The 288358-nt window shown below is 39.1% G+C and overlaps 1 protein-coding gene across 6 annotated transcripts; it reads left to right on the top strand.

Annotated features, from left to right (window-relative positions):
* Window positions 1-108631: 108631 nt before the first annotated feature.
* On the top strand, window positions 108632-261655 carry PPARG (peroxisome proliferator activated receptor gamma). Of its 6 annotated transcripts, none has more exons than XM_023547898.2 (9): window positions 108632-108712; window positions 132608-132684; window positions 172139-172253; window positions 209961-210188; window positions 211569-211738; window positions 221082-221220; window positions 233365-233564; window positions 243300-243750; window positions 261289-261655. In XM_023547898.2, the coding sequence occupies exons 3-9, from the start codon at window positions 172235-172237 to the stop codon at window positions 261534-261536; spliced, it is 1455 nt and encodes a 484-aa protein (XP_023403666.1). In that variant the 5' UTR covers window positions 108632-108712; window positions 132608-132684; window positions 172139-172234; the 3' UTR covers window positions 261537-261655. The 6 variants fall into 6 exon arrangements, with proteins under 6 accessions (XP_023403666.1, XP_023403665.1, XP_023403667.1 ...); XM_023547897.2 differs by having other exon boundaries at window positions 172068-172253; XM_023547899.2 differs by lacking the exon at window positions 172139-172253.
* Window positions 261656-288358: the final 26703 nt, after the last annotated feature.

Below are 288358 nucleotides of genomic sequence, written 5' to 3'. Positions count from 1 at the left end.
CTTCTTGTTGCTCATCTCTGAAGACTTATATGTGAAATAATAATGTTTTCATTTTCTGCATGGATAAGTGACTTATGGTATGTAATTATTATTGTGAAAATAAGAGATACCTCACAAGCTCCTCCAGAAGAGGCCAAATCCCTCATAATCACTGACAGAAAAAGTTTAAGGGGGAGCCCCTGGAGAAGAAAAGATTCTCAGGGACATGGTGGTGCCAGCCTGAGCCCAGGAGTCAAAGTTGTGAGCTGGAAAACATAGGCCTCTCAGGAGAAGGCAGAGATGCTCAGATCAGACCACAGGATGCTCATGAACTCAGGCAAAAAGAACTGCAGACTCAGGAGAAGCTGGACACACGGTGCCACCAAAGAATTACAGATGTAAGAATTTCATTAGGAGATGCACCCTGAGATGGGCTTTGTTGCTATTTTTAACATGCTTGTCTGCTGTTATGGATTCAAGTGTGTCAACTTGGCTAGGCCATGATTCCCAGTATTGTGTGGTTGTCCACCATTTTGTGATCTAGTATGATTATCTTATGTGTTGTAAATCCTAACCTCTATGATGTTAATGAGGCAGGATTACAGGCAGTTATGTTAATGAGGCAGGACTCAATCTACAGGATTGGGTTGTCTGTTGAGTCAATCTCTTCTGAGATATAAAAGAGAGAATTGAGCAGACAGGAGAGGATCTCATACCAACAAGAAAGAAGCCCTGGGAATGGAGCATGTTCTTTAGACCTGGGGTTCCTGCACTGAGAAGCTCATCAACCAGAGGAAGATTGATGACAAGGACTTTCCCCCAGAACTGACAGAGAGAGAAGGCCTTCGCCTGGAGCTGGCTGGTGCCCTGAATTTGGACTTCTAACCTCCTAGATTGTGAGAGAATAAATTTCTGTTTGTTAAAGCCACCCCCTTGTGGTATTTCTGTTATAACAGCATTAGATAACTAAGACATCTGCTAACAGAAAGACTGGCAGTTTGAGTCCACCCAGAGACACCTCAGAAGAAAGGCCTGATGATCTACTTCAGAAAAATCAGGCAATGAGAACCCTATGGAACACAGTTCTACTCTGACACAGCGGGTCACCATGAGTCAGAGTTGACTCAACAACAACTTGTTTTAATTTCCTAGCAGGCTGGTTATGTGTGAGTGAAACACATGTATGAAATTCCTAGAGGCTTCTGTCCTATTGAGTGATTTAAGGATTTTACCATTTCTTTTCAAAGTATGTTCTTTTGGAATCTATTTTACAGTCATAAGGTAAGAAAATGAATCCATGTCTCGTCTCAAGACCAGGGAGTAAGTCAGAGAAATATCAAGTCTTCAGGTTTGATCTTTAGACTTCTGAAACCAGAGTTTGGCTACTAAGCTAAACATGTGGATTGATGGAGCACATTCCCAACAAGAGCCTTCTCCCTAAGACTGTCATTTCAAAGAACATTTTATGTCCGGAGAGACAAGTGTTCTTGTTTCTTTTCTTTTTTATTTATATTACATTTGATAAAGAGGCCAATTGTAGATGACCTTAAAAACTGCTGAATGAATGGATGTCATCAACAGAGACATTTTATGAGTAGTTTGTATTATTGTTCCCAATATTTCCCTCTTCTTCCATATAGGCATTTCCCATTGCCCAGTGATTTGCCTCCCTGTCCTGTTGCCAGCAGGCTTGATCATGGAAATTGCTTTGGCCAATGGCATTGAAGCCAACAGAACTTACCCCAACTCACTTGCTTCTTTCACTGCCACAAGAATGGTCAGACTGGCCCTCAGAACGGGAAGACAGAGCAGCAGAACCATGGCCAGCTTGCCACTGCCAGCATCTAATGGGAAGGGTAAATAAATGTTTATGTTAGAAACAATTGCCATTTTGGGGTTGTTTCTTTCTACAGCAAAGCTGACTGATACATATTGACAAAAATATACTGATAATAAGCCTTCCCTCAAGTTTTGCCTAGAGTGGGTAAGGATCCCTCAAAGAACTAGTTTTATTTATTTTGTTGTTGTTGAGCATATACACAGCAAAACATATAGCAACTGAACAGTTTTTACTTGTACAGTTCAGTGATGTTAGATCACATTCTTTGAGTTGTGCAACCATTCTCATTCTCCTTATCTGAGTTGTTCCTTCTCCATTAACATAAATTCACAGCCCCCTAAGATTCCTATCTAATCTTTCCAGTTGCCGTTGTCAATTTAATTCCGTATAGATAGTTCTTAAAAGAGCATAATCCTCAAGGCAGACATTTTTTTATTCTTTTTTGTGTGTGCATGTGTGCTTTAAATGAAGGTTTACAGAGCAAATTAGTTTCTCATTAAACAGTGAATACACATTTGTTTTATGACATTGGTTGCCAACCCCACAACATGTCAACACTCTCCCCTTCTCAACCTTGGATTCCCCATTACCAGCTTTCCTGTCCCTCCTGCCTTCTCATCCTTGCCCCTGGGCTGGCATGCCCATTTAGTCTCATTTTGTTTCACTGGCCAGTCTAATCTTTGGCTGAAGGGTGAACCTCAGGAGTAACTTCAGTACCGAGCTATAAGGGTGTCCGGAGGCCATACTCTCAGGTTTTCTCCAGTCTCTGTCAGACCAGTAAGTCTGGTCTTTATCTGTGAGTTAGAATCTTGTTCTACATTTTTCACCAGCTCTGTCCAGGACCCTGTACTGTGATTCCTGTCAGAGCAGTTGTTGGTGATAGTCGGGCACCATCTAGTTGTGCTGGACTCAGTCTGATAGAGGCTGTGGTCATTGTGGTCCATTAGTCCTTTGGACTAACCTTTCCCCTGTGTCTTTGGTTTTCTTCATTCTCCCTTGCTTCAGATGGAGTGGGATCAGTAGAGTATCTTACATGGCTGCCCACAAGCTTTGAAGACCCCAGACGCTACTCACCAACATAGGGTGTAGAACATTTTCTTTATAAACTATGTTATGCCAATTAAGCTAGATGCTCCCTGAGACCATGGCCCCCAGCCCTCAGTCCAGTAATTCAGCCCCTCAGGGAGTGTGGATGTGCCTATGAAACTTCCAACAAGGCAGATATTCTTTACTAGTTAAGCTAAATTATTGTTTTGTTTTGTTTATTGTATTTTAGGTGAAAGTTTACAGCACACATTAGTTTTTCTTCAAAAAAAATTATAAACAAATTGTTTTGTAACATTGGTTGCAATCCCCACAATGTGTCAGCACTCTCCCCCTTTCCCTTTCCACCCTGGATTCTGCATGTCCATTCCTCTACTTTTCTTGTCCTTTCCTGCCTTCTTACCTTTGCTGTTGGGCAGATGTTGCCCATCTGATTTCGTATACTTGATTGAACTAAGAAGCACGTTCCTCACGTGCGTTGTTTGTTTTATAGGCCTGTCTAATCTGTGGCTGAAAGGCAGACTTTGGGAGTGGCTTCAGTTCTGAGTTAGCAGGGTGTCCAGGGGCCACAGTCTCAGGGATTCCTCCAGTCTCAGTCAGACCAGTTAATTCTGGTCTTTTTTTGTAAATTTGAATTTTGTTCCATATTTTTCTCCCACCCTGTCTGGAACCCTCTATTGTGACTCCTGTCAGAGCAGTCAGTGGTGGTAACCAGGCACCATCTAGTTCTTCTGGGCTCAGGCTGGTGGAGGCTGTGGTTCATGTGGTCTATTAGTCCTTTGGACTAACCTTTCCCTTGCGTCTTTGGTCTTATTCATTCTCCTTTGCTCCGGGTGGGATGTGACCAATATATGTGTCTTAGATGGCCTCTTGAAAGCTTTTAAGAACCCAGACATTACTCATCTAAGTAGGATGCAGAACCTTGTCTTTACAAACTATGTTGTTCAAGCACCCTATTTGAAAATAACATTTTCTTTCAAGCAACTGTCTTGTGGCATAGAAATCAGCAGATTTTCTTGATTTTTATTTGGAAATGTGGCTATAGACCCTCATACAATAAAACTTTAGCAACAGCAACCACAAAAGAGCCTCTTCCTATGGAGTGGTAGTATAACCCAGCAATGCCCTTTACATGATCTACTGAACCTTGGAGACTAACTAAAATTTAACAGGAACAGAATCAGAGGCATCCTACAAAGTCTTGAATTTCTAACTTATTATTGGGGTCATGCTGTTGTTTTAAAGCAAACATTGCCTTTGTTCAAGTCCCCTAACTTGGTATCCTCCTCATGGTCTTGCTGCTTTAGGCTTCATTACCCTGCTTTACCCATCTGTGCTGAAAAGCTAAGCCAGGGAAAGCCTAAAGCACCACTTTCATCATAACACATCCCCAACTCACACCCTCAGAACAGTTCCCCACTGCCTAGAGCATAAAACCCTAACTGTCCTCAGCATCCAGACCCTCTGCAAACCTCATGCATATCCTTAGTTTTCTCCTACACAAATCCTCTACTCCAGACAAGTGGTCTACTCACTATTCACCAAATACACCTCGTGTTTCCCTGCCTATTCACCTCTGCTCATGAGGTTAGAGCTGTGCTCTCTCATTCTCTTCTGTTTATCCAAAAATTCCCCAGTCTTCCAGCTCCAGCCACATTTCATACCTGAAGCCATCTCTGCCAATGCAATTTTAAGCCATTCTGGTCCTATTACTATGACAATGGACATGGGATCATCCAGGATTTTTGGAACCCCAGTGGTTTGAACCCACCCAGCAGTGCCAGAAAAGAAATGTCTGGCAACTTACTTCCATAAAGATTTGTTGTTGTAGAGGAGACTGGGGAGATGTGACAACTAAATGCAATGCAGTACCTGGGATGGGATCCTGGGACAGAAAGAAGGTATTATTGGAAAAACTGATGAAATCCAAATAAAGTCTGGCATTTAATTAAAAAAAAAAAAAGAGTTGTTGTTGCTAGATTATAGCCAAGAAAACCTGAGGGAGATCAGTTCTACTCTGTAACACTTGGGGTTGCCATGAGTCAGAATTGACTCAACAGCAACAGGCTTGGTTTGGTTTATTGCCTGACTTAATGAAGTCAAAGAACAATATCATTTTAACTTCTTAGGGGCTAAATCACTTGAACAGAAGGCAAATAGAGAAACATTGCATTCAAGCCCATTCTATAAGGTCTGACTCTGTTTCCAAACTGCTAACTAACCAAGCTCCCATTAATTTAGGAACAAACACTAACACCAACACCACCTTTCCAAAGTAGTGGCTGCTGCTCAAGCAATCCTTTCAGAGCCTAGAGAACCAGTAAAGATGGCGTGTTCTCAAGGCACAGGGAGAGTGAGTCTTGAAGGGTAGAAGTGTATTATTACATAATACATAAGTATTATTTAGTCCAGTTGTTTTCAACAATTTTTTGGTAATAGAATACTTTTGTTCAAAAATTTTTTTGCATGGAACTTCAGCGTAACACATTAAAGTAAACTAAAGTTAATTCTGATTAAAGCAGGACAACAGCTCAGGCACTGCTATGGGTCAGTCTCTCTATTGTCCCTTCACCCCTAAGTAAGCCCCGTGTCCTTTCCAGTCCCTAAAAAATGCTGAGTATCTTCAATACGCCACTCTCGGAAAAACAGAACATCTAGAAAGAAACTCGAAAAAGACATAGAGCAGCTAAAAGTCACAATCAGCCAACTTGACCTCATAGACATATATAGAACACTCCACCCAACAGCTGTAAAGTACACATTCTTTTCCAATGCACATGGGACATTCTCCAGAATAGACCATATCTTAGGCCACAGAGCAACCCTCAACAAAATCCAATACATTGAGATAATACAAAGTATCTTCTTTGACCACAATGCCATCAAGGTAGACATTAACAACAGGAAGAACAATCTTGCTTAAAAACTGCTGTGTAATACAAGAAATCAGAGGTGGGATTAAAAAATTCCTAGAATCAAACGAGAATGCAAACACATCATACCACAACCTTTGGGCACTGCAAAGGCAGTCCTCAGAGGTCAATTTATAGCAATAAATGCACACACCAAAAAAGAAAAAAAACACAAAATCAAAACATTAGCTACACAACTTGAACAAATAGAAAGAGAACAGCAAAAAAAAAAAAAAAAAAAAAAAAAAAGCCTACAGCCACCAGAAGAAAGGAAATAATAAAGATTAGAGCAGAAAAAATGAAATAGAGAGTAGAAAAACAGTAGAAAAAAATCAACAAAACCAAAAGTTGGTTCTTTAAAAAGATCAACAAAATTGACAAACCACTGGCCAAAGTGACAAAAGAAAAACATGAGAGGACACAAACAACTCAAATAAGAAATGAAATGGGGAACATTACAACAGATCCAACTGAAATAAAGAGGATCATAACAGAGTATTATGAAAAGCTACACTCCAACAAATTTGAAAACCCAGAGGAAATGGACAAATTTCTAGAAACACACTTCCTGCCCAAACTAACACAAAATGATGTTGAAAATCTGAACAGACCCATAACAAGAAAAAGATTGAAAAGGAAATTTAAAAAAACTCCTAACAAAATAAAGCCCTGCCCCAGATGGGTTCATTGGAGAATTCTACCAAACATTCAGAGAAGAGCTTACACCAGTACTACTCAAACTCTTCCAGAACATAGAAAAGGAAGCGATACTTCCGAATTCCTTCTATGAAGCTGGAATAACCTTGATACCAAAACCTCGCAAAGAAACAAAAAAAAGAAAAAGAAAATTACAGACCAATATCTCTCATGAATATAGATGCAAAAATTTTCAACAAAATTCTAGCCAATAGAATTCAGCATCATACAAAAAAAATAATACACCACGACCAAGTAGGATTCATACAAGATATGCAAGGATGGTTCAATAGTAGAAAATCGATCAACATAATCCACCATATAGATAAAGGGAAAGAAAAGAATCACATGATCATCTCAATGCAGAAAAGGCATTCAACCAAGTCCAACACCCATTCCTGATAAAAGCTCTCAATAAAATAGGTATAGAAGGGAAATTTCTCAACATAATACAGGGCATCTATGCAAAACCAATGGCCAACATCATTCTTAAAGGAGAGAGGCTGAAAACATTCCCCTTGAGAATAGGAACAAGACAAGGATGCCATTTATCACCACTCCTATTTAATATTGTGCTGTAAGTCCTGGCTAGAGCAATAAAAAGAAAAAGAAATAAAGGGCATCCAAATTGGTAATGAAGAAGTTAAACTGTCCCTATTTGTGGATGATCTGACACTATACATAGAAAACCCAAAAGACTCCATGAGAAAACTACTGGAACTAAAAGAAAGATTCAGCAGATTAGCAGGATACAAGATAAACATACAAAAAAAATCAGTTGGATTCCTATATACCAGTAAAGAGAATGATGAAAAGGAAATCAGGAAAACAGTATCATTTATAATAGCCCCTAAAACAAGAAAATCTAACCAGAGATGTAAAAGACCTATACAAAGAAAACTACAAAACACTACCGCAAGAAACCAAAAGAGATCTACGTAAATGGAAAAACATACCATGCTCATGGATAGGTAGACTCAAAATTGTGAAAATGATAATTCTACCCAAAGAAATTTACAAATACAATCCAACCCTGATGGGAATACCAACAACATTCTTTAAAGAGCTGGAAAAACTAATCATTAACTTTATATGGAAAGGGAAGAAGCACCAGCTAGTAAAGTACTATTGAAGAAGAAGAATAAAGTAGGAGGGCTCAAACTATCTGCCCTTAGAACCTACTATACAGCTATGGTAGTCAAAACAGCCTGGTACTGGAACAATGACAGATACATTGATCAATGGAACAGAATTGAGACCCCAGATGTAAATCCATCCACCTACGGTCACCTGGTCTTTGACAAGGGTCCAAAGTACATCAAATGGAGAAAAGACAGTCTTTTTAACACATGCTGCTGGCAAAACTGGATGTCCATCTGCAAAAAAATGAAACAGGACCCGTACCTCACACCATACACAAAAACTAGTTCAAAATGGATCAAAGACCTAAATATAAAGCCAAAAAGTATAAAGTTCATAGAAGAAAAAATAGGATCAGTGCTAGAGGCCCTAATACACGGCATTAACAGAATACAGACCATAACCAACAACGCACAAGCTCCAGAAGATAAGCTAGATAACTGGGATCTTCTAAAAAATTAAACACTTATGCTCATCAAGAGACTTCACTAAAAGAGTAAAAAGAGAACCGACAGACTGGGGGAAAAAATTTGGCTATTACAAATCAGGCAAAGGTGTAATCTCTAAAATCTACAGGAAAATCCAACACCTCTACAACAAAAAGACAAATAATCCAATTTAAAAATGGGCAAAAGAAATGAATAGACACTTCACCAAAGAAGACATTAAAGTGGCCAACAGACACATGAGGAAATGCTTGTGATCACTAGCCATTAGAGAAATGTAAATCAAAACCACAATGAGATATCATCTCACCCTGACATTACTGGCATGAATCAAAAAAACAGGAAATAACAAATGTTGGAGAGGCTACAGGGAGATTGGAACTCTTATGCACTGCTAGTGGGAATGCAAAATGATACAACCATTTTGGAAAAAGATATGGCGCTTCCTTAGAAAGCTGGAAATAGAAATACCATATGATCCAGCAATCCCACTCCAAGGAATATATCCTAGAGAACAAGAGTTGTCACATGAATAGACATATGCACACCCATGTTCATTGCAGCATTGTTCACAAAGCAAAAAGATGGAAACAACCTCGGTGCCCATCAACAGATGAATGGATAAACAAACTGTGGTACATACACACAATGGAACATTATGCAAGGATAAAGAACAATGATGAACCTGCGAAGCATCTCATAACATGGATGAATCTGGAGGTCATTATGCTGAGTGAAATAAGTCAATCACAAAAGGATAAATATTGTGTGAGACCACTACTGTAAAAACTCATGAAAAGGTTTACACACAAAAAGAAAGAATATTTGCTGGAAGGATGGGGATGGAAAAACACTAAAATAGACAATAGATAAGTGGTAACTTTGATGAAGGGTAAGACAGTACATAATACTGGGGAAGCCAGCACAACTTGACTAAGGCAAGGTCATGAAAACTCCATAGACACATCCAGACTCCCTGAGGGACCGCATTGCTGGGCTGAGGGCTGTGGGGACCATGGTCTCAGGGAACATCTAGCTCAGTTGGCATAACATAGTTTATAAAGAAAATGTTCTTTACATTCTGCTTTGGTGAGTAGCGTCTGTGATCTTAAAAGCCTGTGAGTGGCTATCTAAGACACTCCACTGGTCTCACCCCTTTGGGAGCAAGGAAGAATGAAGAAAACTAAAGATACAAGGGAAAGATTAGTCCAAAGGACTAATGGACTATATCTACCACAGCTTCCACCAGCCTGAGTTCAGTTCAACTAGATGGTGCCCGGCTACAACCACTGACTGCTCTGACAGGGATCACAATAAAGGGTCCCTGGACAGAGCTGTAGAAAAACGTAGAACAAAATTCTAACTCACTAAAAAAGATCAGACATACAGGCCTGACAGAGACTGGGGAAACCCTGAGAGTATGGCCCCCAGACACTCTTTTAGCTCAGTAATGAAGTCACTCCCGAGGTTCACTCTTCATCCAAAGATTAGACAGGCCCATAAAGCAAAACAAGGCTAAACAGGCCAGGGGAAAGGACTAGACGGCAGGAGGGAACCAGAAAGCTGGTAGTAGGGAACCCAAGGTTGAGAAGGGTGATTGTTGACATGCTGTGGGGTTGGTAACTAAAGTCGTAAAACAATATGTGTACTAACTGTTAAATGAGAAACTGGTTTGGTCTGTAAACCATCATCTAAAGTACAATAAAATAAAAATTTAAAAAGTAGAAAAAAAAATGTTGAGTCTCTAACTCTGCCACCCAGTGCCTGACCATCTAGTGTAAACTATCCAGTCCACAATGTCCCTGACGACTCTTGACCCAACCTGTCACCCAGCCTGTGGGTGGTGTAAATAGGTAATGTGCTTGCTGCTAACCAAAAGATTTGAGGTTTGAGTCCACCCAGAGGCACTTGGGAAGAAAGACTTAGTGATCTACTTCCAAAAAATCAGCCGTGAAAAACCCTATGGAACACACGGGGCCCTTGGCACTTGGCTACTAATTAAAAGGTTGGCAGTTCTAACCCACTCATCAGTGCTGCGGACAAAAGACATCTGCTTCCATAAAGATCAAAGCCAGGACAAAAAAAGGAGGCAGGGCGAAGATGGTGGAACAAACAGATGCTTCCGGCAAGCCCTCTTACAACAAAGACCTAAAAAAAACAAGTGAAATGAGTATATTTATGACAAGCTAGGAACCCTGAACATCAAAGGCAAAGTTAGAAAACGAACTGAGCAGCAGGGGAGGAAGAGATGGTTCAGAAGCAGAGAGGGGTTACCAGACCTGAATTGCCAGGATCCCTCAGGCACCATTCCTGGCAGCAGCTGTGGTGGGCCAGTAGTAGCATTCAACTGCAATTTCAGCAGGAGGAAGCAGCCAGCCACACAACCTACTCACACCTCCGGAACCAGAGAAGAACAGCAGTCTCGGCAAAAGCTAAGTACTTGCATATATTTTACCATGCTCCCTGCCCCCAAGCCAGCTTCAGCAGCCATTGATTTTCCTGGGCCTGAGTTAGGCCCTGTTGAGCACCTAGAGCCATCTTTCTGGCCTTGGAGAAGGAATAAATTTGCAGTTGGGGGAGAAGATAATTTCCCAGCTCCACTAACCTGGGGAGCTCAGGACAGAAGCAGGTCCTGTCCAGGCATAAACAGTCCATGGACTTTGAGTACCTTTTCTTCCTGCATGGACCTGTGTGGGCCTATTTCAGGAGAATAGGCCCTTGTTGGCAGACTACAACTGTTTCAGCTCTGTGGTGGAGGGGTGGGTATTCCATGCTCGATGCCACTTTGCCTATTAAAGAGTCCTCGCCTACCCATATCAGGAGCCTAAGGACTTGTGGCTCCACTCAGATCACCCAGCCATCTGCGACAGGGGTCCAAGGATAACTGGTACCTCCCACCCCTCACAACCAAAAACTTTGGGTGCCCATGGTCGGTCTTCGGAACCCACCCACCTGTATACTCCAGGGAAGAGAGACGCGCTTTCCTCAGAGACACTTGGGGGATGATTCTCAGCCCCCTGCCTTGTTCAGAGCATGACCCCCTGCAGCAACCAGGTACCAGTACCCACATCAATCACCCCGGACCCTCTAAGACTGTAGGACAGAGCCTGTACCACACACTTGATGACCAGCTACCTGGACACCTGAGCTGAATCCATACAAGAAAAGTGAATGGACTCCTAGACTGATATACCTGATAACAGCTCTAGCCATCTGGTGACAGGACGTCAGAGCTTCAAAGGTGAAAATAATCAAGTTAGCTCACTCAAGCAACCCATGTGGGTATATCAAAACAAAACAAATCAAGAAGCTAGGATACAGTAAGCAACAGTCAATATCAAATCACATAAAGAAACAGACAATGATTGCTTCAACAAGCTCTCAAAACAAAGAATCAAGGGATCTTCTAGATGAAGGTGCCTTCCTGGAATTACCAGATGCAGAATACAAAAGTTTAATATACAGAACCCTTTAAGACATCAGGAAGGAAATGAGGCAATATGCAGAACAAGCCAAGGAACACACAGATAAAGCAGCTGAAGAAATTAAAAACGTTATTCAGGAACATAATGAAAAATTTAATAAGCAGGAAAAATCCATAGAGAGACAGCAATCTGAAATTCAGAAGATTAATAATAAAATTACAGAATTAGACATCTCAGTAGAAAGTCAGAGGAGCAGAATTGAGCAAGTGGAAGGCAGAATTTGTGAACTTGAAGATAAAGCACTTGGCACCAAAATATTTGAAGAAAATCAGATAAAAGAATTTTAAAAAATGAAGAAAACTTAAGAATCATGTGGGACTCTATCAAGAGAAATAACCTACGAGTGATTGGAGTACCAGAACAAGGAGCGATAACAGAAAATAGAGCGAATTGTTAAAGACTTGTTGGCAGAAAACTTCCCTGATATCGTGAAAGATGAGAAGATGTCTATCCAAGATGCTCATCGAACTCCACATAAGGTAGATTTTAAAAGAAAGTCACCAAGACATATTACAATCAAACTTGCCAAAACCAAAAATAAAGAGAGAATTTTAAGAGCAGCTAGAGACAGCAGTGGGTGTCTGGGTAGGGATAAATGAAAAGTAACCTACAAAGGAGAGTCAATAAGAATAAGCTCAGACTACTCGGCGGAAACCATGCAGGTGAGAAGGCAGTGGTAAAGCTTATATAACGAATTGAAGATCAAAGCCAGGAAAATTTGAGGGAGCTCAGTTCCACTCCATAACACATGAGTCAGAATCAAGCAGATGGCAATAGGCTTAGTCTTTGGTTAGGTGGTGGAAACAGTTAATGCACTCAGCTGCTAACCGAAAGGTTAGAGCTTCAAGTCCACCCAGAAGCATCTGGGAAAGAAGGCATGGCAATCTACCTCCAAAAAAGGAGCACAGCTCTCCTCTGACACACATGGCATCAACACGAGTCAGGGTCGACTCGAAGGCAACAGGGTTTTTTTGTTGTTTGTTTTTGGTCTTTAAATAAAAGACCTTAGACCATCTGCTTAGCTGAATCTGGGCTAAGTTTGCATTATAATAGAGAGGCTGTTCAAATTGAAATCCGCAGGTCAGTTGGGGACCTCTAACGGGCAGTAACATATGTAGTCATCGTATTTGCTGACTGTACTCAGAGAGTGAAGAGGAAAGCAGTTCATTGTCAATCTCTGGATCAGAGCCAGCTGCCTCCAACCCAGGGAAGGTAGGGAGGTGGAGTTCGACAGCCAGCTTCTTGGAAAATGGGACTGGACTCCTTGGCAGTAGCTTTATTCCCTACAGTTGCTTCAAGCGTTGGGGCTGCTGGCTGCATGAAATATCATTTTAATTAAAACATCTACCGTAACAGCTGCTATACAATGAATGGTTACAATGGAGACTAGGGTAAGGATTATTAAAAAAGCGTTTCACAAATCACCAACTTCATATGGAAGGGAAAGAAGCCCCGGATAAATAAAGCATTACTGAAAAAGAAGAACAAAGGGGGAGGCCTCACTCTACCTGATTTTAGAACCTACTTTACAGCCACCGTACTCAAAACAGCCTGGTACTGGTACAACAACAGACACATAGACCAATGGAACAGAATTGAGAATCCAGATATAAATCCATCCACATATGACCAGTTGATATTGAGAAAGGCCCAGTGTCAGTTAATTGGGGAAAAGATAGTCTTTTTAACAAATGGTACTGGCATAACTGGATATCCACCTGCAAAAAAATGAAACAGGACCCATACCTCACACCAAGCACAAAAACTAACTTCAAATGGATCAAAGACCTAGACATAAAGTCTAAAGTGATAAAGATCATGGAAGAAAAAATAGGGACAACTTTAGAAGCCCTAATACAAGGCATAAACAGAATATAAAACATTACTAAAAATGCCAAAGAGAAACCATATAAATGGGAGCGCCTAAAAATCAAACACCTATGCTCATCTAAAGACTTCACCAAAAGAGTAAACAGACCACCTATAGATTGGGAAAAAATTTTCAGCTATGACATCTCCGACCAGCGCCTGATCTCTAAAATCTACATGATTCTGCTAAAACTCATCCACGAAAAGACAAACAACCCAATTAAAAAATGGGCAAAGGGTACGAACAGGCACTTCACTAAAGAAGACATTCAGGCTGCTAACAGATACATGAGGAAATGCTCTTGATCATTAGCCATTAGAGAAATGCAAATTAAAACTACAATGAAATTCCATCTCACTCCAACAAGGCTGGCATTGATCAAAAAAACACAAAATAATAAATGTTGGAGAGGCTGTGGAGAGATTGGAACACTTATACACTGCTGATGGGAATGTAAAATGGTACAACCACCTTGGAAATTGATTTGGCATTTCCTTTAAAAGCTAGAAATAGAACTACCATACAACCCAGCAATCCCATTCCTGGGAATATATCCTAGAGAAATAAGAGCCTTTACACGAACATGCATGCCCATGTTTATTGCAGCACTGTTTACAATAGCAAAAAGATGGAAGCAACCAAGGTGCCCATCAACAGATGAATGGATAAATAAATTATGGTATATTCACACAATGGAATACTACGCATCAATAAAGAACAGTGAGGAATCTGTGAAACACTTCATAACACGGAGGAACCTGGAAGGCATTATGCTGAGTGAAATTAGTAGGTTGCAAAAGGACAAATATTGTATAATACCACTATTATAAGATCTTGAGAAATAGTTTAAACTGAGAAGAACACATTCTTTTGTGGTTACAAGAAGGGGGAGGGAGGCAGGGTGGGAGAGGGGTATTTATTAATTAGACAGTAGATAAGAACTACTTTAGGTGAAGGGGAGGACAACACTCAATACAGGGGAGGCCAGCACAACTGGACTAAACCAAAAAGCAAAGAAGTTTCCTGAATAAACTGAATGCTTTGAAGGCCAGTGTAGCAGGGGCTGGGGTTTGGGGACCACGGTTTCAGGGGACAGCTAAGTCAATTGGCATAATAAAATCTATTAAGAAAAAATTCTGCATCCCACTTTGAAGAGTGGCATCTGGGTTCTTAAACACCAGCAAGCTGCGATCTAAGATGCATCAATGAGTCTCAACCCACCTGGATCAAAGGAGAATAAAGAACACCAAGGACACAAGGGAATTACAAGCCCAAGAGACAGAAAGGGCTACATGAACCAGAGACTACATCATCCTGAGACCAGAAGAACTAGGTGGTGCCCAGCCACAACCAATGACTGCCCTGACAGGGAACACAACAGAGAACCCCTGAGGGAGCAGGAGAGCAGTGGGATGCAGACCCCAAATTCTCACAAAAAGACCAGATTTAATGGTCTGACTGAGACTAGAAGGACCCCGGCGGTCATGGTCCCCAAAAATTCTATTGGCCCAGGACAGGAACCATTCCCGAAGCCAACTCGTCAGACATGGATTGGACTGGACAATGGGTTGGAGAGAGATGCTGGTGAGGAGTGAGCTACCTGCATCAGGTGGACACTTGAGAGTATGTTGGCCTCTCCTGCCTGGAGGGGAGATGAGAGGGTAGAGGGGGTTAGAAACTGGTAAAATGGTCATGAAAAGAGAAACTGGAAGGAGGGAGCGGGCTGTCTCATTGGGGGGAGAGTAATTGGGAGTACGTAGTAAGGTGTACATAAGTTTTTATGTGAGAGACTGACTTGATTTGTAAACTTTCACTTAAAGCACAATAAAAATTATTTTTAAAAAAATGTGTTTCATATTGCCATTTTATCACTAACACCACTCCCAGGTCTCTCTCTTCTGTAATGATGTCAAAGACCTCAATAGGTGGGAATTTCCTGAATCACAAAATAGATATATTTTTCCTTGGATGGGAAAGGGATCTTAGAAATGAATAAGCATTTGGATGGCATTGTGAGAGAGGGATTCCTCCTGCCAAGTACCACATCCAAATGAATGAGAAAAAAAGTACTACATGGCAGATAACAATGAGTAAACACTAGCTGGAAATTGAACTTCCTGCTAGTGGTTTTCCAGAGCCTCCTGGTGTGACCACAGCAGGGTTAAGCCAGAGTTCCCACTTGCACCCCTGCTAGGTGTTACTGCTTCCTCATGAACCCTCAAAAGCCCCAGAGTAGTGAGATAGCAAGGTGGACAGTAAGGCACCAATCTGTATGAAAGGAAAGTGATTCATGTGTTTAAATACAATATTAAAGTAAATATAAAAAACTCTATCATGAGTAAGGGTGTGGCTGCTGGAAGCCAAATTAGACAAAAACAAAACAATCAAAGTTGACTTTGGGTAGGTATGTAGCAGGAGCCTGGGTGGCCCGAGTGGTTTGCAATGGTTGCTAACCCAAAAGTTGATGGTTTGAAGCCACCCAACAGCACCACGGAAGAAAAGGCCAGGTGATCTGCTTCCATAAAGACTGCAGCCAAGAAAACCCTATGGAACAGTTCTACGGTGCCACATACGTGGTTTTCATGAGTTGGGAGCTCGACTCAACAGCAGGTAACCCCAACAGAAGATCAGCAGTCCCTGAGTAAAACGCCAGCAAGGCCCCAGATGTATATCCGAGAGCGCAGAGGAGAGCAGTTTTCTGAGAAAGCACCTGATGAACCTGTTGTTGTTGTTGTTACTCAGGGCAATCTTATGCATGGATTTCAGGCAGTCAAACTGAACCATGTGACAAATTCATCAGCATAAATCCTACTGGCCAGCCTGTTGCCTCTGAATTATGCTGAAAGTAGTAGCTTTCTCCCAAATGTAGATGGTTTGTTATTTAATGAGAATCAAGAAGGTGCTGACAGAGGTGGTTACGTATTGTCTTTGTAGGGATAGGACTCCCTGGAATCCTTGCTGCATTATTTCCATGCTGGAGATATCCCAGCAAAACATAGTGCCTCGTGCCTTTCCTCTAATGAAATGACCCTTGGCTTTGTCCCGAGAGCAAGGGAAGGCTGTACTTGGTGATGGCCTGAATAGCATTCCCTCTTCCCCTGCTTTTGCCATCTCGACTTTATTCTAGACTCACCTCCATCAAGACATTTTCTGCTTGGCTGATGTCATTCCATTCTGCCTGACAATCAGACTAGGTGTGAGGCCCAGACTGAAGACATGATTTTTAATTTACATATACCTTTAGAATATTGAATCTTAGAATCGGGAGGAGTTTCAGAGGGCACCTTCCCAAAACTCACCTTTTACAAGCCTGGCATGAAGCTTGCAAAGTATAAACAGATAAACAGCAAAACTTCATTGCTTTCCAATTCTATTCTTTTGAATTTTACATTTCACAAGGGACGCTAAAGAATATACAGGAAAATAAAACGCTCTTGTCATTTATGATATTGAAAATACGTAAGCAGAGCGCTCTGTGTAAAATGGTGGTAGTAGTAAACTAGCATCAGAACTTGTCTAACTTCAGGGGTGGATGATGAGAATCAAGATCACAAGGCTGATTTCTACTAGGTGGAGGTCAGACATACCTCCACACTCCGACATTTTACCAATTCTGACAACAGCCTTCCCCCGCTCCCCATGCCGCTCTCTACTTCTCTTCAGTGTTCAATAATCCATTGCAATGGCCACACAGAACTCATAGACCTTACTTACAGTTAAATGGCTTTTTAAGGAAGTAAAACCAAACCGAAAACCAAACCCACTACCGTTGAGTCGATTCCGACTTATAGTGACCCTATAGGACAGAGTAGAACTGCCCGATAGAGTTTCCAAGGAGAGCCTGGTGGATTTGAACTGCTGACCACTTGGATAGCAGCCATAGCACTTAACCACTACGCCACCAGGGTTTCCTTTCAAGGAAGTAACGGGATGCAATTTGAAATCAGAATCAACAGGCTATACAGCTTGCATCAGAATCAAGAAGCATGCAGGCATGCAGGCAAAGTCTCAGCTTTTCTCGGCCATGCAGGCCTCCTCTCAGGCCCCACAGGCCTCCTCTTGTCCTGCTAAGATGGGCTCCTCTTGGCCCTGCTGTCTGTCACCACTGACTCTGCTGCAGGGCCCCTTCCCAGCCTGCCACCTCCAGCTCTGCCGCTGGACCTCTGCCAGGACTTGACCCGTGTTACAGCTCTTTTAGGAGGTTCCTTGGCTCCTTTTTCTCACTTCTCTCTTGCCTTTTATCCTTACTGCTTTTTCCTGCTTCTTCATGTCTGCAAAACCTCTGTAGGGTTGGCTGCATGTAGACACAAACTCCTCTTTAATTTCAAGACGTGGCGCTCCCTCCAGGGCCACAAACTGACCAGTCCCCTCTTGATAGGTCACAGACACTTCATTTGCATAGTAGGCTACAGAGACTTCATTTGCATAGCCTTTTAACCAATCCCTCCAAGGTGCATACCAACCACAAGGCAGGCTGCAGCCCAGGACCAGACAAAAATTATCAAACCACAAGTAGTTTACAATTTACCTGGGAAATTTCAATCAACCTGGACGAAAGGAACAAATCCTCTGGGATGGAAAACTAGGGAAAAGGTAGCTCCTCAGGGCTTAGGGAAAAAAAATCTCTCTAGCTGTTTTTCCAAAGAACCAAGGCAAAAGGCCACATAAAACTCATTTCACTACACTGAGATGAAAGGGGAAATGCAAAATTATATTGCAGAATTTCAAGAAAATGGTGATATTGAGAACAGACATGTCAGAATCTCAGGGATAGAGCTAATCAGTGCTCAGAAGAAATTAATAGTATTAAATACCAATGTTAATAAATATTAAAATCAATGAATTAAATATGCAATTAAAATATAGAAAATAACAATATAAATGGAAAGAAAGCAGAAGAAACTAACAAGCATTCAAATAAAAATTAGTGAGTCAACTTTTTTTTTTTACAAGGGGGAGAAAGCTCAAAGACAAAATTAAAAATTAAAAAAAATTTTTTTTTTTTTTTTTTAGGGCAAAATGACTGTCAAAAGAGGGGCTTAAAAAAAAATAAAACTACAACTCCATGCAAATAGATTTAAAAAGCTAGATGAAATAGATAACTTGCTAGGATGGCAGTTTTCAAACTTTTTGAATTCTTAAAAATTATTGACGAACCAAAAGAGCTTTCATTTATATGGGTTATATGTATCAGTATTTATGATGTTAAATAGAATTTACGATGTTAGATATTACATTTTCCAATTAAACACATATTTAGGTATTAATTAACTTAAAAATACTTGCATTATTAGTATATTTCCAATGTTTTTTTTTTCCAATGTTAGTATAAGTTAATAGATCCAAGCATTTGACAAAATTAAAAACTCATTCCTGGTGGAAACAGTCAATAAAATAGTAACCAACGGAAAAGAGAGGTAAAACTACCTCTAATTAGGAAAACCGAGGAGAAATCAACGGAAAAAAACATACAAATAATTAGAGAAACATGGAAGTCTGTTTCTGAACTTTCTATTCTGTTCTATTGTTCTGTCTTTTTGTAAATACTACATTGTCTGAATTACTGTAGCTTTTTTTTTTTTTTATAGTAAAACTTGCTTTACCCTGTGATATTTGTCTTCATCGGGATTGCCTTTGCTATCCTTGACCCTTTGTCTTTCTATAAAATTTAAGAATCATCTTGTCAGCTGCCACAGAAAGCCTTCTGGAATTTTGAATGAGATTGCATTAAACCTAAAGATCAATTTGGGAAGAATTAACATCTTTGCAATTTTGAGCCTACCAATCCATGAAATAGAGGTATATCCCTCTATTTATTTATCCCTGTATTTATTTTCGTTTTCTTCATTTCCTCTAATTAATGTTTTCTGTGTGAAGGTCTTGCACACCTTTTGCTAGATGTTTTTTTTCCTGGGCGTCTTAGGCTGGGTTCTCTAGAGAAGCAAAACGGGCGAAGCATATATGTATATATACACAGAGAGAGAGAGAGATTATCTCAAGGAAATGGCTCACGAGGTTGTAGAGACTGGCCAAGTCCTAAGTCCATGGTCAGGCATTAGGCTGGAGCTTTCTTCTGACTCACATAGCTACAGGGGCTGACGAACCCAAGATCAGCAGGTCAGACGGCTGGCTGCTGACTCACAGGCTTCGGAGGCCGATGAATCCCAAGATTGGCATGCAATATGGCAGGTTGACATCTCAAGTCCCATGAACCAGAGGTCAAATAATGACAAGCTGGATGCAGGATCCAGGTAAGCAAAAGCCAGCGAGCTTTGCCAGAACATCTGTATATATCAGACACAGATCATGCCCCCGAGGAAATTCCCCTTCCAACTGATTGGCTGATCACATTAGATCACATCATGGAGATGACGACATTATATCACAAAATGGAAAATAACTACATCATTATGTAACGACCAAATTACATCATTGCATAACTGCCAAGCTACATCATTACATAACTTGCAAACCACTGAGAATCGTGGCCCAGCCAAGTGGACACACAACCTAAACCATAACGCTGGGTATTTGGTGGTTTTGTTTTTTGATAATAAATACTATCATTTTAAAAACGTCATTGTCTAATTGCTTATTTCTTGTATATGAAGATATGCTATGTGTTGGAATCGACTCGACAGCAACGGGTTATGAAGATACAACTGATATTTTTTAATGTTGACCCAATAACTAGCAATCTTGCTAACACCAAAAAAACCCAGTGCCGTCGAGATTCTTTTGGATTCTTTGTATGCAACCATGTCATCTGTGGATGGTGATGATTTTATTTCTTATTTTCCAGTCCTTACACCTTTTTTGTTTGTTTGTTTCTGGACTTATACTGGCCAGGACTTCTGGTATAATATTGACAGAAGGGGTAGTAGCAGATACTTTGCCTTGTTTCTGATTTCAGTAAGAAACCTATCAATATTTCACCATTAAATATAATATTTCCTGGGTTTTTTGTTGTTTCATTGGTTTGTTGGTTGTTTTTTAATATACCCTTTATCATACTGAGGAAGTTCTCTTATAGTCTTAGTTTATTAAGGATTTTTATCAAGAATGAATGTTGAATTTTATGAAAATCTTTTTCTCCTTCTGTTAAAATGATTGGAAATCCTAGTGGCATAGTGGTTAAGAGCTACGGCTGCTAACCAAAAGGTTGGCAGTTTGAATCTACCAGGCGCTCCTTGGAAACCCTATGACGCAGTTCTACTCTGTCTTCTAGGGTCACTATGAGTTGGAATCGACTTGATGGCAGCAGGTTTTTTGGTTTATTAAGATGATCATATGATTTTTCTTCCTTATTCTGTTCATGTGTGAATTACTTTGATTATCAAATTTTAAATCAACCTTACATTCCTGGAATAAACTAGGTTTAGCCATAATGTATTATCCTTTTTATACATATAATTTCTTGAAGAGTCCATTTGTAGCCTTCAGAATATGTTTTCCACTTCTTTCGTTAAATATATTCCTAAGTATTTTTAAAGTTATTTAAATGGAATTTTTCTTTATTTCATTTTCAGATTGTTCATTGCAGGTGTATAGAAATACAATTGATTTTTGTATTTTTGTCTTGTATCTGGCAACCTTGCTGAACTACTTTATTAGTTCTAGTTGTCTTTAGTGGATTCCATAAAATATTCTACATACAAGATGTCAACTGCAAAGGCCCCAACTCTTAAGGTGACATTAACTGAAAGCCTAGTGTATGCACTAGAGCCCCTCCTCTTTGGCAGGACCTGAACTATAATTTTCGTGTCTTGAGTTCATTGAGACTGCTGAGAACTGTGCCTTTTAGCCTCTTCGCAGATATTTTCTGCTCCATTTCTCCACCCTCTTAATATGTGCAGTTTAGGATTTTAGAAATGCTGCAAGGGAAAATAGTGACGGAGAACATCCCACGCACTTCAATATACTTTTATTCCCTGAAATCTTGGTCTCTCAATCCTAGTGCTTAGTTATTTGCCAATACCTTCAAATAGCTTGAATTTTTTAAATGCAAGCTTTATAGTTGTTCTTAATAACGTGATTGACCTGATTCAAGCTACTGCAACACAGCCAGGAAAAAAAAAGTCATTCTTATCTTGCCTTTTTGCATTGAAAAGAAACTGTAAAAGGGAATATCCTTATCTGTTTGTCTGTCTTTATATACACACACACACATATATATGTTATTGTGGCAAAATATATACATATAACAAAAAATTTGCCATTTTAACTATTTTTAAGTATATGGTTCAGTGATATTAATTACAGTCACATGCTGTGTAACCGTCCAAACACCAAAAACCAAACCCGTTTCCATAGAGTTGATTCTGACTCATAGCAACTCTATAGGACAGAGTAGAGCTGCCCCATAGGGTTTCCAAGGAGCAGGTGGTGGATTTGAACTGCCAACCTTTTGATTAGCAGCCAAGCTCTTAACCACTGCACCACCAGGGCTCTGTATAACCATCACCACCATCTACTTCCAAAAATTTTCATCACCCCAGACAGTAACTCAGTACCCCTTAAACAATAATTCTCTGTTCTCCCTGCCCCCCCACCTTGGTAACCACTGATACACTTTCTTCTCAATGCATTTGCCTATTCCAGATATTTCATTTAAGTAGGATAATAAATATAATATTTTCCCTGTGTCCGACTTATCTCACTCAGCATAATTTTGTTCTGGGTTCATCCATGTTATGCATGTATCAGAAATTCATAGCTCTTTATAGATGAATAATAGTCCATTATTAAAGTTTTGTTTATACATTCATCTGCTGATGGACACTTGTGTTTTTTATACCTTTTGGCTATTGTGTATAATACTGCAATGAACATTGGTGTACAAGTATCTGTGTGAGTCCCTGCTTCCAAATATTTTGAGTATATACCTAGGGGTGGAATTGCTGAGTCATATGGCAATTCTATGTTTAACTAATTGAGGAACCACCAAACTGTTTTATGTAGTGACTGCATGGCTGCACAACTTTACATTTCCACAAGCAATGCACACGGATTTCAATTTCTCCTCACCGTTGCCAATACATGTTATTTTCCATTTATCTGATAATAACCATTAAGTGGGTGTGAACTGGTAGCACACTGTGGCTTTGATTTGCATTTCCCTGATGACTAATGATGTTCAGCATATTTTCATGTGGTACTGATGATTTGTGTATCTTCTTTGGTGAAATGTCTACTCAAGCCCTTTGCCTGTTTTTTAATGGAGTTGTTTGTCTTTTTGTTGTTGAATTTTAGGAGTTTTTTTTATGTATACTAGATATTAAACCCTTATCAGATATATGGTTATCAAATATTTTTCCCATTCTGTAGGTTGTCTCTTTCTTGGTAAGTCCTTTGATGCACGAAAGTTTTAAACTTTGATGAAGTCCAATTTTCTTTTTTTCTCATGATTTTGGTGTCATATCTAAGAATCCATTGTCAAAAACTAGGTCCCAAAGCGTTACCCCTATGTTTTCTTCTAAGCCTTTTATAAGTTTTATTCTTATATTTATGCCATTGATCCATTTTGAGTTATTTTTTATATATGGTGTGAGGTATGGGCTCAATTTCATTCTTTTGCATGTGGAGATCCAGTTGTCCCAGTATCATTTATTGAAGAGACTATTCTTTCCCCCATTGAATGGACTTGGACTTGGCACACTGTTGAAAATCAAGTGACCATAGATGAATGGGTTTATTTCTGAAATCTCAATTTTATTTCATTGCTCTGTGTGTCTACCCTTATACTAGTACCAGATTTTTTTCAATTACTGTAGCTTATAGTACTTTTTGAAATCAGGAAGTGTGAGTCTCCCTATTTCGTTCTTCATTTTCAAGATTACTTTGATTATTCTGCATCTCTTGCAATTCCATACGAATTCGAAAGTTGGCTTTTCCATTTCTGCAAAAAAAGGTGTTGAAATTTTAATAGGAATTGTGTCAAATCTACAGATTGCTTTGGGTAATGACATCTTAACAAAATTCATGAACACAGGATATCTTTCCATTTATTTACCCAGAAACCCAGTGCCGTCGAGTTGATTCCGACTCATAGCGACCCTGTAGGACAGAGTAGAACTGCCCCATAGAGTTTCCAAGGAGCACCTGGCAGATTTGAGGTCTCCTTTAATTTCTTTCTGCAATATTTTATACTTTTCAGTGTACAGGTCTTTCACCTCCTTCATTAAATGTTTTCCTAGGTATTTTATTCTTTTAGATGCTATTGTAAATGGATTATTTTATTTTATTTTCAGATTACTCATTGCTGATGTGTGGAAACACAACTGATTTTTGTGTCTCAATCTTGTACCTTTAACTTTCTTGAATTTATTTATTAGCTCTAGTATCTGTCTTGTGGAATCTTTAGAATTTTCTATATATTGGATCATGTCCTCTGCAAATAGGGATAGTGTTATTTCTTGACAGTTTCTCTTTACTTTCTGATATGGATACTTTTTATTTCGTTTTATTGCCAAATTGCTCTGATGAGAACTTCTAGTGCAATGTTGAATGAACCAGTACCAGTTGCCATTGAATCAATCAGACTCATGGCAACCCCATGTGTGTCAGATTAGAGCTCCATAGGATTTTCAGTGGGTAATTTTTCAGAATTAGGTTGCCAGACCTTTCATCTGAGGCACCTCTGGGTAGAGTCAAATCACCAACCTTTCAGTTAGCGGCTGACAGCATTAACTGTACACTCAGGCACACCCATAATGTTGAATAACAATGGTGGAAGTAGGCAACCATGTCTCCTTTCTGATCTTAGAGTGAAAGATTTCAGTCTTTCACCATTGAGTATGATGTTAACCATAATCATATCATGTTAGGGAATTTCCATTCTATTCCTGGCTTATTGAGTCCTTTTATTATGAAAGGGTGTTGGATTTTGTCAAACGCCTTTTCTGCACTAATTGAGATGATCACGTAGTTCTTTACCTTTGTTCTATTAATGTGGTGTATTACATTGATGATTTTTCTAATGTTGAACCATCATCCCTGCATTCCTGGAATAAATCCCATCTGATAACCGTGTACAATACTTTTAATATGGTGTTGAATTTGGTCTGCAAGTATTTTATTTAGCAACTCTATTCATAAGGGATTGCTGTTGTTAGGTGTCAGATATTGGCCTGTAATTTTCTTTTCTTGTGATGTTTTTGTCTAGCTTTGGTATCAAGGTAATGCTGCCCTCATAGAATGAGTTACCTTGTCTGTTTTTTTAAACAGAGTTTTTATATCTATGCTTATAACAAATGAGTTTGATTGATAATTTTTCTTTTATCTTAGTATCCTTGCCTGGTTTTGGTTTTTAGTTCTGCTGATCTCAGAGAAGTAATTGGACAGTTTTCTGTCTTTTTTGAAAGCTTACAAAATCATCTGGTTTAGCATGTTTGACCAGGGAGAACTTTGGTTATTGATTCAATTTCTTTGTTAGTAATTAGTTCTTGTCTTTTTTCTTCTTCAATCAAATTTAGGTTGTATATTTTATATCTTTTCAAATTTAATAGCAAAACCTTATTATGTTTGATAATTATATTTACATATCATATCTGATTCCAATTTAAATAACAACACATTTTTAGTATTAGTCTTCTATTTTCAAACCTTTACTGTACTCATAGCTATGTTTCCTTTACATTTCTAATATTATTTATTTATGCCTTTCCTGATCTGTCTTTCTAGTAGTATGTCTATTCTGTTAATCATTTTAAAGAATAGGCTTTCAGATTTTTTTTTAATCTTCTCTTGTCTTCATTTCATTAATTTATGCTCTTATCTTTATTTAGGTTTAATTCTATTGTCCTTTTACTAGTGTCCTGTATGAACACTTAACTCCATTTATTTTCAATATTTCTTGTTTTTAGATGAATGCACTTAGCTTGCACATATTTTGCATATCCACAAGTTTCCGTAAGTAGTATTTTCATTGTCATTCAGTTCTAAGTATTTTGTAATTTCCACAGGATTTCCTCTTTAATCTCTGAGAATCCTAGGGATTCATTTTTATTTTTGCTTTCACTAGCTTGACTATTATATGCTTAGGAATGATTTTCTTTGTTTTTATCCTGACTGGAGTTCACCGAGCCCCTTGAATCTAAATTTATGTTTTTCACTGAATTTGGGGATTTTTCAGCCATTATTTTTCAAATATTTTTCTTTCTCCTCTTTTCCTGGAACTTCAGTTACATTATGTTAGCCTTTTCGATATTGTCTCACAGGTCCCTGAGGTCCTGTTCTTTTCTGTCCCAAAATTTCTTCTTTCTGATCTTCAGATTGGGCAATTTCTATTGATCTATCTTTAAGTTCCTTGGTTCTTTACTCTGTCAACTCTATTCTGCTGTTAACATTATCCAGTGATTTTTCTTTTTTTTCAAATACTGTATTTTTACAGTATCTGGAATCTACCAGGTGCTCTTTGAAAACTCTAGGGGAAAGTTCTACTCTGTCCTATAGGATCGCTGTGAGTCCAAATTGACTCGACAGCCATAGGTTTGGTTTGGTTTTTGGTTCCCTTTTTATAGTTTCTATTTTTGCTGAAATTTTCTACATTTTTATTCATTATGAGCATTTTTGTTTTATGTCAATAAGCATAGTTATTATAGCTGCTTTTCTGCTGTACCTGTTATTGCCAACATTTTGGTCATCTTGGGTCAATCTCCATTGGTTGTCTTTTCCCTTAAGAATGGGTCACATTTTCTTAGTTCTTATGTAGAATAGTTTCGGGTTCTGATATTATGGACAGTTATGAATATTATGTTTTGGCAACTCTGGATTCTGTTTTATTTCTCCACAGACTGTTGCTGTTATTTTAGCAGGGAATAAATTTGATTGGACTCAAATGACAAATTCTGAATTGGGCACCAACTCAATTCTCAATTCAGTTCTTTTAGCCTTGGCTGGATGTGGAGACTGCCCTGTGCATATGTAGTTCAGGTATTGACCAAAGGTTTGGGCAAGTTTATACACAGGATTTGGTGCTCTCCCTTTCTGCTCTCTCCTTTATGGCAGTCCTTCCTCAGTTCCAGTGGCTGTGGTATCCCTGAACCCTATCCTCTTGTTCTTCAAGCCAGAAAGACTGCAGGTTTTTTATGACAGTTTTACTTGCCCTGAATGGTGCAGACTTTTTTTACCTGCTTTCAGGCAAAAGCTTTAAAAAGGGAAATTTACCCAAGGCCCATTCATTTTTCCAAGTAACAATTCCCCTCTTGAGACTGCCTGTTTTTTAACTCTTCAGTACAAATAGTTTATACAATATATTTTGTTTTTTATATTTTGTCCAGAGTTTATAGTTGTTAACTGTGGGAAGGTAGGTCTAATAGGAGCTTACTTAGCTATTATCAAAAGTGGAAACATATTACTGATTTCTAATATTTCACTGTGATCAGACTATATGGTTTGTCTGATAAGGATGTATAGAAGTGCGCTTACACCTCTTTTGTGAATGTTCCATGTATGCAATAAATGCATATATATTCTTTAATTGTTGAATGCAATCTCTGTTAGATTATACTAGCTACTTTTGTTATTAAATCTTTTCTATACTTACTAATCTTTTGTAAACTTGATCTGTCGGTTTATATTTGAGGTTTTTTATTTCTGTATATATTTCAGTACTGTGTTTTTAGATGCAAACATGTAGGCTTCTTACATATTCTTAGAAGATTATTTCCAATATTATTATGAAATGCCCTCCTTTGTTCCTTTTAATGCTTTTCCTCTAAATTCTAATTTGTCCTATATTTATATTGCTACAACAGCTTTCTTTTCATTACCATTAATATATTGTATCTGTGTATCTTGTAAATGGAGTCCTGGTGACAAAGTGGTGAAGAACTTGGCTGCTAACCAAGAAGTCAGCAGTTTGAATCTACCAGCCGCTCCTTGGAAACCCTATGGGGCAGTTCTACTCCTACTGGGTCACTAAGAGCTGAAGTTGACTCAATGGCAATGACGACCTTATAAACTACACATAGCTCAGTTTCTTTTGTATCCAATCTTATTATATTGTCATTTAAAAAGTGGTATTTAAAATTGTGGTTTTGATTTTCATTTTCCTAGCTACTAATGATGTTCAGTATTTTTTCAGGTGCTTATAGGCTGTTTGTATAATTCCTTCAGAGAAATGTCTATTTAAATCCCTTGACCATTTTTAAATTGGGTTGTATTCTACTCTGCCCTATAGGGTCGCTATGAGTTGGAATAGACTTGACCATGGTGGGTTTGGTTTGGGTTTTTTTTTAATTTTTGTGTTGTAAGAGTTCTTTGCATATTCTAGACACTAGACTCTTATCAGATACATGCTATGCAAAAGTTTCCTCCCATTCTTATGTTGTCTTTTCACTTTCTTGATAGTATCCTTTGAAGCACAGAAAGTTTGAATTTTGATGAAGCCCAATTACCTGTATTTTATATGCTTTCTTGTGCTTTAGGTATCATATCTAAGAAAACATTGCCTAATCCAAGGTCATGAAGATTTACACTTATGTTTTCTTCTAACAGTGTTATAGTTTTAGTTCTTGCATTTAGACCTTAAATCTATTTTGAGGTTATTTCTTGTGTGGTATGAGGTAGGGGTCCAACTTTTTCCTTTTAAAATGAATATCCAGTTGTCCCAGCACCATTTGTTAAAAAGACTATTCTTTCCAACATTAAATTATGTTGGCACTTTTGGAGAAAATGGATTAACCATAAACATAAGGACTTTTTTTTATTTTGGCTTTTATGTGTTACTGTCATTTCTACGTGTCTAAAGCAGAGAGGGTGCATGGAAGTATGAACTTATTGTGGTATCTTAATGGAAAGTCACTGTATTTATTTCAAAGTCTTCTGTTAGCTCAGGGATTAACGTCATTGTTGAGTTTGCTGCTTTTATATCATGCTGTTGATTTCCCTCAAATATTTGTTTGTTTTGTATATATGCTTTATGTTTGAGATTCCTTACTTGGATGCTTTTTCTGTCTGCCACTGTCTAATTCAGGTGCCAAATCAGAGGAGGGCAGACTTTCTATCAAATGAGATATGCCAGTAGTTTGTTTGTTTGGGGGCTGTGCAGACTCTCTGTTTTTTCTGGTGGTTGACTTCTACTGGAGCACCGGCCTTTTTTTTTTTTTTTAAAACAGTGCCCACATTCACGGCTTTTCTCTGGATGTAGTTATTGCTGACCATTGCTGAGAACAAGTGGGAATAGGGAGGAGCCCGTTAGCCCAATGCACCTCCCTAATTAATAGCCCTGATGCCCAAAGGCCTTTTCCAGCAACTTGCATCTTTTGATTTGCGCCTTGGAACTGCTCTGAGTTACTTATGCTTTTTCAGTTATATTCTCTTGTAGATGTTTTAATTACAGTTTCCTTTGAGGTTTTTTTTTCCCCCTTCATAGATTTGATCAAATCTTCTTTCTTTTGTTCAAGCATTACTCAAAATTCTGGTCTATGAGCAGCTTTCTTACTTGTTTTCCATTACTATGTATTCTGGGTTTGGGATGTACTCTTTATACACAAATATCTTTTTGTCATTACACAGAATTTTGGATGAGAGAAAAGATATATGCATGGATTTATGTAACTGTATAATTCAATCCACATATTTCAGTAGTGAGAAGAGCTTTATCATTAAATAGTTTTCTAAATAAACTGAAAATACAGAGCAGATCTTGGAGAGGACATTTAAGATATCTAAAAGAATGCCATCATGAACTTCAGATACATCTAATTATGAATAATTGATATAAAAATAGCTAGCTGCAAATCATTGATTGTGGGGCCCAACAGAATGCCTTGAAATAATTAAAATATGTGAAATATTTGTTGAATGAATGATATGCATGAAGGGGTTTTCATAGGGCGGCCATCCCCAAACTTGTTGGTACATTAGAATCATCTCGGTTCCAGGGCTCCACTATGAGAGATTTAGATTCTAGATAGACTGTGACCCAGGAATCTAATTTTTAAAACACTCCCCCAGTGATTCTGCTATGCAGCCAGGATTGGGGACTACTGGTTTAGGGCAGTCTCAGGAGTTTGAATTTTATATGCTGAATTTTCAAAAGCCACAGCTAGTTTCTACTTAAGACTCTGTATATTTATAATGATAATAATCAGAATTTATATAGTACTTTATTCTTTGCAAAGGACTTTAATGTAGTTCTTTTATTCGAACCTCACAAAGTCCTATATTATACATGTAACTAAATCTAAAGTAAAAAAGGAAAGAATGCTAATATGTATTGTATCCCTTCCAAATACTGTGCTGATTTAATTTAAATCATTTCATGTAATCTTTATAACCGCCCTCCATAAATTATTCTTGCCTTTATAGACAAGAAAGCAGAGGCTCAAAGAGTTTATGTTACTTGCCAAAGGACATGTGACTAATGCATACCAAGTGGGAATTTGAGGCAATAGAGTAGAGTGGTTGAGAGTTTGGACTCCAGGATCATTTGGACTTGGATTCAATCCCTGGCTTTGTTAATTATAAATTGTGTAAACCTGGGCAAAGTTGCTTAACCTTTCTAATCCTCAGTTTCCTCATCTGTAAATGGGTTAGAATAACAGTACTTACTTCACAGCTTCATTATGAAACTTCAATAAAGTAAGTCATGAAAAGAGCTTAGTATACTGCCAGGCATCTAGTAAGCCCTCACTCAAAAAAAAAAAAAAAAAAAAAAAGAGTTGCCCTCCAGTCATTTTCAACTCATGAAAACCCCATTAGTGCAGAGTAGAACTGTGTCCCACAGGGTTTTCAAGGCTGTGACCTTTAAGAAGCAGATTGCCAGGCGCCTTCTGTGATGTCTCTGGGTGGGTTCAAACCACCAATTGTTCACTTAGTGGGTGAGCGCTTAGTTGTTTGCACCACCCACCCAGTGACTCCTAAGCCCTCATCTTAGTTATTATTTTTATTACTTATTGTTACTATTATGTTTGTCTCCAAAGCCCATACTTATTCCACCATGCCAATTTTTCTCCGTGAAAGAATGTGATAAAGACTTCTGCCCAACATCGCACTATAGATGGAAGCGGCACCCTGCCCCTCCACAGCAGAGACCCAAAAAACTAAGTAAAACAGAGACAAACATCAATCCTTGAACCCTAAGCATCAAATGAAGTGATAAGTCAGCCAAGCACCAAATGGAATAACTGGCAGAGAAAAGAGAACAAGGAGAGACACATGCGGAGGTCCCCTATCAGCTAACACAGCACAGATTCACCATCTTGGACTCCTGGCAGAGATCAGTGGACAGGGAGTACAGGAAAGCAGCTTCACGGAGCTCCCAGCAGGAGAGGGAACACCCGGTAACCAGCGATATACAGTTTCCCACTCCCCATCCTTCTACCCCCTGCTCGACCTCCCCTACTTCATAGATGGCTGCGGTCACTTTGCTGGCTGAGAAGTTCAGGATCCATGCCGCTTGGATTCATCCCACCCACATCAGAGATTCGCAGACAGGGAGTACAGGAAAGCAGTTTATAGGAGCACCTAGCTGGAGACAGAGCACCCGGTAACCAGTGATATAAGCTTTCCTACTCCCCCATCTTTCTCCCCCCTGGTGCTCAGCCTCCTCTGCATCCCACCAGCCGCAGTCTCATGGTCCAGAGGCACTGGCTTCAGCACCTTGGCACTTGGATTTGTCCCACGCACACTGGCTGGCTCCTGGACTGCCATTTGTTTTGTTGCTTATGTTGCTTTTTCCAACATCTTTTGGTTTCTTTCATGCCTCTCACCACCTCCCCCTCTTTCTCTCAAACACCTGGCTCCATGTGTCATCTTTCTTCCTCTTCAAAAGCTGTGAATCACCACTCTACTGGGGAACAGCGCCCCTGGCCTGCCGCCACACTGGTGAAATCCCCAGGGCTTTTTTTTGCTTTGTTTGTTCGTTTTCTTTTTGTTTTCAAGGCTTGGGAACCCCTTCTAGCCAGGCTGTACTGTGTGGCTTGGGAGCTACTTTCCCAGTTGTGCAGCCCCACCGGTGGGATCCCTGGGGGCATTTCTCTCTCTTTTTTTTCCTCTCTTTTTTGTCTTTCTTGATTTCTCAGTTTCTCATCTCTCTATGTTTACCTCCTTTTTCTGTCTCCTGAATACCTGGTGCTGTGTGAAATCTCTACTCCTTCTAGCCAGGCTGTACTGCATGGCATAGGAGTCACTTCCACAGTCTTCACAGCCACACTGGTGGGGTCCCTGGAGGTTTTTCTTTTTTTTTCTAATTTCTTTTTTTTTTTCCTTTTGTTTTCTCTATTTCTTAGTTTCTCATCTCTCCACTACAACAGCAAGCTCCCTTAGCACTTTTTTTTGTTTGTTTGTTTTTGGCTCCTGTTTCTCTCTCCTCTTTCCCTACCCATCTTAGCTCCACACATCACAACCTTCCCCCTCCTACCTGCCTATCTGCACTGTGCACTGAACATCACACCCCTGAGCAGCACAGGCACGGCCTACCGGAACCTGCCCTGCACTGATTCCAGCCCACCCTGTTGGCCCTACATGTTCCACACACAACCTATCCCAGCCCTTCCCCTTTAGCTGGACCTGCCTTTCTGCATCATAGCTGAGCAACTGGCCCTGCCCATTAGACAAGAAGGTGAAAAGCATTGCATCCACAGACAAGGAAACAACAAAGAATGTACAGCCCACTTGTTCAGACATAACCAAATAAAACAAAAAAGCAGGGTGAAACAAACAAATCTACAATCCATAAACAAAGAAAATAGCTACTGAATGTCCTGAAGACAGCAGACAATATCAAAACATATTAAAAAACTGGACAGGATGGTTCCAGTAAGCATCCAATGTAAAACACCAGATGACTTTCCAGTAGAAGAAAAGGCACTAGGACTACCTGAAAGGGAATTCAAATCTCTAATATTCAGAGCTATACAAGAGTTGAAGCAAAAAGCAGAGAAAATGAGGAAAAAATAGACAAATTCATGGAAAATACAGACCAAAAAATGGGATATTTCAGGAAAATAATACAGGAACAAAATCCTAAAATAAATTCACAACTTGAAATCATACAAAAGCAACAACTAGAAATCCAAAAGATAAACAAGATTTCAGAAATGGACAGTGTCGTAGAAGGTCTCAGGAGCAGGTTTGAACCGATGGAAGACAGGATCAGTGAAGTTGAAGACGAATACTCGAATACAACTCTGTTTGAGGAAAAATCAGAAAAAAAAATGAAGAAACCCTGATAACTATATGGGATACAATCAAAAGTAAAAATTTGCTAGTGATTGGCGTTCCAGAACAGGGGGAGAAAATGGAAGACACAGAGAGCATCATTGAAGAATTGCTGACAGAGAACTTCCCTAATATAATGAAAGATGAAAAGCTGACCATCCAAGAAGCTCAACAAAGCCCATATAGGATAGACCTCGAAAGAAAATCACCATGACGTATCATAATCACACTCACTAAAACCAAAGACAAAGAAAGAATCCTGAAAGCAACTCGAGAGAAACAAAAAGTCACATAGAGAGGAGAAACTACAAGACTAAACTCTGATTATTCAGCAGAAACCATGCATGCAAGAAGGCAAAGGGATGACATATATAAAATCTAAAAGAAAAAAATTGTCAACCAAGAATAATATATTCTGAAAAACTCTCATTCAAATATGATGGTGAGATTAGGACATTTCAATATAAACAGAAATTACGGGAATATGTAAAAACCGAACCAAACTTACAAAAATTATTAAAAGGAGTCCTTTGGTCTGAGAACAAACAACATCAGACAACAGCCTGAAGCTAGGACGCAAGATTGCACCAGCCAGATAACAACCTAGAGAATGAACTTGCAAGGACTATGCAAAACCAAAAGAATTAAAAAAGGCAACCAGAAAGGTTAATTTTTAAATGATAACAACATCAGAACAATAAAAGAGGGAATAAACGGTGTAGGTATAGAACTTCCTATTGCAGGGGAAGGCAAGGTGATATATCAAGTAATAATAGACTGGTTCAATCCTAGGAAGATAAGGGTAAGTTTCAAGGTAAACGCAAAGAAAGTTAACAAAACTACTTATCAAAAGAAAGAAGAAAAATGTAAAGTCTCGATAAAAACAAAATCTACAACAACAAAAGAAATGAAAAAAATCAACAAACAAAAGGAATTCAACACAAGAGAGTAAGAGGAACAAAGAAAACGTCAGCACCACAAAAAAAAAAAGCACTATAAAATGACAGCAATAAGGGGCGGGGGTTTGAAGACCATGGTTTCAGGGGACATCTAAGTCAATTGGCATAATAAAATCTATAAGAAAATATTCCACATCCCACTTTGGAGAGTGGTATCTGGGGTCTTAAACGCTAGCAAGCAGCCATCTATGATGCATCAATTGGTCTCAACCCACCTGGAGCAAGGAAGAATGAAGAACACCAAAGACACAAAGTAATTATGAGCCTAAGAGACAGAAAGGACCACATAAACCAGAGGCTATATCAGTCTGAGACCAGAAGAACTAGATGGTGCCCAGCCACAACCGATGACTGCACTGACAGGGAACACAACAGAGAACCCCTGAGGGAGCAAGAGAGCACTGGGATACAGACCCCAAATTCTCATAAAAAGACCAGACTTAATAGTCAGATCGGGACTAGAAGGCCACCGGAGACCACGGTCCCCAGACCTTCTGTTAACCCAAGACAGGAACCATTCCCAAAGCCAACTCTTCAGACAGGATTGGTCTGGAATATGGGATGGAGAATGATACTAGTGAAGAACAAGCTTCTTGGATCCAGTAGACACATGAGACTATATTGGCATCTCCAGTATGGAGGGGAGATGAGCGGACAGAGGGGGCCAGAAGCTACCCAAATGGACACAAGGAGAGTGGAGGGAAGAACTGTGCTATTTTATTAGAGGGAGAGCAATTAGGAGTGTATAGCAAGGTGTATAAATTTTATATGAGAGACTGACCTGATTTGTAAACTTTCACTTAAAGCACAATAAAAATTAATTAAAAAAAAAGAATATTTGCAGTAAATGTGATTTTTTTCTGAGAAATAAATGCAGTGCTAATTTAAAAAAATGACAGCAAAAACTCACACCTATCAATAATTACAGTGAATGTAAATGGCCTAAATGCACCCATAAAAAGACAGAGTGACAGAATGGATTTAAAAACAGAATCCATCAATATGCTGTCTACAAGAGACACACCTTAGAAACAAAGACATAAATTTATCAAAAATCAAAGGATAGAACAAATATATTAAGCAAACAGTTACCAACAAAGAGCAGGAGTGGCAATACTAACATCAGATAAAATAGACTTAAACAAAATCCACCATAAAAAACAAAGAAGAGCACTATATAATGATTAAAGGGGCAATCCATCATGAAGACATGACCATAATAAACGTCTATGCACCCAATGACAGGGCTCCAAAATACATAAAACGAAATCTAACAGCACTGAAAAGAGAAACTGGCAGTTCTACAATAACAGCAGGAGACTTCAACACATCACTCCCGGTAAAGAACATTTAGAAAGAAACTCAACAAAGATACAGAAGATCTAAAAGCCATAGCCAAACAACTTGACCTCATACACATATATAGAGCACTCCACCCAACGGCTGGAAAGCACACATTCTTTTCCAACACACATGGAACATTCTCCAGAATAGATCACATTTTAGGCCACAGAGCAACCTTCAACAAAATCCAAAACATTGAAATAATACAAAGTATTTCTCTGATCACAACACCATCAACGTAGAAATTAAAAACAGAGAGAGCAAGGAAAAAAAAATCAATTACATGGAAACTGAATAACATTCCACTTAAAAACCACTGGGTAATAGAAGAAATCAGAGGTGGAATTAAAAAATTCCTAAAATCAAACAAGAATGAAAATACATCATACCAAAACCTTTGGGACACAGCAAAGGCAGTCCTTAGAGGTCGATTTATAGCAAGAGATGCATACATCAAAAAAGAAAAAAGGCACAAAATCAAAATACTGGCTACACAACTCAAAAAGTACAAAGAGAATAGCAAAAAAAAAAAAAAAAAAAAAAGCCTGCAGCCACCAGAAGAAAGGAAATAATAAAGATCAGAGCAGAAATAAATGAAATAGAGAATAGGAAAACAATAGAAAGAATCAACAAAACCAAAAGATGACTCTTTGAAAGGATCAACAAAATCGACAAACCACTGGCCAAATTGACAAAAGAAAAACAGGAGAGGATGCAAATAACCCAAACAAGAAAGGAAATGGTAGACACTACAACATAATCAACTGAAATAAAATGGATCATAACAGAGTGTTATGAAAAACTATACTCCAACAAATTTGAAAACCTAGAGAAAATGGACAAATTTCTGGAAACACATTACCTACCCAAACTAACACAAAATGATGTTGAAAATCTAAACAGACCCATAACAAGAGAAGAGATTGAAGAGATAATATAAAAAACTCCCAACAAAAAAGGTGACTTCACTGGAGAATTCTACCGAACATTCAGAGAAGAGCTTACACCAGTACTACTCAAACTATTCCAGAACATAGAAAAGGAAGCAATACTTCTGAATTCCTTCTATGAAGCCAGCATAACCCTGATACCAAAACCAGGCAAAAGATACAACAAAAAAAGAAAATTACAGACCAATATCTCTCATGAATATAGTTGCAAAAACTATCAACAAAATTCTAGCCAATAGAATTCAGCATCATACCAAAAAAATAATACACCACGACCAAGTAGGATTCATACCAGGTACGCAAGGATGGTTCAATATTAGAAAATCAAAGTAATCCACCACATAAATAAGAGGAAAGAAAAGAATCACATGATAATCTCAATTGATGCAGAAAGGCATTTGACAAAGTCCAACACCCATTCCTGAAAAAAACTCTCAATAAAATAGGTATAGAAGGAAAATTTCTCAACATAATAAAGGGCATCTATGCAAAACCAACGGCCAACATCATTCTTAATAGAGAGAGGCTGAAAACATTCCCTTTGAGAACAGGAACAAGATAACCCACTGCATCGAATTGATTCTGACTCATAGTGACCCTATAACAAGATAAGGATGCCCTTTATCACCACTCCTATTTAACATTGTGCTGGAAGTCCTAGCTAGAGCAATAAGACAAGGAAAAGAAATACAGGGCATCCAAATTGGTTATTAAGAAGCTAAACTGTCCCTATTTGTGGATGATGTGATACTATTTGAGAAAACCCAAAAGACTCCACAAGAAAACTACTTAAAGATTCAGGAGATTAGCAGAACACAAGATAAACATACAAAAATCAGTTGGATCCCTATACACCAGTGAAGAGAATGATGAAAAGGAAATCAGGAAAACAATACCATTTATAGCCCCTAAAAAAATAAAATACTGGGAATAAATCTAACCAGGGATGTAAAAGACCTAGACAAAGAAAACTAGGAAACACTACTACAAGAGACCAAAAGAGATCTGTATAAATGGAAAAACATACCATGCTCATGGATAGGTAGATTCAGTATTGTGAAAATGCTGAACTCTACCCAAAGCAATTTACAAATACAATGTAATCCCGATCCAAATACCAGCAACACTCTTTAAAGAAATGGAAACACTAATCGTTAACTTTATAACGGAAAGGGAAGAAGCCCTGGATAAGTAAAGCACTATTGAAGAAGGATAAAGTAGGAGGACTCCCACTACCTGACCTCAGAACCTACTCTACAGCCATGGTAGTCAAAACAACCTGGTACTGGTACAATGACAGACACATTGACCAATGGAACAGAATTGAGAGCCCAGATATAAATCCATCCACCTATGGTCACCTGATCATTCTAATCACTAGTAATTATCAATGCATCCTGTTTGTATGTTAGATCAATTTCAGACTGTGGAAGTTGGTAAAAATCTTCAATTTCTTCATCTTTGGCCTCAGTGGTTGGTGCATAAATTTGAATAATCATTATATTAACTGGTCTTCCTTGTAGGTGTATGGATATTATCCTATCAGTGACAGCACTGTACTTCAGGATAGATCTCAAAATGTTCTTTTTGATAATGAATGCAACGCCATTCCTCTTCAAGTTGTCATTTCTGGCATATTAGACCGTATGGTTGTCTGATTCAATATGGCCAATATCAGTCCATTTCAGCTCACTAATGCCTAGAATATTGATGTCTATGTGTTCCATCTCATTTTTAATGCTTTCCAATTTTCCTAGATTCATACTTTGTACATTCCACGTTCCTATTATTAACGGATGTTTGCAGCTGTTTCTTCTTGTTTTGAGTCGTGCCACATCTGCAAACAAAAGTTCCAAAAGCTTGACTTCATCCAAGCCATTAAGGTTGACTGCACTTTGAGGAGGCAGCTCTCCCAGTCATATTTTGAGTGCCTTCCAGTCGGAGGGGCTCATCTTCTGGCACTATATCAGACAGTGTTCCACTTCTATTCATAAGGTTTTCACTGGTTAATTCTTTTCAGAAGTAGACCACTGGGTCCTTCTTCCTAGTCTGTCTTCGTTTGGAAGCTCAGCTGAAATATGTCCGCCATGGGTGACCCTGCCGGTATTTGAATATCTGCGACATAGCATCCAGCATCACAGCAACAGGCAAGCCCCCATAATATGACAAACTGACAGACATGTACGGGTACATGAATAGAAGAAGACAAAATAGATAGATAAAAAAAAAAATGGGACCTTATAAAAATAAAGAAATTATGCTCATCAAGAGACTTTATTAAAAGAGTAAATAGACAACTTATAGACTGGGAAAAAATCTTTGGAAACGACTTATCTGATAAGGGTCTAATCTCTAAAACATATAGAAAAATGCAACAACTTAACAAAAAGACAAACAACCCAATCACAAAATGGGTAAAAGACATGAACAGAACCTTTACCAAAGAGGACATCCAAGCATGAAACTAAAAGGTCAATAATTACTCAAAAACAAAGATGAGAAGATAAAAGGACATGAAAACTAGAGTACTGGAAGGGGAACAAACAACAATTAAAGAGAATGTTGACACATTGTGAAAAATGTAACTAATGTCACTGAACGATTTGTGTGGAAATTGTCAAATAGGAACCTAACTTCCTGTATAAACTTACACCAAAAACTCAATAAAATATTATTTAAAAAAAATTACTACATATAAGTAGTTTATTTTAGACTATTACATTCCACTGATTTATAGGTCTATACATATATCAATACCATGCTGTCTTGATTACTATATCTTTGTACTAAGTCTTAAAGTCAGGTAAGTCCTCCAATTTATTTGTTTTGGCTATTCCAGGTACTTTATATTTCCTTATAAATTTTAGATTCAGTTTGTCAATTTATTCAATAAAAAGTCTACTGGGAGACTTACATCACCCTGAGACCAGAAGAACTAGTTGGTGCCTGGCCACAACCGATGACTGCCCTGACAGGGAGCACAACACAGAACCCCTGAGGGAGCAGGAGATCAGTGGGATGCAGATCCCAAATTCTCACAAAAAGACCATACTTAATGGTCTGACTGAGACTAGAGGAATCCCGGAGGTCATGGTCCCCAAACCTTCTGTTGGCCCAGGACAGGAACCATTCCCGAAGACATGAAAGGGACTGGACAGTGGGTAGGAGAGAGATGCTGATGAAGAGTGAGCTAATTATATCAGGTGGACACTTGAGACTGTGTTGGCATCTCCTGTCTGGAGAGGGGATGGGAGGGTAGAGAGGGTTGGAAGCTGGCAAAATTGTCACGAAAGGAGAGACTGGAAGGGCTGACTCATTAGGGGGAGAGAAAGTGGGAGTATAGAATAAGGTGTATATAAACTTATACGTGACAGACTGACTTGATTTGTAAACGTTCACTTGAAGCTCAATAAAAATTATTAAAAAAAAGTCTACTGGGATTTTGATTTGAATTATGTTAAATCTATAGGTCAATTTGAAAAGAATTGAGTGTTTTTACCTGTGAGCATGATTTCTCTCTTCATTTATTTTGGTCTTCTTTAGTTTCTCTTAGCCATGTTTATAGTTTTCAGTGTAAAGGTCTTATCCGTATTTTATTAAAATTTTCCCCAAGTAATATATGTTTTGGAACATTATTATAAATACATTGTTAAATTTTACTTTCTAGTTGTTATTTGCTAGTATATAGAAATACAATCAATTTTTGCCTTTTTATAGATTTCTTAGGATTTTCTGTGTACACAATCATGTCATCTGGGAATGAAGATAGCTTTATAGTCACCTTTCCAATTTCTATCATTTTATTTAGTATTTTTGCCTTTTTACACTAGCTGTAATCTCCAGTACAATGTTGAATGAAATGGCGAGAGCAAACATTGTGGCCTTGTTTCCAATGTTAGGGAGAATGTACTCCATCTTTCACCATTTAAGTATGCTGTTAACTGCAGGTTTTTTGTAGATTTTTCCATCAGGTTGGGAAAGTTTACTCCTACTCCTAGTTTGCTGAGAGTTTGAATCATAAATAGATGTTGAAGTTTTTCAAACGCATTTTATGTATCTTTGAAATGATCATATGTTTTTTTCTATTGTTAAACCAACCTTGTATTCCATTTAGTCATAATATATTATCCTTTTAATATGTTACTTGATTTCATTTACTAACATAGTCAGCCTTCACTTTACATGGTAATACAGGATTTTAAAAATGTCCATGCAAGCGGCAACGGTGCAAAATTATCTTAATAATCAGTAGGACAATTATGATTATTTCATGACCTTTAAATTTTTTTGTCAAAACACAAGAAACTCTCTTAGCATTGATTATAAACATATAGGAAAACAGATAGTATAAGTAATATTCAATTAGTGTACTGTAAGTTAAAACATTAGTAACATTGAGAATTAAAGTCTTGAATTTCTTTGAAAATAAAATTATTAAGGGTAGTTTGAACAGTGCTTACCTTCTTTTGTAAAACTTATGATATGAAGCAAGTATCTTCTCTATGACTTGGCAAATTGTCATAATCCTTTTGAAGTCTGGATTAGTGTCCAGCATTTTAACCTTTGCACTTTCAATGTCATTAGATATCTCTGGGAGTCCCTTTAGTCTAAGTTTTGTGTCAGTGTCACTTCTTCCTCTTCATCCCTTTCATCACAACCTCCTTCTTCATTTATGTTGGTAAGTTTGCCTTCACTTCATTCCTTTGGCTGCATATCTGGACTAAACCAAAAGCAAAGAAGTTTCTTGAATAAACTGAACACTTCGAAGGCCAGCATATGAGGAGTGGGGGCTTGGGGACCATGGTTTCAGGGGACATCTAAGTCAATTGGCATAATAAAATCTATTAAGAAAACATTCTGCATCCCACTTTGAAGAGTAGTGTTGGGGCCTTAAACGCTAGCAAGTGGCGATCTAAATTGCATCAATTGGTCTCAGCCCACCTGGAACAAAGGAGAGTGAAGAACACCAAAGACACAAGGTAATTATGAGTCCAAGAGAAAGGGCCACATAAACCAGAGACTACATCAGCCTGAGACCAGAAGAACTAGATGGTGTCTGGCTACAACCGATGACAGCTCTGACAGGGAACACTACAGAGAACCCCTGACGGAGCAGGAGAGCAGTGGGATGCAGACCCCAAATTCTCGTAAAAAGACCAGATTTAATGGTCTGACTGAGACTAGAAGGGCCCCAGTGGTCATGGTCCCCAGACCTTCTGTTAGCCCAATATAGGAACCATTCCCAAAGCCAACTCTTCAGACAGGGATTGGACTGGACTATGGGATAGAAAATGATACTGGTGAAGAGTGAGCTTCTTGGATTAAGTAGACACAAGAGACTATGTTGGCATCTCCTGTCTGGAGGGGAGATGGGAGGGCAGAGGGGCTCAGAAGCTGGCCGAATGGACTAGAAAAGAGAGAGTGGAGAGAATGAGTGTACTGTCTCATTAGGGGCAGAGCAATTAGGAGTGTATAGCGAGGTGTGTATAAATTTTTGTATGAGAGACTGACTTGATTTGTAAACTTTCACTTAAAGCACAAAAAAAAATTAAAAATAAAAGAATTTTTATATCTGTGTTCATGAAGGATGTCGGTTTATTGTTTTCTTGTGATGTCTTTGATTTTGGTACCAGGGATAATCTCATGAAAAGCATTAGGAAATGTTCCCTTCTGTATTTTCTGAAAGAGTTTGTGCAAAATTGGTATTATTTTATCTTAAAATGTTTGAAAAGGAGCCCTGGTGGAGCAATGGTTAAGCACTCAGCTGCTAACCAAAAGGTTGGCAGTTCAAACCCACCCAGTGGCTTCCCACTAGAAAGACCTGGAGATCTGCTTTCATAAAGATTACAGCCAAGAAAACCCTATGGGGGCAGTTCTACTGTGTCACATGGGTCAATATAAGTCAGAATCAGCTCCACAACACACAACAGATGTTTGAAATAATTCGCCAGTGAAGCCATACGGCCCTGGAGTTTTCTGTGTAGAAAACAAACCAAACCTGTTGCCATCGAGTCAATTCCAACTCATAAGTTTTGATTATAGCTTCAAGTTCTTTGATAGATATGCGTCTATTCCAATTTATTTCTTCCTTAGTCAACTGTGTTAGTTGTATCTTTTCAGAAATTTGTCTGTTATCTAAGTCGTGAAATTTGTTGGTATAAAGTTGTTCATAATAGTCATTACTACATGTACCCTTTTACAGATTGTATAGAATCTGTAGTGATATCCTCTCTTTCATTCCTGACATTGTTTATTTGTTTCTGTTTTTTATTTCTCGATCAATCCAGCTATAGGTTTATCAACTTTACTGATCTTTTTTAAGGAGCCAGCTTTTGATTTCACTGACTTCCCCTCTCCTTTTGTCCATTTTCTATTTTACTGATTTCCACTCTTATCATTATTATTTCCTTATTTCTACTAAATTTGGGTTTAAATGTTCTTTTGCTAGCTTCTTAAGGTGGAAGCATTTATCGTTGATTTTAAATCTTTCATCTTTCCTAACATAAAATTACGTTTCCCTTTAAGAACTCCTTTAACTATAGCCTGTGAATTTTGATACGTTGTGTTTCATTTTCATTCAGTTAAGACTCTTTTCTAATTTTCCTGAGATTTTCCTTTAGACCGTGAGTTATTTGTGTTGTTTAATTTCCAAATATTTGGAGATTTTCCAGATAAATTTTTGTTGGTAATTTTTAATTTAATTTGGTCAAAAAATATACTTTGTGTGATTTTAATGCTCTTAAATTTATTGAAACTTCTTTTGTGTACTAGCATGTAGCCTATCTTGAAGAATGTTCCGCTTTCATTTGAAAAGAACATAGACCCTTCTGTTGTTGGGTGGATTGTTCTATAAATATCAATTAGGTCAGGTTGGTTGATAATGTTGCTCAAGATTTCTATATATTTTCTAATTTTGTCTCTTTATTTCTAATTGTAATTGTAACTCGGTCTTTTTCTCTTTTCAGTTCTGTCAGTTTTTGCTTCATGAATTTTGAAGCTCTGTAATTAGGTACATATACATTTAGGATTATTTTGTTTTCTTGATAAGTTGACTCTTTTTAATTATGAAATTTCCTCATGTCTGGCAATATTCCTTGTCCTAAATTCTCTGTGTTTGATACTCACATAGCCACTCAGCTTTTCCATCCTTTTACTTTTTTAAAAAATATAACAGTTTTATCAAGCTATTATTCACATACCTTGCAATTCACCCAATTAAAAGTGTATAATTCAGTGGTTGTTAGTATATCCACAGAGTTGTACAATCATTACCAAAATCAAATTTAGAACATTCTCATCACCCCAAAAAGAAACCCCATATGCATTAACAGTCACCCCCCATCTATAACCCCACTCTTCCCCACCCCCCACCCCCAGCTCCTAGCAACCACTAATCTGCTTTACGCCTTGATGGATTTGCCTATTCTGGACATTTCATACAAAGAGACTCATGCAATATGTGTGGGGTTTTGTGGCTGGCATCTTTCACTCAGCATAATATTTTCAAGGTTCATCGATGTTGTAGCACGTGTCAGTACTTCATTCCTTTTCAATGTTGAATAATATTTCATTGTATGGATATACCACATTTTGTTTATCCTTTCATCAGTTAATGGACACTTGGGTTGTTTCCACGTTTTGGCTGTTATGAATAATCCTCCTATGAGGGGGGTTTTGGGTACAGAATTTTTGTGTAGACATAAATTTTCATTTCTCTTGGGTAGATACATAGGAATGAAATTGCTGGATCATACGGAAACTCTGTGTTTAACTTTTTGAAAAACTACAAGACCATTTTTCAAAGTGTCTAAAATATTCTGCATTCCCACCAGCAGTGTATAAGGGTTCCAGTTTCTCCACAACATTGTCAGTACTTGTTATTGTCTGTCCTTTTAACTATAGGCATTCTAGAAAGTGTGAGGTGGTATTTCATTGTGGTGTTGATTTGCATTTCCCATATGGCTAATTATGCTGAGCATTTTTTCCTGTGCTTATTGGCCAATTGTATATTTTTCAGAGGAAAGTCTATTCAGATACTTTGTCCATTTTTTAATTGGGTTATTTGTCTTTTTATTATTGAATATAAGAGTTCTTTATATATATTCTAGATACGATCCTTTTACTTTTAACCAATGAGTGTTTTTATATTTAAAATGCCCTTTTTTTTTTTTTATAAAGAGCATACAGTTGGGACTTTTTTCTTTCTTTTTTTTAAATTCAGGCTGAAAAATCTCTGCATTTTAATTGGAAGGTTTAGGCCATTATATTTAGTGTAATTATAGAGATGGTTGAGTTCAGGTCTAGTGTCTTGTTATTTTCTAGAAAAATTTAATAGGCTTTATTTTTAGAGCAGTTTTAGGGATAGAGAAAAGTTAAGCAAAAAGTACAGAGAGTTCCCAAATACTTTCTCTCCCCCTGCTCATAGTTTTCCCTATTGTTAACATCTTGCTTCGGTTTGGTACATTTTTTATAATTGATTGAGTAATACAGCATAAGGAATTGTCTAAATTTCCTAAGAGATAAGAATAAGTTCAGCACAAAACTGGTTCCTATGAGACAGAAGTCAGGTATATCTCCACCTTCCCACTTCTCCATAATTTCTGACACCAGTTGCTCCCTGCACAGCACTCTTTACTTAGAGAAGTAGTTAATTCTCTACGTCAAGGTTCAATAATTCATTGCAATGTCCACGCAGGACTCTCAGACCATACTCACGGTTATATGGTTTATTAGAGAAGTAACAGGAACAACTCAGGATTAGATCAGGAAGCACATAGACAAAGTCTGGAAGGGTCCCTGAAGCAGAGAATACATCCCTCCCTTCTTCAGTGCACAACATCTTCCAAACAGGACGGCTCTCTCAGCTGCTCTCTGCTGTCAGGCCTCTCTGCTGTTAACCTCTCCAGTTCTAACTGGCACAGCTCATAGCCAATGTAGCAGCTTGCTCAACTCTCTCAGCCACTGCTCCCCTAACAATAGCTCTCCACGACTGGGCCTCTCTGCCATCAGGCCTCTCAGCCATCAGGACTCTGGGCTTTCTGCCCAGCCTCTTCACCACTGATTGGCTTAGGGGGAAAATCTCCCAAGCTGTTTGTCCAAAGAACCAAGGCAAAAAGCCCCATAAATAAATTTATTGCACCACAATTAACCAATATTCCTGCATTATTATTAACCTAAGCCCATAGTTTACATCAGGGTTCACTCTTTGTGTATAGTTCTACAGAGTTTTACAAATGCATAATGTCATGTATCTGTCATTACAGTGTCATACAGAATAGTTTCATTGCCCTGAAAGTGACCTATTTTTCACCTATTCATTCCTTCTCCCTCCCCTGGACCCCTGGCAACCACTGACATTTTGACTGTCTCTATAGCTTCCAGTATGTCATATAGTTGGGATCATACATTATGTAGCTATTTCAGACTGGTTTCTTTCACTTAGCAATATGCATTTAAGGTTTCTCCATGTCTTTTTGTGACTTGATAGCTAATTTCTTTTTATCACTGAATAATATTCCATTGTATGGATATACTATAGTTTGTTTATTCACCCATTGGGATGTATCATGGTTGCTTCCAATTTGGGGCAGTTATGGATAAAGCTGCAATAAATGTTTGTGTGCAAGTTTTTTATTGACATATGTTTTCAAATCCGTTGGGTAAATACTTAAGAGCGTGGTTGCTAGTTTGTATGGTAATCCTATGTTTAACTTGGTAAGAAACTGCCAAACTGTCTTCCAAAGAGGCAGTACCATTTTTCATTCCAACTAGCAGTGAACGAGAGTTCCTTTGCTTCACAGCCTTGCCACCACTTGGTGTTATCATGTTTTGGATTTTAGCCATTATAATAGGTGTGAAAGAGGTTGTTGGTGGTTCAGTGGTGGAATTCTCACCTTCCATGCAGGAGACCCAGGTTCAATTCTCAGGCAATGCACCTCATGTGCAGCTACCACCTGTCTTTCAGTGGAAGTTTGTGTGTTGCTGTGATGCTAAATAGCAGACTTTCCAGACTAAGACAGACTAGAAAGAAGAACTGGCAGTCAACTTCTGATAAATCAGCCAGTGAAAACCCTATGGATCACAACAGTCTGATCTGCAACTGATCATGGAGGTGGTGCAGGACCAGGCAGTGTTTCGCTCCATTGTGCACGAGGTTACCACGAGTCAGGAGTTGACCTGATGGAAGCTAACAACAAAAACAGTAGGTGCGTGGTGGTATCTCATTGTTGTTCTAATTTGCAGTTCCCTATTCTACTCTGTCCCATAGGGCCGCTATGAGTCGGAATCGACTCGATAGCAGTGGGTTTAATGACATATGATGTTGAGCATCTTCTCATATGCTTATTTGGCATCTCTGTTGTCTTCTTTGGTGAGGCATCTACTCAGATATTTTATTCTTTTTTTTTTTCTAAATTGAGCTGTTTGTTTTCTTATTGTTGAGTTTTAAGAGTTCTTTATATTTTTTGGATACTAGTTCTTTATCTAGAAGCTTTTTTTTTTTTTTAATCCCCCCTCCCCCCGTTCTTTGTTCATTTTTTGCTTTTCCTACCTTACCTGGGTTAGTTTAATATTTTTTAGAATTTCATTTTATCCTTGATGGATATATTAGGTATACCTCTTTGTGTTATTTTATGTGAGTACTCTAGTGTTTACACTATGCATCTTTATGTTATCGCAGGCAAGTAATAGTATACTTTCTCATATATAATGTAAGAACCTTACAACAAGATACTTCTATTCTTCCCCCTGCTTTCGTGCTATAGTTGCGGTAGTTTTTAATTCTACACATGCTATAAACTCCTTGATACATTTTTATTATTTTTTATTTAAAGGGTAAACTATCTTTTAAAAATTTTAAAAACGAGAAAATGCCTCTGTTATATTTATTCACACATTTACTATTTCTGACACTCATGATTCCTTTGTGTAGATCTAGATTTCCCTCTGGTATCATTTTCCTTCAGCCTGAATAACTTCCTTTAACCTTTCTTCCAGTGCTGGTCTGCTGCTGATGAATTCTCCCAGTAGGTTTTTTGTTAGTTCTGCCTCTGATAATATTCTTGCAATTTTGGATTTTGTTGTTGTTTTTCTTGTTTTGTTTGTTGTCACCTTTATTTTTTAGGGATATTTTTACTGGATAATTTTTTCTTTTATCTTTTAAATGAAATGTCTTCCAATATCATCTGGTTTGCATGGCTTCTGGAGAGAAGTCAGTAGTCAGTCTTATCTTTTTTTTCTGGTTGATAATGTATCTTTTCCCCCCTCTGGCTGATTTAAAATTTTTATTTTTATAACTTGTTTTCAGCAGCTGTGCCTTGATGTGATTTCCTTTGTGTTTGTCCTGCTTGGAATTCATTGAGCTTCTTAGATTTGTGGGTTTATGGTTTTTTCAAATTAGGGGGAAATGTGGCTTTTATCTTCATATAATTTTTCTGTCTCCCCTCTTTCCTGAATTTCAATTACATTTATGTTAGACTATTTTATGTTGTCACACAAGTCACAAAGGCTCTGTCGATTTTTTTTAATAACTATTTTTCACTGTGTTTAGTTTACATGGTTTCTATAACTATGGCTTCAAGTTCCCTAATCTTTGTTTTTGCAGTGTCTAAATTGCTACGAGTTGGAATTGACCCGATAGCAACAGGTTTGTTTCTCTGTTTGTTTTAAAACATTATCAATGTCATCCAGTGAATTTCTCATTTCAGATATTGTATTTTTCAGCTCTAGAATGTCATTCCATTATTTTTTGTATCTTCAATTTATCTCCTCATTGTACCCATGTTTTTATTTAGATCCTTGAGTGCTGTAACGATAGCTTTTAGAGTTCTTGTCTGATAATTGCATCATCATTTCTGGCACTGTCTCTATTGACGAATTTTTTTTATAGTTATGGGTCATATTTTCCTGTTTCTTAACATGTCTAGTGATTTTTTAATTGGATACTGGACATTTTGATGTTTTGTACTGAGTATTTGGATTTTGTTATCTTCCTTCAAATAGTATTTTGGGTCTTTTTGGCATGCAGTTAATATACTTGGGGATCAATTTGGTCCTTTTAGGCTGGTTTTTACATTTTACTTTGTAGGTTTACAGAAGCAGACTGCCACATCTTTCTCTGCAGAGCAGCTGGTGGGTTCGAACTGCCAAACTTTCCATTAGCAGCTGAGCACTTTAACCACTGTGCCACCAGGACTCCTATAGATTAGTCCTTACTCTATGGTTAGTTTAGCCCTATTTCTAAAACATGGCCTTTCTAGGGTCTCTACTGAACGCCCAGTGTTTAAAGAGGTTTATACATGAATGTCTCTCCTGTTGTTGTTCTTAGGTGCCATCAAGTCTATTCTGACTCATGACAATCCTATAAGACAGAGTAAAACTACCCATAGGATTTCCAAGGAGTGACTGGTGGATTTGAACTACCAACCTTTTGGTTGGCAGCCAAGTTCTTAGCAATGTCTCCTAGTAGTGCATTAAAAAAAAAAAAAAAAGTTGCCATTGAGTCAATTCTGACTCATAGCAACCCTACAGGACAGAGTAGAACTACCCCACAGGGCTTCCAAGGGTGTAAATCTCCACAGAAGCAGACTGTCACATCTTTCTCCCATGGAATGGCTGGTGGGTTCAAAACCCCAACTTTTTGTTAGCAGCTGAGAGTTTAACCACTGTGCTACCAGGGTTCCTCAGTACTGCATGAATTCTCTGAATTGTTTAGCTTACACTCCCTCATAGTTATGTTTTCCCTGGTAGTTATTATTTACTTAGCCTTGTGTAGTTTCATCCTATGCATGCTCAGCTAAGTATTCAGCTATAAGGGGAACTCATACAAATGTCCGGAGCCCTTTCTCTGTGTAACTCCCTATTCACCATTACTCTACCCCACACATTCCAGCCTCTTAAACCTCCATGTTCTGCTTGGGTTCTCCCTCCTGGCAGTGTGGTCCAGAAAGTGTCTCAAACAGAAATCTGGGGTGGTCAATCACAGGGCTTACCTCATTTGTTTCTATTCTCTCAGGGGTCACAGATCTGTGCTATCTGCTGTCTTATGTCTGAAATCAATTGTTTCATTTATTTTGTCCAGCTTTGTAGTTGTTTACAGTGGGAGAATAAGTCTGGTACCAATTTTTCCATCATGGCTAGAAGTGGAAGAATTAAATCTACTTTTTCACATCATGGAACTGTCATAATTTATGGCTGCATTGTCACTCAAGGTAAAGTAGTATTGAATGAGTGAATGAAATATAGCAAAATAAATTGCCAATGGTATGATCAGATTTTCCATAGTTTGGAGGAGTCCCTGGGTGGTACAAATGGTTAAGCGCTCAACTACTAGCTGAAAATTTGGTGGTTTGAACCCACCCAGAAGCACTTCAGAAGAAAGAACCAGTCATCTGCTTCCAAAAGGTAAAAAACGAGAACAACAAACCCACTGCCATCCAGTCAATTCCAACTCATAGCCACTCTTAGGACAGAGTAGAATTGCCCCATAGAGTTTTCAAGGAGCACTTGGTGGGTTCAAACTGCCAACCCTTTGGTTAGCAGCCATAGCTCTTAACCACTATACCACCAGGGTTTCCTTCCAAAAGGTAACAGCCTTGAAATCCCTATGGAGCAGTTCTACTCTGCACACATGGGGTCGCCATGAGTCAGAATCGACTCAATGGCAACCAACAACAACAATAGTCTGGAGAAGCTTTAACTTCTCATGTTGCCAACTTAATTTAAGGTCCGCCCTCCAGGCCAGGCGTGTTCCAAAAATTACTCCTTCACAATGGGCCTTTAATTGATCATTAACACCAATGGAATGCCACCTACAGTGATATTAGCTGTTTGCTGTGATCCCCTCCCACATAAGGTTAAGAGTACTGGGTAGCTTTCAAGTACCTCTTATTTCAGTGAGGTTTGACTAATAAGCTCCAGCCTGTTCCAGTGATACTGGAAATAAGTCATCCAGCCATGTTTTCAAAGTCAGGTATGCTAACTTTCGTTTATTACTTCATAGAGAAAATAAGGTCTTTCTTTATAAAATATGGAGCCCAGGTGGTGCAGTGGTTAAAAGCTACAGCTGCGAACCAAAAGGTCAGCAGTTCAAATCCACCAGCTGCTCTTTGGAAACTCTAGGGGGCAGTTCTACTCTGTCCTATAGGGTCACTATGAGTCAGAATGGACTTGGCAGCAACAGGTTTTTGGTTTTATAAAATATCAAAGTACAAGTTTCTGCTTTTGAGACATTGGCCAATTTCCTCACTTCATTTATGTTGAGTGTTTGGATTTTGTTTACCATGTGTACAAGGTTAACAGAGTTAGTGGGTCATATATGTTCATGTTTGTTTTCTGATAGATCATCTACTCTTCAAGGCTTGTCACATACTGAATATCTTATCTGAGTAAAAAATCAGTAGGATAAATGTGAAGCTGAGGTTCTTTCTTACGTATAAAATGTATGATTTGAATTAACTTGTGGGATGTCTGTTGAGCCCTACATAAGATGTTAAGCAACTTACTGCAAAAAGGTTAAGTTCAGGAGACACGGTTATTACCACTGTTTAATGTTTATTCACCTGCCCCCAAGACACAGCATAGGCAAAACTGTTACCTGGAAAACCGGGGTGGATTTAGTTAGCAGAGAGGTCTCTGAGGGTACCGAATAATATGTTATGCTTTTCACACTATAAAAACACAGCAATCTATGTGTATGCTACCTATGCCACAGAAATGCCATTATAAGCCACGGTGGGGACTTGACTGAGGACAAAAAAAATGTTTGATGAGGTGAGGAGAGAGGTGGAGAAAGGATAAGATTTTTATGCATTTAAGATGAGAGGATTCGTAATTGTTTTTCTGGTATAAGGAACTTAGAGGAATGCTAAAAAGACTTGAAGGTTTAAAAAAAAACTTTTTTTTTTTTTTTTTTAAGTCCAGTCCTTTACATGACTTCAGGTTTTCAGCACATCACAGTGCTTTGACTTTATGAATGGACACGGTTGCGTGTATCTACTGGCTTAATCTAAGGTGTCAACAGTCCCTCTCCAAAGCTATTGAAATAAGAGGAGTGCCCACAATTACTAAAGCTCTTCCGGTGATAAAAGAGGAATTGCATAAACTCCTGGCTGCCCGCATCAGAGTGATTCAGCGTTTCACTCAGAACTTGCTCCCGTTGACTTCCCAGTGAGGTACATTTTCAGGAATACTTTCTCCTCACGCTTAGGTGAGTCAGTTGAAAAGCAACAGCTGCTACTCCTGAAGCAGTTGAAAAGCTTCTGGAAGCTGGACAGAGATCTGCTTTTCTACCCTGCCTTCTTCATATCCACATTTCTCTCTGAGGCCAACAGAAACGAGATGGAAGAGATAATTTGAACCCCAGCAGAAAGTTTTTCTAAGCCAGGTTAGCAAGCCTGAAATGGCTGGGGAGACGGAGTACAAGCCAAACTCCCAGCAATACCCTGAAAGAATCTGAATCAAGCCTCTTGCTTATCAAGCTTACTGCCTAGGGGACCTGATTAAGGAAGGAAAGAAATAGGATACAGAGCCACTACCACAGACCTACGGTGTGAACACCTACCTAATCAGGCTTTGTTGAAGCCCTGCCTATTAACCCTTAAATTCCATGTCTGTGCACACAGCAAAAGCCTGGCTCTACAGAAGAACACTTAGAGAAGGGGTAGCATCTGGATACCTAAGAATAAAGAGTCTCTTTAAAAAAAACTAACTTTTCTGAAAGCAAATTATCCTAAAATCTATTTTTCTTTTGCAAATAAAATGTATAAAATACCATTTCTTTGCAGACATTGTCATTATCTCTACCAATCACAGTAATGAGCTACAATCCGATGATAAAACCCCCCCAAAAATCTGATGATAGCCTGAGCCGTATTGAGATGCTAGGACAACTTTCCCCTGTGCTAGATGGCTCCAGAAGCCGGTGCCTCTTATTTTATTTTTTCCTACCTCGTGCCATTTTCTTTGTCTCCTCCCTTACAGATAAGTTGCTAGTGGTCACATCTTCCTGCTAGTAAGAAGATTTAAAAACAACAAACAAACAAACAAACAAACAAAATACCTCTCTCGGAATTTGTTATTTCTAATGGGATATGGATATAGAAAATGTATTGCCAGGTTTCTTGTGCAGAGGTCATTAGCTTTAGTGCGTAGATTTGGTAACATCTATTTTGCCTGCTCACAGGCATTTTTTTGTTCACCACCTTTTTCTGGAATATGTTCCAAATAGACGAGACTGCCTAGGACCCGAGTTCTTATTAGTGAGGTTTTGTTACTATATTATATAGTTTCTTACATATTGAAAAGTTAATTCCCATACTATCCTGTAGTCCCTTCAGGACTGAGGCATTCTTTCCCCTGGCAGCTGAGAGTGTTAGCTGCTTAATGCTAAGAGTTTCTCTCTGGGAATTGCCCTCAGCCAACCCAGTAAAAAACCCAGCGCAAGGGAACTGCTTTACCCAAGGTTAGACCCTGGCCCCAAGTACAGTTCATATCTAATGACCCCAGTTGATGCATATATAAGGTCCAGCCTCCTTGCCTTGTTTCGAGACAATTCTGAAAGTCCATCCCAGTTCCAGAACTTTCTGTGGGATTTGCCGAAGCCTCTGTTGCTACTGCATCACAGCTCGACTTCTTCCTCTGCCCAATCCTGTTTCCCTCACTCCTTTGTGGGTGTTGTTCCTGAGAGCAGTCCCATAGAAGTTCCTACACGCAATCTCCATCTCAGAGTCTGTTTCCTAGGGAACCAATCTAAGCAAAGCAGTAACGAGTTCCTGGGCCAACTTCAGCCTGGCCTGTGTACATCACAGTTCCATGAGGACGTATGCTTCGTATACTAATACCTATACCTTGGCTTTCTTCTACTCCAGCTTCTTGATTTTCATATTTCTATACAATTTCTTCTTTGAGTGGAGATTTTGAAGTTTACTAGTTGAGGTCATAAAAATTAGGTTTCCAAAGGCATGTTATAGGCTAACATTTATTCAGATAACCACCTTTATTAAAGAGGTTTTAAGTCTTTGCTTACAGCCGATAAAGCATCAAGACTGTTATAAATTACATGATTTTATTTCTTCAGTGTTAGAAATGTTCACTTTGATTATCCACTATGTTTTCTTTATTCCTTAAAGCAAAGTTTGTGCTCTAAAAAAAAAGAGAGTATTTATGAGCACATATTTTCCTACCCTGGCTTTTTAAAAATTCCCTAGCCCTAGTATTCTTGCTGTTAAAACTTAGAAAAGTTGTATATTTCTTCATTCTTTTCTTTGAGTTAAATTTTCCATCATATTTTTCTGGCTTTGATAATCTCTCTACCCCATTAATCTCACCTGGGAGTTTTTAGTCCTAAACTATTTAAATAGCCTGGTTAACCAAGTTGAATGCAGGGATTAGAACAGCAATTGAAAAAATCCTCAAGCATTCTAATGTAATACAAATTTAAATTTAATTAAATTACTTATTAACAGAAAAGTGTACTACTGGTCAAAATATTCATAGCGTAATAGTTATGGAAGGGACCTTAAAAGCAGTCACCACTGAGTCATTTCTGTCTCATGGTGACTCCATGTAGAGTAGAACTGTGCTCCAAAAGGTTGTCAATGTCTGATTTTACAGAAGTAGATCATCAGGCCCTTCTTCCAAGGTGCCTCTGCATGGACTCAGATCTCCAACCTTTCAGTTAGCAGTCAAGCACGTTAACCATTTGCACCACCTGGGAACTTCAGAAGGGACCTTAGCGATCATCTAATCCTAGCACCATACACCTACTCCTCACTTACCGACTATCTCATTGTCCAACATTTCACATTTATGATATTTTGCACTTAGTAAAAAAATCTACTATCCTGCTATTTTGCACATTGACGACATACATCCGGCAGTAATGAACACCAAGGTGTGAGGGGAGAGTAACACTGGCTATGATGGTTAAGGTTATGTGTCAACTTGGCTGGGCCATGATTCTCAGTGGTTTGGCAGTTATGTAATGATGTAGTCATCCTCCATTTTGTGATCTGATGTGGTCATCCTCCATTTTTGCATAATACCGATTTTACATAACACCCTGGTCTTCAGAACCTAACTGTGTCAATAAGTAAAGAGTGGGTATATTCTACAGATGAAGCCCAGAAAGAAAGTGAATTGCCTAGACACACAACTAGGTAGTGACAAAGCTGGAACTTGAAACTAGATCTTTTGACCCTTGATTCAGAGATCTTTCCACTATACCATCTAACCACCAAATTCCTTTTACTTTCCCTGCAAATCACTTCATGAACTCGAAGAATTTTCTTGACTCAATACTTTCTCGACCACAGTTATTTTAATTCATTGTCCTTTCAACCTCAAGTGGGTTTCTGGCATTCCCAGTTCCTAATTTGGTTGTGCAACCCATCAGCATAATTTAGCCAACACGAGTGAGCTAAAGTGAAAAAATATTTAGACATTTTGATCAATATCAGTTTTTTTAAAAGAATAACCTGATAAGACTTTTCTATGAGCTCCAGTTGAACCCAACGTGCTGAAATATGTACATGTTCTTTACATAATATGCTTCTTTGTATAAATTTCAACCTCACTGTGGCAGGATGAAACTCTCATTCTGATCAAAAAGTCTATGCAAATTGGTTCATTTCCCATATACTTAGGCTCAATCTAAAATACAGTGGTTAACTAAATAAGGGGCAAATGAATACTCAACTATACAAATATTCATCATGGAAACGCATTGGGGTAAGCTTTCAACCTGAATAAGAGTCTTGGAATTACTCTAGAAAGATAAGAGTGGTGCCAAGTGGAGGGAGTAGGGACTCTGAATTTGTTTCACAAATATTTTCCTTTCATATCTCTGTCTTTGTCAATCTCTTTAGAGTCACCAAGGCAGACAGGCAACGGACAGCTTCTTGCAGTAAATTATTTTGCCTAGAAATCCTGCATAGCAGGTATTGCCTGACTTAGCTGCAAATGATCAACTAGCAATGTCGTTATTCAAGTTAGGAGGACCTGAAGGAGCATAAAGCTACCTGCTCTGTTGTCATGGTTTCTCCTTAAGAGAGTGATAAAGAAATTTAGCTCATAGGGAGCAACATTTCTTTTGGCCTTCAGCATGACACGAAGAACTAGAATTCTCCAGAGATTTCCATTTGTTTCAAACTATGCAGAGAAGAAACCAAACCATATTGTGAGCTTACCTATAACTCCATTCTCTAGCAGCATCTCCAAAGATATCACAGGTCTACAAAAGTTTGATATAGAAATGTTTCCCAGTTGTTGTTGTTGTTAGTTGCCTCTGAGTCAGCTCTGACTCAGGGTGATCTTATGTATAAAAGAACAAAATATTACCTAGTCCTGCACCATCTTCATGATTTTTTATATGTTTAAGTCCATTGTTGTGGCTTTATGTCAATAAATTTCATTCAGGGTTTCCTTCATTTTTGCTGACCCTCACTTTACCAAACATGATGTCCTTTTCTAGGAATTGGTCTTTCCTGGTGACATGTCCAAAGTAAGCAAGATGAAGTTTCACCATCCTCACTTCTAAGAAGCATTCAGTTTTATTTCTTCTTATGAAGCTCTCTCACACACCTCGTGTGGTTGAATCTGACCTGCTTCTTATGTATGCATGAAGTGAATGGGACATACCGAAATGAACCCATTGGGTTTGGTGGGTGCTGATTCTTGTGGCTCTGCAGACATTTCAGGGTCCTGCTGCTTCCTTAGAGCCAGGGGGTCTCATTTAGAACCTCTTGAGCAGCCTCCGGCACCACACCTCTCCCACCACCTCCACCACCCCCAACCACCACAGCCTCCTGGCATTCTGTACTAGGGCACCAAGATTCAGGCTGAGACCTGCTTCCTTACAAAGGTGTTTCCTTCTTATCTGGCATAACCCAAGTGGAAATCACGTTTCAGAATGTTTTTCTCCTTTTGTTCTAAGTCGGCCCCCAGCAGCAGATGTCAACAGTAGAACACCTGGGGCAGAGCTGGCTCCCAGGACAACAGGAGAGACCTGCCAACATATTTGCTTAGGATTTTCTGCAGTGGAAATTTTGGGACTGGGGCCTATTTAGAAATTTTAGAGATAACTTGGTGGGGGGGCGGGGGCGGGGTGGGAAGTGGCAATGCTTCCTATTAGAACAAGACAGAAAACCACATGGATCTTTTTAAAGAAGCCAAGCTTTTGGCTGGATATGACAGAAAACCACTTAGAAAAGGGTGCCAGGGACTGTTCCTTTCTTGTCAGGTGTAAAAAAATAACCATTGCCATGGAGTCAATTCTGACTCATGGCGACCCCATGTGTGTCAGAGTAGAACTGCTCCATAGGCTTTTTAATGGTAGTGACTTTTTGGAAGTAGATTGCCAGGCCTTTCTTCTGAGGCACCTCCGGGTGGACTCAAACTGCCAACTTTTCAGTTCACAGCTGAGCACCTTAACTGCACTGCCTAGGGACTCCTTGTTGAGTCTCCTTTGGCTTTATTTCCTCAGGCATGATTGGAAAAGGACCTTATCGCTAGCCTTCTCTCAAGATTTTCTCTATAACTTGGGATCCAGTACCATGTCTTGAGGTGGGTGAAAAGGCTACAGAGTGCATGTCGAACAAGTAGCTCTGCTCCATCTTGTCAAACCCTAAATCTGTCAATTCATTACAATGAAGACTTTGGCTGGCACTGTATCTGCCTCCCCTGCCCTACCTTGGCCTCTCACAGTCACCTCCATAAAAGTGATGGGTGAGTCAGCTGAATTGGGAAAAACTACAGAGGTGTGTTTCTGGCTCCTCCACACATGACTCTAAGCAATGAACGATGGCAAACAAAGCCATTAAAACCTGAAACTCTAAAGGGCAGGGTGTGGGAAGGTTTGCAGCACGGTTCGAGCAACGTTGAATCAGCATGTTCAGCAGGTTGGACATGTGTACTTTCCTTTCATTTAATAATTAGAAAGGAATTAACTCTCCCTGCTGAACTGCCGTCCAGCTCCTGGCAGTCCTTGTGGAAAAAACCACTGAGACGGTAAAACAAAACAAAAAAACCCAAACCAGTTGGCCATCGAGTTGATTCCGACTCATGGCAACCACATGTGTGTGCTCCATAGGGTTTTCGATGGCTGAGTTTTCAGAAGTAGATTGCCAGGACTTTGTTCTGAGATGCCTGTGGGTTGACTAAAACCTCCAACCTTTAGCTTACAGCCAAATGCTCAACCGTTTGCACCACCCAGGGATGCTCTCTGGCCTGAGTATAGAGCTCCCTCTTTTCCTACAGTGATTTATTCCTTGCTTCTCCTCATGTTCTGGAATGTTCATTAATTAAATACGGCTTCTCTGGTTGACTTTGTAGAAGAATGTGTTTTACACACTGAAATCAAGCGTCTGCTTACTGTCACTTTACAGGAAGAACATGTGGACAGAAACGTGCTTTGAATCAATGCTGTGTGGTGTGACTTCGGAGCACTACGTATAACGCTATTCTTTAAGTTCTGTAAAACTAGGGAAAGTTATCTGCAAGTTAACAGAGATGACAGTATCGCTTCTCTCTACCTCTGTGGAATGTTGCTAGGTAAGAAATACGAATTGTTCATCCAAAGTTCAGTATTCTGCCTCTGGTGAAGACCAACACATTTTGTAGGAATCCTGGATTGTTTTTCTGGATCTGAGGCTTTAAAATATAGAAAGACATTTTGAAATGTGATTTCTATCTATCTGGCAGTGAGGGACAGTGTGGTATTAGATTAAAAAAAAAAATCTCTGTGGAGACAAGTTTTTACTTGTAACTTGGAATCCATGGTTAAATCCCAAGAAACAAGAGCGACAGGGTAAAGTAGGGTTTAAGCACACGGACTCTGGAGGAAGACTGCCCAGGTTCAAATCCTAGCTCCTTTATTTCTAAGTATAAAATCATGGTTTCTGGGTGGTGCAAACAGTTAATGTGCTTGGCCGCTAACCAAAAGGTTGGAGGTTCGAGTCCACTCAGATGCACCTTGGAAAAAAGACCTGGTGACCAGCTTTTGAAAAATCAGCCATTGAAAATACTATGGAGCACGGTTCTACTTTGACACACATGGGGTTGCCATGAGTCAGCACTGACTCCGTGGCAACTGGTACTGGATGAAACCTTGGGCAAGTTACTAATCTCTTTGTGCTTCGGTCACCTACCTTATAGGGTTGTTATGAGGATTAAATTATATTTGTAAAGTGCTCGGAAGTGCACCTGACACATAATAAGCTCTATGTAACTGTTTACTATTAAATCAATAAATAAAATAAAGGTGTGCATTAAAACATGTTTAAAAGGAGCTCCTCTAGTTCTGGAAGTACTGCATGGAGCTAACGTAGCCACGTGTAATGGCAGCTACCAAACCATGTGGAAGGAAACTTTTTTATCCACGTTTCCCCTTTCAATCCTGTTCTATTCATCCACCAAACTCTTATTTAAAATTATACATACAGCCTATGCCTTTCCCTGGGATATAATGAGTTCAGTCCACCAAAACCAGTCGTGTCGAGGTGGCTACGACACGTGGCAACCCCTTGGGTTTCAGAGTAGAACTGTGCTCCGTAGGGTTTTCATGACGGTGATCTTTCAGAAGTAGATCACCAAACCTTTCTTCTAGAAGCCTGTGGGTGGATTTGAGCTACCAATCTTTCAGTTAGTAGCTGAGCGCTTAACCGTTTGTGCCACCCAGGGACTCCAATGAGTTTGGTAAAAAAAGCCCACGCTATTTCTTCAGAGCACCAAGTTTCTTAAGTGTAAAATTTGGCTTCTTTAATTTGTCCAGTCCTTATGTTTCAAGCTCTATTGAATTCTTCCTAATTCCATGTCCCTTGATTAAAATCTATCAATATTTATTAGACTTTGATTATGTTGCTCATGATCCTTCACCTTTCTAGAGTCGGAGTCTTAATCCTTTAAGGCTGCCAACATACAGACTCAACATGTTTTTGGAATACTTTTTTAACTGCTGTTTCGAACTCTTCTCTATGACATGCTTTCGTGATGGAGACGTGAGTGAAATATAGAATGCCCTGTACCGTGCCATGTGTATAGGGCTTTAGCTTATGAGTGGCTTGATACGTGATAGTGTCGGCCAGGCAAAAATTACAATGTTCTGAAAGTGTAAGGAAAACCAAAGAAATATCATAGGATTAATCCTTTTAAGAAATAGTAATGAAGATAAAATCAAAGTATGAGTATTCCTCGACTTACAGCATATTCAAATTACGACGAACTGCATGACTGTCAGTGTATCTGGAACATTGCATCTTCCTGGAAGAAAGTTATGGGAATATGCATGCAGAGGATATGGGAAAAATTGCTGAGTTATATGAACATGCTCCAAACATTTGATCAAGATAATATAATGGAAGAGATCAGTAGAAAAATCATCCATATGGCGACAGCGCTGAATTTAGAACTTGATATTGACGATGTGGAACAGCTCATAGATCACAAAGAAGGGAAATTGACAGATCAGGACTTAATGGATTTTGAAGAGGAAAGAAATGCTGAAGGAGAAAGAAATAATGAGGAAGAGGAAGGTGAGAAGTTGTCAAAAAATTTTACAGTGAAAGGATTAGCTGGAATTTTTTCTAAACTAAATCGGGGGCTTCAGTTGCTTAAAAACATGGATCCAAATACTGACTGTTTTGTTAAATTTGATACACAGATTCAGAAAGCAGTGAAAAGTTACCACAAACTATATGAAGAAAAACAGGAAAGAACCATACAGACAAGTCTCATTAATTTTCTGAATAGAAACGCTATCTCCATTCCCAGGGATAATCCAAATGATCCAGAAGCTTCCACATGTGGAGCTATCACCACAACTGACAAAATGCCAATGTCATCCAACTCTTCTTCATTGTCAGTAAATTTTTATGATTTGTGTGTTTTTTACGTATGTATGTATTAAAATATATCCGTAAATTTAGATGTAATGTTTCCAACCCCCAAAGACAAAGATCAGATTTATAAAGATATTAATAATAGAAGGCAATTATAATGAAAACTTAAAAAAAAAAATGAGGTACTCAATTTATGTCAGAACCAACTTACAATGGAGTCATCGAAATAGAAGCTCATCCTAAGTCGGGGACTACCTGCGTAAATCAGAATGAGTTGAAAGGAAATTTAAAGCCTCGTTAATCTCACAAAACCTGAGATACAGTTGATTAGGTTTTGAGTTTCCGAACAGTGGTACCATTGTCTTATAAAAATTAGTTGCCAAGTCAAGTCAACCCTGGCTCATGGTGACTGAATGCACGTCAGATTAGGACTGGACACCACGAGGTACTCATTGGCTGATTTTTTAGTAGATCACCACGCCTTTCTTCTGAGGTACCTCTGAGTGGCTCAAACCTCCAATATTTTGGTTAGCAGCCACCCAGGGACTCCCCATTGTCATATACTGCTCCTTTTTTAAAATCTTCTACAGCAAGTAACATAATTCTGAACACATATAAGTGCTCAATTAATATTTGTGCATGAAGAACTTTTGATCGGAACTAAATTTTAGAAGAGATATTCTTAGGGTTTATGTATAAAAATTTATGAAACTCTTTACCTGTAAAAGACAGCACACTTTGAAAATACAAACCGATTTATAAAAAGGTTTAACTCGGAAGTACAGGGCCTTTCTCCTACAGTATCCATTACTCAAAGGGGAAAAATCCAAAATATCCTCGTATGAATGAGGAACACTCTACTTGATTTAAGATAACAGTTTAACCTGCCTGCTTTAAACATAAGAGAGAACAAGAAACCATAAACCTTAGAAGGACGAATTCATCTAGACCAAATCCCTTGTTTTACACACGTACAGAGGCTCCAAGAGGTTAACTTGTCCAAGATCAGATAACTAAGTGGGCACCAAGCTGAAGCTAAAATTCAGACAATCTGATTTCCTTATACTGTGCTTCCTCTTTTTCTCCTGATGAGCTGTTTAGTAAATAAATTATTTAAAATCTACTTTTGACTCCTGCAATGTGTAATTAAGGAAAAGGGAGATGGACAGCCAGGAAAGGAAAGCACAGGAGAAGAGACAAAACACAAAGTGACAGGGGCGAAAGACAGGGCACAATACCAGGGGCCAGTGCAGGTTTTCCCAGCCATGGAGCCCCTCACCTGCCTCCAAATCCAGCCTTCTGTCCTGATTCTTACCACTTACCTACTCAGGGCCAGATTAAGGTATGTGAGGGCCCTCAACACTGATACTCTGTGACTCCCCCTCCTCTGCTTATTCACACATTCGAACGGGATATGTGAGTTATATATAAACATGTACGTGTGTGTGTTAGCTATCCATGATGTAACTTTTTTTTTTTTAACACACCTATGATATTAGAGATAATGCAAAAGTGTATTATAGTGTAATGAGATGAACTGGATTACAAAATTTTTAGTGGGTGAATGTAGAAATAGTTAGATTTGACAGCCTACCCCCACCTCTTGTTTCTCAGAAAGAAATAGTACAGTCATGCACCATTTAACTTCTGTTCGGGCAACATTTGACCACATATAGGGCCATGGTCCCCTAAGATTGTAATAAAGTTCAGAAATCCTGATCGGCAAACCAGACATAGGGGATGTAACCGGAGGCAGTGAAAGCAGGCTCTTCCCACACTCACATGTGTATCTCACCTCTATTGTATGCAATTGGCTTTACGGGGGTTCGTTGGTAACTATGGGTTGTACATAAGCTGGATGTTTGTAACCCAGGGGCTGTCTGTATATAATACGGTGTTTGTACAATGTCCAAATCACATTACGTCCTATTTCACAGAACAAAATGTGGATGTTAAGTGACACATGACTGTATACTCCCCAGGTACCCACCTAGATAAGGAGCTTCAGTTACACAGGAGGGGAACGTAGGAGACAGATGTCAAAAAAACGTGTTGAACATAAGACTATGTGGGCAGCTCCTGTCTGGAGGGGAGATGAGAAGGCAAAGCGGGTCAGAAGCTGGCTCAATGGATGTGAAAATAGAGGGTAGAAAGAAGGAGCATGCTGTCTCATTAGGGGGAGAGCGGAGTATAATATAGCAAGGTGTATATAATTTTCGTATAAGAGACTGACTTGTTTTGTAAACTTTGACTTAAAGCACAAGAAAAAAAAAATGGTGTTGAAGTGGTGGGGGCCTCGTAACTTAAACAACCTTACACACCTTACACATGGGCACCCTCCTGACCCTGCGTGAACTTCATTTCCGGCCGGCACATTCTCACGCACTGGAGCTGGTATCAGTTTCATTTAGTGCCCTGCCAGTTCCCTTCCACCTCAATGCTCGTCTTTCCTCGTGTCCTGTCTGCTTGGCCTCTGTGGGTCTTTGCTTTGGACAACTGGTGCCCCTGTTTTGTCGATGCCCTAAGCAGGTGCTTACCTTGCTTGTTGGTTAATCCATTCCTGACCCTACTTATCCATCTGCTTGCTAAAATCATTCTGCTGTTTATACCAGAGGTCCCTGCTCTACTGCCAAATTCTTGATCCCAACCTCTACACGCACACAACAGACATATATGAACACACATACATATATACACCTACACACACACACACACACACACACCATGGTAAGCCAAAATCCTCCTCCACTTCTGCAAATCCCTTTCTCCCCAGGGTTGATCTATCACCAGAGCCAAAACCCCTGTCATCCCTTCTACTCTTTAGGTGGCCAAGGGCCAGAACTAAACAAAACGTCTTTGCCTTGCTTTCACTGCCCAGGGCCCTCCTGCAGCTCCCTGGCAGACAGGAGGCTCTCACTGTTGAGCTCAGCCCAGGGATTTCCATCATCCTGGGTCAGTGCCCTTGCCTTGCCCAATTTTCCTCTCTCTGTCCCTCTCTCCCCTCTCTATACCACTCCAAGCCACACCAGTGTCACCATCACTCCTACACAAGCTTCAAAGTTGCTCTCAGGCAACCGCCATACTAGAAACAGAATCAGACTATGGTAATTCTGCTGGAGTAGTACGGAAAGGTAGCAGCTTATTAACATGCTAATCTCTCAGGAGGTGTTTGCATTTTAGTAGGTGACAATTCACATGGCTATCTCTTTAATATTAAAGCCTTAGCTTTCTGTGATGGGCCTATGGAAAAGTGACTTCAGGGTAGGGAGGACTTTGGAGCATACCCACAAGAGACACCTGGCTCCATCTCTTCTTCCTTCCTGTTACCTGGGCCTGGTGTGGGTAGGTGACCCCACACCATTTATCCCACTCCAGAAACACCTGCTTGTTTCTGTGATAGTACCACCTTAGAGGGGACCATGAAGGCAACCCTAGAAATGTATTGGTACTTGCCTCCATAGTCAGAGAGTTAAAACAGCAAAGTCTCTACTTTTGAGTCGTTTTTATTCCATATTTACTGATTTGCCTGACTTGATATTAATGTTTAATCGGGTGGTCAACTCTGAAAAATTCTCATTGGGAGACTTCAAGAGAATGGCCAGTTAAAATGTAATTCTTAAACTACTGGTAAGTAGCCTTTCAGCCTCTTCCTCATGGAATCTTTTCCCAAACCTGCTGCTTTTGCATGGAATAAAATTCTTGTTTGAGCTCCGTCTTTTAATATTCTCCCTATACTCTGTTGGAGAAATGGGTAAGCAATGAAATGGTCAAAAATTGTTGGGCACAAGAGAAATGGGCAGGAGTACAGGACAATTAATTCTTGATGTTACTGAGGGCTGACTTGGCAGAAGTGATTTTTTTTTAACCATGTGTTTCTTGTATGACTGGGGAAACGTAGATTGTAGAAGTGATTTCTTGAGAAGAAATTCTTCACAGAAAAGCATTTCAATGACTACCCTCTAAACTACCTAAAGAAGTTCAAGCTTTGGGGGCAGTTCACAGCTGGGCATTATGGTTGATGAGGTCATTCTGAATGGTGGTCATTCTGGACACGGCCATATAAAGATGCTCATCTCCCTATATACACACTTTTAACCATAGCTCATCTTTTATTCTCAAGTGAGACACCCAAATATCTGAGTGTCAGCCTTTGTCCTAATGAATGGACTTTTTGTTCTCACTCACCTAGAGTTGTAAGAATCAAAGGTCAGACAGTGTTAATTGTTTTTCATTGTACTTGTGTAAGGGAGCTCCCCTCCCCTAACTTTTCTTTTTTTATTTTTCCCTTGAAATGGCAGATAAAGCAAGAACCTCTCCTATAGCATATGTAAAGTCATACCCCCATTTCCTAGCACCAGGAGAAAGGCCAAAATAAGCACTTATTTTCTAAGGAAGAACAGTACAAATAAACCAGGCCTCCCACCCAGACTGCAATCAAACAAAAAAGATGCATCACTAATGAACCCATGAAGCTACATAGCCATGCTAGCTAGCTATTATGGTGATAAAAACCAAATCCACTGCCACTGAGACGATTCCGACTCATAGTGACCCTATAGGACTGAGTAGAACTGCCCCATAGAGTTTCCAAGGAGCACGTGGCAGATTTGAACTGCTGACCTCTTAGTTAGCAGCCATAGCACTTAACCACTACACCACCAGGGTTTCCATTATGGTGATAAACAGCTGGAATTTCTTCAAAAGGCAAATCCAATTCCATAGTAAGAAGAGTTGAGCTAACACTCCTGGGTAATCTAATAAAACTTGCAGTAATTCTGCTTTTCTCTACTCGCAGTCATTTTATTTCTGTCCTCTGTTCAACGTTTTGAAGAATGACTCATATTTGCTATTGGGCAGTTACCTTTGGCTACTCAACTTTCATTTTAGACTGTTGGCACACTGCACCCTTCCAGATTCTATGGAATTCCTTTCCTAGTGAACATGTAGTTACAAATCCTAGACCATAAATCAAAGTAAGTCTTATTTATAAACAAGTTACCTCTTTTTCATCTCCTAAAAAATGGTTTTTTTAATTTTAAACACAGTCAATAAAAAAAAAAACAAATACCAGAGTGTACCCAAGGACTAAAATCTTAATTAGCCTCTATTTCAACCTTTTTTTTTTTTTTTTATGCACTTAAATTTCAGTGTTTTTCTAATGGACTAACTAGACCCTGGAGCCCTGGTAGCACAGTGGTTAAGTGCTCGGCTGCTAACAAAAAGGTTGGCAGTTTGAACCCACTAGCCGCTCCTTGGAAACCCTATGGAGCAGTTCTACTCTGTCCTGTAGGGTCGCTATGGGTTGGAATCGATTCACCAGCAACAGGTTTGGTTTTTTGTTGTTGTTGTTGAGTAAAGCCTAGCTGTTAGAAGCCAGGAAAGAAAGATGCCTCTTCTAGGATCCCACCAAATTTAACTAAGAGTTCAGCTAGGGGTTGATCCTAAAGGGATTTAACTAATTTTCTTCTGTCAAAACTAATATTTTCTTCTTGACCTTTGAAAGATGAATAAAACAAACAATGCAGAGGTTTCTATAAAGAATTTAAAAGATCAGGCATTAGAATGTCTACGTTTGCACTATATTTTATAATTGTTGTCATCATCACATTGAAAAGTACTTATTAAGCCCTTACTTCTATGTGGTGCTTGCTAAGCAATGTATAAAGAGAACTACACGGAGACAATTCCCATTTCGATGGGCGGAAAAGGGAACCTAAGACTGAGCCGCAGCATGAAGAATAGAGATTTGTTCCAGTGAGTAAGGAATTATGAAGATTAAGAAAAGTTGGTGGTTTGGCTTTGCTTTTTGGTTGTTGTTTTCACAGTTAAATTTGCTTAAAAAAATAATAACCAAAAAAATAGAGAAGTAGAAGGGATCTTTGAGAACATCCAGACCAACCCTCTTATGTTATAGATCAGGAAACTGAATACTACAGAGGCAAAGTGGCTTGCCCAGTTACAGAAAATTAAACACACACTAGGGACTACAGGAAACCCTGGTGGCGTAGTGATTAAGTATTATGGCTGCTAACCAAAGGGTCGGCAGTTTGAATCCACCAGGCGCTCCTTGGAAACTCTGTGGGGCAGTTCTACTCTGTCCTATAGGGTCGCTATGAGTCGGAATTGACTCGACAGCACTGGGTTTGGTTTTTTTCGGGGGGGTGGGAGGGGGAACTACAACCTAGGTGTCCTAAATCCAATTCTAACCTCCTGTCCATTGTACTCTTTTGCCTCACTGTCTTCCAAATGGGTTGATAAGTTGTTTATAGATGCTATCCCAGCAAAGACTAAAAAAAAAAAAGTAAGGTTAGGAATTGCGGTGATTCGTTTAAGAGGAGAACAAGGAGAGATGAGAGGGCAAGACAAGAACATGACTGGGAGAAAGAAAAGTTTCAGAGGCAAGTGGAAATGAGGGAGGAGCTGCAAGTTAACACATAGTCCCAGGATGGGGTAGGGAGAGCAGCAGAGAGACACTGCACTGGGTACCAGGACCCCTGGGTTCTGCCCCTTGTTGACTCTGGAAACAGGGATCAGTTATTTAACATCTCTTCATCTTGGTTTCTTAATGGACAAAACAAAAGTGTTGACTTGTATTTACCTAAGTTGTCCTTCCCTCCCCTTGCATGTTACAATTCTATTATCTGATGGACACGAAAACATTGGTAGTACTGGAAAGAGAAATCCTGTGTTGAAATGGAAGAAAGTATAAACTTCAGGGTTGCATGTGAAAACGTAGTTAGTAGCCATGAGCCAAGAAGAATTTTTTTTATAACTTTCTATAAAGACCTCAGAAACTCAGAAAAACCAGCAGCATTTTTGTTTGTTTTGGTCTCAGTTACTTTTTACAGTACAGGAAGATTTGGTTTTGTTCTTTTTTAATTCATACATTAGAATTATGAGAGCATGACTTTTTTTTATTGTTGTTGGTGCTAGGTCCATATACAAGTACACAAACAGCCTCATGGATTCCACATTTGCAAATTTGCCCACTCACTAAAACTTATTTGTTACCCCTAAATCAGTATTAGTGGTGCTTTCATGGGTATTTGCAGACCCTACAAAGCAATGAAAAATGTCAGTTGCCCAACATGCATGTCCCTAGCTGAGGTCCAACAAGGTGGCACTCTGCCTTCTTGTCTCAGCTCTCATTCTGCAAACAAGATTCTATTTTGTGGACTATTTAGTGCCACATTTTTTGCATTTTTGTGCTTTTTGTTGGTGATTTCACTGTTCTAATGGCTCCCAAGCATTGTGTGAAAGTGCTGTCTTGTGTTCGTAAGTGCAAGAAGGCTGTCATGTGCTTTCTGGAGAAAATATCACACGTTAGATAAGCTTCGTTCAGGCATAAGTTGCAGTGCTGTTGGTCATGAGTTCAGTACTAATGAACCAACATTCTGTGTTAAATACGGTGTCTTTAAACAAACATACACATAAAGCAAAGTATGTATTGATTAGTTGATGAAAATGTAGTGACCAGAGGCTTGCAGGAACCTAACCCTGTATTTCCCCTAAGAGCAGTGGTTCCATTCACTAACACAGTGTTCACAATGACTTTACAGAATATAACTACTGCAAATGATGAGAATGGCCTGTATGTTAATCACTTCAGGAGTTATTGGTAGTGGAAGCATTTCTGTTGTTACTTGTTTTGTTAAATTTTCCCACCTCCTGAGTTCCAAATCTGGGGTAACAGGCGAGCTTAGGGGTATGTCCCTCTGGTGTCAGGTGGGTGATGAATCAGTTTTTCTCTCCACTCTTGAGTCTTTCCAGTGGAACGCTGTGGTTATACAGGATATTCATTCAGGCATTGTCTTCAGTAAAGACAAAAAAGAAGGAAGGGAGGACAGGAGGAAGGAAGGAAGAAAAGAAAGAAAAAGAAATGACAACTAGGTTACACTGGTTGGCTGATTTCTGTTATGCTTAAAATTGCAGCTACCAGGTTGTCTACTAGAAACAAAGTTGGCCACTAAAATCTAACAAATTCCTGATTCTCGTTTGGAAAATTCAGCATACCAATCTTCTTTTTTTCTCCTTGCATGCTAAACAAAACTCAGATTTAAGGCAAAGAGTAGCGATTCTAACTCAGAACTGCTGGTTTAGGGCAGATTTAAGCAAAGGCACGCAGTGTGCAGAGCCTGTTTCCTGAGGCATAAGATAAGTCCGGCATGAGCATCTAGTCAGACCATCCCAGCTATTTGGACACGGCCAGCAAGGTCCTGTGAGATGTCTGTGTGTTTCAGGCCATGTTTTTTGGATGTTTTGTCTACCTGGCACTAACTATCTCAATGTTTAGAAACATTCAGATGACAGACTTTAAAACATTTTGTTTTCATGGGATATTTGGCATCATTACCATGAAGCATTTTCAAGTCAACAAATAGACATTTGGCCTTCGAAAAAGCAGAGGCTTCATTTTATTTTAGATTGATATTAGAGTAAAAATCTCCATAACTATAACATCTTAGTTTTATCCGTATTGACTTACCATTTCCAAGAATTACCGTTTGAAATACCATGAACTAAAAAATAACTTAAATGCCTCTAAAGTCTTTAGAACATTCTCACTCAGTGTCAGCTCGTCTGTCTTTTTTTACATTAAAATTTGATCTTTGCCTTATTGGAACTATGAGGAAATCTAAATCTGAATAGCTCTTTTTATAACACACAGCCATTGTTCGTACTTGCAAAATTGGATTAAGAAATCACTGGTATTCTTACACGTGGTTTTTCTGCCAAAGAAAATCCAGCATATTTGTGCTCAGCCTTGAAATTTCCACCAACCAGATGGGGTGATTATGTACCACCCACACTCTTCTTAGCTTCCCCACTTCCCCTGGGAGATCTCAGCTCAAAGCCCTTAAAAAAAAAAAAAAACCCTTACAACATGCAAAAACGCCTTTGGGCCTTACTGACTGTGACACCTGTCCTGCAGGTGAAATAATTTCCTAGCTGTACCACGTCATGAGGTGTAGCACTTACTTTGTAAAAACTCAAATAAACCTCTTTTCTATGTTTCCCCCTTTCCCTCCTGTCTCGGGTTTGAAATTATAGAACGCAGCCTTCTGTTTTATAAGAACAACTTTCTTCACGCTACTCCCTCTTCCTTTAAGGTCTCACACTCCACTCAGGCCATGATTGCTTCTTGGACATGAGGATATTATACACCATGTGATGAATAGTTTCCTTCTTTAGTTCTGCAAATACTTGAGTATTTCAAGCCCAAAGCCTTCCTTTTCACCTCCCTCTCAAAACCAACCTCCCCTCACATACACAGGCACACACACACTGACTTCCCATTTACAAGAATTATAGCTTGAAATACTATGAATTTACTAATTTTAAAAGTTATACTAAATATGCTGACCCAAAAACTAAACCAAACCCATTGCCGTTGAGTCACTTCTGACTCAGCGGCCCTAATGGACAGAGTAGAACTGCCCCATACGGTTTCCAAGGCTGTAAATCTTTACGAAAGCTGACTGCTGTCCCACAGAGTGGCTGGTGGCTACAAACCACTGACCTTTTGGTTAGCATCCAAATGCTTTGACCACTGCGACACCAGGGCTCCTAGTATACTGATCAAGACTTTCTAATTGGCAACCCGTCTTTGCTTTACATTTATCCTAGCTCGATCAAAGAAGAAAATACAAAATAATAGTCGTAGTCAACAAAACTTTGGAGTTTTAAGGGGATTCTCTTTGACCAAGCAATACATGCATCTAAGTCAAATAATATTACAAAGCTTCTTACAAAATAAAACAAACAAAAAAACTGCAGTTTACCATCAGTAGACAGAATTGACTTGACGGCACACAATGACTCGAGTTCTCCGTCTCAGAAACAATCACTTTCACCTCTTTCTTCTTCATTTCCCTCCATATTTCTAAATAATATGCTCATGCTGCTTTTCCCTTTTCGAATCAAGGTAGGCTTTATCTAACTCGCAAGTGTGGAAGCTGTGAATTTAACACTCTTCTACTAGTTTTTTTTTTTTCTACTTCCACCCACCCCTAACATATCCTTTCTCCTTCCAATCTCCCAATATAGTTTTATCACAATTTTTGATAAATGAACATTCTGTTCATTATAATATATTCATTCATGTGTTCAATGAGTTTATATATAGTCAATGAATTGAATATATTCATATATAATATATAAATATAAATATTCATTATCACCATGTAAATACTGTTCACAAGACAGCCAAGTAGGATTTTATGATTACATTCCTTTTCTTGTACAAGTTTACTTTTCCCTCGGGTTAATAATTGCCTACTTTTTTTCTTAACTTCCCAAACTCTCCATAAGAACTGTAAAACTCCTTTCGACACACTCAGATGCACCCAGCCATCCACCACTGCCATCAAATCGATTATGACTCATAGCAACCCTTTAGGACAGAGTAGAACTGCCCTATTGGGTTTCCAAGGCTGTCATCTTGGTAGAAGCAGACTGCCACGTCTATCTCCCATGGAGCAGCTGGTGGGTTTAAACCACCGACCTTTCGGTTGGCAGCTGAGTGCTTTAACCACTGAGCCACCACAAACACATCAGGTAATCTGTTGGTATCATTTTTGGGAACTGGGGAGGTATCTCTCTTGGAACCCCTCCATTCTGCTCCAGGCAGGGTTACTTATTCTCTCTGCCCTCCCATACATCTGTAGTCCTGGCCATCACCATCATCCTGAGAGCTATCCTTCCTCTCTCCAGTATTGGTGCCCCTGTTTCCTAGACTTTTGTCTTCTTTGTAATTGGTTCACTCTACCTTTTGTTGGAGCACATCCTCCAGTAGCTTCCTAGGATGAATGGGGGCAAAATTTCTTACAACGTTTAATTTGTAAATAACTTAAAATTATACAAAAGCTCTAAAAGTAAGAGCATTACATGGGACCCTCATATAAGCTTTACCCAGATTCTCTTATTGTTAACATTTTGTGCATTCGTGTTAGCATGTGTGTATACACACGAGAGTGTGGGTGTATATACAGCAAAAAAATATTTTTTTCTGAGCCATTTGAAACTAAGTTCTACCTCATGGCCCTTTGTCCTAGGACTTCCATATAGATCTCGTAAGAGTAAAGGTATTATCTTACATATCCATAATTGTATTATCAATTTTGATAAGTTTTACATTGATAGAATGGTTTATCTAATCTACCATCCATATTTCAATTTTGTCAACTGATGCAAATAAATTGATCCAAGAATGTTTTTTATATACCTTTTTTTTTCTTCTAGTACAGGATACAGTCTAGGTTCAGATATTGCATATAGTTGTCATGTCTCTTTAGTCTCCTTAAGTTAGAATAGTTCCAGATTCTTCCTTGTCTCTTCCAGCTTCTGGTAGCCCCAGCAGTTCCCTGGTACATAGACCCATCATCACATGGCCGTCTTCCCTCTGTGTCTTCCTTTGTGTCTCTTCTCCTCTTTTATAGGGCACCACTCAGATTGGATTAGGACCTAGCCTACTCTCGTATGACCTCATTTTAACTTAACTGATGACATCTTCAGAGGCCCTATTTGCAAACAAGGGCATGTTCACAGGTATCAGGGGTTAGCACTTCAACATATCTTTTTGAAGGACACAATTCAATCTGTAACATTTCCTTTTAATTTTTCCAAAGAATAAATTTCCATTCTTTTACATATTAAGGGAGGAGAGATCACCTAGCTGGGTGGAGTCATGGGATAGATCCGGGAAACTAAATGTTCTTAATACAGACTTTCGGCCAATCGTTGCCCTCCCTCATCCCAACGTTCACCTCATGTCTTCAGTTCCTGGGTCTTCTAGGGTTCCATAGAATGATCGGCTCTCTTCTCATTGCCTCTGCCCTTCTGTAGACTTAAGTTTTAGCTTTCTCCATTCTACTAAGTCAGGTACCACTGATCCTTCTACTTCCCATCTTCTAAAATTGGGGGGTATCTTTCATCCGTTATGGAGCCCTGGTGATGCGGTGCTTAAGAGCTACGGCTGCTAACCAAAAGATCAGCAGTTCGAATCCACCAGCCACTCCTTGGAAATCCTATGGGGCAGTTCAACTCTGTCCTATAGGGTCGCTATGAGTCAGAATCCACGTGATGGCAACAGGTTTGGTTTTTTTGTTTCATCCATCATGATTTCCTCTTCCGTTCTCTTTGTACTGGTGCGTTTAGGCCATTTAAAATTCCTATTGTGTCATAAGGGAATAGAGGTAAAGATATGTACTCAATCTACCTAGTTTAACTGAAGTATGAGCAAAAAACCGAATCAGGAAGAGAGAAGCAACATCCAAGATTAAAATTAGCATTCTGGCTGTTGTACTGAGTCTTTTCCGATTCAAATATAATTGGTGTCTGAGTTTGAGTGCTGTACATATAAGCTTATTTTGTGATCAAGGGGAAAGACAGGATCCTAAGGGACTGTGTAGGGGGAAAATGTGATATAGCTACTCAAGGAAGGATATCAGGAGAAACAATTTACACCGCAGAACTGCCACATATTTAGAGATACCCATATTTTCTTCTAAAAACAAAATCAAATTGCCTGGGTGGCACAAGCAGTTTGCCATCGGCTGCTAACCTAAAGGTTGGCAATCAGAACCCACCCAGCAATGCCACTGAAGAAAGGCCTGGTGATCTGCTTTTGTAAAGATTATAGCCAAGAAAACCCTATGGAACAGTTCTTTGTAACACATGGGGTTGCCATTAGTCGTGGGCCAACTCAACAGCCACTAACAACAACAACAAAGCTAAATAAAAATGAATTTCCATTATTATATCATCTTTTATCTTCACTAGAAGGAATAATTGAGAATGTATTATATCACCTGGGTCACCTGTGTCAAGCTTCATCTGAATGTAAGCTTCTCAACCTTTTTCATATCATGGAGCATATATAAAATGGTATACATATGGCACAGGGTGAGTCCCTGGGTAGCACAACGGTTAAGTGCTTGACTGCTAACCGAAAGGTTGGAGGTTTGAGTTCACCCAAAGGCACCTCAGAAGAAAGGCCGGGCAATCTACTTCCGAAAAAACAGCCATTGAAAACTCCATGATGCACAGTTCTAGTCTGACACACCTGGGGTTGCCATGAATCAGGGTCAACTCAACGGCAAATGGTCTTTTATGGCACAGAGGGGTAAATCCAAGAGGCTGCTTCAGGTCCCACCCAGCAGCCCTCAGGGCTGAGAAGATCAAATCTCTGCACACCTGATACACATTCCCTGCACACCATCCCTGATCTAAATCACTCCAGGCAGAGGCAAATCCAGGCTGTTCACCAACGTCCCCAGGAGAAGAGATTCTACCTCTCTTCCAGAGGGAAATTTTTCCTTTGGCTGTTTCCTCAAATTTTGCCACCTGAACCATAGCTAGCACTCCTCATGTCAAACCCCACCACCTTCCTGGCCAGCGCTGTCATTTGTGAAGACTATCTTTTAGGTGCACACCCATGATTCTATTCTTTAAAGCAGCAATTACCTGTCTAATTTTCTTTTGTAATGCACCCTAATGTAATGAGTATCTCATGTCCAGAGACCAGCCTACAGATTGCTTCGTCAGGGTCTTTTCTGTCAGGAGTCAGCAAAATGCTACAAGCAGATACAGAAGTAAATGAGTTAGCAATCGGTCAACACTTATTTTACTATAATTGTGTATGGGGCCCTGAAACGGATGTTTCCTGTAGGAACAAAAAAAAGAAAGAAAGAAATAGAAGACTTGATGAGTTTATATTTATCATTGTATTCTGGTATTTTATGATGCATCAAAAATGGACTTATTTCTTCCTTTCTTACTCTCCATTAAAAGACTAGGCCTCAGAGTGTCTTGCTTAATTTTCGTGAACGTATTTCAATGGAATAATGGATCTTGTAAAGGCATCTATGTAAAACTCTTAAACTGCTTGTTTTTAAGGGAAAATTTAAATTATATCTATTATAAACGACTCGAGTTTAATTTCTTTCTACCAAAGATAAGAGAATAATCAACTTTTTTTTTTTTTTTTTGCATTTATAATGTCCTGATTATAAGTAAACTAGTCTTTACCATGAATAGCTATAGGAAGGAGTAGTATTCTAGACTTCAGATTCTTTTTTTTTTTTTTTCTGCCCCCACTCCAGGTCCACTGTCCCCAGCTTCAGTGTAGAAGTGTCAGTACTTAAACCTGGATAATGGTTTATATTTTTCCTTCTACTTAATGCTTCCTTAAAATGCTATTTATATCCCTTGCATTAGAAAGTAGTAACTACTGCCCCCTTTTTTTAGTTCCTCTTTTCCTTATAAATAATGTTTACCCCTAATAGTAGCAAGAGTGGCAACCTTAGAAGAGTTTTAAAAAGGGGCCTTAGGCAAACGACTTACTCCTGTGCGGATTGAAGGATCACTAGACATAGGCCAGATAGATATTCACTGTCATAACTTTGTAACAGACTAGTGATGTATGGGATCTGGGTATAAGGGATGTTCTCAGTGCAGAAACATAATGTTACATGCCATAGTTTATAGAATGGGATGTGTAGGCAGGCTTTTATGAAGCTGCTTTCTTTCATCCTAGTCTATGTGCTTGCCATTTGGGTACCTGCCAACAGATTAGAGCTGGGGCCTTGTGTTAGGGATTTATAGAGCAATGGCTAGGTTTTCCTAGCCGGTGTGGATAACTGCAAGCAGGAACAGACCGTGGCCTAATCAGCCATGCTTGTCTTATCTTAAAAAAGCTCACTTATACCTACCAGTCCCACTACTAGGTGTCTACCTAAACCAGTTGCTATTGAGTTGATTCCAACTTATGGAGACCCCATGTGTGCCGGAGTAGAACTGTGTTCCATGGGGTTTTCAATGACTGAGTTTTTGGAAGCAGATCACCAGGCCTTTCTTCTGAGGCTTCTCTGGATGGACTCAAATCCCGACCTTTCGTTTAGTAGCTGATCATGTTAACCATTTGCACGACCCAGGGACTCGAGGTATATACCTAAAACAAAACAAAACAAAAAAACCAAACCCATTGCTGAATAGATTCTGACTCATAGTGACCCTATAGGGCAGAGTAGAACTGCCCCACAGAGTTTCCAAGGAGCACCTGGTATATTCAAACTGTGGCTCTTTTGGTTAGCAGCCATAGCTTTTAATCACTACGCCACCAGGTTTTCCATTTTTTTTTTTAATAGAAATGAAAACGTATGTCTACACAAAATTTGTAGATGAATGTTCAAAGAAGCATTGTATTTATAAGATACAAAAGATGGAAAAAACTCAAATGTCTCTCAAATGATGGATGATAAACAAACTGCAGTATATCCTCACAATGGAATATTATTCTGCCAAAAAAGAAGTGAAGGCCTCGACACATGTTACCACATGGGTGAGCCTCAAAAACATTACACTGAGTGAAAGAAGCCAGTCCCAAAACAGCACATATTATTGCTTCTGTTTATATGAAATGTCCAGAAAAGGCAAATTTATAGAGACAGAAAGTAGTTTAGTGGTTGCCTAGGGCCAGAGGAGGAGAGGAAGAGGTGGGGGTAGGGAGGGAAAAAATGGGGGTGATTGCTAATGGGTATGAGGTTTCTTTTTGGGGTGATGAAAATGTTCTAGAACTGATTGTGGTGGTGGTTGTACAACTCTGTGAATATACAAAAAGCCAATAACTGGTACGCTTTAAGGAGATGAATTGTACGGTGTGTGAATTATATCTCAATAAAGCTGTTGGTTTTGTTTTTCTTCAAAGAAAAGCTCAATAGCTCCACTGCTGAAGTGTGAGCTGTGCAGAGTGTCTTCCTTCCAAAGAGGGCAGTATAGAAACAGGGAAAAAGAGGACCTTTGTAGAGGAGGAGCCTGACAAACACCACCTCTGCCAGGCGATCAGGTGGATAACATGTACCCTTCACACCTCTGTAGTCTTCCTCCCCTAAACACATACCCCAACCTAATCATGAGAAAAACATCAGACATGCTACAATATACCTGACCAGTACTCCTCACAACTGCCACCATCACCCAAAACAAGGAAAGTCGGAGAAACTGTCACAGCCAAGAGGAGCCTAAGGAGACGTGATGACTAAACGTATGTAGAATCCTGGAACAGAAAAAGGGCATTAGGTAAAAACTAAGGAAATCTGAATAAAGTATGGACTTTAGCTAATAATTAATAATAATCAGTATTGGCTCATTAACTATGACAGATGTACTATACTAATGTAAGACCCTATGAGGCAATTCTGCTCTGTCCTGTAGGGTTGCTATGAGTTGGAATCGACTCCATGGCAATGAGTTTTTAATGTAAGGTGTTTATAATGGGGAAATGCTTCCCTGTGCCTCAGTTTCTTCATCTCTAATGTGGGGATAGTAACAGCATCTACCTCATTGGTTTGGGGTGGTTAAATGAGTTAAGCTATTATCTGATGCTTGAATATGCCTGACACACCGTGAGTGCTCAATAAATGTTCGCTGTTATTGTCACTATAGTTACTCGTACTTTCAGATTTTTTCTAATGAGAGAGAGAAAACAAATTGTGCGATGCTATTGTTCAAACATCAGGACATCTTCAGGCCACAAGCAGCTGTTCTATTAGGGTAATTAGTCTATTATCAGCAATTTCCCAGCTAACAAAAATTAATTACACTAAAATCTGCTTAAATTAAATGGGGTTGTTTTGATTTAAAAAAATAAACCCCACCTCCCTCTATAGTTGGCTAACTATGCATAGAAAGTTTCTGGAGGAATTTATATAAAAAGTTTTTAATTCCCTCTGAGAAATGGGGGTCAAGAGAAAGGGGACTTTACATATTTCACTTTATACCACTTTGAGTGTTTTCATATATTACTAGGAGCGTGAATATTTAAAATTAGTAAAATTTCTATCCAAAATGATTATTAATAAAATTGTTGTAAATGAGGTTTAATCAGACCATACCTGAATTAGAAATAGTTATGTTTTCTTTCCCACAAGAAATCCATTTATTCATTAGTCAACAAATATTTGTTGGAAAAAAAAATTTTGTTGAGCACTTACTACCTGCCAGTTTGGCTCTTGGAAATCCTGGTGGCATAGTGGTTAAGAGCTACAGCTGCTAACCAAAAGGTCAACAGTTCAAATCCACCAGGCGCTCCCTGGAAATTTTATGGGGCTGTTCTACTCTGTCCTATAGGGTCACAATGAGTCGGAATTGACCCGATGGCAGTGGGTTTAGTTTTTTTGGTAGTACGGCTCTCAGCGAGAAGGTAGACATGAACATGACAAACAAGCACAGTGCTCTTGGAGCACTTAAATTCTCTCTAGAAAAAAACAAATAAAAAAAAATCCACTTGTTCTCTTTTATCTCAACTGACAACAGCACATACACATATGCATACGTATACACAAACACACACACACAACCTATTTCATTTGTATTATTGCTGAAAATTCAAATTGCATCTGAAAGCCGTGAAAATATATCAGCTTTACTGGTTCAAAAAATAACTAAACACAGGAATATTTTATCGGTACCAAGCATTGTCAACAACAACCTTCTAGAATCATTATACAAATAAATAAATAGTACCACTATAATCATGGAAAGGTTTGATTACAAAAAAAATCTACCTAGAGCAACTAACTACAAGGCTATTTTAGAAGAGGTTTGTGTTCAACGTTTAGTCGGTAAACAAACGCCTGATTCAGAGGGGGGCTGATCAGGAATTGAACACATAGAAACATTTTTTCTCTATGATATCTACATCTTAGTGGAGTCAGAAGGAAGTGGAATAAAGTACACTCAAGGGAGAAAATATAAAGTTAATACAAAATTATCTTGAATTCAGAACTCTTGGGGACCAAACATTAACTGTCCCCTCCCATGGGCAAAAAAAAAAAAAAATTTTTTTTTTTTTCCCATGGGACCTCATGCCAGAACTAGGAAATAGCAAAATAACCTCATGTGAATAACAGCATTTTTCTTTTTTTTTTTTTTTTCACTTTCATTCACCTTTATCTGATGGCCATCCTCGCTAGTAGTAAAATATCAACCGGAGACTGGGGAGAAGCAGCCAGGAGCTCCAAATACAGCTAGTCCCCAAATGAATGGGAACTATATCCGACTGACAAACATTATATCCTGTTATATTATACATATATAAATAGCACATTGCCTCATGGGTAAGGTTGCCATATAAAATACAGAACGCCCAGTTAAATTTGAATTTCCCATAAACGACAAATATTTTTTTGTATAAACATATTTCAAATATTGCATGGGACATACTTATACAAAAAAAACTATCCATTGTTTATCTGATATTTAAATTTCACTGGATATCTCATATTTTTATTTGCTAAATGAAGCAACCTTACTCACGGATCATTATGCATCTTGATGTTTATAATACTTACTTCCTCAAATTATCCTAAGAAGCTTAGAAAGAGTGGATAGAAGCCCGTTGAATCTCTCATACAGTACCTAAGCAGTAATTCTCCTTTGCACGCCACAGTGGGAAGACTTTCTATCTATCAAAGGTCACCAACTCAGAGAAATAAAATGAAATGAGAAGTTGCAATAATGATCACTTTAAAGAAATATAGATTTGTCAAATTACTGGCTTTTTTTTTTATTAACTTTTATTGAGCTTCAAGTGAACGTTTACAAATCAAGTCAGACTGTCACATATAAGTTTATATACGCCTTACTCCGTACTCCCACTTGCTCTCCCCCTAATGAGTTAGCCCTTCCAGTCTCTCATTTCGTGACAATTTTGCCAGCTTCCAACTCTCTCTATCCTCCCATCCCCCCTCCAGACAGGAGATGCCAACACAGTCTCAAGTGACCACTTGATATAATTAGCTCACTCTTCTTCAGCATCTCTCACCTACCCACTGTCCAGTCCCTTTCATGTCTGATGAGTTGTCTTCGGGGATGGTTCCTGTCCTGTGCCAACAGAAGGTTTGGGGATCATGACCTCTGGGATTCCTCTAGTCTCAGTCAGACCATTAAGTATGGTCTTTTTATGCGAATTTGGGGTCTGCATCCCACTGATCTCCTGCTCCCTCAGGGGTTCTGTGTTGTGCTCCCTGTCAGGGCAGTCATCGATTGTGGCCGGGCACCAACTAGTTCTTCTGGTCTCAGGATGATGTAGGTCTCTGGTTCATGTGGCCCTTTCTGTCTCTTGGGCTCTTAGTTATCGTGTGACCTTGGTGTTCTTTATTCTCCTTTGATCCAGGTGGGTTGAGACCAATTGATGCATCTTAGATGGCCGCTCGTTAGCATTTAAGACCCCAGACGCCACATTTCAAAGTGGGATGCAGAATGTTTTCATAATAGAATTATTTTGCCAATTGACTTAGAAGTCCCCTTAAACCATGGTCCCAAAACCCCCGCCTTTGCTCCGCTGACCTTTGAAGCATTCATTTTATCCTGGAAACTTCTTTGCTTTTGGTCCAATCCAGTTGAGCTGACCTTCCATGTATTGAGTATTGTCCTTCCCTTCACCTAAAGCAGTTCTTATCTACTAATTAATCAGTAAAAAACCCTCTCCCACCCTCCCTCCCTCCCCCCCTCGTAACCACAGAAGTATGTGTTCTTCTCAGTTTATACTATTTCTCAAGATTTTATAACAGTGGTCTTATACAATATTTGTCCTTTTGCCTCTGACTAATTTCGCTCAGCATAATGCCTTCCAGGTTCGTCCATGTTATGAAATGTTTCATAGATTCGTCACTGTTCTTTATCAATGCGTAGTATTCCATTGTGTGAATATACCACAATTTATTTACCCATTCATCCATTGATGGACACCTTGGTTGCTTCCAGCTTTTTGCTATTGTAAACAGAGCTGCAATAAACATGGGTGTGCATATATCTGTTTGTGTGAAGGCTCTTATTTCTCTAGGGTATATTCCGAGGAGTGGGATTTCTGGGTTGTATGGTAGTTCTATTTCTAACTGTTTAAGATATTGCCAGATAGATTTCCAAAGTGGTTGTACCGTTTTATATTCCCACCAGCAGTGTATAAGAGTTCCAATCTCTCCGCAGCCTCTCCAACATTTATTATTTTGCGTTTTTTGGATTAATGCCAGCCTTGTTGGAGTGAGATGGAATCTCATCGTGGTTTTAATTTGCATTTCTCTAATGGCTAATGATCGAGAGCATTTTCTCATGTATCTGTTAGCTGCCTGAATATCTTCTTTAAAATTACTGGCTTTTTAAGTTCAAGAAAGGGAGTGTTTTGAATAAACAATAATTTAAAGGTTTGGACAGAAAAAAGGAGCGACTGTGGGTGAATGAAAGAGAAACAGGGAGAAGAGCAGACAGAGAGACAGAAAAAGACAAACGTGAATGACAGCAGAGGGAGGGGACTGAAGGGCAAGGGGAGAAGGAAATACAGGAAGACAGGCATGGTGGGCTTCGTGGTACTAGTCAAAGCAAACTGCCCCGCAGAGGCTACTCTTAGTGGAATATTAGTACCCCAGCAGTGTGTTTGGGATGCCCAGAGTAGTCAGTGGGATGTTTGGAGTCCACTGGTCATAAGAGCCACATCAATATCTCCCCATGGCCTAGAAGAAATTGAACTGAGAGATAGAGGTGAAGGTATCCTACCTACCTTGCTACAAAAATAATCCTTTTCTTCAGGCTGAGACCATGGGAAATGAAGAAAGGAAGAGAGCGAAGGAGAGAGAGAAGGAAGGACAGAGGAAGAAAGAAGGAAAAAGGAAAAGAAGGGAGAGAGGAAGGTGGAAGAAAAGGTGCTCAGCTTTCTTTTTAGTTGGAGTCCCTGGGTGGTGCAAACTGGCTGCTAAAGGAAAAGCTGGAAGTTCAAGTCCACCCACAGGTGCTTTGGTAGAAAGGCCTGGTGATCTACTTCTGAAAAACCAACCATTGAAAACCTTATGGAGCACAGTTCTACTCTAACACACATGGGGTCACCATGAGTTGGAATCAACTCCACAACAACTAATATTCTTTCATTTTTTTGGTTTTCTTTTTAATTTGTATGTAATTATTGGTCTACCTCAACAGAAGAGTTTTGGTTTTTGTTTGTTTTTTAATGGAAAATCTCAAGTTTGGCTTGGGAATTAAATCAATCAGTCTCTCTTTCTCTCTCTCTGTCACACACACACACCATGATTAGACTCTACATGTTTGACCTTGACTCAATTCACCTTCCTTTTCTGCATCCTTGGACTTGGCTAAGTGGCAAAGGTGAGGAAAAGCTGAGTCATCAAAGATAACATAATTCAAGTGATCTATCTGTAAATCAGAAAGACTTAGTTGTACGTTAAATTGTCACCAGGCTTAAAGGGTGGGACTTTGAGAAAAGATTCTTAGCTGCTATATTTTGGGTCATTCAATAAATGAAAGATGGTATAATTGTATTTTACTACTGAAGATGAGGAAATTAATTTCTATTGCATGTATCTTTTTAAAATCACATAGATATGACATTTTAGAGGAAAATTTCCTTATATGCCATTGAAATAAAATGTAAATTTCATCATCGTTAAGATATGGATGTATCAAAACTCTTACTTACATATCCCCTAGTTCCTGAAGAAAGAATGTCTACTATCAAGAAGCAAGGATGGTGAGACTAGTGTTTGGGGTTGTTTAATTTAGAAGGAAGACTGGATAACAGCCAATAAACTTTATTGGCTTTAAATAAGACCCTGGTGACATGTTTCATTTTCATTTCTGAGATTAATTAATTATGGGAAAAATCTTAGAATTTATTTAAAGGGTCACATGGGAAAAGTCATTCACCACTAGAGAAGTTTGGTCTGAGATCGAGGAGAAGTTCCAAGACAGAATAACTAGCTTGTGGAAAATTACTAAGAAACAAATAATGGCTAATGTTCCTGCTTTCCAAAGGAGAAAGGAGAAATTATTTTTGATACCACTGCAGAGATTGGTAGAGCATTTACACATTTTTTTGGGAAAGAACTTGGTATACCTTGAGAATGGGGACCTTTTCTGAATTGTTCAGTGTTGAATCTCCAGTGTCTAGCACTATCTTAAATATATTTGGAAGAAAGGCCTGACAATCTACTTCCAAAAAAATCCGCCACTGAAAACCCTGTGGAGCACGGTTCTACTCTGAAACACATGGAGTCACCATGAGTCGAAATCAACTCCACAGGAACCGGTATCTATATATGAATGTACGTGTGTGCATGTGTGTATGCATATATGTTTTATTCAGTGTGTACACATATACAGAGAGCTCAGTTGGCACAGTAGTAAAGAGCTTGGCTGCTAACCAAAAGGTCAGCAGTTCAAATCCACTGGCCACTCCTTGGAAATTCTATAGGGCAGTTCTACTCTGTCCTAGAGGTTGCTATGAGTCGGAATTGACTCAACGGCAATGCGTTTGGTTTTGGTTTTTATATATATACTGAATAAAAGATTGGCTGGTATTATCAAACATTTTCATAGATAAGAACAAATTCAACAGCAGTTCCTAATTTAAAAAAATTTAAAAAATTTTTTTCTAGGTGGCCACAGGCTTCAGGATTTGATTTCTTAAGTGTTTGTCAAGATTACTGCAAAAAGAACTGAATGAGCACTGCCAAGCATCAGACTTTGAAGAAACAACGTTGTCTATTAACGTTTAAAAGGCAAAGGTGACAATTTGTTCTTGGTCTCTCTTCCATCCAGATCTGAGAATAGCGTCACTCACTTAATTTGCTTTTTAATTTTTGTTGTCAACTCTAGAATATTTGGGGGATTCTTCCACCACTAAAAATACCAGGAAAGCTAACACAGTGAAAAGGAAAAAGAAAAAAACATAAGCGAGAGACTGAATCCAGAGAGGTGAATTCTAAGTTTTCTCTTCAATCTTCTCCCCTTTTTAGTCTGAGGTTTTCTGCCAAGATAATAAAAATAATGGCAAAGTCACATGCGTGGTCACATACTCCTTCTTCCTTCGCAACTTCCCTATTTTTCTCATGCCTCTTCGTCTCCTCTGTCAAAATTATGATTATTTTTAAGAAGTTGTATTAGTAGTTTTTTCCACGTGTTAATTACTTTTGCCAGAAAAATATTTTTTGCCACAATTTTTCTTTTACCAAATATCCCTTGCCTAATCTGCTTTGCAACTGCAGATTTTAGTTTTTCACATGTATTGCTTCACATTTTCCTTAAAAAAAGATCACTTTTTTGGAACTGCCATTATGTAAATGTTATTCTTCTTTTCAAAAATTCTGCTGAAGCTGACTTCATCCCTACCGAGACCATCACTTTAGGTCAACAAATCCTCATACACACAGTATTGTCTGTTGGGTACAAGAGTTTTGGGGAGAATAATTAATTTAGTAATTCTCAAAACTCACAAAGTAAGTAGCTACAGTTTCAGTCTATATCACTGAGTATTGTTATAAAGAAAAAAAAAATTTTTATAGCATAGTTCTATTTGCCAATACCTACTCTTCCGCTTAAAACAGCTCAGTGTAAGAAAGCCCTGAAAAAAAAACCTCACTGCTAATAGTTACTATCCCACAAATTCTATCATCTTCATGCCAAGAATAAAACTTTCACTTCTGTGGATGTAGTCAGTAATGGGAAAACCCCAACCCACTGCTGTCAAGTCGATTCCAACTCACAGCGACCCTACAGGACAGAGTAGAACTGCCCCATGTGGTTTCCAGTGCAGTAAATCTTTATGAAAGCAGACTGTCACATCTTTCTCCTGAGTCAGAGCGGCTGGCTGGTGGTTTGAACTGCCGACCTTTTGGTTAGCAGAGGAGTGCTTAACCACTGTACCACCAGGGCTCCTTAGTCAGTGGGAAAGTGGACTTTAATTCATTTTTCTAATTTAGGACGAATATTTATTCAGTAGCTATATTTTCTTGGCGCTCGGCTGGGATGCAGGTGCAGTCCCTTTCTAGATTTCACATTGTCTGAAATGTTCCATGTTTTGATCCAAAGTATACTTTAGGCTCCACGAATGAGAGGAAGAGCCTGAAGTCCAGGATTATTTTATAAAGGTAGTTGTTTTTTAAAAAAAATCTTTGAACAAATTCTGTGTTTGGCACATTTTATTCACATTTTCATGATCAATGGGATCCCCATGCTTTATTATTTTTTAACTATGAAACCATGAGTTTCCGAAAAAAATCAGAAAATATCAAGAAAAGAAAAATCCTGGCTATTTCATATCTCAGAAATAAGACCTTTTAACAATGCAGAGCATTTGTCTTCAAGTTTTTCATTAATTTTAAATTTTATGACATTTAAGTCTGCAGCAAGGAGCCCTGGTGGGCAGCGGTAAAGGTCAGCAGTTCAGACACGGGGGAAAGATGTAGCAATCTGCTTTCATGAAGATTACAAAATTGGAAACCCCATGGGGCAGATCTACTCTGTCTTATAGGGTCGCTAGGAGTGAGAATCAACTCAACCGTCACACAACAGGTCTGTAGCCTGCTTTTAAAAATAATATTGTGCATATTCTACATTTTCTGCTTCCTGAGATGGGAAAACAATTTTGTGAGTAGCACCAAAGAAAGATGGCCTACAACTTGTGCAAAAGGACAGTGCCCCAAATACAGAACACAAAGCTCAAATTGCTTTGCCCTTTTGCAGATGTTCGAAGTTACATAAATTTTATCCTACTAAAAATGGGTTGCCATCAAGTCGATTCTGACTCATAATGAAGCTACTAGCTCTTATAAATTCTTTCCAGTATTTTGTTGTCTGGAAGGTTAATTATTGGCTTTCGATTGTTCAGAAAAATATTAGGGTATAAGAAATGTTAATTGGTATCAGCATTTTAGGTATAAATGGTGAGTAATAACTCTTAAATATGTCCCATAAGCTTTTTTGGTCTGAATAATCTCACGGCAAATAAATCCTTTCCCTCAAAATACAGTAACAATGTAACAGTGATCAAGACCTGAGGTATTGTAAAAATACTGCTCTTTTATCATCTGATGCATTTAGAGACCCTAGGCTGTTACTTCCCATGCTTAATTAATTACTTCTGAAGACAAACATTTACTTCCTCTCAAAATTGAGCAAACAAACATGAAATTGTACTTAAGATTTAAATTGGGTAAGGTATTACAGAATCTCCCATTTGTTATCTTTTCTACAACACAGTAATCATTTGGGATGCGTGTTAAGCTGACATGTTGGTGACTTCCAGTGGGATACAGAATTGTATGTTTTTAGCAATTAATCCCTGGCACTGATAATCTGGTTGACTTCAGTTTAGAACTTTCCTTCACAATTTTCAATGAAATTTACCAAAACATGTGTTGTCCTTTGCTCATTTTGCCTTTTAAACATTATTATTTTATTATTATTTTTTAATCATTAAACTGAGAATTTGATGCAAGGATCCAGAGAAAGAGAGATGGGGATATTATTGCCAAACATAATAGAATACATTGTATTCCTTTTTTTTTTTTTTTTTAAAGTAATTGGTAGATACGTTCTGCAATTTCTTAATAAGTGTTACTTGGTTTCTGAAGCAATTCACCTCAGAAATTACACTCGCTCCCACAATACAAAAAAGTAGTGTCACAAAGGTGAATTCTAAGATACACATTGACAATAAAGAGCTGTAAGCACACAGTGGGCAAAAGTCCTAGCAAACTTGAAAAATATTTAACTGAACAATAATGGAACAATGCCAAATGCTAAAAGTCACCAAAGATAATTTTAATTGTTGTAAATATAATGGTGTTCAATGACAGCTGTTTTGGAACAAAAAGGTTATTTCCTGCAAATTTCAGTTAAGTTTTCTCCTAAAATAAACTCTCATTGATTGTTAAAATTACCAATTGTCCAGTAATGGCAAATGGACACCAAAGTTGGCTAATAACGTTGCATATGGAGTCACTCACACATGTTGATCTGTAAACACTATCTGGAGGAAAAATTAAAAAGACATAATGTAGCCCAGTGTTATTTCTCCCTGTGGAGATATTACAAGACTCTTATGTAAGAGAAGTAGTTAAAAAAATGTATCTATGAATTCAATGTTGCAACGTCCCCACTAAAGTAACAGCTCCCTCTCTCCTTTCCCGTTTCTTTTTTTGGAAATGACAAGTTTTTTTTTTTTTAAACAAACTAAATCTTGCTAAATTATAAATAAAATCATATTAGTAATTTGACAAAAGAGATTTAACCTATTGGTAAATGAAAATGTGTTTTGTGTGCTGGTCTAGTAGAACTAGAATAAACTACTTCAGATGCTGTGTTTATTTATACAAGTCTATTTTTAAGTTCATGTGACAAAAGGGTATAATTTTACACATTACACTTAATGGTCCAATAGTATCTTTTTTTTAATTTTTAAAAATTTGTATTGACACCTACTTGAGTAGTTGCTGCTCTCAAGTCTAGAGGCATAGTCATTAAATTCATCTATTATGAATTCATTTTACTGCTTCAATTTTTTCTAGTTAAGAAAACTAATAAGTATTCATTATCTTTAAAATTGGAAAGTTCAAAAAAAGAAAAAAATAAAAATCACCTGAACACATCCAACCACACAGCAATTAAAAAAAAAAACAAAAAACCCCATTGCCATCAAGCTAATTCTGACACATAGTGACCCTATGGACAGAGTAGAACTGCCCCATAGAGTTTCCAAGGAGCACCTGGTGGATTCGAACTTCTGACCTTTTGGTTTGCAGCTGTAGCTGTTAACCACTACGCCACCAGGGTTTCCACATAGCGCTAACCACTGTTAATACGTAAACCAAAGTTTTCTAGGCATTTTTCTATGCATGTGTATGTACAAATATATTCTGAATAAAATTAGACAGCATTATGTTTTTAAAAAAGATTTTATTTGTTGATTTTACAATGATAAAAAGAGAATTGAAAAAGTTTTTGAAGAATTCCCATTATCCTTAGGTACTCTATGAATTTCCATTATCCTTAAATATTTAAGGATGCTTCTCTTATTTTGTTCTAATTCTGCCTTATAGTAGCCACGGCATTCAAATATAAATATATACTAATTAAGTAGTTTTATGGATTGAATTTATCCCCCCAAAATATATATCGTAAATTATAACCTCTATGCAGGAGCAGATTAACCAGTAAACAATGTAAGCACGGGCTTACAGTAAGCAAGGCACGCATGGGTTTCCTTGTGCTTACTCACTGATCTGTAGTGTACAATTTCCAGAAACCCATGTGAAATTGTACACTACAGATCGGTGAGTAAGCACAATTAAGCCAGTGCATACCTTGTTCATTGGGTAATCCATCCCTAACCCTATGCCTGTGGTTATAATCCCATTTGGGAATGGGTTGACTTTGTTATGTTAATGAGGCAGGATTAATATAGGGTGTATTTTGAGTCAATCTCTCTTTAGATATAAAAGAGATCAAAACGCAAACTAACAAGAGAGATGGGGTAAGATAGATGCCAAGACACATGGAGATCTCCAAGGAACCAGGAAGCAGAAGCTCAAGAGACAAGGACCTTCCTCTGGGCCGACAGAGAGAGAAAGCCTTCACCTAGAGTCAATGCTCTGAACTTGGACTTCTAGCCTCTTAAACTGTGAGGAAAAAAATTTCTGTTTGTTAAAGCCATCCACTCGTGATATTTCCATTATAGCAGCACCAGCTGACTAAGACAGGTAGTATTCCAGTATTTCCTACTTAAGTAGCCCTTTTAAAGAATACTTGGTTTCAAGTGAAACATTTATAATTTGTATAAAACCTTTCATATATCAAAATAGTGCATTAAGTATGTTTTTTTTAAAGATTAAAAGGTAAAGGAAAGCCTCTATGAGGTTTAGTCTTTTCAAATGAGTAATTAAGCATAGTAATAATTTAATATGATCATTAGTGTTTGCTGATCAAAAGTTTTAGAACTTTGCTTTTGTTTCACACTCTTTTATAGGATACATTTTTAAATTTCTTCTGTAATAATACTGAAAAAAAGTAGATCCACGTGCTCTGACATAAGAAGAGCTTATTAAGGGAAAAAATCACAGAATAATACATTTGGAACAATTTAAAAATAACTATAAAAGTGCATAGAAAAGAGATGAACAAGAAACATCACAATCTGGGAAGGGAAATGGAAATGGAGAAGTAATTGGGGAGAACTTTAAAAAAAATTTTTTTTCTAGCTATTTCTGTATTTCTTTCAACAAGAATATATTCATGCATTAATGGCGTAATTATTTTTTAGTGAAAGAAGTTAAGGTGACCCAAATACCATATTATCATTATATTGGTACTTTACTACTCTGATTTCTAGCAATTTCTGTAACCATCTAATCACTTCTAAGTAAGTTCAAAGCTCCTAGACAGGATACATGTATTATACTTTGCATTTCTTTGCTCTGCATATGGATTTCATTGTAAGTCCTTTATAAACAAAACATTCGATTTCATTGCCCTTTCTAGTATAATTAGCAGAAAAAAAAATTAATTATCAGAAGCACAGTTTAAATAAAGTTTAACCACACTTAGCATGTTTGTTTGCTTTTGTAAGTAATATCTAAGACAACTGAAAATGTAATTTCTAGAAGCAAAACAGGATCAGCTAAGAGCTCTTGACTGTTTTTTTTTTCTGTTGCAGAGAAAGAACTCTGGGCATTTCGTTGGAGCACAGCAGCTGATGGAAGCAAAGAAGGTGTTAGATTTCTCAGTGTGAACAGAGGAAGGAAAAGAGTAAATAGAACCTATCCCCAGACTGTTAATATTAGCTTTGAACCTAGACAGATACTAGTTTGCTATGGCAATTACAATTCTGAATTGCAGTTCAAGAAATTCAGCTTACTTCCTATGAATTAATTACGTTAATGTTTCCAAAGTGAGAAAAGACTGGATGGTCATGGATGATAGGTGTTTTTTTTTTTTTCCCCCAGAAAACATACTCATACAGTACCAAATATCTTCAGTTATTCAAACTGACAATTTTCCCCAGACTTATTGTGATCCAGCCATAGGAATAGAAATATAGCTAAATATACATTAATCCCTTCATTCTTGAAACTTCTGTCTTCACTGTCTCCTTCTCCTTAACTTAAAATCATGTACAAGACTCTCTCATCTTAAAAAAAAAAAAAATTAAAAAAGGAAGAAAAATAAAAAACAAAACACCTTTTTTTAGACTTGACATCCCCTTGATGTTCATACTCGCTTTCATACCCAACATACCTTCTTTCCTTCGCTGACAAGCATCTATAAAGAGTGATCTACATTCATTATCTCCACTTCCTCACCAACCAGTAATTGGCAGTGGTTAAGAGACAGCCCTCAGGGGTTAGGTAGAGCTTGGTTATAATCTTGGATCTGCTGTACACTGGTTGTATGAATCTGGTCAAGTCCTTTCTGAGCCTCAGTTTAGTCCTCTGTCATAACAGAATGATTATATTGATGATACCTTACCTTAGAGAATTGTATGGAATATTTATAACACAGTACTTTACAATGCCTCCCGACACACACACATAAAACCCAAACCAGTTGCTGTTGCCTCTGACTCATGGCGACCCCACGTGTGTCAGGGTAGAACTGTGCTCCATAGAGTTTTCAGTGGTGGATTTTTTGGCTGAAAATCATCAGGCCTTTCTTCCCAGGTGCCTCTGGGTAGACCGGAACTTCCAAACTTTCAGTTAGCAGCTGAGCGCGTTAACCATTTGCATTAATGGTACAAGGCAGAGAGGCCATGCTTAATGAGTATTTGAAAGTAAACCTGCACTTAACCCATTGCTCAGCTTGATTAATTCCACTGCTCTCAGTCATCCTACTGATAGCCTAGAATTCAGCCAGACAGCTCAATAGCATTACAAATAACTTACAAAATAGTAAATCTGTTCGTAGATGATTAAGGGTTAACTCTATACTAGATTTCCAGGGAGACTTGACAAGTGAATAAATCACTTGGTGTTTACCGAATACCAACAGTTTTCCCTACATACTGAATATGTTTACTATTTTCGTTGCTTGCATTTCTTACTGAGAATACTTGGACTTAAACTTTTTTTTTTTTTTTTCCATGAGAAGAATGATCCTTTGGTAAGTTACCCTCTTAAAGGAGATGTCCTTCAAATACTTGAAAAGGCAATTCTTCTCAGCCTTGACTGGATCTTAGAATCTATAACTCACACAACAGAGAGCAAAATTTAAACATCTGGCCTTAGGTTTTGAGCTCTGACAACATTTTTCAGTTTGCTACTTCAGATCTTCCTGTCTGAGCAATGGTTCTCAGACTTTACTATGAAAAAGAAATACTTGAGTGAAGGAAGGAGAGAAGGAACCAGGTTTGGGAACAATGAGAATCTGGGCTTATTTGAAATCTTTCCTTTTTTTTTTTCAACAATAAAATATTTGTTTATGTTGTGTAATAACAAATAAAACTTAAACTATCACCTAGCATGCTTCTTAAATTTCAGATGCATAGGCTCAATCAAGTGGTTCTAATTAATCCAAGAATCCCAGAGTCTACTTTTCTGGGGTTAAAAACAAAGCAAAAAATATTTGATACACAGCCAAGTACAGGAACCACCGATTATTGATTTTTATATGGAAACACTTTTGAGTGATCATGAAAGTTAAGAGTTCAAAAGTAAATACTTCTTGCCTAAAGAAATAGCTGGCAAGATAGCAAAAAAAAAAAAAAAAAAATGCTGAAAAAAATTATCAGAGTTTAAAACACTACAAATACTTAACACTAAAACAAACAATTGTTAGTTTTCCATAATTCCTGGCTTTATCTTAGAAGCAGTGAGAAATCAGATCACAGTTTTTACATCAGATGATGTCCCCCTCTTTCCTTATGGGTAGAAGTAAGGGCCTATTGATTTCTATGGTATTATCCAGAGTCTAGTCTTTAGGTTCCACAAATAAACAAAGGTCCTCTTCATTCATTGATTCATTTACAAGTATTTGTTGAGAACCTACTACGTACGGCACACACAAGCACTTTGTATATATGGTAGGATTTTTTGGAATTCTCCCTTTTTGGAATAGAGTGTGATTTTGAACATAATAGTAATTCAATAAATATGTTGATTGATTGATTCAACTTAGCATAGAAAATACTATTATTTGAGTTCTTTGAGATCTATATAAGAATGCTGACAGAAAAGTTGCATTGTTACAACAAATAAGGGCCAGGAAATCCCCTTGGCAGTGGTAGTTATTTAGTGATGTTTTCACCTTGCTAAGAGAGGCTCCAAGGGTGTACCGCTTTGGAAAATAATCCATGATAGGAAACCCATTATGATATTATAGTAAAATGAAGTACTTGACTTCTAATTCAAGATAGTAGATTAAGTGCGTGCATTTACCAGTCTCCACATCAAAACCCGTTAAAACGACCAAGGCAACTGCTAAGCCACGAGGCACTTTTGTGTGAGTTAGAAAAAGACACCCTTTCCTCCAGCTAGACTGAGCCCTCTGACAAGGCACCTGGCTTGGATTTCAGTCCCTATTTGTCCCCTTGGCCAGTTGCCTTTGTGTAGTGTTAGGACCTGCACAACAACCTACTACAACCAGGGAATAACAGAATAACAAGGCAGGTAGGTGTAAAAGGAAAAGTGAAAAGCATGCTAGATCTTGTGTGCCTTATTCATCAAGGGGTTGAGAACATAAATAATCTTTTTTTTTCCTCAAACAAAAAGGTTTTTTTTAGACTTCTAAATTAAGATTTTAAAAACCGTAAAATTCACCCTTTTAAAGTTGTACGATCCAGTGATTTTTGTTATATTTAACAAAGTTGTTCAACTATCACTACTATTTAATTCCTGAAAAGTTCATCGCCCCAAAAAGAAACCCCTATCTATTAGCCAACCAAAACCAAACCAAACCCGTGGCCGTCAAGTCCATCCGACTCATAGTGACCCTACAGAACAGAGTAGAACTGCTCCATAGTGTTTCCAAGGAGCACCTGGTGGATTTCAACTGCTGACATTTTGTGGTTAGCAGCTGTAGCACTTAACCACTATCCCACCAGGGCTTCCATATCTATTAGCAGTCACTCCCTATCTTCTCCCCCACCCCATCTCCTGGCAACTACTAATCTACTTTCTGTCTCTACGAATTTGCCTATTCTGGACATTTCACATAAATAGAATTATACGATGTGTGGTCTTTTGTGTCTGACTTCCTTCACGTAACATAATGCTTTCAAGGTTCATCCATGTTGTAGTACGTATCAGAACTTTATTCCTTTTTATAGCTAAATAATATTGTACTGTATGGATATAAACCAAAAACCCATTGCCATCGAGTCAATTCAGACCCATAGCGACCCTGTACAACAGAGTAGAACTGCCTCATAGAGTTTCCAAGGAGTGGCTGGTGGATTTGAACTGCCAACCTTTTGGTTAGCAGCTGTAGCACTTAACCACTACGCCACCAGGGTTTCCACTGTATGGATATATCACATTTTTTTTTTTTAATCCATTCATCAGCTGATGGACACTTGGGTTGTTTTTAGTTTTTGGCTATCATGTGAACATTAATTTTTAAAAATATCTAAGCTGAAATTTTTTTTCTCCTAGAAATCAATTAAAAAAAAAAAAGACAAACCAATAGAAAAATGGACAAAGGGTCTATTTAAGCAAGTCACAGAAGAAAAGATATCAATAACTAATATGCATGAAAAGATGTTTGGTTCTTTTAATAAGCAGGGGAAAAAATATTCAACTAATTGTGAAATATCATTCTTACTCATTCATATATCATTCTTACTCATTCAAATGACTGGTAATATGCATGTTAGTGAGTCTGTGAGCAAATACCACTCGGTGGATGTATAAATCTGTAAAGTTTTAGTGGAGGTCATTTTTTTCAATATTATCAAAATTCTAAACCCACCCCACCTTTTCCCAGAAATTCCACTTCTAAGTATCTATTCTAGAGAAATGCTTGGCAACATAGCAACATGGATGATGTTCAAGATATTCAATACAGTATTTTTTTGGTAATAGCAAAACATTAGAAACAACCTAAATATTCATCAATAGTGGAATGTTAATTATACTGTAATATACAGTATAGAGTATATACAGCAACTAAAAAGAATATGCAGAAACAAATATAATGATATGGGATGAGCTTCAGAAAATACTGTACATGAAAGAAAAAACTGTAGAACAATATGCATAATTCCATCGTATACATGGATATTACACATATGATCAAACTATACATCTAGCATGATACTAACATATAGTGTGCATATCATGTTATCACATACTATAAAAATACACATACTATAATCATATTGTAATATACATGTATACATACTGTACATATTGTTATTTACATATAATGAATACACATTATGTACATATGTATTATATATATAAAACAGTGCATAAAAATACATAAGAATGTCTAGAAGAATACTAACTACACTGTTAAGGGTGGTTACTTAAGGTGGAGAAGTGGAGAGAATGAAGAGAACTTCATCTCTATGTAATTCTATATTATTTTAAAATTCTTACAGTGAAAATATACTCATGCATTAGTTTGTGTATTTGTGAAAAATAATTTTATAATAGGATTTTTAAAATTTAAGGCTAATTGCTGGAGAGAAGAAATAGGATGCATAATCTCCAATAACTAGAGTGGAGAACAGGAACAACAAGAACAACAACAAAAAAATCCAACAAAAGATAGAAAGTGGGGAGGGAATAACAAGATAGTAAATAAAAATATAAAACATAAAGCTGGCAGAAATAAAGTCCAACATCTCAATAAGCACAACAAATGTAAACGGATTAAATTAATCCATTAAAAGATGTAGATTATCAAATGGGGGAGAAAAGTCTAGTTATACTGAATACAAAAAATACAATTAAAACAAAATGACACAAATGTAGATTATCAAATGGGAGAGAAAAGCCTAGTTATACTGAATACAAAAAATACAATTAAAATGGTTGAAAAATAAGATACGAGCCAAGGTGAACTAGAAAAGCGATAACATGTCGACCAAAATAAAATTCAAGGCAAAAATATTAATAAGGACAATGAGGAATATTTTAAATTTATGAAAGATGTGACACATCAAATATACAATATAAAATCATGAACCTTTATGCACTGAACAGCGTCACACTGAAATATAGAAAGCAAACACTGCTAGACATACAAGGAGAAAAAAAATGACAAACCCTAATTATAGTTGGAAGACTTTTAATATATTTCTCCCAGAAATAGTGGACATTAAAAAAAAAAAAAAAAAGACATACTGATGTGATATGGTCTCTAAGACATTGTTAATTTAAAAAAAAAAAGTTGGAGCACTATGTTTATAGTATGGTCTCTTCTCAGTAATTAAAAAAAAAAAAAAACCCTCAAAACCCAAAGCTATATGCTGTTCACATACGCACGTATATGTGTAACACCAACGTGTTAATAGCGGTTACCTCTGGGGAGGAATTAAAAGGGAACTTTTATTTTTACTCTATGTAAATCTGTTGTTGTTGTGTGCCACCAAGTCCATTCTGACCCACAGTGACCCTATATAACAGGGCAGAACTGCCCCATGGGGTTTTCTAGGCTGTAATCTTTGCTGGAATAGATCACCAGGTCTTTTCTCCCGAGGAGCTGCTTGGTGGGTTCGAACTGCCGACCTTTCAGTTAGCAACCGAATTCTGAACCATTGTACCCCAGGACTCCTTTAGTTGCCCATATATTAAATATTTTATTGATTTTGTGTTTGCTTTTGTTTTATACAACATAGCCTCCTTTAAGCATGTTATATGATAGGTAAATTTAAAAAAAAAAAATTTTTTTTTTTTTGAAATTTCTGGAGATACTGTAGGATTGTATTACTGAAAAATCAGTGGGAATTGTGTGTTATGAAAGCAGACTAAACAATGCCCTAAATGCTAATAATTTCCTTTCTATCATTAATAAGTTATGCAAATCATCTAGGCCACTGCAATTCCATTTGGTAAGAGAACAGTTAAATATGCCAATCTAACTTATCTTTAAAGCCCTGTGCTTGGAAGAGTCAACTTTATACTGCCATAGGAATTAGGTATTTTTTATTCTGCATAGTAAGTGAATGTATGCAGAAATTGACCTAAGCAGGGTTGAAATTTTACCAACAGAATAAATGGATAATTATTGTTGTTGTTAGGCGCCATCAAGTCAGTTCCGACTGATAGCAACTCTGTGTACAACAGAACGAAACACTGCCCGATCCTGCCATCCTCACAATAATTGCTGTGTTTGAGCCCATTGCTGCAGCCACTGTGTCAATCCATCTCTTTGAGGATGTCCCTCTCTTTTGCTGACCCTCTACTTTACCAAGCATCATGTCCGTCTCCAGGGACTGATCCCTCCTGATACCCTTTCCAAAGTACGTGAGATGAAGTCTCACCATTCTCGCTTCTAAGGAGCTTTCTGGCTGTACTTCTTCCAAGACAGACCTGTTTGTTCTTCTGGCAGTCCAAGGTATATTCAATATTCTTTGCCAACACCATAATTCAAAGGAATCAATTCTTCTTCAGTCTTCCTTATTCATTGTCTAGCTTTCACAAGCATATGAGGCAATTGAAAATACCATGGCTTGGGTCAGGCGCACCTTAGCCCTCACAGTGACGTCTTTGCTTTTTAACACTTCAAAGAGGTCTTTTGCAGCAGATTTACCCAATACAATACATCATTTGATTTCTTGGCTGCTGCTTCCATGAGTGTTGATTATGGATCCAAGTAAAACGAAATTCTTGACAACTTCAATCTTTTCTCCGTTTATCATGATGTTGCTTATTGGTCCATTTGTGAGGATTTTGTTTTCTATATGTTGATGAGTAATCCATACTGAAGGCTGTAATCTTTGATCATCAGTGCTTTGAGTCCTCTTCACTTCAGCAAGCAATGTTATGTCATCTGCGTATTGTAAGTTGTTAATCAGTCTTTCTGATGCCGCATTCTTCTTCGTATAGTCCAGCTTCTCAGATTATTTGCTCAGTATTTTTTTATACAAACTAAGTATGGTGAAAGGACACAACCATGATACACACGTTTCCTGATTTTAAACCACTCAGTATCCCCTTTTCTGTTCGAACAACTGCCTCTTGATCTATGTACAGGTTCTTCAGGAGCAAAATTAAGTGTTCTGGAATTCCCAGTCTTCACAGTGTTATCCATAATTTGTCATGATCCACACAGTCGAATGCCTTTGCATAGTCCACAAAACACAGGCAAACATCTTTCTGGTATTCTCTGCTTTCAGCCAAGATCCATCTGACAACAGTAATGATGTCCCTTGTTCCATATTCTCTTCCGAATCCAGCATGAAACTCTGGCAGTTCCCTGTCACTGTACTGTTACAACTGTTTGTGAATGATCTTCAGCAAAGTTTTACTTGCGTGTGATATTAACGATGTTTTCAATAATTTCTGCACTGTTGGATCACCTTTCTTTGGAACGGGCACAAAAATGGGTCTCTTGGTCAGGTAGCTGTCTTCCAAATTTCTTGGCATAAATGATTGAGCGTTTCCAGCATTGCATCCATTTCTTGAAACATCTCAATTGGTATTCCGTCAATTCCTGGAGACTTGTTTTTCACCAATGCCCTCAGTGCAGCTTGGACTTCTTCCTTCATAAGTTATGTCTGGAAATGGTTGAATGTCCACTAATTATAATTATAGATAATTACATGAGATTAAAATCACAAAAATACTCTGGGGAAGAAACAGTATCCATGCTATGGTAATTGGATGGGATGGTGCCAAGACAAAATGTCAGTACCCTTCAATAAAGAATACAGATCCCCCTGCTCCCCCTGCCCCATTGCTATACGAAAGCTTCTAAGCACATACATGCAACTCATAACCAATCTAGCAGTTACCCTAACATTCAAAATGCAATAGAAATGCAAAACAAAGGGGAAAATTCTACCTCACATCAAAGTATCACTCCAGAAAGGGACTCCAAATTTGCCATTTAGATGTATGTGTTGCTGCCAGAGCTGGCAAGCTAAAAACTAGAAAGGAAGAGGCTCTGATGACCATGGATGAAAGAAGTCTGTTGACAGCTTAGTTCTCATCCTTCGCCTTCAGACATTTAGGACGTAGACATCTGTTGTTGTTAGGTGCCGTTGAGTCGCTTCCAACTCATAGCGACTCTGCGTACAACAGAATGAGACATTGGCCGCTCCTGCGCCATCCTCACCATCATTGTTCCACTTGAGCCCATTGTTACAGCCACTGCAACACCTAGATGCCTGAAAACCTCTTCTGTGAAAGGAGATAGGGAAATGACATCACTGAAGAAATCATAGTGGGAAAAGCAGATCTGAAATCACTCTAATAGGAAGCCCAGCTCTTGAGCCTTAGGCTCAAACTTCCCATTCCTCAGACTCTACTAAAAAGAGAATTGTGTATCAATAGTAGCTGTTATATGTCTCAAGAGAAAAACTGGCATTTGGGTCTGAGTGTTCAAAATAAAACTATATTCATGAAAACAGAAAGGTCCGTGGCTACCTGAATAAGGCTCAAATTTGTAGCCGAGCCTGGGAATTTATGTAAATGAATATTAATAATTTTTTTAGACATCAGAGATGAAAGCACAACTTTTAAAAGTGATTAAATTTGTGACTTTACTATTGTTTCAGTAACAAAAATTTACTGAGAGCCAAGCATGCTCTGTGCTAGGGATACAACAGAACAAAACAAAATCCCTGCCTTCATGGAGTTTATAATCTAGACAGACTATAAACAAATAAAAATCTTAAAATATAATTTCAGGTAGTGATAAAGGGTATGAAGAAAAAAATAAAGCTAGTTGAGGGGATAAAGAGTGACAGTGATGGAAGACTTTACAATGAGGAGTCATTTGAATTATTTCTTTAATAACAGGCTTGAGTTTGCAGGTTAAACACTCAGCAGTCATTCAACAAATATTTATTGTCCACTTATCTGGTTCCAGGGTTCCTGGGTGGTACAAATGGCATTAGGCTGCTAACTGAAAGGCTGGAAGTTTGAGTCCACCCAGAGGCACCTCACAAGAAAGGCCTGGTGATCTACTGGCAAAAAATCAGCCACTGAAAACTGCATGGAGCACAACCTGACTCTGCACACATGGGGCTGCCATGAGTCCGCGGTGACTTGACGGCAACCGATTGGTTATTTGGTTCTAGGCATTGTATTATGGTAAATCCTAGGCATAAAAAGATGAGTAAGACATGACTTCTGCAGTGAAAGCCCCTACCTCTTAGTAAGGGAAGATAAACACTTCAACAACAAATTACAGTAAAATGTATCAGGTATTATACCAGAAGACTGTATCAGGTGCAGAGGAAAGCGCAGAAGCGCAGAGGAACAAGACTACTTCCCAGTGAGGTCTCCAGAAGAGGTTCTGAAGAGACACAAAACCGCAGCAGAGGTGGAAGGGAGATTAAGATCGTCCAATGATTCCCAACTTTTCCCTTTTAGCACACAATATGATTATTAGCACACTGGAGTAAAGGGAGAGGGCTGCTGGGGGGGTGAAGGTAATAGCCCCCAGGGCTCTGCCAATCCAGGCCCCACCGAACCATCCCGTTTAACCAGTTAACCAGCAACTAGTCTGCATTGAGTCTTTCTGAGTTATGGTGACCCTAGGTGTAGTTAGAGTAGAACTGTGCTCAACATGGTTTTCAGTGATTGAGTTTTCATAAGTAATTCACCAGGCTTTCTTATGAGGCAACTCTGGGTGGTCTTGAACCTCCAACCTTTCAGTTAGCAGCTGAACAGGTTAACAGTTTGCAACACCTGAGACTGTCTCAAAGCTTGTTGCTAGGTGCCGGGGAGTCGATTGCAACTCATAGAGACCCAGTGTGACAGCATAGATCTGCCCCATACGATTTCCTAGGCTGTAATCTTTACAAAAGCAGCCCTGGTGGCACAGCAGTTAAGTGCTGGGCTGCTAACTGAAAGGTCAGTGGTTTGAATTTACCAGTCAGTCTGTGGGAGAAAGGTGTGGCAGTCTGCTTCCTTAAAGATTACAGCCTTGGAAACCCTAAAGGGCAGTTCTTTTCTGTCCTACAGGGTCTTTGTGGGTGGGGAATCAACTCAGGGTTTTTGATTTAATCTTGACAGAAGCAGATCGCCAGGTCTTTTCTACCACAGAGCCGCTGGATGGGTTTGAATTGCCAACCTTTCTGTTAGCAGCCTAGAGCTTAACCATGGTCCCACCAGAGCTCCTTCCCAAAGCTTAGGGAATCAGTATCTACTGTAATCTGTTCTTAGCACAGGACTCAACAGGTAGGTATATATTTTTTTCTTCTGGTTTTTCTTAACAGCTGAAACTACCTACAACTACCTTGTCCCAAGTACAAATTCCTTGCTTATTTCTTTTGCTGCCCTTAGGTCCTCTGGAACTGCTGTAATGTGCATACAGTCGTCTTCTCAGCGAATAGCACATTTTATAACTTGCCAGTGACAGAAGTTCAGAATCGTAAACTTTCAGTAGAAGAGCTTTTCTGAAAAATCCAAAATCTCTCCCAGAGCAAAACATTTTTTAACAAACTTTTAAACACCTATGAAACTAATAATGATATTTAATTTCAAAGCCATTAAAAAGTTTTATGATAAAATGCATTGTTTGGGAGGGAGGGGAGAGGGGTATAGATGAAAAAAAAAGGCCATGAGCTGAAACCAAGCAATTGGTATGGGATGGGGGAGTTAAGGAGGGGAAATTGTTCATTAGATTATTCTGTTTACTTTTACATATATCTAACATTTTCCAAGATTAAAAGTTTTTGTTTTTTTTTTAGTTTTATATTACAAAGTCCAGGACTTATAAATACACACGGGACTTATAAATGAGAAAATCATTGTCATACAGAAATCTGGGGTTAGTAGCTGTTTCAAAACCTATTCATTGTTGTGGTTGTGAGTTGCCATGGGGTCAGCTCCAGCTCGTGGCGACCTTCTGTATAACAGAACGAAGCGTTGTCTGGTCATGAGCCATCTTCAGAATCGTTGGGATGTTTGAGCTCATTGTTGTGGCTATCGTATCAGTCTATCTCATGCAGAGTTTCTCTCATTTTCGTTGGCCCTCCACTTTACCGAGCATGATGTCCTTTTTTAGCGATTGGTCTTTCCTAATGATATACCCAAAGTAAGTGAGTTAAGTCTTATGCCACCAGTTTTTCAAATGACAGGGTCACCCATGGTGGAAAGGTTTCAGCAGAGCTTCCAGACAAAGACAACTAGGAAGAGAGGCTAGATGGTCACAAGTTCTCTTCTTCTTAACTCTATTCCCTCTATTTCCTTGTTGTTAGGTGTCATCACATTGATTTTGGACACAAAGTGACCCCATGTGACAGAGGAGAACTGCCCCATTGGATTTTCTAGGCAATAAGCTTTATGGGAAATCACCAGGTCTCTCTACTTCCTACTCTTAATATTTAAAGGCCAATCTTACATACAAAGTAGGTCAATTTTTAGGGGAAAAAAAGGAGAAAAATTGATAAAGCAGGACAAAGGGCTCTCTTTTCATTCCCTCAAAATAAAAACTATTTTTGAATCTTTAAAAGATGTTTCCAAACCATTAAGACCTAAAAATTTAAACAGTCTAACTCAAAACTATTGAAACTAACAAATGAATTTCCTTGAAATTAAATATCATTATTAGTTTTATAGGTGTTTACAAATCACGAAAAGTATAAAATGTTGTCAAAAATAGGTCAGTAAAAGAAAAAAGAACACATTTCCCTTAAAAATAAGTAAAAGAATAATATTATTGAAGTAACAATCTTAAAAATATCTTTAGATTCTTCCAAATATTAAAGGAAAGCTCTAAGTTGGAGTATTACCAAAAAATTAAGTTATTAAGTTGGCTATATTCTCCACGTTTTTGAGAGTTTTTTTTTTTAACCAATACATAGCTGTATTATAGTCTAACCTCATGATTTGTATATAACAAAAAGATTAATAATTCAATTCAGATGTTCTAGTTTTTTTTTTTTTTTTTTTTTAATTTAGAAGCAACCATTCAAAGCAGAAATAGAACGCTGAGTTAAGCAGAGAGGTATAGTAAACCGATCCAGCTATCTGAAGTCAGAAGAAATAGGCTGCAAGCTTGGCTTTGGTACTTTAGAACTTAAAACAACTCGGCAGGTAATTCAGTGGGGGTAGGGAGTCAAGATGAGAAAGGGCAGAATAGAAAGAGGAGAAAAAAATGCCTTAATAAAATTCTCAGTGGGAGATTGCAGGCCAAGATTTCATAACTGGATTTAAAAATCATGTATATTGTTGTTCTTGGCTATAATTTTTATGGAAGCAGAGCGCCAGGTCTTTCTCCCAAAGAGTCTCTGGGTGGGTTTGAACCACAATCTTTCAGTTAGCAGCTGAGCTTTCAACAATTGCACCACTAGAGATCCTTTGGAGACATATTAGAGTTCTTCAAAGAAGTAGATATATTTGTTGAAGTATGTGTGTGTGTTTTAACCCGTCTAGCATGTTGAACTAGCTGTAACTTATTTATTTTTTTTATTGTCGTTAGATGAAGGTTTACACAGCAAACTAGTTTCTCATTAAACAATTAGTACACATATTGTTTTGTGACATTGGTTGCTAACTCCATGACTAGTCAACACCCTCCCCTTCTCGACCTTGGGTTCCCTGTTAAAAGCTTGCCTGTCCCCTCCTGCCTTCTTGTCCTTGCCCCTGGGCTGGTGTACTCATTTAGTTTCATTTTGTTTTATGGGCCTGTTCAATCTTCAGCTGAAGGGGTGAACCTCAGGAGTGACTTCAGAACTGAGTTAAAAGGGTGTCCAGGGGCCATGATCTTGGGGTTTCTCCAGTCTCTGTCAGATCAGTAAGTCTGATCTTTTTTTGTGAGTTAGAATTTTGTTCTACATTTTCCTCCAGCTCTGTTTGGGACCCTTTATTGTGATCCTTGTCAGAGCAGTTGGTGGTGGTAGCCAGGCACTGTCTATAAGTTGTGCTGAACTCATTCTGGTGGAGGCTGTGGTAGTTTGTGGGCCATTAATCCTTTGGACTAATCTTGTGTCTTTGGTTTTCTTCATTCTCTCTTGCTCCAGACAGGGTGGGACTGGTGGAGTACCTTAGATGGCCATTCACAAGCTTTTAAGACTCCAGATGCAACTCACCAAAGTGGGATGTAGAACATTTTTGTTATAAACTATGTTATGCCAATTGAGCTAGATGTTCCCAGAGACTGTGGTCCCCAGCCCTCAGCCCAGTAATTCGGTCCCGCAGGGAGGTTGGATGTGTCTATGGAGCTTCCATGACACACCCAGGAGAGTAGTCCTTCTTCCATGAGGCTTTTTCATCAGTGAGAGAATAAAGAGAATATATGGAGCATAGGAAACCCTGGTGGCGTAGTGGTTAAGTGCTACAGCTGCTGAGCAAGAGGTCGGCAGTTCAAATCTGCCAGGAGCTCCTTGGAAACTCTATGGGGCAGTTCTACTCTGTCCTATAGGGCCACTATGAGTCAGAATTGACTTGACGGCAATGGGTTTTTGGGTATATGGAAAGTGGAAGAAAAGCAAAGAGGACTTGAAGCACTTCAGCCTTCAGTATGGATTATACCTCAGCATAAAGGAAACAAAAATCCTCACAACTGGACCAATAAGCAACATCATGATAAACGAAGAAAAGAATGAAGTTGTCAAAGATTTCATTTTACTTGGATCCACAATCAACACCCATGGAAGCAGCAGTCAAAAAATCAAACAACACATTGCATTGAGCAAATCTGCTGCAAAAGACCTCTTTAAAAGGTTAAAAAAAACAAACAAACAAAGAGTGACTTTAAAGACTATAAGGTGTGCCTGACCCTAGCCATGGCATTTTCAATCTTCTCGTATGCATGTGAAAGCTGGACAATGAATAAGGAAGGCCAGAGAACTGATGCCTTTGAATTATGGTGTTGGCAAAGAATATCGAATATACCATGGACTGCCAGAAGAACAAACAGGTCTGTCTTGGAAGAAGTACAGCCAGAATGTTCCTTAGAAGCAAGCATGCGGAGACTTCATCTCTCATACTTTGGACGTGTCATCAAGAGGGACAAGTCCCTGGAGAAGGACATCGTGCTTGGTGTCATGGATTGAATTGTGTCCCCCCAAAATATCCATCACCTTGGCTGGGCCATGATTCTCAGTATTATGTAATTATCCACCATTTTATGTGATCTTCCTATATGTTGTAAATCCTATCACTATGAAGTAATAAGATGGATTAGCAGCAGTTATACTGATGAGGTCTGCAAGATTAGGTAGTGTCTTAAGCCAATCTCTTTTGAGATATAAAAGAGAGAAGCGAGCAGAGAGACATGGGGACCTCATATCACCAAGAAAGCAGTGCCGGGGGCAGAGTGCGTCCTTTGGACCTGAGGTTCCTGTACTGAGATGCTCCCAGACCAAGGGAAGACTGATGGTGAGGACCTTCCTCCAGAGCCAACAGAGAAAGAAAGCCTTGCCCTGGAGTTGGGACCCTGAATTTGGACTTCTAGCTTACTGGATTGTGAGAGAATAAAATTCTCTTTGTTAAAGCCATCCACTTGTGGTGTTTCTGTTATATCAGAACTAGATGACCAAGACACTTGGTATAGCAGAAGGTCAGCGAAAAAGAGGAAGACCCTCAATGAAATGGACTGACACAGTGGCTGCAACAATGAACTCAAGCATAAAAACAATTGTGAGGGTGATGCAGGACCATCCTGCACATAGGGTTGCTATGAATCAGAGCCAACTTGACAGCACCTAACAATAACACAACAGCTGTATAGTAGGTTTTGAGATCAGGTGGTGGAGTCCTCCTGTTTTATTCTTTTTCTTCAATAGTGCTTTACTTATCTGGGGCCTCTTTCTTTTCCATATAAAGTTAATGATTAGTTTTTCTACCTCGTTAAAGAATGCTGTTTGTATTTGGATCAGGACTGCATTGTATTTGTAGGCTCCTTTTTTTTGGGGGGGGTAGACTTGAAATTTTCACAATGTTGAGTCTACCTATCCATGAACATGGTATGTTTTTGTATTTATGTAGGTCTTTTTTGGTTTCTTGCAGTAGTGTTCTGTAGTTTTCTTTATACAGGTCTTTTATATCCCTGGTTATATATTCCTAAGGTTTTTTTTTTTTTTTTTAGGGGCTATTATAAATGGTATTGCTTTTCTGATTTCCTTTTCAAAGGTCTCTTTTTTGGTTTCTAGGAATCCAACTGATTTTTAACTATAACTTTTTAATTGTAAATTAAGATCTTCTAAATCTCCTGGGAATTTTCAGGGTCTAGATTTTAGAGATAGATAAATAGTGTCTCAAGTAAAGAGGATGCATAGTGTCAGAGCTATGATTGTACACAAAAAAACCAAAACACAGCTGCTGTAAATGCAGCTCATTGACTGAAGATCAGTCTGTGCAAAATGGCTGGATGTCACTGTTAATGCTAACATCCTGACTTTCTGAATCCTTGGAAAATAACTGAAAGAAAAATTTTGCCATGATTTTTAATTTTTCCCCGAAAAAGCAACATAACATCATTTTAAAATGCCTGTATTCTGTCAGAGGAGCCAATTTAAATATAGTTGGAGTAAAATGGAAATCAATTCAGTTATGGTCAACTCCCCTTACTAGACCTGTACTTCCTTCCCAATACAATAAGCATAGTATGCAATTACGAGCCTGGGAACAAAGTTCTCCTAGCCAGAAGAAAAGCAAATATATCTGCAAATCTCAAAGGAGATAAACCAACTGAGGGTTAATTGCAAGAAGCAAACAAACAAAAAACAGTGGGGATGGGGTACACACAGGAGCAAATACCAGTACTGGAAGAAGTTCTTGTGGATGGGAAATCTGAACTGAGGCTCAAACTTTTGTCTCTAGAATCTGCATATGTGCACCGGTGCTGGGTGGAGGCAGTGTGCTGTTTATCACTTTATCGCCATCACTTAGCAGAGGGCCTGGCACACAATAAAAAAAGAAAATATAAGCACATAATAAATGTGGAATGAAAGAATTCTGCAACTGTAGTTTACACAATGTTTTTCCAACTTTTAAAAATGTGGCCCACAGTAAGTAACACATTTTACACCCAGCCCTGATACACACAAACATAACACACAAGTTTTATGAAGCAGCACTTTCTTTAACACAGAAAGGAGATGCATTCTGCTAAGTTCTTTTTTCTATTCTGTTCTGTTTTACTTCATTAAAAAACAGTATCGGTTATGACCTACTAAATTGATTTCATAACCCACTAATGGGTCATGACCAGTAGTTTGAAAAACAGATTTATGCTATTTCTACTTATGTTGCTTAACTTCTTACATTTATAGGCTTAACTAACCACAGATCACTTCCAAAATCAGAAAATTTTGATTGCAAAGGGAGTTGAGAAAGTATTCAGACCAACTTTAAAGTATTGCACCAGTTACGAGTTTTCTGTGGTGGGACTCCCCCAGTGACCATTATTAAATTATGGGAATTTCCCACCAAAATCAGATTGACCTCTACCTCACAGAATACACAAAAATTAACTCAGAATGGACCCCAGACCTAAATGTAAGAACCAAAACTATAAACTCTTAGAAGAAAGCACAGGGATAAATTTTCACGGCTGTGGTTTAAAACAAACTAACAAAAAAACCAAACCCACTGCCGTCGAGTCAATTCTGATTCATAGTGACCCTATAGAACAGAGTAGAGCTGCCCCATAGAGTTTCCAAGGAGCACCTAGTGGATTCAAACTGCTGACCTCTTGGTTAGCAGCCGTAGGTCTCAACCACTACACAACATTTTAGTTATAAAAAATTGGTTAGGCAATGATAAACCCATTGCCGTCAAGTCAATTCCAACTCATAGCGACCCTTAGGGTACAACAGAGCTGCCCCAGAAGGTTTCGGAGGAGCAGCTGGTGGATTCGAACTGCCGACCTTTTGCTCAGCAGCCAAGCTCTTAACCACTGTGCCACCAGGGATCCTGGCAATGATACATTTAAAGAGATAATAAAAATGGACTTCATAAAAATTAAAAACTCTTGTATTTCAAATGGCATCATCAAAAAAGTGAAAAGACAACCCACAGAATGGGAGAAAATATTTACAAAGTATATATATAAGGGACTTACATAAAAAAAGGACTTGTATATAAAGAACTCTTACAACTCAACAATCAAAAAAGACAAAAATGGGCAATTAAAAGATAAGCAAAGAATTTGAAAAGACATTTCTCCAAAGATATGCAAATGGCCAACAAACACATGAAAAAATACTCAACATCAGTAATTAATCAATAGGGAGATGCAAATCAAAACCATGCAATGAGATACCACCTGCCACACACTATGATAGCTACAATCAAAAAGAAAAATAATAATGGGTTTCGGGGAGGATGTGGAGAAATTTGTTTTTTTTATACATTGCTTGTCAGAAGTTAGAACGGTGCACCCACTTTGGAAAACAGTCTGGCAGTTCCTTAAAAAGTGAAGCATAGAGTTATACGATTTTAGAGCCAAGAGAAATGAAAACGTATGTCCACACAAAAACTTATACATGAATGCTCATAGCAGCAGTATTTTTAATAGCCCCAAAGTGGAACAGCCCAAATGTCCATCAACTGTTGAGGGGATAAACAAAATGTGGTATATTCATACAATGGAGTATTATTTGGTCATAAAATGAAGTGCTGATTCATGCTGCAATATGGATGAACCTTGAAAACATTAAGTAAAAGAAACCAGTCACAAAAGACCACATATTATATGATTCTGTTGACATAAAATGACCAGAATAGGCAAATCTAAAGAGACAGAAAGGAGATTAGTGGTTGCTTAGGGCTGAGGTGAGTGACCACTAATGGGTACAAGGTTTCTTTTAAGGGTGATGAAAAATGTAAAATTAGATTATGGCGATGGTTGCACAACTCTGTAAATATACTAAAAATCATTGAATGGTACATTTAAATTTTATGGTACATAAATTATATCTCGATAAAGCTGTTATAAAAAGCCCCAGCAGACTGGGACTCTGGAATGAACAAGAAGGTCGGATGCCTGCAGCATTTCTGTGTATGAGTGTAGAATGTTGATCCATGTCAACCTGACTACCTAAATGGCAGGCAAAGAAATGGGGTAAGTGGTCAATGAAACGGGCTTCTCTGAAGTCCCTATACAGCTGTGGCTCTTCATATTTGTGGACTGTGAAGAGCAAGGACATGAATCTGTTGATGCAAGCCCCGAACCTTCTCGTTACTGGTACTCATCCTCCAAAAAATTAGCTTCAACCCTAAATGAGGTCCTTCTGCACTATAGGGAAAAGAGCCAGGCATCCCCAACAAGTTAAGATGCTATAGGGCTGGAGAACAATCAGGGGAACTACAGGTAGTTGACAGGTAGTTGATAAGCTTCTTGAAGGCAAGGCTTTATTCATCTTTGCCTCCCCTAGAAGAGGACGCTCAGTGTCTTAGTTATCTAGTGCTGCTGTAACAAAAATACCACAAATGGGTGGCTTTAACAAATAACAATTTATTCTCTCATAGTTTAGGAGGCTAGAACTCCGAATTCAGGGTGCCAGCTCTGGAGGAAGATCCTTGTCATCAATCTTCCCCTGGACTAGGAGCTTCTCAGCACAGTGACCCCAGATCCAAAGGATGTGCCCTTCTCCTGGACCTACTTTCTTGGTGATATGAGGTCCCCCTGTCTTTCTGCTTGCTCCTGTCTTTTACATCTCAAAAGAGATTGGCTTAAAACACAACCTAATCTTGTAGATTGAGTCCTGCCATTAACATAACTGCCGGTGATCCCACCTCATTAACATCATAGAGGTAGGATTTACAACACACAGGAAAATCACATCAGATGACAAAATGGCGGACAATGACACAATACTGGGAATCATGGGCTAGCCAAACTGATGCATATGTTTTAGGGGCACCCAATTCGATCCATAACACTCAATAAATGAGGTTGGGAAGGAGGGAAAGAAAGTAAGGCCTCAAATCCAGGAGGCCAGAGGCTTCCTGACTGGGCATCTGCCCACTCTCTTTTGGCAAGTCATGATGGGGAGTCCCGAAGCTGCCCACGGTGCACATAGCACACATTTTCATGACGCAGCTTGCCGCCAAAACAGTTTCTCGAACTTGAAAACTAGATTCCGGCACTCCCTCCACCCGCACCCATGTCTCACGGTTCTTCAGTGTAAAAAAACTGTTAAAGAATTGAAGAACTCGGTTAATGAGTTTAAGAAACGCTTTTAATGATTAAAAGTAAACTCTCTCACTTGAAGTAACTGATAAACACTGACGTAAATTACAAATGCAAAGGGCTGGGCGCCCCACGTGTGCAGCACCTTTGGGTTACAGGATAAAGACCAGGTGGCCCCAAATAAAAGGAGCCCTGCTGGCACAGTGCTCGGGCGGCTGAACCCACCAACCACTATTAGAGGGAAAGATGTGGCAGTCTGCTTCCTTAAAGATTTACAGCCTTGTAAATCCTATCGGGCAGTTCTACTCTGTCCTAAACAGTGTCTATGAGTCAGAATCCACTCCAGGGCAATGGGTTTGGTTTCTTTTTTTATTTTTTTGGTTGGCCCCCAATTTTTTTTTTTTTTTAATATATGAATGTCATTGGAAAGAGAAAATCTCAAAAATCTCGCAGACCCCTGTGAGAAGGGCAAGAAACACTGGCGGCAAGAAGGAGGGTCGGCCTCCGGAAGCGGACACCTGAGACGACCCTGGGCATCTTGGACTTTAGGTCCCTCCTCTGTGAAATGGGAACATTTCTGGGCCGCCTCCCAGCGGTGGCTCCGAGGAACAAATGAGACTAGGTAGTCAGTGCGGGGCACAGGGCGGTCGCTCCAGAAAGGGGAGCCCCAAGGGTGAGGCGAACTTACTGTGAGTCCAAGGCGCGGAACGGAGCGCGTCCCCGGGTGCGGGCGCTGTGGGCGCGGCCCCTGGGGCGCGGGACCTCCGGCCGCGCGGACGCACCGGGCCGGGGGCGGGGCCGGGCCAGGGGCGCCAGACTCCCGCCCCCACCCCGCCCCCGCCCGCGCGGCCGCCGCGCCCGCCCCGCCCGCCCCGGCCCCGCTCGGCCACGCCAGGCGGGGCTCCACCGCACTCGGAGCCCCAGCCGGAGCCGGAGCCGCGGCCCGGGGCGCTCGGGTCGGCCGCAGGACACCGGACCGAAGCGCCACGCCACCGCCGCCGCCGCCGCAGGTCAGACTCGAGCTCGGCGGGACACCGGGGCTGGGGCTGGGGCCCGGGCGGAAAGGGGCTTCGGCTGCCAGCGACGAGGGGGACCAAGCAGAGGGGTCTCGGCAAAAGGGACCAGGCAAAGGGTCCGGGGCCGAGGAGGGTCAGGGCTGAGGGACTGGGATCACGGCCTGAGGGCTCGGGGACTGAGGGGTCATGGGCAGAGAGGTCACAGGCTGAGGGGGCCGGGGCTGACGAGGTCGCGGGTTGACAGGCCACTGGCTGAGGGGTCGCCGGCCGAGGGGACCTGGGTTGAGGGTCACGTCCCGAGAAGATGTCCCAGACTGAGCAAACCAGGCAGTGGAGAGCACGGGCAGCACGCTGAACGCGGGGACTGCGGTCCCGGCAGAAGTAGGCACGACACGAGCCAGTGCGTCTTGAGGTTCCAGGAGAGCCCCCTCCCTCGAGGCTGTGGAGAAGGTGCCCAGGCGTCAGGGAGCTGCCTGAGGGGGACTTCGGGGCAGAGTATCCCGGGACAAAGAAGCCTGGAGACCGGTGTTGTCGGTCTGGCGGCAGTGGGTTCCTCCTGCTAACTCACAACTCAGGCTGCGCGCGGTGTGTGCCGATCGCAGTGACAGCTAAGGGAGGGCGCAGTTGGGGTCACCCCTGTGCCCTTAAGCGCAGTGCTGGCCCTGAGCTGAGTGGAAGGGCTGGGATTTGGGCAGGTTTCCTCCGGTTGGTGGGGGACGGAGAAGGCCGTCCTCCTGCACCACTCCCCAGGCACTTGGAAACGGTAAACTTCCTATAGTATAGGCTCCTGAAGGTGCCATGCGTTGAAGACTTCTCTTGGTAGTCTAATTGCGGCAGGTAGGGGTAGGCTGGACTAACAGAATTCACTGGTCCATAGGTGCTGGGGGTGGAAAGTGGGTGTGTAGTCGTGGTACTTTATGCCTTGGTATTTGGGAGGAGCCAAAGGTAAGAGGGCAGAAACTGGGAGTAACTTCTTTGCTACTTTTATATAAGGTCAGTTGTTAGGTAAAGAAGGGTCCTTTACTTCTGCTGGTGATCAGGAGGCTGCCTTTCTAAATTCTGCTTGTTAACGTCCATTATTTAGGTGAGTCAACTCACTGTTAATTGCATTTTGTTGAAATGTGTTGATGATAATGTCCAACATTCACAGGATCATTTATTATTATTATTTTGTTATGCTCTTGCTTTACAATACGAATCTAATTCACATGGGTCTGAGGCTATCTGTTGGAAAAATAGTGTCAATAATTACTCTCAGAGAAATCAAGTTTAAACAGAGTAGTCCGCCATGAAGAAACTAAAAGTTTTCTTCTTTCAAGATGAGGGACGAAATGTAAAATTGCTTCCTGAAAATTATTGTTTGAAAATAAAATGGACAAGATGATGTATTGAGTCATAGAGACCCCATTGGTGAAGAAATTCTTGATTTCCAAGTGCAGTGTTTTAACATCTGCTGGGAGACAAACTTTAACTGGAGTGATTAAGAGAACAATGAATAACTTCTTCAGGGAGGACCTGGGCAGATCTTCCGCAGACCTCAGGTGTACTATAGCGACGCTCCTGTCCTTAGCTTTTATGATCAATTGCTGACTGAAAGCAGAACTGACTTGGTGGTGCCAGATGACTTAGAAACCCCTTCTGTTTTCACTGAGGACTAACATAGACGTTCCCTGTGGCTTCTCCCTTGAGAAGACACACTTTCCATTCTGAGGAACATTTTACAGAAAACACTCATCAATGCTACCAGTTAGCATTTGGAGGGATATTCTGAAAGATTCTGACCAAGTTTTAAAATAATCTTTGTCTTGTATACTGTCAATCAGATTCACTCTGGAGCTCAGTACGAGTCTGGCATTATTCATTTTTTTAATGTAAGAAAATGTAAAACTAAATGTCATGTTAGCCAAAAAATGAAGTTTGTTACAAAACCATTCATTTTTGTCTTACTGCACATTTCACATACAGTTTCTCCTTTATTTAAAATTTATGCTATTTGATATTTAACTTGCTGATACTTGTATCTTAAAGGATCTTAGATTCAACTGGTGGTCATCTCAATCCTTTGTGAATTCACTGGAAGGAAAAAATAACCACTAGTGATGCTTTTGTTTTTAAATCAGAAACTCTTTTTCAGACTTAAATTTTATTTTCTAGAGTTTACAAGAACGACTGTAAAAGTAGTTTCATGTAACTATATGAAAATTATAACTGCTGTTGACATCAGCGAGGTATAAAGTTTTAAAGAATTCCAGGCTAAAGATTTTTTGGGCGTTGTTTTCTCATTCCTTTAAACTAAAAAGAACATCATTTCTTTTTTAAGTTAAAACTAGCGTGTCCACCAGCATCATAGTATTTCTTAGAGTATTTTGAAAATATTTTTTGCGATTGCAGTTTTTAATAATTGAATACACTATTTTCTTTGAAGAAACTAATTGCCTGAATGTTCATTCTTTGTGTATTTCAGAACTACTTTTTAAAAATAATAAATTACTTTTTTTAAAAAAAATCAGTGTTTACAAATTTCTAAGACATTTAAAATTTCTATAGGAGAAAAAAATGTGACTTTAGGACTTGGAGTTAGAAATACATTTGTGATTACAGCTAACCACTTTTTTATCAGCAAGTTATATGGATACAAATACTTATTTTCTCTCTTCCATAATTCTCTGAAGATAAGGATGTTTGCCGCTAACCTTAATTCCAAGATAATCAATTACGTGTGTCAAAGCTGTGTGAAAGGGGCTACTGTGAAAGCTTATAGAAGTATTGATGATGCAAACATTTCATTTAGTTTTGCCATTATATTTGAAATAACAGGATTTTCATGAAGTAGAAAAAAATGTTAAAATAATACTTTCCAAACGTTTTATACGTCCCGGCCCGTACTTCTTTCACAAAATCTATATATGCCCAAAGGATAGGACAGAAAAGTCTGGTCCTTCTAATTTATCTGCTGAATTCATTGTTACTTAAACTTGGAAATATCTGTCATACTGTGTGGCGAACGTACTAGAAGTTTTTCTCTGACGATTCCACTAAATAAGTATTAGTTGTGAGGTAATTTTTTAAACACAAATCAAGAGGACTGTAAGTCACTCGTATATAAGTGTAAACAGATGCCCCCTTTTAAAAATGATTAAACTGAAGTTCTGACTTGCTATTCTTATTTTTCCTAGCAGATCTCCACATGAAGATAGTTGATCCCTAAAGCCGTTCCTTGTTTTCACTCTTAAGGCCCAACTCAAAGCAACAAGAAGGGCAATCATTTTAGTTGCTTACCTGGTTGCTTTGAAACAGATCGAATGACTCCACAAAAGTACAATAAGATCTGTGAATAACCACTTTGCATGCGTAGATAGCTCCAGGATATAATACTTCAGTTAGTTTAAGAGTGTACGAGATCAGAATTTTGGATTGAAGATTATTGGAAATCTTCCTATAGATTTATTTACTCTTTCTCACAACCCAGAGGGAAATTTGAGGGAGGTATACGGTATATGTTTTAAAGTTGTAATTTAATAAAAATGTCATTTTTAATTTTTATTTACCCAAAATACTTAAGGAGGTATTTGGAAGGGAATTGGCCCAAATACAATAGGCTGTGTTTTGGGAAACTTTTTTATAGTTGTTAAGAGAAAAACTATCACTGATGATATTATATATTTAAATTATTTTTTATTTTAGAAAACAGGTTTATGTATGCTTAATGTTTCTCTTCAACTGTAAATGCACATCGCTATTTTAATATGAGGTATTTAATTGAGAGTATGAATGCTTACATTTTCTACTGTTCTAATTATTCTTGTTTCCCCGCTGTCTCGCTGGAACAAGTCACTTATCCCCTCTAACTTGTAATTTCCTCATCTGTGAAATAGGAAAATTAACGCTGTTATTTTTCCATTGCTTTTTTTTTTTTTTTGTATGATTTTAAGACTTTATCAGCAAACTTGTTTTATCTTAAATGATATGACATAGGCCCTGATTTAATTAAGTTACTATTTTATAGAGCCTTCTATCATCGCTAACTCTTAACAAATGTTAATAGTTCACTGGAGTACTAATTTTGACATTGCCGTGTCATGATCAACTTATAAAATATCTGAGAATATTACATCATTATTTAATTTAAAATTGTATTTCCTATTCCTTGATGACTTTTGACAAAGAATCAGTCTAACAATTATTTTTATTGTCTTCGTGAGTCCTACATAGACGTAGTGTAGATCCTCTTGGGTTGATATTGTATGTCTAATGCGTCAAAAAGACACAAACTGAGTTTTTATTTGATAAAGTTTTATTCTTTACATATTCTTATGGTTCACCCTGCAAGTACTGAATGTGTGTTACCCAGCAGCAAGCTTGTTTTCTAATGAGGCCTGTTTACACCTTCCGATCAGAGGACAGTTCAGCATTGTAGCCTGAAAGACAAAATAGTGACTGGTGCTTGTCCTTAAGATTAGGTCTTTTTTTAAGAGCAATAATCAAATCGTCTTTCAGTGGCTTGAAAAGTTAACATGCCTCCTAATAACTCACCAATGTACTAGTAGGAAGTAATTGGAAAAGTGTATAATTAACTGCGCCTCATTCAAATTTTAAATTCTCGTTATGCATTGCTAAATAATACATTTTATGGTGAAGTATCTCCTGTGCAAGAAAACAAGAAACTTGGACTGAAGGTGTCCAACAGGCGACCTATACCTAGTGGCGCTTTGGGAATCTGGAAGAGCTAGTCACATGGGGTGAGAGAAGGCTTCTGCCTGCAGAGTTACGGCTGGTGGGGGAGGATGAGCAACTGTGTCTACCCTACCCAGGCCTGAATTGTGCAGTGTGTTGACAGACCACTCTGTTCACAGGAATATGGAGCTATTCAAAGCCCAAGGAGAGACATAACTGAAATGATGTGAAAGTAGAGAGCAAAGACAGGCTTATGTTGTTGTTAGCTGTGGTCAAGTTGGCCCTACTTCCTAGTCTGTCCTAGTCATGGGTGGTCGCTGTACTTGAGGTACATTGTTTGGGAATCAAACCCAGGTCTCGCACATGGAAGGGGAGAATTCTACCACTGAGCCATCACTGCTACCAAAGAAAGACTTAAGCCAGTGCTTGTAGGGAGAGTGAGTGTCCCCTGACCCTTTGGGAGAGGAAAGCAGCATGGACTTCCACTCTCTTAATAGAATCCCTTGGCTGTCTCAGAGTCATTGCAGTACCTTCAGCTATGACCAGGCCAATTTTAACCGGAAAATCTATGTGGAACAGAGTGTAGTGAGTTTTCTTTCTCTACTGCAGTTTCTCAGACATAAAGGAAAAGAATGAAGTCACCGAGTCAGGCAACGTGAATCAATTAAAATAGAGATTTTAAACATTCCAGTCAGGATTTCAACTAGATCACATAATGGTTTGGTTCAGTGGCAATTTGATTCAGTATCAGTGTAGAAAAGATTTTTAGCCTGCTTCACGGAATTTAGAAAATAAATTCATTGCTAGTGTTAACCAATTCACTATTAAACAAAAACCCAACCACTTTAATATGTGGACTCATCCGGGGTAATTATAACACGTGAATAAGACTGACTGAGACACATTCTCTGACCTTCTGAGCAGAGTTCTGATTAGCGTAAGCCTGGGGTTTGAAGTCCTTCACAGTTTACCACAGATAAGGAAAAGGTAGCTCTAAGGGAGGTGGAGCAGTAGGGAAATACCCTGAGTAGGAGTGTTTAACAGATCTGTGTATGCTCAACGCCTACAGCCAGCAGGTTGCATCGTTACTGTGCAGCTTCTTGAAATATAAGGTTGGTTTCTAAGAATTTATCCTGATCGTCGGTGACATCATAGAATTTGAGAATAGCTTTAAATTCTACCATTGCTCCAAGTGCTGTTAATCTTCCTGGCTCTGTAAATCGCTTCAAGAGAGAATCTGAGAAAGTAAATAGAAAGAGGACCCTCTTTTACCCTACCTGTGTAAAGAATGCATTTCCCTGTATTGTGAGGGGAGTGGGCAGCCTGAATGCAGTCAAGTGCTGGAAAGAACTCCTCAACCTGGGCCCTACCCCACTGGCTGTCATTCCACCCCTCAAAATATCTGTGTCCTTTGAAGGCTTAGAGTTCACTTTCAAAATGCCAATATTCTCAGCAGCACTCACCATCAGCAACAATTTGCAAGTTAGTTTCTAGTTTCCCGGCTACTAAGAACAAGACCTTTAAGAAATAGAGAATGTGCTTGGTGCTTGAGGGAGCCGATCAGGAGAGGAGGAATTAAGGCGATGCGTGCCCCAGTTTCCCCAAACGCCAGCCTCATGAAACAAAATAGGAAAATAAACATTTGGAGCAGTGTTTTTGTTGTGTGCCCTGTAGTCGATTCCAACTCATAGCGACTCTATAGGACAGAGTAGAACTGCTCGGTGGGGTTTGGAAGGCTGTGATCTTGGAAGCAGACTGCCACGGCTTTCTCCCTTGGAGCAGCTGGTGGGTTCGAATCACCAACCTTTTGGCTAGCGGCCGAGCACTTAACCACTTCGTCACAGTAGTGACAGAGAAAGATGTACTGTTTTTATTTTCTCTCTTAAAAAATCAACACGCACTGAGTTTCTGTTCATGCCGGTGGAACAATTTGGAAACAGTTAGTGGTAATGGTTGGACATCAGGATGAAATGTAATTAATGTTACCAAATTGTACATGTAAAAAATGTTAACTGACAAATGTTCTTCATATGTATACCACAATAAAACAGTTTTTTAAAAGTATGAGAGTAGCCCCCCCCCCAAAAAAAATCAACACAACATTTAATTCTTTCTGGAACCAATTTTGCCCTTGTAGAAAACAAGTTGTTATTCCCACATATCAGTGTACCTAGGAAGTGTTATCAAAGATAGGGTTATGAGCCAGGAGTTGGTTAAGGTAATGAAATATCTCAATATTAACTCTTCAGGGGGCCTTTATTTTTTCTGTGATGTTAGAGGAAGTACCTAGTCTCTTCACGCTTTTACCACTTCCAGACTTTTTAATTAGCTTCCTAAGAGATTGAAATGACAGAGGACTTTCAGTCATGTCAGGAAAAAAAATAAAATGCTGAAGAGTTATCAATAATGCTTACTTCGTTGGCAGATGCACAGATTAGAAAAATTCCTACATGCTTTATGTATTTATCTTTACTGAAAGTAGTTATGGCAAGCCAGTGTATCCCTGTTAGAAACAGAAACTTAGCAGTCACCTGAAAAGCAAGCTCATTATTTGGGTAAATCAACTAAAAGGTGGTAACAGTTGGGTATGGGCCACCTCCTTGCCTTCTGACTAAGGAGAATGCTTATTTGTTGTTCACTTTTTACACAATCTGGCTAAAATCTGTGAATCTAGGGCAGAGAATCCCAAAGTCTTACCTTACTAAATGCTCTTTTTGTTGGTTGGTAATTACCTGGGTAAGCAACTTTTCGATTACATGTGGAAAAGGACATGTATAAGTTCTCTTGCTTTATCTATGGTGGATTGAGTTCGTGGATAAGAACAAACATGTGAGTGATGTATGTATAAATGATGTAGATACTTCAATAAATTACTTGCATATGTCAGCATAATATACAAGAGTGAAGAAAATACCCAGGCATTTGCCAATACAGGGTTACTACATGCTTCCCTAAAGCATTTGGAATTAATTAGAAGCATCCTGGTTTTATTTAAGGCAGTATAGTATATTTTTGAACTTCACTTTCATCAAGCCCCAGATTTGTTGGCTTTTAGGACTAGAACAGCACAATGTCTACAAATATGTAGATGATTGGTCTTTCTAAGGCAGATACTGAGTTTTATTCATCCTTGTTTCTCCAGCATCTCATGAGTCAGAATCGACTGGACGGCAATGGGTTTGTTGTTTTTTTTTTTTTTTAGTTCTCCAGCATATACCAAAACCAAACCCATCACTGTCAAGTTGATTTCAACTCATAGCGACCCTATAGGACAGAGTAGACATGCCCCATAGGGTTTCCAAGGAGCCCCTGGTGGATTTTGAACTGCCACCCTTTTGGTTAGGAGCCATAGCTCTTAAGCACTACACCACCATGGTTTCCCTCTCCTGCATATAGCACAGTGCTTAGTAGGCATTCAGTAAGTGTTTAAAAAAGAATAAAGTAATGGTCTAAGGCAGTGGTTCTCAAAGTGTGGTCCCCAACCAGCATCATCTGTGAACTTGTTAGAAATGCAAATTCTTGGGCCCCACCCCGGACCACCTCAGTCAGAAACTCTGGGGGTGGCACCCAGCCATCTGTGTTTTATCAGGCCCCCTACCTGGGTAATTCTCATGTATGCTGTTTGAGAACCACTAGTCCAAGATGATTCCTGCATTCCATCTGATGGCTTGAAGCCCTTTTGTCAACGCACTTAGTTTGGATTATTTTTAGTAGGCCTTGCCTTTGCTCATGGTTCAGTTCTTTGCCATATTTTTCCCCATTCGTAGAATCTCTTGGAATCATCCTTTAAAATTATCCCCATTGCCTTGACATTTTATTACTTAGAGAAGCTCAGTGTTGTTGTCAATAAGCTGGTGTCGAGAGAGGCTAGCTGGCTTGCTTCTTAGTTCAGGCTTCACTGGTTCTTACCTTAGAATGGTTTCTCGGAATCCTAAATTTCCAAGTTCAAAGACAGCATCTTTAAAGACTGATTTTTTTAAGATCATGGAGGTTGGTGCGGCTATAGAGAACTGGTTCATGTGAAACAGATACAGATTTGCGAACCTCAATACCAGTTTAACACTAGTGGAAAACATGCCCTTTCTAATGATTTTTAATGATTGTTTTATTTTATTCTATTCTATGATTCTGTGATTTAAGAGTTGAAGTAATTGTCACTATGAATTAATTTAGGCCACTTAGAAAGCAATTAAGGAGCTGTGGTGCACAATGGTTAAAGCGTTTGGCTGCTAACATAAAAGTCGACCATTTGAACTTATTAGCCGCTCTGTGGAAGAAAGATGTGGCAGTCTGCTCCAGAAAAATTACATCCTTTGGAAACCTTATGGGGCAGTAGTACCCTGGCCTATAGGGTCACTATAAGTTGGCATTGACTCTACGGCAATAAGTTTGGTTTTTTTGGTTAGGAAGCAATTGGGTAATGGGTATTCCAATGTTATAATCCCACTTCTAGGACTTTTTCCAAAGGAGGGATGCAGGAAAATCCATATACACAAAGATTTTCGTAGAAGCATTATAAAACCAAAAACCAAACCCGTTGCCATCGAGTCAATTCTGACTCATAGGGACCCTATAGCAATCACGGGTAGAATATTACACAGTTGCTATCAAGGACAGTTTAGAAAACTACTAGCCACTCTGAAAAAAAAAAGTAAAAATTAGAATAAGAATAGTGACACTTACTAGCTGCAGTAAAGTTGGTCCTTCTTCTTAGTCTGTCTCAGTCAGGTGTGGTGTCTGCATTTGAGGTACCTTGGCAGAAAGTCAAACCCAGGTGGATAGGGAGAATTCTACCACTGAGACACCTCTACTCGCAAAGAAAGACTATTGATAGCACTGTTGATTGCAACCGTATAAAAACATATGTATATGAAAAAGCCTGGAAGGGAGTATGCAAAAATAATATGAGTTATATTAACATAGTGAGGTTATGGACAGCTTTTTATTTGTTTTTAGCATGTTCTTTGTTTTCCAAAGTTTAGCCAGTAACATATGACTTGTAAAGCATAGTTTTTAGTTTTTCTTCTGTTTAGTGCGTCTGTGAGCCTGGCTAGTAAAAGACCCAGGCAGGGTAAATTAGACATAGAGACTCCTCTAGCTATTTTATTCCTTTTAGTGGCATTGAAGACATTGTAAGGCAGTCCATGAAATCTTTTTTGTTACATCTGAATTTTGTTTGATACATTGGGCTTTCCTGTACTCCTTGCTTGATCAGTCCGTATTTGAGATGAAAAAAAAAAAAAAAAACCAACAACCCTCTCTCTGTGGGAGCCCCCTTCATGTTCTCAGCCATACAAGGTTTGGTTTTGTTGATTTCTTTGGGTCCGTGATCTCTTTGATCTTTGGCAAACACTGGCAAACAGAGTTTTTAAAAAACAGTTTTCTGAGTTATTTACTTTCAAAACCACCCTTGTTTAAGCTTTTTCTTAAAAAAAAAAAAAATTGGTATTCTATTATGGTTTTTTTTTTTCCTAAAATGGAATAACCTCATGATACAGTTATTTGGTTTTCTAACTCCTGACAAGATATTGAACTTGTAATCGTGAATAGCAGCTGATGCAGCAGTATGTCAAGGTAAACTTCTATTACAAATGGTCATTATGAGGCCTGGACATAATTTGTGAAGTAATTTTAAAAATACCAAGAGGTTTAAAATAGCAAATGAGTAGAGGTCTCCCAGATTTCGTTTAGACATTGTAACATTTAAATATATATGTGTATATACACACACACACATATGAATATGCATATATATATATACACACATATATACAGAGAGAGAAATAACATTTGAATTAACTAATTTTTCCTCTTCTCTATTGGATTGTTCAAGACATTCCAAACGGGAGAATTAAGTGATTTAGTCTTTGACCCAGATTACATGTTATACTTTTTTTTTTTGTCATTTTCTTTGGGACTTCTTTGGAGAAACTTTTGTCAGCCTGATGTCTTAGAATGACTTTTGTCTTAAATAAACAAATTTTAAAGCTTTTTATAAGTTTCGTGTCAGTGATACTATATTTCTTCTCTCTGCCTCACTGGTTTCTGGTGCCCCTTAATTAACCCATGGCCGTTTGGTTGATTCTGACTTACAGTGGCTCTGTGGGACAGAGTAGAACTGTCCCATAGGGTTTCCAAGGTTGTGATCTTTATAGGAGCAGATTGCCACATCTTTCTTCTACAGAGCAGCTGGTAGGTTCACACCACCAGCATTTTGGCTAGCAGCCAAATGCTTAACCAGTGCACCACCAGGGCTCCTTGTTCCTTAATATAGGCCAAGGTGAACTTCACCTACCAAAATTCAGCTTTTAGAATGTGTGGCTATTCAATTAAACTGGATACAACGATACAAAGAACAAATTGCCTGAGAACAAAGCTCCTTTTCAAATGGAGGTTTACTTATTCAACAAATACCTACTTAACTTCTACTTTGTGCCAAGCCCTGTTTTAGGTAATAGGATAAAGCAGTGAACCAGACAGACAAATTCCATCCCTCCTGGAGCTTGTGGTTATTGTTATCTTAACAAGAAAGTTTTTCACTGGGAGAGGCGGTGTCTCTGAGGAGGTGATAGCAATGGCCAGTGCTAGGACGTGGCGTGATTGATAGGCCAGCAGGGACTCGTGAGATCTGTGAGTCGGGCGTGGGGTAGGGGCAAAATCAGTGTCCTCGAACGTCATTCCTAGAACTTATTATGTTATTTTAGGTTATAATATATGTTATGTATTATGTATACATATTATATTATTTCTATCCCATTAACAAAGGTATTACTGAAGGATGCATTCCTTTTTAATAAGGTGGTATTATTCTTGAACGTCCAAATGGCAAGGTGAGACTGTTCACTTTGCAAAGGGATTATTTATGTTACAGATGTTCTCGTACTGGATAATTTAAGTGTTATCCGAGTAAATGTAGTTTATAACTTTATTTACAAAAAAAAAAAAAAATTACACCAAGCAAAAATGTAAAACAAAACGGTAATAACCCAAAGCTGGGCACCATCTAGTTCTTCTGGTCTCAGGCTAATGTAGTTTCTGGTTTATGTGGCCCTTTCTGTCTCATGGGCTCATAATTACCTTGTGACTTTGGTGTTCTTCATTCTCCTTTGCTCCAGGTGGGTTGAGACCAATTGATGCAAATTAAAACTGGCTAAATGCAAGCCAGTTTTAATCTTAGCCTAAGTAAATCATAATTACCCATTTTACCTGTTGCTGTCAAGTCAATTCTGATTCATAACGACCCTATAGGACAGAGTAGAAGTGCCACATAGGATTTCCAAGGAGTGGTTGGTGGATTGAACTGCCAGCCTTTTGGTTAGCAGCCAAACTTTTTAACCACTTGCCACCAGGGCTCAGGAATTGTGTATTCTTATTTTTCTTATGTATATGCACTGCATACCTTCCCCAATTTACAGCCTATTGCACAGGGACTGTGTGCTTGATAAATACTTAATAAATACATTTAAATTGGCTTGATTTTGAGAACAAATCTGTGCTTTTTCAATATCACTTGTATGAGATTATCAGTGCTACTATTCTCCACATTCTCAGGGAATTCCCTAAACTGCCCTTTAAAATGTCGATTTCTAGTTCATGTAACATTTTTAGTGGTACTTAGTAATATGAAACTAATGGCAGAAGAGATTTCCATTCAGTTATTCCAAAGTAGGTAAAATGGAATATGAAAGGGAAAAAAATGTTAATTATAGACTTCGGCATTCTATGGCTGATCTTTTAGTTGTTCTGGTCAGAAGAACAGGTTTTCAGTGGCCTAAGGGCCTGAGCACTGTTTTACATTCTTGTTTGGAGGCTTCCAATGGCGACTGTAACCAATTCTGTTAGTACTTCAGCTGGGGAAAAGTTTATAATGATGTACAATACAAAATGTTATTTAGACTTATTACTCACGAAGAAAATAAAACTGGTTCCCTTTCAAAGGTTTTACATAGAACATTAACAAGTTTTGACCTATTCTTTGTGTGTTATACATAAAATAATCGCACCACTCAGCCATTTCATATGTGATCACAGTAATTACCATTGTAATCATTTAACAGCTAATCTCCTTTTGCAAGATAGGTAGGCGTTTTCTAAACAACTTTGAATCAAAATAACAGGCAAAGAAATTGATTTACATATAAAAGCAAAGCAAATGAATGAGCCTTTTTGATATGGCCTGTGACATCCCTGTACACCCACTCTTCTTGATGGGACCTCATCTGTGGATGTAGAACGAAGGTAGGAATCTATTAGTGAAAGATCAATGCAGGGAAGTTGCATCCACTCCACCCTTGGGCAACCTGCCATTATCCTCCTACTGCCACACCTGTTCATCTCTTACTAGACCAAAGAAGTACCCAATTAGACATAAGCAGCAACAGAGGTAAGTAAAATGGTAGGGAAGATAGAGCAGGATGAGCAGGATAGAAGGAAGGATATAAAGCAAGTTTGAAACTTTCTCTCATTGATTATCCAGGCATCATTTTATTCCTCAATTTATTATTCATTCATATATCACTGACCCAGTAAATTGCACACATGTTCAAGTAGGCTGTAGGCATTAAGGGGAGACATTAAAACTCCTACAGAGTCCCTGGGTGGTGCAAATGGTTACCACGCTCAGCTGCTAACCAAAAGGTTGGCAGTTCGAGCCTACCCAGAGGCACCTGGGAAGAAAGACCTGGCGATCTACTTCCAAAAAAATCAGCCACTGAAAACTCTATGGACCACAGTTATACTCTGACACACATGGGGTCACTATGAGTCAGAGTCAACTCCACTGTAACAGGTTAAAAAACCAAAACCCACTGCCGTCGAGTCAATTCTGACTCATAGCGACCCTATAGGACAGGTTAAAGCACCTACAACTAGGAGTTTATACTCTACATAAATCAAAAAGGTATAACATTGGAACAGTTAACTAGCAGTTCAAAGCAGTATGTGAACAGTTCAAAGCAGTATATAAGTAAGAGCTAAAATAAGTAAGGCAGAAAATGAATGCCATAAAATTCAGAGAAGGGTGAGATCAGTGTGGAGTGAAGTATATAGCCAAGAAAAGCCTAGTAGAGGAGGTGAGAACTGAACTAGACTTCAAAAGTTTAGGGATTGACGGGGTAACTTGAAGGAAAAAAAACAAAAGCATATAGAAAAGGAACAGAAGGGAATCAAAGTATGACTCCATTTATATGAAATAGCCAGAATAGGTAAATTCACAGAGACAAAGTAGATTAGTTGTTGCCAAGGGTTGGGAGGGAGAGGAAAGAAGTAGTGACTGCTTAATGGTTGCAGGGTTTCATTTGGGTGATGAAATATTTCAAAACTAGATGGGGATGATGGCTGCAAAACATTATGAATGTGCTAAATGTTACTCAATTGTATACTTTAAAGTGGTTCATTTTATGTTACGTGATTTTTACCGCAATTTTTAAAAAGCTCAGGGATTGACTAGCAATTCCACTGCTAGGAATATACCTAAGGGACTTGAAAACAGTGATGCAAAGAGACATGTGCACCCATGTTCATCACAGCCAAATGCCCATCGACAGATGAATGGATAAACAAAATGTGGTACATACATACCATGGAAAACTACTCAGCCAGAAAGAGAAATGAAGTCCTGATCCATGCTGCAGCAAGGATGGACCTTGAAGACATTATGCTGAGTGAGATCAGCCAATCACAAAAGGACAAATATTGTACGACCTCACTTACATAAAAAGATAAGAACAGGCAAATGTATCAAGACCAAAGTTTATTAGTGATTACCAGGTGAGGGAGAGGGAGGTGGAAAGACGAAAGTTATTGCTTATAGAACACTGAGTTTCTGTTAATGGAAAAATTGTGTTGATTAAGGGTAATGGATACACAGCCTATTAGTGTACCTGACGTCACTAAATTGTACACCTGTAATAGGTTGAAGTGACAAATGCAGTGTGATAGATATCTTCTTCTATAGCAATAACAACAACAACAACAAAAAAAAGAGTAGCTGCTGGGGCTGCTTATGTATAACAAAACACCTCATGGATTTGGTTCTTGGTTTGGAGGTTTAAGGTCATGGTTTCATGGGACATCCCAATTTAATTGTCCTAATATCATTTTTGGTGCTTCTCTGCTACCTCCTAGTTCATTGCGTAGTGTCTGGGGCCTTAAAAATTTATAATCAGCCGTTCAAGGTACAACAGTTAGTCTGTTTTCACCTAGAGTAATAGAGCAAGAAGAGTCAGGAATAGAAGAGGAAATGGAATGCATAGCTAATTGCCTCCATGAACAACTGCCTCCTTTGCCAGGAGACCAGAAGAACTGGATGGTGCCCAGTTACCATTACTGACTGTTTTGTTCAAAGAGTCTGTAGAAGAATCATGATCAAAAGGGGAAAAAATGTAGAACAGAATTTAAAATTCTCAGGGACTCCAGACTTTCTGGAGCCACTGAGGCTGGATGAACCCCCAAAACTGTTGCTCTGAGATAATCTTTAGCCTTGAAACCTGAAATGAAAATATTCCCTTATCTTTAAACCAAACAACAGTCTGGGTTAACTAGTAAAAGATGTTTGCTGTGAGCACTATGCTCTCTTAAAGAACTACCTATATGGAATCAAACTGATAAAGATTACATAGGAAGCATAGGGCGAAGTGATTTTATCCCAATGCAGGGAACAAGTCGGAAAAGGAAGGTGAGAATCGCTGCACAATTTGAAGAATGTGATCAATGTGACTGTATTCCATACGTAGGAATTGTTAAATTGGTATATTTTTGCTGTGTATATCTTTAACAACAATTAAAAAAAGAATTATCCATTTGACAAATAAAATAGCTAAAATTAAAAAAAAAAAAGTTCAGGAACTGAGATAGCCTAGGAGGAAAGAGAAGAATTTCCAGTGTAAGAAAATAAAGCCTAGAACAGATAATAAGCATGGCGTTGGAGGACACTTTTTTGACTTGTGTTTGAAGTGGATTGTACATGTGAGTAGTGAGAAATATGGTTGGAAATGTCAATTCTAAATAAAATGTAAAGGGTCTAGAGGGCAGGCAAAGAAGTATAGGTTTTATCCTATTAGCCATGGGGAGAGTCCAGGTCTTAGGAAGAGGAGTGAAATGATTTAATCAGAAGATGAATTTGCCATAAGTATGCAGGGAAGACCCAGGTTTGATTCCTGGACTGTATACCTCATGCACAGTCGCCACCCATCTGTCCATGGGGCTTGCACGTTGCTGTGATGCTGAACAGGTTTCAGCGGAGCTTCTAGACTAAGACGGACTAGGAAAAAAGGCCTGGCGATCTACGTCTGAAAATCAGCCAGTGAAAACCTTATGGATCAGAATGGTCTGATCTGCAACCTATTATGGGAATGGTGTGGGACTGGGCAGCATTTTGTTCCATTGTGCGTGGGTTCCCATGAGTTGGGCCCAACAGCAGCTTAACAGCAGTGTGCAGGGAAAGCAGTTAGGAGGCTTTTGCAAAATCTGGCCATGACGTGAGGAGGGCTTGTTGGAATGAAGAGGAAGGGCAGATGTGAGAGGTGCTCTAAAGCAGTGAGATATTCAACATCTGGTCTATAGATTGATGCTGTCCACAAGCTCTTAGTTACTGGTTTGGCACAAGGTAAGCACAGATTTGTGAACAAGCATTTAAAAACTTTTATATTGCTATAACACTGAAGTACATGATTTTGTATTTTATAAAGGTGTCCACAATAGATTGAAAAGAAAAGGAAAAACTATCCTTCACCCCAGAGTTAGAGAACCACTGCCCTAAAGGATAAATGGACTGGGCTTAGTGGGGCAGTCATTTATTTTATTTTTTTTTAAGAAGTACCTACTATGTGCCACATACTGTGTCTGCGAGGACTGTAGCAGTAAACAAGACAGATTGGGCCCGTCCCAAGGGGCTTACTGTCTAGTAGACAGTCCTTTTCTGTCATAGCATTACTAGGAGTTAAAGGGAGCAATGAACTTCTAATAACTATAGCTGTCCAACAATGGGAAAGGGTGCTCTTTGAAAAAGTTAGTGCTTTGTCATTGGAGATATTCATGCAGAGCCTGAAGGACCATCTGTCAAGAAGAAATGAACTAGGTGACTTATTAAGTCCCTTCCAACTCCAAGCTGCTATGGTTCCCTATTCTGTAATATTAACTTAGTGGAACATATTTCTTTCATAAATAACTGTATCAGAACACCGACATATCACAAGTTTCTGGCCATTTTCATCAGAACATGTACTTGCCTAAATTTGAATGCAAATTGGATTTTAAACAGATCTGTGCAATTGCTTCCCCCGTACTTTTTTAAAGAAGTACTAACTGTAATGCCTCCTAAGCTGTCATTTATTCCAATTTTAATATTTGAAGTCACTTCCTCTTTCACGTGATATTTTTCACGAGTAATACAGATTTCTGCAGAAGTGAGTTACGTAAATCACAATCACGCTGCTGATCTTTAAATCATTTGTTCTTTTTCCTGTGATGTAATGTTGTGGTTGAACAAGGACAAGCGTGACTACCCATTTGGGGGTGTCTGGAATGCCATTTTGGTGTGAGTGGAATTTCAAAAAACTTACTCAAAGCTATTTGACTTAGTTATTCAGAACTTAATCAAGTGTTATTGTCAACAGTTAGCAGCTAGAATGATCACAGATTAATTGCCCTTTAGAGAATCTGGTGGATTTAGACTCCTGTAAGAGTTCTATGCTCACTGTATTTTGGGGAAATTCTAGAGTGTATTTAACTCAAATATGGGGCATTACTTTCAGAGGGATTATTTTAGTGCTCATGTTATCAGATGAAGAAAAAGGTTAACTACAGTATTCATTCAGTATATCCAACCTTTTTCGCCAGGCTGCTTTTAGATTCCTGGTTTTATTAGGAGGCTTCCATTCGTTCTGCATCAAGCCTGGTAGAATATTTTATTAAAATAGCCCATTTTCATTGTATATTATTCAAACAGCATGTAACCAAACTTGTTGCCACTGAGTTGATTCCAACTCATAGCGACCCTATAGGACAGAGTAGAACTGCTCCATAGGGTTTCCAAGGAGTGCCTGGTGGATTCAAACTGCCAACTTTTTGGTTAGCAGCCGTAGCTCTTAAACCACACCACCACCAGGGTTTCCACAAAACAGCGTATTAAAAAAAAAAACTATTCATTAAAAATCCGTGTAAAATTTTGACAGTACTTGCTATATAGTAGGTGCTCAATAAATACTTGTTGAATGTTGTTGAATGAATGTGGGCTGATGGTGGACAAAGCATTTTAAATTGGAATCAGTAGGTGCACAGGCACAGGAGCTGGGTAAATGTGGCTTTAAAGAAAAGCAAAGATAGTTTACTTAAGGTGGCATTTATATGTAATTACTAATGTGAAAGTTTTTTGGCTAAATAATTTTGGTAGCTTCTTAATTTCTGAACAATATTTAAAATATCAATGGTGACAGTGTCTGATATTTATGTCCAAAGTGAATAAAAAAAAGTTTTTTTTTAAGTGAATAAAAATAGCTGAGCTTAAATATGCGATACCAGGATTTCTGAGCTTCTCATTTCCTACCTTCCTTCCCCTCTACTTTCCTCCCCTCTGCCCCTTCCCTCCGTTGTTGTTCTAGCTCTGATTCTTACTCCGTCTCCCTCCCTTTTTTCACTTCCCATGTTTCCTATATACTGTCACTTTCTTCCTTTCTCTGTTTCTGTCCCTCTGATGGCTCTCTTCCTTTCCCTCTCTGTTTCCCAATTTTAACATTTCTCTTTGGCTAGATCTCTGTCTTAGTTATCTAGTGCTGCTATAACAGAAATACCACAAGTGGATGGCTTTAACAAAGAGAAATTTATTATCTCACAGTCTAGGAGGCTAGAAATCAGAATTCAGGGTACCAGCTCCAGGGAAAGGCTTTCTCTCTCTGTTGGCTCTGGGGGAAGGCCCTTATCAATCTTCCCAGATCAAGAGCGTCTCAGAGCAGGGACGCTGGGTCCAAAGGACGCACTATTCTCCTGGCCCTTGTTTCTTGGTGGTATGAGGTCCCCATGTCTTTCTGCTCAATTCTGTCTTTTATATCTCAAAAGAGATTGACTTAAGATACAACCTAATCTTGTAGATTGAGTCCTGCCTCATTAACAACTGCCACTAATCCCACCTCATTAACATCATGGAGGTAGGATATACAACACATAGGAAAATCACATCAGATGACAAAATGGTGGGCAATCATACAATACTGAGAATCATGGACTAGCCAAGTAGACACACATTTTTGGGGGACACAATTTTCTCTAACTATAATATGGAAATGAAATACATTTTTATCTACTAATCAAATGATTAAGTAGTGATATTTGTATTCTGAATTTAATGCAGACAAAATGCTTATATTGCTCTTTCTGAGACAAAACTGTTTATCACTTATAAACAGGTTTTGATTGATTAAAAAAAAACCTTGAATCACTAATCCTCACATTGGGAAGAGAGGGTTAATAAACCTTGACTTATAAACCACAGTAGAACATATTAGCTTGTTGAGGTAACTCCTACTTGTCCTTAGTTTTATAGCTTCTTTTTTCCATAAAAAAAATACTGCAGATATATTCAGTGTTTAAAAAAAAAAAAAAGTTGCTGACGAGTCCACGTCAACGCATGCTGATCCCTCATGTGTGGCCCATAGGGTTTTCAGTGGCTGATTTTTCAGAAGGAGATCACCAGGCCTTTATTCCAACGAGCCTCTGGGTGGACTCAAACCTTCAACTTTCCACTTAGGGGTGGAGCAAGGTAACCATTTGCACCACTGAGGGACTCCAATTCTTTATTACACCCTCCTCTATAAAGTTATAAGGAGGCTGGGTGGAGTAGTGTGTAAGCACTTGGCTGCTAACCAGAAGGTCAGTGGTTCAAAGCCACCAGCTGGTCCGTTGGAGAGACATGTGGCAGTTTGCTTCCATAACGATTACAGGCTTGGAAACCGTATGCGGCAGTTCTACTCTGTTCTGTAGGGTCTCTATGAGTTGGAATCTAATTGACTTGATGTCAGTGAGTTTTTTGGTTTATATGTGGCTACAAGGAGCCCTGGTGACACTAAGGTTAAGTGCTCAGCTGCTGACCGAAAGATAGGTGGTTCGAACCCACCAGCCCCTCCACAGGAGAAAAGACCTGGCAATCTGCTCCCACAAAGATTTCAGCCTAGGAGACCATATGGGATAGTTCTTCTCTGTCACACAGGGTTGCTATGAGTCAGAATCGACTCAACAGCGCAAAACAACATCATATGCAGTTACACAAGATCTTGAATTTTTGTCTGTTTTGTTCATTCTGTATTCTTAGTGCCTAGAACATTGTTAAATAATAGTTGTTTTAATGTTTCAAATCTACGGTCTTACCCTACTTTCTAATCCTAATTATCTACTGTGACTTCTTTGAAGTAATATTACTCTACTGGAATAATTTAGTTTATAATTGACTTACAAATGTAACCATCCTATTTCTTGTTTAGAGAATGCTTTCTTTCCATTCAATCTACCCATTAGTCTACTCCACAGTTTAAATCCTTAGAAGTGCCCATATATGATTTAATTGTCCTTCTAAAGGGCTATTCCTTAGTTATTTCAAGCACCAAAAAAGCCATTTATTTATTGATAGTAATAGTTTATTGAGTGCTTATTTTGTATCAGGCTCTATTTTAAGTAGACTACATATATTATCTCATTTTGTTCTTCCAACAGCCATATAAGGTATACACTGTTATCTCTGTTTTGCAGATGAAGAAACAGGTGCAGAGAGCTAAAGTAACCTGCCAGGTGATAAAACTAGGATTTGAATCCAGGCAATCTGAACTCAGCCACCTTGTCTTGCAATCTTTAACAAGAACCTGACTTTCCAGTATTTAACTTCCCAGGGAATGAGAACAAGATGCCTATACCTCACCGCAACCACTGCTATTCCACATTTAACAATCAGATCTACACAAGTGTAACTGGATTCAGGTGTAACAATGGCTTAGCTCTAAATTTGTAGCTGTTCTAGTTCACCAAAAATCAGTTTATAGGTCTTGTAAGTACGGAGCCTTGGTGGCTCAAGTGGTTGGTTTAGCACTCGACTGCTAACTAAAAGATCAACAGTTGGAACCCACTGGCTGCTGTGTGGGAGAAAGATGTAGCAGTCTGCTTCCAGAAAGATTTACAGCCTTAGAAACCTTATGTGGAAGTTCTGCTCTGTCCTGTAGGGTTGCTATGAGTCAGAATTGACTCGATGGCAATGGGTTTGGGTTTTTGGGTCATGTAAGTAGTACACAACTTGAAAGTAACTATTCTTGTTACTCGTGACGAGGTAAATTAGATCACACATCTTTAATTTATATTCAGTAACTCTATGAGATAGAGCCAACTCCACAGCCAACTGATCGGTTTTGGTTTCCATGTGGCTAAGGGAGGAGAAAGTTTCAAGAGAGGATGGACAAAATGTGAAATGCTGCAGAGGCAGAGATGGGTGTGCTGGAGCCATCTCATACCAGCTCATGAGGGCCAATTGTTACGTTTTCAGAATTTGTTTTTTTATTGCGTTTTAGTTGTAAATTCTTCAGGATTTCTGTGAGTCAATTGTTAAACAAATTCACTATTAAAAATTTAATTATATAGGCTTACAATTAAATAAATTATATTAAATAAAAAGGTCGTAGATACCCAAGCCAAAGGACTTGTTGTTTTACGCTGTTGAGGTTATTCATGTCAGTTGTGTCTTTATGGTGGAAGTAATGTATAATGTCTTCTGTTACTGTGGCATCTCTTCCCAACACTGTGCTCAGAGGCATCATGTTGAAATCAGTCATGGTGGGAGTATTTACACCACAGAAATTGGCAATTGCTACAAATCAGAGTAGTTCTCCTCCACCTCCTTTCCAGGAGAGGCAGCTGTTAAACATTTACCAGCATACCACTGGATATATACAATGAAAATCAAGAGAAGACTAATGGACTTAGCAAGAAGGAGACAGCTTGTAACTTTTCCTTGAGTTTCAGTAGAAAGGTGGGGATGAAAAATCACAGTAAAGTGGATTGAAGAGTAAATAATAGGAAGTGAAGAAACAAGGATTCAAATAAGTTTGAGAACTATTGGGCTAAACAGTTATGCAAGTTGTTTATGGTAATTTTTCTTTTAGTTTTAGGGCTTCCAGAGTAAATACAATGCTAATGTACTTTATTAATTTCCAAATATGAATGATATATGCACACATTTTATAATAGAACCTTTTCTTTCAGGGAATCTTAAGGAACTAGTTATCTATAGAACACATGTCAGGAAGTTCTATAGTATTTCACAGTTAAGATGGTATTGGTTGTAAATTCTATACAACTATTGTTATTAAAGAAAGATCTTTTGTTTCTCAGTTTATTTTTAAAAAATATTGTCAAGAATGGATGTTGAATTTTATGGAGGGGTTTTTTTTCCTTGCTGTTTGCATTTTTTGAGATAATTATATGATCCCTTTAAAATTTTGCGTAGTGCTGTGATACGTTATTTTAACAGATTTCCTGATACTAAATCTTCTTTGCCTTTCTGAGATCAATTTAACTGTGATTGTTTATTCTTTTCATATACTGCTGAATTTGTTAATGAGCATTTTATTTATAGTGGGGCTGAGATTTTTCTCTTTGTTTTTTGTCAGGTTTTTGTCTTTACTTTCTTCCTGTCCATTTCTTTATGAATTCATATTCAAAGGGAAATTGGGAGGAGTATCAAGGAAATCCATTGTAACCTAATCTTAACTTAGAATCAACAGTCTCGAAATTTTCAGATATTTAGTTCAAGATTTTCTTTATTAGTATTTTCCCTTTTATTTTCACGTATTTAAGCCCTTTTTTGTAGATGCCGTGAATATAAAAAGTCAAAATGGCAATCCAGTATGAGCAAAGTTATTTCTCATATATTATACACATAATATATTGTCTAGAGTTTTGGTATGGATGCTTTTTTCATTTTTGACTAACAAGTGAGAGTGTTTATGTAAATTGCTGTGGGACAGGCCAACGATCATAGCCAGGAAACACAAAAAAATGGCAAATTAGCTATTTCGTATGGAAGAACATGCCCCACGCTAAAAGCAAAAATTTTAGTGCTGTGATTGACATTGAATCTAAAGAGATTTTCAGATTTCAAGCTGAAGTATTGAACAATGCTAGAGAAACAAATTCACAAACAAAATACATTTGCTGTAATTTTTATTCTTATGTATTAGAAATTTAAAAATGGAAAGACATCCTTGGTGGTCTGCTACTTTTATATCGTGTATCAGGTAATAAAATAAAAAAATTTTATATCATGTATCAGATAATAGGACAGTTTATTTTTTTTTAATCTAAATTGAAAGGTGCAGAATTAAAAAGATAAAAAATTAGATATTTTTGTATGTTTACTGTACAGAATGTTCTTGCCTGGATGTTGGAATTAGTAAATCCCTGAAGATAAGTCTGTTGGCACTAGATGATGTTTTGTCTTTATAGAATGTAGACCTGTTCTAGGATCCCCGGCCCTTCATAAGGGCCAAGGATGTCAGTTCTAAGACCTAGACACATTTACTTAGGCAATCTGCTCTTTGGTCTTCCCTTTTAAAAATCTGCTCCAAATGGGGTGTGTTGCATCTAAGCCCAAAACCTGTTGCCGTCCTGTTGATCTTGACTCACAGTGACCCTATAGGACAGAGTAGAACTGCCTCATAGGGTTTCCGAGGCTGTAAGCTTTATAGAAGTAGACTGCCACATCTTTCTCCTGCAGAGCTGTTGGTGGTTTCAAACTACCGACCTTTTGGTTAGCAGTCGATCGCTTTTAACTGCTGTGCCACCGGGGCTCCTTATTAATCCCTTTAGAGTCTAGTTTCTAAGTTTATGCAATAATGTGGCATTATTGACTTGACATAAAAGATGGATGAGAACAAAGGACCTTGACTCATGATCAGTGACAGGACTAGGAAAGTTGGTGAAAAGAATACAATATGTGTCTGTTTTGTGAAATAATATTATGATTCTCCAGCCCTGCAGGATTTACGATGAGTCATTTGATTGTCTGTTGGTTACCTTTACAGAATGCGAATTATTGTAGGTGGGCTCAGAGACAGCAAACACTCAGAATGAAATCTAACGGAGAAAATAAAATGCATTTGTACATGTACCTTTTGGCAGCATAGATTGTCCAAGAATTTTGAATATTCGTGTATATTAAAATCTTGTTTCTCTTTAATTGTTCAGATTTGAAAGAAGCCAGCTGTAAACCACAGATACACAACCAGAAGGCCATTTTCTCAATCAAGAGTCTCCCTTAAACGGTAGGCAAAAATCAGAATTTATTATTCTGAATTTGTGTAAGTATCCTTTTAAGAGAACATACAAATTCTGTACAGCATCTTATTGTATAATTTCTTGGATAGTTTTTATTTTGACTATCTGAATACTTTCTAGTATATAATTTACCAGGCATTTGAAGACATCTACATAACATATTTGCCTAAGACAAAACAAAGATAGGAAAATGACCTAGAATTTGGGAAATAGCTTAAATCTTTAAAAAGAAATCTCTAATAATTCTTTTACATTCCTTTTATTTTTCTACCCAGATAATAGTTATAAGTACATTATTTTTTATTGCTATGGTATTTGTAATTATTATTATTTTTTTTAATTTGGTCACAAAGGAGAAAGTAGCTTTATATATGCCAGACATTCTCCATTCTAGGAGAAAGAACTGCTGAGCTATAGCTAGTACCCTGCATTAAAATGACATCCTTCCTGGTACTAACTTACTGGTAGAAGACTAGGTTGTGTTGTAACTTCAGGAGCTCCAGTTAAAGTTCTGGGAAGTCCACCATTGGGGGAAGGGTAGTAAGTCACTAAAGTTTTATGTAGTTTACTAATTTCAAAAGTCACAGGGTGGCCCATTTTCCTGAGATCTGCAGATGAACGAAATTCTACAGTGTGGAAAGAAGAATTGTCAGAGAGGTAAAGAAATTAATATAGACATGTGTGTATATACATGGTTAGTATGTGTATACATATCTTAGCTCTGTCTGCTGAGAGGACCTAGTAGCAGTTACAATCCAGTAGCAAACCAGATCCTGCTTTCCAAATACCATTTTCTATTAAAAGGAATCAGAGGTCCTTGAAGAAGGCGAGGTCAAGGAAAACATGAGCCTGGAGCATCTGGTGGTGCCAGGAAATAAGAATGTGCTGAGAAGAAAGGATGGGCATGTCAAAAGAGACACAAGGGTCAACCTGTAGGAGCTCCTAATGGCCAAACCTAAAATGATATGAGCAGTAAAATCCCTATAGTATTAGACTATAAACCCCAAAATACTTAAATATACAGGAGTCCAAACTGTTGTAAGAAAATGGCTGAACCAATAAATGGAAGGAGAAGGAGTCCTTTTCCTTACAGAAGGATATTCCAGTGAATGAGTGTAAAGGGAAGGAGTGCAGTGAGAAATCACAACTGGAGCAATCATTGCTGTGGGCAAGATCCACCCATGAATGTTAAAATTGGTGGACGAGTTTAAGGAGAAACAGGATATTTGTATAATCTTGAAGTATCTCCCCCAAAACATTTGTTAACTACAAAGGGATAAATAGTAGCTTGGCAGTGACGAATCCTCGCAGAAACCACACTACCTTTAACCAGGTGGTCAAGATTGACAGAAGACGTATTGACCTCATTTATCCCCTGCTACAATGCTCTGAGGAAACCCTGGTGGCGTAGTAGTTAAGTGCTACGGCTGTTAACCAAGAGGTCAGCAGTTTGAATCCACCAGGTGCTCCTTGGAAACTCTACAGGGCAGTTCTACTCTGTCCTATAGGGTCGCTATGAGTCAAAATCGATTCGACGGCAGTGGGCTTTGGGTTTACGAAAGACGCGCCATTTCTGTAGTATCCTTCTCCAAAATATATAACCTCAACCTAAGCATCAGACAAACCTAAATTGTAGAGAGACATTCCACAAAATACCTGAACAGTACTCTTCAAAAGTGTCAAGGACCTAAAAGACAAATAAGATTAAGACTAAGGAGACAGGGCAACTAAATACAATGTGGGATCCTGGAGTTGAAAAGGGACATGAATGGAAACTGGTGAAATCCCAAAAAAGTAGTTTGGTTATTAGCATTGTACCAATGTTAATGTCTTATTTTGACAATTGTACTATGGCTGCAAGATGTTAAGAGTACAGGAGGCTGGGGGAAGGGTATCTGGGATCTCTCTCTCCTATCTTTGGAGCTCTTCTTTAAGCCTCAATTGTTGCCAAAGAAAAGGTTAAAAAGTCACATTGAATTATTAGATTTTCACTAGTTTACAGAGTGAATTTCTGTTTATTTGCAAATGTTACAAGACTAGAGAGAGGCAGGGGCATTCTTTTAATCAGAGCTGTTTTTCTTGACCCTCTGCATACCTACTACCATCCCTAGCTGCACAAGTTTGGTCTCTACTTAGTGCTTCAGCCAGTTATTTCCAACCTGCTAGAAGACCTGGAAAAGCTCCACAAGGCTCTGTCTCCTCGGGATCCACCTCTTACCAAAGTTTTTAGTCAGAGTCTAATATGATCAAACCAGAACTGTGAAAGTACTAAAGCCAGTTGCCACCAAGTCGATTTTGACTCATGGCAACCCCGTGTGTGCTGAGTAGAACTATGCTCCATAGGGATTTCAATGGTTGTGATCTTTTGGAAGTAAATCACCAGGGCTTTTTTTCAGAGCACCTCTAGGTAGATTCCAACTGCCAACCTTTCTGTTAGTAGCTGAGTACTTAACTCTATGTGCCACCCAGGGACTCCTGTGAAAGTTCTTATTAATAATCTTTTGCTGCACCGATCTTCATTGCCCAAGACTACGTCTGAACAAGAACTTAAAATTACCCATTGCCATCGAGTTGATTTCAACTCATAGTGACCCTATAGGACAGAGTAGAAAGTCTTATATTTGAATGGTGAGACTAGAGGTCATATTGTTTTTAGGTAAAATGTCTGAGAACTCAGTGAATTCAGGTAGTACTAAGGGAACTTTGATTCTTAAAGAAAATCAATGACAGCATTAGGTATGTTTAGAAAATCAGTTTGACTTTAGAATGGCCTAAAGTCATTAAAAATTGAAGGACCAAACTCTTGAAAAACAAAGCAAGGGGTAGGTATGTACTTTGACATCTGAAAATGAGTGTTGGGTCTGCGTTCAAGCATTTTGGCATGAAAAACGAAATGTTAAGTATTTGGAATTCGACCCTGGAGTTTTCTTTGCTGGCAACTCTCTTGCCTGCTCAGTCCCTTTAGTGAGCGACACTAGCTTACACACTTTAAGAGAAATAAGAAATAACAAAAGTCTTCAGTAGTTCAGTTCTACGTCTTTGCCAGGGTGCAAGCTATGAGGAGAATCTTTGCTTGGGGGCATTTATCCTTAGGAACTTTTTTTTTTTTTAGTGTAGACTTGATTCCTTGGACTTCATTTACCAACTGGCAGTTTATATGGCTCCCATATCATAAATTGTGCAAGTAAAAAAACTTGGTATATAGGAAACACTGTAGCTGGGGTGACTGGGAGAGCTGCTTATGGAGTTAATTCAAAACTAAGACAAATGAATCTATAAAAAAAGAAGAAAAGCTACACACAAGAAATATGTTAACTGATCGTAAGGGAGAAAAAGGGCTTTAGATAAAAGATATCTGAACTTGTTTGGTCCCAATGATTTTATGACCGAGGAATTCAATTATAGGTGTACTGGGTGGAGCGAATCACAATTCTGTAAATTACTAATACGACACAATGATCTTTATCATTTTCTGTATGTGTTCACATGCAAAGTTCAGTCCTGCCCTCTGTAAATAAGCTCTCAGTGCCTAGCTATACTGCTACGTATGAGTTCAGGCCTTCAGGGTTAGAATATAGATAGTGTTTGCTTTTAAAACCTTAAAGGCCAGGTAGGTGGAACGTTTAGAAATAACGTTAGGAACTAGCATAAATTACTTTTGTTTCGGAGATTTTGGTCGTTGGATTTGTTTCATTTTACGTTAATTGAAAACGCTTTTATTACTGAAAAGTAATAAAACTTGAAAATTTTTTGGCAATAAAAAAATCACAATCTTCTTAACACAAAAACGACTATTGTTACTTCTGCATATTTTCTTCCAATTCTTGTTACCATGTATACATTTTAACCTACTTTTATGATGTGAAATATAGATTGGAGCTTTTAACTACAACACAGTGTTTTAAATATTAAATAGGCAATGTAATCCGAAGAATAAAGATCATTTTAAAGAAAAACATTACCTATAATCTTAACATCCTATTCAGACTATTTTGATTACTACATGTTGCCTTCTAATTCTTAATCCAGATACATACATGTCTTTATATGTCTAAGTAGTATTTGAGAAAGTAAATACATTGCTATCAGACTCTCAAAGTGCTTGTCTATAAAATTAAGGATTGTCATCAATGATTTCTAAGTTCTCTTCCCACTCAAAAAGAATACTTTAAAACCTAGCTGCGTCTGACTACATATTTTCTGGAAAAAAATGTATAAATCAATTACAACAGGCACTATATTTACTCAAGAACTAGGGTCACTAGCTTTAAGACGTAGAGGGTTGCTTCCTAAAAGTTATGCCTGAAAGAAAAACTTAACTTTTGTGATAGACTATGAATTCATAGCTTGTTAAACTACAAAATGCACGGGGAGGGGAGGGGCTTGATAAGAGATTCCTGAGTAATAATTTAAATGCAGTGTTCTCAAGCCATGATTTTAATAAGACCTACTATACAAAAATGTCTGAAAAGAGAAGATAGAGAAAATTGCATTTGGCATATTCTTAATTTTTCATTACTCTCCTGTACTGTCACTCACATAAGAACAAATAAGAAAAACTGCTTTTTATAATTTCTTAATTTTAAAGCTTTCATTAACTGACGCTATATAAAATTCTTCATTAGGGACCTATTTGTGCAGAAAACTGCAGTACGCACGACAGAGGCATTAAGAAAACACACCAGAGAAGATTTCTTCTTTTATTTCTATCTTAGGAAAACTTCAGCTTATTGGAATATTATTTCTACCTCATAGTAATTTCTCTGACTGTCCAGTTTTAACTGAGTTATTAATTAAAGCAAACTAGTTTGAAAAAACTGTACATATCTGCATTTCCTCCCCCCCTCCCCCGTTTTGTTAGCCTTCTTTTTTTAAATGGCAATAATGAACTCAATAGTCCTATCGATAGCATGCTTGATTCTTTGGGTACTTCCAATAAATTATATGTTACAAATAATATGTATGAAATTCTACCGGAGTACCACATAGTAGAAGCTCAATAATTGGGAAAAAAAAAAAAAATTGGAAGCTACTATCATTCCATGGAGCATAAAATGAAACTCTTTCAAATTATTCTAGTTTTGTTTTTGTCTTTTTATTTTTTTTAAGCTCACGAATTCCTTGTTATTCAGCCCAGATCTTATGATCTGAAATAATTTCAATTTTTAAAAGTTTAATATTTTCACCCTTTATATTCCCTGTAGACAGGACATAGGAAGTTTAGTGACGTCAACATCTTTAATAAACTTTCAAAGTCACAAGACTTGGTAGTTGGGACAAGAAACAATTAGGTATAAATTTCAGGGAAATACCGTAATGGCATGACTTTTGTTAACAAGCCACATGGCTTTCCTCTCAAACCCAAGGAATACGTAGTGTGGTCTCCTTTTAAGATTCCAGTGTTGCCTGCATCACAGAAATATATGTTTCCCTACGTTTACTCACTATAATTTGTGATTGCTATTTTTCTTATCTGTGGAGGAAGTGCAGCAGCTCCCACTGGGAAAATACCATGTTAAGTGGATCCTAAAATAAGAAATCTAAGGGAAAGGTCACATCCTAATAACTTGTGCAAATCTAAATTCCCATGGAGCTTTGAAATCATTTTGTATGAATAGAGTATTAACAATGTGTTTCTGAACTTCTTCCAGAGAGTGTCGTAAAATTGAGAGCACTTTGTGTTCAGACGTAGCCACTGAAGTATAGACACAAGTGACAAGACCTAAGCTTTTTAGCAATCTGTTAGGAGTATTCAGAGAAATGTGTCATAACTAACCACAAAATCTTTTTTTGTTACTTTCTCTGGAAATACGAGGCGTATTATTCAGAAAGTATTTTAATAAGTACATACAAATAATGAAAATGATTTTTCCTGTTACTATAAAGATCTTTAATACTCAACTTTTTACTAAGACTGACCTCCACTTATGCTTTGGAAGACCCCTAACTAAGTATTCCAGAGAAGTTCACTGTTTCGGGAGTAGGATACCTGCGTTCCAGTTACCCCTCTTCTGTTACGTAGCAATCTCTTAAAACCTCTGAACCTCAATTTCCTTATCTGTTGAGTAAAAAACCAAAAACCAAGCCCATTGCTATGGAGCCAATTCTGACAAATGGCGACCCCGTGTTACTGAGTAACATCAGCAGTGGCTTTGGCTTTGGTTTGGTGAAGGAGTAATTTTAGACCATTGAGAATTTTTGGTAGTGACTGGTGGCACAATGGTTAAGTGTTTGGCTGCTAACTGAAAGGTTGGTGGTTCCAACCCACCCAGCAATTCCACAGGAGAAAGATCTAGCAGCCTGCCCCCATAAAGATTACAGCCTAGGAAACTTTATGGGGCAGTTCTGCTTTATCCCATGGGGTCTTCTATGAGTCAAAAATCAGCTCAATGGGACCTATCAACAACAACTGAAGCAGTTGAGTAAAGAAAAGCAGGAAGGAGTGCAAATCAGTGGAGAATGAGGAAACAGTGTAAGGATGAAGTCTCTCAGAATAAACACTAAAAAGAGACAGACCCTGTGAGAAGATACTGCTGCCACCAGTTTGGTAGAAAGAATAACAGGGCTAACCTGGCAACTGTGTTGTGGAGATAAGAGGGAGAATGAATGAAAAAGGTGTCAGTGACACGTAGATTTACAGAAGTACTAGTTAAAATTATACCCCCAAAATTATATTGTTCTTGGAAGAAATCTCATAAAAATGAAAACAACCTGACAGCTAAGTGACCTTGATCAAGTCACTTTCCCTCTTTGGGGTCTCAGTTTTCTCAAATGTAAATTTGTTGTTAGGTGCTGTTGAGTCGGCTCTGACTCATAGCAACCCTGTGTATAACAGAACAAACTGCCCAGTCCTGCACCGTCCTCACAAATGTTGGTTTGTTTGAGCTCTTGTTGAAGCCTGAGGGCTCATCTTCCAGCACTATATCACTCAAAGCCCTGTTGTGATCCATAACGTTTTCATCGACTAATTTTTTTCTTTTTTGGGAAGTAGATCACCAGGCTTTTGTTCCTAGTCTGTCTTACTCTGGAAGCTCTGCTGAAACCTGCCCACCGTGGTGACCCTCCTGGTGTTTGAAATACCTGTGGCATAGATTCCAACATCATAGCAACACACGAGCCACCACGTACAGCAAACTGATAGGCCGTAAATTGAGGTTAGACAAATCGACCTGTAAAGATCCTTCCAATGTTCAACTTTCTAAGCCTCATGGAATGGGACAACTTTGATTTGTTAACATAGATATGGCAATCTATAGATTTATTATCAAAGGAACTTGTAAAAATAACTACAATTAGAACTGATGCCTTCAGATGTTCAAAGGAAATGTTTAGAACTTAAGTCCACAAGTCAAAATTTCTAAATGTATTCCTTGTCCCCTCTTTAAAAATCACCTCTCAAAATGTCTGAATATACTGTCATTGTTGTTATTCAAGTTAGTTGCTGTCGAGTTAATTCTGACTCGTGGTGGCCCATGTGTGCAGAGTAGAACTGTTCCATAGGGTTTTCAAAACTTTGACCCTTTGGAAGCAGATTGCCAGGCCTGTCTTCCAAGTTTTCAGCTAGCGGTCGAGCACTTAACAGTTTGAGCCACCCTGAATATTACTCACTGTAAACTTTTCTGAAGGCAGGGACTATATCCTAGTCTCCATTGTATGTCCAGAATTGAGCACAATGCCTGACACAGAACAGCTACTCAGTAAGTATTTATTAAAGGAATAAAAGTTGAATTAAAGCCAATAAAGAAGCTTCATGTGGTACTCTTCTCATTCTTTTCTTCTCCTTTTTGATCCCTCAGCCCCTTCCATGGCCATTCAGGGACCCATCAATTTTATTAAGATAGTCACTTACCCTTGCTTTTGTATCATCTTAATCAGTTTTTTTCATTTGGTTACTATGTTGACTTTTTGTAAAAAGGAAACAGAGCTTGTAAATTGACGTTTAACAGAAACCATAGGATTTTCAAAAATACCTTTTGTGGTAACTTAAAAATTAATTAGTATTCCAGTTTTCCATTGTTTAAATTTTACCAAGAAAATTAAAAAAAAAAAATTTTTAATTCATTAAAAGAAATTATTTTTAAAAATTGTGTTTTGTATTGTGGAAGAAAAATGAGCAGATTTAGTGAATGCTGGTACGGGGGGAAAGAAAACACAAGAAGTCAACCAAAATTTAGCAATGCTTCCCATCATAAACACATGATTTCTGTGGTCTTTGGGCCAGATAAAGGTTACAAAATGTCACCGTAATACCTTTTACTTCCTTATGGGTTTTTGCTAGCTCCCCTCCCCCAGATATGGTAGAGTAAGTTGTAAAAACCCTAAAGTATGACAATATAGTTTATTGCACTTTCAGTTAGAAGTATTCTGCCAAAATGATCTGAGAATTAGAGGAAACAAATTTAAATTTACAGCAGTTCAGTGATAAAAGTACAGTTTTTCCAGCCCACTCAAACAGCAAGCCAGTTTGTAACTTTAATACTTCAGAGGCTGGAAAAGTTACAGCTGTAACAAAATCAACAGAGAGATCCCTGGTTCGTGTTCATAAACGAGAAAATTGACTGCAAGAATATTTGTCCAAATATATGTTTTTATGCATTATAATATTTTCCAGAGTATTATCACTTTTACTTACTGCTATTTTCAGGGTTACTATTTATTCTTATCTTTCTGATTAGAGGTTAGGGCCAGAGTTGTTCATTTCACTGTTAGCAGATTTTACCTTGATCTAGTGATTTGGTCATGTCTTTGTCTCTCTTTTCATTACCAGCCTTCAAGTTTGCAGATTATCATTGGTCTTCCCGTTCCTTGAGGTAGATATTTAGAGTATTTGTTCACATGGAATACGTAAAAATGCACATTTTAATAAATAGCTGTTTGGTTCTTGGGTAGAAACGGAAATAATTGGCAGGACAACCAAGTACTGAAAAACTGAATGTTTAGTGAAAGCTGTACACTTATCCTGGGTTTTGAGTCAAGATAACAGCACAGTTTATAGAGTCAGCCATACCTTGGAAATATGAATTTGAAGGAAGATAACCCATTGCTGTTGAGTTGATTCTAATTCATAGCGACCCTATAGAACCCCTTAGAACTGCCTCATAGGGTTTCCAAGGAGCACCTGGTGGATCTGAACTGCTGACCGTTTGGTTAGCAGCCATAGCTCTTAACCACTGCGCCACCAGAATTTCCCTTGTATCAATTGATTTTTTTCTCCCTTAAAAGTTCATTCTGTTTTAAGTATTTGCGTTTTTCAAAATATGTGCTCTCACAGTATTATTTTCAAAGACGGATAAATTTACTATGGTATACCTGCAAATTATGCTGAAAAGAGAATATCATGAAATTTAAAATATGAGAGGCAGAGAGGAAACAATCAAGTGCATCGTAAAAGAGAAGGGAACTGGATGTTATAGCCCAATTTGCTCTTACTCCTGGACTGCTCTAGTTTTACTTTAGCAGTTCTATTTGTCCAGTCACAGGCTGTATCGCCACTTGGGTTACATACAGTCTTCTGTACTTACAGAGTTTTAACCACCCTGGCAGCGCAGTGGTTAAAAGCTCAGCTGCTAACCAAAAAGGTCAGCAGTCTGAATCCACCAGCCAGTCCTTGGAAACCCTATGGAGCAATTCTACCCTGTCCTGGAGGGTTGCTATGAGTTGAAATCGACTCAACAGCAACAGGTACATATCAGTCAGCATTCTGAGTGGAATCTTGGCAGATGAGGTCTCAGTCAGGAAAGAAGTGTTTTATTTATATTTAGATAATTTGCGCTCATGGCCTCTGGGCATTTGATTAGAAGTATGATTCTTTATGGTAAAGAGGTGCATAAAGACCAGAATACCGATGATGAGTATTTGTCAACTGTCTCAGAGTGCTTGATTCCACTCAGGAGTTTGACTCCAAGCAGCCTGAGAAAAACTAAAGACATTGCTTCTTTCTAATTAGTTGGGAAGTTTTTGTTGTTGTTTGTTTTGTTTAAAGTGTGAAGAGCCCAAACCAAAATGAAGGAAGACCACAGCAGAGACTACAAGATGACAACTGGTATCAGTGCTTTTTGATACCAGCTGAGAAAGACTTCAGACCCAAAGTCTGCAGATAGACTCCCTCCTCCAACACTGAGTAAGAGCGACAGTTGATCCACAGTAGAGTTGAGTTAGGTTTGGGAAAGTTGTTTGAAACATATATTCATGTCACAAAAGAGGTATTAAAATTCCAGGATTTTCAACGAAGAATGTCACTTTGTTATAAACAAGCAAACCAAGGAAACACACTATACAAATAAGAACAATTCTTTAGTGCCTAATGGCACGTGCAAAATCTTATTTTCCCTTGCAAAATATATGTACTGTAAAGGTAAAAAAAAAAAAAAAAAAAAATTGGGATAGAATGTATTAATTCTGCTTAGAAACCTACTGTGTAGAGCAATTTTTCATTTCTCTCCTTGATTCTGATACTCATTTAATCACTCATTATCCACTCCACCAGAGGGAGATAAAAAGCATAATAAGAAAGCAGAATACTTAGATTTGTAGATCAATTGTTTTTCAGTTATCCTTGGGCCTTTAACATTCATCACTGAGCATAGCTGACGCTTACCTTGAGCCACAGAATTAGAATGTGGCAGTTGTGGGGAACGTCGTAATTCTAAAACAAGCAGCAAACTAGATGATTAGTCATACACCGAGTACTGTTAATTTTCTCTCTGTTTTTTTCCTTCTCTACAATATTTGCCATATTATAAGGCAAAGGGTCTGGGATAAGGCAAAGGCAGTGACAATCTAATTGGATCTGAAAAGAAGGTGGCAAAAAAACCCCAACATTTTCAAGACAATCCGAGTGACACTTCTTTTTTTTATAATTTATTTTATTTTTTGTTTTTTTTTAAGAGTATACACAGTGGAACATACACCAATTCAGCAGTTTCTGCATGTTCAATTTAGTGACATCGATTATATTTTTTGAGTTGTACAGCCATTCTCCCCCTCCTTTTCTGAATTGCTCCTCCCCATTACCATAAACTCACTCCCCCCTAAATTTCCTTTCTAATCTCTTAAGTTGCTGTTGTCAGTTTGATCCCATATAGATAGATCTTAAAAGAGCACAATGCTCAAGGCAAACATTTTTACTAATTAAGCTAAGCTATTTTATTGTTTGGTTTTAAGAAGACTTTAGGGGATATTTTTTGGTTTAAGATTAAAGATTATCTCAGGGCAGTAGTTTCAGGGGTTCATCTAGTCTACACGGCTCCAGAAAGTCTGGAGCCCATGAGAATTTGAAATTCTGCATTTTCTCCTATTTGATCAGGATTCTCCTATGGAATCTTTGATTAAAATGTTCAATAATGGTAGCCAGGCACAATCTGGTTCTTCTAATCTCATGGCAAGGGAGGCAGTTGTTCAGGGAGGCAATTAGCACACATTCCATTTCCTTGTCCTGTTCCCGACTCTCCTACCTCTGTTGCTCCAGGTGAGGAGAGACCAATTGTGCCTTGGATGGCCACTTGCAAGCTTTTAGACCCCAGACACTACAAGTACTGCTAATTCTTGAGTTCCTTGATTATGGAGCAGGTTTTCCTATGAAAACAGTGTTGTCTGCTTTATGTCTCTATGAGATCATTAACATGTGAGCCATTTAGATCCCACCACTTAATACAAGCTGCCTGTGTTTTTTTTCACTTTTTTGTTTATTTTCTCACACGCTTCTTCATATAATCAAAAAGATAATTTCCTCTTTAACAAATGGTGCTGGCACAACTGAATACCCATCTGCAAAAAAATGAAACAAGACCCATACCTCACAGGATGCACAAAAACTAACTCAAAATGGATCAAAGACCTAAACATAAAACCTAAAACGATAAAGATCATGGAAGGAAAAATAGGGACAAAGCTAGGAGCCCTAATACATGGCATAAACAGAATACAAACCATAACTAAATGCACAAACACCAGAAGAGAAACTAGATAACTGGAAGCTCCAAAAACTTAAACACTTATGCTCATCAGAAGACTTCACCAAAAGAGTAAAAAGGCAACCTACAAATTGGGAAAAAAATTTTGGCTGTGACAAATCCGATCAGGGTCTAATCTCAAAAATCTACAAGATACTGCAAAACCTCAACAACAAAAGGACAAATAACCCAGATAAAAAATGGGCAAAGGATATGAACAGCCACTTCACTAAAGAAGACATTCAGGTAGCTAACAGATACATGAGGAAATGTTCACAATCACTAGTCATTAGAGAAGTGCAAATCAAAACTACAATGAGATACCATCTCACCCCAACAAGGCTAGCGTTAATCCAAAAAACACAAAATAATAAATGTTGGAGAGGTTGTGGAGAGACTGGAACAGTTATACACTGCTGGTGGGAAGGTAAAACGGTACAGCCACTTTGGAAATCAATTTGACACTTTCTTAAAAAGCTGGAAATAGAACTATCATACAATCCAGCAATCCTTCTCCTTGAAATATAACCCAGTACCTTGAAATATATCCTAGAGAAATAAGAGCAGATACATGAGACTAGATGGGCAGCTCCTGTCCAGAGGTAAGATGAGAAGGCAGAAAGGGACAGGAGCTGGTTGAATGGACACGGGAAATCCAGGGTAGAAAGGAGAAGTGTGTTGTCACATTTTAAGGAGAGTAACTAGGGTCACATAACAATGTGTGTATAAGTTTTTGTATGAGAAACTAACTTGAACTGTAAACTTTCTCTTAAAGCACAATACAAAAAGAAAAAAAAAAAAAGATAATTTCACCTGAGCACAAGGCAATGCTTTCTGTCAGCCACTTACGTTGAATTAAGGTCAAAAACTCTTCATCCCATTGTCAAAATCAGTACCTGAGGATCTATCTCTCTCTATTCAAATGAAAGAATTTTAGATGCTTTGATCTGTAGAATTCTTTCTATTCGTTCCCAAACCTCAGTTTAAAGAGCACACATGCAGAGTATGACTTGACTGAGAAGTACTTTGGGAAACATACATCCATCTTCACGAAATGGTGAAATTTCAGACCTGGAAGGGACTATTTGTTTCTCAAAATAGGATCCATAGAATGTATTCTTGGGATACATTTGACTCCTTTTAGGAGAATTTTAAAATACTGTGCTTTTACATCAATTATAGTCTTTAAAAGCCTTTTATTTATTTTGCTCACGATAAAGCCTGTGTTTCACAATTAAAGGATATTTTTATGGAATGAGATGTTGGTTTCTTATATTTTTGTGAACCTGGGGTTCTAGGATCTCTGGGGAGCCTGAGGACACAACTTTGGCAGTTCTATAAGGTTTTTTCTTTTTCTTTAAAAGGGACAGTTACATTAGTGAAGTTTAAGAAACACCATCAAATCTGACTTCTCTCCTTTTACAAATAAGAAGTTAAGTGACTTGCTCAGTGTCACACGGCAAGTTAAGAAGGCCAACCAACACTAAAACTCAAGCCTTCTAAGACTTTATCCTGTGTTCTGCTGTTGTGAGGATGCTAGATGATCATGTCTTCATTGAGTTTATAATCTAACGCGGAAAGCAAAAATGAACAAGTAATAACAAAAATGATGAGTTGTATGAGGGGAAAAGTGAAGGGCATTGGTAGTTCAGTGGTGGAATTCTTGCCCTCCATGCAGGAGACCTGGGTTGGATTCCCAGCCAAGGTATCCCACGCGCAGCCACCACCTGTCGGTGGAGACTTGCACGATCCTCTAATGCTGAACAGGTCTCAGCAGAGCTTCCAGACTCTGGCTAGGAAGAAGGGCCTGGTGATCTGCTTCGAAAATTAGCCAGTAAAAATCCTCTGGATCATGATGGTCTGATGTCCAAGCAGTCACGAGGATGGTGCTGGTGCAGGCAGCATTTCACCTGGGTTGCCATGAGTCGGGGGCCGAAGCAATGACAGCTAACAGCAACAGCATAAGGGAGAAAAAAAAACGGTGATGTGAGTTGTATAGACTGATAACAAACAGAACGATTTAACCTAGTCTGAGGGCTTGGGGAACTGATTTTTCTGCTGGCAGTTGAGGACCAAAACCAAAAAGCAAACCCACTGCTGTCAAGTCAATTCTGACTCACAGTCAAGGACAGAGAACTCCCCCATAGGATTTCCGAGGAGCAGCTGGTGGATTTGAGCTGCCAACCTTTTGGCTAGCAGCCAGAGGTCTTAACCACTATGTCACCAGGGTTCCAACAGTTGAAGGGAGGGTAGGGATTAACTTAAGGGAGTTGTGAGAAAGTCAGTGTTAGAGAGGAAATACCATGTGTGGAGGCTTTAAGGTAGGAAAAAGCATTGCTTACTGATTTAAATGGAGAAAAGGCATCAGATGAGGCTACAGAGATGAGCAGAGACCAGATTATTCAGGGCAGCTTAGTTTTAAGACAACCAGAAACCAATATAGAGTTTAAACAAGGGAGTGTCTTCACTAGATTTGCATCTTTAAAAGATCATTCTGGCTGCAGTATGCAGAACTGATTGGAGAGAAGGTAAGAGCAGAAGTAAGGAGTCCAGATAGGAAGCCAGTGTTTGTTAGCTTCAGCTCATGGAGACTCCATGCCAGATGGGATCAGACTGTTGTGATCCACAGGGTTTTCACTGGCGGGTTTTTCTAAGTCGGTCACCAGACCTTTCTTCCTAGTCTGCTTTAGTCAGGAAGCTCCGCTGAAACCTGTTGAGCACCATAGCAGCATGCCAGCCTCCCCGACAGGAGGGTGGTGACTGCATATGAGGTTTGTGGAGGGGGCATGGAATGTGAGAATTCTGCTACTGAACCACCAGTGCCCCAGAAAGCTAGTAGAGAGGTGTGAATGAGAGGTGACAAGGGGCTTGGGCTAGAGTCGATAGCAGAGGAGACTGAGAGAGGTGATAGAAGAAAAAAGACTTGGCAATGATTAGATGTGAGGATTGGGGGAGTTAATTAGGACTCCCTTTTTTGGCATGATCAGCTGGGAGATGGGTTGGTATCATTTACTAAAATAGGGTTCGCTGAAGGAAGACCCGGTTTGGGGACTAGATGATGACTTAGGTTTTTGACCTGTTGAATTTGAGTTGTCTATCAGATACTTCAGTGGAGATGTTATTGTTGTTTGGTGCCTCTAGTCGATTTTGTACTCAAAGTCACTGCGTGTGACAGAGTAGAACTGCCTCATAGGGCCTTTCTCTCACAGAGCCGCTGGGTGATTTGAAACCACCAACCTTTTGGTTAGTGGCTGAGCACTTAAATGTGGTACCAGCAGGGCTCCTAAAAAAAAAAACCATAAACCTGTTGCTGTCAAGTCGATTCCGACTCATAGCAACCCTGTAGGAGAGAGTAAAACTTCCCCATAGAGTTCCCAAGGAGCAGCTGGTGGGTTTGAACTGTCGACCTTTTGGTTAGGAGCCGAACACTTAAATCACTGTACCACCACTGTACAGTGGCCGGAAAGTGAACCCAGGCTTCTCACATGGCAGGCAAGACTTTACCACTGAACCACCAATGCTGGTGCTAAATATTTGTATACAGGTCTGAGGCTCAGAAGTCAGACTGGGCAAGAAGTATAAATGTGGTCTCAAGATAGACATGATGTTTGAAGTCTTACGTAATGAGATTGCCTAGGGAGAGCTTATAGAATTGGAAGAGTGGAGAACCTTGAGAAAAGAGCCTTAAGGAAGGCTCAACCAGAGAGGCAGGATAATAGAAGCCTCTGGTGCCAGAAGGATGACAGGCAGTGGAAGAAAGGCCAGGACCCAGGGGTCTGCTCTTTGATAGAGAAGTTAGATGGTTTTTTAGCATAAAATGCCTTACATGCTGAGATGATAGTTTTATACTAATGATTGTCAGATTCAACATTTGTCTGGCTCTTTTGCCAAAATCCAGGCATATAAAATGTTGATGAACTGGAATGTACAAGGTATACTTTGTTCTAGGTAAAATTGAATTTCTGATTAACTCAGTGAGCCAGAAAGACCTTTTGATTTCTGGTTATGTAAATCTTTCTTAAACATAATAAGTCATTTTTCTATCTTGTTAAGTATAGCGTGGTGAATAAAATTTAAATTGAATTTAGATAATCATGAGTTGATTATTCGGGAATTTATAATATCTTAGTTTCCTTTTGCATAGCGAGCAACATTTCACGGTAGATTTAGAAGATGTTGAAGATTACCTCAGGAAATGCTCTTGGAAGCCGCTTTTAAAAATACATCACTTTAACTGCTTTTTTTTTTTTCTTTAACATTTGTCCATTTCCTCTAATGGTATAAGAAAAACTTTCAGTTCATTAAGAATTTTTAATAGCTCATCAATGTTATTCCGCACTTGTTTTTATTTAATATATAATTCCACCCAGTCCAACTGGCTACAGTATATCAGTACCTCAGCATTATTTATCAGAATATGTCGTCTATGACCACTGACTGCTTGTATAATGCAAATCAAGAAAACCAAACCCGCTGCCGTCAAGTCAGTTCTGACTTATAGCGACCCTATAGGACAGGGTAGAACTGCCCCATAGGGTTTCCAGGGAGTGCCTGGTAGATTCAAACTGCTGACCTTTTTGGTTAGCAGTGGTAGCTCTTAACCACTACACCACCAGAGTTTCCAATATGTAGTGCGATTACTTCAGAATTATTCTACTCACAGTGCAGACATACAACTGAATGCAGTAAAGAGCGTCTGAGGACTTACGTCTAAATTAGTGTTGAGTAAATCAAGTCATGAGCCAGCTGTACAGGGGATCTTCCATTGTAGCAATACCAAAGCGAATCTTTTATTTTATTTTTATGGTGGTGAGATATATATTAGCAAGGGGTTTATTTGATATGTCTCTGTGTGTGTGTGTATGTGTGTGTATGATTTGCCAGTTCAGCCTTTTTCACACATACAGTTCAGCCATTTTTACACATACAGTTCCTTGCCAAAGTGAATCTTTTAAATAAAGTAAAACGCCCTTTGAAACGGGGGCTAGGGAGAAGGACGCTGGGATTTATTGAACACTTACCATGTAAAAGAACTTCTAAGTGCTTTGCATGCATTATTTCTTCTAATCCTCACAACAGTCCTTTTTTAACATGAGAAAACTGACCCTTAAAGAGGCTAAATGACTGGCCCAAAGTTACGCAGCAGGCAGCCGGTGATGCTGGGATTCTAGCTTAGGTTTACCTGATTTTAAAGCCAACGTTCTTTCCGTGTACGCCTCTAACCGGTTGCTGTTGAGTTGATTCTGACACATGGGGAGCCCATGTGTATTAATGGCTGATTTTTCAGAAGTAGATCACCAGGCCTTTCTTCCAAGGGACCTCTGGGCTGACTCCAGCCTCCTATCTTTCAGCTAGCAGTGAGTGCATGAACCGTTTGCAGCACCCAGGGCCTCCCTACACCTCAATACCTGTCTGGAAGTCAGGAGACCTATATTCTGCCTCCCACTAGGTCCTTTAACTACCATATTTTTTCACAAATCACGCCGCCTTCTCTGTTTGTTTGGCATCCTTGCCCTTCCTCTGTGAAGTATTTTCCTAAGTACACTATGCTAATTTTTTTTTTTTTTACAGCAACATGTGGAAGAGGTTAGGCATGGCCCTGCTTGTGAGGGTGAGGGTCCTTGTGAGGGTGATGCGTGGGCGGGGGGGCTGGGGATGGCCAGCAAACAAACAAAGAAGGCGTGCGTTATTTCCATAAAAATATAGTGTATGACCTTGGATGAGGCACTTACTTATTGTACTTTCAAGCACAAAAATTTGTCAGCATTCACTACCCCCCAGATACACTTTTGCTGTTTTCTCTTGCTTAGAATGTTCCACACTTGTTCTCCATGTGTTGATCAGTTTATCAGTCAGTCAGGCAGTTGCCTTTATTCACACAATAAATAATTATTGAGCTATGTGAAGGCAACAAAGATATATGGATGCTTTTTGAGGAGGCCATACTCTTGTAGTGTCTATGTGCTATTCACTGTATGAGCCTGAGCTGAAATCCCATTTCTTCCATGAAGCCTTTTTTATGAGCCACCCATTTTGACACCTTTTCTGAGTCCCTGTGAAACTTAGGAGCCCTGGTGGCACAGTGGTTAAAGTGCTTGGCTGCTAACCAAAAGGTCAGTGGTGTGACTTTACCAGCTGCTTCCTGGGAGAAAGATGTGACTGTCAGCTTCCCTATGATTTACACCCTTGGAAATCCTATGGGGCAATTCTACTTTGTCCTACAGGGTCGCTATGAGTCAGAATGCACTCAACAGGCAGTGGGTTTGGGTTTTTTTTGGTTTGTGAAATTTAGTCATTTTCCATTTATTTGGTAATTAACTAGGTAATTCCTTGTGACATCTCTTCTATTATTGGCTGTAATTCTTATTCAAATCATCAGTTATTACTTTTCATCCCCTTGCTGCTTATTTCTCCAAGATTAGAAATTCCTTAAGGAGAGGCTTATACTTCTCTGTATCTCCCACAGTGTCTTGTAAATAACGTGTGTGTGTGTGTGTGTGTGTGTTTATTGGATTCACTCAACAAACATTTGTTAATTTGGGGTACTTTTTTAAGAAATGTGATGAAATATATTTAATAAAACATTCGCCATTTCAAGATTTGCGTTAATTTTTTAAGTTGAAATTTTATTTCCCAGTCAAGTGATCTCGAAGTCACATGATCTCCTTGAGCCTTGTTTTTCAGTAAAATGAAAATAATTCCTACATTTCAAGATTAAATAAATAATCTGTGCGAAAGTGCTTTGTAAACTCTAAAAGATTGTGTAGGTGTTACTGATTTTATTATGTGTTGGAAGTTGTTCTGTCCTGAATTACTACTGTGGGCTCTTCACGTCCCAGCATTTCTCTCTATCATCCTACCATGTAACTATTTACAGTTAAACATCTTTATTTGCTCTAAGTTTATTTCTAATTTTTTTCTCCTTTATTCTGTTTATTCCCAAATCTTGGTCTCATTTACCAGAACCAGGCAACATTTTGTTCTGTTACACAGAAGGTTGCATTAGAGCCGATCCTACGGCAATTAACAGCTGCACAAAGACGATCTGATGGGTGGAAAAGTCCGTCCTGTTAATAATGGACTCCAATGTCAGACTGTAATTTCAGAGTAATAGAAATTATTGTTAATGTTCTCTCAGGGTAGCTTAATCCATTCATTGGCACTTGCAGATGGCTATACAGGATGTCTTGTTGTTAGGTGCCATCAAGTTGGCTCCCACTCATAGCTACCCTGTGTACAATGCAACGAAGTGCTGCCCGGTCCTGCACCATCCTTACAATCATTGTTATGCTTGAGCCCATTGTTGCAGCCACTGTGTCAATCCATATACAAGTTAGAAATTAGATATGAAGGTGCTTTTTTAGTCTATTGTAGAGCTTGATGTCCTCTCCAAGGAATATGTTAGGACTGGTACCATCAAACCAAATCTAGCCTTAGGTTGAGTTTACAGGGCCTTGGCAGACTTGATAATAACCCAAAAATGCAATCATTTCAATAGCTAAGGGTTATGATTAAGTTTCCCTGAGTATCAAGAATTTATAGAATTGAATTATTCTGACTTTTGCCACTTTGGGTGCTTTGGTTAATTTTAGCCATCAAACCAAGCTTTATTTTACTGCCTTCATTGAAATAAACTTTTTGGATAATTAAAAAAAAAAACTTTAATAGGATTTCTTTATCTATCTTTTCTGTAGTTCCTGTGTGGTTAGTGTCTTTCATCTCTTGGAAGCCTTGAAATACATAAATTGGCTATTGTTATTTATTTTGAAAGATATTAAAATGAGATCTGTAATCCAAATGGGCATTCTTACTTCACACCCAGTTGCTTGAAAAGTGGCCAGATGCAACAATTCTAAATGCAAGCGTGCCTAGGGCAAAAGCTTTGCAATTCCCACCTTCCTTCACAAAAGAACTGTCCTGTGTGAACCTTGAACATAAAAAAAAGAAAAGAAAAGCAAACAAAGAAAATTCAGTCAGCCATGTTGAAATGTTAGATGTCCCATAAGCATGTTAATATGAGTCCTAGATTAATGGGCCAACCATTAGAAAAGGAAGGCAATGTGAAAAAACTATGGTGGCATTGACCTAGTTTCTAGTTGCCAGGACCAAAGACACCGTGAAGCTTCCATCCTCTCTCAGTCTCACCTCGCTGAATCTTCAAATGATCATATGTCCTGGGTTGTTGGTCTGGTTGCCTGTTATAGTCACAGTTTTTGCCTGTTGTCCTAGAGTAATTTTTAATAGTGCCTTCTTTAACTCTGAACAATAAAGCCTATGGTCACCTTATTTAATCCCCATACCTCAGAGATACTAATATAGACGGGTGATAGTGGTGGTGTCCTTGTGTGCCATCGAGTGGATTCCAACTCATTGTTACCCTCTCAGACAGAGTAGAACTGCCCCATGGGGTTCCCTAGGGTGTAATCTTTATGGGAGTGGATCTCTAGTTCATTTCTCCTCAGCGGAGAAGCTGGTGGGTTTGAACCATTGACCTGTGGGTTAGCAGCTGAGCACTTAACCATTGTGCCACCAGGGCTTCTTATCAGGAGGGGTAAGGAGTTGGAATGAGGAGAATGTATTAAAGGGAAACTGATACCAGTGGAGACAGTGCTGGAACCAGAATTTTCAGTAAATAAAATGAAAGCTCGGCTGGAAATTGATTTATGAACACATCCTCAACACCACAGGAACCACCATGAATGCTGGCTGCTCATGGGGAGTGGGGTAGAGGGAGGATAATAACCAGGTCATGAGTTTGTGGTGGGTTTTATGCAACACTAACGTTTTGCTTCCTGTCTGAGGTTTTTCATGTTGCGAGTCTTTCACCTCTTGATACTCTTTGAGGACTAGTGATGCTGATATCTAATAGAAACACTTCAGAGGAAGGAAAAAAAGATGGAAGATAGTAGTTCTTTAGAAAAATGGAAATACATTATTCTTGATAACTTTGCCCTTGTTCTTTGAAAAAGCTTACCTAAACATCTCATGTCATCTACATTAATAATCTACTCAGAAATTTGGTTTTATCGATGGTAGAGGCACGTCATTGACATACTCTCCTTTAAAAAGTCCTTCAGATAATGATAGTTGTTATTTTTACTCAATTATTACACAGATCCTTTGTTTAAAATAATTTTTCTAATTATAAGAGAAACAGGTACTTTTGTAGAAAATGCTAAATAACATAAAGCAGAGAACAATCACTCATAATCCCACCACCCAGAAATAGTGTATTTCCTTTCAACTTTCTTGCCCATATATACTTAAATGCTTATTCAATGATGCTCTTAAGTTATAACCTTAAGAAAAATGCTTCTACTGTTTGGTGACAATAAGAAAATAATAATAGCTTATATTTGCACAGTGGTTAAAGCGCTCAGATGCTAACCAAAAAGGTCAGTGGTTTCAACCCACCAGCTGCTCTGGAGGCAAAAAAACCTACAGATCTGTTAAAGATTACAGCCCAGGAAACCCTATGGGGCAGTTCTACTCTATCCTATAGAGTCACTGTGAGTCGGAATTGACTTGTCAGCACCAAACAACAGTGTATTTGCATAGAGCTTTAAATTTTGTAAAGTTCTTTCATATATTATCATATTAAATCCTAACAATATCTCTGTAAGGTAGGGCAGATATTGCTTCCCATCTTACATGTGGGGATATTGAAGCCCAGAAATGCTCAGTGACTTGCTGAAAGACATCTGGTCAGTAAGTACTAGAACCCAGACTAGACAGACCCCTGTGCTCCATCATAGGTCAAGGCTCTTTCTGTGTGCAGCTTAAGGAGTTAATAGTTAATGATACCAGAACTTCCAGGTACCAAAAACTGAATCAAGTCTAAAGAACTGATTACAAGAAACTGATTATTTAGCTAGGAAAAGAAGGTGGGGGAGAGGAACATTGTATTTTAATAATGGCCTTAGGGTTTTCATTGGGGTATTATTCACAGAATGATAACCATCTATCTTGGTTATCTAGTGGTGCTATAACAGAAATACCACAGGTGGATGGCTTTGAACAAAGAGCAATTTATTCTCTCACAGTCTAGGAGGCTAGAAGTCTGAATTCAGGGCGCCAGCTCCAGGGAAATGCTTTCGATCTCTGTTAGCTCTGGAGGAAAGTCCTTGTCATCAATCTTCCTTTAGTCTAGGAGTTTCTCTGTGCAGGAACCCCAGGTCCAAAGGAAGCACTCTGCTCCTGGTGCTGCTTTCTTGGTGGTATGAAGTCCCCATGTCTCTCTGTTCACTTCTCTCTTTTATATCTCAAAAGAGATTGGCTTAAGACACTGTCTAATCTTGTAGATCTCATCAATATAACTGCAACTAATTTCACTATATCATAGTGATAGGATTTACAACACATGGGGAAATCACATCAAATGACAAAATGGTAGACAATCACACAATACTGAGAATCATGACCTAGCCAAATTGGCAGCTATTTTGAGGGGGTCACAATTCAATCCATGATACCATCTTTCTTAGAACCTCTCTTGGAAGTAAAGCAGGTGGGCTGAGCTTGCGGGGGTGGGGGAGCACTGAGCTTCTTTTTGAATATTTAAGCTTGGTGTAGGGTACTTTCCTGAAGAATTAAAAAATTTATTTGGGGCAGTTCTACTCTGTCCTACAAGGTCGCTATGAGTCAGAACTGACTCAACAGCAGTTTTTTGTTTTGGGGGGTTATTAAAGTTGTGAGAATTAAATAAATAATGAATAAAAAGCACCTGGGGCCTTGAGCTGGTGGATTATCGGTACACGGGACAAGGCTAGGAGGAGTTGCAATTGATAGATGCTGCAGAGAGCCTCCCCAAGATAAGGACTAGAAGTGTTCATGGGAAAAAAAAAATTTATGGTGGTAGAAAAATCACTTTGATTCGAAGTAGGATTTCACAGCTGATTAATGTAATTGTAGTCAGTAAGTTGTACACCTATAAAAAGTTGAATTGGCAAAAATTGTGTGATAGATATGTTTACAACAATGGCCAAAAAAAAAAAAAGAGTAGCTGCTGAAGCTGGTTATGTACAACCAAACACCTCATGGGATTTTGTTCCTTGGTTTGGAGGTTTAGAGTCATGGTTTCATGGGACATCCCAGTTAATTGGCCTAATAGGGTATTCGGTGCTTCTATTCTACCTTCTAGTTTGTTGCATAGTGCCTGGGGTCTTAAAAGCTTACAAGCAGCCATCCAAGGCACAACAATTCTCCTAGAGCAACAGAGGAAGAAGGAAAGTCAGAAATAGGAGGAAGAAATGGAATGTATGGCTAATTGCCTCCATGAATAACTGCCTCCTTTGCCATGAGATCAGAAGAACTAGATGGTGCCCACCTACCATTACTGAACATTTTGATCAAAGATTCTATAGAAGAATCCTGATCAAAAGGAGGAAAATGCAGAACAAAATTTCAAATTCTCATCGACTGCAGACTTTCTGGAGCCACAGAGACTAGATGAACCACTGAAGTAATCTTTAAACTTTAAGCCAAAAATATCCCCTGAAGTCTTCTTAAAAACAAGCAATAGTTTAGCTTAACTGGTAAAGAATGTCTGCCTTGAGCATTGTCCTCTTTTAAGATGTCTATATGCAACTTTTTTTTTTTTTATGGGATCAAACTGATAACAGTAACTCGAAAGATTAGATAGGAAACCTAGAGGGCAGTGATGGCGCAGTGGTTAAGAGCTTGGCTGCTAACCAAAAGGTCAGCAGTTCAAATCCACAAGCTGCTCCTTGGAAACCCTGTGGGCCAGTTTTACTCTGTCCTATAGGGTTGCTATGAGTTGCAATCAGCTCAACAGTGACAGTTTTTTTTTTTTTTTTAATGGGATCAAATTGACAGCAGCAACTTGAAAGATTAGAAAGGAAACTTAGGGGGCAATGAGTTTATGTCAGTGAGGGAGGAACAACTCAGAGAAAGAGTGAGAATGGTTTCACAACTCAAAGAATGTAATCATCGTCACTGAATTGTTCATGTAGAAACTTGAATTGGTGTATGTTCTGCTGTGGGCATTCTCAACAGCAACAACAAAAAATAAATCATAAAAAACTTTGAAAAACATACAATATCTTGTCTGTTTGAAATTTATAAATGAATCAGTCAAGTTTTGAACACCTAATGCTGAACTAAGAAGTATAACAAGTAAAAGGCACACTCTCTCATGTTTTCGAAGGACATGACAATATACCTGGAGAAATAAACATATGTGAACAAACCCATTACTGTCGGGTTGATTCCGACTCATAGCGACCCTGTAAGACAGAGCAGAACTGCCCCATAGGGTTTCCAAGGCTTTAAATCTTTACGGAGCAGACTGCCACATCTTCTCCCGTGGAGCAACTGATGGGTTCCAACTGCTGACCTTTCTGTTAGCAGCCGAGTGCTTTAACCACTGCACTTCCAGGGCTCCTTATATGAACCAAGTAGGTCTAAAGTATGTGGCATTGACTCTATATACAATGAATTATTAGGGGTAAGATCTAATGAACCTACATTCGAATAAGGTTTACTTTGTGCTAATTAAGGAAAACGTATCTTTAATCGTTACAGCATAAATAACATCATGAAGCCAGAAGCAGATCCTGGCAGAGGGTAAAAAGTAGGAATATATTCATTCATTTATACAGAAATGTATCCACTCAACATTGATTGAGCACCTACTGTATACCAGGCATGATGATAGGCACATAGGAGTGGGTAGCCATATTCTTGTGAATAGAACTGAAGTTTCATGTTAGGAAATATCGAAAAGTAAGTGGAGTGGGTGGGTGGAGAGCAGATTATAACAATGATATTATTAATATATGCAGAGATTAGGCGTGATTCTGACTAGGGACAAGAGCTTATAACCATGAGCACTTAACATCAGAAATTCGTGAACTGGAAGAGCTAAAAGAAAATCTTAGAATCCATCTGGTCTCTCTCCTTTCCCTTTCTCCACTTAAAAAATAGGAAATTGAGACCAGAGCTGTTGTGACTTCCTGAGGTCATAAACTGAGTTAGTGGCAGAACCGAACTGAAGGTCGATTCCAGGTCTTCTCACTTACTAATGTTTGCTTCTTTCCAATTATACCATTCTGCCTCTTCAATCTTGAATTTAGCTGAAAGATCTTTTTCTTCTCTGCCAACTATGTAAGTAGCCAATCTTCAATCCTAAATTAAAGGTTTGGTTTAATCTTTCAGGCATAAGTAAAAAAAAATGATTTCGAAAATGACCAGTTTTGTGTCTCAATTTTAGTGGCTGTCTTATTTACACAATGACTAAAGAAAGGCTCAACTAGATTAACAACAAATAATTTGGAATAAATATTTTGTATTCGTGGCCATGAAGAGCACGTGTTTCAGACCCAGCTCTACTAGCTGTGTGATCCTGTGCAAGTCATCACCTCTTTTCCTTTATTTATAAAACGAGAGGGCTGGAAAGCCTTTAATATTTTTTCCGCTGTTCTCATAACTAGAGCTTGGTCTTACCTGAGCAAAGCACAATCTTTTAAAGGAAAAAAAAATTCTCGCAAGTCTCAGTGTTGACGTAATGTTTATTATAAGGTACCTTAAGTATGCGCAAGACTAGCTATAAACTTCTTACGCGTAAAGCTCTTATTTATCTATACAACCAAAAAAGATTAAAAAGCAACAGGTTACAAAACTTTGAACATTCAGATAAACAGTATCAGTATGGAAATGACTGCTAAGACACATGTTTTTGGAGGTTCAACACCCTCTCCTCCTCCATGCCATATATATGATTCCATCTCTTGTGCCTTTTCTGTTTTGGAACTCTTTTGTGAAACATTGCTTTCTGCAGCACTACGGGATCTCTTCTGGCCATCACTTGACTCAAGTGAGTCAGTTACATATCAAAATTCCACCTTTGTCCTTCTCTCATTAATCCTGCACAACCAAAGGAGTGACACTGGGTACCAGGGAAATCATAATACAAATCCGTAGCACTCAAACTACTTGTCAGTACTCTTATAAACTCATCCAAATGTCCAGGTAATCCAGATGATGAATTTTTGCAAATTTTGTATCACTGAAATGAAACCAAGATGAAAAATGTAAAATTAAAAAGTTTTTATCAAAATTTGGAAGCAACCTAAATAGCCATCAATAGGTGAAAGGGTAGACAAAATGTGGTCTCTCCTTACAACAGAATACTCTTCAGCCATAAAAAGGAACGAACTTCTGATACTTGCCACAACGGGTGAACTGCAGAAACATTTTGCTAAGTGAAAGAAGCTAGACACAATAGATTGTACAATTCCATTCAAGTGAAATGTCCAGAAAAAACAAAGTCTATAGAGGCAGAAAGTAGGTTAGCACCAGCCTAGGGCTGGGGTTGGACATGGGGGTTAGTTGTAAATCAGCATGAGAGAGCTTATTGGGTGATAAAATATTCTAAAACTAATTTATGGGGATGGTTGCACAACTCAGTGAATTTGCTAAAAACCATTGAATTATATACTTGAAATAAATATACCTGAAATGTACTTGAAATATACTTGAAATAAATATACCTCAATAAAGTTGTAAAAAAAAATTTTAAATAAAGAGCTCTAGGACCTCCTGAGAATATCTGTCTACAGACACACACCCCTAGTAAGTAAGGAGACTTCAGTTGAAAAAAATGCGATTTTAGTGGAATCAGAGGTCAGGTTCAGTAATTACGGTATCATGGATTCTAGTTTTGACTTTGCCACTGATCCTGTATTATTTTGAGGAAGGTCTTGGGCAAATCACTTAACCTCTTTGTGCCTGGTTTCCCTATCTTTAAATGAGGGTTATATTAAGTGTTCTGCAAAATTTCTTGCAAATATAACAATCACATATTCTGATTTTTGTATGTCTTTGAATACCATACCCTCACCCAATTCCCTGTTCACCCTCTCCCAATACTCTTTTCAGAACCTTTAATCAGACTGGTATTTGCTTGTCTCTTTAGCTCTTGGTCACCAAACACTCCTGGCCTTAATGCATAGGTCTTTTAGGTACACAGCTCCCAAAATGTTTACCCGAAACAGAATGCCACGTCATTCACTAATCTGCCAGAGGCCCTGTTCTCATCCTGTGTAACTCTCTTATGGACAAGCTCCCATAGATAACAATACACTTTCCCTTCAGGCAGTACATGAAAGAAACAATGGACCATACAATGAAACCATCCTATAGAATTATACAGAATGAGAACCTAGCCCATTGTTTTCTTCTGCTCCCTAAAGAGGGAATTGTATTCTTTGGCTCCTCTTAAAGGTTTTGGCTTGTCCACCTCCTCAGATTCCCAAGTAACAATTAAGCAATCTGGCCTCCTTCCTACTCTTCGTTTCAATGTGTGGGATACTTGTCAACTTGCCCAGAATGACTTTAGGCATTTTGAGGTGTTCATCTGACTGTGTGCAATAGATAACAGATAACAACATAAATAGAAAGAGGCCTGAGCTAAGACTCAATTTTATTTTTATGGGGGGGGCTTATTTTAAAATAGAGTCATTTCTTGTCTGTCTTCACAGTTTAGTCTTCCCCTCTTCACTTTTGTTTTTTAAGAGGATGTTTCTGAATGTTTCAAATTAAAAGCTTATTAAAACAGAGCTCATGTTTGTAAATACAGGCAGTCCCCGGATGTCTAACTTACTTATAACCCATAATTATGAACCAACCCCTGTAACCCAAAAACCCACTACCGTCGAGTCGATTCCGACTCATAGTGACCCTGTGTATGGTACAGAGTAGAACTCTGCCCCATAGAGTTTCCAGGGAGCACCTGGAGGATTCGAACTGCAGACCTCTTGGTTTAGAGCCGTAGCACTTAACCACTACACCACCAGGGTTTCCAACCCCTGTGGAGGATCTATTATATTAAAAACTCAGCGTACATACAATGGTTCATGATAACAAACGGGTGCTACTTTGCAACACACATCAAAATGTTGTTGCTATTACTGCATTATTATGTTAAAGATGTTTTAGTGTATCTGGAAGCATTTCTTTAATGTCTTTTTATGCATAGAAAGGTACTCTGTATACTATATACTAAGTCAAACTTTGACTAACTGACGTTAGATGTGAACTGTACCTAACTGGTTTTATGTAAAAATTCGACTTAAATACGGACTTAGGAATGGAACTCGTTTGTAATCCAGGGATTGCCTTATGAAAATATAGTGTCTTACTTCCTAGAGTTCAGTGAAAGCATCCATGAAATATAAGAAACAAACCAGACGGTTGGAAGAATGTGGCTTAATTAGTCCGTAAACCTGTCAGGAATCCTAGATCCTCTTCCTATAGCTCTGCTGACACACGACCTAACTCTGGAGAAGCCAGATTAAGTCTGTACTCTACTTATCCCCTATAATTTAGGAATAAACACATGCTAAACACTGAAAATCCCTATTGATGGAAATTGCTAAAACTGAATCATTAGTTATTAAAAAAAAAAAAAAAAACCCAAACCCATTGCCATTGAGTCAGTTCCAACTCATGATGACCCCATGTGTTACAGAGTAGAACTGTGCTCCTTAGGGTATTCTTGGCTGTAGTCTTTATGGAAACAGATCACCAGGTTTTTCTTTCATTGGGTGATGAAATATTCTAAAACTAATTTATGGTGATGGTTGCACAACTCAGTAAATTTGCTAAAAAACCATTGAATAATATGCTTGAAATAAGTGAATTCCATGATATTTAAATATACCTCAATAAGGTTTTAAAAAATTTTTTAAATAAAGAGCTTTGGGTGGGTTCCGTCTGTCAACCTTTAGGTTACTAGTTGAGTGCAAACTGTTTATGCTATGCAGAAACCTACTTATATTACTGTTGTTGTTGTTATTGTTGGGTGCTGTCACATCCATTCCAACTCATAGCAACCCTATTTGACAGACTAGAACTGCCCCATAAAGTTTCCTAGGCTGTAACCTTTATGAAAGCAGATGGCCAGGTTTTTTCTCCCACAGAGCAGCTGGTGACTTTGAGCTGCTGGCCTTTCAGTTAGCAGCCGAGCGTTTAACCGTTGGTGTCACCAGGGCTCTTTATTAAGAATTGGTAAATGGCTTTACATGCTGAATAAAAAGAAAAAGGATTTGATCGCTAAAGAACCAAGGGATGAGAGTCCTGGTTATAACTGTCATAGAACCAAGGGTAACCAAGAAAAGTGAAGGTGAAATAAAATTCTCTGAAAATAACTGGAAAAAGAGAAACTTGGGTATATATGTGTTTTATGATATGAACATTCAGGAAACAGAGGGAACATGTGCCTTTTTAATAAAGGAGAACAAATGAAATCTTTATTCTTCCTTTCCAGTAGAAACCGTATTTCAGGGTAACCATATAACGTCAGTCCTTACGGGAAAGCCCTACCTCATAGAAAAATGCCAGCTAATAAATGCAAAAGGAATGATAGATTTAGAAAAACTTAATTTCACAAACTCAAATTAAAATACTGATTCAAGAAAAGATTATCAAGTGTGTCAAAACTTCTAGGTGAATAATGGATGAAATTGAACATCCTCATAGCACCAAAGTAGAGCCCCACAGTTGCAAAGACAAAAAGTAACTGTACAATGGAAAAATCAGACTGTCATCACCCTAAATTAGTGATTAAGCATCACTAACATCAATCATCTATTATGATGTAATGGAATAGGAAGTATGCAAGTATGCAAGATCACTTAGGTTTACTTAAGCCAAAAATGCTTCACTTAAATCTGTAAATCCTTAGGTATAATACCAAGTTTATAGGAAACATAAGGAATAGGGGAGCAAGTGCAATGACACCACAAGAAAACAGCCAGACATATCCAGAAAGTGGAACATTCTATATGAGAATGGGCTTGATCTCTTAAATAAGCCAGCGGCCTTAAAATTAAGGAGGAGATGGGAACTGGACAAGATTTAAAAAGACTTAAGGGACAGAACAACCAATGCACTGCATTGTCTTGGATTAGGTTCAGGTTTGGAACAAACCAGCTATAAAGAACATTTTGGGCCAGTTGGAGAAATTTGAATATGGTCTAGGTATTGTTCAAAATAAAAATTTATGGAGGTGGGGCCAAGATGGTAAAGTAGTCAGATGCATCCTTTGGTCCCTCTTACAACAAAGACTCAAAAAAACAAGTGAATCTATTATATATGACAATCTATGAGCCCTGAACATCAAAGGCAAAGTTGAGGTATTTGACTGAGTGGCAGGGGGAGGGAGAGAAAATTCAGAAGTGGCGAGGAGTTGCCAGACCTAACCCAGCAGGAACAGGCACTCTCAAGGCCAGATCGGCTGGCGCTAGTGGTGAGGTAAGCAGCAGCAACTGGGACATGTTTTCTGCATCAGAGAGACCGAGCATCCAGGAGTCTACTTGAGCCTCCAGAACCAGTGAAAAGCGGTGCCTAATCAGAAAAAGATAAGTACATGTGTCTAACCTACCTCACGGATTAAAACACACCCCTTTGGGAAAAACCTCTCTCCCATTTACTAGCTCCTTCCCTGCTCTGCACCAGTCCAGGCTGATTTCAGCAATTGCCATGTCCCCTGGGCTGGAAGTAGGACCTGTCATGTGCCCTGAGCTACTCTCTGGGAACAAATTAACAAACAGGAAAAAATAATCTGCCAGCTCCCCTAAGCCAGGAACTCAGGGCAGGCACAGCTCCTTTGCCTAGGCACAGGCATAAGGGGTCCATGGACTTTGAATGCCTTTTACCCTTGCTTAGACCTGTGTGGCCCATTTCAACAGCATAGGCCCTCATTAGCACAGTACAACAGGGTATACACCTGAAGCCTAAGTTCACTGTATCAGCTATATGGTGGAGTAGCAGGTTTGTGACATTTGACACCACTCTGCCTATTAAACAGGGCCCTCACCTACCCACATCAGGGGCCTGAGGACTGGTGGCTCCACCCATTCCACCTAGCCACCCATGACAGGAGTCCAAGAATAAGTGGCGCCTCCTATTGCTTACAGCCAACAGCATTGGATGCCCGTTCTAGCTGCAAAACCCACCCTCCTACACACTCTTGGGAACAGGGGCACCCTTTCCTCCTAGGCACTCAGGAGCAGCTGTCAGCCCCCTGCCTTGCTCAGCATGTGATCCCCTACTTTAGCCAGATTCCTGTGTCTACACCAATCACCCCTGCCCATCTAGGACTGTAGGTGAGAGCCTGCACCACACACTTGCTGACCGACTACCCAGACACCTGAGTTGTGTCAATATAAAAAAAGTAAATGGACTCCTGGGCTCACATACCTAATAACAGATCTAACCACCTGGTAACAGGGCATTAGAGCTTCAAAGGTACCAATAATCAAACTTGCTCACACGAGCAGCCTATTTGGGCATATGAAAACAAAACAAGAAGCTAGGACACAGTAAACAAACATAAAATAAATAAATACAATAACTTATTGATGGCTCGGAGACAACAGTCACTATCAAATCACATAAAGAGGCAGACTATGATGGCTTCAGCAAGCTCCCAAAACAAAGAATCAAGAAATCTTCTGGAGGAGGAGAACTTTCTGGAATTACAGGAGGTAGGATACAAAAGATTAATGTACAGAACTCTTCAAGAGATCAGGAAGGAAATCAGGCAAAGTGCAGAACACGCCAAGGAACACAAAGACAAAGCAATAGAGGAACTTAAGAAGATTATAGAAGAGCATAATGACAAATTTAACAGGCTGCAAGAGTCCACAGAGAGACATCAAACAGAAATCCAGAATATTAACAATAAAATTTAAGAATTAGACAATTGAAAGTCATAGGAGCAGAACTGAGGCAATGGAAGACAGAATTAGTGAAATTGAAGATGAAACACTCGACACCAACTTATTTGAGGAAAAATCAGATAAAAGAATTTAAAAAGATGAAGAAACCCTGAGAATTATGTGGGACTCTATCAAGAAGAATCACCTACGAGTGATTGGAGTACCAGAACAAGGGGGCATAACAGAAAATAGAATTATTGAAGATTTGTTGGCAGAAAACTTCCCTGATATCATGAAAGATGAGAAGATATCTATCTGAGATGCTCATCGAACCCCACACAAGGTAGGCTCCAAAAGAAACTCACCAAGACATATTATAATCGAACTTGCCAAAACCAAAGATAAAGAGAGAATTTTAATAGCAGGCGCCTAGGGATAAACGAAAAGTCACCTACAAGATAGAGTCAATACGACTAAGCTCGGACTACTCAGCAGAAACCATGCAGGCAAGAAGGCAATGGGATGACATATATAAAGCCTTGGTGGAAAAAATTGCCAGCCAAGAATTATATATCCAGCAAAGCTGTCTCTCAAATATGATGGAGAAATTAGGGCATTTCCAGATAAATAGAAGTTTAGGAAATTTGCAAAAACCAAACCAAAATTACAAGAAAAATCTAAAGGGAGCCTCCCAGTTAGAAAATCGATAACATCAGATAACAACCCAAGACTACAACACAGTACAGAGCAACCAGATATCAACCCAGATAGCGAAATCACAAAAATAAATCAAAGCTCAAATACTGAAAATAGGGAAACAGAGATGTCAATATGTAAAAGATGACAGCATTAAATCAAAAAAAGGGCTTAAAAAATGTAGTCACAGATCTTCCATATGGAGAGGAAGTCAAGATGATATAAAGAAATAAAAGATTGGTTTAAACTTAGAAAAATAGGGGGTAAATATTAAGGTAGCTGCAAAAGAAACCAACAATCCTACACATCCAAATAAAACAAACAAAAAAAGACTCAGCAAACACAAAAGGAGCAACAATGAAAAAGATTTAAAAAAAAATACATAAAGTAAAATGAAAATTTACTAAAAGGAGAAGGTGAGTAATGTTGACTGAAAAAAGCAGGTTGCCACCAGTAAGGCCCATATATCATTTTGATTAAAAAATATAAATGCTGTGTATATTTGAATATATGTACGTACTTATGTATATGTACATACTTATGTGTATGTCTATATATATGCACAGAAACACTCAGAAAGATAAATACTAAGAGTTGAGCATTGGTGATCTCTGGGTGGTAGAAATGTAATGATTTCGTTTTTACAGGCATATCCTCTAATTTTCAACAAGGAACATGCATTGCTTCTGTAATAATAAAACATTTTTTAAAATTTGTATTGTGCTTTAAGTGAAAGTTTACAAACCAAGTCAGTCTCTCATACAAAAACTTATATATACTTTGCTACATACTCCTAGTTGCTCTCCCCCTAATGAGACAGCACACTGCTTCCCTCCATTCTCTGTTTTCCTGTCCATTTGGCCAGCTTCTGACCCCCTCTGCCCTCTCATCTCCTCTCCAGACAGGAGCTGCCCACATAGTCTCATATGTCTACTTGAGCCAAGAAGCTCACTCTTCACCAGTATTGTTTTCTATCCCATAGTCCAGTCCAATTCCTGTCTGAAGAGTTGGCTTCAGGAATGATTCCTGTCTTAGGCTAACAGAAGGTCTGGGGGCCATGACTCCTGGGATCCCTAGTCTCAGTCAGACCATTAAGTCTCGTCTTTTTATGAGAATTTGAGGTCTGCATCCCACTGTATCCTCAGGGCTTCTCTGTTGTGTTCCCTGTCAGGGCAGTCATCGGTTGTAGCCAGGCACCATTTAGTTCTTCTGGTCTCAGGCTGATGTAGTCTTTGGTTTATGTGGCCCTTTCTGTCTCTTAGGCTCATAATTACCTTGCGTCTTTGGTGTTCTTCATTCTCGTGGTCCCGGTGGGTTGAGACCAATTGATGCATCTTAGATGGCTGCTTGCTAGCATTTAAGACCCCAGAAGCCACTCTCCAAAGTGGGAAGCAGAATGTTATCTTAATAGATTTTATTATGCCATTTGTTTAGATGTCCCCTGAAACCATGGTCCCCAAACCCCCTCCCCTGCTACACTGGCCTTCAAAGCATTCAGTTTATTCAGGAAACTTCTTTGCTTTTGGTTCAGCCCAGTTGTGCTGACCTCTCCTATATTGTGTGTTGTCTTTCCCTTCACCTAAAATAATACTCATCTACTATCTAATTAGGGAAAACACCTCACCCTCTCTCCCTCCCTGCTCTCATAACCATCAAAGAATATTTTCTTCTCTGTTTAAACTATTTTTCAAGTTCTTATAATAGTGGTCCCATACAATATTTGTCCTTTTGCAACTGACTAATTTCACTTAGCATAATGCCTTCCAGATTCCTCCATGTTATGAACTGTTTCACGGATTCATTGTTCTTTATTGATGCGTCGTATTCCATTGTGTGAATATACCGTAATTTATCCATTCATCTGTTGATGGGCACCTTGGTTGCTTCCATCGTCTTGCTATTGTAGACAATGCTGCAGTGAACATGGGTGTGCATATATCTGTTCATGTAAAAGCTTTTATTTCTCTCGGATATATCCCAAGGAGTGGGATTGCTGGATCGTACGGTAGTTCTATTTCTAGCTTTTTAAGGAAGCGACAAATTGATTTCCAAAGTGGTTGTACCATTTTACATTCCCACCAGCAGTGTGTAAGCGTTCCAGTCTCATCACACAGCCTCTCCAACATTTCTTATTTTGTGTTTTTTGGATTAGTGCTAGCCTTGTTGGGGTGAGGTGGAATCTCGTTGTAGTTTTGATTTGCATTTCTCTAATGGCTAATGATCGTGAGCATTTCCTCGTGTATCTGTTAGCTACCTGAATGTCTTCTTTAGTGAAGTGCCTGTTCATATACTTTGCCCATTTTTTAACTGGGTTGTCTTTTTGTAGTTGAGTTTTTGCAATATCATGTAGATCTTAGAGATCAGATGCTAATCAGAAATGTCATAGCTAAAAATTTTTTCCAGTCTTTAGGTGATCTTTTTACTCTTTTGGTGAAGTCTTTGGATGAGTATAAGTGTTTGACTTTTAGAAGCTCCCAGTTATCTAGTTTCTCTTCTGCATCGTTAGTAATGTTTTGTATACTGTTTATGCCATGTATTAGGGCTCCTAGCATTGTCCCTATTTTTTCTTCCATCATCTTTATCGTTTTAGATTTTATGTTTAGGTCTTTGATCCATTTCAAGTTAGTTTTTGTGCATGGTGTGAGGTGAGGGTCTTGTTTCATTTTTTTGCAGATGGATATCCAGTTATGCCAACACCATTTGTTAAAAAGACTGTCTTTTCCCCATTTAACTGACTTTGGGCCTGTGTGAAATATCAGCTGCTCATATGTGAATGGATTTATATCTGGATTCTCAATTCTGTTCCATTGTAAAACTTTTTTTTTTTTTAATTTACCTTTTCATAGAAAACAGCAGCATAGTCTATCCTTTAAGGAAAATTACAATGTTTCCTTTGAGGAAAGCAGGTGCAAAGAATAGAAAACACTTTAGTATCTTCCAAAAACAAGTATCCAAGTACAAAGATTAACATATACATAAACTGTGTTTGTGAGAGGAAGGTGTGGCAGTCTGCTTCCGTAGAGATTTGTAGCCTCGGAAAGGTTGCTATGAGTTTGAATCAACTGCACAGCAGTGGGGTGGGTATTAACTGTATTATTGTATTTCAGTCAAAACTCTCTATGTTTAGTAGAGAGATTTCTTTTCAGTCACAACCCAAAACCCAGTGCTATCGAGGGAACGCCATCAAATTTACTCACATGCACACAAAATTCTGTCACCCTTGAACAGTAGTTCTAAAATATTTGTGTTGTTAGATTCCCTAAGTTGATCTAAATTCACTGTTCAGTCTCCCTTGGTGACTTTCCATAGGTACCTACCTTGTGACTTCTCATGACTCTAAGTCATTCTCATTCTTCTTCTCATTCCAATCTTTTCTTTTTCTTTTTTCCGTTTCCACTCCTTGCCACCAATCCAAAGGTTCTCTATCTTTCAGGGTTCATCTCAAAATTTTTTTCTTCCCTGAATCCTTTCCAGGTTCCTTCCATCCCCATTCCCAAGCGGAATCTAGTTTAAATCCTTTCTCTGTCACTTTCTAGGTATGTGACCTTGAGCAAGTAACATCAGTTTGCTGAGACTCAGTTTCCTCATCTGTATAATGATAATAAACTACTTCACAAGGTTGTGAAGATTAAAGATAAAGACTGAAAGTCTGTGGCCAGTACTATATTTGGCTTGACACAAAAAGTACTTGGAATAAGTGGGTAATTTTGTTTGTTCTCTTGAGCTTGTACTTGTCTTAAGGAGCTCTGGTGGTGCAATGGTTTAGCACCCAGCTGCTAACCAAAAAGTCAGTGGTTAGAACCCACTAGTGGCTCCATAGGAGAAAAGACCTGGCAGTTTGCTCCAGTCAAGGTTACAGCTTAGGAAGGCCCATGGGACAATTCTACTCTGTCATACCAGGTTGCTATGAGTCGGAATCAACTCAACACCACACAACAACAGCAACGTACTTGTCTTATTCTTCTTTACTGACAGGAGGAAGGTGGTTTGAGAATTGAGGCTCAGTCTTACTCATCTTTGTATTTCTGGTTACATGTTACTTAAATACATTGTGCTTGGTCTATAATAGTCCATTATCGAATTATGACATTGGCCTCATTCTTTTCCAAACATGTTTCCTTTCTGCAAAATGGAGCTGACTGTCAAGCTCACAGAGCTTACATAAAGTCTAAATAAGATTTTATATTTTAAAACACTTGGAACAGCACCTGGCAGAGTAGGTGCTCAATAAATGTGAAGTCTGAATCTTAAAAACAGTTTCTGTTTTTCCAGTCTACTTGCTTTCATTAACGTTGTTTTAAGATATAGTCTATAAGTCAGAATGTAGCATCCTAGATTGGAACAGATTTTACAGTGCTGTGTCTAATAAAGACAGGTCAAGAAGCAAACTTTTAGATTGCCCCAATCTACTATTAACTTACTGATTAACCTTAGTGGGAAATAGACAAAAAAAAATCAGCTCTTCTACCTATTGTTTAATTGTCATCAAAATTCATTTTGTTATGCACAGATTTCACAGTTATAGTTTATCCTCTATCAACCCTCTAATTACTATCATGAATAGAATGTGTCTATTCCTAAGTGAACTTTAAAATTTTATACTTGGTTTTGAAGATTTCATATTCTACTTGTATACCACTTCTTCCTGAAACATATACATAACTCCTTTTAACACAAGAGCAGTAGCGGCATTACTTTATGACTGCTCTTTTATTATTTTATTAATCAAGCGTCATGCATCGGATTTAAATTTTTGGTTATAAGAATTCATAATATTATAATTTTGAGAGCCTACTATTCTGTTCCAGGCACTAATTTTTTTATTCTTGTTAGTTGCCGTGGAGTTGATTCTGACTCATGGTGACCCCATGTGTGTCAGAGTGGAACTGCCCCATAGGGTTTTCAAGGCTGTGACTTCAGAAGCAGACCACCAGGCCTTACTTCCAAGGTGCTGCTGCGTGGTTTGAACTGCCAACCTTTAGGTTTGTAGTCCAGTGCTTAACCATTTGCGCTTCCCAGGGTCTTCTGATTTGTTTAAATCACCTTTAATTCTTACAACTACTCTTTCAGAGGAGAAAACAGAACCTTAAAGAGGTAAAGTGACGTGCCCAAAGTAAAAACACAGTTTCAGCGCTTGAATGCAAACCCAGATGTGTTTCACTGTTTATACCGTATTGACTAAAGACAAATAGGCAAAACTTTACAACCAAAACCATTAACGAGGTTCCATATTGAAGCTATATTCAGTAGTTGCTATTATTTTCTGGTGTTGCTTTGAATAACCTCCCAGTGTTGTTGTGAGCTTCAAATGAAATAAAACACTGCATAGCTCTAAGGTACTTTTTTAAATTAGAGTATTATTACCTCAAAGTGGAAATTTTCACATAGTGATTTTATTGCTTTCTCAAGAACAAGGAATTATGTCAGTAGGGAAGAATATTTTAGTACCAGAAGAACCCCAGAAAGTTAAGATGACTCATGAAGAATCTGTAAATGATGCAGAAGGACGTTGGTCAGCAAAGTGAATTCCCGAATTGATATTCAAGCATTACAAAATTCTAATTCACTAAGTCGATACTGAGTACTTTGTAAGAAGCACTGTACTTGAACTGTGAGATACACTAGAGCATTTTCATAGGTAATTCATTCACATCAAGTGAATCTTTTCATGGGTTGACTGCTCTTATAGCATCCTCGCATGTTTGTTGGCACTAAGGATAAGTGACCTGAACAATATTTGAGCATTTCATTCTATGGCATTCATGAGATAGAGCACAGATTAGAACTTTGGGCTGGAAATCAAGAATCTTGATTTCTAGTGCAAACTCTGCTAGTAACCCTCTGGGTAATACCTTGGGCAGATTCATCTCTCTGGAACTCCTTTTCCATGTATGAAAAATTAGGAGTTTGAATGTGTTAATCTCCCTGATATTGTGAGTCTGTGATTTCAATCGTCTATATATTTTCTTTAGTACAATCACAGGACTGAGAAATTGCTTATCTTATATAGACTGAACCAGCGTATAGCTCTGTGGCTGTAAGCTTGCTGTAGGATCTCTATGGATTCCTAATATGGCTCACCAGTGGTAGGATATGTTACCTAGAAATCTCCACGTAACTTATTGTAGAAAACTAATTAATAAAATCTGAAAATTGAAGGAGATACATGTTTTAGAGGTTAAGGGTTTCCCACAACATAAATATGGGTCAGTTGATAACATCACCCATGATGTTTTATTATGCTAGAAACCAAATCACTGGAGAATGTCAGGTATTACATGCAAAGACAAGTTAACATATTTTAGGTAGGACTTCTTTGGTTCAAATGTACAATAATTTGAAAAGTGTTTAGTTGGTCCTTAGAAAGTAGCTAAACACATTAGGCTCTGTTTCAGGTATTAGAGGCAAGTTAACTTTTGAAGGAAAAAAAAATCTTTCAGTTTCATTTTGAGACTTTTAATTTACTTTTGGGCATTGTTTTTTCAGATAAAATTGTTTTTCAAACTACCCCTAATTAGCAGTCAGGTATGAAAAGGAAATAATAACTCAAGATTAGAACATGAGTAAAAATGTAATTACAGAATTTCCATTAAACTCAAATAAAATAATTATAAGCATACTATTGAGTATCTGAACATTAGAACCCTAAAGGACCTTAAGGATGATTCAGTTTGCAGAAGGGCCTGCCCTCTCATTCTGTAGATGAGAAATGTTGACAAATGTGTTTGTGGTTGAGTCCAGATCACAAGCAAATACACAGGCTTTCTGGCTCCGTCAGTGTTCCTTTCCATAGACCACAGTGCTTCAGGGTCCAGGACACCTTTCTAAATATCAAATATACATCTACTGAAGCCATTGGCTTCAAGTTAACATCATTTCATTGAGTTATTTTTTTTTTTTAATCAAGATGGTAAAACTGTTCAAAGTATTAATCTTGTAGGGAAAATGTTACTTTTTAGAAATCTGAAACAGAAATACAGTTTGCAATTAAAGCAGAATGGATTTTGCTGTCTTAAAAAATGACATGGATCTCTTCAACAGTAGCCTTCCTTTGCCTCTTTCTATGGGAATGCCTGGCTTGCTGTGTGATGATGCTGGAATTTACATCCAAGATACAGGATTATTTCTTCTTCTAAAGGCATGTGTCCCATTGGCACATTATCCCTCCCATGTTGTCTCCCCTGTGACTATGAGGAAACCCCGAACTGATGCAACCACCACCAGAAGGTAAGGTGCCAAGCCAGCTTTAGTTGTACTAGAAGAAGGCAGCTGTTCTTTTGAGTAGGGGGAGAAGTAAGCTTAGTAGTCATTCTGGTTGTTAGCAGTTACCTGGCCTCCTTTGGAGCACCATAGGGAAATTTAAGTCTTGTTAGAACAAGAAGAAAATTGATGCTGTTATCAGTCCGTTAGGTCTCTAACCTCCTCCTTGAATGATACATGTGAGACAAAAATGTGACTAGCACCTGTTCTTTTATCATCCTCCTCATCAACGAAAACAATAAACAGGGATTTTATGCCACCTAGGACACTGCACTAGGCTCTAGGGAGACAAGGAGTTCCTAATATTTTAGGAGCTAGCATTAGTGTAGGAGCCCTGGTGGTGCACTCATTAAGTACTTGGCTGCAAACCAGAAGGTCAGTAGTTCAAACCCTCAAGCCACTCCATGAGAGAAATTTGTGGCAGTTGGCTTCCTTAAAGATTTACGGTCTGGGAAACCATATGGGGCAGTTCTCTACTCTGTCCTATAGAACTGCTGTGAGTCAATCGACTTGACAGCAGTGGGGCAACGTTAGTGTTAGTAGCACGTACACCGTTAAATGAGGCAACTTTTTTAATTGGACTACAGCAAAAGACAAAAATACTGTACATGCTATTGTATACCAATGCTAACATAGCTTAGTTTACATAAAAGAAAAATAAAGCAACTTTTAACATTCAAGTTTAATCTAAAGAATAAAATCTAAATTTTATCAATAGCCAAAAAAGCAAGGCTTTGTTTGACTGGTTTTTAAGAATAACACAACACAAAAAAAATACTTAATGTTTTATTTCATGTGAATTTTTGATGTAAACTCTCTCAAATACTAATGCTTAAAAAATTTATACAGATATAATACTGTAATTTTGTCAACTTCAAATTTATAAGCTTTCTCTTAGTTTTTGTTATTGAATCATTCACAGCTGTTATTAGTCTAGTTGTCTTCTCCTGTTGTTAGGTGCTGTCAAATCGGTTCTGACCCTATGTACAACAGAACTAAACACTACCCAGTCCTGCGCCATCCTCACAATCATTGCTATGTTGGAGCCCGTTGTTGCAGCCACTGCATCAGTCTATCTCATTGAGGGTCTTCCTCTTTTTTGCTGACCCTCTACTTTCCCAAGCATGATGTCCTCGTCCAGGGACTGGTCCCTCCTGATAACATGTCCAAAGTACATGAAGACGAAGTCTCACCATCCTTACATCTAAGGAGTATTCTGGCTGTACTTCTTCCAAGACAGATTTGTTCATTCTTCTGGCAGTGAATGGTATATTCAACATGCTTTGCCAACACCATAATTCAAATGCATCAGTTCTTCTTTTCCTTATTCATTGTCCAGCTTTCGTATGCATATGAGGTGATTGAAAATACTGTGGCTTGGATTAGTTGCATCTTAGTCCTCAAGATGACATCTCTGCTTTGTAATACTTTAAAGAGGTCTTTTGCAGCAGATTTTCCCAATGCAATCAGTCTTGCAATTTTCCCAATGCAATAAGTCAATGCAATAAGATTTCTTGACCGCTGCTTCCATGGGTGTTGATTGTGGATCCAAGTAAAATGAAATTCTTGACAGCTTCAGTCTTTTCTCTGTCGATCATGATGTTGCTTATTGGTCCGGTTGTGAGGATTTTTGTTTTCTTTATGTTGAGGCATAATTCATACTGAAAGTTATATGTAGTCTTTGATCTTCATCAGTAAATACTTCAAATCCTCTTCACTTGCAGCAAGCAAGGTTGTGTCATCTGCATATCGTAGGTTGTTAATGAGCCTTCTTCCAATCCTGATACTGCATTCTTTTCATATAGTCCAGCTTCTGGGATTATTTATTCAGCGTACAGATTAAACAAGCATGGTGAAAGGATACAAGCCAGATACACACCTTTTCTGCTTTTAAACCACACAGTATCCCATTTTTCTGTTCAAACAACCGACTCTTGGTCTATCTACAGGTTTCTCATGGGCACAGTTAAGTGTTCGAAATGTTATCCATAACTTGTTATGATCCCCAGTTGAATTCCCTTGCATAGCCAAGATCCACCTAACAAAAGCAATGATATCCTTCATCCCATGTCCTCTTCTGAATCTGGCTTGGATTTCTGGCAGTTCCCTATCAATGTGCTGCTGCAACTGTTTTTGAATTATCTTCAGCAAGATTTTGCTTGTGAATACTAATGATATTGTTCGATAATTTCTGCACTCTGTTGGATCATCTTTCTTTGGAATGGGTATAAATATGGATCTCTTTCAGTCGATCGGCCAGGTAGTTGTATTCCAAATTTCTTGACATAGACAAGTGAGTGCTTCCAGCATTGCCTCTGTTTGTTGAAACATTTCACTTGGTATTCCATCAGTTCCTGGAGCTTTGTTTTTCACCAATGCCCTCAGTGCAGCTTAGACTTCTTCCTTCATTATCATCAGTTCTTGGTCATAAGCTACCTCCTGGAATGGTTGAACGTTGGCCAAGTCTTTTTGGTACAGTAATTCTGTGTATTCCTTCCATCTTCTTTTGATGCTTCCTGCGTCATTCAATATTTTGCCCATAGAGTCCTTCAGTGTTACAACTTGAGGTTGGAACTATTTCTACAGTTCTTTCAGCTTGAGAATGCTGAGTGTGTTCTTTCCTTTTGGTTTTGTAACTCCAAGTCTTTGTATGTTTCATTCTAATACTTTGTCTTCTCTAGCTGCCCTTTGAAATCTGTTCAGCTCTTTTGCTTCATCATTTCTTCCATTCTCTACATTTAAGAGCAAGTTTCAGAGTCTCTTCTGACATCCATTTGGTCTTTTTTTTCTTCCCTCTCTTAATGACCTTTCACTTTCTTCATGTATGATGTCCTTGATGTCATCTCCACAACTTGTCTGGTCTTTGGTCGTTAGTGTTCGGTGTATCAAATGTATTCTTGAGATGGTCTCTAAATTCAGGTTCGACATATTCAAGGTCATATTTTGGCTCTTGTCGACTTGTTTTAATTTCTTCAGCTTCCACTTGAACTTGCATATGAACAATTGATGGTCTGTTCTGCAGTCAGCCCTTCAGCTTGTTCTGACTGGTGGTATTCAGCTTTTCCGTCATCTCTTTCCACAGTTGTAGTGAATTTGATTCCTGTGTATTCCATCCAGTGAGGTCCACGTGTATAGTCACTGTTTATGTTGTTGAAAAAAGGTATTTGCAATGAAGAAGTCATTGGTCTTGCAAAAATTCTATCATATGCTCTCCAGCATCGTCTCTATCACCAAGGCCATATTTTCCAACTACTGACCCTCCTTCTTTGTTTCCAGCTTTCACATTCCAATCATCAGTAATTATCAATGCATCTTGATTGCATGTTTGATCAATTTCAGACTGCAGAAATTGGTAAAAATCTTCAATGTCTTCATTTTTGGCATTAGTCGGTGTGTGAATTTGAATAATAGTCATATTAACTGGTCTTCCTTGTAGGCATATGGATATTATCCTGTCACTGATAGCATTGTCCTTAGACTAGATCTTGAAATGTCCTTTTTGACAGTGAATGCGACATCATATCTCTTCAATTTGTCATTCTTGGCATAGTAGACCATAGAATTTGCCAATTCAAATTGGCCAATTCCAGTCCATTTCAGCTCACTATCAATCTTTACACATTCCATTTCATTTTTGATGACTTCCAATCTTCGTAGATTCATACTTTGTACATTCCATATTCTGATTATTAATAGATGTTTGCAGCTGTTTCTTCCCATCTTGACTTGTGCCACATCAGCAAATGAAGGTCTCAAGAGCTTAACTCCATCCATGTCATTATGGTCAACTCTATTTTGAGGAGGCAGCTCTTCCCCAGTTGTAAATTGAGTCCCTTCTAACCTTAAGGGCTTGTTTTCCAGTACTATATCAGTGTTCTCCTGCTATCTATAAGGTTTTCATTGGCCAGTTTTTTCAGAAGTAGATCACCAAGTCTTTCTTCCCAGTGCATCTTAGTCTGGAAGTTTGGCTGAAACCTGTCCACCATGGGTGACCCTGCTGGTATTTGAAATACCAGTAGCATAGCTTCCGGCATCACAGCAACACTACAAGCCACCACAGTACAACAAACTGACAGATGAGTGGTGGTGTCTTCTCCTAAATATACTAAAATTGGGGGATTTTTGTGTGTGTGTGAGTAGTATTTAGATACTTTTGGCCAAAGTTAGGTTTCATAAAGTAATGCTAAATAAAGTAAGACTAAACGTCGAAGAGTAGGCTTCTCAAATATTAAACTCTCAGTTTTCCACTGTCATAAACCAGGATACAAGTTAAATAAGCTTTTCATCCTCCTCATTATATAGTCATTCCTAATTCCTCCACAACCACACCCATAGCCCTTATGTCTCCAAAAGTCCAAGGAAAGATGACTTTCTTCTGAACTTCTGTCATCACACAAAGCCTTACATCCTTCAACAGAAGGAGTTGAGTTAGCTTTTACACACGGTGCATAAGAAACATGGTCTTTTACCACTCTTTCTCACTCTTTTTTCTCACTCTATAAAGTTATCAAAGACTATCCCTATAAGAGGGGAAACTGGTGGTTTAGGGGTAAAATTCTCACTTTCCATGCAGGAGACCCGGGTTCAATTCCTGGCCAATAGAACTCATATACAGCCACCACCTACCTATCAGCGAAAGCTTGCATGTTGGTTGTAGTGCTGAACAGGTTTCAGCAGAGCTTCCAGAGTAAGAGGACCCCAACTGATCATGGGCATGGTGCAGGACTGGACGGTGTTTTGTTCAGTTGTGCGGAAGGTTGCCATGAGTCAGGGCCAACTCGAAAGCAGCTTACAACAACAGTATCCTCCTTGGGTGTTCTCCAAAAAGTAGATAGCAATAAAAGTACCCTTGAGATGCAAAGTGCTAATAATTAACTGGTTTACCAATTGCCCTAGGCAAGGTCTAAAGCTCCAATACCTTAATTCCAGTGTAATTCACTGGCATGCTCTTTTATGTATCTTATTATAATATCCTTCAGATTTTAATGTTATAAATAGGACCCTAGGGAATTTTAAGGTCTTAGAGATACTCACATGCATGCCAAAACCCTTATAAATTTTCTGGTAATCACATGCTGTGCATTGGTAATGAAGCCATTATTTAAGCAAATATATTATTTCTGATATCTGTGCATGGTAATTGACCCTCAAAGTTAAATAAAAGATCATTGTTTTAGGTATATTTGGATAATTTTTATGAATATAGTTAAGTGTGAACCCACTAAGGATAGGTACCTTGGTTTATTAATGTATTAATCTCCTATACTTAGAATAATACTGACATTTAGTAGGCATTTGATGAGTATTTGATGAATGGGTGGATGAATGAATGTAAAATAAAATATAATAAGCCCTTTCAGTATCTGAGGACAAAAGAAATGCATGATTAGAATACAAATGAGAATGGCTTCATTTATTTGGCTCAGTTTATTTTGGTCCATTTTTATGTCCATGTGAGTTAGTTGTTTCTTAAATAACCTATGACAAAATATTATAATTACTTTTAATATGAAATCTGATTAAAGAGTCCACATGATATAGGCATTTTGTTGGTAACTTAGGGTGCTTCATAAATTGCTTGATTTGTATATGTTGTCAAGAGTTGACCAACATTTATTGAGCCTGCTATGTGACAGGCTCTATGTTGACCAAACTTATAATTTTGTTTTTTGGCTACTTTTTAACTCTATAAGATGGAGAACACATTTATCTTGTTCATCATTGTGTCCTTAGCACCCAGCTTAATTCCTGCCACATATTATATTGCCAATAAATATTTGTCGTAAATGAATGAAATGTAGTGAATAAGGTAGACTTCTGCTTTTAAGTAACATAGTCTAGGGGGAGAAGGGATGACAGAATGTGATAAGTTTTATAAAAGTAGGTGCTATTAGATTCAGATGCTATAGAATAATTAACTGCTGAAAATAATTGTATGTTTGCATGGCTAAAGCACAGTGTGAGAGCCATTAAAGGCTTAGAAGGCCTAGCTATACAGTAGATAGGCAACTTGAATGGTGTCTGAGAAAAATGAGAATAGAAGTAGCAGTAGGTGAAGAGTACAGAAATTAGTCCCTTTGAGGATAGTTAGAAAGATTGGGTCTGTGTAGTTCCCAAATATAAGAGACTACTGTAGAACTTGAGAACCAGGTAATACTATTGGCTTCAGAAACAAAACTAAGAATATCCCCCAAATAGTTAACATGGTAGAAACTAGCTACATTATAGTTGAGGGAAGGTAGAAAAACAGGAGGAAGAAGGGTATTGAGAGCCACCCCCAATAACCCATAAATATTGAAAAATGATCAATTATTTACTGATATTGCTTTGAAGGGTTAACATATTTCCCCCCTAACTCATACCATACTCCATCCCAATGGTGCCTGATTTATTAAGAGATGTGATTTAGACACTTCGAAGAGTAGAAAGTTGATGAAGGACAATAGAATCCTGGCCTGGGAACTGGAGGTCCTAACGACTGAGACTGTAATTGCAACTCTGTCACCACTGGGCTATTCAGCCTAGAGAATGTACTTGTCATTGTGGGGCCTAGTTTTCTCATCTTATTAATAAAGTGTTGGACTCTAAATAGTTCCTCCCACTCTAAAATAGTATCATCCTGCCAATTTTATCATTTTATAATCTAGCATGATCTTAATAACGTTAAAAAAAAGTATAATCTTAATAACATTTTAATAAAACATACCTTTTCAAAAAGTTAAAGAGTCTCTGGAATCTAAGAGCAAGAATGAGATGATTGTAGGGACTTGAGTGAGATACTGCCCCTTGATAGGAAATAAGGCTGTTTGTCCTCTAGACCCAAACATATCTTGGGACATTGAATAGGAGTATCTATAGGCAGAATGGGGCTTATATTCTTTTCTATTTTATTAAAAAGAAGGAAAGTGCTGTGACTTTAATGATTTATTTTGCTCTATCATAAATTGAACCAAAAATCTGAGATTCAATCATATCCTTAAATATTATGTCATTGTGTCTGGATTACTTTGTAACATAATTAAGTTTCCCAGGATTAAGAGAGAAGGAGCAACCCCTTTATTGAGAATTCAAATTGAATATAGACCTAGTTCTATAATTACTTCAGTCATTTGGACTGTCAAGAAACTTACTTTAACTTGAATTACCTTAATAAAAACCTGTTAATAAAAGGTGTTTTTTTTAATTCTCTTGCTTTAAATAGCCATATAATTGCCCAACTTTCTACTTTGTTCTGTGCCGTTCAGATCTAGTAAGTGTTTTCCCACCAAACTATTGCTCTGTAATTGGCAGGGAAACTTTTACTAGTCCCCTTGAAGGATAACTGGTTATTCAGTGTCCGTTGGCTAGATTATATACATATATTCACTTGGGGAATATCAGGATATATGCAGCTGAGAGAATTATTGCCATCTATACTGCCCTATGTGGGGGCAACTTTTTAAATCCACAAGTCACTGCAATTCTATTAGGCCACTTAATGTGACAAGAGGTGGCTTGCTCCCACATTAGGAGTTTGGCAGAGCTAGCGCTTCTCCTTGCCAAAAAGGGCAAAGGCCTTGAGCAAGAAGCCAGCTTTTTCCTGGTTACAAAACTGACCACAATTCCTCGCCAGTCCATCAGTGTAACTCTATTTTTTCCTGGTAATGCATTCTTCACAGAGAGAACTCTGCATTTTTCATTATAACATGGCATTTATCATTTAAACTTCAACCCATGTTTAAACATCAACTAATGCAACATTGTTACATTTGTTATTGATGGATACACTTGATCGAGTTTTGAAAAAGCAAACCCTGATATATACAATCAAAACCATATCAGGCCCTACCCAAAGCAACCTATAGATACAATGCAATCCCAGTCCAAATTCCAACAACATTCTTTACTGAAACGGAAAAATATATCACCAACTTTATAAGAAAAGGAAAGAGATCCCAAATAGCCAAAGCAATATTGAAGAAGAATAACAAAGTAGGAGGCCTGACACTCACGACCTCAAAACATACTATACAGCCACAGCAACCAAAACCGCCTGGAACTGGATCAATGACAGCAACATAAATCAATGGGACAGAATTGAGAACCCAGAAATAAATTCATCCATCTGTGGGCAGCTGATTTTTGACATGGGGTCAAAGTCCATTGAATGGGATGGAAGTAGTCTCTTTAACAAATGGTTGCTGGCAAAACTAGATATTCATTTGCAGAAAAATGAAACAAGATCCATACTTCACACCATATCAAAAAAAAAAAAAAAAAAAAAACCTCAAAATAAATCAAAGACCTAAATGTTAAAGCCAAAACTATAAAGTTCCTGAAAGAAAACTTGGGGACAAAATTATGAGACCTAACTTTTTTCAGTAACGGATTACCAAACACAACTACAAATGCATGAGCAACAGACGACAAGTTAGATAACTAGAACCTCCTAAAAATTAAATGCTTATGCTCATCAAAAAACTATTAAAAGAGTAAAAAGACAACCTACAGATTGGGAAAAAAAACTTTGGGAATGATATATCTGATAAGGGTCAAATCTCTAAAATATATAGAAAACTTCAGCAACTCAACATCAGAAAGACTAATAGCTTAATTTAAAAATAGGCAAGGGACATGAACAAACACTTCACCAAATAGGACATTCACGTGGCCAACAAACACATGAAAAGTTGTGATCATTAGCCATTAGAGAGATGTGAATCAAAACTACAATGATATATACCCTCTCACCCCTGCAAAAATGGCACTGATCAAAAAATAGAAAACAACAAATGCTGGTGAGGTTGAGGGGAGATTGGAACCTTGCTCCACTGCTAGTGAGATTGTAAATTGGCTCAACCTCTATGGAAAACGGTATGGTGCTTCCTCAAAAATCTAGAAATAGAAATACACTATGATCCAGCAATCCCATTCTAGGCGTATATGCTAAAGAACTAAAACTACTGACACAAACAGACATACACACTCATGGTCCGTGCAGCACTGTTCACAATAGCAAAAAGATGGAACCAACCTAACTGCTCATCAGCCGATGAATGGGTCAACAAACTGTGGTACATACACACAATGGAATACTATACTGCCATAAAGAATAATGACAAGTTCTCAAAATACATTATAACATGGATGACTCTGGAGGACATTATGCTGAGTGAATTAAACCAATCACAAAAGGGCAAATACTGTATCATCTCACTATTATAAAAAGAAAAGAATAGTTACACATACAGTAAGCAACATTCTTTGGTGGTTACCAGGGATGGGAGGGAAAAAGAGGGAGAATCACTTTCTAGATAGTTGATGCTTGTTAGTTTTGGTGATGGGTAAGGTAATACTGAATAAGGATGAAGTCAGCACAACTTGACCAAGGTAAATGATCACACAAAGAAATACACAAGAATAAGGGGTGATTTTGGTAAAAAGCCACAACATATAAAATTTTGCAACAACAGTAGTAACAACCAAAAAAATATGTGCATGGTTACATGTAGATGTGTGTACTTATATATGTATAGGTAAAAACAAAAAACACACCTCTAACCAGAAGGCTGGAGGTTCAAGTTCACCCAGAGATACCTTGGAAGAAAGGCCTAGTGTTCTAAGTCTGAAAGGCCATCCTTTGAGAACTCTGTGGAGCACAGTTCTACTCTGACACGCATGGGGTTAAGTTAGAATCTACTTAACAGCAACTGGTAAAAGTAGTAGAATAAATATCTTAAAAAAAAAACCAAAGAAACCCACTGCCGTTGAGTCGATTCCAACTCACAGCGACCCTATAGGACAGAGTAGAGCTGCCCCTTTGAGCTTCCAAGGAGGACCTGGCGGATTCAAACTGCCGACCTCTTGGTTAAAAACTGTAGCGCCTAACCACTACACCACCAGGGTTTCCATAATAAATATCTTAGGATTATAATATGTTGATAACAAATTTAAAATGAGTGCGTATTTGAATTCAAAAGTTTACTTCAGATAACGTGGCTACAGATTCAACCAGGAATGGACAGCTAGAAAAAAACTTCGTCCAAATGAATTTCTCTGGTATTTCATAACCCAGGGATTTAAAGTCTTCCATTTTAGGAAGCTCTTGAACAATCTCCTTGCTCTGATAATTCTAAATACTGTACAGTTCACACCTCTCACAAGACTCTGAACATGTGGGTTACTGACGAGACAGTGTGGCAATATTTTTCTTGTAATGTACCAAGTCTTGCCAAAGCAGTGAGCAGCATTATGACACCACGTTTTGTCACAGCTGGCTCCCTAACAGGATGGTGCCAGCCAATTCAGGCCTGGTCCTTTCTGTGTTTATTCCCACTTCTCCCAAATATTTGGAAACTGGTGTCTTGATTCACTGGTGTATTCACATGTTTTATTACTGCAAGTCTTTTTCGTTTACCGGATTGATTCTTTGCGAGGAATAGACAAAGTATCATTGTGAATCACAGCGAATCTCTTTTCCGTGCTGGTATGGGTGAAACTCTGGGAGATTCTCTCATTGACCCTGAGAGCTGTTGCTTCAGTGATACACTGTCTGCAAGCACTTCACAAGGTAAAGTCTGTTCTAGAAAGGGCTATTTGGGATATTTTTGGCATTAAGTAAGGGTAAAATTGCTCGTCTAGGTTCAGACTACAGAAAAGTTGTTTTTCAAAGTATATTTATTCTAATACTATCGTGTCTATATTTCAGTACTTTAATGCTTAGTTTTCTGCCCCAATGTTCACTTATAAAGCATATTCAAAACCTTTGGGAGGGGGAAACCTAATAAAATTATTTTTGTGCATGGTTCTTACTTCCTGAATTGTAGGCATTAAAGGCGCATGTATATCCTAAACCAGTCTTATTTGTTTTTATTTCCTGAGTTTGTATACATTTCCCAAAAATACTTAAGGAATTTTTGGAATTTTTGAAGAGTCACTTTCCCCCCATTAGTCTTTTATGCTAGATATTTCTCACAGGGCTTTCTATCCCTCTTCCAGCACTTCTATTCCTCTTAAACCTCTCTGAGTACTTTTCTGTTCTACTTTGAAATCTAGGTATTTGTGTGTACATTTATCTCGCTGAAGAATTGTAAGCACCCGGAGTGTAGGGACCAAGCTATATTCTTTCTTGTGTTTCTTAGGATACCTAGCATAGTGCCTACTCTGTTTTAAAAGCATAGATTGTGGGGACCTTGAAGAACATCCGTTCTAAGAACCTCATTTCACACTTGAAGTAAATGAGTTTCCTAAAAGGTTAAATGCTTATTGTGTGCTAAATAAGATATTACTTCTGCGAGGATATGAAAGATTCAAACAGCGACTTCACTTTTCAGCATTTCTTTCTTAGCCATTGCCAAGTTTAAGTTCTTCATTTCTACAGCTCCTTCTACTGGAGTTTCTTAGGACAGCTTCTTATGTTTTGTATTGTTTCATATTTATTTCTTTGTTTCTATTTGTTTTATTTTTTTTCTCTTCTCATAGGCCTCATGTAAAAATAGATTGTGTTAACTAGTGTGAGTCATGTTTTACACTATAAATGCTAAGGCATTAATGTTAAGTCACCTAATTGTTTAAATGGACGCTTCTATTTTAAGCTTTTGATCTTTATGAAAGCCTAGAACTTTAACATATTAATCACAAATTTTAAAAGCATCATTTTTTTTAATTAAGAAAAAATATTTCCTGAAATACTGTTTCATTTTATTATAATCCTTTGACTCAATGTATATTTCTATCTTGCTGATTTCTATCTTTCTGAGCCTCTTATATAGGACTTTATTTTCATGATGCTGTGTAAAATGATGGTATTCTATTTTTTTGCAAGCCATAAAAATTATTGCTACCTTTCTTCAGTTATTGATTTAGCCTGCATTAGGGCAAAATGTCCTAGCTATTCCATGAAATAATAGCACTTGAATCAAAATGTGATAGTTTTCTCTGTTTGAAAAGAATATCTCTAGAGTGTAATGCAACAAACCTTTTAGGTTCTCTGGAGGCAAGTACAATAGAAGTCCTGTATATTGTAAGGACGGTTATGTGATTCAAATTGGTTTTCTTTCTGTGCTAATCTCTTACTTTTAGTGCCTTGAATTTTCCCTGTTTAATCTCCTCCAAAAGAAGAACCCAGTACTTTTCTTCTTTAAAAAAAGCTATTGTGATAAAATATATATTATAACCAAAAAATGGCTGTTATAATCATTTTAAGTGTGCAATTCAGTGACATTAATTACATTCACCATGTTGTGCGTGGTCATCACTATCTATTTCCAAAAGTTTTTCATCACCCCAAAAAGAAATTCAGTATCCCTTAAGCAATGACTTCCCATTCTCCCCTCCTTCCAACCCCAATAGCCACTAATCTACTTTTGTGTCTGTGCATTTGCCTGTTATTTTGCCAAATACGTGCCTTATATCTTATATAAGTAGACTCACACTTCTCCTTTTGTGTCTAACTTATTTCATTCAGCGTAACGTTTTCAGGGTTCATCCATGTCATAGTATATGTCTGAACTTCGTTTCTCTTATAGCCGAGTAACATTGCATTGTATGTGCGTACCACATTCGGTTTATCCATTCCTCTGCTGATGGTCACTTGGGTGGTTTCCACCTTTCGGCGATCATGAATAGTGCTGTAATGAACCTTCTTGTACAAGTATCTGTTTGAGTCCCTGCTTTCAAGACTTTTAGGTATATATCTAGGAGTGAAATTGCTGGGCCGTAGTACTTTTCTTTTATTAGCAATTACAACACATTTTGTACCAGTAATTTAGTCTCATATTATCTTACATGGTTTGTGATTACATCTTATTCGTGTTGTTTTCTGTTAAAATATAAGTTCCTAAAGGCCTTCTGTTGTATTTTATGGGTAACCAGTAAATATTTACTGATGGATTGACAATTTCAATTGCTACCCCCTGCCAAAACAGACAAATAAACTTGAAAATAAATAAGGAATGTGATCATTGTTAGCTACCTGGAGCCAGCAAAGGTGAAACACGCACCCAGAACTCTGTAGAGATTAGGTATGTAGCCTAGGTGCAGCAGCGGGTTTAGGTCTCCGTCTTCCTTGTCATAGACAAAGTGGAGTTGGGGATTGTTGCAAGCAGCTAGGTATTGCTCTAGAAGAAAAAGAGGCTCTTTTATTGTGAATGATTCAGACATTCAGCTATATTGACAACATTAGTGAGATAAAAATCTCTACTAGACCACTGTGCCCAAAGAGGACTCCCTCACCTTTTACTGAGCCCCATTATTACTGTGGCCTCTATATCTTAGTCCTCTCTCAGTTTTCACCATGAGCTTCTCAAGCAACCTTAAGTAACCCCATGCTGGCTCCGAAACCATTTCCACTAGTAAAAATTGGCAAGACCGAAGGGGAAGCTTCCACAAGCTCAAGCTGAATATGCCTCTTGCTTTTGGTGCCAGACTTGGTCCTGTGTGAATTTTATAATTTGAAGTTGTTGCACCAGAGCACTGAGCAATGATGACACACTTGTCCTTTAGAGCTGATTGAGCAATGGAAATATGCCTTAGAGACATGATAAATGCTGCAATAGAGGAGCCTTCGGAATGAGAGTCTCTCCTGAGATAGGAGTGAATGAGGGATTGCGTGCCATGTTTATCGCCATGTTAAACTGAGTCTGCTTGACTCCAGGCAGCTCCATCCTGGGAAGCATTTACAGGACTGACCAAAGTTTTCACCTTTCCAGAAGTTGGAGGTGATAAGGGACATGTGTAGTATCAGGGAATAGAAGTACCTTGCCTCTCTTGGCAACAAACTTGCTTTGTAAATTTGAGCAAGCCACTTGTCTTCTCTGGCACGTGGTTCCCACGTACATGAGCAGAAGATGCAGGGTTATTGTGAGGATTAAATGAGACGATATTTGCAAAAGCACTTTTTTAAAATTCTAAAGCCCTTTGTAGAGGTTATTGTTTAGGCCTTGTAGTATTAATCACTTGTGGATTGAATAGAAGGCCCTGATGTAATACCCTAAATTTGAAGCTTTTTAAGGAATCTGAAAAAGCAAAAACTGCAGAATTATTTATGTACTAAAATAAAAACAAACAAACAAAAAATCCAGCTGCCATCAAGTCATTTCCTACTCATGGCGACCCCATGTGTGTCAGAGTAGAACTGTCCTCCAGAGGGTTTTCAGTGGCTGATTTTTTAAAGTAGATTGCCAGGCATTTCTTTCAAGGCATCTCTGGGTAACCAACCTTTTGGTTAGCAGCCAAGCACATAAACCTTATTTATTTAAAATAGGTGGCAGTTACTTGAGTGAGATGAGGCTTCTGCATGACCTCATGCAGTGTTTTGGTAAGGAAACAATCAAACTTAAAGAAAGCATCTTTGTGTCTGATTTTTTTAAATGGTGGAATGACTTCCAGTTTTTATTCACATTTGTGTATGAGGAGATTGAATTTCCAAAGGTTGCAATCATGCTTTGGGCCTCAGTGAGAGTGATGATCACATTTTCTTCTCGGAGACATTAGAAGACTGTCTTAGATGCTAATTTTGTGATGAAGTGGAAGTACAGACAAGATTTAGGTATTGACGCAACTCTGAATTTTGTAAGCTCACATGTAATAACAATTCAGGGGCTTTTTCTAAAATTTTACCATCGTCTACATTAATTTTCTTTTCGGTATGGCTCTGGTTTTACCACTTATTTCTAATTTAACTAATTTTTAATTTAATCTCATTCCTGATCACCAAGACTTAGTAGATATGGTACATTTCTGGACTCTGAAAGTCTCTTCACTATGTTCCCCCCAAATTCTCATTTCTCATGTACTTTTCCCCGAAATTGTGAATTAGAGGAAACACCCACTTAACCATTATGCCACCGGGGTTTCCAAAACAAATATAGTTTGTATTAAATGCTTACAAGAAAACATGGTATCAGTTTTTTTTTTTTTTATCTTGTTTTCCTCTAGAATCCAAAGGAAATACAACTTGTCTTGAAAGCTACCTGAGAGCAACTCAGTGACAACTGGTTTTTTTTTTTTTTTTAAATTAGGTATATGACATGGGCCACTAAATAAAGGATATTTTTTATATTTCTGATAGAGGTTGTCATAGATTGGTATTTTTGTCCGAATTGTCACTTATAACTTTAATAACATAACCTTAGAGAGGTTCTAAAATCATCATAGCTCCTTGGAAAGTAAGTATTCTTTTTGGATCAGAGGAAATCTGAGTAAATTTCTTCATTGTACTAGATCAGCAGAAGTGATACAAAGTTTCAGTTCTTTTAGCTTCATTTGAACACCTTAAGTTAGGTGTGCTAGAGGTTTTCCAGTAAATGGCTTGTGTCCATCCATAGTGTGTATAATTGTGAATATATTCGTGATTGAGAATGAACTGGACTCAACTGAGTGCATCCCAGTTTCTCTAAATCTCCACCACATTACCTTTTTGTGATGCAGTTTTGCACCTGTAACCAATTTAGAGACACATAAATTGCACATGGAACTGATACAAACAGCCATCTAACGCCTGTAACTCCAGAATTAAGATCACGTGGCTGTTTGAGTACACAGTGTTTTAGATCCATGTAATTTTTTATTTGAGCAATAGATTGCCAACACAAGATTGAGGTTCTCAGAAGTGGTGAATGGCATTTATGGTTTACATTATAAAGTAGACTTAACAGTCAACTGCCAATTACCTGCATGTGAATTATCCCTCATAACCTCAAGCCAGGATTCCTGAACTGCTTTTTCGCTGGCCTAAATTGGAAACTCTCTGCCACCCAACTCAAACTGCCAGACAAATGGCCCTAAAAGCCTGTCTTTCTTATCAATCTTCTTATATTGATTGAGCGCCTGCCACGTATAAGAGACCATAATGAACATTGGGATGGCTGAACATCTTTGCCTGGCTTTCAGAACTCTTTATAATCTGACTCCACTTTATGTATTTTACCTTATTTCCCACCACACCCCAAATTGCTTGCCTGGCTCTATTCAGACTAATCTCATTGTCCCAAGAATAAACCATACTCAGTCTTGCCTCCAAGCCTGCTGTGTCCTGGAATGCCTTTCCTAATTCTTCCACCTTTTCAAATCCTTCCTATCATTCAAGATCAGGTTCAAGCAACCTCTATCCCATGCAGCATTCTCTGACTACATTACTGTTAATTGCTCTCCATCTCTGCTACACTGAAAATATGTTCAGAATATATCTCTTCTCCTTCCTCCACTGCCACCACCCTGACCCAAGCCACTGTCGCTTGCCTGGATTCTCCTGACTGGTTTTCCTGCTTCTACCCTTACCTCCCAAACCTAGCCCTAACCCATTGTACAGAGAAATCATGTTAAATATAAGTCACATCTGTCATCTGCTCAAAACCCTGCAGTGGCTCCCCTTTTCACAAAAGCCCAAATCTGCCTTCCTTCTTCCCCTCAGCCAGTCTCTCTGACCCCTTCCTCTCTCCTGTCTCTCCTTCACTCACTCTGCTCCTTGCTCTTCTTCCAACATTGAAGACACACTTGGGGTCATCATGATCCCGATAGGCTTGACAGCAACTGGTTTGTTCTGTCAGTTTAATATACCATATAATTTTTATTATGTTTATTACTTGCTTCATCCTATTAGAAGATCACCCCATGAAGGTAGAGATCTTTGTCTGTCTTGCTGATGCACTGATATATTCTAAATGCCTAGAGGAGTGCTTGGTAAATAGTAGTGCGTATTAAACCACTAAGGAGCCCTGGTGGCACAGTGATTAGGTGCTCGGCTGCTAGCCTAAAGGTCAGTGATTCAAAATCGCCAGCTGCTCTGTAGAAGAGAGATGCCACAGTCTGCTTCCATAAAGATTACAGCCTCAGAGACCCAACGGGACAGTTCTACTTTGCCCTGTAGAGTTGCTGTGAGTTGGAATTGACCACTAATTAAACCACTAATTCAACCCAAGTATTGAATTGATTCCAGCTCGTGGCAACCTGGTGTATGTCAGAGTAGAACTGTGCTCCACAGGATTTTCTGTGACTGACTTTTCCAAAGTTGATCACCTTTCTTACAATGCACCTATGAGTAGACTCAAACCACCAACCATTTAGTTAGTAGCAGAGCGCATTAACCATTTGCAGTACCCAGGGACTCCTGCTCCGTAATACTTGTTAAATGAAAGAATAAAATCCTATAATATTATGGTCTGTATCACACAACTTAGCCCTTAACTAGAGACTGTTATTATTTTCTTTTTTTAGATTGAAAGTCAAATTATGTAGTCACTGAGGACAAGACTCATGTTTTATTCTTATTCTTTATTCCACAAGTATCTAGAACATAATAGGTATTCAAGCTGACTTCTTCCTGTAGTTCAGCACTGGTGAGGTCAGGGACTAGAATATGGTTAGTAAGTAAAAACGAAGGTTTAGTGTACGCTAAATATTATTCTAAAAAACCAATGCTTATAACAAACCAGCAAACTACAAACCAGATACAAATCTGTTCAAACTGCCTATTATTTAGAGTTATTTGCACCATTATGTCCTGCCATTATTTTGAATATCCAGTTTGTGAATTATTCAAATCCCTGCTGTCTTTGGCAAATCCGCTCACCTTTTGATATTTCCAGCATTCATTTGAGCCTCCGAGAGACTTATTTGCTAGCACTGCTTTAAAATAAATAATTTAATTAAATAACTAATATCCAATACATAAAGCACTTAACTCAGTGCCTGGTATGTTTATAGGTGCCTAACAGGCACTGGTTCTGTCTTCTCTTCCCCCTTAAAATGGAAGTTACCGCTTTGGGATAATAAGATTTTCGTTATCCGTGCAATTATCAAAAGTTTTCTGTTACCATAATTAATTAATAAGATTTTCGTTATCTGTGCAATCAAAAGTTTTCTGTTACCATAATTAATTTAAAAAAAATTTTTTTTTTTAGGTTGCATTTATTGCTTACTCTCATACAATCTTTTCCTTAGTGTTTTTTCAGAATATTTAGATGTTTTATGATTAGACACATATTATTAATTATAGTTCCAGAAAGAGGGAAACCAAGGTTCAGTTACTTGTTTTGGCAAAGAGCCAATGGCAAAACTAAGTAATGAAATACGAGTCCTAATCTCCTCCCAATGTTCCATACATGTGAATGCTATGGCTCCTTTTACCTCTTTTAATCAAGTCGCTTCTTTGGGAAAAAGTAACATGCTCATTATTCTTATTATTTTGCTTTGCATTAGTAATTAAATATTGCTAATATAACTGGATATTACCCTTCGATTGTTCTTACACTTTATCTAAAACCCTGCCTTTAAAATGATAGACCTATTATGTAAAATGTCTGGGCAAGTTTGTTTAGCTGATTAAAATATGAGGCTAATAAAAGCTGCAAAGTATGGGTTTGACCCAGCTATGGCCACATGGCCACATTTACATAGGAAAGAACTCTTACGTAGAGAATGATGCAACCGCTTCTCTTGACCACAGCTACGCGAGACACAAACAGTTGACTCAGCAGAAACCAATTTCATTTTCAAGTGTATAATCTGTTTTTGATATTGTATCCAGGTATTTAATATGTCTTAAGCAATTGCAGGTAATATAGGGGGTATGCTGGATGACAGGAATAAGTACCTTTTCCTTAGAATATCTGTCTACCAGCAGTAATCCAAATCCTAACCATCCCACTGGGACCACATAATTCAAAACCCATGTCTCCCATGAAGATGTTGCAGATTATTTTAGAACTCGCAGGTCTCTTTCTCCTTTACATTTCTGGAGCACTTATTATCTCCGTCACTAGGTTAGTCTCTATACTTCCTTTTGCAGTTAAACACCTTCCACTTTTGTAAGCTTCTCAAGGTCAAAAACTACATTACAGTGTATTTCCTGTGAGGCCAGAAAAATGCCTTGCACATAAAAAAAACAAAAAAGCACATAGCATCAGGTAATTTGTTCTGTTGATTTGAACTGTTTTTGGTTTTATGTTACTGACCAAACATGTATTGTGCTTAAGACGTTGAGAAAGAGAAATGCCAAGGAAGAATAAAATGAGGAAAGGTTTTGGGAAGAGAAACACTGTAATAAAATATAATGATAACTCTTCTAAGAAGCAAGGTTTATAAAATAGACTGTGGATACAAAGATGAATTAAGTAATTAGCATGAAATTGGTAGCTTGAATGGATTTAACTCACTGACTTTATTTCATTTAAATGAAGACATGGAATGTCTCAAAAGACAACTAATCCAAACATATTAACTTTCCCAACACAGGACTCCTGGTATAGGCATTAATATTGGGACTAAAGTCTCCTGTATTGTTTAAAAACGTAGTGTCCTAGCAGAAACACAAACAGAAACTTGTACACCAATGTTCATTGCAATGTTCATAGTAGCCACAAGGTAGAAACAACCTAAATGTCTGTCAACAGATAAATGAATAAATAAAATGTAAATAGAATCCTACTCTGCCATAAAGAGAAATGAAGTCTTGATACATGCCACAAAATGGATGAATCTTGAAAATGCTGTGCTGAGTGAGTCACAGAAGCACAAATACTGTATGATCCCACTTACATGAAATAAGCGAATGTATAGAGACCACTGTTTATCAGTGGTTACCAGTGATAGGAAGGAGGGGAAAGGGGGGCTCTTAGTGAAGGGGGCACTGGGTTTCTGTTAGTAGTGACAGAATAATTTGGAAATGTATAGTGATGACGCTTGTACCATGTAATGAACATACACAATGTCACTGAATTGTACACGAAAAATTGTTGAACAGGCAAATGTTTTGAGATATATATATGTTTACCACAATAAAGCAATTAAAAAAAAAATTCAGTGCCCTTCTAAAGCAGAATAGGCCTTACATGTAAGTCAGACATATCAATTCTAAAGCAAAAATGTAACTTTGAATACATACTCATTCCTTAGGCTAAAATGTGCATTCTTCACACTGTCACCTGCCCCCTTTATACTGATTTGAGGATCTTGATTACATACGTATATAGTATTTATTTTGCAAGGAACCCAGTTAGAAAACACAGGTAGTTTAAGACTGACTTTAGTACTCTTTTACAACTCCTGAATTGGACAATTTTTTAAATGAATATCCTGGAAGTTCTCTAATAATCCTTTTATCACAAATGAAAGAGTTTTTGTTGGCTTATTTGGTTGACCTCCATGTTTCCTTCCAGTTCCTCTTTCTTCCCCCTTACCCTCTACCCACCACGATCCTTACAGAAATTCTGTCCTATTTAACCTTTTTATTGAAATATAACATACAGACAGAAAAGTTCCCAAATCATAAATTAATACACCTATATAATTCACATCCGGATTTTAAAAAAAAAAAAACAGAACAACACCAGAACTCCAGAAGCCCCCAAACTATTCAGGTTGCTAACTCTTGGAAAAGTTTTGCCTGTATTGAATATATGTAAATAGACTCATACACTGTTTATTCTTTTGCGTCTTGGCTTCTTTTGCTCAGCATTTGTTTGTGAGAGTAATCTTGTTGTTGAATGTATACCTGTAGTTCATTCATTCTCATTACTGTATAAGGGTTTCATTGTGTAAGTATGCCACTATAAATATATATATACTATTGTGTTTTTTTTTTATTGTTTGACGAGCATTCGAGCAGTTTCCACTATTGCAAATAGTACTGCTATGAGCTTCGTGTTCTTTTTGTGAGCAAGTGTACACATTTCTGTTGGATATGTACTTGGGCCGTATGGTATGTTTAGCTTTAGTGGATACTGCTACCCATTTTGAACATGGTTGTACCAATTTATGCTTTTACCAGAAGTGCGTGACAGCCCCAGCGACTCCACATCTTCATCAGCACTTGGCAGTTTTTGTCTTTTTCATTTTAGTGGGTGTGTAATGACATCATATTGTCATTCTAATTTTTCTTTCCCTGATTGCTAATAAGTTAACACTTTTTAAAAAAATAATTTTTATTGTGCTTTAAGTGAAAGTTTAAAAATCAAGTCAGTCTCTCACACAAAAACCCATATACGACTTGCTACATACTCCCAATTACTTTCCCCCCATGAGACAGCCCGCTCCCTCCTTCCACTCTCTCTTTTTTGTCCATTTTGCCAGCTTCTAACCCCCTCTACCCTCGCATCTTCCCTCCAGGCAGGAGATGCCAACATTGTCTCAAGTGTTCACCGGAACCAAGTAGCTCACGCCTCACCAGCATCCCTCTCCAACCCATTGTCCAGTCCAATCCATTTCTGACAGGCTGGCTTCGGGGATGGTTCCTGTCCTGGGCCAACAGAAGGCCTGGGGGCCGTGATCCCTGGGGCCCTTCCAGTCTCAGTCAGACCATTAAGTCTGGTCTTTTTATGAGAATTTGGGGTCTGCATCCCACTGCTCTCCTGCTCCCTCGGGGGTTCTCTGTTGTGTTCCCTGTCAGAGCAGTCATCGGTTGTGGCTGGGCACCATCTAGTTCTTCTGGTCTCAGGCTGATGTAGTCTCTGGTTTATGTGGCCCTTTCTGTCTCTTAGGCTCATAATTACCTTGTGTCTTTGGTGTTCTTCATTCTCCTATGGTCCAGGTAGGTTGAGACCAATTGATGCATCTTAGATGGCTGCTTGCTAGAATTTAAGACCCCAGAAGCCACTCTCCGAAGTGGGATGCAGAATGTTATCTTAATAGATTTTATTATGCCAATTGACTTAGAGGTCCCCTGAAACCATGGTCCCCAAACCCCTTCCCCTGCTTCTCTGACCTTTGAAGCATTCAGTTTATTCAGGAAACTGCTTTGCTTTGGTTTACTCCAGTTGTGCTGACCTCCACTGTGTTAAGTGTTGTCCTTCCCTTCACCCAAAGTAGTTCTTGTCTACTATCTATTTAGTAAATACCCCCTCCCACCCTCTCTCCCTCCCCCACCTCATAAAGTTAACACTTTTGAAAATACTTGTTTTCTGTTTGACTATCTTCATCGTGAAGTGCCTGTTCAAGTCTTTTCCCCGTTTTTCTATCGGGTATTTTAGATATGAGTTCTAGGTTGTCATGTATTTTTCTAGAGCATACTTTGTCAGATACATGCATTGCAATTTTTTTCTCCCACTCTGCGGGTTGCTTTTTTATTCACATAATAAACAGGAGTTTTTAATATTGGTATAGTCCAATTTATCTCATTTTTATTTCATGGTGTGTGCTTCTTATGTACTGTCGAAGAAATCTTTGCCTACTCCAAGGCTGATAAAATGTTCTCCTATTTAATACTTAGATCTGCAATCCACTTGGAACTGATTTTATGTGTGATATAAAGTAGGGGTGAATAATTTTTCCATATAGATATCTGATTGATCTACTACATTTATTGAAAAGATCATCCTTTCACTACTGCACTGCAGTGACATTGTTGTCATAAACCAGGTGATCATTTATGTGTGGGATGGATTTTGGACTTTCTCTTCTGTTACACAGATCTATTTTTCTATTTTTGCACCAATTAACATATTTTCTTAATTACTTTCGCTTTATAATAGGTCTTGATATCTGGTAGCGAAAGTCCTCCAGGGTTGTTCTTTCTCTTCAAGATTACTTTGGCTATTGTTGGCCCTTTGACTTTCCATATACATTTTAGGCTTAGCTGGGATTTTAATTGGAATCTGTTAAATCTATAGGTCACTATGAGTCTGAATCAACTTGATGGCACTGGGTTTGGTTTTTGGCTTTTATAGGTCAGTTAGTCTCTGGGTAGCACAAACAGTTCACACGTTCAGCTACTAACCAAAAGGTTGGAGATTCGAGTCCAACCGGAGGTACCTTGGAAGAAAGGCCTGGCAGTCTACTTGCAAGAAATCAACAATTGAAAACCCTATGGAGCACAGTTCTATCCTGACTCGTATGAAGTCAACATGGGTTGGAATTGACTCAACAGCAACTGATTTTTTTGTAGATCAGTTTGGGAAGACTTGACAACTTTACAATATTGAGTCTTCCAGTTCATTAGCATGGTATATCTCTATTCATTTAGGTATTCTTTAATTTTTTTCAATAATGTTTTTTGGTTTTCAGCATAGAGGTTCTGTACATACTTTGATTTTTTTTTCCGTAGATATTTGATGTTTTTGGTCCTATTGTAAAAATCGTTTTTAAATTTCACTTTCTACTTGTTGCTGGCTTATAGAAACATGCTAATTTTTTAATATTGACCTTGTATTCAGCAACTTTGTTAAATTCTCTTATTAATTATAATGAGGAGGGGAATTGTGTACATATATATATATTTTTACACATTCATATGTGAGTAGTGTTACTTTTATTTCTTCTTTTCCAATTCTTGCCCTTTTTTTGCCTTGTATTGGATAGGGTCTCCAGTACAGTGGTGAATAGAAGTGGCGATGGCTGGCATCGTTACTTTATTCCTCACTCGGGGAAATTTTTAAATATTTCACCACTAAGTATGATAGCTACTCTAGGTTTTTCATTTGTTCGTTTACCTTTTGTAGATTTTCTTTATCAGTTTAATGAAGTTTTATTTCCTTCCTAGTTAAGAGGTTTTTTAAATCATGAATGACTGTTGAATTGTATCAAATATTTTCATATAAAATATTTTTGATAATGCTATAATATAGCTCAGGAGGAAGATTAAAATATATAAAAATTGTTTACTATGAATATTTTAATATAGTAATATATTTTAAGGTAATATATATTTAAAAAAAAAAACCTTTGCTGTCAATTTTTTTCTGACTCATAGCGACCCTATAGGACAGAGTAGAGCTGTGACCTTTTGTTTAGCAGCTGAACTCTTAACCACTACACCACCAGGATTTCCAGATATAGTATGCCAACAACAACAACAAAAAAAACCAGTTGCTGTTGAGTTGACCCCAACTTGTGGTGACCCCCCATGTATGTTAGAGTAAAACTGTGCTCCATAGGGTTTTCAGTGGCTGATTTTTAGGAAGTAGATTGCTAGGCCTTTCTTCTGTGGTACCTCTGGGTGAACTTGAACCACCAGCCTTTCAGTTAGTAGCTGAGCACTTAACCATTTGCACCACCCAGGGACTCCTAGCTAGTGAAAATCTGTGAATCAGCCCATAACCACCAGTGATCTGGCTACATCTATTTTGATACTTTTGTTCTCAGTGTTGGTCACACGTAGGTCATTGAGGGTGCTTGGCACAGTAGATTGAAAACAAAAGCCTAGCGTGTCACTTCACTTTGCCAGACCAAACAACTCTGAGTGAGACAGTGACTTCCCCTCCATAAGTCCAAGCTACTAGAAGTGTTTTGATAATAAAGTATTTAAATCACCTACTCTGTCTTCTCCTGAGATTGGAAAAGCAGAAGAGAAACGTGCTTTTCCAGATCTGTGGTGGCTCCCTAATTTCTAAGTAGTTACAAACTGTTCTGAAGCATTCCTTTCATTTTTTGTCCTTTCTGGTCAATCTCTTTCCCGTTTTCTTTCCCCTGTCTCTGCAAAGCCAAAACCACGATGTGGGGAGGGAGCTAGCCAGGGGTAAACGTTCCGGTTTCTCTTTCCGTCCTAAGCATCACTTTTCTCTCTCTGCAGGTGTATGGTAGGCAAAGTAGGAATTTCAACTAAACCAGACTAACTGTTTAGCAGATTTCATTTTAGTCCCAGTTGTTAGTAACTTCCCCCTTTAGAAACACATGGAGCTTACTTTAGCAGAAGAGCCAAGCATGCAGATAGTTTGACCCTAATGGGGAAGAAGGCATGAATCTCCAGCTCAGAAGGGAGAAGAAGCGGCATTATCGTATTATCTTTCCTGTCTCCTGATACCTCAGGACTGCATTAAGCAAGCCATCTGCACCAGGTGTGGCCCATGCAAGAGAAAAGGGGCTTTTAAAAAGCATAAGTGAACACAATCTCCTCTAAAGCTCATGATAGACCATGTTGATCTAAATTTTAAATTTTTCCATAGGAATGGAAAATCCAAGTAGACAACAGAATAAAAATGTGTTTTCTTTTGTTGAGGAAACAGATGACACACAAAAGCATTCTTTCTGATCCTTTCCTTAATTCATGGTGTCAAAAATTAGAGATTCTGTATACAGGGAAACCACAACAGAATTCAACCCCCAGCTACAAGACCTATTAGCTGTGTGACACTGAAAAAATTACTTAACCCCTTCGTCTCTCTCTCTTACGTATTAAGTGGTAATAATAATTGTATATAACCCATAGGACTGTTAATAGTTAAATTATATATGTAATGGGTTTAAGGTATAGTGCCTGTCATAAAATAAGTATTTAAAAATGGTTAACTTTTATTATTAAAAGGAACCCTGGTGGTGCCATGGTTAAATGCTCTGCTGCTAAACGGAAGGGTTGGTGGTTCGGACCCACCCACAACCCACCCAATGACTCCACAGGAGAAAGACCTGGCAATCTCCCCCCATAAAGATTACAGCCTAGGCAACCCATGGGACAGTTCTACTCTGTCACATTGGGTTGCTGTGAGTCAGAAACAACTTGACAACGCCTAACAACATTTTTGTTAAATTGTGCTTGTGTAAAAAGAAACTCAAATAATTAAAAAGAAACTCAAACTCTGTATGTCAGTATCTTCAGTATTCTTCTTATTGCTGAACCCAAACATACAATACCTGTGATAATTATATATTGTCATACAGTCAAGGTTATATCATATTCTATAACTTAGATATAATAAATAAATTATAGACAAATAATGAAATTATATTAAGTCAAAATAACTTATTAAGTCAAAATAAATAGTTATGTGACCACTTACTATATGCCAGGCCACCGTGTGATGTGTTCTTCATTTGTTCACTTATTTACAACAACTCTGTGCAGTAGGTACTATTACTATTCCCATTTTATTTATGAGGGGAGTCTAGATTCGTTTTCCTCCTTTACTAATCAAAGCCCACGGTACCCGTGAAGGAAAAGAAATGAACTGGTAGAATTTTTTTTTTTTTAATGCTTGAGTCAAAGGGACAATGATCACTTGACCCAAGTATCAAAAATATTTCCTTATTTTCCTTTGTTTTACTTGAAACTACTTTAAAATGTGCTCTACTTTTTAAGATGAATGATAATTCCTTTTAAGACGGCTGCAAAACATGCAAGGAGTATAGTTAACTCCCTCTCTTAGGTGACATGCTGGAGAACTATTACAATGAAAAGATATTTTACTTTAATTTTTATTTTTATCAAATACTTGTACATAGCTTTAAAAGTCAAATACTATAAAGCTTTTACTGAGGAACAGCACTCCTCTGGTCCAGTCCTTTCCACATCTTATTCCTACGTCTCAGAGGCAGTCATTTTTTACTTTTTCGGACATTTCTTCTGGTATTTCATTTACCTCCATGTCTTTAAATAACATACTTATGCTGCTCTTCATTTCTTTCCTTCGAATTTATTACCCAGTGACTTCCTACTGTGGAAGAGAAGAATTGAGCCCTCATACACCCCCTTTCCCAAAACATACCCTTCTCCTTGGCTTCCATCTTCACAGTGCAATTGTTTGTAATTGGGGGTTAAATCAGTTGTGCGTGTTACATTGTAATAGCTTTGAAAGCGTTGCTTTCCATTAAGCCAGGCAGTATACAGTGATTCTGTTTCCTGCCCTGTATGTTGTTAGTTGCCTTCCAGTGGGCTCCGATTCATGGCACCATGTACAGCTATTTGTTTTTCTGGATAATTTTTCTTCTTCTTTTTTTTTTTTTTTTTGCACTTAGTAATTGCTCATTTTTGTCAGGATTCTCTTTCTAGGTACCCATCACTAGTTCATTCACAAACTCTTTGTGAGTAATAAAAACCACTCTCAAAGTGGTCAAACATGTCGGGTAGTAATCTGTTTCTCAGGTACTCCCATACCGAGTTCTTCATCCTCCTGCTCACTCTTTCTAAGCTCCTCTGTAGCTATTGTCCTGGGACTTCCTTTCACTTCTCTCTGTGTTTAAATCCTTGTTTCCTGGATCCCAGTTTTTCCTCTTTCTTTGTCTTTGTGGAGAGCCCAGAGAAAGAATATATGGGAGGTATTTTTCTTTGAGACCTTATTTATCTGAAAATGTCTTTATTCTACTCTCATACTTGATGGCTTGGTTGAGTATAAAATTCTAAGTTGGAAATATTTTTTCCCTGAATTTCTAAAGCATTGCTTTAATTATTTTCTAGTTACAGCATTGTTGTTTAGAAGCTCAATGCCGTTCTCATTCCTGACCCTTTATATGGGGCTGTCTTTTTGTTTTGTTTATTTGTTTTTCCCTGTCTGAGAGCTTTTAGGATAGTTTCTATATAAAGGGCATTACTGTATTTTTATGCAAATAACGCACAACTGCTGTTTGTTGACCAACTGTGCCCTCCCCCCCCAAGGTATTTTCGTAAGTGTACTATGCTAATTTTTTTACAGTAACATGTAAATTGGCAAACAAATGTAGAACGTGTACATTATTTGCATAAAAATACAATACTCTTTACTGTGATTTCTCTCTATGTGGTCTAAGTAAGAAATCCTTTCTTTAATGAGTTTTGCTGTTATTATTTTGACCAATGTAAATCCTAGACCTTGGTCATTCTAAAGTTAGTGAAGAGCTGAGGGACAACTTAATAATGCTTTTCAGATTCATTAATTACTCTGGTAATTTTTTTTTTTTAACTAATAATAATACTTACATTGAGAACTTATTGTTTGGCCCGTGCTAAACGCTTTGGCAAAGGGCAGATAAGCAGAGGGTGATAACTACATCTACTCACTTATCGACTGTCTCATTATCTGACATTTTACATTTACAACAATAGTAAGAAATCTACTACCCAACTATTTTGTGCATTAACAACATAGTCTAGTAGTAACAAACACTGAGGTGCATGGCAGGAGTAACACTGGCTATGTTGGTTAAGGTCATGTGTCACCTTGGCTGGGCCATGATTCTCGGTGATTTGGCAGCTGTGTAATGATGTAATTTGGCAATTAGGTAATGATGTAGCCATCCTCTGTTTTGGGATCTGATGTGGTCATCCTCCAGTTTTGCATAACACCAGTTTTCCACATGTGACAACCTGGTCTCTGGAACCTAATCATGTCAATGAGTAAGGAGTGAATGTGTATACTTTCCATCTCTACTGAAAATAGAAATAAACAAACAAAAAAAGTCAAGACCCCAACATGACCATCATTTCATGAACTATCTTCCATCAAACATTACACCCTCAAATGTTGCATATGGTGCCCTCCCCCCCTTTTGGATATTCTCATGAATCATTAGCATGTTAATCTAAGAATTCCTTTAGTAAACCTATATTTAACCTTGCTTAACCTAGCATTGCCCAAATTTATTTGACCACCAATTTTTTAAAAATTATTTTTGAAGGAACATTATTAACATATGTGAAACACAGTTGGGGAAAAGCCAGATAAGACATAGACTTTCCTGGCTACAAAAGAGCTATTAAACATTGGAATGAGTAACCAAGAGGAGCTGTGGGCTCTCCTTTTCCAGAGATCTGTGAAACAGGACATCTGTTTTAGGCGTAGTCCTGCTTGAACAATAGACTTTGCTGGTGTTTCTTCCTCTTCCTGTCCCCTAGTGGTAGTGTGGAGGCTTTTAGCCCACCTTTTATGGAAACCCTGGTGCTGTAGTGGTTAAGTGCTACAGCTGCTAACCAAAAGGTTGGCAGTTCGAATCCACCAGGTGCTCCTTGGAAAGTCTATGGGGCAATTCTACCCTGTCTTATAGGGTGACTGTGAGTCGGAATCAGCTCGACGGCAATGATTTATTTCTGATTTTTATATGACTCTAGTACTCTGGTAATTAATAAATTTTTTTAAACTACTACTACTACTACTAATAACTGCATTGAGAACTTATTGTTTGGCTTATACTAAGTGCTTTCTACATGTCATCTAATTTAATTTAACAACAACTCTATGAGGTAGGCAATATATTGTTATTTTACAGATGGAGTAATGAATTATAAAGAGATCACAAAACTGGAAAGCAGTTGGGCAGGATTTGAACCTAGACCATCAGACACCATACTGGCTCTTATTCTTCTTCATTGCTTAGTGTCCAGAACAGCAAACTGCAAAAAGCAAATAAATAAAATACATATACCTGTATTTATTATGTAAAAATCTGGGCTAATACAATGCTCAGTTATTAGACTACTCAAGTCATCAAAACTCTTATGTTCCCTTAACCTTTGGATTAAATCAGATTTTATTATTTTTGTTAGAAACAAATTCTATTACAGGTTTATTTCTCCTGCATTTTCTTCTAATTTGTCATCCAGCAAATGGTTTTTGTCAGTGATAGAATTCTCTCCTTCCATGTGGGAGGCCCAGGTTCAATTCTTGACCAATGAGCCTCATGCCCAGCTACCACCTGTCTGTCACTGAAGGCTTGTGTGTTGCTATGATGCTGAACAGGTTTCAGCGGAGCTTCCAGACTAAGATGGACTAGGAAGAAAGGCCTGGAGATCTACTTCTGAAAATCAGCCAGTGAAAACCGTATGTAATTTAGCTTAACTAGCAAAGAATGTCTGCCTTGAGCATCGTCTTCTTTTAAGATCTGTTTATATGGGATCAAATTGACAACAACTTGAAAGATTAGATAGGAAACTTAGGAGGCAGTGAGTTTATGTTATTGGGGAAGGAATAACTCGGAAAAAGAGGGTGAGAATGGTTGCACAACTTGAAGAACGTAATCAGTGTCACTGAATTTTACGTGTGGAAATTGTTGGATTGATGTATGCAACAACAAAAATAAAGTAAATTATTAACAACAACAACAACAAACCTGTGGATCACAACAGATCGTATCAGATATAGTGCTGCAAGATGGACCCCTAGGTTGAAAGGAACTCAGAATACACAGTGGCTACAACGAGGGACTCAAGTATACTAGTGATTGTGAAGATGGCACAGGACCAGGTCCCATTTCGTTCTATTGTACGCGGGGTGGCCATGATTGTCAGAGCCAACTCAGTGGCAACTAACAACATCAACCACAATATTTATGAGTACCATGACATTAAACTGCAACAAATTAGAAGAGATTGGAAGTTATAACAGATTGGAAAAGCAGTGACTAAGTATCTCTTTACAGTCACTGCCAAAAAGGCTACTAAGGTTTTAGAGAATCTTGGAAAGGCTTTTTCCTTGCACATATTCCTCTTCCCTAGTTTAACACATTTCTCTAATAAAGCTTATATGTGAATTACTCTTCATAGGATATGCCCAGCCCCCTGTACTGGCACATCACGGGTATTCGATGAATGTTGAAATTAATAGTCGTTTAATATAAAACTGGAAGATATTTGCTTTTCTAAACAGTGTTCATTTTAGGAAGTTAAGTGTGGCAGCTGTGGAGTAGACCATCTGGGTTCATAACTCAGCTCTGCCACTGTGTATCAGGGTGTCCTTAGGCAAGTTACTTGCTTCAATACCTGTGCCTTGGTTTCCCCTTCTTTAAGGAGAATTATAAGGGTGGTTGTGAGAATTAACTGAGGCAATCCAAGTAAGTATTTGGCACAATACCTAGCAACAAGTTGTTGTTGTTAGTTGCCATTTAGTCAGTTCCGACTCATGGTGACCCCATGTGTGCAGAGTAGAACTTTTCCATAGGGTTTTCAGAAACAGATTGCCAGGTCTGTCTTTCAGGGTGCCTCTGGGTGGGTTCAAACCACCAACCTTTCAGCTAATGGTCAAGCTCTTAACCATTTGTGCCACCTAGGGACTCCTAGCAAAGATTTAAAGTTCTATAAATGTTAAACCAAACCAAACCCATCATCAACTAGTTGATTCTGAGTTGTAGCGACCATATAGGACAGAGTAGAATTGCCCCATAAGGTTTTTAAGGAGTGGCAGGTGGATTCAAACTGCTGACCTTTTGATAAGCAGCTGAGCTCTTAACCACTGCGCCACCAGGGCTCCACCTGTAAATGTTAGCTAAGGCAATTATTGAGGAGATACAACATTTCCCCAAGCTATTGTAATAGAAGTTCTTCTTTTCTCTTCATAAGGGATAACATAAGTGGTAAGGTATATAGTTGTGGTACTTGATTTTGTAATTTAGTGTCTTTTCTGACTCATCTGCATACCCCTAAATAATGATGTCTCTCAGATTAGAGGAGGCCTGGTGGTACCATGGTTAAGAGCTACAGCTGCTAATCAAAAGGTCAGCAGTTCGTACCCATCAGCCACTCCTTAGAAACCCCGTGAGGCAGTTCTGCTCTGTTCTGTAGGGTTGCTGTGAGTCAGAATGGACTTGACGGCAAGTGGTTTGATTTCTTTCTTTCTTTCTTTCTTTCTTTCTTTCTTTCTTTCTTTCTTTCTTTCTTTCTTTCTTTCTTTCTTTCTTTCTTTCTTTCTTTCTTTCTTTCTTTCTTTCTTTCTTTCTTTCTTTCTTTCTTTCTTTCTTTCTTTCTTTCTTTCTTTCTTTCTTTCTTTCTTTCTTTCTTTCTTTCTTTCTTTCTTTCTTTCTTTCTTTCTTTCTTTCTTTCTTTCTTTCTTTCTTTCTTTCTTTCTTTCTTTCTTTCTTTCTTTCTTTCTTTCTTTCTTTCTTTCTTTCTTTCTTTCTTTCTTTCTTTCTTTCTTTTGGTTTTATCAGATTAGAGAAGATATTTTTGCATGAAATTGGTTGTATTTTTATCTGAAACAGTTTGTACCTTGGAGTACTGTGAAAAGCTTGCTCATTGAGTGAAGTCAGTCAGTCACAAAAGGACAAATATTATATAGTCCAACTTATATGGGCAGATCTGCAGAAGACCTCTTTAAAGTGTTAAAAAGCAAAAATGTCAGCTTGAGGACTAATGTGCACCTGACCCAAGCCATGGTATTTTCAGTGGCCTCATATGCATGCGAAAGCTGGACAATGAACAAGGAAGAGCAAAGAAGAATTGATACCTTTGAATTATGGTATTGGCAAAGAATATTGAATATACTATGAACTACCTGAAGAATGAACAAATCTGTCTTGGAAGAAGTACAGCCAGAATGCTCCTTAGAAGCAAGGATGGCGAGACTTCGTCTCATGTACTTTGGACATGTTATCAGGAAGGACAAGTCCCTGGAGAAAGGACATCATGCCTGGTCAAGTAGAGGGTCAGCAAAAAAAGAGGAAGACCCTCAATAGCTGGCTTGACACAGTGGCTACAACAGTGGGGCTCAAACGTAGCAACAATTGTGAGGATGGCACAGGACTGGGCAGGGTTTCATTCTATTGTACATAGGGTCGCTGTGAGTCGGAACCGACTTGGTGGCACCTATTAACAACAACAGAATAGGCAGATGCAAAGAGGCCAAACTTTATTAGTGGTTTGGGGGGAAGGGAGGACAACTGACTAGGGGAAATCATTGCTTGGGAAGCAGTGAGTTTCTGTTAATGGTGATGGAAAATTTGGCAGTGGATACAGGTAATGGTTGCACAACATGTTTAATATAATCAATGTCACTGAATTGTACGTGTAAAAAAGGTGAAATTAGCAAATTTTGTGTTAAATATATTTTTAACCACAATTAAAAAAGAAAAAAAAAAAGTCTGTTCATAGAACTTAAAGCCAAGCTTGAAGGTCAAAGATAACAACACAGATTCCTCTCCCTCCTCACAAGGTCTGCCCCAAGACTTTTGCCTGCCTGAAGCACACTAAAGGTTGTGAAATTGATGGACATGCCCTGATGCAACCCACCTCAGCGTTGTCCAGCTGGAAAGCTTAAGACACTGTTACTTATTCCTGAGAAGGGCTGTCATTCATGCAAATATTTTGTTCATTCGTTCTTTCATGGACAATTGCATGGAGTTACAGAAAACACCTTCTCAACTTACAGTTTGGCAGAAACAGTAGCTTATGTTTTCTAGAGACAAAATTAGAAGCAGGCTCCCTGGGCCCATCTCTAAGTCAAAATAAAATAAACTGTCTAGGAACCACTATGCCTCCCAGTAACTGTGGTTCATGGAATAATATTGTTTAGGTCAAGGTGTCCCAGCATAAGAGAAAACGGAAGAGGGGAAATGTGTATTTGGGCACTGTGTTTCATCGAGATGGAGAGGCAAGCTGTTTTTCTCTCTTATTTTGTCCTTTTACTTAGAAAAAAAAAAAATTTCTTACAAGACCCTCATCTTCTTCCTGTAGCCATCAAAAGAGAAAAACTGAGTTGTTAGGAAGAGGGGTTATAGCATAAATTGTGTTTTATTCTATAGTATTGAAGATGAACATCTTTTCTAGGATGCCTTAAGTCTTAGCTCAACTAAGCCATTGAGGAAATATCTTTATTTTTCTATTTTTCATAGCAAAATGAACTCCCCTCTGTGAAATATGAAAATTCCATTGGCAAGCATTGAGTAAATAGCAAAAGTGTATAAGGACTAAAGAAAACAGAGTAATAAGACACTAACCCTTTGCTCCAGAATTTGAAGTCTAATGGTGGACATATTTATCCAAGTAATTTTATCACAATTAAAAGACAGGTACAAAGAGCTATGGGAACACGGAGATAAGAGTTTTTTTCTTCTTTTTTTTTTTAAGTGGGAGAATTTCTGGAAAGTTCCGTGAAGAAAGTGACATTTGGATTGGGCTTTGAAAGACAAGTAGGTTTGTGACATGTAGAGATAAAAGATGGGAAGAGAATATTCCAGACTCAGGAAACAGCATGAGCAAAGACTGGCAGACTAAAAGGTGCAGAATGTGTTTAACCTGGCAAATAGTATGCTGTACCTAAACCACAGGGTGTGCCAAGAAAGGGAGTGAGGTCCGGGGTAAGTAGTGGAAAATCATCATTGTTGTTCCTAGCTGCCATTGAGTCAGCCCCTGACTCATGGTGGCCCCGAGCACAATCGAACACAGTGCTGCCCAGTCTTGCACCATCCCCACGACCTGTTGTGGATCAGACTGTTGTGACCCATAGAGTTTTAGGGCTGTGCTGTGGAAGATCTTGAATGTCAAACTAAGATATTTTAATTTATTATATAGGTGAGTGCTTCTCCAACTCTTCCACTAATATGCCCTTAATAGTACCCATTGCTGTCAAGTCGATTCCGACTCATGGAGACCCTGTAGGACAGAGGAGAGCTGCCCCTCTAGGGTTTCCAAGGCTGTAAATCTTTATGGAAGCAGACTGCCACATCTTTGCTCTTGAGCAGCTGGTGGATTTGAGCTATGGACCTTCCTATTGGCAGCTAAGCACTTAACCACTGCGCCACCAGGGCTTCCTAGCCCTTAGTAGTAGAAGACAGTAAAAACGTGCCATTTTTTGGCCATGAAACATACTAGAAGCACAACATTTTTAAAGAGTTTTATATCTTAAAATTTCACATGGATTTTTTTCTTATATTTCGTGTGACTATTTTAACATTAAAATTTTTCCCAAAAATCTTTAAATAAAATAGATGCCCCCTAGGGATATAATTCCAGCATTAAGAAGCCTGGCTTTGGTTGATAGTGAGTCATTGAAGTTGTATGCTAAAAATGAAACAAAACAAAATTAAGCCAGCAAAATGATGAGCAACCAATTTTTCCTTCAATCCAGATATTTTTTACATCCTTATTTTCATTTCCAAGTATTCACACAGAGGCATAGCCCTGCCTTTAACTTACTTAAAAACCAAAAACCAAATGTGTTGCCATTGACTCAGCCCCCAATTCATGGCCACCCCACCTGTGGCAGAGTAGAACTGCCCCATAGGGTTTTCTTGGCTATAATCTCTACGGAAGCAGACCAACAGACCTTTTTCCTGTAGAGTCACTGGATGGGTTCCAAATGCCAGCCTTTAGGTTAGCAGCCTATCGCAAATGGCTCACACCACCCAGGATCCTTTAATTCACACAGTCAATCTTTATTTTGAGTGCGGAAGGACTTTGCAGTAAGCATAATGAGAAATAATCTAATAAACCTGCCTTTACAGGTATTACAATCTAGACAAAAGAGGTATATTTTATATGAAACTCTTTATACAAAATAAAATGGATAGAGAAATGAAAAATTAAGCATGCTGAGAAGATGGGCAAAGTAATTGAATGACCTTGGTTGGGTGGGTTTAGATGAATTTTCAAACATATTCGATGGGTGCCCCTGATGTTAAGAGCACAAACTCTTCTGGATGTCATTGAGAACCCAGTGTGACCTTTAAGCTATCAGGAGTACACATTCCTCTTTTTGGTGTGCAGTGTTTACACTATAACACAGATAACTTAAGGTTGTTTGGGTGCTTATTTATGTAGATATTCAGACATGTGAGCCCAAACAGCACCACTAAGACACATTCACAGCGCTAGTTTATTTGTGCTTTCAAGACACTTGTTTTTCTTATGAAGAACACAACTGAAATCTTCATTCTCACACAAGAGTTAGCTTTTGAAAGAAGGTTCCTTAGCTCTCTTCATGCTGAGAAAAAGCAAGAGATTCATTCCCAGACATGCCTGAAGTATAGTCCTTTTTCCGTAAACCTTTTTCATCAATGAGAGAGTAAAGAGAATATAGAGAGAGTAGAAGAAAATCAAAGAGGACTTGAAGCACTTACTGGTGAAAATCAAAGACTACAGTCTTCAGTCAGGATTACACCTCAACATAAAGAAAACAAAAATCCTCACAACTGCACCAATAAGCAACATCATGATAAACAGAAGATTGAAGTTGTCAAGGATTTCATTTTACTTGGATCCACAATCAACACCCATGGAAGCAGCAGTCAAGAAGTCAAATGATGTATGGCATTGGGAAAATCTGCTCCAAAAGACCTCTTCAAAGTGCCAAGATGTCACTTTCAGGACTAAGGTACACCTGACCCAGACCATGGTGTTTTCGCTCGCGTCATATGCATGTAAAAGCTGGATGATGAATAAGGAAGACCAAAGACTTGATGCCTTTGAATTATGGTGTTAGCAAAGAATATTGAATATACCATGGACTGCCAGAAGAACAAACAGGTCTGTCTTGGAAAAGTACAGCCAGAATGCTCCTTAGAAGCGAGGTTGGTTAGACTTCATCTAACATACTCTGGATGTGTTATCAGGAGGGACCAGTCCCTAAGAAGGACATCATGCTTAGTAAAGTAAAGGATCAGTGAAAAAGAGGAAGATCCTCAATAAGATGGATTGACCCAGTGGCTGCATCAATGAACTCAGACATAGCAACGATTGTGAGGATGGTGTAGGACCCTGCAGTGTTTTGTTCTGTTGTGCACAGGGTTGTGTTGAGTTGGAACCAACTTGACAGCACCTAACAATAGCAACAAGAACAGATTTCCGAGCCAGCTCTAAGTTTGAATGTCTGCTTACTAGCTATTGGGTATTGGGCAAGTCACTTTACCTCTCTAGTCCTAGCTTATCTGTACAGTGGAAATAATATCTCAGATTACATAAAACAAAGGAATATGTCTGGTACATGGAGGGTACTCAGTAAATATTAATTTACTTTTCCCCTGCCCTGTCCCTTCTGCTAAAATTTCACAGCCATCAAATTTAGTCATCAAGTCATTTAATATTTAATAAATAAATATTGAATGAGCACCTAATATGAGCCAAGCCCTTTGTTAGGTAGTGGGCTTATGACTGCAAACAAGACAGGTGAACTGATTCCAGGAGCCCTGGAGTTTATGAGCAATGCATTTATGTCATTCCATAGTCAGCAATACTGAATTCACATAGCTGTCCACTAGTGATTTTGACCAAAGAGTTTGCATTTAATGTATTTAATGGAGGCTTTTTTGGCACCACTTTTGAATAGTGAACTAGTTTCAGGTAAACCAAGTCAGAAGGTTTAGAGACTACACACTCCAGTGGGTTACAAGTTCACATTAAATACTTAGAACCAGAACCTGTCAGGGTGTTATTTTACTTACTGTGACCACAAATCATAGTTAGAAAAAGGCATGTGGCATTTGTCATCTTAAGCAGGCAATTTATGAAACTAGTTATTCTGTGTCTTAAAAAAAAAAAATTTTTTTTTTTTTTTTTTGTGTGTCTTAGGATCCATGTAAGTGAGTTTTTTAAAACTATGTCCTTGTTTCCATTTTGGAGTTGTTTTAAAACTAATGCTGGGCTAGATTCTGACATTTCCACAATTATAATCAAATATTTCTATGTATCTGTACCTCTCTGTTCTCGATATTGGGAAAATGTTCTCTTCTTTAAGAGAAGCCATATCCATATAAAAAATAAGTATTTGAGTACATTTTCTTAAAGATTTATTTTGTTATTACTTTAAGTATTACTTTAAAATTATTTTTACAATGCAATTAAATAATTCATTTACCTAGATTTAGTACATATCCAACTTTCCTATTATAAAAAAGCATTATGAGCATAAATGGAGTAGCAAATTTTTCGTTTTAAAGAGAAAAATATTTAGAATATCTAATTTCAAGAAAGTAAAATTGTTCCAGAACCCTGTGCTCTTTAAAATCAATCATTAGGAGACTCAATTGATGATCTATAGAAGATAATGAGAGCAGAGTTATTTGCAGGATATTTAAAATAAAAACTCTGCATCACCTGTTCTAAGATACAAATTAGTACACCACTTTTGAATAGTGAGTAGGTTTCAGGTAAACCAAGTCAGGCTGTGATAACCAGGGAAGGGGTGACCTCCTTCTTAGAGTAAAGCAACCTGGAAGGCACTAAAAAGGTGATTATGTTCTCTTCTCTCACTGTGATAATGTAGATGAGATCAGCCACTTTACCAAGGGCTCTTTTGGTTCTTGTTTTGTATTATCATTAGAAGATTGCTCCAGCCTCCAGGGTTAACTTCATGGCTCTTCTTGTTTCCATTTCAGGAATTACCATGGTTGACACCGAGATGCCATTTTGGCCCACCAACTTTGGAATCAGCTCCATGGATCTCTCTGTAATGGATGATCACTCTCACTCCTTTGACATCAAGCCCTTCACCACTGTTGATTTCTCCAGCATTTCTACTCCACACTATGAAGACATTCCCTTCACGAGAGCTGACCCAGTGATGACTGACTATAAGTATGACCTGAAGCTCCAAGACTACCAAAGTATGTTTATTTTCACTTTTCAGATTACTAAAACTGGAATTGCACAAATCCCTCAATAACTCTGGAATAAATACTCTAGAGCTAGAACTCCATACCTAAGGCATTTACCATTCATTTATTTATCCATCTATCCATGAAACATTAGATGTTTACTCTATACCAAAAAGGAAGGTGGTGTATAAATGTCCCAGATCATTCTTTCCCTTTTTCCCTCCCTCCCTTCCTTTCTTTTATCATTCCTCACTAGGAGTATTTTCTAGCATAATTACATTGCCAGTTGTATCCCAGGCTAAGAACCCATCATCTATACTTTGAATTATTTTGGCCACTTATAATTTAGTAAGTAACAAGTCCAGGTTACTTTATATAATTTATCGTAACTAAATTGCTATCACTGTAGTCCGTTTGTCCTAATTCTGCAGTTTGAGAAGCTTACATTGAAACCTGTTTTTCAATACAAATTTAAATTTTGTCATTATAGGCTATAGATAAATCTCCATTCCATTAACTAAATTCACATCAAAGCAGCAGACTCAAGAAAAACCAAAACTGTACTTTTCAAGATAAAATTTATTTCTGTGATGCTGTTTCCTTGATTTTTATCTCTTTGTGTGCTGATTGCTAGTTTTCCAAAGCCACCACTATGTAACTGGCAACCCTTGCTTGACAATAAGAACTTCCCGTATTTCTAGTTTTTTTTTTTTGGAAGATAAATAATATACTTGGTTATATTTATCTGTGAGGTTTTCAGTTAGAACCTAATATGGAAATTTAATAGGACTGATCCTAACCAGTAGAAAAGTAGTACTTGCTTTCCATAGGTTCTCACACTCTTTATCAAAGATCATTTTACAAACTACTCCTTCTGACTCAACACTCAGGATAACCTGACCTCTTAACTTTTCATAGCCCTTCAAGCTGGCACACCATTACCTTTACACAGCAAAGGTGTCTCTGTGGCAAGAGTGGTTTAAAGACCCCTTTAAAATACAGTATTTAAATAAAAATATGTGATTTAATATTTGTGATGAATGCCAAATATGGTACATCACAGCAAAATAAGCTTAATTGTCTCAAGCACTATACGTTGTCTCTTTGAGCTTTGGTATGACAGGGTACTGAAGGGTTATAGAACCACAGACTTACTTCCCCTCCCGATTTTATTTTTGCAGGTGAGGCTCAGAGATGTTGTGACTTGCCTGTGATTACAAAGCCTACTCTTTCCTGACTTAACTCTAGTGTTTCTTCACTTTTCCATAGTGCTTCTACATTTAAATAATAAAAATATGCCAGTGAGGTGCACTATGGTGACCTGCCCTACAGTCTTTCCTGCATTGTTTTTCATGTGATAACTATCTGCTCACATGTTGCTATGCACAGGTGCAATCAAAGTGGAGCCTGCCTCCCCACCTTATTATTCTGAAAAGACCCAGCTCTACAATAAGCCTCATGAAGAGTCTTCCAACTCCCTCATGGCAATTGAATGCCGTGTCTGTGGAGATAAAGCTTCCGGGTTCCACTATGGAGTTCATGCTTGTGAAGGATGCAAGGTAAAAAAAAAAAAAGAAAAGAAATTATTTCTCCAAAGAATTTGCCGAGAATTTATCTGTTATTTCATTTCCTGTTGCAAACACAGTATAAGAAATTAAGATAAGATCATCAAACTGTTTTGGTTTTCTGGCAGAACTCATTCTTCAAATGATAGAATGTTTGGAAACCTAAGAAAACTGATAGAAGCAGGGCTGCTTTGCCCTGTTCCTCTTTCCCCAAAGTGGCCCTTTGGGACACTGATCTAATTCAACCCTTGTGTCTTGCAGATTAAAAAAAAAAAGTCACTTGTCCAAGGTGTCACTGCAAAACAGTGATAGGCTGCCACCAAAAAATATATTTCATAAATCCTCTAGTGCTTTTTTCACTGTGTCCTTATGCCATGTAACATTTTGTGTATGTAAGACTCAACAGATTTTATATATATAGATACAGATACACACATATATATGTGTGTGTGTGTGTGTGTGTATGTCTATGTTTGTCCTATCTATCTATCCATCTATCTATATGCAGTCCTGTAAGATTGAGTAAGAAACCCTGATGGCACAATGGTTAAGCTCTCAGCTGCTAACTGAAAGATTGGCAGTTCAAATTCAGACAGGGATCTACAGAAGGAAGACCTAGCAGTCTGCTCCTGTAAAGATTACAGCTAAGTAATCTTTCGGGGCAGTTCAACTCTGTCACGTGAGATCACAATGAGTAACAGTTAACTCAATGGCACTGAAGAACAACATAAGATTGAAGTCACTTTAAAAAAAAAGTTGCTCTTGTGTCAATCCCAACTCACAGTAACCTCATGTGTGTTAGAGTTGTGCTCCATAAGGTTTTCAATGGCTGATTTTTTAGAAGTAGATCACCAGGCTTTCCACCTTCTTTCCAAGACACCTCTGGGTGGGCTTAGCATCCAACCTTTTGGTTAGCAACAAGAGTGGTAAACATTTGCACTAGCCAGGGACTCCATGACCACGTTACAGATGTAGAAATGATGGATTAGAGAGACTTTCCTATGGCCATCCATTATAAGTGACAGATTTAGGACTAGAACATATATCTCATAGGCTCCTACACTACTGCTCTAAGTTTTCTTATTCTAGCATCAGTTGGAACCATGTATTATGGACAGGCAAAGAAATAGAACTCTTTTGGAAAGGAGATACTGTTTGTCCTCACCCCCATTCTTTGTAAAAATGGGTATTTTGGAAAGTTCAGATATTTAGTAATATTCTATGCTATTACCAAGAAAAGTGCTAATCCACTCACATTTTAATATGCAATCTTTTAAGACAGTTCATTGTAATATACTCAGTGAATAAAATAGTCAATTTACTATATAGTCCAGGGCATAGAATAAATTTTTCATAAATATTTACCTTATAAAATGGGCTTTTCATTCAGAATAAAAAAATTAATTTTTTTTTTTTTAAGGATACAGAATAGCAGTTAGGTAGGACTTAGGACATCTGGGTTCCTTACTTCAGCTTTCTCACTGTCTAGCTGTATGATAGATCATAAAAGGAAACTAGTATGGACTGAATTCCTACTGTGGACCAGGAATTACACAACATACTTTTGCATGTATCATTACTTAACCACATTTGGCCCAAGTTTCCTTATCTAGAGAATGATAGAGTTGAAGTAGATGATCTCTAAAGTTACCTTCAATTCAAACAGGTTATTACTGTAAAGGCAACCTCATAGAGTGGAAAGAGACAGACTAGTAGTCCGCAGTGCCTCCACGAGCCAATCACATAAATGCTGCTTTAGCCCTCAAGCACCTCATGTGTGAAATGACCTGGTAAGATTAGTCATCTCGAATGTCTATTATTTCAGGATGACTTCTTGAAATACTTCTGATGAAAGATGCTTTCATTTAAAACCATAAAGCCCATTCACTCTGTGATTACAATCAAATTATCTGTGATCTTGTAAGAAATCATTACCTACAGTCAGTTATATAGATCTCAGTGAATAGTAAGGACATGTCATTTTATTGAGTGAGATTTATATAATTTTTGAGTGCATGAACTGCTGCTAGAATCTGAGCAGTTTTTAATATGAAGAAATTGTCTTGATAATTTACATTAACAAATAAATTCAGGTGGTATGATTGGTTAAAAGTTTCCACAATAAGTTCTTGTTTCTTATGGACTAGTAAAGCACTTAGAAAACCTTTAAGCATATAGTTCCACCATGATTCTATTAGTACAAATTTGTAAGGTGTTAACATTACTGAGAATGGTTGACAACTTTAAAAACATTGTCAGGGGTTGGTTATAGGGATACAAGATAAATTCAGAGGGAGTTAAATTTTAAAAGATAGAAACACGCAAAGAAGTAAAGAAACAAAAAGAAAAGGGAAGAGAAAAATTCAAATGCCTTCAAGTTAGGAGCAGAAAGGGTAGAAGGCAGAGATGGAGAATAAACACTTGAAACTTGAAAAATACAGGGGAATCCTTAACCTACATTGGATAAGAAAAAAAAAATTGAAGAAAACTAAAACTATTGTACACTAACTTGTAGTAACTTGCAAACCATCCCAAATATAGATTATAGAATTCCTAGACTAAAATGCACAGAAAGCTGATGCTAACCTTAGAAGGGAAAGGAGATATCTACACATTTTAAAGACAAGAATAAGAAAATTTTTAGTGGAACAATATAATTTAGATTCTCCAATTATAATCCAGCAGTTTCAAAGTGTGGTCCAGGCCCTTTCATAGCATCCGTGAGGTTGAAACTGTTTTCATAATAATGCTTAGTTGTTATTTACCATTTTCACTCATTATCTCACAAGTGTAGGTAGACTGTTCCAGAAGGTACGTGATGTGCAGTGATAACACAGCTCTCATGGCTAATGGAATGTTTGCTTATGAAACATAATTTCTCAGTTTTAATTTCTAATCTGATACGTATCAGTAGATGTAACCCACATAAACAAAAGTTACTCTGAAATGATAGACTTTAGAGATGAATAATCTTACCAAGTCTAACCTTACCAAATCATTGGTAATCCTACCAATCTCAGAGGGTTTTTTAAGAAAATAAAAGGGTCCCAAGACCAAAAAATTTGAAAATCACTCTTATAAGGTATTGAGAATGGAAAAATACCAATACTCGCTCTTTGCTATTTTGGAACTAAATAAAATGACTGCCACACTCTGCATACAGCTCAGTTAGACCAGTGACTTTTAGTGATCAAAGGTATCTCTTTAGCTCATCACCAATACTCAATGAAAAGCCAGGAAAGTGAAACGAACAAATGAGTTTGACTCCCCTGTACATATTTTCTGACAGTGTAACATTTGCCATTTCAGTAGAATGTGAAGTATACCCATAATTAAAATGTAGTTGTCCATGAGCTGCAGATGGATTTATGGATTGAGAAGAATAGTTATATGACTTAAGATAACTATCAGTATGTCTTCTTAAATGATTTTACAGTGTCAATGGAATAGGTTTATATTTGTAATACTTGCCCAGAGTCAATCAAACAGATGAGGATAAAAACATTGGCTTTAGGTTAAAGTGAGATAGTGACAGATACTTGGGCGTGTTAGTATTGCAGACTTCTATACCTTAATGCTTGCAGAGCTATCATTTGTTGTCTGCAAATTGTACACATATTTTTTCTTTGGTAGGTTTCATCATATTTTTGTATCTTTAATGAGAGATCATTTCAGATCTGTAGACTTACATAAAAGTGTACTTAAATACAATCTACCGTACAATACCATGTTACCTACTTTTGTATTCCTACGTAGGACCCTACCTTAGGAAGAGTTTTTAGTCTGTTCCCACCTGCCAGTGGTACCTCATTGATTCAGCCTTTATGGGTTGTAGCATTTTGGGGGAAAACTGAATTCGGGCCCAACACAGGGTCTTTACTCTTATTGTAAAATTAATAACACCATTCTTAGGTTCCATCGCACCTGAATTTTTGTTAAAACTGAAGATTTAAAGGAAAGGTTGGAAAAAAAATTAAAAAAAAAAAAGAAGCATTACCTTCTTACGGAAGAATGTGAAGACCTTAGAGTTAATATATTCACAAAACAGTTTTCTGAAATGGTGACTGATCATCTTCATTACAGCAATTCACAAAGTTCGTGATAACCAGAAGAGTAAGTTGTTGAAATTGTACATTGTTTTATGGACTCTGAAATAATAGAAGAGTGTTGACAAAGAGCGTTTCTTTATCATTAAGATAAAGAAACTTTGGAGAAGCCTGCTTCATTCTTCAAATCAATAAATAATCTTACAGAAAACACTCAGTAATATTATCTTTACATCTTCCTCTCCAGATTTCTTGAGTCAAATGACAAGAAAATAATTGTTTATACTGAACATAGTGTAAAAAAAAAAGGATGTAAAAAGAGGTTCCAATGTGCTTGGGTCTGTATATATTCATTTTAAAATTTTATATGTGGTACATAAATGATATTCATAATGATTATTCTTTAACAATGAAAGACCCTGGATTATCAAAAAAAAAAAAATGTGATACAGTTTTGAAAGATGTCATATGAGTCCAACCAAAAATCTGCATTGAAGGGTTTAAACTTAAATAACGTGATTTTCTTATTTTCAACCACCAATACCAATTTTAAAAAGTGAATATCAGAAAAATCAGCCAACAAATCCCACAAAATATGTATGATCACAATGGCAAAAATGAAAACAAAATTTCTCACCAACAGTTCTGAGAACAGTTCTGTACATTATCCTTCTATTGACGAGTGAAGAAAAATAATTTTTAGTATTCAAAGTGTCCTCAGAACCCTTTGAGAATTAAAAGAAGCTTCAACTTTCAGCATATCCTACATAGAACGTATTTTTGGAGACATTGCTGATCTTGCAAGAGGTAGGGAAACTCTCTAAGACAACAATAACGGCAAAAACAAAACAAACAAGAAACTAGCTCCTGAGCAGTGAGCTGCAGGAAGACTTTGAGAGATAGGGTGTCTCCCCATGATCAGTGCTCATGGAAGTACTGAGGAGCAATATTGCCCCAAAGGTAGAAGCCTATAGAAGTATTAAGAGTCATAACTGAGAAGGAACTGAGTTTGGGGCTTCTTAATTGAGCTAGGAGTCTCAAGGGGGTCTAAGATAGTAGTAAGTTACTTGTGGCTCTGGCTTTCAGCAGAATCAGATACAGATTCTCTTTGGAGGAAAGAATTCATGATTTAGACCCTGTAGGAGTCCCACAGTTTAAGATCAAGCAAAAAAGCTCAAAATAAAATATCAGCAAGCATGTAAGAAGGCAAGCTACCTTGAATGACACTCATTAGAAACAAAACACGTTTACACTCCCCCACACCTACCCAAGGAAAGCAGATATTGGGATTGCCTGGTACAGAAAATAAAACAATTACATATGAAGTGTTCAGAGAAAGAGGGGGCAAGTCACAACAATGAACAAACAATAATAGAGTATTGGGAAAGACAGGCAGATTTGAAAACAAACCAAGTAAAACTTCTTAAAGTAAAAAATATAATTATTGAAATAAAAAAATCAATGGAAAGGTTAAACAGAATACTAGATACAACAGAAGGAAAGATTACCAAACTGAAAGATAAATGCAAAGAAATTACACAGAGTGAGACCATCAGTGTCTCAAAGATTATGTCCAATCCAGGATCTGCTGGAATTTGAAGCCTCTTTAAATTCTCAAAGGGTTCATAGTGCTTTTGAATATTAAAAAGGCTTGTCAGCTTCACTGACCAATAGAAATGTACAGAACCTTTTTTTTTTTTTTTTTGGTGAGAAATGTTTGTTTTTACTTTCGCCATCATAATTGTATATGTTTTGTGATCTTATTTGGCTGCTGCACTGATTTTTACTTTTGTAGTCAATATTAATGGGTAACTAGTGGCAAGAAGGTGGAAAATACAAAAGAGAAATTCAGAAGTATGAAGGCTAGAATAAAAAGATCTGACACATATCTAATCCAAGTCCCAGAACTGATAAACAAGTGAAGCCATGATGCAGGAAACAACGTGTCCAAGAAGATAAGTGAAAAGAAATACATGCCTAGATACATTGCAGTAAAACTGAAGAATATTAAAGACAATCTTTAAAAGCAGTCAAAGAGAAAAGAGATCACCTTCAAAGTCAGTTGACAACAAATTTCTTAACAGCAACAATGGAAGACCAAAGATAGTGGAATTCAAAGTGTTAAGAGAAAATAATTGAGTACTCTGTAAAATTATCTTTCAAAAATGAAGGTTAAATGATTATGTTTACAGGTTAAAAAAAAAAAAACTGAAAGAATTTACACCAAAAATTTTGCCAAAGAAACTTCTGAAGAATGTACTTCAGAAAGAAGAAAAATTATTCCAAAAGAACAGTCTGAGATGTTAGACTGAATGTGAGCAAATAAAATTTTATATAAATTGTCTATAAGTCTAAAATAAATTGCCTAATAACATAATGTCTAATCCTATGGTTAAAATAAAAGATCATGAAGAAAATACTATATGATAATAGCATGTAAGTCAAGAAGGAGAATAATTTGTGTTAAAGAGTTTAAGATGCTTGGGGAAGGGAGTGAAGATAGTTTTAACCTTATCTTTTTATTAAGATAACTGTGTGTGTGTGTGTTTGTGTATGTTAACTTCAAGGGCAGTAAACCGTAGAGTGGAGATGGCATTTGCAAAACTTAAAACAGATAACAGATTATATTAGTCTCTAGAATACATAATGAATTTTTAAAAATCAATTTTAAGGAAAAGAGTCCATTAGAAAAATGGAAAATGAAAAACCAGGAAAATACAAATTAAGATCATATTTAGAATCTATTTTACACATACTAGATTGTCAAAAATTAAGAAGTCTTGACAACACTAAGTGTTGGAGAGGACGTGGATCAGTAGGGACTTTCGTAAACTGCTAGTGGGAGTTTAAATTGGTATAACCACTTTGGAAAACAATTTGGCATTATCTTGTAAAATTTAATATTCACATTGCACAACCCAGAAACTCCCCTCCCAGGTAAATCTTATATGTGTACTTCATAAAATATTCACAAGAATATTTGTAGAAGTACAATTCATAATAGCAAAATATTGGAAATAATTCAAATAGCCATCAACATGAAAATAGATCAATAAATTATAGTATGGTCATATAATACAATATTATGTAATACAGAAAATGAATGAATCATAAAACCAAAAAAAAAAAGTCAGTGCCATCGAGTTGATTCCTACTCGTAGCGACCCTATAGAACAGAGTAGAACTGCCCCATAGAGTTTCCAAGGAGCACCTGGCAGATTTGAACTTCCAACCCTTTGGTTAGCAGCCGTAGCACTTAACCACTATGCCACCAGGGTTTCTGAATGAATCATAGCTTCTCCAAAAAAGAAGATGAATTTTAAAAACCTAATACTAAATTTTAAAAAATGAAAGTCACATATACCATATAAGGTGTGACCTAAGAAAGCCCCCAAGAAGCAAAACTAAACAATGTATTACTTAGTTATACTTACTTAGGTGATTAAAAGTATACTTTCTTAAAAGGCAAGGAAATGGTGAATACAAAATTGAGAATAATGATTACTTTGCCAAGGGGAATTGATCAGGAAACAGGAGCTGGATAAGAGAAGAATTCAATACAAGTTTCTGGTCATGTTTTTAGGTCTTGGGCTGGACAAGTGGGTTCATGTGTGATTATTATCTTATTGTACTCTATAATTACATATATTTTTTCTTTGTAACTAATATCACATTTAAAAAGATAACAACAAAAATTAAGGAAAAAGAGTATGCCAATGACCTTGTAATGTCTCAATCACAGTTTAGAATCACAAAATATCAGAGATGCAAGTATGTCCTCATTTTATAGATGGAAAAGGTGAGACCCAGAAAGGAAGTTGACTCACACACATCCATTCAACAGATTTTAACAGAGCACTATTGTAGGGGTTTGGGTTACATCCAGGGGCATAAGAGACAATCCTTTCCTCCCAAGGAGCTCGCAATTCTAATTGAGCAATGGGGAAGGGACAGAAAATAAATAAATTTAATAAACAAATTATGTGATATCTTAGAAAGTGATAAGTGCCATTGGAAAGTGCTACAGGCCACCAGCAGGTATTAGAGCAGGTAAGTCTCATTGAGAAGGTGAGATTTGAGCAGAACTTGAGGGCGATGAGGAAAATAAACCAAAACCAGACCCGTTGCCGTGGAATCGATTCTGACTCATAGGCAAGTATATATTTAGAGAAAGAGCTTTCCAAGTGAGAGAAAGAAAGGAGTCAAGGATGACTTTGAGGATTTTTGGCTGGAGGAACTGGGAAGGTGGAGTTGCATCAGTGAGATGGAGAGCGCTACAAATAAAATAGGTCTGCAGGTGAAACTCAGGAGTTCAGTTTGGGACATGGTGGATTGGAGATGGCTATTAGATATCCAAGTAGAGCTGTCAAGTAAGCAAGAAAACATGCTCATTTAGAGTTTAGGATAGACATCTGGAGAAAGTCAAAATGTATGTCAATGGCAGAACTGATCCCCCTTCGGTGCTTTTCGTACCAAACACAGCCAGATAAATTTGAAAGAATTAAGAATTGAGTTTCATGAAGATGAATACATACAAATGAGTAGGAATACTATCAACAACAACAAAAAGAGGGAGTTAGAAGACATTTCTGATGGTAAATTTTTCTCCAGTTCTTTGCAAAAGATACAAGTAAAACAGAATTCTGTTAGCCTCAAATTGACATATTTGCCATTTTGTGATAGCAGTAGATTTCCTATGGACTCATATATTATTTCTCATGTTATTTCCTACTATCTTTGTCTGTAGGCTACAGCGGTTATGGGGCACTTTTTCAGTTGCACAAATAAATGGAATAAATTCTGCAGGAAATTAGGCAATGTAGAGAATTCCAAACAATTATCCACATGTGGATTTTTATTGGCCCTGATCATGGTTTAGAATGAAATGATTATAACTTTGCCAAACTGCTTAGCACAATTGTAAAGGCTGGAGCAGGCCATTGGAACGATTTGCAGAGGCTGAACTGATTACATGGTGCTTTATTTGCATGACATTAAATCCAGAGCACTTCTTAGAGCCTGCTGAAAACCCAGTGTAGAGCCAAGACACATTGAATGACATCAGTTGGATGTGGTCAGTGTCCAAAGGACACTGGAGTTCCTCTAATTCTTTATCTTATGTCAAAAGAAAATTGAGTTTCAGAAAGGTAAAGTGACTTGTTTAAAATCACCAGTGACAGAACTGTGTCAGGAACCTCGTTGTCCCTAGGCCAATGCTTCTTTAGCCGCATGTTGGTATGTGTGTCACAGACATTTAAGATTTGCTTCTTTTGTTTCATATTCCTTTGCAGGGTTTCTTCCGGAGGACAATCAGATTGAAGCTTATTTATGATAGATGTGACCTTAACTGTCGGATCCACAAAAAAAGTAGAAATAAATGTCAGTACTGTCGATTTCAGAAATGTCTTGCTGTGGGGATGTCTCATAATGGTAAGTGAACACTTACCACCATATACTTCACTATTCTCATTACAGCTGCCAGGTCAGTGGATACTAGGGCCAGTGTTGAAAATGTGTATACTTTTCCCTGCCGAATTTCAGAATATTGCATGCCAGTAAGACATTTCTCATGTAAGGAAGTATTTTTAAACTTTCAGTGCAGAATCCTCTCTGTTTCAACATCTGCCATGAGGAGAGAAGACACTAAAAAATCTCAGTGGTTAAGGAAACACTGGCACGTTTTAAAACAGGTGTCATGATAATTGTGACTGATTTTTTTTATGTTGCTTTAATAGCATTAAAAACAGAACTGCATGTTTCTCATGTGTTTCAGTAGTTTCTTTCTACTTTAAATATAATGAAACCCTGCAGTGGAACTTTAAATGGCATAGTAGAATTTAAATTTATTTACTGGATTCCCTGGGTGATATAAACGGTTAAGGCACTTGGTTGCTAACCAAAAAGTTGGCGCTTGCAGTCCGCTCAGAGGTGCCTCGGGAGAAAGTCCTGCTGACCTACTTGCAGAAAATCAGCCATTGAAAACTGTTGAGTACAGTTCTGCTTTGACACACGTGGACTTAGCATGAGTCAGAACTGACCTAAGGGCAAGTAGTTTAATTTTTTTTGTGGTTTTTGTTTTGTTTTCATTTGGTTTGGGGGGGGGCAGTTCTTTGGTGGTTGTTGGTCTTTTCTGTTGATTTCTGGATTTTTTTTTTTTTTTTTACTATGTAAACATGAGCATAAAGACTTATGAAAGGGATATAGCAAATATTTTAAAAGTTCCACAAAACCATAGCTTTAATGCCCATAGAAACAGGAGAGAATAAAACTTTCTACTTTTTAAACCTGTGTCTAAAATCAAGTTTATGACTTTGGGTACCTACTTAAGGGAAATAATGTGAAGACCTGAGGAGATCCATGTGTTTTATGAACTGTAGAACTAACTCAGTAAAATCATGGAAGATAGGCCAATTTGAAGAAAAAAATCTTCACCACCATTTGGTTCTAATTGGTTGACTGGCTCACAGAACAAATTTTAGATGTAACTTGAGTATATTACATTATATTTGTCAAGTATTAGCTTTTCAAAAATCATTGTGGGCTCGAGCAAATATAAAATGGCAACGTGATTGAATTAAATCCAGTGTTTCATTATGTTTTATATCTTTTTTTTTTCTTTGCCTCACTCCTTTCAAAACTGATCTGGTAAAAAGATAATCTTTGAAGTCAATCTTCGTCTATAAGGACCGTGAAGCATCTGAAAATTAAATTTTTCTTCCATCATGCAGATGTTTGGTTTTATATGATGGAAACCATCAAGACACTTGGGGATTGCTAATTGAGTAATGCCCCACCCCTTAAAAATAGTTTACCAAATGATGTTTGTATCACTAACATTTCTTTAAGGGCAAGGAAATGATAAATACAAAAGTGAGAATAATAATACCATTGCTGAGGGAGGTTGGCCTGGGACAGGAACTGGAAAAGGGAAGAATTCGTAAGTAAGTGCAAGTTGCTGGTCAGCTTCTCTAAAGCAAGAATGTATTTTGAATAAAGCTATCGATGATACTAAATGGGGTAGAAATTTGGTCCAGCTTTCCTCAACAATTGCCTATATCTGCTGTGTAACCGTATACAACTGCAGTTGTTGATTGTGCAATAATTTGCTTGTTTCATTCCATCCACTTCATATTTATTATTTTAGACCTCATAATACATAAGGCTACGTTTTAAGCCAAGGGTTATGTTTCAGGTGATCCAATCAAGTTGTAATAAACTTATTTCATCTTTATGAAGAAATTATTGACTTTAAGGTCATTGTCATAAAGATAGCCTAGGAAAACATGCCAATTCTGCTCTTAATGCTATTTATCTTTTGCCTATTAAAAAAAAGTGTCACTTTATACATTTATATGAAACGTGTAGCCTAATGCTTACAGGCAAACACTGTTTGAAGCCCAAACTATGTAGTATAGACAGTATAATTTTCTCCTCCCAGAAAAGTCAAAGGAAGTTATCATAAACTTGGTAATAGGTCATCTTCTGACTTCATATAACAATTAACTTTATTTAGAGAGAGGAGCAGTCTTGATAGGGAGTCTTCAGTAAGTTATTTGCAAAGGCAAGAAAAAATCAGAATTAAATGTTATAACATTAAAGTCTTACACAGCTCAACACAAAGAAAATCCCCTCAGATTTTTTTTAATCAAAATCCATTTGCTGCACAGAAAGGGAAACATCTATATGATCTATTCACAAGAAAGAAAGCTCAACAACTGGCTTTCAGTTAGCTTTGCCTGTTACCCTGATGAAGGAAACTTTTCCAAACACAAAGTTCTGTAGGAGATTGTAATAACTATTTACAATTCATCGCTTTGGCCATTGTGAGGCCAGCAGTAGTAAGGTTTCTGCTTATGTAGAATGCCTTTTTACTAATATTTTATGTGAATGGATCTCAGTGCAGCTGCCACCAAGTTAGCAAAAGAAGCTTCTAGTGGCATACCAAATTCAACACCTAGCTGCTTTCAGTGTGCATAAGAAGAAACAAAAATCCCTCAAAGTCAGTGTATTACATTCTGTGTTACTTTTATTTCTGCTCTTTGGTCCCTGTTTAGTCTGTTCAATCCATTTAGCTTTCCTTGTAGCCCCCCACTTGCAACTTTGAAGGAGGTTTCTGAACTGACTTTCAAGGCATGATAATAGCACCCTGGGTAATATTGTTTGAAAATCGTGTAATCAATTATCTGATTGAATCTCTAATTTTGTGATTCTGTATCAATCAAACAACCTAACTTACTGAATTTTCTACTTTTCAACCAGCTATCCTGTATCTTACAGACAACGCCACACTCTTCCCAAATCTAGACATCTGGCATCCAGCAGGCAACTGACTTATGTATTTTGTGCCATAAAAATATGATTTATAGGCCTGAATCAGAACTCCTCTGACGATCATGTAGTGATGTAGCTGCAGCTTACAAATCCAGAGCATTCTAGGCTAAAGAAAATGTAAATGGCCTGTTAGCCTGTGTCTGGTTAAATCGCTTCAGATGGGCCTCTCATTTTGATTGTGACACATAGCCTAAACATTGTAGAGGAACATGATTTTGGACTTCTCCCAGTTGGAAACCCATTTCCCAGTTATCTATTTTTCAGTATTGGGTAGAAAAAGCACCCAGGTAATGGACTGGTATGCTCTTCTTATTACTTTTATTGTGGTGAAATATATATATATAACATTTGCTGATTTAATAATTTTTACATACATTGTTCAGTGACACTGATTATGTTCACCGTGTTTTGCAACTCTCCCCAGTATCCTTTTCCAAATATTTCTACCACCCTTAACGTAAACTCAGTGTTGCCCAAGGATTGACTGATCCCTCCAGTCCCTCCCACCCCTGGTAACCAGTAATAAACTTTGTTCTATATACATTTACCTGTAAGCGGGATCATACAATATGTATAGGACTGACCTGTTTCACTCAGCATGAAGTTTTCAAAGTTCATTCATGTTGTAGCATGTGTCAGACTTCATTTCTCTTCAGGGTAGAGCAATATTCTAATGTGCTTTGAAGCAAATGTTTTCTTTTCTTTAATGATCAAGATAACACACGTTCCAATTATTTCAGTCATTTAACATCCCATTATTTCTTAGACCATGGGTCCATCCCACTGACTGCTCAGAAGTCTTCCTGAGTCATTCCTAGCACAATCAATTCAATACATTGTCTAGACACTGCCTTTAGAGGAAAGCTCAGAATGAAAGTAGAGCAGAAATAAAGACCTGGCTTCCTAGGCTACCCAGTGGTAGGTATAACTTACTAAGTGATCCTTCTATCAGCTGCTATTTGTTTTTCATGTTGAGTTAGTGTGGCTGGTATCTCCAGAACCTTGATAAAAATACTTTGATGGATTAATGCTTCTTCAGTCAAATAGATAACTCACATTTTCATAGTTTCTAAAAAGTAGTTTTAAAAGCTACTTTTTAAGTTCTATTATCAAGACCCTTGATAATAATTATATATTTTTAAATGAGTCCTCTTTCTTTTTAAAAAATAATTTAGTTATTAAGAATTTTAACTACTGAATGTTTCATATTCAGGGCTGCTTTTCATGTATGAATTAAATAATGGAATAGTTTAGGCTAAGCGTATTGTAAAAAAAAATACCTAAAGTAGAGAAGAATTGAAGGAGCTGGTGGCTCAGTGGTTAAAGCACTTGCCGGCTAACTAGAAGGCCAGTGTTTTGAACCTACCAGCTGCTCCACGGGAGAAAACTGTGGCAGTCTGCTTCTGAAAAGATTTACAGCCTTGAGAGCCCTAAGGGGCAGGTCCACTCTGTCTTACAGGGTGGCTGTGAGTCAGAATCGACTTGACGGCAATAGGTTTGGCTTTTTTTTTTTTTGGTTTAGAGAAGAATTGACTTATGTTACTTATGAGTCATTCAGTTAGTTTTTCCCTGTACCACTGGAATTTGAATAAAAATTATATTTTTAATGAGTACAAAAATTAGCAAAATCTTCGTTTTGCAAATTAGGTTGGCCCATTACATAAATGCTATTTTTTTATTAAAAAAAAAAAAAAGCTGACACCTTTACAAATAATTTCTCAGAGGCTTCATAAAAATTCCAAAAAATGGTTTCACCGATTTTTGTGACACTCAGCATTTTTAACATAATTCTCTCCTACCCTGAAAACAGAAGCTCTAGGGTATTTGAGGGGGAGGAGGTGGGGGAGAATCTGAGTAGAAAATAAATTAAAGCTTCAGTATGTTGCTTTGTTTTGGTTTTGGTTTTTTGTGGTGTAAAGGAAAATTACCGAAATGTTAACTCTCAGAAAAGGTAACAAAGTAAATAAAACTCCGGTGCACATGGCAGTTACGTTACTCAAATCCCCTTGGCATCTGTGATTCTCCGAAATCTAACCCCAGCCTCCCTTGCCCACTGCTGTGCTTTTTCCACTGATACTTCAGGCGAACAGTGGACTTTAGTGTTCTGGAAAATGACTTATGCTTGAAAATCTTTGGGCCTCGGTTTATGTCCTTCTGTTCCCCGTCAAAATTCTACCCAACATTCAAAGCCCAGTTCCAATGCTTTGCATTCCATACGACTCTTCCTCTTCTATGTGTTTTATACCTTTCCTGATCTCTGGTGGAGCAGTGGTTAAGCATTCAACTGCTGACCAAAAGGTCGGCAGTTTGAATCCACCAGCTGCTCCTTGGAAACCTTATGGGGCTGTTCTACTCTGTCCTGTAGGGTCACCGTGAGTCAGAACCGACTTGACAGCAGTGGATTTTGTGACACCACATTCTGCCTTGAAAAGCAAGGGAGTCATAAGATATATACCACCCCTCCCCCCACACAAAAGCAAACCGCTGACAGCAGTAAAAAGGATAAATTAGAAAGGGAAAAGGCTAGAGTCAGGGCAATAAATTAGAAGACCAGTGCACCAGTATGAACTAAGACATTTGAAAGGGAGAGAAAAGTGAAATTGAGAGGAATTCCAAAGCAGTGACGGATGGATAGAGGTGCCTGAGAGAACAGGAGAAGTCAGCGATTCTTTAGGGTGTCTAGCTTGGGTGATACCAGAACAGCACTGGTACCCGTTGCCATTGAGTCCACTGCACCTCATGGCAACCCCTGTATACAGACTAGAACTGTGCTGCATACGGTTTTCAGTGGCTAATTTTTCAGAAATAGATTGCCAGGACTTTCTTCTGAGGTACCTCTGGGTGGACTTGAACCTCCAACTTTTTGCTTAGTGCCCAAGTGAATTAACCATTTCCACCACCTAGGGACTACAGAAATCTCTTAGAAGGGGACAAATAGGTCCAGAAGACAAGAAAGGAAAGCAGGAAGAGGAGCCAATTTGGAGGAGAAAATTAAGAGTTTGGTTTTAAGTTGCAGTTGAGGTGCTTAGGGGGTATCCAGCATCTAGGTATAAAGAAATGTAGGAAGAAGTGAAAAATAAGGATCCAAAACCCAGGAAAGAGAAGCTAGGAGTCATCAGCACTTATTGTGAGTTACAGAGAAGATCAAGCTAGGAGCAACAGAATATAAATTAAGACAGAGATCTGGAAAATAGCAATTAGAAAGACATAAGAACAGGAAAGCAGAATCCTGGATGAAAGTTAAAATAAGAGGGTGCAGATGGTCAAAGAGTACTGAAATGCCAGAGAGCTCCGGTAGAACTTAGGGGTGGCCCCTAGATCTGGCCCTGAGAAAAGCATTAGGGACTTTTAAGAACAAAGTTCTGGTAAATTCTAATGAGGCAAAAGCTAGACTGCAGTGAGTTGAGAAGTGAATAAGAAGTGACAAATACAGACAGAGAGTGAGGACGACCCTTTCAGTAAGTTCAGTGGTGGAGGAAAGCTAGCCTGAGGGGAGGTCATATCAGTGTCAGAGCCTTCAGCATCTGCTTAGCTGGAAAAGGAGGAGGTGGTAGTAAAGGTAGGTACATAAGATGGAATAATTTCTGTGTTTTTGATCTCCCCTACCAGACATGTCCTTTTTGTCCTTGTATTTCCTAGTTCTGTCTAGCACAATGTCTTGCAACAAGCTGGCGTTCAATGAATTAGGTAAATGACGTCAGGTAAGACTACAGAGAATCAGAGATGGAGTTGGAAGGTGAGGCGGTGGTGCTTTTGCTCATCTCGACTCTTAAAAGAAACCTAAGCCAATGTTTCAGTGTCCTCTGGGAATAGTTTGAAAAATGCCACCCCTACATAAAAATAACTTAATGTTGGTGCTAAGGTTGCTCCTTGTTTTACTTTAGGGGACCTAGAAAAGGATAGTTATTAGATTGCAAAATCCTGCAAAACCTCAAAATGCACAAGTTTTTTTTTTTTTTTTCTCAAGAAAGCAAGATGGAAAAACATAACTTATTGGCAACGTCTGTATGCAAAGCAGCAGTTTTGTACAAGTCTCAATTACATGATAAGGCTATTGCAAAATAAACATATAAAAAATGGAGAAACCAATCATGAGACATAGCCTTACTAATTGTCAAAAGTCCGATGTGATTACAAATTCAACCTTTTGATGATGAAAAACAAAAATATGTTTATAAGACTTAACTTACTTCATTCTGTTTTTTATTGATTTATTATTTTGCAAATATGTCTTAATCTTTGTAATTAAGTGCCATCTGTTTTTAATGCTCCTACAGTTTTTACAGTTAGGTAGATGTTATAAAAACACCCAGATCTAAAGGATATCTAAATATTCCACGTGCTTGGAGTTTATGTGTTCAGTAATATCAGCACTGAACACATAATGCTGGATCTGTCACATGCTAATAGTGACCTGGATTCAGCCCAGTAACAGGACATTGTATAAAGGTACGCTAATATAGTCTTATCAGAAATTAATGGGTCTCTATCAAATCTATGGAAGCAGCAGTCAAGAAATCAAACGACATATTGCATTGAGCAAATCTGCTGCAAAAGACTTCTTTGAAGTTTTGAAAAGCAAAGATGTCAGCTTGAGGACTAACGTGTGTCTGACCCAAGCCATGTTATGTTCAATCGCCTCATAAGCATGTGAAAGCTGGACAATGAATAAGGAAGACCGAAGAAGAATTGATGCCTTTGAAATATGGTTTTGGCAAAGAATATTGACTCTACCATGGACTGCCAGAAGAAAAAACAAATCTGTCTTGGAATAAGTATAGCCTGAATGCTCCTTAGAAACAAGGATAGTGAGACTTCATCTCACTTACTTTGGATATGTTATCAGGAAGGACCAGTCCCTGGAGAAGGACATCATGCTTGATAAAGAGTCAGCAAAAAAGAGGAAGCCCCTCAACAAGATGGATTAACACAATGGCTGCAACAATGGGCTCAAACATAGCAATGATTCTGAGGATGGCATAGGACCAGGCAGTGTTCTGTTCTGTTGTACATAGGGTCGCTATGAGTTGGAACCGACTCAATGGCACCTAACAACAACATCAGACCTATTTTTCCTGAAAGTATGTACTGACTGACATTGATAATTTTTTTTAACAAGTTACATAAATCACTCTGTAGGTGATTAATTATCCCAAATATGAAACAGAAATGCCAGTGTCCTGGCAGCTACTCTATTTGACAGATGGAAGACCTGTAGAACAGTAGAATGTGTGTTTTTTTAGGACCTCAAAGACTAGGCAATTACTGTTCTAAAAAAAGAGAGCATAGAATGTATCCCAATACTATATATCATAGGGATCTGTGGAATTTTGGGCCTAAATTTAGAACTAAAAGAAGAAACCTTTAGAGATGAATAAAGAAATTGAGGACCTGAGAAGTTAAGTAATTTTCTTAAAGCCACACAGCTAGTTTGTCACTGAACTGAAACTAGAAACTAGACTTCCTGGCTACTTTTAAGTGCTATGTTTTTTCCATTGCCTTCCAGAAAGGCCAAAAGTTCTTGCTCAGTGACTCATAGTGAATACATGAAGGATTTTCCTTCTGTCCTTTAATCTTTTAAGATTAACAAGCAGTGGTAGAAGCTTTGAAAAAATATGCTGGTATACAGGCACACTTGTGGTTATTAGTTGTTGTTGAGTAGATTCCAACTTGTGACGACCCCTAAAAAAAAGCAATGAAACTCATTGCTGTCAAGTCAATTCCAACTTAGAGCGACCCTATAGGGCAGAGTAGAACTGTCCCCATAGGGTTTCGAAGGCTGTAATCTTTACCAAAGCAGACTGCCATGTCTTTCTCCCACAGAGTGGCTGATGGATTCAAACTGCCAACCTTTCCGTTAGAAGCCGAGCGCTTAACCACTACTCCACCAGGGCTCCTTATGGCAACCCCTACTAACCTTTATGTTTCTGATCCCTAATCCCAAACATACATCTTGTTTCTAAACTCTAACTTTCAGTCTTACGGGAAACAACACTCTAACCGCCATAACCTCAAAATGGAGAATACCTCCCTCATCTTGGTCTCAGATTCTCCACCTAAATGGTTGGAAGCTTAAGTTTGAGAATTATTTAACTGCTAAATGTATAACTACCATGTGACATAGCAATTCCACTCCTGGGTATATACCCTAAAAACTTGAAAGCAGGGACTGAAACAGATACTTGTACACAAATGTTGATTGCAACACTATTCACGATAGCCAAAATGTAGAAACAGCCCAGATGTTCATCAACAGATGAATGGATAAACAAAAGGTGATATATACATACAAAGGAATATTATTCAGACATAAAGAGAAATGAAGTCCTAACACATGCCACAACATGGATGACCCTTAAAAGCATTTGTTAGACACAAAAGGATATAAGTAAGTGTATGATCCCACTGATATGAAACACCTAGAACAGGCAAATGCATTGAGACAAAAGTTTATTATTGATTACTAGGGGCTGAGGAGAATGGGGAGTTATTGCTTAAGAGATACTGAGTTTCTGTTTGGGGTAATGAAAAACTTTCAGAAATAGTGGTGATGGTTACAGAACATGGTAGATGTAATTAATGACACTGAATTGTGCACTTAAAAATGGTTACAAGGGCAAGTTTTTTGTTATGTGTATTTTACCACCAAAAAAAAAAAAATTACTTAACTAAAACATGCTGTTCCCTAAACAATTTAAAGATAGATAGATTAGATTTTTCGGGTTCATACTTGTATCTATGGGGAAGAATGTAGGTCAGCGTGCGTGGCTACCGCTGTGGTCTATAACCCACAGCATCCCTGGTTGCCCTAGAGCACTACGTCCACAGTAATAAAAGCTGTTTATTAGGCTTTCACTGTGTGCCAGGCACTGTGCTCAACACTTCCTATGCCTCGTCTCACTTAATCTCATGAGGAGATAGGTATTAACACATGGTACTCAATGGCAACAGAATAAAATAGGGTTTTTTCCCCTTAAAAATCCATAAAAATGAAAAATTTTTATTTCCTTTACAACTTCTGGACTCTTATGTACCTTGAGTCTGACCAAACGGGCTGCAGTTTTCATCTCTTTTATGAGCCTCTGGTATGTAAGAATGCTAAAAGCCCCCATAAAAATTAGTTATACTGGTGGTTAATTGAACCTAATTTGCGGCCTGGGCATTTCACAATACAGAAAATTTGTTCATAAGATTTAACCTTTGGGGGAAAATGTCAACTTATAAAAATTCACAATTGAGGTTTGAGCAGAAGGCTTTCATCAGTAGATAAGAAAGGGAGCAACTATTTTCCATCCCAGTGAAACTAAAAAGAAAGAATGGCAAAGAGTGAGTAAGGAAATGAGATTTTTGACCCAAAAATTGTTGGGCCAAATTTTTTTAAAGTTGTTTAATTGCTTAAAGATTTCTATTTTAAGGGGTCGTGTGCAGATGATATAATTTCATTTAAAGGAACCCTAACAGAGGTATGATTCCCTTCCCCTTTAACTTTTCTCTTAGTTCAGAGGCTCCTAAGGAGGCCCCTACAACACAATCATTGTACTGGTTCATTATGAAGCTTTTTTTTGCAATGAAAATATGAATTTGAGGCTCGGGGTACTGATCGCTCTTTTCTCTCGCAAATCCAAAATGAAGTTCAATAAGCACTCAGATGGAAATGTTTCATGTGCTTTTATGTCTTGTGCTAGAAATGCTGCCTTTAGCATAATATATAACAAGGAACCACCCATCTGTTCATTCCTGTATTCAACACCATTTACTGAGCGCCACTAAGTGCTAGAGATATAAATGTATAGGACACAATCTCTACCCTCAAGGGGCTTATAGTCTAGCGAAGGAGGCTATCGTAAAAACACATTGCTATGATTCTACATGGTAAGTATAATAGTAGAGCTATGCATGGAATAGTATTGGATATGATATCTAAATATCCTTATTATAGGAAAAGGCAGATAGTCTAAAATTTGCCCCCAAAGTAGCATTATTCAAAATAAGATTTTGCAGATAGTACTAGTAAAACCAAAAAAACCAAACCCGTTGCTGTCGAGTCGATTCCGACTCGTAGCGACCCTATAGGACAGAGTAGAACTACCCCATAGAGTTTCCAAGGAGCGCCTGGTGGATTTGAACTGCCGACCTTTTGGTTAGCAGCCGTAGCTCTTTAATCACTACACCACCAGGGTTTCCTTTTTTTTTTTTTAGTACTAGTAGGGAGGGAAAAAAAACCATATCTGAGTTGAAAGAATAACAAACATTATTTTTCCCCAACTTACGCCTTACCTAAGTGTTTCTCTTTGCCTTTCTTTCATTCTTTAGTTTTCCCCATATTTCACACTTCCTCACCCCATAAGAAGCCAGATGTTAAGGAAATTGTCGTTTTGGTAAACATCATTAAGTGATGATTCCCCAGTGGGGATAAGTATGGATTCTGTCCACTAAATGATGTAAAAGTACTCTCTGGCCTAATGACAAGAAACAAAGCACCACCATATTTAGAACAAGGATAAAACAGATTGGACAATGCTGCCTGAGAACTAAGCCTATGTTTTATATAATTCTTTAATTCATGAAACAGGTTGCCTTTTCTAGTGCCTGATTTTGTCAAGTGCTAGGGATGCCAATAAGATGAATAAGGCCCTGTCCCTAGCCTTCAGGACTTTGTTCCAAAGCAGGATAAGTGGACATACAAAATAAGTAATTACAGTAAAAATAAGATGAATAAGGCCCTGTCCCTAGCCTTCAGGACTTTGTTCCAAAGCAGGATAAGTGGACATACAAAATAAGTAATTACAGTACAATGTAAAAATTACTGTAAGTGACACATATATTGAGGGTTATGGGAGTACTGGGGAAGAAAAATTAACTCTGCTCAAGAAGTCAGGGAAAAGCCTCATAAAGAAGTGACGTTTGAAGTGGGTCTTGAGGGGTGAATAGGAGCTGGCTCTCCATTATTTCATGTTTCCTTCTATACTGGCCTTTCTTTGCTAAACTCTTAAATCCTTTCACCTTCCTGGCAGGATCCTGAATTACATTTTTTTTTTAAGTTAAATTTAATTTTAAAAATGAATAATTTTTATTGATAGTCTGGGCTACTGCTGTGAAATAAAACCATGAGCAGAGTCGTAGGTGGAAAGCAGAACTTGAGATGAGTGGAGGGGAAGAGGGCTTTTACTATGTGGGAACTAGGGCTGAGGAGGGAGCGGCAGTAATTCAGTGATTCATCCTGTCATTCCTCTTCCTCCATAGCTATCAGGTTTGGGCGGATGCCACAGGCTGAGAAGGAGAAGCTGTTGGCAGAGATTTCCAGCGACATCGACCAGCTGAACCCAGAGTCTGCTGATCTCCGGGCCCTGGCCAAACACTTGTATGACTCATACATAAAGTCCTTCCCGCTGACCAAAGCAAAGGCGAGGGCCATCTTGACAGGAAAGACAACAGACAAATCAGTTAGTTCTCTTCTGTCTGGTTTGGGGAGGTTGGGTTTTTGTTTCCCCCCTTGAGAAAATGATTTACCGTGTTACACATACAGGTGCAGATGTCTCTTCAGCTGTTAGCTGTTACATATTGCAGGCTGCATCTGAAAAACAAGACATGTTTCCAGACAGGATAAGTAAACATTATTTTTTAAAGGGAAACTCTCCTCCATATTAATAAAATCTTTGAGAGTAGGACAAGAAGGTACAGGTCGTCTTAACTTTGCAGAAGTGAACTCAAGCCCCTCATCTTGACCATCCTCTTTCAGGAATTCAGCTCTTTTCTTGGCATTAAAATAATTGGCCACAACAATGTTTATGCAACCGGCCCTCTTTTCTCTGGGAAGTGCCCTGAGAAATAATGCTTCGGTCACACTTTTTTTTTTTTTTTAACTTACGTTTCAGGAGAACTACTGGAGCTACCACTCATGAAGTTCAACAAGTGGTATAAAAGTTCTTTCCAGAGATCATATTGCCTTTCTTTCATTGCAGCGCTTTATTGATTATTCCTGGGGAACTCGAAGCTCTACCCTTTTATTACATATATGCATTTTTTTCTTCTACCAGCCTCTGAGCTGCCTGGCCTCCTCCAGTAGATTTTCAAACATCTGTAGGCTCATTGATTACCACTGTTTAGAAAACCCAGAAGAGGGTGCCTTAATAAAGAGAAAATATTTGTTATTGAGTCAAGGCTTCCAAGATGAAGGACTCTTCCCTCATGGAAAGTTTTTAAAGTAATGTGAAATTACATTAAAACAAAACTGCACCTGGATTCTAGTCCCAATTCTGCTACTAGCTTGCAGTGTGACCTGGGTCTCAGCTCTGTAGTTCAGTTTTTACAGGCAGGGCCTGGCTTTGTGTATAATGTCTGCAGCATGCCCCTAAGATAGTAAGAGTCACAGAACACATTCAAAAGATATCAGCCCAAACCCTGAAAGCCCTTTTATGCAATCATGTATTTTTTATTTGAACACCTCCGGGAGAGGTATACAACTCCATGATAGAGATGTATAGCTTTTTCCTTGCCCAGAAATATTTTAGGGAAATTTTTATTGCCCTTTAATGTATTTTGATGGTAGTCTCAAGGCATTATTATTTCCTTTTTACTATCATAAGAGTAGAACCAGCTAACAGAAAAGAAAAACTCCTGTGGAGTGTTGCCGGATAAAGAGCCAAATGTCAGTCAGGACAATAGGTTTTCTGACTGCACAAGAGGTTGTTGATACCTTAATGATACTATACATGTATCCAGTTCTTAACAGCTTCAAAAAATCCTGCCCATCTATTATGTTTGATCCCCATGGCCACCCTACTACTGCTATTATTATTCTCTTTTTAAAGACGAGAAAGCTGAAGTCCAGGGAGGTGATAATAGTTTAAGATCACACTACAAGCATGTGGAAGAACCAGGACCGCAGTGCAGGCTTCCCAACGTCTAGCATGACGTTCCCTTAGCATTTCTGGAGGCTAGCGTCACTCATCTTTCACCTTGGAAACACCTGAGTATCATTTACTTTTATCAATTTTTAGAACAGGAATTTGTTCACTCATTCTGCTATCCCAGTAATATTCTCCATCAGGAAGTTTTTCTAGTGCTGCTTTGTTCTTTTTGAATTATATAGAGACCAGGCCAACTGTCTTCAGCTTGCACAGGACTACAGAATATAGGTGCTAGCAAAGCTGAGCCTACGTATCCATTGAATAAAAAAATTGAGTTATAACCAATGAAACGTCACTGAAGTCCTCTTAGCCAACTTCACTATGGGAAATAAACTGTATTCATTTAAAGGTGGAGAAAGAAAGGGAAAACTAGACTGACATGGCTGAAGGGGGTTAACATTTTAAAGCAGATTACGATAGCGTGTGGAAGATAGGAGGAAAGCCTTTTTTTTTTTTTTTTTTTAGTTTACCCAGTAGTCAAGAATTTAAATTTACACTAAAGGTGGCCAGGATAGTCTTTGTCTGTATTACTGAAGGGCACGGAGCTCATGCCACTGTAAACCTCACTCCAACTGAATCCTTGGCTCTAAACCTGAGCTAAAAATAAGATAATTGGAGGCTTTTTATGGGATAAACAAGTATTAAACTGTTTTAAGAGAAAAGGCTGCAAAATGCTGGACTATGGGCTTCTCAAGTTCAGAGGCCAAGAATTTGTCAGGTTTTTTTTTTTCCCCCTGTAGTGACTAGGACTGTGCTTTGCCCATAATAGTTACTCAGATTGTATTTGTTTAATTGAATTAAAAGCTGTTGCCTATGCCTTTGAAACTCTGGACTTTCAACAGAGGGCCTCAATCTAGCCCAATATTTGCTCACCAGACTGGACATCATTAACAATCTGGAATTGCCTCTTGTTAGGGAAAGGAAAGAGAGGCAGAGTCAAATTAAAATAATCCATTCCCTGATGACACAAAATAGAACTGTTTGGTGCTCTCTTTTCTCCTTATCTGACAAAATCAAATTCAGCTCTAGTGGAAAGAAATAGTTCAGAGAGAGGAACATGGGAAGAGGAAAAATTCAAAATGTGATTTCCAATGAGTCTGTCTACACAGTCATGTTATTCATTTGATAGCATCTATCTCAGGGGTGTTATGTTATCTCTTGGCCAGGGCTTATGAAAGTTAAGATTTCTGCATTGATAGGAAAAGTTTTATGAAAGTATGGACTTTTGAGAGGATGGGGGAGGTAAAAAAGTGGCTCCTGCTGGTGCAATAAAGCACTTGGGGTCTCATTATGCACCCTGTTTGAGACTGAGGTCATTATTGGTGGTTAGGCCAAGCCTGGGGCAGGCGCCGCAAAGTAGTGAATGACCACTTACTCAGAACCTTTGGAAAAGGAAATGACTTTATCGGAGAAGCCGTTCTATAGATTGACTTTACTGCTCAGTTTAACCATTGTCTGTTCTGTCTCCTTTTTTGAGTGCCTGGTAATCTTTTCTCTCAGGCCCAGCACCAATATTTGCCTCCAGGCCAGCCAAGGTTTCTCCCTAACCAACTAAAACTTCCTTTTCCTATATCTTACTCCCTGGGGCCACCTGCACCTTTCAGAACTAGCATAAATTAAATGCTCCTGTTCCCCCACCCCCATCTTTTTAACAGTATCTTTGAGATGTGATGCCCTGCTTTTCATTGTCTTGCCTAAAAGAATAATGCTTGGAAATTTTAGGCTCAGGGCTGGAGAAATGTAGGATATAGGTTGGCAGATCACTGGAGAGGACATTTTAGGAGCGAAACGTGTTTTAAAATCAGTTGCTGTCCAGTCGATTCTGACTCATGGCAGCCCCCTGTGTGCAGAGCAGAATTGTGTTCCGTAGGGTTTTCAAGGCTACAGCCTTTCAGAAGCTGATCACCAGACCTTTCTTCCAAGGTCCCTCTGGGTGGGTTCAAACCACCAACCTTTTGGTTAGTAATTGAGTGCTTAACCATTTGCATCACCCAGGGACTCCAGTAAGTCTTTTAAAAAAAAAAAAATTTTTTTTTTTAGCCACCCTCAAATAGCGATGGAGCTGCCTCCCCATAGCCTATTTTCCTTTCAATGGCTTGTTTCAGCCAAAGTCTCTTCTTTATGAGAAACTACTGGACTCTGAAAATTTTAGATTTGCTAGAACCAGGGTGCTCAGTTTCATGAAGGCAATTTGATAACTGAACGGACTTTGGAAGTTCCAAATGTTTGACTGTTATCCTGATGTGATGGTCACACAGGGTGTAGCATTGTCACATGATCCCATGTTTGCTGATGAAAATAAACAGAGTGGTTTTCAAAAACCATTTTCAGTGCCATGGTTCATCATAAAACAATAAATAGAAAAACCCTTGGTGTGCCTGCCAACTCTTCACACCGTATCTAAGAGATGGCTAGGCCCTGGCTACACTCTGTCTACAAACAAGAAACAAAACTTTTTACTTGTGTTCTATGGGACTTTGAGTCCCAAAGCATCACATTGTTTATGATGGGTACATGCAGAGTCACTGTTTTTATAATCACAAGAGCAAACTGGTGCCATCCAAAAAATGGTTATTCTAAACAGTGTGAAATATGAAACTCCTATATAATGAAAACAGTATAGAAACGTAAACTTTTGGAAACACATTTCTGTACCCATTTAAATTTGTGCGTTCTAAAATTTACATTGGCCATCCAGTCTAGTAACAAACTGTTGGAAAGCTATCTATCCTTTTAAATCCTACACTTAAAACTAAACAAAGTGTGGTCTCTTTTCTCCTTATCTGGGGAAAAGCCCAAGTGAGTTGGAATTTGCTCCTCCTAAAAGAAAGATGAAAACCCTGGTGGTGTAGTGGTTAAGAGCTATGGTTGCTAACCAAAAGTTTGGCAATTTGAATCTACCAGGCACTCCTTAGAAACCATATAGGGCAGTTCTACTGTGTCCTGTAGGGTCACTATGAGTTGGAATCTACTCGATAGCAATGGGTTTGGTTTTTAAAAGAAAGATAGGTGTACCTGGGCACTGCAAATGGTTAAGTGCTCAGCTGATAACCAAAGAGTTGGAGGTTCCAGTTCACCCAGAGACACGACGGAAGAAAGGCCTAGCCACTGCAAGCCCTGTAGAGCACAGTTTTACTCTGACACTCATGGGGTCGCTATGAGCCGGAGTAGACTCAACGGCAACTGGTTTGGTTTTTTGGTAGAAGAAAGCTAAAAGTTAGTCTCCTGGGATCATTAATCTATATTAATATTAATAAAGAAAAATAAATTTTGTTGCCAGAGCTGTCAGGAATGGTTAAGGATATAGCAAATCTGAATGGTCTTCTTTCATAAAACAAAAAGATAGTATTTTATAGAGCTAGGCAGAAAAGCACTTTTTTTAATTATTGGACCCATATGATTGGGCCAATGCCCTTGTTTGCCAGCTGAGTAACTTTTTGGCTGGCAGTAGATGCTTTTTAAGAGCTGTGGTTACATGCTAGCTCATTAGAGTGTGAATAATTCTTCTCATTAAATTTTTATTGGTCTTAACGCTCTAAATCTTCTAGGAAAACAGAATTATATCTGGTAGGCTTTCAAACTTCTATCACATACAGTACTTAACTAGCACCTCTAAGAAATTATAGTTCAAAAGACACTGCCTCTAAGATCCCAGGATACAAGAACTTCAGTATAAAAGTCTCAATTTTTCCCAAGATACTCATTTTATTAAAAAAGGAAAATGATAAAAGTGGAGAAGTTGAGCAGAAAGCCGTGGAAGAGGGGAGGAAAAAAAAAACAACCAGGGGTCAGGAAATCTGGCTCAAGAGTTCAGGGTTTGCCATAAATAGCTGTTTGACTTTGGAAAATCAGTTTACTTCTCTTGGCCTCTGTTTGTCATACGTAGGCAGAGAATGATGACATAGATTACTTCTGAAGACCCCATGGTTCTGAACAAAATAGGAACAACAGGGGCAGAAACCAGAAGGAGGTTGAGGAAACAAAACCAATGCATTTCAGATTAGCTTTCACCTATTATAGCTAATCTAGGAGAGCCGTGTATGTCTGAAAGGATGGAATTCAGACAGAAATGGAAAAAGGAAGGAAGAAAAAAAGATGAAGATTATTGTTGTTGTTAGGTGCCGTCGAGTTGGTGTCAATTCATAGCAACTCTTTGTACAACAGAATGAAACACCACCTGGTCCTGTGCCATCCTACCAATCGTTGCTATGCGTGAGCCTATTTTTGCAGCCACTGTGTCAGTCTATCTCATTGAGGGTCTTCCTTTCTTACCAAGCATGATGTCCTTCTCCCGGGACTGATCCCTCCTGATAACAGGTCCAAAGTACATGAAGAAGATAAGCTCTATGAATTCAAATTTTCTTCCTTGAGCTTTCCCTCTAACCTGTCAGAGAAAATGAAGAATGTCAAGAGAGCCCCAGTAGATTAGGCCTGTATTTTTCCAGGCCAGAGTTTTAATTCTGACAAGGTCATTAAGCGATTGTTTTTGAGAGGGCATAGTTGCTTACTATGCTAATTTCAATCTCCAAAATTAGAGTATTCATCCAAAATAACCTCTGCTTCATTAGTTGATTTTCTCATTTATCTGCTTTAGTTTGCCATTTTATTACTCAGGAGGGGCTATGAACTTAGATACATTCTAAAATACATCTCTAAGTGTATACTTCCATGCATAATCCCTTTCATAATTTGTGTATTAAAATGTTAATGTCATTGAATTCCTAAGGAGCACTACTGTCCTGTTTTTCCTTTCGAAAAAAGTGAACTTTTACTCCTCTATGTAGTTTTTATCCTTAAGCTAGTTTCCTCCATCATCTTTGTGTTATACCGAGGAGGCAAGCAACAGATCAGTGACTAAATTTAATCACCTACAGAAAACAATATCTTAATCCCATTCTGGCTTTGCTATGTAGAGCCATTTTTTTTTTTTTTTAATTTAAAATAACATGATGTCAAAAACTACATTTGCCATATCTCTCCAAAGAAAACTGATTTCCTCTTACAGAAACCATCTTGTTCCCTGGAGAAAAAAATTGTGTTTAAGGGCAACTTTCTTCAATCCATTCTCACCTTTTTCTAACCTGTCCAGTAAATGAAAAGGCAAGCATCATAATGGCCAGAGGCAGATTCACTATGAAGCCAGTCAACCCTCAAGGCCCTTCCTTTGCCCAGAGCCTCTTCCAAGACTCTGGGAATGGCCTAGACAATTTTGTACTCATAATTTGTCTTATTTTTCTTAATGAAGACCCCAACAATAGTGTACGTCTCAGGCCCCACAAAAACCTAGGCTATCCTTGATGATAGCCTAGATGTCATTAAGCTTTCTTTCCTGTTAAGAAGGCATGCTTATCTGGCCATTTGATGTAGTGTCTGAAGATACTATATCAAACGTAGCCCCAAACGTAATGTAAATTCAGTAAGACAAAATTTGAAAATCGCAAAGCTCTTCCTATAATGGCAGGTCATTAAATGACACTGTGCAAGCTAATTGAAAGTATAAAGGCTTCACGTGGCTTTGTGAAAAATACAAACATGGAAGTGCAGTATGTTTTATGTGGAATATTTTACCAGGTGTGCAATATTAAATTAATGATTCAAGATAAATTCCAATTTCCCTCCAAGGTTTTAAGAGGTGAACTCTCAGTAAAGCAGGCCAAGCACTAGGTTGAGGATAAGGGAGCTCCCAGTAGGAAATGTGAAAGTGATACACAAGTTAAGTGCAGTATCAGAATTGGTGAATTGGTTGCAAAGAAAGATGTCAAGGTAGATGGAGCCTTGTGATCACTCAGACGGATCCCCATGGAGGCTGAAAGAATCTATGCAGGTTTCAAAAATACGGCAAAAAACGGCATCATCAGATATAACCAGGAAAAACAAAGACCACCACCTGATATCATTTGCATGTCAATACCCAGCATTCTCTGCCAGCTCACTACTTTTTCAGAATGCTGAAGGGACTTAAAAAAAAAAAAAATTGGAATGGTTTGGCATGATGGTGGGGGTGCCGATTCCTTTCTCTGTCCTTGAGTGTTTACTGCCAGGAAATCCTGACCAACATTGATTGCCAAGGGGTTAAAGTCACATTGTTGTTAAATTGGGAGAGAAAATTAGCAGGATTTTGTGCCCTGTGTTCAACTATCACAGAGTTTCAAAAACAGGAACCTGGGCCTTTATATGAGGGGACAGGGGAAGTAAAGGGAAGAGTCACAAGGGTGATTTATCAGGGCACAGTTCCAGATGAATTGCTTACATGGAGGTGAAAGAATTCTGTGTATATGTTCTGTGCCAAGAAGCCAAGTGGTTGAGCAGAAGCTCATCGGAAAGTTGAAGTGGGCAGTTTAGTGTATGCTCTTCCCACCCGTGAAGAAGCCATGGTTTTAGTCCTGGTGTTTGTCCTTGTACATGTGTTAGACTTTTCAAGCACCCACGCCATATATGCTTATGGCAGGAAAGACAGGTATGATTTCACTGACATGAATTCTGATACACTACAAAACTCCGCTCTCTAGGTCCTGTAAAGGCATCATTATCCATCCAAATTTTTCTCAGGATTAAAGTCTACTGTACTGGAAAAACTCATTAAATTATCATTGATATGATTGACTATCTCCTCAGCCCTTCTTTCTCTGCCACTAATAATGTCGGTTCTGAAGGGGGGGAAACAAGTTTTCTAAGAAGCACAGTAAGCACAGTGTGTTAAAGGAAAATGTATAGTTTCCTGTGCTCCTGATTTCCTTGAAGAATTGGTTAGAGCCACCAGTCAAACTTGCCCTTGGGTCCTCAAGTCTGTCTTCTTCTGGGGTTTGCTAAACAATACAGTTGATGTCAATTTTTCCCTGACAAAAGTAAGAATTTCTATAATAACTCCAATAAATGGTGTTGGAATAAGATGCAGGTTTGGGAATCTATCCAAAAGCTAAGAGTCCTTAATATTAGTGTTATTTCCTCCAGTGTAGAACAGACTTAACAGTTTGGTTGAAATCGTAGACTCATATAGAAATTAATAGAATCTCCAAACCAGTAGGCCACACATGGCACCCCTTTCCCCCTTGCAATTCAGGAGAGAATTCTCAGGATCTCTGCTCTCAAGAAACTATTTTTAGTCCAACAGAGATGTCATCTTCAGTGTACACACATGTACACATGCACAGTCGCCATACACATACACTGCTTCTCAGAAACGCAACTAGAATTTCTTCAAAGAAGAGATGGAAACCCCCAATTTAATCCACTCCCCTCAAGTAAAAAATTTGAGGCCTAGGAAAGATAAATGACTCTCTTAAAATCACCTAGTTAACCACAGAATCAAAGCTGGAACCCAGATATCCTCAACAATTATTCCAGTACTTTTAGGTGTACACTTATTTGAATAGGATTGGGGTTACACTCCTTATGTATTTGGGTACATTTGATGTATACGAAGTGTTGTTCCTTCTCAGAAGAGCCTGGAGCATTTCACAATGACCACAAATCTTTGGTTAGTTCTATACAAGGAAATGAAAAAGAGATAATTTCATGACTAACACAGCTACTTTTGAAAGTAGTCTACTGCAAACCTGAGTTCATGTTGAAAGTATGGTTGAAACTTAAGGATAGATATTTTTAAAAATTAGTTCAAAACCCTTTTTTATTTCATCACCTTCTACAGTGTTTACCCACAGTTCTTACATCTGTTCTTCCTTGAAATGTATTGCTTCCAGAGCTTTAAAAAAGAGAGACATTTTCTTGGCTAAGTATTTTTAATCTGCTTTCAGACTGATTTATTATAGCTAAGTGTATTTCATATGCAGACTTCATTGAGATTTGAGAAGACTTCATCTTAAATTGCAAGATTGTTTTGTTGATGTTCAAGTGGGTATTTTCAACCCAGAATTGCTAAAATGATTTTTTTAACAGAAAGAGGGTTAAAAATGTATTCCATTGAAAGTTAAGAGAAACAATAGATTTTGTATCATTTTAAAAGTCAGCAACAAAAGACTCTCCAAACTATAGAATTGGAACTATTAGCCAGTCGTAGATTAAGTGGTACCGTATAAGTTGAAAGGAAAGAAGACCAAAGTTGGTGGAATATGTTTGGTCCCAGCAGATGCTTAAGATCAATAAGAGGAAGATGAGAGTATTTTCTCATTAGTAACTATCTTCAGCTTTAAAGTTTTTTTTTTAGTTAGCAACACAAATGGGTATAAAGAAATGGATTTCTGAATGGGGATGGCATTTGCTGTGAATTAGAAATCTCTAACTCAGCTACTTTTTCCCTGTCTTATGCAGCCGTATGTTATCTATGACATGAATTCCTTAATGATGGGAGAAGATAAAATCAATTTCAAACACATCACCCCCCTGCAGGAGCAGAGCAAAGAGGTGGCCATTCGCATCTTTCAGGGGTGTCAGTTCCACTCGGTGGAGGCTGTGCAAGAGATCACAGAGTATGCCAAAAGCATTCCTGGTTTTGTGAACCTTGACTTGAATGACCAAGTAACTCTTCTAAAATATGGCGTCCATGAGATCATATACACAATGCTGGCATCCTTGATGAATAAAGATGGGGTTCTCATATCAGAGGGCCAAGGATTCATGACAAGGGAGTTTCTAAAGAGCCTGCGGAAGCCCTTTGGTGACTTTATGGAGCCCAAGTTTGAGTTTGCTGTGAAGTTCAATGCACTGGAATTAGATGACAGCGACTTGGCAATATTTATAGCTGTCATTATTCTCAGCGGAGGTAAGACTCATATTTTCATTTGCCATGAGAGAGGGGAGGATGATGGTAATGGCCGAAAGAATTTTGACTTTCCTTAGTTTTAGTCTCTGTTCCTTTTTGCTGTGTACTTGCTGCAGTTTTCAAACAGAAAATGTCAATGGCATGAGGCTATGACCGTGTTGAATAAAAAAAAAAACCAGGAGAGAAATCAGAGGTTTGCTGGGTGAAGGCTATGAATAACCCAGGCTCTTTTTCTTTATCCCTCTCAGTATTTTTTCCAGTCAAATCCAAACATGGAAGACTAATGGCAAATGTTCTGTTCTCCTTTTTCTTTTCTTTTTTGAATTTCCTTTTGCCCTTTTCCTTTCCTTTCTAGAAGGCCAATTCAATTCGAATTTAAGTAATGACATGTATAACTTTGCTTAAGATGATATTTGCTTCACATATAAAAGGCACTACTGAGTGATTTGGGTCAAATTGTGCTCCTGCCCCACTATCAGTAAGATATTACTTTGAATCACTTTCCCAGTATCGGGAATGAAGGGATGTACATCTACTGACCTCTTCCTATTCTTCATAGATCCCTCTGATAGCTTGCACCAAAGTACCCTTGTGAGATGGCTGTGACTAAGAATGCAATCAGAACCAAAGAACTCAGGGCAGAGAAATAAATTGAGTTATCTAACAATTCATTGCATGTTTGGCTTTGCAAGTATATGATCTAAATATCCAAGTAAATGCTGTTTCCATTCATCTCTCACGTGTGCCCAACTTGAGTAGAAGAAGGTTTTACTTTCATTTTTCTCTATAGAGATTGTTTTTAAATGATGAGTTTTCATTATTGAAGTGGACTTCAGGTGAGCTTTTCGTGTTTACTCCTGTCTGAAGCTTGCCATATAGGGGCATAGTGGTCCTGTAGAAGTAGATGTATATAACTCTACAGCAGCAGTAGCATGGAGTAGACCCCAACTCATGGCGCTGTCCTATGTGTGTCAGAGTAGAACTGTGCTCCCGAGGATTTTCAGTGGCTGATTTTTCAGAAGTGGATCAGTAAACTTGAACCTCCAACTTTTCGGTTAGTAGTCAAGCACATTAACCATTTGTACCACCCAGGGACTCCGTCTACTATATTTTATCGTATCATATTACATAGAGCATGATCCTCTCTGCAGTCCTTAGTTGTCCAATTACTCAAGAGCAGATTGCTTCTGGAATCAGGTACCTAGTGTAGTAGTAATAATAATAATGACAGCCAACACATTAAGTACTTACTGTGTGCCAGGCAGAAACCCTGGTGGTGTAGTGGTTAAGAGCTATGGCTGTTAACCAAAAGGTTGGCAGTTCAAATACACCAGGTGTTCCTTGGAAACCCTGTGGGGCAGTTCTACTCTGTCCTGTAGGGTTACTATGAGTCGGAATGACGGCAACGCGCTACGTGCCAGGCGGTACATCCATCTAATCCTCACAACAGCCCAGTGAGGTGAGTCCCATTTTATCCATGAGGAAACCAAAGCACTGAAAGTCTCCAACCCTTGCCCAAGGTTACACAGCTAGTATAAGATGAAACCAGGGTCATGAGCTCAGGCAGTGTGGTGCTGGAGCCTCTGTTCCCAGCTTCCACACTCTACAAAATAATAACCCTTTACATGACTAAAGTGCCAATGGAAAATGATATGGCACCGGTTAGCTCTGGAGCCACAAGTCCAGTGTCAAGTTTTAAGTCGTTTAAAAATGACTTCTTAATGTTCTGTTTATATAACCAAAATAAACTGTCTAAACATGTTTTCATGTTTTGATCAAATCTATTTCACACAAGTTCAGTTCCTCTTTGGGATTTTTTAAAATAGCAATTTAAAAAAGCAAATTAACCCTTGACCTGCTGGGTGAGATTTTTGATTATTTCAGCAAAGAAGAATGAGGCTCCAGTTTATTTGAGGATTACTGGGGAAAAACTATTAAATTTTAAAAAGTCAGATTAGAAAACAAGCTAATGTGTTTAACTAGCTAATATTTTAAGGCATATTTTCCTTTTAATAAAAAGTCAAAAAATCACATTTGATGTATTTCCCTCTAATATGTTCCCTAAATATACTATATAAGCAGTCTTCATATTTCTCTTTTTTTCACTTAATCATTTTCCCATGTTACTGTGTGCTCTTTAATATTTTTCATTGATTAGTTTTTTTAATAAAAGTAATACCTGGTCATTTAAATAATTCAAAGAATACAGAAAGGTTTAAGTGAAAAGCAAAGGTCTCAGCTCTCAGAATAAAATAGGATTAACAAAGGTCTGTTTCTCCTACCAAAAAGTATGTGCCAATATATATATACAGTATATCCTTTTTAACACCATTTTTAATGACTAAAATACTCTGTTTTATAAAGGGGCCGTTATATGCTAAATTATCTTTCTGGTTGTGTTTAGGTTGCTTCTAATTTACTGTTAAAAAACTATAAAGATATACTAGGATATAGTAAATTATGGAAAATATGTTCTGATTTTTGCTGTTGTGAATATTCTTATATGTAAACCTCTGTCCATATTTCAGATTATTTTCTCTGAATTGCTAGAGGAGGAATTGCTAGGTAGATGACTGAACACGCAATGACTATGAGCCATCTGCTACATCATTGTCAAATTGTATTCCATAGTTTGTAGCAGCTTATATTCCTACCAGTTATCAGCAGATACTAAAGGAGGCATTTGAGATAAGCCATTCAAAGATGCTAACTAGGAAAAGCTAGTTAAACACTTGGCTACTAACCAAAAGGTTGGCGGACAAGGAACAGCCATAAGTCTGGGCTTTTTGAATTATTTGAGCAATGGTATTTCATGGCCACATGAAACAACAACAACGTGGTTCCATCTGGAAAAATGCCATTATTGTCCCTAACTAGATTTCTCATAAGCTAGATTATTTAAGAGTCAGTTATTTCAGTACACCTTTTAAATTTTCATAAATTGGTCAAGAAATAATAGCTTTGAGAATAGCTTGATTCAATTTAATAGGCATCCTAGGCTTCAGCTTTCATTCTGAAAATTAAAAAATGGTACCACTGAAACAGAGATTTTGTATAAATGAGTGTCTTTCAGCCTTATACAGCTTGTTTTCCCAGTAGCAAATATCCAGATCTCCTTTGATCCTCATAACAATAAGATACCTGGAGATATCAGCCAGCCATATAGATTATAAAAATTTCTATCTGTGGTTATAATGGCAAAGGAAACCCTGTGAATAAATTTAGACTTCTTAAAAAAAAGAAATTTACCATTGACTACTTCCAATATCACAAAAGCCAAATCCTTACCGGATCCAGGTTTGCCTTTGGAGATGAAGGCAACATACAAACAATCGATAAGAATGAATAAGCTGGACCCCAGATTTGTCCAGTCCACAGGCATTCGATTTCCTCCTTTATTCAGAGAGGCTGACTATCAGCTAAGTAAAGAGCTGCTTAACAGTCGTTCCCAATCCAAAGGCTGGATTCTACCGAAGACCTATAAATGGAGGATCAGTATCCCAAAATTGTGGATTATTAGAGTGTGACAATAATTTCTCAATTTTTTTTTTTTTTCTCCCTATCCTGAATTTTCCAGAAAGGGGAAACATCCATGTAAGCAAGAGGCTTTGATACATTTAAACAAATTTCTGTTCCTATCCAATCAGGAGTCTCCGAGTGGTGCAGACGGTTAAGCACTTGGATACTGACCGAAAGGTTTGTGGTTTGAATTCACCCAGCAATTCCTCAGAAGAAAGGCCAGGTGGTCTACTTCCAAATGATCACAGCTACGGAAAGCCCTGTGGAGTACAGTTCTAGTCAGACACACATGGGTTGCCATGAGTCAGAATCGGCTCCACAACAACTGGGTTTGCTTGTTTGTTTACCCAATCTTAACAAAAGTGATTATTTTCTCCGCTGCAGTTTATTCTGGTCTATAGATTGCTTTAGTGTTTTCTGAAAGAAAAGCTTTTGGCAGACACGCAGTTGACCTCATTCAACGCTGCCTTAGGATCACAAGACAGCTTCATTTTAGTGACAGGTGTTCTACAGTAGACCCTAGACTGAGGGGGGAATGGGCAGGTGATCACCATATAAGAGTCGGTGATAGGGAATTGGGGAGATAAAGGGGTGGTTCCTAGAAGACTCAGAGGGGATTTTTGGATGAAAGTAACTGATTTGACCCAACTAAGTATTTTTTTAAACTGCTGATACTGTTAGATTTGGTACTTAGATTTGCCTCATGCTCAGCATCTCTGCTTTTCACTCAGCTCTCAAACCAAGGTTGCTGAGAAAGATGACTTAATTCTTCCAAGTGTTTCTCCTCTGTCTCTTTGTCTTCTGAGCTTGGGGCGGGAATTACACCAACTAAAAAGGCAACTCTCCAGAACCAGACAAAGTACAGCACTTTGTACCTTCTTAAGGTTGTCGAGTCAGTTCTGACTCATAGCAACCCTATCTGTGTACAACAGAACGAAACTCTGCCCGGTCCTGCGCCATCCTCACAATCATTGCTGTGCTTGAGCCCGTCGTTGCAGCCACTTTGTCAGTCCATCTCATTGAGGGCCTTCCCTCAACATGATCTCTTTAGATCACAACAATTCTCCTATGTTTTTATTCTCGTGTCTTAGAAAGAAAATAAAGGAGAGACTTCAGCAATTTGTCTGAGCTCTGATGACTTGTGAGTAGTGGAATTAAGTCCAAAACCCAGGTCTCCTAGTTACCACCTCCAAGTGCCCTTTCTACTCTATACCCTGCCGCCATGCCACCTGGCTGGTGGGTCGTGGTCAACTCAGCCCTACTTCCTGTGTCGGGCCTGCAGCCTGTGCTTCCTTCACCAGACTCCCTAAGGTTTGGACGGGTAGTCCAGAGTCACAATTCCTTCGTATACATGGTAAATAATAGCTTCCTTGCCCCATCTAGTCTCACTGACAGGATGGGTGGCGTCAAGAGTCATAAAACTGCCTCCAGCAGGGGCATGCTTACAACTGGCGCCACAGCAGCATGCCAGCCACACCAGCAAACTCCCAAAACCTACCCAGCAACCAAAGCCAAGTGCAAAGCTCAGGAAAGCTGACAAGCCCCAGGATACTCTATTGGACGCTTTGCCCTCTTGAGTGGTACAGTGTTTGCTGTTTGGTGAAAAAAAGTAGAGGAGGGTTCCAGCTGGAACTCTACAACAGGAAAAAGCTCTTTTTGTTAATTCAAAACAGTTTGGAATCCAGTACAGTTCTTCCTAAACTTCCAAGATATGGGGGAGGAAATTCACTTGGTTTTTACAATATATTTTTCAAGGCAAATTGCCATCACTGTCCTAATGGCAGAGAAACTGAGATTTTTGCTACAATGGCCGCAGATGGCAAGTTATCCAACCTCATCATTTACCCTCTGGAGTCTGGCTTGGCTGTGCACCTATGAAGCAGCTCCATCTTTTTCCAGCAACACCGCAGTGTTCTTTCTCTGTTAAGCAACTTCGAACAGCTGTTCTTGGAATGATCATGTACTGCCTTTGAGTAGGCAGGGAGAATAGGTTACAAGAAGGGGCAATTGTTCTCATAGCCATCCGTTTGCAAATAAAGGAAAAGCTAGTATTCTATGACAATTGGATAACACCTAATTTTATCAGGTCAATAACCTGGCTTATCCATGGGTCATGATGATTGATAGAGAAATAGGTAGGTAGGTAGATTTTTTTAACTTACTGAAATTAAAATAGCATCAGAGCACCTGGCCCAGAATAAATGCTTGTTGAGTGAATAGTAATCTGAGTACCATTTGTTGAATACGTCACTGTTGCTGGACTATGGAGTCTCTCGGTGGCACAAACAGTTAAGGCAGTCAGCTGCTAACCAAAGATTGTAAGTTTGAGTCCACCCGGAGGTGCCTTGGAAAAAAGGCCTGGCAATCTACTTCCAAAAAATCGGCCACTGAAAACGCTGTGGAGCCCAGTTTCTACTCTGACATACGTGGGGTCGCCATGAGTCAGAGTCAACTGCACAGCAAGTGGACTGGTTTTGTCAGACTATATGCTAAGCACTCCACATACATTCATAATCTTCGTTTAATCTTTACTGCAGCTCTACAAGGCCTATTAGTATCCCCATTTTACAGCTGGAGAAAACTAAATTTTAGTGAGATTAGGCCCCTTGCCCAAAGTCACAGGCTATGAAGGTCTCAAGATTCAGGTCTTTCTGACTTTAAAGCTGAGCCACTTAACTGTTAGGCCCTACTGCCTATTGTGTGTTGAGATTTGGAAGAATCACAATTAATTACCTTGGTCATGGAGTTTTCTGGGCAACTATCAAAACCTACCTATTTATATATTGCCTCCAAATCTTCTAATTTTTAATTTCTAGGGGCAGTTCAGGTATTGCTTATTAATACCAAAGCCCTTCTTAAGACACCATTTTAACCTAACTAACAAAATTATATCCTAGCTTTTGAAAATTGTTTGGGGAAGGAATAAGGCCCATTGATAAGACTGAAGACTGGTGCTGTGATTGTTAAATTTGTTCAGATAGCAGGGCACCTGGAAATAATGGTGTTGTTTGCAGAACTTCCCACAAAAAGTGATGGTAAACTTGAAATAAATAAAATCCGATACCATCTTATACTGGTTCTCATATCAACAAGTGGTGGCAGAAAAAATGTATGAGAGAAATTTAAAAATTGTTAAAATACCCTCCAGTCACTTCCTCTTTTCCTGTTAATTGGTATCAAACAAACAAAAAAGCACTTAGTCGAGTTGTAGTGGAAGATCACCTCACTGCAGCTGACTGAGCACTAACGTTGACAGGCAGAGTTGGAGGACCACTGACTGGGTCTGTGATTGTTCCCTCTCTCTTCTCCTCTTCCTTGAGTGCCCTTCAAAATCTTGAGAGTATTTCCAACTCCTATGTAATCTTTTTCTATTTTACTGCAGAATTATTTCTACAAGTTAGAATGGATATTATTGTCCTTTCCTGGAACAAAAGACATAGTGAATGTTCCTGAGTAGGCCTAAGCTTTTCTTGAGGAAACCCCAGCTTAGGGAGCCCGTCTTTCTGCCTGACCTCATGGCTCCTCACATCCTCTCTGTCTATTACCATCTTCCTTACTAGTTAACTGGAGAGGAGACAAAACCCAAAATATTTTAAAAGTTAGATATTAAAAATACTATCAACAACTGGCCAGCTATCTTCTATATATACTCTTATATACCAACTAAATAATTAGCTACCTTATCTATAGAGTTTTCTTGGGCGAGACTCAGGTTGGTGCCTGAGTTGTAAAAGTTGTTTTTCTGACTCTCCTCGTGATATTGAGAACAAACAAGGACATTTGATTTCTCATATGACTAAGCCTTGAGCAGGACAGGCAAAGAATGTTCTAGTGTTTCCCCATCCAGGCTGTGATTGGGTCAGAGAGGAATAACACTCACTTATTTGTTGAAAAAATTGTCTAATGGAGTTCCTGAGTGGTACAAACAGTTAACGTGCCAGGCTGCTGATCGAAGGGTTGGAGGTTCAGGTCTACCCAGAGGTACCTCAGAAGAAAATTCTGGCAATCTGCTTCAGCAAAATCAGCCATTAAAAACCCTATGGAGCACAGTTCCACTCTGACACAAATGGGGTCACCACGAATCGAGGTCGGCTCCGTGGCCTCTTGTACCTTATCCATAGAGTTTTCTTGAACGAGACTCAGGCTGGAACCTAAGTTGTGAAAGGAGTTGTTTTTCTGACTCTCCTTGTGATATTGAGAATAAACAAGGACATTTGATACAGCTGAAAAGTGTTATATGTTGTTCATATCCCCATCTGGGCTGTGATTGTATCAGAGAGGAATAAACTTCATTTAATAGTTGATAAAAATGATTTAATGGGCACTACACATGGAGTTACCATAAGTCTGGATGGTCTCAACAACAACACTGTGCCCGTGTGGTGTGTGACACTCTTTTCTTAGAAGGATCCTCTTCCTACCATGCTGCCACAACAAGTGGGGAAACCCTACCCTGTTGCCTTTGATAATGACTCAAGTTATCTAGAAACATCCCATTGGTTTGCTAACCTCATGAATTTAGTTTAACTGATAGGAGTGAGTTATATTTATGAGTTCTCAATAGGTGCCCAAATTCTAGAAACCAGAGAGCTGGGGCAGTGGGAGGAGCAGAGGGAAGATGAAGCATACTAGAATCATCCAAGGAAATTTTACAAAAATAAACAGGCTTTTGTTGTTTGTAGAAATCTAGAAGCATTTTGATCTGTGACCACTTCAGAAATTCCCTCCTCAGCCTGGGCTTGGTGGGCTGGGATCTTCTTGGTGAGTGAGCAAACAATCGAAATTGCCCTCAGAGACAGACGGGATTGATAGCCAAACTGCTGAGTCATTCCTGTCACCATACTGGTGGTCTTGAGAAGGTTCAGTCAGTCAGCCAGTGGGCCGCTTTTTGGAGCACTTTATTATTTTGGGTTCTTAAAATGTGTGTTTAAACTCTGGGTGACCCCAGGCAGCCTTCTAGACTGGCATAGCTCTCCAAGACATTCAGACAGACCATCCTCAAGTGAGCAAGATGAAACCTAGGGATGCTTCAAGTCACTCACAACAGAGAGGCCAACCAAGTACAGGTAATGGAGCAATCACTCAGTCCAAGGACCTCTCCCTTAGAGGGTCTTACCAACTTCACAAATAAGCCGGCCAGCAGAGGCAGGATGGGACAGTGGAAAGCTTTGGAATCACATGGACAGGAGTTCAAAAACCCCACTCCACTGCTTGCTGGCTGTGTGATTTCAGATAATTATTTAGCTCCCTGAGCCTTAATTTCCTTATCTTTACCTTGAGTAAATGAAATAGCATTGCGTGAAACATCTGGCACAATGCCTAGAACAAGTTAAGTACACAATAAATGCTAATTTTCCCTTTTTCCCTGTATGATATAATTTGAAGTAGCTCCACTCAAGGCTGCCAGTCGAATTGCTTGAAATTCCACCTATAGTCACATTAAAATATAATATAACTGCCCCTGGGGAGATATCAGTTAATCCATTTATCAGCTATCGTTTCAAGGGGATTAGTTGTAGATTGAAAACAAAACCCAAAGAGAAAGAGATACTGGAGGAGGGGAAAAGGGCCTGGGGGTGAGGGGTGTTTAAAGCCCTATTGCCACTGAATGAGATAAGGAATGGAGGGATGGGGCTGTTCCAGACTTCCAGAATTCTGACAAATTGTATTAGCACATTATGTCCCATACTTAGAGATCACACCTGTGTTTTGAGATCATGGGGTCTTCTCAAAACTTCTCCAAGACATTGGAAAGAAATGGAAATGACTGCAGAGAACTAATCCTCAGCAACTTTTTGTTATGTTTACTACTTTTGGTTTGCTCTGGGTATATCTAGAGGTTGAGGAGGTAAAGAAGAGTAGGTCTTAGTTCTCCCTTCTCTTTCCCTTTCCTTCTCTTCCCTCTTCTTTCTCTTATCCAGAAAATCCCAGTGTAGTAGCCAACCAGATGGGCTAGGGTTACTAGTGTGTCAGGCTTGATGTGAGGGAAGAAATCATATTTCCACTCCACTCGTCTTCCTCTGCCTCTCACCCTACTACAAGTCCTAATCAAAGCCCATCTTGGACATAAACCACCAGTTGCCGTTGAGGTGACTAAGACTCATGGTGGCCCCATGTGTGTCAGAGTAGAACTGTGCTGCACAGGGTTTTCAATGACTGATTTTTCAGAAGTAGATCCCTAGGCCTTTCTTCCCAGGCATCTCTGGGTGGACTCGAACATCCAACCCTTCCATTAGCAGCCAAGCACGTTAACCATTTGCACCACCCAGGGACTCCTGTCTTAGACATAGAAGAAGCAGAAATTTATGGACATCACTAGGCTTGAGGGAAAAAACTACAAACTGTTCTCCTCGTCCTGACAGAAAGGAGTAGAGCAAACCATGTGGCTGGACTTAAATTGTGTGACCCAGAATGACTAGGAGAAGGGGGCTCTAACCCCAGGGTAAAAAAAAAAAAAAAAAACCCCAGGGTAAAGGAGACAGGAAAGATGAGGACTTCCCAAGGACAGGACAGAAAGCTTAAGTCTCATTTCTGGTCTGAAAGACCTGGATATAGAGCCCAAGTTAAAATCTCCAGAAGCAACGTTAGGTGAAAGAGGACCTTGGAGCACAGAAAAGATGAAAGTGTTACCCACCTGGTCAGTAGGTATTTTTGCATTCCATTTTGTAGCTTTGGAGTATGGCTGGCTTTTTGGAGGTGATAGGTGAGTGTTTGAGTTGAGGGGAGTTGAAGTGTAATTGCTACTTAGCGGGCAGATAAAAGAAAATAGTAGCTGGGTTTAGTTTCTTGGTTGTGGTTTACCTCCTCCACCATCCCAGCCAAATAATATATATTGTTGTTTTGAAGAACAGTTGTCATTTGGACATGAACAAAGAAAGCATTTATTAATGTTAAGCTACCGTTTAAGCAGAATTCTTAGGTGGTGCAAAGAGTTAATGCGCTCCGCTGCTAACCAAAAGTTTGGAGGTTCGAGTTCACCCCATGGCACCTTGGAAGAAAGGCCTGGCAGCCTGATCCTGAAAACTCAGCCATTGAAAATCCTGTGGAGCACAGTTCTATTCTTACACACGTAGGGTTGCCATGAGTCAGAGTCAACTGACAGCAACAGGTTTACTGTCATTGTTTCAGTGGAGGAGTGTCAGAATGTTAACCCACTTCAAAGCAAAGGACTCTGGCAGCCACATGCGCACTGATAGCAGAATGTGCTGGTTAGGACGATCGTTATCTGTTTGTTAAAGCAATTACAAGTTCTCTCATTTGTTGTCTCCTTTCCCTGATAGCAGCAGGAAGCTACATTTCTACTCAAATAATCCACTGCACAGACTTCTCATTAGCTTAGGCTGACTCTGCTAGGATTCTTAATATAAATCCCCACCAAGGCGCGATACCAGGAGTGGTAAGGGAAAATATCTGGATTCTGGAAGAAGGAAAAAACAAAAACCAAAAAAGGCTAAGAAGAAGGGAGCAATTAAGAGGGGGCAGAATGGGAAAGATACAAAAAGGACCCGGGAAAATCAGAGAAATGGGAAGAGAAGAAAGGTGGAAAAGAAAAAGAGAAGAGTTCAAGGAACACTAACAAAAATAATAGCTAACTTACTGAGCACTAAGTACTGTGTCAGACACTGCTCCAAGCACTTTCCTTACAGCAACTCAATTAATCCTCATAACAACACTGCGAGGTAGATTAGCATTGTATCTCCATCTTTTCAATGAGAAAACCAAGGTACAGAAAAGTTAAGTAACTTGCCCACAGTTACCCAGCAAGTAAGTTGCCAAGTTGGGACTCCAGCTACTTCTCAACTCAGCCAGTAGTACTCCCTCTGGCCGCACATTTGAATCCCCTGGGAGCTTTTAAAAATCTTGAAGCCCAGGTCACGCTGCAAGCCAAGTACATCAGAGCCTCCAGGAACGGGACCCAGGCATCAGTTTGCTGGTTTTTCATCTCCCAGATGACTTCAGTGTGGATTGAAAGTTGAGCATCACTGCGATAGATCAAGCTCAATCCAAATTTGAGTATGAAAAGAAGACCACATGTGAAACTTTCTTCCATTAATTTTTCCTAAAGGCTGGATTCTGGGAGAGAATTGCTACAGGACATAGCACAGGTTACCAAAGGTAAATTTGGCAGAATTCACAGTCTTGCTGAATGCCCACCATCGTTCCTGATGGTTAGATCTGTGGATTTGGGCACCTTGACTGTGCAGTTCTATTATTGTTCTTAAACTATCTTGAGTGTGTGCGTTCAACTACGAGAATGAGAACTTGCTGGAACCCCCAAATGTGTGTCTGCATCTGGAATTATTTTCTTGCACTCCTGAATTTCTGCTCTTGCCAAGAACAGCTCAACAATCTTTCTTCCCCCAGCTGTTTACATGCCATCCCACCTGACCTATACGACTGACCCCAGCCCTCTGGAGCTCACCTTTATTTGAACAAACATGAAGAATAACAGTATCCTATATATAATAAATCCCTTTACCTACTTCATTCCTTCCACGACCTTATGAAAGAAATATCATTGCTGTCTTAAAAATGAAGTTGGAACCCAGAGAGATTCGATGACTTGTCCAAAGTCACACAGAAACTATGTGGAAGAGAGATAGAACTCAAATGAACTCTTGGCTTTCCAAATCCATGGCTCTTTACAGAGGTGCTCTCTGTCAACTTAAAGGAAGTCCCTGGGTGTTGCAAACGTTTAATGCACAGCTCCTAACCTAAAAGTTGGTGGTTTGAGTCCCCCCAGAGGCACTTTGGAAGAGAGCCCTGGTGATCTACTTCCCAAAAATCAGCCGCTGAAAATCTTACGGAGCGTAGTTCTGCTGTGACACACATGGATCTCCGTGGGTCGTGTTGACTCGACGGCAACCAGTTTTTGTGAATTTAGGGAGCAACAAAATCAAGGAAACAAGAGAGGAAGTTTAAAGGGAAGTTAATTTGCAAAGTGCAGCGCTCCTTAAATAATGTTGCCTCCCCTTTCACTTTACCTCACACCTGACTCAGGTCTTCATGGTCCATGGATCAATTCACAGCTGCCTTGCCTTCAGACTTTATTCCCAGTGCCCTAGGTACAGTTCCTTTCAGATCAGCCTCTATCAGAGAGCCAACAGGAGAAGATTGGGAAAAACCACAACCACAGCTCTTAGAGGAGGGACAGAACCATCCCATTTGGGTTTCCTGCCTGCCCTTCAGAAGACCCCACTGTGGCCAGCTGGTTCTCTCACTGCAACACCTCCTGAGAAAATCTGTGCTAGGGAAATGCCTGGCCCAGGTGTACAGCCAGAGGGCCAGAGAACTCAGTCTGCTATAGAGAGCTCTCCCTTAACTGGATCAGATATGCATGAGAGAGAAGCTTCGTAGATGTGCCTGTAATCAACAGTGCTCCCTAATCAGTTCCAGGACTGTGTGAATGAGGACCGGAAAAGTTTCTTTCCCAACTCTGCAGCCTGGGGAGCAAGGAACCAGTAATTGAGTCCAGGTTCCCCAGTGTTATGTCCTGGAGTGTATGAGTCAATATGTACTTTCGCAAAAGGGCTTTCTAGGCAGCAGAGACCCGTGAAGAGTGCCTCTGGACACTGATTCCGGACCTCAGCACTTGCCCTTAGCCAGGTGCAGGGAGAGGACCTGAGCAGCGCCTTCTTAGACGAGGGCTTTGCAGGCACTGGTGGTGCAGAGTGGAGAGTGAGAAATGAGCAGGACAGCCCATGTGCAGGAAATGCAGATTGCCATGGCACGTTTGTGGTTCTGAGCTCAGCTCTGGCAGAGTTTGAGTGTCAGTGGAGAGAGAGGAAGACAGGAGAACGGGGAGCAGGGAGGTCTTATAGCTGACTCCAGGGTGGGGAGCAACCCTGACAAATTTCTGTTGCCCTTGACTCTAATAAAAATCAGTTGCCATGGAGCTGACTCCAGCTCATGGCAACCCCATGTGTGTCAGAGCAGATTTGTTCTCTATGGAATTTGCAGTGGCTGATTTTTTTTTTGGACGTAGATGACCAGGCCGTTCTTCTGAGGCACATGAGTGAACTCAATCCTCCACCTTTCAGTGAGCAGTCAACTGCATTACCAGCTGGCACCACCCAGAGACTCTTAAGACCAAAGGAAGTTTTTTTGTTGTTCATTTTTTTTAATCCTCTTTAAATTTAATTTGTGACACTGTTGCTATACTTTTCCAATTAGATTTTGAGATTATTTCCCCAGTTTAATTATGTGAATTATGTAGAGGAAATTGCAAAGGAGAATTGATCTTGAAACTTTTGAAGGAGTCTAAGAGATGAGCTATGTAGTCCAATCCTTGTAGTTTACAGAGGAGAAAATTGAGGCCTAACAAGCATAATCACTTTGCCCAAGGTCACTGAGCTGGCTAGGGAGAGACCTACAAATAGAATATACTGGTTTTTCTGCTCTACTGCACTGCTTCCCTGTGCCATTTTGCCTGGACTGAGGCTCTGTAGGGGGGACAGTGGGACAGATCTGTAAATGCTCCAACTTGTCATTGGAGAATTTAGACTAAATCAGTGGCCACAAATTTCAGCCCTTCAGCCAAACTTCATCTGTCACATCATGAGGAATAACTTGCCAGAGAGGGGGCTGCAAATCCAAACCAGATCCTTTTCCACTCCTCAAGGGGCCAGTTCCATCATACGGCACTGAAGCCAAGTGTTTCCAGCAAGCCTGAGCAGTTGCATTTTAGGGTTTGATTGTTTGAGCTGTCATAATAAATGAAAGCTTCTAGATTAATGTGATCTCTTCAGCAGAAGGTTGGACCCAAGTTAGCTTCTCATGCTGCTCAACAGGGAGGATAAAGGAGAAAAGTCCTTGTTTCTGAGGAGCCAGTGCCTCTGTGGAGTAGAGGGTCCTGCAGAAGGGGGTGTGCTCACAGGCCAAGGAGGTGCCACTTTCAACACCTGTCTTTACATAAATCGCGATCACCTAAGACGCACATGTGTTTGCATTGCCTTTGGCCTTTGAAATCTTGAGCATTTGTTAAGGGGGAGGATCAGCAATAATTAAACCGAAGGCGCCAACCCAGGGTCTAGTTTTCCTTAATGTATGAGTTGTTTTCATTATATTGTATCGCAACTGTGAGAAAGGCACACCGCTTCCAGGGACATTATTCTCTAGGCCATGACTCGATTATTTGTTTCAGTCTCAGAATCTGAGTGTTTTGCCAATAGTTCCAAAATTAAATGCTGAAATTTAAAAAAAAAAATTATTATAGTCAATAGGATATCTTAGAGAAGCTAGAGAAAAAAAAATCAAACCAAAGGCAAGCTGACTTCTATAACTTTAAAAAAAAAAAAAAGCAACAACTTAATTTAGGAAAATGTTTGGAGTTCGGAAAGTTCAACTCCAAGACCACTGTGGATTCTAACATTTGCTCTCTCCAACCCCACCTCAATGGATAAAGGTTACTAGGGTTTATTCGATACAGGAAAACACTGTTTGCAGGGCACTTCTTCATTGTGTAATGATTCTGCCTTCAGGTTTGTGTTCACCAACCAGGAGTACTGCCCTTTTCAATCCAGGACTCTGAGCAAGAGCCGCCTTCCCACTCATTAACTCAGCAAACTGAGTGCATCCTATACTTCCACTGGAGGTTCAGAGGTGATCAAGAGAGAGCCTCTGCCCTCAGGTACCTCATGGTTGAATAAGGAGGTAAACAAGAAAATAATTTCTTACAAAACAGGAAAGAAGGGTTAAGAATATAGAGTTTGGAATCAGACGGATATAAATTCAAATTTTAGCTCTGCCACTTACTACGAGTGACAGATCTTGGGCAAAATTTGACTTCTTTCTCTAAGTCTTAATTTTCTCCTCCATAAAATACCTCCTGGAGCTGTTGTGAAGATTTAGTGATGTATTGTGTATTAAAGCCCTCAGCACAATCTTTGGAAAATAATAAGTACTCACTGAATGTCATCTACTAGTAAAAAGTATTGTATATAATTAGTCAGGTGTATATATAGGGTGCTACGGGAGTGCAGAGAAGGGGGATTGGAAGAAGGCAGGAAGGGATGATGTCAAGGAAGGCTTCCAGGACATAATGACACAGGCTATATTTTGAAGAATAGGTTGAAGTCAGTAAGATGGATGAAGGGAAGATAAGAATGTTTCAGGCAGGAAAAGAACCTTCATAAGCCCAGAGTCATGAGAGAACCTAGGATGTTTGAGGAACATGGTATGAAAGTAGCTTAATATGGCTGGAGAAAAGGGATATTTACAAAAATTGAGGCTAGAGGAAGCTAGGACCAGACTGAAGAATGCCTGTCACCACTGTTACTTAAAACTATAGTAGAGGTATTAGCCAATGCTATATGGCACGATGGCACTAGTTTTTTTTTTATATGGCAAGAAAAAAATGAGAAGTATAAACGTAGGAAAAAAAGAAACAAAACTACTATTATTTGCAGATGTAATTGTATAAGAAATAAAACAAAAAGTCCATGATAAAAAATATTTGAATTGGCAAGAGTTCAGAAAATTAGATTCAATATACTAAAATCAGTAATTTTTCTAAAAATCAGCAGGGATATATTAAAAATGTAATAAGAAAGAAGAATCCAATCACAATAGAAACTACAAAGTATTTAAGGATCAATCTAACAAAATCTACGGGAAGAAAAATATTAAAAGTTTAAAAGTGATTTAAGCTCACCGTTTAAAAATTCAAATAAGGAAATGAAAGTTACATACAGCCTCACCACTCAGAAGTAACCTCTGTTAAAATATTGGGGCCATTCTTTCCAAACTGTAACCGTATTTAAAAACTGTTTATTCTGTCACTTTAAAAATGTGTGATATATTAAGCAAAAAGAAGGCAAAGCTTCTTTAAAAAGCGTATGTAAAGCTGTTGTAAGAAAGTAGGTAACCTTAACTTAAACGATTGCCATAGAGTCAACTCCAACTCACGGCGACCCCATGTGTCTCAGAGTAGAACTGTGCTCCACAGGGTTTTCAATGGTTGGTTTTTCAGAAGTAGATCACCAGGCTTTCTTCTTAGGCACATCTGGATGGACTTGAACCTCCAGCCTTTTGGTTAGCAGCCGAATGTGTTAACTGTTCCCAACCATTAATCTCAGTAGCTATCCCCATTAACCACCCAGGGACTCCAAGGAAATAGGTAGAGGTTATAAAAGAGAATATCATCAGGAAGCAGCAGAAGTTAAAGATGAGATTTCTGGATGAGTAGCAACACATTGAAAATCCTGTGGGGCAGCTCTACTCTGACACACATGGGGTCACTATGGGTTGGAATCAATTCAACGGCAAGTGGTTTTTAGAAACGTGTAGGCAGAAGACACCTCCATTTGAGGACCGGATTATCTGAGTACCATGTTATGTTGACTGACTACAACAGATTTATGTCTTGATCAGGAAAAGAATGCCCCTGGAAAGGGCTCTGAGACTTTTTATTTTAATTCCATCCTTCTTATACGCAATTCTTACCCATTATCTGCTTAACAAGGAGCCCTGGTTGGACAGTGGTTAAAGTGTTTGGCCACTAACCAAAAGGTCAATGGTTGGAGCTCACCAACTACTCTGCAGGAGAAGGACGTGGTAGTCTGCTTCCATAAACATTTACAGCCTTGGAAACCCTGTGGGGCAGTTCTACTCTGTCTCATAGGGTCATTTAAAGAGCCTTGGTGGTACAGTGGTTAAAGCAATTGACTGCTAACTGAAACATTGGCAGTTCAAAACCAAGCAACTCCTCAGGAGAAAGATGTGGCAGTCTGCTTGGAAACTATGGGGTTGCTATGAGTCAGAATCAGCTCGATGGCAGTGGGTTTGGTTTTGGGTTCATAGGATCGCTGTGAGTCGGAATCGACTTGACGACAGTAGGTTTTGTTTGGTTTTATCTGCTTAACTGTCCTCCCTCCCCACTCTGTTTTAAAAACAAAGCAAAATCAAAAAGGCCGGTGAATAGTTTGGCACTGTATGCTAGAGTTGAATATGCATCCAGTGTGGGTCCTGGAAAACATGTTGACTGAACCTCCTGATATGTCTTTGGCTTTTGCTCCACAGACCGCCCAGGCTTGCTGAACGTGAAGCCCATTGAGGACATCCAGGAAAACTTGCTGCAAGCCTTGGAGCTCCAGCTGAAGCTGAACCACCCCGAGTCCTCTCAGCTATTTGCCAAGCTACTCCAGAAAATGACAGACCTCAGACAGATCGTAACAGAACACGTGCAGCTATTGCAAGTCATAAAGAAAACAGAAATGGACATGAGTCTTCACCCACTCCTACAAGAGATCTACAAGGACTTGTATTAGCAAAAGAGTCCTAAATCACTGACAAAGCTTCCTTCCTCAAACTGCACTATTATTTTGAGGGAAAATCTGACACCTAAGAAATTTACTGTGAAAAAGCATTTAAAAAAAAAAAAAGGTTTTAGAATAATAGATCTATTTTAAGCATATTGTTTATAAAGATACATTTACAATTTACTTTTAATATTAAAAATTACCATATTATGACATTGCTGGGAGTATTTGAAGTCTGAGTCTGGTGCGTTTCCCACCCACCCCCTTGCACTCCCCCCCGCCCCTCTTTTTATTCTCAGTCTTCTTTATTTTTTTCCTCTCTTTCTTCCCTTCTTTCTTTCTCCCTCCTTCCCTTTCTTCCTTCCTTCCTTTTATTTTTTTATTATTGTATTTTAAACAAAGGTTTACAGAACAAACTAGCTTCTCATTAAACAATTAGTACACATCATTTTGTGACATTGGTTACCAACACCATGACATGTCAGCGCTCTCCCTCCTCAAACTTGGGTTCTCTATTACCACCTTTCCTGTTCCCTCCTGCCTTCTAGTCTTTGACCCTGGGCTGGTGTGCCCCTTAGTCTCATTTTGCTTTAGGGGCCTATCTAATCTTTGACTGAAGGGTAAACCTCAGGAGTGACTCCATTACTGAGCTAAAACAGTGTCTGGGGGCCATACCCTCAGGATTTCTCCAGTAAGTCTGGTCTTTTGTGTGTGTGTGTGTGTGAATTTTAATTTTTCTACATTTTTTGCCAGCTCTGTCCGGGACCCTCTATTACGATCCCTGTCAGAGCAGCTGGTGGTTGTAGCCAGGCACCATCTAGTTGTGCTGGACTCAGTCTGGTGGAGGCTGTGATAGTTGTGTTCCATTAGTCCTTTGGACTAATCTTTCCCTTGTGTCTTTGGTTTTCTTCATTCTCCCTTCCTCCCTATGGGGTGAGACCAGTGGAGTATCTTAGATGGCCACTCACAAGCTTTTAAGACCCCAGACGCTACTCACCAAAGCAGAATGTAAAACATTTTCTTCATAGACTATGTTATGCCATCAATTTAAAACTTTTCTGAACCCTACACACGCAGGGTTGCCATGAGTCAGAGTCAACACCATGCTATTTTTTGTTTTTTTTATATCTGCCTTAACAATCACAGCTTAAGAGGGAAGGGAAACTTCAGTACCAAAAACTTCTCAGAATATGTGTGTCGTACAACCTGCATGTGCTAATTTGGGTCATATCCCCATATTTACCAAGAATTCAGATTTCTTCCATAATCCCAACCCAGTTGTTCACTCACCAACAGCAGCCTATGCAACACTCCTATTGATGGAATACAAACACAAACCCAAAAGCGCAATGGCAAGTATTACCTGAACACTGCACTGCTAGCAATGGTGGGTGATACAGAAGTGTTTCAGGATTTGATACCTGTCAAAAAGAATTTATAATGGAATTGAGGAGAAAAGATCAATCTGCTTAGACCAGATTATAATACACAATAGTAATCATGTGCCAAATGAGTGGTTCAGACTCTTAAATGGTGTGAGACTTCAAAGGAAATAAAGATTAATGAAAATTGAAATAGTCAAATGAATCTGTAGAGTAGATGGGATTTGAAGTGGCTCTCAAAGGATGTGTTCAACTTGGGAGAAGTAGAGAGTAGGAAGGAAAACATTCTAGGAAAACAAAATAGCAGGAACAACAACAAAAAAATCTAAAGAGAAAATAGACACTTTCTGGTTCTTTCTTACGTAATTTTGCTATAGTTATTTCCATCTTCTTCCTTGGAACCACTTTACCCAGAGATCTCTCACATTTCTGAACTAAAAAGGTAATTTTCCGTATCATGTATGTAACACATGCCTCCCCAGTAAACAGATTTTAAGTTTCCTACAGACAGGGACCTTCCTGGCACAATTAATAGATTTGTTAGTTGATTGAAGCCATCAAATTCTCTAGCATTGGTTACCCATGCACTTATCAAGAATAGTCTTGGCAGAATGCCTTATAATCAAACTATCTCAAGGCCTTTGTTCTCCAGGAGGGTCATTGCCACAGCCCTAAGTTAGTTCTGGAGCCCTGGTGGCACAGCGGTTAAGAGCTCAGGCTGCTAACCAAAAGGTTTGCAGTTGGAATCCATCAGCTGCTCCTTGGAAACCCTATGATGGGGCAATTCTACTCTGTCCTATAGGGTCGCTATGAGTCAGAATCAACTTGACAGTGATGAGTTTGGATTTTTTTAAATTACTTCCCTTCCACTTCTCCCTTAGTTTATCTTTCGTTATGGTATTTATACTCAGGAGGAAGTAATTTTAAATTTGAGGCATTCAAGCCAAAATATCAGGAAACAGCTTCTCATCCTTTACCTAAAAATAAACGGATCTCCAAGAATCAAGGGATAAGAGAAGTCAGTCCTGTCTCCAGCCCTTAAAACTTAGGATCCCTAATGCTGTAGGAGAAACAACTTCTGAGCCCAAACCTTTAGGATGACAGGTACAGCCAAGTCATTTTGGGACCAAAGTCTGAAACTGTTGTCTAAGTGACATCAAAACATTTGGAAGGAAAGTGACAACTCCAGTCTCTTGGCTACTCTTTTCTTCCTGGCTACCAAACATCAGCATATTCTGAAACATGCAGAGAGATGAGTCACCAGGGTTTGCACTGCCGTTCCATATGGAGAGATTATCATCAGGGAGACCTTGAAAAAGAAAGAATGTGCAAGCCGTAGACAAGGTAAGGATCCCACTCAGAGGAGATGGCTTGTTCAAGAGATTTCTCAAACAAAAAGTCTTTCAGCTCCCTGCCTGATCTCAGCTCCCATTGCCCGCCATGGCCCGTCCAAGCCCTTCCCACATTATCGGGCTGTCGTTGCCAAAGGAGGGAGGAAAGGAGACGCTCTCAGTTCCTTGGCACTGATGGTTAGCATTAAATAGCTTTTAAATACTGGCAACATTCACATTCCCATCTCTCTGGCTTTTCCCTGTGGCTTGGATGATCATTTGCTAAATATTTTACAACACATTATATACAGCCTCCAAAGCTCCTGCTCCATCTCCCCCAGGGTGATTCATAAGTTAATCAACAAATGGATCATCCTTTATTCATAGTACTTTCTCTGGACACAAACACACTAAGGGATTTGTGTTCATAAAAATAGGAAGAAAAGTGACTTTGGGTAAGAGTCAAAAAGAGTTTCCAGGCTCCCACCAGGGCCCTACTCCCAGCACCTCCCTTCAGTACAGCCTGGCTGCCTTTTCTACCTTCCTGCTGTTGTGAGCATGGGAAGACCAGGGTACACATGGAGGAAGCCCTGACTGCACACCAGCTACAATCAAAAATTGGGCTGAATCGAGTATCTGGCTTTTCAAAAGTTGGGTGAGGAGAGAGGAAACTGGGACTCTTTGATAAGAGAGCTCAAGAGAGGCAGGCAGCACTCCCTGTGGTGACGCCCCACAGATTCTCGAGCATACACGGTTGAGGGCAGGAACCCCAGGGACAGTCGCATGAACTCCACTAGGGAAAGGGGGAAATTAGGCTTCTGTGGAGGGCTTACTTAGTCACTAATGAATCTCAATGAGATTTGCACAGCTCCCCTTGAGGCTTCCAAAGGTGAATCCTTTTTGTGGGAAGGCTCTAACTTGCTTGATGTCTGCACTAATTATGTGGTGCTGAGAAAATGGGCTAGGGGTGGGAGGAGTTGGAAATTGGACCCCCGGATACCTATTCCCTTGGAAATACCTACAGGAGAGTTGGAGTGGGGGACTCCTAAATAAAGCCAATCTCAGTCCTAAATTCTGAGAGACTCCTTTCAACCGTAATCATCCCCTGCTCTCTCTTTCCTCTTCTTGCACTACACAATTCCTGCAACAACGTGGGGTCTATTCTTCACTAGATGGCCACCTCCGTAGTTCCCACCCCCTCCCCCATCAGGGTTCTTGGCCCTGGTTCCTGGTTGTTTACATTATGATCACTATTATTATTGGTATATCCCCAACCCTCACCATGTGACATGTCCATGGTAGGCCCTCAATTAAATGCTTACTGAAATGAAATAGAATAGCAGAATCTCAGAGTTAAAAGGCTCTCGGATGTCATCTAGTCCCGCCTCATTCGCTCCATATATACTCAGTTCACACTCTAGTCACGTCTACCAAGATATGAAGATGAATGTGACTAGCCCCGTTCTCAGTCTGTTGATGCAGACAGGCACACAAATAATTACAGCTCAGCAGCAGTGGTGAACCATCCAGAGATGGGAAAGAGGATTCACAGAGGGTATGGCACAGAAGTATAAAAGTACTTCATGTATTCAGAAACAGCAGGAGGTTGGGTATGGCTGCAGTAGCTTAGAGGATAAAAGGTTAATGTGACAAAGTCAGTGTCAGACTGTGACAAGCCTTACAGTCCATGGTAAGGAGCTGTCTTGGGCTGTCTTCATAGGAAGTTGTGATCCAGTGGGTGGTGGCAAGCAGAAGAATGACATGATCGAATTTCCTTTTGGAAAGTCAGCTCCCCAAGCAAATTCCCATAAAAGTAGAAATTCCCTCAACAATGCTTCCAATGGCTGTCTAACCCCTGCATAACTATGTGAAGAGACTGGATTTTCTCTCCCTTCTAAACCTCTTGGCAATTTCCATCCAGTAGGGCAGCTCTGCCCTAGGGGTCACACGTACCACATGCTTGTCATTGCCCCACTTCATTCCCTTCAATGACGTACAAATCTTTTGGCCTAATCATGGACAACTTAAGGACACTCCCCTTTTACTCTTCATTCCCGACTCTTCCTTGAAGCCAGTGCCTCATATACCCTTAACCTGCAAAGTTCCTGTACTGTGATGACGAGTTCATTTCTACTCTCATGATACAAAGCTTACCTGTCCAATGTCCAATTTCCAGAAAGGTCCCGCATTTGTCATAGAAATCTAGAAAATTAGAACCAGAATCACCCAGTTCATTTGACAGATGAGGAATCTCAGAATCGAAGAAGTAACGAACATGCCCAAAGTCCTAGAAGTCTCATAGGATTACTTTATTCTAAGGTGTCTTATTACACACATACTCCTACCAGCGCTAACACCTCCTCTGGGGCGATTGGCAGAGAACCTTGAAGTGGGTGACAAACTTGAAAATGGTATGATGGATGTGATAGCTACAGTGAAGAGAAAGAGAAAAGAATGGAGCAAAGTTTTGGGAGGGATTATCGTGAAGCTTGGAAACCCAGGTGGCACAGTGGTTAAGTGCTATGGCTGCTAACCAAGAGGCTGGCAGTTCAAATCCACCAGGTGCTCCTTGGAAACTCTATGGGGCAGTTCTACTCTGTCCTATAGGGTCGCTATGAGTTGGAATCGACTCGACAGCCATGGGTTTGGTTTGGTTTTGTGAAACTCAAGAGATTGTTATACAAGACACTTATTTAACATGGTCTGTGCTCAAGAAGTGCCAACTGTCATTGAGGCAATATCCTAAAGTGGACTTTAGAGTTAGACTGATTTGGGTTAAAATTCCAACTCCGCAGCTTTCTAGTTTTGTAGCCATAGGGCTTTGAGAAAATCTCTTTAACTGCTTTAGGTCTTAATTGCCCTCATACGTAAAATGGGATAATACCCATCTTTTAGGGTTATTGTGAGGATTAAACGTAATAATGGTCATAAAACACTTCACACAGCTTCTTGGCACATCTTAACCCGTCACTATGTGTTGCCTGCTGGTAATATCACTGTTATTATTCAAGTGTCCTTCATTTAAGAAGGCATCTTGGGCCTGTGGAACAGGCTCTTCCTGTTCAAGTATTCTGAGACTTACCTGAAAACTTTGTAGATTGGAAGCTAGGCAGAGGGTCGCTATGAGTCGGAATCCACTCAACTGCAACAGGTTTGGTTTGGTTTTAGTTTAAAGGGATTGAAATTTCTGCATTGGCAGTATGGTAAAAATATTCTCTCAATAGCATTCCATCCTCAATCCATAAGCTCGGAGAAAGCAATTACTCGAGAGACAAATGCTGTGTTCTGATTCAGAACAAATGCTCAGGATGAGGGTAGGAAAACATTTTCTCCAAAAGTAGTGGGGCTTTTCTCTTGTGACTTATGCTCCTAATTTTAGACTGATATTACATATTTTGCATTTCCAAAGGGGTTATAAAGAATAAGAAAATTGCTAATTTGGTTCTGTAGGCAGTGGGTTGGGATATTCCCATCCCCTCTGGAGTTTTGTAAATATATTCCAGGCCAAAAGCTCCCAGGAGAATGCCATTCCTGGGATCTATTTAGTGCCATAGGCTGGGATGGAGGAGGGTCCAAGTGGCTCTCTGCAGGAGTTGGAAGACAGTGATCCTTTGGCCACTTTGTCACATAACTGGGGGCTGTAAAATGTATGTTAGAGCATCTGCTGGCTGTTTGAGGCTTAACTCTGCCACTTTCAAGGTGTATGACCTTAGGCAAGTCACTTTCCTCTCTGAGGACATAGTACCTGGCCTATATAAGTCCCTCAGCAAGTTAAATGAATGAATAAAAAATGGGTCTTAGCTTCCCTATGTGTAAAACAGGAATAATAGGACTTACCCTGCGTTTTGGGAGTCCCTGGGTTGTACAAATGGTTAACATGCCTGGCTGCTAACTGAAAGGTTGGTAGTTTAAGCCCACCCAGAAGTGCCTCAGAAGAAAGGTCTGGCAATCTGCATCCAAAAAAATCAGCCATTGAAAATCCTGTGGAGCACAGTTCTACTCTGATGCGTATGGGGTTACCATGAGTTGTAATCGATTTGAAAGCAACTAGTACCTCCATTTCTTATAGAAAATAATATGAAAGAAGCAGGGCAGGTCTGATTGCCACTATTCACAGGTAAGAAAGTGAGGAGAGGACTAGCCCAAGGTTACACAAAGGAAAGTCAGAGGCAGAGCTGAGACTGCAACTCAGGTTTCCTAGCTCCACTCCATCTTCCCTACTGCTCTATCTTCTCTCTGAAAGAACCAAAGACAGTGCTGCCTCATGGGCAAACCATATCTCTAGGGCATAAAAGACCTAAGCTTCAATGTTAACTCTGACACTTACTAGCTGTGTGATGTCAGGCAAGTTGCTTTCTCTCTCTGGGCCTCAACTTCTTTGTACAGTTCATGAAGATCCCAATTCCCATCTTACAGGGTTGTTGTGAGGGTTAGAGGTCACATGTGGGTCACATACCTAGAAGTCCCATACAGGATTAAAATCTTTTAAGGACAAACACCTCCAACTTCACATATTTTGCTAGAAGTTAGTCCTGACCAGGAGTGCCTGGGTGATGCAAATGGTTAACATGCTCAGCCACTAATCAAAAAGTTGAAGGTTCGAGCTTACCCAGAGGCACCTTGGAAGAAAGGCCTGGCAATCTACTTCGAAAAAATCAGCCAATGAAAATCCTGTGGAACACAGTTCTACTCTGACACACACTGAGTCACCATGGGTCAGAATCGACCCGGCAACTGGTAGTCCTGACCAGAAGGTATTTGTGACCAGCCTCTTTAAAGGGAAGATAAACCTTCTCTTCTTTCCAAAGGGAAGAAATAATAAGACTCCGCCCTGTGAGGAATTGTCCAGTGTTGGCCTGGATTCAAACAGTGACATGCAGCAGCCCTTAGGAAACGGCTTTCTCTGAGCCTCTGTTTCCCCAACTACGCAGAGTGCTATTCTGCCCTTCCAGCTCTGACATCCCAAGACCTTGGGGGGGGTCCGCAGGGAAGGCTGGAAAGAAAACAGAATTCTCTCTGGCTGAACATCAGAGGCCCGTGTTCTCAGTTGCCTGAGCTCATGTTCTCCCCTCAGAGCAACCAAGGCCTGGACTAGGCCACAGCCAACACTCATTAAAGCCCTGGGGCTGGTCCAGCCAGAGGGGTAGCCTCCTCCAAGAGGAGGGGAGGTGACACCGGATGGCTGGTTGGTTCCCACCCAAAGCCAAGCTGCTGAGAGAGGGGCGTTGTGCTGAGTCAGCGAGTTGGCGGCTCAGGCCTGGGGCTCCCTAGCCGCCTGAACCGGCCAGATGGGATGGGGCCAGGAAGGCCTCCAAGGAGCCCGGCCTGTTATCGATGATGCTGCCGCTGCTGCCACAATCAAGGGAAGCGTGCCCTGAAAAAGCTTCTCCCCAACCAGGCCTCCCAGGGCTTGTGGGTGGGATGTGGCTGTTGGCGAAGGAGGACATTTTTAGATGCTGCCTCCTCTTGGCAAGATTCTAGCCAGGGCTGATTCTACCTGCCTGTGTCTGCCCACTCTGTCCCCTCAGTACAAGCTTTGCTTACAAACTGCTTTGTATCCATTTAATCCTTCCAAAGTCCCACTGAGGTAGTTTATGAGGCAGGATCCCAACAGGAGACAATGGCACACTCAAAAGGGTTAGCTGAAGAGAGCTTAGTGAAGGCACTATTCACAAAGCAGTGGGCTTGTGAGATACCCCAAGGCTGGCCACAGCACAAAGTCTTCACCACACTCAAGCATGAAAGGGCAGGGGGAGAAAAAGTTACCAGAACCCAAGAGAACTGTAGCCACAGGAGAGGGCCACCTGACAGGAGTTGTAGCCTACAGGGTGGCAGAGAGGAAACTGGGGAATAAATACCCTGTCCTCTTTCTCCTTTCACCCTCCTGCCAGAATCTTCCATTGGCTAAATCCATCGGGAGCCAGAGAACAAAACAGCCAATTGATAGAATCAAACAGTTGAGCCTCCTGGGCCCCAGACCTTGAAGAGAAAGGTGGAGGGTGAACCTAAAACAAAAAACCAAACCCATTGCCGTCGAGTCGATTCTGACTCATAGCAACCCTATAGGACAGGGTAGAACTGCTCCATAGGGTTTCTAAGGAGTGCCTGGTGGACTCCAACTGCCGACCTTTTGGTTAGCAGTTGAACTCTTAACCACTGCGCCACCAGGTTCCTTTAGGGTACTATTAATTAGTTGTCATCTTATTTATATAATAGACTATTATATAAAATAAGATATATATATCTTTTTACACATAATGAGATAGACTAAATAAGTTAGACACATCTTTCCAACCAAAAATTGCACTCGTGATCCAATATCAAAGTAGATTATTTTAAATTCCCAGATAAGCTGAGCTTCACTGTTTCTGTTGCTATAGAACTGTGGCAGAGGTTTAACTGTGCCTGGGGCAATAAGTGAAGGTTTCTGAGAGGAGGTGGCATCTAAGGTAAGACTGAAAGGGTTTAGAAGCGTTGTCCAAGCAAATAAGGAAGAAATGCCAGGCAAAGGGCTTATCATACAAAGGCACGTTGGGAAAGATGAATATTGTGGTGGAGCTGGAACATAAAAGGTGCCGAGAGGAGGAGAAAGAGCTAAACCAGTAAATTAGAATCAAATTAGGGTCAGGGCCTATATGAAAGGACAAAGGTGTTTGGACTTTGGCCTCAAGAGAGTGGAGATCCATGGGAGATTTTGAGAAAGGACGTGACAAATCAGATATGCACCCCAGCAATCCCTGTCGGCAAGGACATGGGATCCGGTGGGAAGGTGAGAAGACCATTAGGCGCCTATTAGAGTTGTGCAGACCAGACAGGGTGTGAGCAAGGGGAGGACATTGGTAAAGGGGCTGGAAGGCACAGACTAGATTTGGGAACAGCCTAGGATCTTTTTAACCTAGAGATTAGGGAAAGGAAGTACTCAGGGTGATACCCAGGTTTTGACTTGGGCAACATGGACTGTGGGATAGTGACAGGCTCTTTATTAAGGTAGGGAGTTTGTGTGAGGGAGAGGTATTGTCAAGTGTCATTATTCACAGTAGGTATTATATTCTATAAAGTCATCAGGAACACTGAATTAACAAATACCAAGCCATTGCTCCTTGGGGAAATACAGGATTAGGTTCCCATGAGCCTCTGGTCACGTTTTTTGCCAACCGGTCAATATATAACCTTGTTTTATATGAGCATCTGTTTAAAGGAAACGTTTAATTGAGAGGAGCCCTGGTGGTACAGTGGTTAAACGCTCAGCTGCTAACCAAAAAGTAAGGGTTCAAACCCACCACCAGTGGCTCTGCACAACAAAGATGTGGCAATCTGCTTCCGTAAAAGAGTACAACCTTGGAAACTCTATGGAACTGTTCTACTCTGTCCTATAGGGTTGCTCTCAGTCCAAATCAACTTGACAGTAATGGGTTCGGTTTTCTGGGTTTTTTTTTTTTTTAATTTATTAATTTAGATTGTTGATTCATCAACGTTAAACTCATGGCCAACAGCTCTGTAACTCATGTCTAAACGAAGCTTACTAACGCGCATATTTTTAAGGTATACACACCACAGCCTTCTTGTGCTTAGGAACTCTAGACAGCACCTAAGCACTCCACTTGGGGACCATTTTAAAGAGCAAAATCACCAAAAAAAAAAGGCACAAAAATGCAAAAAACATGGCACTAAATAGACTAACAAAAGACACTTTTGTCTGTGAGTGACCACAAAAGTGCCCCAAGTATTGATTTTAGGGGTTAAAAAATAAATGTTAGCAAGTAGGTGCATTTGCAAATATGATATCTGCAAATAATGAGAATCAAGTATAATAAATTCTGTTTTAGAAACACTGAGGGTGAGATAACCGTTAGACATCCAAGTTGGACATACAGGTGTCTGGAATTTAGAGGTGCAGGCTGCCCTGGATAAGAAGTGTGGGAGCTATGGAAGAGGCTGAGGACAGTCACTGGAGCAGTGACATTAAAAGAGAAGACCAATAAATACTTCTGCCAGAATACCGTGTAGGACCTTGGGTAGATCATTTTGACTGTCAGCTCCATTTTCCCACCGAGGTCTACGGGATATTTGACTTTCTTAGTTTTCCTCTTATTCAGTTGTTTCCTAAATATTTGTTCAGTGCCTTCTCGCCTTCTGTGTGCTAGGGCCACCACTCATCTGTCAGTTTGCTGGACTGTCAGTGTGCTTTCATGTTGCTGTGATGCTGGAAGCTATGCCACCAGTATTTTACATACCAGCAGGGTCACCCATGATGGATAGGTTTCAGCAGAGCTTCCAGACTAAGACAGACCAGGAAGAAGAACCTGGCGATCTGCTTCTAAAAAACTGGACAGTGAAAACCTTATGAATAGCAGTCGAACACTGTCTGATATAGTGCTAGAAGATGAGCCCCTCAAGTTGGAAGGCACTCAAAATACAACTGGGGAAGAGCTGCCTCCTCAAAGTAGAGTCAACCTTAATGACGTGGATGGAGTAAAGCTTTCGGCACCTTCATTTGCTGATGTGGCATGACTCAACCTGAGAAGAAACAGCTGCAAACATCCATTCATAATCGGAACATAGAATATACAAAACGTGAAGCGAGGAAAATTAGAAGTTGTCAAAAATGAAATGGAACTCTTGAAGATCGATATCCTAGGCATTAGTGAGCTGAAATGGACCGGTATTAGCCATTCTGAATCAGAAAACCATATTGTCTACTCTCCCAGGAATGATAAATTGGCAAGGAACAGCATTGCAGTCATTGTCAAAAAGAACATTTCAAGATCTATCCTGGAATACAATGGTGTCAGTGATAGGATAATTTTCATATGTCTGCAAGAAAGGCCAGTTAACATGACTGTTATTCAAGTTTACACACCAACCACTCATGCCAATGATGAAGAAATTGAACATTTTTACCAACTTCTGCAGTCTGAAATTGATCAAACATGCAATGAAGATGCATTGATAATTACTAGTGATTGAAACGCAAAAGTTAGAAACAAAAAGAAGGATCACCAGTTGGAAAAGATGGTCTTGGAAATAGAAATGATGCCATAGATCGCATGATAGAATTTTGCAAGACCAATGACCTATTCTTTGGAAATACCTTTTTTCAACAACATAAATGGCATCTATACACATGAACCTCGCCGGATGGTATACACAGGAAGCAAATAGACTACATCTGTGGAAAGAGATGATAGAGAAGCTCAATATCATCAGTCAGAACAAGGCCAGGGGCCAACTACAGAACAGACCATCAAGTGCTCATATGCACGTTCAAGTTGAAGCTGAAGAAAATTAAAACAAGTCTACAAGAGCCAAAGTACAACCTTGAGCATATCCCACCTGAATTTAGAGACCATCTCAAGAATAGATTTGGTGCATTGAGCACTAATGACCAAAGACCAGACAAACTGTGGGATTAAGGACATCATACATGAAGAAAGCAAAAGATCATTAAAAAGGCAGAAAAAAAAAAGACCAAAATGGATGTCAGAAGACACTCTAAAACTTACTTTTGAATGTACAATAGCTAAAGTGAATGGAAGAAATGATCACATGAAAGAGCTGAACAGAAGATTTCAAAGGGTAGCTCGAGAAATATAATGAAATGTGCAAAGACCTGGAGATAGACAACCAAAGGGAAGAACACACTCAGTATTTCTCAAGCTGAAGAAAAAATTCAAACTGTGAGTTGCAATACTGAAGGATTCTATAGGCAAAAAATTGAACGACACAGGAAGCATCAAAAGAAGATGGAAGAAATACACGGTCACTGTACCAAAAAGAGTTGGTATTTTTGGTTCAACCATTCCAGGAGGCAACATATGATCAAGAACCTATGGTATTGAAAGAAGAAGTCCAAGCCACACTGAAGGCATTGGCGAAAAAAACAAGGCTCCAGGAATTGAAGGGATACCAACTGAGATGTTTCAACAAACAGATGCAATTCTGGAAGCACTCACTTGTTTATGCCAAGAAATTTGGAAGATCGCTACCTAGCTAACCAACTGGAAGAGATCCAAATTTGTGCCCATTTCCAAAGAAAGGTGATCCAACAGGATGCAGAAATTTTCAGGCAATATCGTTAATATCACATGCAAGTAAAAATCATTTTCTTTTTTTTTTTTATTGAACTTTAGATGGCTTACAAAACAAATTAGTTTCTCATCAAACAGTGCATACATTATTGCATGACATCAGTTAACAACCTCACAACATGTCAACACTCTCCCTTCTCAACCCTGGGCTCCCTCTTACCAGCTTTCCTTCTCCCTCCTGCCTTGCAAGTAAAATTTTGTTGAAGATAATTCAAAACCAATTGCAGTAATGCATCAACGGGGAACTGTCAGAAATTTAAGCTGGATTCAGAAGTGGACATGGAGCAAGGGATATCATTGCTAATGTCAGATGGACCTTGGCTGAAAGCAGAGACTATCAGAAGGATGTTTACCTGTGTTTTATGGACCATGCAAATGCATTTGACTGTGTGAATCATAACAAATTATGGATAACATTGCGAAAAATGAATTCCAGAATACTTAACTGTGCTCATGAGGAAGTTGTACATAGACCAAGAGGCAGTTGTTCAAACAGAACAAGGGAATACTGAGTGATTTAAAATCAGGGAAGCTGTGCATCTGGGTTGTATCCTTTCATCATATCTATTCAATTTGTATGCTGAGCAAATAAGTCAAGAGGCTGGACTATATGAAGAAGAACAAGGCATCAGGATTGAAGGAAGACTGATTAACAACCTGTGACATGCAGATGACACAACCTTGCTTGATGAAATGGAAGAGGACTTCAAGCACTTACTGACTGATGAAGATCAATGACTACAGCCTTCAGTATGGATTACACCTCAACATAAAGAAAACAAAAATCCTCACAACTGGACTAATAAGCAACATCATGATAAACAGAGATAAGATTGAAGTTACCAAGGATTTCATTTTATTTGGATCAACAATCAATGTCTGTGGAAGCAGCAGTGAAGAAATCAGTGGGTAAATGTGCTGCAAAAGACATTTAACAGGCGATGCTATATCTACGTTCAGCTACATTTTCTGCCCCTGGCAGTTCATTGGCAGGCGTTTGAGCCACTTTAGTACGTTCTGGCATCGCGGTGGATACTGGTGCAATTGCCTAAAAAACAAGGAAGTTGGTCTGCTCCACGTTTGAGTGTTGAGAGCCTTTCATAGGAGGGGATGCTGCCCGGAGGAGTGATTGTGTGAAACTTTTGTGTCTCTTGGCTTCTGTACGGCGAGATAAGGCTTGCAAGTATGTTTACTATTTCCTTTGTATTATTGGGAAGGTACAGTTACCGGCATTTGGAAATTTTCAAGTAAATGAGTTATTTTTGGTGCGAAAACAGTTTGTGATGCACTTCCTGGGCCGTCGTACCGATATGTGCCGCGCATGCAATATGCTTCATGGAACATGGAACCAATATGGCCTGCTTGCTTTAGTCACCATCCCGATGACATCTTTTATAAAGTGCTTGGCTCCCTGAAAACAGTTTGAGATGCACTTCCTGGGCCATGGGACTGATATGTAGTGTTTGTGATGTACTTCATGGAACATGGAACCTATATGGCCTGCTTGCAATTGGCAGCCCATTTTTTCAAATAATAAAAAACTACCAACGAACAATGACTCAGCATCCATTCCAATAGCGAAAAAATGTAGCATCACCATAAAATTCCCCCCCCCCGCCCCAAAATTCATTCTTCAAAGTGTTAAAAACCAAAGATGTCTCCGGACAGCACCTAACAACATATGTGCTAGAGGCTTTTGGAGAAATAGGGTTCCAACCCAACTACCAGTTCTTAATAGTTGTTCATAGTTAAGGACATATGTCATCTCATTTCTCCTCCTACACAATGATCATCTGAGGTAAATAAGTATTTCCATTTCGTAGGTGGATAAACTGAGGCTAGAAAGCGCTAGAGCTATGATTTTGACTCAGGTCTTCTGAATTCAAGTATAGCTTCTATTCTTCTAGGCCCTGCTATCCTCATACTGGTAGAACAAAAGACCTCTAGGAATTAGGTGTTAGTTGTTGTTGTTAGTTGTCACTGAGTCAACTCCAACTCATGGTGACCCCATGTATGCAGAGTAGAGCTGCTCCAGGAGGTTTTCGAAGCTGTGAACTTTCAGAAGCAGATCACCAGACCTGTCTCTTCTGAGGTGCCTCTAGGTGGATTCAAACATCAATCTTTTGGCTAGTAGTTGAGAACTTAAACGTTTGCACCACCCAGAGACTCCCATAGGGATGAGAGACTTCCGTCAGTGGGTCTCCCATAGGTGTTTCAATCCATTCTCTACAGATACACACACACACATATACACACACACAAAAGAGATGTGCCTTACTCTGGCTCCTTCATAGGACTTTATTCTCTTGGGTAACTCAAAAGCAAACTCTCCTGAACTCCTGTCTCTCTTCTTAGAGAGTTTTATTATCAGGAAGCCCAGACAAATGGTGGGGCCCCAGAGGGCAGAGTCCTTTTACTTCTTAGGTTCCTTCTCTCTGTACGCTCCTACCACCAGTTTCCAGCCTAAGAAACACCCCCTGCCTCACCCAGGTTCCTGGACCTAAGCCAGAGCCCCAAACTAGATTTACTGTGGTAGAAATTCAGCCCCCAGGTCTGATTTCCCAACTATCTTTCCTCCCCACCCCCATTTTTTACAGTACTAAAACTTGGGGCCTCAGTTTTCTCATCAATAAAATGGAGGTAGCAGCTGTTTAACAAGGCTGTTTTGAGGATCAAATGAGATAATAGGAGAAGAAAGTACTTTTCAAACACTATAAACTGGAAATCATGGGGCCGCTGAGTTATTATTACTGTTATTAGAGCTGCTGTCTCTATACCTGTCTCTCATGAGTCAGGTCCCAGGATAGGTACTGACAGACGAAAGGTAAACCACTTGGTCTTTGACTAGGAACACAAGCCCAGGACACTACAAGGCCACCCTCAAGGGAATCAGCTTTTCTTCCTGGAGCTAGTGGAGGCTCTCAAGCAAACTCTTTGCCCAGGTTTTATGAGCTCCGTGAGCGGGTTTATACTATGACTAATATCCCATCCTCTCACTCCCTGGTCACCACTACCTGCTGGGCAGGAAATCAGCAGGACTCAGCCCCCCTTAATCACCGCCACCTCCCCATGACCCGCCTCAATCACGGCTCTTTACAGTCGGGCAGAGCCGGCTGGGCCTCCTCAAACTTCCATATCTGCGCCAGGAGATCACTGATACGGCTAATGGCGTTTGCTTGCTTCCACGCCCTGGGCCCAGCATTCCGAGAGTCACGCAATCCACACAAGCCTGGGGCGGAAACTGATTCCCACAGTAGCAAGACTTGGAGGCCTGAGGAGCGGGAGCCTCCCCACCCCATAAAATATATTAAATGAGTCTTTCTTCATGGCCACCTGGCAGGCTTGCTGCAAAGCCATGTGTCAGGCTTCCATCTCCTCCCCAAGCACTGCCCACCTGCATCACTCCTACCCCCTGCCTCCTACCTGTGTTCTTGCTCCCCATGTTCACACTGTCTGGGATCACCAGGTCCCTTGTTTCTTCTGGCAGGGAGGAAGAAATCTGTGAACCTGATAGATACTCTACTCAATAATTTATGCATTCATTCATTCAATACTCACCATGCATCTTCTCTGAGCCAGGCCCTGTTGCTGAATGCTGGGGACATAAACACGAATGAGAGAGTCCCTGCCCTCAAGGAGTATGTGTTGTTGTTAGCTGCCAACTCATGGCGACCCCACGTACAACAGAATGAAATGTCTCCTGGTTCTGTGCCATCTTCACGGTCACTGGAATGCTTGGACACATTGCTGCTGCCACTATACTCTGAGTGTCTTCCGACCGAAAGGGCTCCTCTTCCACCACTGTATCAAACACTACTCTCTTTTGATCCACAGCGTTTCCACTGGCTGGTTTTCAAACATAGATCACCAGGCCTTTCTTCCTAATCTGTCTGGAAGCTTTGCTGAAGCCTGTCCACCATGGGTGACACTGCTGGTATTTGAAATACCGGTGACATAGCTTCCAGCATCATAGCAACACACACGCCACCAGAGTAGGACACACTGACAGACAGGTGGTGGCTAGGAGTATGCAGTTGAATGGGAATGGGGAGAGTGCAGTAGGGAGACCATTAAGAAGGCAGCTGCACTCCTACAAATGTAGGAGGCCCGCCCATATCTCTTGCCCTGACCACTTGAGTGCACACCCCTTGACTTCCAACTGCTGGTCCTTGTCTTTTTACCTGAGGGCTTTCTCTAGCCATAGGCATCCACTTGGCCCTCCCAGGCAGGAGCCTGGATTCAGCAGGGTCTTAATGCTCCCTAGGAGCAACCCTCAGCCAAGGACTGAAGGGAGTTGGGGTGTAAATACCCCAGTTCCCTCACTCCTCAGGTAGGATATCTCTGAGATGTGTGCTCTATACTGACTCCCAGAGTTTCCCCAGTGGGGATAGGATCTGGTTCCCCACAGTGGGGGCCTGCTTGAAAGCACTCCTTTGTTGGCTGGCTTCCCTTCCAGTCTCACTTCCTCACTCCCCTGTTGGCATTCTCTTCACCTCCCAAAGAAATGGTTTGTCAGGGAAGCCCATACTAAGATACCAGGTTAGCAATTAGGGTGGTTGGGGTTAGGACAGTGGCATTCACTCAGTGGCATTCACAGACAGTCTATGAGCACCTACAGTGTACCAGTCCCTGCGTGCTGGGGACACTAGGGTGAATCAGGCATGGTATCTGCCTTCAAGAAACACAACATCTACTGAGAGAGGCACACAAGTAAACCAAGAATTACCACTCAGTGTGATGCAGGCGATGACAGAACTTAGTGCTGGATGCTGTAGAAACGCAGAGGAGAGGTGCCTAACTCAGCCTGAGGGATGGAGGAGGCAACCACTAAGCTACGTCTGAAAGGTTCCACAGAAGTTGGTCAAGTGGAGAAAAAGAGGAAGGGATAGTACATGTAAAGGCAAAGAGGTGTGACAGAAAATGACCCAGTTCTAGAAACAACCCCTTATGGGATAGGGCACTGGGCTCATATGGAAAGAATAGTGGGAAATAGGGCAGAACTCAGATCCTAAAAAGCTCTTATTTTTCCAATATCTGCATTTTTTAAAGGGAAATCTGAACAGTGCAGTACTTAACCTCAAGAAATGAAGCTCTAATGGGGGCGTATTTCAGACACCAGAGGAGCAGCTGTAATAAAGATGGTCCTTGGCTTCTCCTTGTCCTGCTTCATTGATGTTCTTCACATGTCGTCAATGTCTGGCTGTGACCAAATGGCTGCTTTCTAAGGGTGCTGGAAGCAGTCTCTGCAGCAGTGACCCACACACTTTGGAGGAAACATGAGATGAGGACATCAAGCAGGGCAGCATCAAGCTTCCCCTGTCCAGTCAGCAGAAGCCAGCCTCGAAAGTCGCTCCCAGCCTGATACCTCCAGCACCCAGCTCGGGCTCTCCTTCTGAGGTCCAGACAGCTCCTGGGATGGTCTGAAAACTCACAACCCCTGATGTGAAATATGGGAAATCGGGCTTTGGTTATAATTTGTGAAGGAGGGGGATGGTTCCGACATGACTGGCCACCTCTGGTGAGCTAGTGGAACAACAAAAAAAACCGTGTTGCTGTCCAGTCGATTCTGACTCCTACCCACCCTCTAGCCAGTGGGACAGAGTCCCAAAAGCCAATGCCCAGAGCAACTTCGGAGCGAAGAGTGAATTCAGTAAGCTTCTGAGGAGCTTCCTTCACTAAGGATGCCGTCCGGGTGGCGGGTGCAATTCTGAGCACTACTTGAAGGCTCTCACTTAACTCTTTTCCTTTTCCCGCTCCAGAAACTTATGTCTGAGTCATAGGAATGAAGACAGCCTGAAAGAGCTATTTTAATAAAATCTCCTGTCCAAATTCTTTTCATGAATTTTCTCACTTTATCTTACCAAAAGTCAGTGAGGCACTTATTAGATTATTAAACCCATTGCCTGTGGAGTCAATTCCAACTCACAGCGACCCTATAGGACAGGGTAGAACTACCCCCGTAGGGTTTCCAAGGAGCAGCTGGTGGATTAAAACTGCTCCAATAGATAACTAGGCCCCCCATTTTTTATTATTAATTTTTATTGTGCTTTAAGTGAAAGTTTACAAATCAAGTCAGTCTCTCATACAAAAATTTATGTACACCTTGCTATATACTCCTAATTGCTTTCCTCCCAATGAGACAGCACACTCCTTCCCTCCACTCCCCATTTTCAAGTTGAATCGGTAAGCTTCTGGCCCCCTCTGTCCTCTCATCTCCCCTCCAGACAGGAGACGCCAACATAGTCTTATGTGTCTACTTGATCCATGAAGCTCTTTATTCACCATTATCATTTTCTATTCCATAATCCAGTCCAATCCATGTCTGAAAAGTTGGCTATGGGAATGGTTCCTGTCTTGGGCTAATAGAAGGTCTGGGGACCATGACCTCCGGGGTCCTTCTAGTATCAGTCAGACCATGAAGTCTAGTCTTTTTACGAGAATTTGGGGTCTGCATCCTGCTGCTCTTCTGCTCCCTCAGGGATTCTCTGTTGTGTTCCTTATCAGGGCAGTCATCGGTTGTAGCTGGGCACCATCTAGTTCTTCTGGTATCAGGCCGATGGAGACTCTGGTTTATGTGGTCCTTTCTGTCTGTTGGGCTCGTAGTTACCTTGTGTCTTTGGTGTTCTTCATTCTCCTTTGCTCCAGGTGGGTTGAGACCAATTGATGCATCTTAGATGGCAGCTTGCTAGTGTTTAAGACCCCCTACGCCACTCTCCAAAGTGGGATGCAGAATGTTTTCTTAATAGATTTTATTATGCCAATTGACTTAGACGTCCCCTGAAACCATGGTCCCCAAACCCTGGCCCCTGCCACACTGGCCTTGGAAGCATTCAGTTTATTCAGGAAACTTCTTTGTTTTGGTTTAGTCCAGTTGTGCTGACCTCTCCTGTATTGTGTGTTGTCTTTCCCTTCACCTAAAATACTTATCTGCTATCTAATCAGTGAAAACTCCACTCCCTCCCTCCCTCCCTGCCTCCCTTCCCCCTCTCATAACCATCAAGGTATATTTTCTTCTATGTTTGAACTATTTCTCCAGTTCTTATAATAGTGGTCTTATACAATATTTGTCCTTTTGCAACTGACTAATTTCATTCAGCATAATGCCTCCCAGATTCCTCCATGTTATGAAATGTTTCACGGGTCCATCATTGTTCTTTATCAATGTGTAGTATTCCATTGCGTGAATATACTGTAATTTATTTAGCCATTCATCCATTGATGGGCACCTTGGTTGCTTCCATCTTTTTGCTATTGTAAACAATGCTGCAATGAACGTGGGTGTGCATGTATCTGTTTGTGTAAAGGCTGTTATTTCTCCAGGATATATTCCAAGGAGTGGGATTGCTGGATCATATGGTAATTCTATTTCCAGTTTTTTAAGGAAGCCCCAAATTGATTTCCAAAGTGTTTGTACCATTTTACATTCCCACCAGCAGAGTATAAGTGTTCCAGTCCCTCCCCAACCTCTCCAACATTTCTTATTTTGTGTTTTTTGGATTAAAGCCAGCCTTGTTAGAGTGAGATGGAATCTCTTTGTAGTTTTGATTTGCATTTCTCTAACGGCTAATGATCGTGAACACTTCCTCATGTATCTGTTAGCTACCTGAATCTTCTTTAGTGAAGTGCCTGTTCATATCCTTTGTGCATTTTTTAACTGGGTTATTTATCTTTTTGTAGTTGAGTTTTCACAGTGTCATATAGATTTTAGAGATCAGGTGCTGATCAGAAATGTCATAGTTAAAAACTTTTTCCCAGTCTGTAGGTAATCTTTTTGCTCTTTTGGTGAAGTCTTTGGATGAGCATAGGTGTTTGATTTTTAGGAGCTCCCAGTTATCTAGTTTTTCTTCTGCATTGTTAGTAATGCTTTGTATACTGTTTATGCCATGTATTAGGGCTCCTATCCTTGTCCCTATTTTTTCTTCTATGATCTTTATCGGTTTAGATTTTATATTTAGGTCTTTGATCCATTTTGAGTTGGTTTTTGTGCATGGTGTGAGTTATGGGTCTTGTTTCATTTTTTTGCAGATGGATATCCAGTTATGCCAGCACTATTTGTTAAAAAGACTATCTTTTCCCTATTTAACATACTTTGGGAATTAGGCCCCTTTTTAAGAAGAGGTAAGTGAGGAACAAAATTGCTAACCACTTTGCTCAAGGTTTTCAGTGGGCAGAGAAGGGAGGGAGCCAACTTCCTACACTGCACCTCAGACCAGGGTGAAGCTTGGACATTCCAAGAAGTCCAGCAACATCTTTGCAGCCCCCAGCAGAGCAGGGGCAATACCTGGCAGGAAAAAGGCAAGGCCCCCTCATGCTCTCCAGGTTTTAAGTCCACAAAAACTGCGGGTCTCTGAATGGACCAGCCAAGGTCACATAATGCACCCTCCAAACCAATCACCGTGTCCAGGGGATGCCACGGTTTAGCCCTGTGTCACACGCCACACCCTTGAATCGGGGAGTGGAGTCCTGCCTAGATGCTGCTGGGAAGGGGAGAACTTCTCCACCTAAAAACCGGGGCTGTGGCTAAGGAAGAATGAAAAGGTTGCTAGAGGAGCAAAAAACTTGCACCTCCCCAGTCTTGAGAGGAAAACCTGTGATGTATTCAATCTCTGCCAAAGGCATGGAAAGCGTGGACAATTGTGTGCAACTCCTCGTCGGTCGGGATCCCCACGGGATCCTCACAAATCCACGGGTAGTTTGAAGAGACTTTAATAAAAAGATTGTTTACAAAAGGGGTAGCCAGGATCAGTGGCGTCACTAGGAGGTTGTGGGGGGTGCGGACAGTACCAGGTGACATTGTCACAGGGGGTGACACCAAAATGACTGTCTATAAAACTTTTGAGCAGTGTTTCAGCACAAAATTATTTTTTATAAAAACATTCTTGTATTAGTAATAACAACAAAAAATGTTTTGTAAGCTCAGCTTAAAAACCAAAAAGAAAAACCACACTTGTTGCCATGCAGTAGATTCCGACTCATAGCAACTGTATAGGACAGAGTAAAACTGCCCCATAGGGTTTCCAAGGAGCAACTCTCTCAGTAGATAAATACTCCCTGCATTTCTCACCTAAAGGATAGCTCTCATTCCCCATTGGTCGAGGATTGTCCACCTTCTCCCTGTGTTTACATGTGGGCAGAGAAGCCTCCCACATCGTTGGAGAGAAGTCCTGGGGCAGAATGTGACAAGGTGTGATGCAGGGGCCTGGCATAGGACTCCCAGCAGTGCTGGGCAAGTCCGGGCTTGTACAAAGCAACCCACCGCAACTGGAGCAGAAATCAAAAGTGGGCTGAGGGGCGTGATGTAGGATACCAGATGCATATCACCTGCAAAAAAGGCCTTCCATAGAGCCCAACCTCTGCATTTTAGGCAGATATCCCAGATGACCTTGAAAAAGAAGATCACTAAACCACACTTGGAAAACACTTCCATGAAGGATAAAACATCATGTTTTAGGCACCAGGGGCTGTAAGCAAGTCAGAGTCCCACAAAGAGGAGATGAGTGGTTAATCCAACTGATATATCATCTTGTACCCCCAGTCTATCAGTTATCTACTGCCGCGTAACAAATTACCCCAGACCCTGGTGGCCTAAGACAATGATAAACATTTATTATCTCATAGAGTTTCTGTGGATCAGAAATTCAGGGGCAGTTTAGGTGGGAGGTTTTGGCTCTGGGTCTCTCATGACTTGTCAAGATATCAGCTGGGGCTGCATCATCTGAAGGCTTGACTGGGGCTGCAGGACCTGCTTCCAAAATGGCTGATTCACATGGCTGTTGGCAGGCGGCCTCAGTTCCTCATCACATAGACCTTCCTGCTTGACTGTCCTCACAGCATGGCAGCTGGCTTCCCCTAGAGTGAGTAATGCAAAAGACAGCAAGGCAGAATTCATAATGTTTTTAATGACCTAGCTTTAGAAGTCACATTCTGTCATTTCTGCAATACCCTATCGATTGTACAAGTCAGCCTTATTCACTGTGGGAGGGGACTGTATCAGAGCATGAATCTCCAGAGGCAATGATCTTTAAGGTTTCTCTTGGAGGCTGCCTACCACACCTAGTGTTAGCACAGACCCTGGCATGTACAGCTACTCAGTATTTGGTGAATGTTAACTGTGCCCTAGCACTGTGCAAGGCCTGATCCATATCTCCATTCCCCAAGAGCTTATATTATTTTGGGAAAGTTAAGGTATAGATTGAATAAGGAGAGACCAGTACAAGCTAGTGCTCAAGAGAACCATAAATTGCATAGGCTCAAGTGGCTAAAAGTGGCCCAGGAGAGAGTCTACCTAATTTGTTGGTGGGCAGAGAGCCAGCGGTGCCCCCGTTCTGACCTTGCAAAGGGAAGTTCCTTAGTGCTTGGAAGTCAGGGGCAGGAAGCCCTAGGCCTCTCTGCAGCTTGCCCTTAGGCTCTAGCTGAGTGGCCAAGTGACATTGAGCTGAGTTTGCCCCTCTGTTTCCTGCCTGATGGCTGACACCACCCAAGATTGCTGTTCTAGTTATGGACAAGCCTGGGCACTTTAAGAGCTGGAAAGGCCCCCGGAGACTGTCAGGCCTCAAGTTTGACATGAAGGAACTCAAGCCCAGAGAGAAAAGGGCGTTGTCTAAGGTCACACAGGAAATTAACACATATGCAGCACCCACTTCGGGCTAGGTCTTGTCTGGAACTTTCACTCATCATGTGATTTAGTCCTTATGACAGCCCTGAGCCATAGGAATGATAAATCCCATTTTACAGATGAGAAAACTAAGGCTCAGGAAAGGAAAGTGAGTTGTCCACAGTCACATAGCTAAGAAGTGGTAGAGTCTAGATTTGAACCCAGGTCTCTCTGATCCTTATGGCCCATGTCCTTGCAGGGCAGATAGTGGACACATGAAAGAGATGGTCGAGTTGGACATCTGTGCCCTACCAGCGGTGGCTGTGTAAGACCATGTGTCTCTCCAGCCCTTTCCAGCCCTGCCATGCCCTCCCTGAATGGTGCCAGGGACACACGGCTATGTTTAGCAATTCCCCAGTAGACCGGGCCCGCTCTGGGATGGAACATGAGGTGGTGACACCACCAAGACTTTGGCTGCCTACATACCCCCCATTGCAAGAAGAGTGGCCGCCATGTGAGGCAATGATTGCCACACGCATGGGGCTCAGCAGCTTAGGAGAAGGCCATGAGGACTCCAGGGACCTGAGCTCTGGTGCAAAGGCTCATATGATCAGGACCAACGTTGTGCAACGGTTTGGGTCAAAGGTTTACCAGTCAGAGGCCCTGATAAACAACCACGGGCTCCTTAGATACAAACACGACAAGCTTTCATTGGGTGTCCTTTGAGTGGTGGCCAGAGGACAGGCCACTGAACATACATTTATTTCATGTCTTCACGGCAGTTCTGGGATGGGGAGGTATCATCACCACCTTTAACAGATAAGGAAACTGAGGCCCAGAGAAGAGAGATAGCATACCCAGAGTTACAGAGTCATTAAGTGCCAGTGTAAGAATTTGAATCCAGGGCTAACTTGACCCCAGTGTGCACCTTCATTCTAAGGACAGGACTGTTTGCACTGAGTATGCACGGTGGGGCAGGAGGCCATTTCTTTGTGTTTATGGTAGGACCCCTATTACAGTGACTGTTCAGATCCACAGTGTACCCCAGGGGTTAAACGTGGAACATTAGATTCCTAACAGACCTGAATTCAAATCCTAATCTGCCACTGGCTAGTTCAGTGGCTTTAGGCAAGTAACTTGGCCTTTGTGAGTCTCAGTTTCCTCATACCTCCCAGTAATGAGAGTCTGCAGGCTGCAGAGCTATGGTGAGAATTCAAGGAGCTCATGCCTCTGGTGTGCCTGGCCTGGGCCCGCTGGAGCCCTCGGTAAATATTTGTTGATCAGATAGGTGTTTATGAATCTATTTATCCTCCATCCTGAAAGGAGGATGGGAGATCAGAAGCTCCATAGGCAAGACCTTGAGGTCTACGTGAACCTGGGAGCCCCTTATAGGCAGAGTCACAATCACTAATCTTTACATCTGCCTAACACAGAACCTGGCAAGCTCCAAGGGATGGTTCAAGGCCCAGCTCAAATGCCATCGCCTCTGAGAAGCCTCCCTTGATTCCACTGACCCCCACCCCTTCCAAAGCAGACTGAGTTGTTCTGGCTTCTGAGTCCCCTCCACATCCCAGACAGACCTCTGTCTTGGCATTGACCATACTAGAGGAGAATATCGTTTTGTTTTTTTTTTAATTAACTTTTATTAAGCTTCAAGTGAACGTTTACAAATCCAATCAGTCTGTCACATATAAGTTTACATGCATCTTACTCCCTACTCCCACTTGCTCTCCCCCTATTGAGTCAGCCCTTTCAGTCTCTCCTTTCGTGACAATTTTGCCAGCTTCCCTCTCTCTCTATCTTCCCATCCCCCCTCCAGACAAGAGTTGCCAACACACTCTCAAGTGTCCACCTGATTTAATTAGCTCACTCTTCATCAGCATCTCTCTCCCCGCCGCTGACCAGTCCCTTTCATGTCTGATGAGTTGTCTTCGGGGATGGTTTCTGTCCTGTGCCAACAGAAGGTCTGGGGAGCATTGCCACCGGGATTCCTCTAGTCTCAGTCAGACCATTAAGTATGGTCTTTTTATGCAAATTTGGGATCTGCATCCCACTGATCTCCTGCTCCCTCAGGAGTTCTCTGTTGTGCTCCCTGTCAGGGCAGTCATCGATTGTGGCCGGGCACCAACTAGTTCTTCTGGTCTCAGGATGATGTAGGTCTCTGGTTCATGTGGCCCTTTCTGTCTCTTGGGCTCTTAGTTGTCGTGTGACCTTGGTGTTCTTCATTTTCCTTTGCTCCAGGTGGGTTGAGACCAATTGGTGCATCTTAGATGGCCGCTTGTTAGCATTTAAGACCCCAGACGCCACATTTCAAAGTGGGATGCAGAATGTTTTCATAATAGAATTATTTTGCCAATTGACTTAGAAGTCCATAGAGGAGAATATAGTTTGATGGCCAAGAGTAAGACAGATCTGGAATTGTATGCTACCTCTGCCACTTTCTAGCTGTGTGGCCTTGGACGAATTGTTTGGTCTCTTTGAACCTCGACATCTTTAACGGTAAAATAGGAATGACAACCCCTTCCTCTAAGGGTTATTATGAGAATGAAATGCTGGTCAAACTCTTAGCACAGGGATTGACACAGAAAAAATGTTTAGTAAGTGGCTAACCCGTTGCCATTGAGTTGATTCTGACTCAGAGCCACCCTATAGGACAGAGTAGAACTGCCCCATAGGGTTTCCAAGGAGCTGGATGGTGGATTTGAACTGCTGACCTTTGGGTTAGCAGCCCATGCTCTTAACCACTGTGCCACCGGTGCTCCAGTAAGTGGTAGCATCATGATTATTATCACCATCATTGTTAACCGCTGTGATGCACGTATTTTTTTTTTTCTCTGCCTCTCCCCTCTGGCCCTGAGAGGAGGGAAGTAGGTGTGTGGCCTCTACTGAACACCTATTATCTGCCCATCTCTGTGCTGAGGGCTTTGCACTCACAATTACCCGAATTTAACCCTGGCAAATAATGAGATGGATTGACACAGTGGCTGCAACCATGGGCTCAAGCATAACAATTGTGAGGTCAGTGCAGGACCAGGCAGTGTTTCGGTCTATTGCACACAGGATTGCTATGAGTCAGAATCAACCCAACAGCACCTAAAAACAACAACCCTGGTAACAGCCCCCTTCTGGGAAGGTTGCATTTTCCTCATTCATATAGAGAAGTAAACCGAAGCTCAGAGAGCTTAAGAAACTTGTCAAAGGCTGCACAGCCAGGAAAATTTAGAACCAGGATCCTAACTTAGGTCTACCCGAAGAAGCTCATGGTCCTTCCACCAGATCTGTCATATTCATCTTTGCATTCCCAGAGCCTAGCATAACGTGGGCTCAATAAATGCCTGTTGAATGAATAATCATCATCAAGGCTCATTTTGATTGAGTGAGGCAGGAGAGGCCCCCCTCCAGTTATCAGGCCCTAGGGTTGTATATTTGCAAGGGT

The sequence above is a fragment of the Loxodonta africana genome, chromosome 22 (assembly GCF_030014295.1).
Source record: "Loxodonta africana isolate mLoxAfr1 chromosome 22, mLoxAfr1.hap2, whole genome shotgun sequence".
Lineage (NCBI taxonomy): Eukaryota > Metazoa > Chordata > Mammalia > Proboscidea > Elephantidae > Loxodonta > Loxodonta africana.
This window is presented reverse-complemented; position numbering and strand designations above follow the sequence as displayed.

What these genes read in the sequence shown, in the direction of transcription:
- PPARG (XM_003409970.4), top strand. Translation starts at nt 182,754, where the DNA reads ATGGGTGAAACTCTGGGAGATTCTCTCATTGACCCTGAGAGCTGTTGC. An exon ending in TGTGGGGATGTCTCATAATG is followed by an intron (nt 221,221 to 233,364) that starts GTAAGTGAACAC and finishes CTTCCTCCATAG; the next exon opens with CTATCAGGTTTGGGCGGATG. An exon ending in GAAAGACAACAGACAAATCA is followed by an intron (nt 233,565 to 243,299) that starts GTTAGTTCTCTT and finishes TGTCTTATGCAG; the next exon opens with CCGTATGTTATCTATGACAT.